The 264,366-nt window shown below is 40.9% G+C and overlaps 4 protein-coding genes across 5 annotated transcripts; 1 reads left to right on the top strand and 3 right to left on the bottom strand.

The window, feature by feature from the left end:
• Positions 1-21,073: 21,073 nt before the first annotated feature.
• sdha (succinate dehydrogenase complex subunit A, flavoprotein (Fp)) lies at positions 21,074-69,356 on the bottom strand. The gene is made up of 15 exons (NM_001015989.2): positions 69,228-69,356; positions 63,929-64,018; positions 60,564-60,725; positions 57,456-57,599; positions 53,855-54,019; positions 53,568-53,716; positions 48,811-48,935; positions 41,876-42,044; positions 41,568-41,763; positions 39,230-39,401; positions 33,810-33,928; positions 33,442-33,553; positions 27,228-27,358; positions 22,474-22,584; positions 21,074-21,433 (listed from the first exon to the last, which is right to left on the bottom strand). The coding sequence occupies exons 1-15, from the start codon at positions 69,294-69,296 to the stop codon at positions 21,350-21,352; spliced, it is 1,998 nt and encodes a 665-aa protein (NP_001015989.1). The 5' UTR covers positions 69,297-69,356; the 3' UTR covers positions 21,074-21,349.
• Positions 69,357-69,574: 218 nt separating this feature from the next.
• Positions 69,575-89,416, top strand: ccdc127 (coiled-coil domain containing 127). The gene is given in 3 exon segments (NM_001016568.2): positions 69,575-69,583; positions 81,953-82,071; positions 87,368-89,416. Coding segments are annotated over 2 exon segments (801 nt in total). The 5' UTR covers positions 69,575-69,583; positions 81,953-81,956; the 3' UTR covers positions 88,054-89,416.
• A 2,885-nt stretch (positions 89,417-92,301) lies between these two features.
• On the bottom strand, positions 92,302-168,228 carry LOC100486588. Of its 2 annotated transcripts, XM_012965507.3 has the most exons (21): positions 167,971-168,228; positions 165,838-165,906; positions 164,930-164,960; positions 164,329-164,364; positions 160,399-160,479; positions 155,415-155,551; positions 150,258-150,380; positions 145,940-145,979; positions 139,601-139,729; positions 128,249-128,294; positions 126,861-126,903; positions 124,969-125,028; positions 124,787-124,846; positions 123,169-123,282; positions 119,747-120,038; positions 117,736-117,843; positions 112,742-112,849; positions 107,049-107,168; positions 102,354-102,479; positions 97,103-97,426; positions 92,302-93,491 (listed from the first exon to the last, which is right to left on the bottom strand). In XM_012965507.3, exons 1-21 carry the CDS (start codon positions 168,019-168,021, stop codon positions 93,406-93,408), a joined length of 2,184 nt encoding a protein of 727 aa, XP_012820961.2. In that variant the 5' UTR covers positions 168,022-168,228; the 3' UTR covers positions 92,302-93,405. The 2 variants fall into 2 exon arrangements, with proteins under 2 accessions (XP_012820961.2, XP_031759622.1); XM_031903762.1 differs by lacking the exon at positions 107,049-107,168.
• A 12,864-nt stretch (positions 168,229-181,092) lies between these two features.
• On the bottom strand, positions 181,093-217,882 carry LOC100486850. Its single transcript, XM_012965506.3, has 12 exons — positions 217,864-217,882; positions 214,406-214,524; positions 214,146-214,223; positions 211,299-211,328; positions 206,837-206,902; positions 206,639-206,669; positions 202,523-202,562; positions 198,172-198,220; positions 195,112-195,162; positions 189,673-189,780; positions 187,788-187,872; positions 181,093-181,361 (listed from the first exon to the last, which is right to left on the bottom strand). The coding sequence occupies exons 2-12, from the start codon at positions 214,469-214,471 to the stop codon at positions 181,264-181,266; spliced, it is 702 nt and encodes a 233-aa protein (XP_012820960.1). The 5' UTR covers positions 214,472-214,524; positions 217,864-217,882; the 3' UTR covers positions 181,093-181,263.
• Between the last annotated feature and the right edge of the window lie 46,484 nt (positions 217,883-264,366).

The following is a 264,366-nucleotide window of genomic DNA, read 5'->3' as shown; positions in this document are numbered from 1 at the left end:
ACACCCAGTAGTTAAGTACAAGAATATTATAAATCACCAAGGAGATTCATGATCATATTAAAACACACAGCTGATGGTGGAGTGCTTTTATAAAAGTCATGGATCTCCAAGGTGACTTTTAATATACTCATATTTTATAAAATGGGGTATATTATTATAATATACAATTTTTGAGTCGTGACAGACATGACATCACTGTTTATAAGGATATATTAAAGTGATACTGACACTACAAAACTCTTCAAAATATTAATGTACATTAAAAATTACCTATAGTCATGCTGATCATTTTTTTGCTGATAGGGCTGCTTTTGTAAGGAATTATTACTTAAAGTTCCTAAACCTGTTTTGCCAACCTGACTGTCCCTTCTCAACTTTTCAGTTATAGACTCTAATGCTAATGGACTCCTTCTGCACAAATATGGCAGCCCCCTTATAGAGGAACATGGAAGATCAGATATATACTATGTATTATATATATTATATTTGTATTATATATTTTATACCTGTATATAAGTGGCTGACCATAATAACAGCTGCTGCTAAAAAACTGTACTGGGATTGTTGTAGAAAATATCCTGCAAAAAAACTTCTGAATCAGCATTTGAAATGATATTAATACATTCATATGAAAATCAATATGAACAGATCAGTATTACTAGAAGAGTAGAAGCTCAATATATTCTTTCTTTACTCCATTCCCTACAGCCCAATGCAGCACTATTTACCTTAGCTGACATAGCTTAATGGTCCTGTCTGTGGAGAGACAATTGTGCCAGTCATGCGGAGCTAGAGGTGGCACAATCATTTCATAGGATGCAGCAGAATTTTAATAAAATTCCTAGCCTATTGAAGGAAAACACCTTCTCCATCCCAGTGCGACAGAAAGTAGAAAATATCTTTGGAATATCTCTGAAGCTCTTTTTGGTATGATGACTGAAGTTACTGCTAAGCTTGGATGCAGCTTGATAGAACTTGTGTGAAGAGGAAAATATCCTGCCTCTACCTTTCTAGTAATACACGTTACTATCAAATTTAATAGGAATGTGTCAGTATAACTTTAATTAGAGCAGGCATCTGCTTTTTCATACATGCATAAGCTCTCTAACTTTTCAGTTTATAGCTTAAGCTAGGCACCAAATCTTTATCGCAGGGAGAAACATGGTGCAGCAATTTTATGTTAATAGTATACTGATAGCTGTCATAATAAGAAGGCAAAATGATTTTATATTCCACTTGACAGTCAGCTGTTAAGTAATCGTACTCAATTGATTGGTGTGTGCTTCTACCACCTTGTAATAGGCTTTTTCAGTTGGGTGCTGAGCAGTCAAATAACCCCTTGCCAAGGGTTTAGGCGACCATCACAAAGTGAAAAGGTGATTTTATTTTCAGAGCAGATAAACAGCCTGTTTATCTGACCTGAAAATAAAATCACCTTTTCACTTTTGCAACAAGGATGTGCTACATTTTGATTTCTCTGAGCTGTTAAGTAATTGTGAACAATTTATATCAAGATCACTTATTTGAAATATGTGTTTGAGTTTTCAGCAGCAAAAAGCAAATTACCCCCTACCGTGAGGGGTTTCCTTCAAATGTGGATTCCAACCAGACTTTCTAAATTGGAAACTTAACCCTTTACTGCTGGGCCTAACATTACAACCCTATATATAAGGGTCTCTGGGAACAGGCCCTGAACCAGACCATCCATAATGCTGTGTTTTGGGATCTACGTCCCATTAATATATATATATTTTTTTTTACTTCCTTAAAGGAAAACTAAAGCTTAAGTTAGTAGGCTAGAAATGTTATACACTATGTTCTGTAGTCCAAGGCAACCACAGATCTTTAGCAGTGAAGATCTGTGTCTCCAAAGGTACCCTAACAGTTCCCCATTATCTTTTATGCTGATTCACTGCATATAATGTGTGCTTAAAGCTACCTGAGGTTAGGGACCAACTCAAAATATGCTGTATACATAGAATAAAAATGTCACAATAAATAGCTGATTAGATAAGTGCCAGCGGAATTTTAAATTTTAGTTATGCTCAGTGCCAGATGTTTTTTGAACATTTTGTGCGCTCTCCTTTCTATGAGCATTTACTGGGGAGGGGGAGGGTGTTTAGTATATATATTTATTTTCAGGAGAACCTGAGCTTTCTAAATCTGCCTGGGTTTTTGTGTGTTTCCACTTCTGGAACAAGATTTTAGAGCCCTAGATGCCAAAAGAAAAAAAGGGCTATTTTTAAAAAACAAAACAAAAAAAAAAAACTGGTTTACTCCAGGAAAAAAATATATTTTTGAAAAGTACACATTCTGCCAAATCTGAAATGGGTAACCGTGTCTTCCAACCCCTAAGTACCAAACAGCAATCCTTTTCTGAACTTAGCAGTTTTTATAAAAGTTTATGAAAATTTTAAAAATTTCCTCAGCTTTTGCTTTCAAGCACCTTATCTCCCACCTAGGGGCTGATTTACTAACCCACGAACGGGTCGAAATGAGTCCGATTGCGTTTTTTTCGTAAAGATCGGTATTTTGCGATTTTTTCGGCGTCTTTACGAATTTTTCGTTACCAATACGATTTTTGCGTAAAAATGCGGGTTTTTCGTAGCCATTACGAAAGTTGCGTAAAATCTTGCGATTTTTCGTAGCGTTAAAACTTACGCGAAAAGTTGCGCCTTTTTCCTAGCTTTAAAACTTAAAAGGTGCGACGTTTCGCGTAAGTTTTAACGCTACGAAAAAAGCGCAACTTTTTGCGCAAGTTTTACCGCTACGAAAAATCGCAAGATTTTACGCAACTTTCGTAATGGCTACGAAAAACCCGCATTTTTACGCAAAAATCGTATTGGTAACGAAAAATTCGTAAAGACGCCGAAAAAATCGCAAAACATACGAAAAAGTCGCAAAATGTTCGTTTTCAAGTCGGAACTTTTCCAATTCGGGTCGGATTCGTGGGTTAGTAAATCAGCCCCTTAGTGTTAGGTACCAAGAAAAACCATCCTAAACCAAGGGTCCACCGAACAGTTTGATGCCCATTGTGCATAGGATCACCAAAGTATCTGGCATTTAGAGACCCCAAAAGGAAGTTAGTGCTTACATATTTCATGGCATATATTTCTACTACCAAAAAATACACCACCTGATATATAAGTAGTAAATAAGTAAGTTGACCCCAGAAAACCTCTCATTTTCAGAATATACACATTTTGCCAAATGTAAAATGGGTAAATATGTATTTGTAAGGCAAATCACCAAACAGCAAAGCACATTTAACAGCAAAGCGAAGCTAAATGTAGTGATTTGTATGTGATTTCTGAAAATTGTCTCAAAGCTTGCAATTTACCCCAATAAATTTTCACATCTGACACTGGCTGCTGCAATATAAGCACGAGATATGTGTATTATGTGTTACACGACACTCTAACAGTACGGAGACCCTAGAAAACCATATATTTTCCGAAAGTACAGATTCTGACGAAACAAAAATGTGTACATTTATCTTTCTACTGCAAACTACCAATGTACAAAGTTATGCTAAATGTAGCAGTTTTTATTAAATTTCTGAAAATCGTCACAAAGCTTGCACTTTCCACCTTTATATGCCCTACATTTCATAACGTACCGACATAAAACATCATAAATATTTGCAACATAAATATAATGCCAGGGATTTACTGAACAGTTTGTTGTCTAATATGCATAGATTAACCAATCAGTTTGGCGTACAGATGCACCCAAATGGATACATAGCTGACAACATTTCCATGGGCACAAACAAGTAACAAATAACCATGTGAAATGCAGTAAAATCACTAAAATCCCATAAAAACCATTAAAATCAATGTTTTTTTCAGCTAGTGTTACTAACGGTCAGAATATTATATTTTAGCTTAGACAAATACGTTTTACGAACAGAAACAAACCAACAACACCTATACAGAAGTGAAATTATAATACAATGGCTAAAAATGCAATAAACCCACTAAAAATGCACCAAAAGTATTGTATAATTACTGCAATAGCATACAAAAGGCATTGCACAGTGTGGTAGCGAATATGCTGTTTGCAATGGCAATAAAATCATTTTTTCAGACAAAAAAACCCCAAAGATGTGATTTAAAAAAAAAAAAAAAGCCATAAAATTGTGTGTATATGTGTGAGTGCTGCAAATGTATAAAAGTCCCGCATCCCGAGTGAGTGTGTGTGGAGGAGTAGGAAGGTCCTGTAGATGAAGAGGAAGGCGTCTGCAGTGAGTGAGTAGTGCTGGGGGGCTCAGAAAGTGCAGGCAACAGCAGACGTAGTTTGCATGTACCTGGTGTTGCACCCCAGGAGCCACTTGTTCCCCCGTCCTTCTGCTGTTTGGCCACTTGTTCCCTGCCCCGCAGCTGTTTGGTGGTGATCACACCCCAGGGGGCCATTTTTGTTTTCCTGCATCTGCTCGTTGCCTATGGGCTGGGGAACGAGCAGGAGTTATTTTAAAAGCCACTTCTCTGCTCCCCTGGAAATGCAGCAGAACCCAGACATGTCAACCCCAAAAAATTTTTTTACTAATAAAAGAAAACATAATTCTAAGCACCTTTCCAATCTAAATTTATTTTAACAAAAATTGTGCTTTAACCCTTTAAGTGCCAGCAGAATTTTACATTTCTTTTGCACTAAGTGCCAGACAGGGGAACCTAAGCTTTCTATAATTTCTAAAAATTCCTGAAACAGTAGGTTTACCCCAGGAAACCATATATTCTTGAAAAATATAGATTCTGCCCAATTCAAAATAGGTAACCTTGTCTTTCTACTCCTAAAGATTTTCTAATCTTACCGGTTTTTATAAAAATGTATTTGGAAAACTCAAAACTTTCACTTGGCAACTCAGCATTAGATACCAAGAAAAAATTGTTAAATACGAATGCCAGGGGTCTGGGTCCGCTAAACAATTTGATGGCCATTGTGTATAGGATTACCAAAGTATTTGGCATTTAGAGACCTCAAAATGAAGTTAGCACACAAATTGTGTCGGAGGTCACTTTAGCTACTGATATAGTAACACATTTACTGCATTTTTTGTGGGGTAAAGCCACAAAAAAAAATACGAATATCCCCCAAAACCATGTATTTTTGAAAAGTACATTCTACCAAATCAAAAATAGCTAACCATGTCTTTTATATTTTTACTACACAAAAAACTATACTGCCTGATTTATGTGTGGTGATGAGAAAACCTAATATTTTCTGAAAATACACATGCTGCCAAATATAAAATGGGTAAATTTGTCCTTGTATGGCAAAGCACCAAATAGCAAAACTATGCTAAACTTTTCAGTCTTTTCAGACTTCTTTTTCTGAAAATTGTAACAAAGCTTATATTTTACTTCATTGTATGCCACACATTTCATAATTTCAACATTCTAAACATGAACACCAGGGTCTACTGAAGACTGATGCCCAATATGCATATATTTACCAAACTACGTGGGTAACAGAGGCACCCAAATGAAAATAGTGCATATGAATTTTCACGTCTGAAACACTGGCTGCTGCAATATAAGCACCCAGTGTATGTGTATTATGTGCCATAAGACCCCCCTAACATTATGGAGTCCCTAGAAAACCACATTTTCTGAAAGAACACATTTTGCCTCATTACATGCCCTGCATTTTGTAATGAACCAACATAAAACATTCTAAATATGAACACCAGGGGTTTACTAAACAGTTTGATGCCCAATATGCATAGATTCAGCAAACTATGTGGCCTACAGAGGCACTCAAATCGATATAGTAGACAAAATTTTGAGTAAAAATGAAAATCTACAATCTGTGGTACCTAAAGGGTAATGTTTATATGTTTTATAGTAGGCTAAAGGGGTGATTTATCGATGGTCAAGTTTGAGTTTTTTCCTTGATTCAAGTTTTTTTACACTTAAAAAACTTGAATTCAAGTTATGGTTTGAATACTGGTATTTATTAAGTCTGGTATTTATTAAGTGCAAAAAAACAAAAATTGAATGTAAAAATTTGCCATCTAAAATCTTGCGAATTTCTATAAAGTCAATGAGAGTTGCCATAGGCAAAGTCATGCCATAATCTCTCTAATTTTATGAGTTTTTAGAACTAGTAAACTCAAAAAATTCAAGTTTTTTATTCAAATGGGTTTTCCTTTTTAATAAATAAACAACCATTCGATACACAAGTTAATTTGATTTAGAAAAACTCAGATTCACAAACTCAAAAATTAACTAGAAAGGGAAGTTTGAGAACAAACTTCATGTTGGTTTGAAAAACGTGAAGTCACTGAATGAAATCTGATCTGTTGTTGGCTCCGCCCACGTTTTCTAACCTTGGACCACAGTTATATAGTAAAAACCACTGTGCAAAGTTTGGGGACCCTGGTTTTAATACTGTCTGAATGGCAGCAATTTAAATTTCCCCACTGAAAGTCAACAAGTGCAGTTACCCAGTGACTAACTCTGCAAAGTTTAGGGACCCTAGGATTAATAGTTAAAGAATGGCAGCAGTTTAAATTTAAACCAATAAATGTCAATAGGTAAATTGTGGTTGGTGGGTGTGCCCACTTTTTTTTACCCAGTGACAAACAGTGGGCACCCTGGCATAAATAGTGTGAGAATGACAGCATTTTAAATTTAAACCAATAAAATTCAATGGATGAAATCTGATTGGCTGTCAGTGGCCCAACCCACTTTTCCTATTTTTGAACTGCAGTCCCCCAGTGACCAACTTTGCAAAGATTGGGGACTCTGTACACTTCACCATTTGAAGTAAATAGGTGAAATGTGATTGAATGGCTGTTGTTTGCCCCATCCACTTTTTTTTTTTTTTTTAAATTTTAAATACGTAGTCACCCAGTGACTGACTGTAGAAAGTTTGGGAACCCTGACATCAAACCAATAAAATGCAATAGGTGAAATCTGATTGGCTGTTGGTGGCTCCACCCACTTTTCAAACCTAAACCTGCAGTCCCCTAGTGACCAACTGTGAAAAGTTTGGGGACCCTGGTGTTAATACTGTGAGAATGGCAGCAGTTTGAATTCCGCCAAGTCAATAGGTAAAATCTGATTGGCTGTTCACAGCTCCACTCACTTTTGGGCATCAAACAATATTTTCATTCAGGCTGACCCCATGACTATGTGATTCAAGTTTGGGGAGTGTAGCCTCAAAGCTATAAGATTGCCAGCAGTTTCGCTTTCCCCATTAAAGTCAATGGGTGGAATTTGATTGGCTGTTGTTGACCCCTCCCACTGTGGGTCATCAAACAAATGTTGCAGTTTCATTCGGGGTGACCCCATTATTATGTTATTCAAGTTTAGGGAGTGTAGCTTCAAAGCTGTAAGTGTGGCAGCAGTTTGAAAATCTTCCCTGTCAAAGTCAATGGGAAAATTGGGGTGTTCGGAGAGGCGCCACAAAATGACGGGGGGCGGAATTGCTTAGAAAAGCACAAGCAACCTGCTCTGCTATAGGGCAAACAAGTGTGGAGAGTTTGGGTGTTGTACCCCTAAAACTGTTGGTGGAGTAGTGTTTAGAAAATGGGGGGCACTAAGAAGAAGAAGAAGAAAAATCGGAATAAGCTGAAGTTGAAGAACAGTATGTTGTGTTTTTCAACCCAACATACATAAAAAATAAGCCCCTAAAGGTATGGAGATTCATATTATGGAAAGACCCGTTATCCGAAAAAACTCCAGGTTCCGAGCATCCTTGATAACTGGTCCCATATCTGTACTACTATCCCCTACGACAGTGTTTTTCAACCTTTTTTGGGCAAAGGCACACTTGTTTCATGAAAAAAATCACGAGGCACACCACCATTACAAAATGTTAAAAAATTTAACTCTGTGCCCAGCAGCAGTGCCCCCCTAGTACATTTGTGCCCAGCAGCAGTGCCCCCTAGTACATTGGTGCCAAGAGCAGTGCCCCCCTAGTACATTGGTGCCCAGCAGCAGTGCCCCCCTAGTACATTGGTGCCAAGAGCAGTGCCCCCCTAGTACATTGGTGCCAAGAGCAGTGCCCCCCTAGTACATTGGTGCCGTGCCTACGGCACACCAGGCAACATCTCGCGGCACACTAGTGTGCCGCGGAACAGTGGTTGAAAAACGCTGCCCTACGATATGGACTCTGTGATAAGGTCAGGTAAAAGACAGATGCCAAATGATTAACAGTATAATGCAGGGGAAAGCCGTTAGTTATACAGGGCTTTCAGGGTTTCTGAGGGCAGAATTTGCAGGTAGGACTTAATGATACAACAATCCAAAACAACCATACAATCTGTGCTGTAAGCACAGTAGATAGTGAGGTTTGGCTTGTTTCGTGTACATTGTCTGTGCTATTCTCTGCTATCTGCATGTGTCCATGCACCTTCTCTTTGATTTCACACAGCTTGTAGTAGCAAATGAAGCACAACACAATAAACAGAACATTTGGCTGTCTACAAAGCATAAGGGCTCTGGCACACAGGGAGATTAGTCGCCCGCGGCAAAACTCCCTGTTCGCGGGCGACTAATCTCCCCGAGTTGCCTTCCCCCTGCCATCCCACCGGCGAACATGTAAGTCGCCGGCGGGATGGCAGACGCGGCGGCGCGATTTTGCGCGAGTCTTTTTCTGCGATTTCCCGAAATCGCCCCACCGCGTCTGCCATCCCGCCGGCGACTTACATGTTCGCCGGTGGGATGGCAGGGGGAAGGCAACTCGGGGAGATTAGTCGCCCACGAACAGGGAGTTTTGCCGCGGGCGACTAATCTCCCCGTGTGCCAGAGCCCTTAGACCTGAACCTGTTTTGTAAAATGTGTCCCGTAGACTTCATTGAACTGGTAACCTTTAGTCTACTGGGCAAAAGTTTTGAAAAACAATGCCTACTTCGCTATATTAAAGGAGAGCTATTGCAAAAATGAAAATGTAATATTAGCTTTTTCTCATGGAAATAAGACCTTTTTTGAATATAATCAGGTAACAATTCTTTGCCATTTCTGAAAAAAATCCCCTCCATCAAGTCGGCAACTTTTTTGTCCATTTATTGAGAGCTCTGAACTGCCTGCCTACCTAATATCTTGCTGAAATTCAGCTAAGGCTTTAGGCAGGTTTGAAAATACCATCAGGTGAGGAGCAAATCAGCCTATTGTGGTTTTTGCGGAACAGGTCCTGTATTTAAGTATCAATTGGAGGAATTGGACAGAAATCTCCTCTTTTAAAGACATAGAATTTCCACGTGTATGGCCAGCTTCATTCCTTACTATTGCCATCTCAGCACTCTGACTTAGTCAGCAGCAGACACATGGAAGTATTGTGTCTGCTGTTGCCTTTATTTCCTGTTCTCTCCAGAGTCACCGTCTGCAATCCTCTCCATTATGACAGTTCTTCTTCAGATCCAGGTGCTTTTCTGCCTCTCCAGCCTACCTAACTACCTTCCTGCCTTGACAAATAAATGTCACACACACTTTTTAAACTAACAAACACTCCCTGAATTAGTTGTACTGACAGATGCACTAGATTTCTTCAAGAGGGTTGGATGGCTTTTTAGTGAGTAAGTGAGATAATACAGAAACACATATAAAAGAAACATAAATAATTTTATGCACCTAAATACAACTGATTTGGAAAGTCCCATGTCTCCTGAACGTGCCAATACTAAATATATGTAGTTTTAAGGAGATTTCTCACTTGTATAGGTCAAAAACTCCCAGCAGTACACTACCAAATTTCCAAAGCACTGCAGAAAGCTGCATACTTTAGATTTCAAGGCCAAAAATTCCATCTATTCCAGTTATACATTATTGAAAAGAACAGAGTCTGACAAATTCAAAATAGATAAATATGTCCTTCTATTTCCAACTACCAAGATGCAATGCTTTCCTAACGCTGGTGCTCCTTTGAGAAAAAAATAGCACCAGATGGGGTAGCTGCGAGCGAGTGTCTCCTCTTCCTGCTTTTGTCAATCAATGGGATTCAGAAGAAAGAGGGAAGGGGGAAACACTCGCTGCAGCTACTCCGGTCAGGTGTAGTTTTCTTCTCATAGCAGCACCAGCTCAGGGTAAAAGGTAAGCAATTAACATTTGGCACCCCCAGGGATTTTTACCTTTCCTCCCCCTTTAAATTTTTTAAAAATTATTTCAGAGCTTCCCATTTCCAGTATGTTATCTCTCACATATCACTATCAAGCTAAAATGTACCCCATATGCTCTATTATTTCTGTCATTTCAGCTACTGCAAAATCAACACGTTATATTTAGCCAAAAGTGATATCCACCAACTTGTGGTGGTATTAAGTGAAATGATATTGGTATCTTGAAATCTAACACTATATATTCTGAAGTTTTTTAAACATCTGCAAATGCTAAAGGAGCTGGAATGTCTATCATGATACATAAGGACTGCCACTCTCAGGAGACTAAAGTTATAACAGGTCATGGTTCTCAAAGGGTGCTTAGGGGGCAAACCATTGACAATAATGAACATCTATGTCCCTAATAAACAGCCGCTCAGATTTCTCTGCACTGACCTAACCGAAGCTAGGGGCAATTACTAAACTAAAATTATTATTGCTCATCTACCCTTTTAAGCAAAGAGGTTTTCGAATATGCTTAAAAAAATTCACAAACTGAATCTCAGAGACTTTTTGCAGATAATGAAAAAAAAAAATCTATACCTTCTATTCAGCTAGGCATGATCTTTTTACTAGACTATTGTTTAATCGCCAGAGTCCTACTTATATATACAGCCACTTATTCTATTCTCCTCATCTACTGGACAGATCAGTCAGTGGTAGTACAGTGTAAGAGATTGATATAACTCACCAGGCCAGAAGAACAGCTTACTGGCACTAACAATAAGAATAAAGTGGTTAATATAGCTACTGTCTGGGAACCTATAAGGCAGTCCTTTGGGGCAATTTTATTGCTATTGCTTTCCAACAGAAAAAATGAAGGGCTAAACATATATTATAATTGGGAAACATGCTTTCACCCTTAAGAAATGATATCACCACACTCCTCTGATGTCACTTCAGCAGGGACCCTAAAGCAATGTTATTGTCAGATACTGGAAGAGCTTTGAGTAGTTTGAAACAGAAATATTATGAGAGGGGCAGATAGACCGCATATGCCCCTAGCCAAGAAATTAAGGAAACAGGTAGCCCAAGCAACAATAACTTCCATAGATATTGGAAAGGGACAAATGGTCTATATGCAAGGGGAATCCCTAATACAGTCTGGATAAGTGTTAAATGTACATTATATTTGAGGAATGCTTTCTTCTGATGGTAATTGGGCCGTAGGCAGGCATTTTTTTTTTGATCAATCCATTCCCAGTCATTGAGTAAGTCACAAGTCACAAATCATTGCAATTTAGATACAAATGGAAAGATTACTCTTTGAAGTATTTGGGTAACCATCTAAATTCAATAACTTCACTCTGCTTATACAAACAGTGAAAACATTATTAGATAAATGGATTACATATACTTTATCATGGCTAGGTAGAATAGTAACCTTAAAAATAGTAATTCTCTTGAAACTGCTTTATTTGAAACCCTTCTTATAATAGTAGCTAGCTCTGTTTTATGTAACATACAAAAATATGTTTTTTAAGTTTATTTGGGCTCTCTCTCTGGGTTTTGAAGAAGATATGATTACCAAAATCTTTTTTGGGGGAGATCCCTAAATATATTACTCATGATCTTCTGGGTACCCCTTATGTGTATCTCATCACATGAATAAAAACGATTGAACATTATTTATACTTAAGCTAGACTTTCTATCACATCTAAATGGAAGGCTATAGAATTGTCAGTTGCCAATACTTGCCAAATGGTGTGCATGTGTAAGCCTTGTGTGCAAATGACAGTAATCTAGGGTACCAAGCTGCAGATCAGCCAGGAAGAGATAGAAAGAACCAGAGGAAACCTTCATCTGCAGAGGATCCAGTGGGGGGTGGTGTTGGGGGGGGGGGTCCAGAAAGCAGCAGCCATGTAAGTTCCACTTATCTGCTGCTGTATAGGGGCCCCTGGGCAATTGCACCCCAAGGGGTCACTCGTTCAATGCCTGCTCAGCAATCAACTGACTGCTGTGTGTTTTCTAAGTGTTACCTGGTTGACTGAGGTGAACTGTTTTTTTTCCTTGAGTGTGGTGTAAGCAGGTAGATTAAAAGATTTGGTGTATTTTCTCTGTTTTATTTGGGGATTAGTTAAAAAAAAACCTTTTTGTATAATTAGCAAGGGTCTTTTTTTTCTTTTTTTTTTACTGCTGGTAACAAATAGAATTTTTTTTCTTTCCCTCAGCCTACTAATTAAGGGGAGGAGTTAATCTGGTAAATCAAGTGTTGCATGTGATCTAAGCATTAAAAACAAAAAGGTGTTTAAAACTAAAAAGGCAGTATACAAGTATGCAGTGGCAATATGAGTTCAAGTGTGATTCTTGTCACATTTATGTGATCCTGGAGCAGCAGTTCCATGCAGCATTTTCTTGTGAGAGATGCAGGTAGGTTTTTATTTTGGAATTTGAAATGCAGAATCTAAGGAGGGAACTGGCTGCACTGAGGGCAGCAGCAAACATGGGGGAGGACAGGAGGCTCACTGAGCAACCACTGGCAGGGGCCGGTGTAGTGGGGGGTGGAGAAGGGACAGTGGAGGTTATAGAGGGAGACAGTTTTGTTATAGTCAAGAGGGGAAGTAGGGGACGGAAGGGTAGGGGGGCTGGTTCACAGCTTGTACAAACCAGCAGATTTGCCACTTTAGGTGAAGATGCTGGGGAAGACAGCCAAGCACATATGTCATACGTGCTTCTCAGAAAAGACTCTGAGTCACACTCTTCACAAATGAAATTTGTGGAGTCCAGTGTACCCCAAACCCCCTAGGCAATGTGTCAAGGGGGCTGTCAAGTCTGCTGTTAAGAGCTTCCCTTCCCAGCCCTGCTGATCCTGCCCACACACTTCCTGCTGCAGAGAGCGATCATGGGACACTGTTTGCTGCCAAGGACCCTCCAGCTCACAAAAAAAGTAAGTGGCCTTTTTTTACCTTATATACACAACTTTACACACATTTACACACACATATACATGCATTTACACACACACAACTCACCTTTTACTAAATGTAGCTTTTGTTCTGCTTTTCTGACTTTGTTTTTTTGCTTTTGTACATATTTACTCACTTACATACACATATTCACACACTTGTTAGTATACACAAACAGACACACATATACTTTTTTTTTTTTAGTTCCTTATTTCATCATTTTGTCTTTTGTTTTTTCCCTAAAAAATATTTATTTCACAGTGTGACCATTGGATCAGGTATTCTGACCACTAACCACACTGTAAAATAATTAATTTTATTATTTCATTGATTCGCCTAATTGTATTTCATTTTAGTGCAGTTTTAGACTTGCATTGTTGTTTGTTGCATTTGTTTTAGTGTAGCTTTGCTGTTTGGTAGTTTGGTGTAGAAAGATGTCCTTACCTATGTTTGATTTGTCAGAATATGCACTTTCCAAAAATATATGGTTTTCTGGGGGTCTCTGTATAGCAGGGGGCTCAAACTCAATTTACCTGGGGGCCGCAGGAGGCAAAGTCAGGATGAGGCTGGGCCGCATAAGGGATTTCACAAAAAAATGGCTTTCAAGGGATAATGCAAGGCAAGGCACGGCGGGCAGGAGCTGCTGATTGCAGAAATGACATTATGCCATCATAACAGTTATTATGGGAAGATGTTCTGTGTGCACAATTAGCTCCTTAGCAGCTAATTGTGCACACAGAACGTCTTCCCATAATAACTGTTATGATGGCATAATGTCATTTCCGCAATCAGCAGTTCCCGCCCGCCGTGCCTTGCATTATCCCCTGAATCGCAATAAAAATCGCGATCCATTCATTGCTTTTGAGAAGGCGTTGGTGCGGGCCACAAAATATTGTACTGAGGGCCGCAAATGGCCCGCGGGCCGCGAGTTTGAGACCCCTGCTGTATAGATAGGGGGTCTTATGGCACATAATACACTGTCAGGGGGCTCTGTATGCAAAAGCTGAGTTGGCAGGCGAGAAATCCTTATGCGCTATTTTCATTTTGGGGTCAGTACATATCACAGACTTTGGTATATCTATGCATATTGGGCATCAAACTGTTCAGTGGACCCCTGGGGTACATAATTAAGATGTTTTATCTTGGTACCTAATAGTATGTGGGATAAAAGATGCAGCAAAGTAAAAGCTTTGAGGTGATTTTTGGACATCTCCTCAAGGTCACCAGTTTTAGGAAAGCTGTGCGGCTTGGTACTTTGGAGTAGAAAGACATGGGTACCCATTTTAGATTCAGAGGAATGTGTACTTTCCAAAAATATATCATTTTCTGGGGTGAGTGTACTTTTATATATCTTTACCCCCATAAAATGCAGTAAATGTGTTGATTTAGCAGTAACTGAAAAAACAGAAATGATAGATTGTGTGGGGTATCTTCATCTTGGGGCCCCTACATGCCACATACTTAGGTAAACCTATGCACATTGGGCATCAAACTGTTCAGTGGACCCCTGGGGTACATTATTAAGGTGTTTCATCTTGGTATCTAATAGTATGTGGGATAAAAGATGCAGCAAAATAAAAGCTTTGAGGTGATTTTCAGAAATCTCCTCAAAATCACCAATTTTAGGAAAGCTTTGTGGCTTGGTACTTTGGAGTAGAAAGACAGGGTTACCTATTTTAGATTCGGAGGAATGAGTACTTTCCAAAAATATGTTTTTTTGAGGTAAACGTAGATTTATTATAGCTTTGCCCCCATAAAATGCAGTAAATGTGTGGATTTTGCAGTAACTGAAATGACAGAAATAATACACCATATGGGAGTATTTTCATTTTGGGGCCCCTACATGCCACATACTTAGGTAAACCTATACATATTGGGCATCAAACTGGTCAGTGGACCCCTGGCATTCATATTTACGGTGTTTTATCTTGGTACCTAATGATATGTGGGAGATAAGAAGCTGTAGACTGGAAGCTTTGAAATGATTTTCACAAATTTCACAAATTTTTATAAAAACTGGTACATTTAGGAAAGCATTGCAGCTTGGTAATTTTACCTATTCTAGATTCATCAGAATCTGTTCCAAAAATGCATAGTTTTCTAGGGCAAACCTACTCTAATTGGAATATTTGGCCTTGAAATCTAAAGTATGCAGCTTTCTGGAGCAGTGCTTTAGAAATTTGGTAGTGTACTGCTGGGAGTTTTTGAACTATACAAGTGAGAACTCTCCATAAAACTATATATATTTGGTATTGGTGTGTTCAAGAGACATTGGACTTTCCAAATCAGTTGGATTTTCATGCATAAAACAATTTATGTTTCTGATATTTGTGTTTATATTATGGAAAATATCATTTTTCTTCATGTTTTAGAAATTTAAAACCCTATATCTTGTTACAGAAGTGGAAATTCTAGCATATTTAAAAGCTTAGGTTGTTCCAAAAAAAAAAACATATATTATTTTCCCAGGTAAACTAAGAGTACCCTCTAGGAAAGGCCCCTAATAAGAAAGAGTGCAAAATGTTTAAAAACTGTCTGGCAATACAAGTTCTGCTTTGACCAAATCAGTCAGTTAAAGGGTTAAATGTATGTTTACCAATGCAAGGAGTCTGACTGGTAAAATGGGAGAGCTGAAGGTACTGGCGTTGGAGAGGAAATATGATGTGATTGGAGTTGCTGAAACTTGGTTGAATGAGTCTCATGACTGGGCTGTTAATATTGGGGGTTATACCTTGTTTCGGAGGGACAGGGGCAATAGAAAAGGAGGAGGAGTGTGTCTGTTCGTTAAGCAGGAATTAAAAGCAAATATTAAAGAGGAAATGATGGTGGTAAATGAGGGAGCTGAAGCCTTATGGGTTGTTTAATGGTAGGGGTATGCTATAGACCCCCTAATGTAAGCGAAGAGGAGGAGGCTCAGCTCCTGTTGCAAATAGAAAAGGCTGCTAGTTTGGGGCAAGTGATAATAATGGGGGATTTTAATTATCCTGATTGACTGGAGCCATAGTACTTCCAGGACAGTAAATGGGAACAAGTTTATAAACTTGCTGCATGACAACTTTATGTCACAGGTTGTTGAGGAGCCAACCAGGAACCATGCTATATTGGATCTAGTGATCTCTAATTACCCAGAATGTACAGCAAATGTGCAAGTGGTTGAACCCCTGGGTAATAGTGACCATAATATTATTTCATTTGATGTTTGGTGCAGGAAACAAATTTACACTGAGGCAACAAAGACACTGAATTTTAGAAAAGCAAATTTTAGCTCCTTAAGGGCAGCGCTTCAGGGCATAGATTGGGGCATTACAGAGGGTGGTTGTTAATGGTACATTCTCTACTTCAAGTAAGGTTCTTACTACAGGGTTCTGTACTGGGTCCACTTTTGTTGTTCATAAATGACTTAGGGGAGGGTATTATAAGTAATGTATCAGTGTTTGCAGATGACACAAAACTCTGCAGACCAGTCAATTCTATCCAGGATGTGGCATCCTTGCAGCAGGATCTTGACCAACTGGCAATCTGGGCGGCTAAGTGGGCGATGAGATTTAATGTGGATAAATGTAAGGTCATGCACCTGGGATGTAAAAATATGCAAGCCCCGTATACCCTTAATGGGACTGCACTAGGTAAATCCATAATGGAGAATGACCTTGGATCTTGTAACCAATCAGTAAGTAGAATGTTTACTATATTTGTTATTAATAAATTACATACATTATTCTTACTTGCTCATATAACACTGCTTTAATTATTCAAAGGTGGCCTGTGCGCAGTTTTCAGCATGACAATGCATACACTTTTTTTACATAACAAAAACAGATTCTCTATACATATTTTTTAGTGTACCAAATTAGAATTTTTTTCAGTAATACGATACAACGCAAACCTCTAAGGGAATACGTAAGTTGGACTTGGCAGATTTTTCAGTTATCTGAGAGACCTTCTTTAAGAATATGTTCTTTGGAACAAGCCCAAATTAGTTGATAGAAATCCATTTTCCTGGGAACATGTAGAACAATTCCCAGTTGTTATAAATGTAGCTCTTAGCAGAGGTATAATGTAGGCTTGCTGTAGCATAAGACTTTCAGAGAAGTGACTGCGGGCATTGAATGTTCATTGAATGGAGGAAACTCATACAGGCTAATAGTGCAAAACTGTTATTACAAATAAAATGTTATCACAGGCATATAGAGGTTGTGCTTGTTAACTAGTACTCTAAATCATTGTCTATCAGTTGAATCTTATTCAGATAATCTTTAAGTTGTTGTATGTAACTATGGAGCTATAAGATTTATTATAGTATACTATAAATAATAATATGTAACCAATATGCTTTTAGTCTCCATGGTGTTTTAGTTTTTCTGCCAGGGGCGAGTGAAACTGAAAGTGGCGAGTGTTAAGACCATGCTGCAATCAGTGCTGTTCAAGCGATCATTCAGAAATGGAAGGAGTATGGCACAACTGTAACCCTACCAAGACAAGGCCGTCCACCTAAACTCACAGGCCGAACAAGGAGAGCGCTGATCAGAAATGCAGCCAAGAGGCCCATGGTGACTCTGGACGAGCTGCAGAGATCTACAGCTCAGGTGGGGGAATCTGTCCATAGGGCAACTATTAGTCGTGCACTGCACAAAGTTGGCCTTTATGGAAGAGTGGCAAGAAGAAAGCCATTGTTAACAGAAAACCATAAGAAGTCCCATTTGCAGTTTGCCACAAGCCATGTGGGGGACACAGCAAACATGTGGAAGAAGGTGCTCTGGTCAGATGAGACCAAAATGGAACTTTTTGGCCAAAATGCAAAACGCTATGTGTGGCGGAAAACTAACACTGCACATCACTCTGAACACACCATCTCCAATGTCAAATATGGTGGTGGCAGCATCATGCTCTGGGGGTGCTTCTCTTCAGCAGAGACAGGGAAGCTGGTCAGAGTTGATGGGAAGATGGATGGAGGCAAATACAGGGCAATCTTGGAAGAAAACCTCTTGGAGTCTGCAAAAGACTTGAGACTGGGGCGGAGGTTCACCTTCCAGCAGGACAACGACCCTAAACATAAAGCCAGGGCAACAATGGAATGGTTTAAAACAAAACATATCCATGTGTTAGAATGGCCCAGTCAAAGTCCAGATCTAAATCCAATCGAGAATCTGTGGCAAGATCTGAAAACTGCTGTTCACAAACGCTGTCCATCTAATCTGACTGAGCTGGAGCTGTTTTGCAAAGAAGAATGGGCAAGGATTTCAGTCTCTAGATGTGCAAAGCTGGTAGAGACATACCCTAAAAGCCTGGCAGCTGTAATTGCAGCAAAAGGTGCTTCTACAAAGTATTGACTCAGGGGGCTGAATAATTACGCACACCCCACTTTGCAGTTATTTATTTGTAAAAAATGTTTGGAATCATGTATGATTTTCGTTCCACTTCTCACGTGTACACCACTTTGTATTGGTCTTTCACGTGGAATTCCAATAAAATTGATTTATGTTTGTGGCTGTAATGTGACAAAATGTGGAAAAGTTCAAGGGGGCCAAATACTTTTGCAAGCCACTATATATATATATATATATATATATATATATATATATATATATTGAAGAAAAGACCAGCAACACCGGATCTATTGTAAACAATCAATTATATATTGAAAAATACATGAACAGCCAACGTTACGTTTCGGTCCCCGTCGGGACCTTTCTCAAGGCCTTGAGAAAGGTCCCGACGGGGACCGAAACGTAACGTTGGCTGTTCATGTATTTTTCAATATATAATTGATTGTTTACAATAGATCCGGTGTTGCTGGTCTTTTCTTCAATATTTAAATTCTTTTACCGTGCACCTGGGATGAGGATTGAAGCGGTGTGCCACCCTTGGTTCGATATATATATATATATATATATATATATATATATATATATATATATATATATATAAATAGAATACAGCGTGGGGAGCACACCAAAATAGTCCTTTGCAATACCTGGGTGCCAGAGCAGGAAAGTGAAATAGCGCTGAACAATGTCGGCACTCACAGGGTTTCACGATAATATTTACGAAAAGACTCATAAGTAGATGTAAACGGTGAGGTTTTATTAATCCTGCGTTTCGGTTCCGTACTGGAACCTTCGGGGGGGGTTGTCAACACAGTACATTCTATACTTGGAGTATAGTGGGGTCCCACTGGGTTCTGTAGTAAATCCATTTTTTTTTTTTTTTGTAAAAAGGTTTTTTATTGCTTTCCAACACCAATACAGAACATAATAAAATTAAATTAAACAACTGAACAATAGGATAATAACAAGGAATTTAGATCGGTTATACATCTGTGAGTAAATTACACTTCAGTGCGCAGCAATAGCATTAATGTATTGTGGAAAGTGGGTTGCATATTGAAGTACATATATAAGCCTAGTAGAGTTTAGTTAGACATTAGTTGCCCTCTATGTCATACCACGGACCACAGACTATATCAAATTTGGTGTCTGAGCCCCTAGTCTCATAAGTGAGTTTAAACATAGGAATGACTGCATTTACCATTTTCTTTTAAGCCTTGACAGTAGGATTTCCAATATACAGGTCACAGGGGCAATTACAGTAGGGAAGGCTACATTGGTAGTGAAGAAATTGACAACTGCTGTCTAGAATCTTAAGGTGGCCATACACGTAGCAATTTTCGATCTTTCGTGCGACCATTGGTCCCGCAAAAGATCGTTCTCACCCTCCACAGACATTCAGGGCTGAATCGTCAGATATGGAGGTAGAAACAATAGGAATTCTACCTCCAACTGGCGATTAAGCCCTTAAATTTGTTTATTAATGACTTGTAGAAGGGTGATTTGCAATGCAGTTTACAGATGACTCAAATATGCAGCCCAATTAATTCCATCCAGGATGTGGCACCCTCACAGCAGGACCTTGACAAATTGGAAATCTGGGTGGCTAAGTGGCAGATGAAATTCGGTGCTACGTGTAAGGTAATGCACCTGGGATTTAAAAATACAAGTCACGCGTAATGGGATTGTTATAGGTGAATTCATTAGAAGTAAGGACCTATGTTTAGAAGGTCTTGGAAGGTATGGAAGAACCTAATCATGGAATTTCTCAGTTACTAAGACTCAGTTACTATTTTTTAATATTTAAGAGAACCATATAATAAACTATCTAATGCTTTATTTTATCTTCCAGTAGGTTCTTCCAGCAAACAAGATGGCATCCACTAAATAAGTGTTTTTATCTTAATATTTGAAAATGTTTTTTTTTACAGCGAGAGTTGTGAAATTCTCTCTCAGAAGTGGTTGTAACGACATGAAATAGTTCAAGAAATGGATGGATGGCTATATAGCAAGAGGATAAAGTTAGTGAAAATAAGTAATAAAGTTGATCCAGGGACTGGTCAGATTGCCATCAAAGGAGTCAGTAAGGAATTCCTCCCTCAGAGGCAGATTCAAGAGGCTTTAAATCGAGTTGCCTCTATCAAGACCAACTAGATGTTAGGTTTTATTTAGAAAGAAAAAGTTAAACTTGAAAAACGTCTTTTTTTCAATCTATGTTACTACTAATGTATTACATTGGAGCGATAGGTGTTTGCCTTATAAATAATTTCTTCTAAGGCTACAATAAGTCCTTGCCTACAAATTCAAAGTACTTCATAATGCGTTGGGCATACAGTTTAAATAATATATCTGGTTTCAAAGCACTGACAATAGTATGACCAACAACCTCCACTGATGTATCTTGCCTCTTCCAAAATAACTTAAGCAAAAATTACTTTCCCTTTGGGGATAACATTAATTTACAAACAATCCAATAGGAAATTAATTGATGAATTTTAGATATTACTTTCAACAAGGATGCCTTTATGCACCTCATCCCCTCATTATGGGGTATCGGTATATATACAGGCTCTGTATGCCTATTATATAGAGTTATCACCAATACCTTTCATAAATCTTAGGTATGTAACAAGCACCCTGCAAGACAACATATTTTGATAAAGGTTATAGTTATTAATGGTATTCATTTTTTTTTTTTGAGTTTTTGGTTTATTTTTACAGTTTTGCTTCAACAGACTTTTTTTTTTTTTTTTACAGCATTTTATTTTTAAACCTAGAACAGATACAAACAAGATCTGTATCCGCAGGGTGTCTCATGAACAATAGCAATGCAAAATCCACAATATCAACAAAAAGTATGCATCATTTCATTTATTATTAACAGCAAAACTGGATTCCTCAGAATCAGGATTTCTGCAATGCAAGATTGTGTGCAAGTTAACTACGAAAATCCACAATTATTTTTAATACACTGCTGGATGAATAATTTGACTTCAAACTGAATAACTGTAGTTTAGTAAGAACGAATTGCCGGTGGAACAGACACACAGTCTTCATTTAAAGTTGTATCGATGACAGGTCTGTATTCCAAGCTAACCTGTAATAAGGTGAATAATAAATATGTATTAGTAACAGCTATATTTCAACTGAAATCTGTGACAAAATTACTCGCAGCCTTATGTCTTACAAGATAAAGCAGAATTGCTAAGACAAGACAAAAATATCAGGACAGACACACTGGGACAACTCTAGAAGGTATAAGGCCGATTTGAGGACCCTGACTTACATGGCATACATATGGGAAACACCCACAGCAGCTTTATTCATCTTAACATAATGTAGAGAGATGTGGAAAAAAAATCAAACCTGAATGTTGATAAATTACCCCCTCTATTCCCCTCCATAGACAACAGTTACACTGTATTAAGGCAGTTCTAATAATGGTACCACTGGGCAAATATATTCAAGAGCAACTAACATCTGTTAGGAGGTTGTAGAAGTTTGTATAACACTTTGTTTAAATAATAAAATTGAACTGAAAAAATCTGATTTAGTCTACTTTTGAGAACACAGACAGTTCAACCCAGCAAACCTTTGTAAACCATTTGGTATTACCTGAATTACTGACTAAAATAAGGTCTGATCTTCATCTTAAGATGGCCATACAATATAAGGCTAATGTCCCACGGAGTGAATTAGTCGTCCACAGTAGCAGAGATCTATCGCAGGCGACTAAATTGCTCTGTGGGACATTAGCTCCCATTGCTCCACAGTGCCTTTTTACCAGCAACAATAGGAGTTTCCAGAGGAAAGGCCTATGCATCGCTTTGGTTTTCTGAAGTGATGACTGCAGGAGGAAACTTTGCACATCTTCAGAAATCAGTCTTTCAACCGGTGACTTCTATTGTTGCCAGTGGAACGGTAGCTTAATATACAATCCTTCACTCTTTATTGTGAACAACATGCACACCTTTTCAAGTGCCAGTAGTGAGTGTGAATGGAAAGCTATCTATTTTATACATTCTTAGCCTTCCAAACATAGAGAAGGTAACAAATGGAAAGTGAGCAAAGCAAACCTAAAGCAAAGTCTGGCAACAGATTCACCCCAGAGACACCTCATACAAATTGTTAACATACCTTTCCTTTCCCATCAACATAAGATAGCGTGTGCTTCCTCCAGTGCTCGCTAAAACTTTTCTTCTGCTGACCTTGAATGGGCTTTGAATAATCATACTCATCAATTCTTACCTAAAAAAGACAAAAAATTATAAGTAGGAAAAAAGATATGACTTGTAACCACACTTATATTTGGACATTAACTGAAATAAGAACAAAAAAATATCCTGAGGATGCAAAAGTAGGAATCCTGTTAAGGAGTTTCACGTTTTCATGGAATACCTGCTAAGGCTAAAGCTTACCAAAAGGATTCCTGCTGTATTACATCCAACTGACTGAGAGTCTCTTCAATTAGAATGTGCAGCTGCTGGAATAACTTTCTTAACTTTGCATAGCCCATTTAGAAAAACCTGAACTATGGTGAATAGAGCCAAAAAGGGTAAAAACAGTCGGCAGTCTAGACCTGCGGCTACCACTTAATGCTTAAATACAATTATTATAACGGACAAGAATTCAAAGGAACATTTTCAGGCAGAGGTAACACATTCAACTGATTCTACACTCTTGTTTTACACAGTCAGTCAATCTCCTGTTTTGTAATGGACAAAAACACCAAAAAATGTTTGATTTGCATTATACCTTCCTCCACCCGGTGTTCAGTTTGAGCTTAATAAATAAGGTTTGTGATAAACAGGTTTTTTTTGTCCATTGTTTAAATCATGGATAATTCATATTTTTTAGATAATCACAGGAAACAGGGAAACTAACGCTATCCCATGTTTGGTCCTTGTGAGGTACATAATATCCTTGCTTGTTGTTATGACTAGTTTGTGAACAGAAGGATGAGGAGCCTGAGCTTTATGGTCTCCTTGGAGGGGTGTCTGGAAATTACAGTTTGACTTTTAGCAGGGGGTGGTGGACGGTGGGTGACAACTTGAGTGCTGTGGTTAGTGGCGTACAAAAGTAGAGGAACAAATGGGCTGTTTGGATCTTGGCGTTTGTCTTGTGTGAGAAAATTGCTCTTCCTGCCTGTTATTTTATTGACAATGGAGTCTAATTCAGGATGGAAGAGTAAGGGGACAGAAAAGGGGAGAGCAACCAAATATTTCTTTGATGCTGAGTTAGCATTCAATGTCTTCATCTACAGGGCCCTCCTGGCCCTAACAGCCATTGCTGAGAATTTTGCTAAAATTTGCAAGATGTCCACACAGTGGTCAGTGCTGAATATCTTAAAAAACTCAAATAAATGGTCATGCATGTCAAAGGCATCATTTGAAACTGCTGCTAAGGCTTCTGGATGGTTAGAAGGCAGATGACAAGATTTTCTGTCCATAGGGGGATGGGTATATTGTGTCAATTATCTTATCCTTGGACAGCTGTCTGTCTGATATTTTCCATTCCATTCTTGATGAGTTCCATGACTGTTTTGTGGACTGGAAAGTGTTTTTATTGTCTGTGGACTGAGCCAAAGAGTTTATCCAAAGTTGTTTGCATTCTTCTTGGATTCCCAGGGTTTGAAACATATCTGTTAGCAGTGAGTTAAGCATGCTATCTTATGATTTGTGTGTCTCATGCAAAGTGCAAATAGGAGATTCAATGCTCTTGCATCACTGGCATTCTCAAATATAGGGGTCTCAAATATAGGGGTACAGAGGCTGCTGTGACAACTGCAGAGCTGTCAGTTTTTCCAACGAGGCGGACATGCCTAGGAGTGTGGCCTGGAAGGGCTGGAACCATTCAAGTATAGTTGTTGGAGTTGTGGTATCCTTCTGTGGTGATAACTTATTGTTGGGGTGACTTATGCTTTGTGTGCTTGCAGTGGTGCTTTGTAGGGTCTAGAGTAGAACCAGTAGCACTGAGATGCTTCACTACATTCATCTGTAGATATTCGGCTGCCATTAACAAGGTAGCAGGAAAGGTAGAAAGCGCTGTGCTACTGGTACTTGAAAAAAAAAAAAAAAAACTTGTCTGTGGCTCACCCTATAAAAAAACCAGTGTAATGGTGGAGGGTTCAGGATGCATGCTTTAGCATGCCATGCAGTTCCAGGGTTGTGAGGTGCACACTAAAAGGCAACGGCAGAAGTTCCTGTTGCCTTGTGTCTGGACATCCTGCCATGTGTAAAAGAAGGGAGAAAACATTTAGCCTGTATGACTTTGGTATGATATGAATTGATGTTAAGTTTGAAAAAGGAGGCAAGTGGGAAGAATAGTGGTGCCCAACAAGCCAAATTGCAGGTTCATCAGTGGCTGGAGGCAGAGAGTAGTAAGAAAGGCAAAGTTGTGCAATGAGATTGTGACCACAAAATACATATAGACAACAACAAGAGGTCCTCTGCACTCACTCATTATAAATATATAGGACATTAAGACATTCTGTGCATTAAGCTACCAAGAAATTCCCTCCCCTTTAAGCAAAACAGGGATTGTTTGTCCATATATTGCAATATACTTCAAGCTGGCCAACTACATCAAAGTCATCCCTTCTGGCCAGTCCTACACTTACTTATGCGATTCATTAAGAATTCTACTGCTTCAATAAAAATTTAACAAAGGGACTGAGTTTTGCCTGCAACTTACTTGCTTTAAGGTTCAAACCCACAAATGTCCTATATATATTGATAATGGGTGAGTGCAGATGATCTCTTGTGGTTGGCAGTGCAATAGAATCTCAATCAGTGGCTAGCAGCAGACAAAGCAATAGCAGATCTTAAAGTGCAGTTCTCAGCCTTCACATGTTGATGTAAGTAGAGTGACTGGGCAGCATGCCTATGAATTCCTAGACCACCAGAAATGGTGGCTCTGTTTGTATAATTACAAACAGTTGTAAATTAAAAAGAAAAATTAAAACAATAAACTTTTACCAATAAAACATTTAGATTCATGTTTCTGGAGGCAAGAAAATGAAACAATAGCATACTTGCAACTGAAAAAATTGTCCTCAATTAAATCTAATTCTTAGGCAGAAAAGCTTACTATTTATGCCAGATTCCAGCAGCATCAGGTAACTAGACACACCCCCTCCCTCAGGAATGTAAGTCACCTATAAGCAGTAATCAGTATGGCTTTATGAAGGATAGGTCATGTCAGACAAATCTGATTGCTTTACATGATGAAGTTAGACATTGTATAGTGGAGCTGATATAATGATCCCTCTATAGCAGGTGGAAGGTATTCTAGGCCTTGTGGTTTGATGCAGCCATGTGGAGCAGAGCTAGCAGCTTTGCCAAGAAAGTATTTAATAATTTAAGGCAGTGCTGCCCAACTTCTGTGGTACCAAGGGCCAGATTTTTTCTGGCCTACATGGTGGAGGGCCGATAATGGAAACCGTTTTGACCACTCCCCCTTTTAAAACCACACCCACGTGAAACCACACTTGTGTTATCACATGACCATACCAATATTAATGGTGGCAGTACAGCAAAAACCTGCCATACTCTGCCTTCCCTACCCTGCCTTTTGTGTGCCATACTCTGCCTGCCCTACGCTGCCTGTGTGTGCCATACTCTGCCTGCCCTATGCTGCCTGTGTGTCCAATACTTTGCCTGCCCTATGCTGCCTGTGTGTATAGCACATACAGGCAGCATAGGGCAGGCAAAGTATGGCACACAGGCAGCATACAGAGACACAATGCTGGCACTGCTCCTACAGTCTGCACAATAACTATATATTAATAAACTTTTTAATTGCAGTATCACCTCAGTATACAGTATGTTCCTTTTATAGTGTGCAGGGTTTATTTGTGGGTTTCTACTGCTCTTACAGTCTGAGGTGTGAACAGGTAAACAATGTGGAGCTTACAGTCTGATTAAAAGGTGTGAACTACACAGGGGATTACATATTTAAACAATACAGGAGGATTACAGCCTGAATCTGAGGTGTGAACCATGCAGGGGGCCAGTTAATCACAGTACTGATACCATTTAAAGCTTACACAAAAGGTAAGCCATCAAAGCAGCTACACAGATGGGGGGCCACACAGAGGTTGGACAGCACCGATTTAAAGGGGATATATACCATACATTTTTACAATGCACTAAACCATGTAAAATAATGTAAAATAGAAGTGCTTTTATTTTAATACCTTTGGGTTCAAATATGTCCATAACAGCTTAAAAATTGTGCTCTACCCAGACCTTATGCCAGCTTCCTGTGTAGACTCTTCAGTATGTGGCTATGGGCCGCTGGCCCCATAGACTTCAATGACACAACTTCAGCTACTTAAAGTGCGATGAATATGCATGGGGGGGGGGGGGGGGGGACTTTGCAATGTCACATGCTGCCCCTTCATGCTCTGCTCTCTCTCCCCTCCCTGGCAGCAGCGAGCAGAGAGACACAGAAGGAGGAAACTGGGAAGGGTTTTTCCCTACTACTGTTGAAAAAAGCCTGTCAGTCAGTGCTGTGACCACTTCCTGTGGGAGACTGAAGCGACACTCCCATCTTTCATTTGGCTCTGGCTTCTGATTAGAGAGGTTTTGTATGCAGCTCTCATATAATGACAGTTTTAGGAGGTAAAATGCTTTCAAAACATCTTTCTTTCTGCATCATTTCACATTTTGAGGGAGAATGAATATTATAACTGAACATGAACTTTATATAAAATGTCTCCTTTAAGGTGTAAAAAAAAAATATGATTTTACGTATTAATTTAGCAGTAGAACGAAATAATTCCACATCATTTATTATATTATTTATCAATGCCTATATGACAAAAGTGATTCAGAAAAGGCCCAAAAAAGTGACAACATTTTTTTCCATCTTAGAGTATAACCTCTTACCTTGTAATCTTCTCTTGCATGGGCACCACGACTCTCTTTGCGTGCCTCAGCACCATAAATTGTTTGCAGTGCACATAGCATTAAATTTTGCAGCTCTAGTGTCTCCACTAAATCAGTGTTCCAAACAATGCCTTTAAAAATGTTAAATCAATATGTTACCATTCAGCATATTTTATATTTAATCTTTGTTATTCCTACTGAAAACATCTACATTACACGTATGGGACCATGACCAGTCTGGATATGTCAAAAAATAAGTTATACAATAATTAAACCCAATGGAATTGTACTGCCTCAAATAAGGATTAATTATATTATAGTAGGGATCAAGTACAATGTACTGTTTTATTACTAGGGATGCACTGACCCCAAATCCTTCGTAAAAGAATTCTGCTGAATACCAAACCAAATCAGAACCCTAATTAGCATATACATATTAGGTTAAGTAAGGGTTAAAAATGTTTAACTTCCGTGTTCACATGAGAAAACGTCACATGATGTTTAGTATTTGAATTTGGTTCAGGCAGGAGCGTGGAAACCTAGAATCCTGCATTCGGTGCATCCCTATTTAATTACAGAGAGATAGGAAATAACTTTTTAAATTGTAATTATTTGATTTAAATGGAGTCTATGGGAGATGGCCTTCCCATAATGCGCAGGTTTCTCGGTAACAGGTTCCCGGATGTATTTGTGTTTATTAATATACACTCAATGGTCAAAACAATCTGCACATACTATATTACTATATTGGCATGAGATTTTTTGATTAAAGATAAAATACGATTTATGAGCTAGGAATTCCCAATAATTAAACTCAATTAGGCACCAACTATTTTAAATAGGATAGTGATAAAAAGTGCTTGTGCGGTTTACAGTATTAAAGGAGAAGGAAAGGTTAAAACCAAGTAAGCTTTATCAGAAAGGCCTATGTAATTTACATTGGTGCTTCCTCCCAGACCCCTATAACCCAAACATGACACTTCAGGCTCTCACTTTGGGCTCAATAGAAGGGATGAGTAACTTCCCCTACCGACATGTCAACGATTTCTCTAAAGTACCCACTACACTCTCTGTGCCGTATAGGAACTGGATTGCAGCCCTGAAACTCCATAAAAGGAACCCACCATTGGTCTCAGCTAGGCTCCCAATATGGGGCAACTTCTACCTCCCACATCTCCGAAACCTGCAGGAATTTATATTCTGGCCAACTCAAAACTTCAAATACCTCGGTGACCTGCTGGCAAATTCCACCTTTCTCACATATGAACAAATATCCTCAAAATGCCAGTCCCAAAAACCACAATTTTACAGATACTTGCAACTCCGGCACGCCTTTAATGCCCAATTCACCACACTCAGTCCAGAAATAACATCACTAAGCATAGAGCATATCCTCCACAAGCCTGAAGCCCCCAAATTAGTCTCACACATTTAAAGTATTCTCCTCTGTACCAGACCCAGACCATTCGAAACAGCCAGAACCAGATGGCTTACTGACATTCTACAACTGACTCCTGAGGTCTGGGAGGAAGCAACAGACAACTGTTATAACTACTTAATATCAACCAGGGATCGCCTGGTACAGTACAAAATTATGCATCAACTATATATTACACCGTACAGGCTATACAAACGGGGAGAAAACCAGACCTCTCATGTCCTAGATGCAATGCTTCACCAGCAGGGTTGTTCCATATGATATGGACCTGCCCTGATATTGCTAGGTACTGGCACAAAATCCTAAAGGTACTAGTTGACAACCTAGACACATTACTTCTCCCTCCATATGCCTTTTTGGAATCCTAGAGGACATTATACCATGCAGCTACTCCAGGAACCGGTACCGAACCCTCCTCTTCTATGCCAGGAAAAACATTGCCATGCACTGGATGTGAGCATGGCCACCGTCCATAAAAACATGGAAACAGCTGGTAAACCAAGAAATTCCACTTACCTCAGAAGCAAGAGGAACACAGGCTAAATTTGACCTGATTTGGACCCCGTGGATTGAGGCAGGTCTGGACTAACACTGCATCACATGTCTTAAACCAGAGTGATAAACATACCCTCCATGTAAAATCTCTTGCAGTTCTATACAATCAATCTAAGCCGATGGGAAATGTATTTGGCAAATGTTTGGCATAACTGTCTGTCTGTTGTCAATAAAAACTTACCTTTAAAAAACAAAACAAAACAAAAAAAAAAAAAAGGTCTATGTAAATACAGCCATAAGCACTCACAGAAACGCTGCACTGAGTCCTGTCAAAAGATTTGTTGTCTCTGTTTTCCTGTGCCAGAGACACGCAGCTCTCTCCTGCTCCCCCCTCCCTCCCTCGAGAATGCGAAGAAATTCCTATAGAATGGTATAAGAAATATGTTGACTTCCTATCTCCTAAACTGGCAGAGTTATTTAACGGGACTACTCAATCTACTCCTTTGCCAGACTCCTGCTATGATGCCTATTCTTAAAGTGGGTAGTCCGCCCGACTGATGTGAATCATACCGGCCTATATCTCTACTAAATTCTGATATTAAGATATTTGCTAAAATCTTAGCCAATACACTCAAACTAGTTATAGAGGAGCTGATCCACCCAGATCAGGTTTTATGCCCTCCAAAACCACAGATATCAATATAAGGCACTTATTCACTAATTTATCTATTTCGCATGAGAACACTGGGAATAGAATCGTAGTAGCATTGGACACAGCCAAAGCCTTCGATACCGTCCAGTGGCAATATCTTTGGCAAGTGCTGACTCGATATGGCTTTGGCCCTAGATACAGAAACTGGGTACGGTTGTTGTATGCCCGCCCACGAGCTAAGATTCTAGTGAACAGCAGGCTCACAGAGGATATACCTCTGGAGAGAGGCACTCGACAGGGATGTCCTCTCTCCCCAATGTTGTTCGCCCTGGCCATTGAACCTCTAGCTGTGCGTATAAGGGCACATGAGCCAATTGAGGGCTTACGCATAGGAAATGTTACAGAAAAAATATCACTTTATGCAGACGACATGTTGTTATATTTGGCAAACTCAAATCAAGCACTAGCAAACCTCCTGGCAGCGGTTGCTGAGTTTGGTCAGTATTCCGGACTTAGAATTAACCACTCTAAGTCGATTATATTTCCCATAGACCCCCTACCCCCAGGTACCCCGGACCACATATCACAACTTCAAGTTGTGACCTCATTTAAATACCTTGGTATTATGGTACATAAGGACCTAAATATGTTTGAACAATTAAACCTAAATCCGGTGGTGCAGGCTCTAACCAACAAAGTATCCATTTGGCAGGACCTGCCTCTCTCTTTTCCCACCAGAGTTAATATTTTTAAAATGATCTTTCTCCCTAAGTTTTTATATACCTTACACAACTCTCCGATAACTCCCCGGATGAAATGGTTCAATGGGGTAGACAAGATAATTAGGGAATTCCTGTGGGCAGGAGACCATCCACGCTTGAATATTAAAATACTCCAGGCACCTTCCTCTGGAGGAGGCCTGGCTTTACCAAATCTCAATTTCTACTTTATAGCTGCCCACTGGTGGATGGTCCCCAATATTAACAATCCAGCAGTGGTCCTGGAGGCTGCTATAGTAGGCTCGTATGAGGCTCTATCTAAGCTTCCTTACCGAGGCACCTTCCTTTCTATACCACTACACACCCCTCATGGCCACTGTGGTACAGGCCTTCCAGAAATCACAGAAGCTGGTCCATGGCTCGCTTGAGACTTGGTCACCATGGACCCCACTTTGGGGCAATAAGCAGCTCCCACACTTTTATGCTAACCCAGATATTGCAAGATGGGCACAGCTAGGTATCAAAACTCTAGGGGACATTCTTATCAGGGGAGAATGTAAAACATATGACACACTCAGACAAGAGGTGAATCCCCCCCCAGACATGTTCTTTAGATTTCTGCAGTTACGCCATGCCTTTAGTATTCAATTCCCTGCAAGGCCACTAAGGGTAGCGCAAACAACCATGGAGACCTATCTCCACAGACTGGACCTGTCCAAACCTCTCTCCTGGTTTTACACTGTACTGTCAAGCCTCAGGCCCTTCCCCTCTGCAGAAAGCCAAAATCAAATGGCAGAGTGACATCCCGGCGCTCGACGACGATATGTGGTCGGATGCCCTTAAGCAAGTGACAGAATTATCAATCTGTATGAGGGACAGATACATTCAGATAAAATTTTTAAACAGAGCGTACCTAACCCCCCACCGCCTGGCCAAAATTTATGAAAATGTGTCTGACCAATGCCCCAAGTGCAGAAGCGATGTTGGTACTCTGTTTCATGTTTTCTGGTCCTGCCAGTGATACAGAGATTCTGGGGTGAGGTTCTACAATTCCTTAATGAGAAGCTTGCCTTCCCAAACATACGCTCCCCTAAATTCTGTTTGCTAGGACTAACTGGTGACCTGTACATCCACCCATACTCTAGACTGTGCTATTTGCAGCTGCTTTACTACGCGAAGATATCCATTCGAATGCACTGGAAGTCCCTGGATCCTCCTCCTCTCCAATTTTGGCGGTAATTGGTGGATGATTCCCTTCCCAGTCAGAAACTGACTTATCTAGCTAGAGGGTGCCCGGAGAAATTTAATGCCGTATGGGGCATGTGGCTGGACCTATAAACTTGGTGAATATGGAGGAATATTAGCCCTGTGCAGCCAGAACCGGTACCTTAGCCTCAACCCCCCCTTCTTTTTTCTGCTTTCCTTTCCTTTCTTTTCTACTCTGTTTTTTCTCTTGTTCAATTTTTTGTAAATATAAAATACACAAAATAAAATCTTTTAAAAAAAAAAAAAAAAAAGAATGCGAAGAACTCACTCCCCCCCCCCCTTAGGAATGTTGATCTGAGCCAATCAGCAGGAAGCTTCATCATAGTCTAACAAAACTAAGCATGTAAAGGGGTCTTGGTCTCCCTTGGGTACCCCTGAGACCTACATTTTTTGGGGGTATAGTTTTCTTTTAAGTCACACCAAGCTAATATGGCAGCGGCTTTCTTAAAAGAAGAGAGCTTCTATGGCTGTATGGTAAAGCATTCTACAGAAAAAATATAGCATTCTAAATTGCTTTATTGTGGCTAATCTATTAGAAAAAAACTGTATCAGTACATTTTTCTCCTTTAAAATAAATTAAAACAATCAGCCTTTAAGGCCTCAATCCATTATACGACCATGGAACTCTTGGTCTAATGTTGTTAGATTGTTTCATATATTGGTGCCAAAAAGTGATCACAATAAGAATTGCACAATGGCATAAGCTGACTGTTTACTATAGAACTAGGTGACTTCAAGAGTGTAGCTCAGTGGCATATTCATACTGTAGGAAGGATTAGTAGGACAACAAATGCAAAAACCAGGAATGCATCAACAGTTTCTTCTTCTGTTGAGCCAGCAACCAGCCAAATGACCAGACAGATGATTTCAAATAAAATGCATGAAATACCTTTTACTTGCTAGGTTACAGACCGGATTTAGTATAATCCAATAGCAAGTTACAAACAGCTTAAGTATCTTAAGTGGAAAAGGTACTTGTAATGGATACTATGAGCATAACATTCAGTGCAAACATAGTTGTACATCATATCTAGGAATTGCACAAAAGACAACGGAATGTGAAATTAACAGCACGTTCACAAATATCCTTAATAAGTTTCAGTGGCACTAGATTAGTTCAAGAGGCCTGCTCAATGTCATGATCTAATTGCAACAAGGCAGCACAATCTTACTGCAGCAAAGCTGTACAATTGCACAGCTGTGGCTGCTGGAGTGCAACCACATAATTGTAGAAGGGTACTGTAGGGTGCTGGTACCGAAGGCTTGAAACTAGGAGTAGGCAGCTAGAAGAGGTATGTGCCACCCCCACCCCATTCTGCCTACAACTAGTTTCAGTCCTGCAGCTAAATCAGATAAGTGCAGGATGGTTGCCCATGCAGTAGGGTCAACTACTGGTACTAGATGCCCATTTGCACTATTCTCAGATTTGTTCATTTTTTCAGTTGCATGCACTGGTTTACATGAACCCTTAGAATTTTCCACCACAAGATGTGAACTCTTACTCTTTTACCACAGGGCATTCACATAATCTATCAAACTGGTATATGTCATCAGTGGTACAGTAGGTCAACTATGCAGCATGAAGGAAATAACTAATGAAATAAATTTACCAAACTAACAGTATTGGAGTCATGAAGGCATTACCTCTGTCAAATGTCTTGATGTCATCCATTGTAGAATTGATGGCACTCAGTTTTTCACAACCTTCCTTCAACACAGAACCTGTTCGGAAAACTGCTGCATGATTCTGCATAGTCTAGAAAATAGAATAAACATGAATTCAATATGGTGGGTGAGTCAATGGACTCAAGGTTAGGATGGCCTTGGTTTCATTACCGACGATGACCTAGTATCAAATACTTGCTGTCTGGGCAAAGTCATTTAAAGGGTCAGTAAAATCCAAACTGGAGCAATACAGATTGTGTCTGGCTGTCCAGCTGTGCCATAATACAAAATTTACTGGCAGTAAAAGTCTTTTGTTTAAAACAGTTTGAGTAAACCCACCGACCCACCTTCTGCATGTTGATTCTGAGTTCTGAAGTCCTAGTGCTTCCATTGGTAAAGCGTAATTTGTCCAGATTTGCAACAGATTCCTCTCCTGCATTTTCCTTAATTGATGGCACTGGTTCACCTAATAATAAACATCCAGAGGCATCGTTAATGGACATACAAGTTTTTGAAAAATGCATTTAGCTTGTTACTCATACACTGATAAACCAGGGGCTTTTTTTGCAAAACCATTAGTTATTATTGTTAATGAGCAGGTCAGTTTTATTTTAGGAACTTTAAAACATAGGATCAGAGAAAATGGTAATTGCGGCTTGTGAAAAGTTTGGACACTCTATATTGTAGCACTTTTATGAAAAACATCTTCAACCTTTTTGTGAAACCTGCCTAGTAGTTGACCTAGAGGAAGGAAAGCCCCTTTCTTGAGTTGCTGTTGCCTGGGTGCAGGTCCAAATAATGTTGAAGGTGCTCGAGAGAGGGTCAGCACGCACAGGACTTATATAAACAAATTATTTTTATTAAAAAGGAAACAAATCATCAAAGTGATTTGATAAAGGCTAGAGTGCTAGCCAAAACGTTAGTCTCCTCTATAATAAAAATAATTTGTTTATATAAGTCCTGTAAGTGCTGACCCTCTTCTCAAGCACCTTATATATATATATATATATATATATTATATATATATATATATATATATATATATATATATAATTATATATATGTGTGAATATCCAGTTCTCAAATATCAGTTCACACCGGAGCACATTACCTCTGGGGTCATTAAGTCCCATGTTTATTTATGGTATGGACACTTTCTGCCCAGATTAATATGAATCCTTTCCTACTCTAGTGGTCATTCTGTGATGAGTTTTTGGTATTTACACCCTTAGGCCTCCCTACTACGCCTAACCTAAATGCCCATATATAAAAGTAATTTCATACTAGATTCTTAATAGTTATTCTAACTAGAGCTGAACTAACATATTATGCTTTAACTATGATCAAAGCAACACCATCTCATTGGTGTAGCAGGAAGAACCAGACTGGTTGCAATTTTGAAGTAAGGATGGATTTCCCCCCTCTGGATGGCCTGAAAAAGATGTATTTTTGTCCTCCTCTGGATCAGCTAGCACTTGGGCAGGTTCCATCTGGACACGGGGGATTTAAACTCGATAGACATGTCTTTTTACACCCTATATTAAATATACTCATCTATCACACGTACTGTGGCTATTAAAACACAAGCACTTGACAAATTTAGACCTCTCCCTAGCCTCATGCATTATAAATATGGGTTCAAATTAAAGGGGTTGCTAACCTTTAAATTAGTATGATAAAGATTGACTAATTCCTAACAAATTTCCAACTGGTCTTCATTATTTTTTTTTTATATAGTTTTGTAATCATTGCCTTCCTCTCCTGCCTCTTTTCAGCCTTCGAATGGGGGTCACTGTCCCCAGCAGCCAAAACAATATTGCTCTGTGAGGCTACATCTTTGATACTTTTTATATACTACTGTGGTAAATCTTCAAATATTACATTTATCAGAAAACAAAACATTATTCCATGATCTTTCAGAAGATCCCCAGATTTTAAGGGGTTGGAAACTTGGAAACATTTGCAAATGGCACGTGTTTTACATAGCCTGGACAGCAATTACAAATTTAGCAGAGATCTTGCTAAATAAATGGGAACGTGATGTAGGATGTCCTCCTAGCATTTAAGATAGCACAATAGCTCAAGGTGTACAGAACTAAAGAAGATGAATTAGAAAACGATTACAGGTATAGGACCCCTTATCCAGAATGCTTGTGACCAAGGGTATTCCGGAAAAGAGGTCTTTCCTTAATTTGGATCTCCATACCTTAAGTCTACTAACAAAATCAATAAAACATTAATTAAACCCAATAGGATTGTTTTGCATCCAATAAGGATTATTTATATTTTAGTTCTGATCAATTACAAGGTACTGTTTTATTACTACAGAGAAAAAGGAAATCAGTTTTAAAATTCTGAATTATTTGATTAAATACATGTCTATGGGAGACGGGCTTTCCGGATAACGGGTTTCCGGATAAGGGATCCCATACCTGTAATCAGATAGTACCAAACGCCAGAAAAACTACATAAAATATTCCCAGATGTGCATAAGAAGTGTTTCAGATGCTTTTAATACAGGAACTTTGTAACAAATCTTCCAAGAATGCCCAGTCATTATAAAATATCATCAGGATATTTCCTTTCCACTATAAGGGTTTTTTGCTAACCTTACCAACTTTGGGGTCTTTTTGTCCAACTAAGTGCTGGAGCTTTGCAAGAAGACCTGATGTATTTTTTTCAATGCCACTCTCTCCATGACCTGGGTGGGCACTGACTGCTCTGGTTGTAGCCATTTCTTAACCAAGTGAGCAAGATCGTATAACTGTGGTCTAAATGGCAAGCAGGGTCAGACTGGGCCACCGGGACACCGGGAAAAATACCAGAGGGCCCCGGCAGCCCAGACCTGACCCTTGCGACGCTCCCCCTGCCCGACCGCACTGCGAGGGAGGTTGGGGGGGGCCCTGCGGGTGGGGGGGGTGAGACTTAGGGGACGTGCCTGGACACGCACCTGCAGGGCCCCACTGGGCCCTTCACCCCCCAGTCCGACCCTGATGGCAAGGCAGCAAAAAAGACCACATAGACATGCTGTGAGTGACAAGTCATTCTTCAAAACAGAGATCCAGTCCCTGTTGGAAGTTAATAAGTAAACCTTTTTTTTTTTCTTCTTTCTAAAATTACTCTAAACAGCCTCAAGAATAACATACCTTAGTCCCTGCATTCAGTCTAAACTGGTTTCTCAATTATAAATTAAAATCTCCAGCTTGTTCCCCCTACTGTTACAGCATGAAGCCCAAACCATTTTTCTTTCTAAGCTCTCCTTATCACTGACTAATTTGTAGTTGGAGTCTGTGCAAGCCTGACACACAGATGCCATGCCAATGTATATTTGAGTGCGGCCTCCTTTCATCCCCCCAAATGCAATGGTCACTGAAGCACAGGCAGTGGAATATGTGAATGAAAAAAAAGGAGCTTTTACAGAGCAGCACATGACTTTTTACAGAACAGTGCGTGACTATTTAAGGAGCACTGCACGTCTGCTGCATGGTGTGTGTTCAAAATCAGAGACATACTCAGAGCAAAGATAAGGAGAGGCGTGCCTGCTTCGTCCTAGAGTGTGATGTGTAGCGACAGGCGGAGGCTGCAGTACATCACCTTTCAAATATGGCGCCTGTCACAGGATGAGTGAGGAGAAGCATGATACTTTATAACATAAAAGGTAGTGCTTTATAAGGTTTTAAGATATTCTATGCTGTACTATATGGGGCTCTAATACCACAGACAGGTTTTCAATTTTAAAGGTTTGCATATTTTTTAAGTTTAACATTAGTCTGTAAGTTCTGCAGGGCAAGGATCACCTTTCTTTTGATGTAACTATACTTTGTATTTATTACGTTGGTTTGACAAACCCAACATACTGTTCTTCGACTTCAGCTTATTCTTTTTCTTATTCTTAGCGCCTCCCATTTTCTAAATGCTACTCCTTCTACAGTTTTAGGTGTACAACACCCAAACTCTTCACACTTCTTCGTCCTATAACGGAGCAGGTTGCTTGTGCTTTTTTAGACAATCCCGCCCTCCATCTTCTTGTGGCGCCGCTTCGAACCCCCCAATTTTTCCATTGACTTTGAAAATTTTCCCTGTCAAACTGCTGTCACTCTTACAGCTTTGAGGCTACACTCCCCAAACTTGAATCACATAGTCATGGGGTCAGCCTGAATGAAAATATGATATTTGCCCAAAAGTGGGTGGAGCTACAAAGAGCCAATCAAATTTTACCTTTTGACTTTCAATGGAAAAAGTTCAACCTGCTGCCATTCTCAGTAATAACGCCAGGGTGCCCAAACTTTGTAGAGTTGGCACCAGATAACTGCTGTTCAAGTCTAGAACAATTGGGTGGAGCCACCAACAGCTAATCAGATTTTACCTATTGACTTTCAATGGGGAAATTCAACCTGCTGACATTGGATCCCCAAACTCTTCAAAGTTGGTCACTAGGGAACTGCAGTTTTAGGTTTGAAAAAGTGGATGGAGTCACCAACAGCCAATCATATTTCATCTATTGAATTTTATTGGTGGAGCGAAATATAGTCAATCAGAAAATTCCCTTTCTAGTTTGTGTTCTTGTACTGATTCCCCCCCCAACCCCGTTCTATAAATTTCAACTGCACAGTGCTGCATGTACAAGTATTGGTATATAAATAAATATATGCATACATACATAGTCCTACGCATCCTGTTTAACTTAAATCAAGTATGTTCAGCAACTAGATATGGTGCAAGCCCCTTCTCTTCACTACTCTATTGGAAATTTTCCTATCTTTCTATCTTCCTTCCTATCTCTGCAATTTGTTCAAACACCATTAAGTTTGCCTCAATATAATCTGCAGGGGACAGCTTCTGAAGAATATTATGTACTGTTTTGCAAGTAGTTACTGGTATTTAATGGTGCCTGGACCAAGACCCTGACCACTGTAAGCTCCACTGTATCTGTGTGTGTGCTATAAAAATAACAGGCCAAAAACATAACATGCAACAGAGAAATCAAAGTTCATTACTCTGAAACCAAAACAGATTGGTTCACTAGCAGTCTGCTTATTAAGAAAACCTGCTCTTTGACACTATTAGGGCAAATTATTTCATCCAAATTACAGTTATTTAACTTACATTTTTCTTCTCAGCTAACTCTAAATTGTTCAAGAGCCCACTTCCTGATATCTAAGCTTATACACACCACCTTCCCTTCTTTACAGGCGGTGACAAATATCAGAGCCTGTACTGCTTTTTCAGCCTGATTGAACACATACCCTGTTATTTTCTATACTTTAACTCTAGTGTTTATCCAGTAACTGTGCCTCAGTAACAAAATATATTGTGTGACACTATTTCCCAGTACTGCAAACAAGACCCTATAGTTAAAAGATAGAAAAACCTCTATGTAGGGGTGACTCATCTTTATAACAAGAAAATAGAGTAGCTAGTCAATACAACAATATGGTGAGCAGAAAAATGCAGATTAGTGCCTTTAGTCTACAACAAGCCTGTCCAACTGAATGCCCCCTAGCTATTACCAAGAATAATAGTGCACAGAACTGCCATAAGGAATCTTTAAAAGCAGTATTGCATTACAGTATTGATGTGGCCTGGATAATACAAAAAACAATTATAAGGATTAAAACTGTGTAAAACACCAAAGCCACATGAAAATATACAACTCCTGCAGCCACCATAAATAAAATGTAAAGGATGATTAGCTATAGATGGAGATTTAATATTTTATATACCTCACATAATACACCATGTTTATATTTATGGCTCTTATACTTACCAGGCTTGCACGACTCTGCAATGCTTAGAGCACATGCACGACCAAAGACCACCAGATCCAGAAGTGAGTTTGCACCCAATCTGTTGGCTCCATGTACTGAAGCAGATGCAGCCTCTCCACATGCATAAAGTCCTGGTACCACTCTATCTTCACCATTTACATGGGTAATCACCTGGGAGAAACCAAATATCACTGATTATATATATATATATATATATATATATATATATATATATATATATCTATCTATATCTATATCTATATATATATACACACACACACACACACACACATGCATACACATACATAAAAATAAAAGGAAAGGCATTTTGGCATTTTATTGGTAATAGATTAGATTAGTCACAATAGTGCAAGCTAGAATGCTATAATTATTCTAATTATTCTCTAGAAAGCATTACCATACCTGAGTAAAGGCAAGAAATCCTGTGTTTCTTTTGAAAAAGTGCAGTGTTTCTGTGAGTGCTTATGGCTGTATTTACATAGAACTTTCTGATAAAGCTTACTTAGTTTTTAAGCTTTCCTTCTCCTTTAAAGTGCCATAATGTACAAATATAAATTTAGCACGGTATGCCATTAATTGCTAACTGTTTGAAATCCCATCATGACTTGGCTGTAAACAACCAATGAAAAAAATGTGTAGAACCAGGGGGGGGGGGGGGGGGGGGGGGGGGGGGGCAATGGGTTACTATTACCCTTTGAGAGCCATGCTGCCTATCTGCCAATGTGCAAGTAATCCTCTGCACTGATATCTAAGTTTAAAGTTTGGATTTTTTAATCTTCTCCCCAATCAGTTTCAAGTCAACTTATAATTAGCTTGCATATAAAGCAAACTCAGTTCTATATATAGTAGCAGGCTTCTAATACTATTACTAAGCTACAACAGCTTTCCTCTAGCCTGTCAATACTATGAATAGCATAATAAATGCGTATGCACCACAACAACAACATTTATACAGGTTAAGATAAAAATGTATCAACAAAGTATAATATACTTACCACACTATTACCAAAGTATAATATACACAGCAGAGTGTATTACCAACTGAACACAAGTGTAATGCAGATACATTAGTTTGTATGAGAATGCCCTGATGTCTCATACAAAGGTTTTCTTATCAAGCAGATTAAACATGCTGAAATCATAAATAAGGTTAAAATCCTTAGCTATAACAAAAATGACACCCAGTAGCTGTGCCCTCACATTCCCTAAATTTAAAGCCCTAACTTTCAGTATGTTACCTCATGTTGTTCATGGGTAAAAAAGGTTGGGGACCCCTGGGTTAAACTTACAGCACACAATATGATGCAAGTCACAGGATACCTCATTTACACAGCATTGCTTATATACTCTACTATTGGTTAAACACATCACAGCATTTTCATATTAACTCCTACATAAAATGTGCTTGTGTGTCATCCAGGCATTCCTATATCTGCAAGCAGTCTTTAATACTAAACATAAAAAAGGTTCAACCATGTAACATAGTTGCCTATAGTAGACTCGGCAAAAATTTTAAATAGTGTCTAGTTTCAGGAAGAGCAACATAACATTTTGTATATCAATTCATGGCTTGTTGCCATTAATTGTTCCAAAAGCAGTTTATATATATCTTATCAATTTTAGCTCTCAGTTACAGCAAGAGCTTTATTAAAGGGAAGTTTTCTGACACCAGATTTTGCACATTACATGCAAAGGGACAATCAATACATCCATCAAATATAGGAATGCACTGAATGCACTACTTTTGGGTTCAACTGCACCCCAAATCCTTTTTAAAAGATTCAGCTGAATACTGAACTGAATCCTAAATTGCATATACACATACACTTTAAACATATTTTACTTCCTTGTTTATGTGACCAAAAGTCACATGATTTTGAGGTTTTGGATTCAGTTCAGCCAGACACTTAAATTCAGCAGATCTGAATCCTGCCAAAAAAGGCTGAATCTTGGCCGAACTCCAAACTGAATACTGGATTCGGTGCATCCCTAATCCTATATAGAATCTTCATATAGTAATCCAAATACACTTATTTCCCCAACATTTCTGGGGATTGGTAAACAATATTGTGGTAGAAGGTTGTGCATAAGAAACTAAAACTAAATCTAATTTATCTTTTTTTGGGTGGACTCCCTTTCCTAGAAGATTCCAGCACAGTCTAATAAAATAACTACCTTTGGCACAAATCTGCATGTAGAGAAATATGATTTCTATTATTATTTCTATTAGACATTCCAGCACTGTGGCCTATACCAAAGACCCCAGTAAAGAATGTATTTATTTATTTAAAGCAACATTTTTTTAATTTACTTTACCTGCCCTTTATAATTGGTAGGAATACCCCCCATGTTATAATGAACTGTTGGCAGGACAGGAATGGGTTCCTTTGTTACATCAACTCCTGCAAAGATCATTGCTGTCTCAGAAATTCCTGGGAGTCGGGATGCCAGCTGACTGGGTGGAAGGTGGTGGAGCTGAAGATAAACATGGTCTTTGTCCTTCCCACAGCCTCTGTCATGTAGGAACAAAATAATTGTTAAATAAAAGGCATCAGAACAAGTTACAAATAAAGCTGCAACCAAATACGATCTAAAAAAAAAAAACTGATATTGATTATTGGTACCTTCCTTCTCGAATTTCTATAGTCATAGAACGGGAAACCACATCTCGCGAAGCCAAATCCTTTGCTACAGGAGCATATCTTTCCATAAACCTTTCACCTTCACTGTTGATAAGGATTCCTCCTTCTCCACGACAACCTTCTGTTATCAAACATCCTGCCCCATAGATTCCTAGAAGGAAATAAAAAGTGTGATACAAATCAAGTTAAAACTGCAACTGCAGATAGAATCGCCAAAAGCTTATTTTGAATTCCTTTCTCCTGAAAAGTTATTTCACCAAAATACCTTGTGTCAGCTCGGTTATTGACATTTTTGTTTACTTGTACAGAATTCAGTTATAGCTTAGATGTATTCATAATTCATACCATAGACTGTAAACTCTTTTGGGCAGGGCCCTCTACCTCTTTAACTGGTCATTGATTATTTTTGTATTTAATATTGTATGTTTGGTGTAATTTAATGTACATTCATTAATTCCAGCCATCTTTAAAGGAGAAGGAAAGGCTAGTAAAGAGTTAATCTCAAAATGCAGGCATACCTTCAGTTGTCTCAATAGTGCCCTTAAGTCTCCCCATATTTCACCTGTTCAGAATATCTGAAGCCAAACGAGAAGAAAAAACGCTGAGCAGGGTAGAGAAGATTCCCATAATGCAACGCTCTTCCCCAGACTTGAGGACTTAGAACTGAGGCGGCGCATGCGCAGAAACAGGAAGCTCCCCCTAGCGTCTGCAGCAGCAGCAGCATGAGACACAGGCAAAAGGGGACACAAGTGGCGGTGCTGGCAGGGGGAAACGAGCAGAGCGGCGGTGCAGGCAGGGGGAGAGGCACGGGAGGGAAACGAGCAGAGCGGCGGTGCTGGCAGGGGGAGAGGCATGGGAGGGGAAACGAGCAGAGCGGCGGTGCTGGCAGGGGGAGAGGCATGGGAGGGGAAACGAGCAGAGCGGCGGTGCTGGTAGGGGGAGAGGCACGGGGGGAAACGAGCAGAGCGGAGGTGCTGGCAGGGGAGGGCACAAGTGGCGGCGGTGCTGGCAGGGGGGAGAGGCAAGGGGGATGCAGCTCCAGACAGTGAGGCACAGTGAACTTAGAAGCCGGCAGCGGCCATTTTAAAGATGGCGGCGCCGTTCAGTGAAACAAGCATGTAGTTCTAGTAAGTGTATCTCTGTAAATCTTTCATTAGGCAAGCCAGAAATATAGCGTTTTTACTCAGCAATAGTAGTACTATTTATTAGTGTGCTTCATAGAATTTGACTTTCCTTCTCCTTTAAATCTTTTCATTGTTTTTTAGATTTCAAAAGCTCAAGGTATGAAAAGTTATGATCAGTTTCACTGGAGATGTTACAATACAATAACAAATACCACTCTTTTAAAAAATGGCCAAATTTCCCTTTATTTTTGTACTTGGATATTTTGTGCTATTAAAAACTGACCTCACAAATACATTTCTTTACCCCAAACCAATGTTTTATGTATAGTTATAGGGCTAGGGCTATTCATAAATGCTATCAGGGACTTTGAAATATTTTGTGGGACATTTTAATTGGCAAGAAATTATGACGACTTTAAAAATGTAGTAATTACAATGCTCTTCACTATCCTCCTCTCATCGATGTCTTTTTTCATGCAAGAGTCAGATCTAAATTGACATTGCTTAAATAATGTATTAGAGCGGTTTTAAAATAACCAAATCAAAGCTGCATGTAAAATGACAGTTTGATGAAAGGAACTTGATTATAAAGTACATCATTTTATAAAGGAACATGGACCCTTTGCACGTCTGCCACCCGAATAAAAAAAAATAGGCCTGCAATCTGGTAAAATAAGAGCAAACCTCTTATTGCATCAATACTAAGTCAGTAAAAGGTGGAAAGATGCAGGCAGAGAATGTGGCTCCATTAAATAATTTGGTTATAAAGGATTCAGAAAAAGCAAGTTTATTTTTTTAGTCATTCTCTTCAATGTATACAACTGAGGAGTCAGAATTTCCCACCCACACAATAGGGGCACAGGAAGTCTCAGTTTGAGACATGGAATGGTACTTAAATAGTTTATTCAAAGTCAATATGAGCAAGACATGAAGACATGATGCATTCATGAGTACTTAGAGAACTTAGTTTAGTTTTAATCAGGCCTTTTTTCTGATTTCTTCTTAGAATCATTTTAATCAAGTATGGTATAGGCCCATCTGTGGTGGGCAAGTTTGTTAAGGGACCAAATTGAAAATTATGTTCTGGCATTCTAGCAGTAATGAGCATGGCTTCATAAAGGACAGACCATGATAGACACATTTAATTGCTGTTTATGATAAAGTAAATTAGAACTTCAACAGTGGGTTTGCAGATGTGATTTATTTGGATTCTACCAAGGCAATCAGAAGACATTCAGTGCTGGTAAATGTACGGTTATACAGTGGGAAAGTAAAAATATGCAAGCCACTTATACCCTTAATGTGTATAATAAAATCGTCTGTCGCAAGCAATGCCACCCAGCAGTTTCAAGGGCAAACTAGGTTTTGGCTGCATTAAAAGCAGGATAGAATTGTGGAAGAAGAGGGTCTGTTTACAGAGGATATTCCCCTGTTTACGGGATATTATATAATTAGAATGAACCAAAAGAAGGGCACCTATGTTAATTAAAGTTATGGAAAGTCTCAGTTATGAAGAACGACTTCCCAAGTGGTGATTGTTTACACTGCAAAATGGGTATAGAAACTGAAAATAAACTATTGAAAACATAAAGTTAACATAAGCTCTGTCTCATAAAAAGAAGTAACTCTAAGTATAATGAATATTTTATGTAGACGTACTGGTGTAAAGTACATTCTGTTGATCACCCTATATTGAATAAGAATATCCACACTACTGATCACAGTTGATGTGATCAGTGAAATTATCCCAGTCATCACTGTCCAAAGTTTATACACTGTATCCATATGTTTTTATATATAATGCTCTGGGCATTTAGCAGATTGTAAATATTTCATAGCTGCTTTTCCTTATCTGGAACCCTGAGCTCACGCTTGGGCATAGATTGAACATGGTGCAAAGTAATTAAATTCTTGGGATAGATCTGTACATGATTTAAGAATTTAATGGGCAAAATATTTAATTTTACACCTCACCAATATTTGTAGCTCTGGAATTGTGAGTAGGCGCTTCAGAGTAGGATCAAGCCACGGGGGGGAATACTGGATGAAATTGTGGATGGAAAACCAGTCGAGTAACAGAGACTTTTTACAGGTCAGAGTACCTGCTTGGAATATGATAATCGCACATCCACTTTCTGCGTTCTGAGTTCTGCACCCAAAGGGGAGGTTGGCCGGGCATTCGAAAAGAGCTGGCCTCAGTGGCTGCTGTTCTAGTAGCAGTATCTTCTGCTGAGAGGCCAATACATTCCTCTACATGCATTAGCAGGGAGACTTAGTAATTGAGAAGAAATGTGGCATGGCCAGGCCACCTTTGTCTTCTGGTACAGTTATTACTGTGAGCTCTGTTTATCCAAAGACTGTTAGCATAAAGTCTTGAGAACGGTGCCGCAGGTACAGGTATGGAATCCATTATCCGGGAAGCTCGTAATTAAGGAAAGGTCTTTTCCCATAGACGTTATTTTAGTCAAATAATTTAAATTTTTTAAATTGATTTGACTTTTTCTCTGTTATAATAATTACCTTGTACTTTATCCTAGCTAATATATACAGTGGAGGAAATAATTATTTGACCCCTCACTGATTTTGTAAGTTTGTCCAATGACAAAGAAATGAAAAGTCTCAGAACAGTATCATTTCAATGGTAGGTTTATTTTAACAGTGGCAGATAGCACATCAAAAGGAAAATTGAAAAAATAACTTTAAATAAAAGATAGCAACTGATTTGCATTTCATTGAGTGAAATACGTTTTTGAACCCCTACCAACCATTAAGAGTTCTGGCTCCCACAGAGTGGTTAGACACTTCTACTCAATTAGTCAACCTCATTAAGGACACCTGTCTTAACTAGTCACCTGTATAAAAGACACCTGTCCACAGAATCAATCAATCAAGCAGACTCCAAACTCTCCAACATGGGAAAGACCAAAGAGCTGTCCAAGGATGTCAGAGACTAAATTGTAGACCTGCACAAGGCTGGAATGGGCTACAAAACCATTAGCAAGAAGCTGGGAGAGAAGGTGACAACTGTTGGTGCGATTGTTCGAAAATGGAAGGAGCACAAAATGACCATCAATCGACCTCGCTCTGGGGCTCCACGCAAGATCTCACCTCGTGGGGTGTCAATGATTCTGAGAAAGGTGAAAAAGCATCCTAGAACTACACGGGAGGAGTTAGTTAATGACCTCAAATTAGCAGGGACCACAGTCACCAAGAAAACCATTGGAAACACATTACACCGCAATGGATTAAAATCCTGCAGGGCTCGCAAGGTCCCCCTGCTCAAGAAGGCACATGTGCAGGCCCGTCTGAAGTTTGCCAATGAACACCTGAATGATTCTGTGAGTGACTGGGAGAAGGTGCTGTGGTCTGATGAGACCAAAATAGAGCTCTTTGGCATTAACTCAACTCGCTGTGTTTGGAGGAAGAAAAATGCTGCCTATGACCCCCAAAACACCGTCCCCACCGTCAAGCATGGGGGTGGAAACATTTTGCTTTGGGGGTGTTTTTCTGCTAAGGGCACAGGACAACTTATTCGCATTAACGGGAAAATGGACGGAGCCATGTATTGTGAAATCCTTCCCTCTGCCAGGAAACTGAAAATGGGTCGTGGATGGGTGTTCCAGCACGACAATGACCCAAAACATACAGCAAAGGCAACAAAGGAGTGGCTCAAGAAGAAGCACATTAAGGTCATGGAGTGGCCTAGTCAGTCTCCGGGCCTTAATCCAATAGAAAACCTATGGAGGGAGCTCAAGCTCAGAGTTGCACAGAGACAGCCTCGAAACCTTAGGGATTTAGAGATGATCTGCAAAGAGGAGTGGACCAACATTCCTCCTAAAATGTGCGCAAACTTGGTCATCAATTACAAGAAACGTTTGACCTCTGTGCTTGCAAACAAGGGTTTTTCCACTAAGTATTAAGTCTTTTTTGTTAGAGGGTTCAAAAACTTATTTCACTCAATGAAATGCAAATCAGTTGCTATCTTTTATTTAAAGTTATTTTTTCGATTTTCCTTTTGATGTGCTATCTGCCACTGTTAAAATAAACCTACCATTGAAATAATACTGTTCTGAGACTTTTCATTTCTTTGTCATTGGACAAACTTACAAAATCAGTGAGGGGTCAAATAATTATTTCCTCCACTGTAATTTATCTTTACTGGAGGTAAAACAATCCTATTGTGCTATTTAATGTTTAAATTAGTATTTATCAGACTAAAGATATGGAGATCCAAATTACAAAAAGACCACTTAGCTGGAAAACCCCAGATAACAGGTCTTATACCTGTAGTAAACAGGTGCATTATGAAACAAATAGTTTGGGCAAGAATACCATTGTAACCATATTGATTCTACCCAGTATGTTGAGGGGAGGCTTGGAGCAGATGGACAATTTATGCATTATAGCTCGCATTAATGGTTCAATATTCGGATCACAGTAATAAGTTTAATCCAAGTGGACCTGTATGCTTAGATACTTATATTGTTCAACTCGCTGAGGTGTTAGCAGGGGTATGTATTGCTGCTGAGGGTAGGCTTACAGGTAGAATGGTTTATTTGGCCAAGTTAACTGTTAAACTAGAGGACCTGCCAAATAGGTCTAATACACACAACTTTTTTCCCAGCAATTGGTGGGTGTCAGTGGCATAACTATAGAGAAAAGCAGACTCCATAGTCGCGGGTAGCCCAGGGGATGAGGGGCCTGGACCATGGGGTCAGCTTCCTTTATAGCCACTTGGAAATTTGCAAGAACAAGGAAACCCTTTAGCCTAAGTGTCCATTATTTAATAACCCCCCCCCCTTGGCAATAGCTGATCGCTAAGATTATTTTGAAAAATACCTATTCTTTTTTCTGGGGTGCCTTTTTAGGTTAGGTAGGTAGGTTAGGTATAACTGCCGCTGCTCTGTAGCAGGCACCATGTTTCCTGTGCATATATTTTAAAAGTGGTCGGCATTTATATTATGCGCATGCACCAGTCTGTAAAGGGCTGAAGAGCTATAAGATGTGTGTGAATAGCAAGGGAGATATACACCGATCGGCGCAGAGAAGGAATGAGCAAGAAATGCTTACCGATCGTTGTATAACTTCATGCTTTTTGTTCCAGTGTATCCAACTCCACAAAGGTTGGCTAGGACGTACACAGCAGTCTCTGACCAATGTTCTAAGTTTCTTAATGCTGTCGGCATATACTTTTGTGTATTTTGGGAATGCTCTCTGATACAGGAGATCTGGCAGGGATTACTGAACTATGCGGATACTACACTGGCACTCCCCAATATATTATCTATATTATCACACAATCTGTCTTTGGGAATTTATGAAAACTTATTAACACTATGGCCTTCTGTCAGACTCTGCTTCCTAAAATTATTTTGGTAGTTCTAACTTTTTTTCTTTCCTTCTTCTCACGTTTTCTTAGTATCTTTTATCGGGACTCTTTCCCACATTGTATCATTATTTTATAAACAAACAAAAAAAGCAATATAAAACTTTAACAGAAAACACTGTATGTTTAGAAAATGTATGCAGGAAAGGGACAATACAAGTAATACATCTATTTAAATGGCACAACATATTAGAGCACAGCTTTAGAAATAGAATTCACATCTGTCCTACTTCAGGGCTGCTTTAAGTTTACAACCATAGACACAGAAGCACAAAGAGATTTCATTTGAGCCAGTTAATCTTAAAGTATTTTTGTGGTAACTCACACAGAAAAAAAGAAAACATTTAGACTCTATGCTAACCACTGTGTTAATCCTTATTTACTGACTTAACTGAAACGGACAGTACCTGTAGGGTGGAACTGCACAAATTCTAAATCCTGGCATGGAAGCCCAGCTCTTGTAACCATTGCAGTACCATCTCCAGTGCAGGTATGAGCAGAGGTACAGCTGAAAAATGTACGTCCGTATCCCCTGAGAAAGAAAGAGCTTATAAAGTGATTTGTTTACAATTGATCTAGATACGTTTAGGGCTCTGGCAAACGAGGAGATTTGTCGCCTGCGTTTTTTCCCCCTGGTGCTTTGGCGACAAGTCGCCATGACAATACCCACGAAGAGATTTCATGCGAGTTGAGCTCCAGGCGATCTGCTACCCATGGTACACTCAACAGTTAACCCCCCTCATGTTTACTCAAGTCGCTCAGAAAAGGGTCTGTGTGCGATTTGAAACAGCAGGCGATTTGAAGTAGCCTCGTATGTTTTGATGCTGGCGATTTCCATTGATTTAGCATTGGCGTCTTGTCGCCAAATCGCTCTTTTAAAAATCACCGGCGACAAATCTCCTTGTGTGCCAGACCCCTTAAGGTGGCCATACACGCACCGATATTATCGTACGAAACCTCGTTTCGTACGATAATCGGTGCGTGTATGGCATGTCAGCGAGCCGACCGATATCGCAGGAAGCTGCTGATATCGGTCGACTCGCCGATCGGCCAGGTTAGAAAATTTTGATCGGGCGCCATAGAAGGCGCCTGACCAAAATTCTCCCTTCAGAGCTGAATCGGCAGAAGGAGGTAGAAATCCTATTGTTTCTACCTCCTTACCTGCCGATTCAGCCCTGAATGGTGTGTGGCGGATCTGACGATGTTTCGTGCGACCGACGGTCGTACGAAACATCGTGAGATCGCCACGTGTATGGCCAGCTTTAACAAGGAGGGCTACAGGGAGAGCCAATACAGACTGCCTTGTTATCTGTCTGCCTGCTACTGCAAACAATGGAGTATTATCATTATCATTTATTTAAATTAAAGCCAGCAAATTATGCAGCACTTTACATTAGTTTATTACGAACAGGGATCTTACAATAATTTAACAAGCAAGGGTTTACAGAGTAAGAATAGGATTAGAGGGCCCTGCCATGTTAATGTCCGGTTAATCAAGGAACACTGAATATACTTCACTAAACAGGTGGGTCTTTAGGGAGCATTTAAAAGTTTGGAAAGAAGGGAAGAATCTAACTGTTCAAGGCAGAGAGTTCGAGAGCCAGGCAGAATCCTGAGAGAAGCCTTGCAGTCAAAAATGGGGTGAAGTGATAAAAGGAGGAGAAAGGAGACAGTCGAGCGCAGGTTATGCAAAGGAGTGCATTTTAAAATCAAGGCAAAAATATAGGGAGGGGCTTCAGTGTTAAGGCAACTTAAATGCGAGTGTTAGTTATTTGAATTTGATTCTAGAGAAGATTGCCAGTGAAGGGATATGCATAGGGGAGCAGCTGATGTGGAATGGTGAGATAGATGAATGAATCTTGTGAAAGATGGTGCATTGGCATGCCTGCAAGGAGTAAGTTGTAATAGATAAGGGGGCGTATTCAGGCAATGTTGCACAGATTAATACAATAAGATTTGGCATGTGTTTGGACTCTAAGATAATTTCTAGACAGTGTCCTTGTGTGGTTGATTAAGGGCTCTGGCACACGGGGAGATTAGTCGCCCGCGAACAGGGAGTTTTGCCGCGGGCGACTAATCTCCCCGTGTGCCAGAGCCCTAAAAAGTGAGGTTATTGACTGAGTGAAATCTAAGGGACAGGGGAAGATGTTGCAGGAAATTCTGCTTTAGAAAGATTGTTTCAGGTGGCGATGTGACATCTAGGAGATGATAGGCAGTCTGTAACTTGGGAAGGACTGAAGGAGGTGGTCAGGAGTAGACAGGTAGAGCTGGGTGTCATCAGCATTAACATTGTACTGAATTTTCCATTTTTTCTAAATAAGTAGTGTGAGAAAAGCAGAGGGCCTAAGACAGAGCCTCTTCTTACAAATGCCAACTGAATACAGAATGTTTAAGTGGAGTGGGCTGTCAACTGTGTCAAACGCTGTGGAGAGATCTAGAAGGATGAGTATGGCATGGTGACCTTTAGGACTTTGCCAGAAAAAGATCATTGCTTACTTTTACAGTTGTAAACAAGCCTTTTCAACTATTGGGATACAAACGGAAGTAGGGAAATAGGACAATAGTTGGTAGGAGAGGTGGAATCAAGGGAAGGTTTTTTTGAGGATGGGTGCCCATGCTGTCATCGCTAACCACCAAAGCAAATACTAAAGGGGGCATGCTGAGTGGGTGAGCAACAGAGAAGAAATGCTAAATGATAAAAGAAATGCTGCAGACTTATGGTGGCCGTACACATTCAGATTTTAGCCTTCTTCCGACAACGTTCGGATACCGATTGTACGTTTACATGCAATAATGTAAAATTAACATTCAGACTGAAATTCTAGGATAAAGCCTCATCAAATTGAAGGATGTTCTGAACATGAAATAGATGGCAGACAACAATCATACAAAAGTGACTTGTAGGTCCCCCAAGGATATCATCAGATACACGCGCATATTTTATTGTTACCCAACAGAAATTTGCTAACCTGTCGAAATTGACTGATCGCCATGGTATGAAAATTATTGGGATATTTTTGAGCTCACACACGGTTCCAAAATCACACGAAACGTGCGTGTATGGACAGCTTTTCGGTTAACCTTTTAACAACCAGAGTTGGCAGGTATTTAAAGATTAAGTTTAAAGATTACAGTGCTGTCCAACAGGCGGCCCACATCCAGCCCATGGCCCCCTACCTGTCTGGCTGCTGACACTGCTTACCTTTGTGTAAGCTTATAATGGTATCAGCACTGAGATTAAACTAACCCCCTGCATTGTTTACACCTCAGATTCGGGCTGTAACCCCCTGTGTTGTTTACACCTTTTAAGCCCTGTATTGTTCACCCCCTGCATTGTTCACACCTCAGGTTCAGACTGTAAAACCCCACATTGTTCACACCTCAGACTGTAGGAGCAGTGCCAGTATTGTGTCATTGTATGTACTGCCTGCCCTATGCTGCCTGTTTGTGCCATACTCTACCTGCCCTTTGCTTCCTGCGTACGCCATACACACAAGTAGCATAGGGAAGGCAGAGTAGGGCACACACAGGCCGTCCACGGCCCAGCAGTTGGGGACCCCTGCTTTAGACCATCAGTGTGAAGCTGACTTTTGGTTCAGTACACAGAGGAATTCATAGCTGTTTTGGGGGAATTAGGTATTAAAACAAATTTGGTGTTACTGTTCCTTTAACATTAACATTCCATCCTCACTACTCCCAGCAGAGCTGCATCGTCCATCTGAAGAGCTGACACCTTAGTGCAATGATATTAGAGTTCCACCGGAGTATTTTAATCACTTTTTAAATCAACGTACCGCCCATATGCATGGGATGGACCATTTATGTTACATACTGCGCACAGTTACTAACAGCAATATCCTTTATTTACATCACAGATATACATGCTTTTTACACAGCAAGAGAACTGTTAATAGCGTGCCTGTAATTTATATTTAATTAAGACTACGCCTGAGTGTAGCACAAGAGTACTATAGTACTTTGATTTACAATAACAAATATTCCCACATCTATTAATACAAACTATTTCCATCATTCTAAGCCCCCTTCTGTCTGCCTTAATTCTTTCTATCCTATAATGACCTCCGAAGCCTCTTGACCCTATACCTCTCTACTCAAACAAACACTGTTCTACTAAGCTTACTCCAACTCTTACTCCACTTACTTCGAACTTTCCCCTACCCACCCAAACAAGAAAAAAGTCTTACACTTGCGATGTGTCCTGTCGCTTAAATTACAGTTGTCTGGTAATCCTTAACTCCTATCTCTCCTTTTCCGACTATATTAACACCACTGTCTAAACCGCACACTTTTTTTTTATTGCCAAAATCCATCTCTTTTCTTTTAAAAGGAATTAAACATATAAAAGGCTAATGCATGTTCTCATCCTATACAGCTTAGACTACTGTAACTTGTCCATCCTAACTACCATCTCTCCCTTCTAAAGTCTATAATAAATTCTACATCTTAAATTTTCCTCCTCTAATCCAAGAGAGAGCAGGCACCTACACTGCTGAAGTTCTTATCACGGCTTCCCATAAAAAAAAATATATACAAACGTACATATGCTCAAATTACTTGTTTCTATATTAGGTGCCTTATATACTACTTATAATTAACTTAGATAAATATTTAAGCGATGAACTGCGTAACTTGCTGGTACTATGTGACTAAATAATGATTATGATGAGGCTGCAAAATCCTTACCTAACGCTGCTTGGTAATGTTACACTTGCCACAATTCATTTAAACTTGCTCATCATAATGTGCTTACAGTTTAAAATAAAGCTTTGGTACCCATTATCCAGAATGCTCAGGACCAGAGGTTTTCCAGATAAGGGATCTTTCTGTAATTTGGATCTCCACAAGTCTACTAAAAGATTGTTTAAACATTAAATAAACCCAATAGGAGTGTTTTGCTTGCAATAAGGATTAATTGTATCTTAGTTGGGATCAAGTACAAGGCACTATTTTATTATTAGAGGAAAAAAAGAAATAATTTTTAAAAATTAGAATTATTTGCTTATAATGGAGTCTAGGGGAGATGGCCTTCCCATAATTTGAAACTTTCTGGATAATGTGTTTCTGGATAACGGATACCATACCTGTAGGATGGGATTTTATTTGGCATCAGAGCTTTATTACTTGTATAAAATCTGTACTTTACCCAGTCGCTATCACGGTGTTCTTGGCCCTGAAGCGATGTATTGATCCATCTTCCATACAGAGGGCTATCACACCCCGGCATTCACCATTTTCCATCAAAAGGTCTAGGGCAAAGTATTCCACAAAATAACTGGTATCATACCGAAGAGACTACACAAAAAAAAAAAATCCCCCATGTAAGCAGTGCACATATGCTTTCCATTAAATACCACCCATGGTTCAAGTGAAAATAAGTATCCCATATACTTAAAGCTGATGTTTTCCTACATGAAACTATGATTGCCTTACCCTTCCATAGAGAGTGTGCAGCAAGGAATGGCCTGTTCTGTCTGCCACACAGCAACAACGGTGAGCCTGTCCTCCTTTTCCAAACTTAAGACTCTGACCTCCAAATGCACGCTGGTAGATTTTCCCCTGCTCAGTTCTGCTGAAAGGCATTCCGTAATTTTCCAGCTGAGCCACACAAAAGAGTAATAAACAATAGTAATATTAATAGTAATATTACATCTTCTCTTCTGCTGATTCAGAGTTTCTGGGCTGTTGTCAATTACCTGAGTTTTGGGACTGACTCAATACAATAGACATACAACATAACATTTACAAGGGTGCATTATATGTCAAACCAGTGCATTAAGCATTATAATTAACTATCAGCACGGCAACATCATCATCATCTTTGACAAATGTAATAACACAAACATTTTAATGCTAACATTTAGTAATTTCTGATAACTCCATAAACTTAGCTTCTCAACAGCAGATCAGAGCACAATGAGCTTTTATAGTACATTTAGGGGCTGATTTACTTACCCACGAACGGGTCGAATGGAGTCCGATTGCGTTTTTTTCGTAATGATCGGTATTTTGCTATTTTTTCGTACGTTTTGCGATTTTTTCGGATTCTTTCCGAATTTTTCGTTACCAATAAGATTTTTGCGTAAAAACGCGAGTTTTCGTATCCATTACGAAAGTTGCGTAAAAAGTTGCGCATTTTTCGTAGCGTTAAAACTTACGCGAAAAATGCGCAACTTTTCGCGTAAGTTTTAACGCTACGAAAAATGCGCAACTTTTTACACAACTTTCGTAATGGATACGAAAAACTCGCGTTTTTACGCAAAAATCGTATTGGTAACGAAAAATTCGTAAAGAATCCGAAAAAATCGCAAAACATACGAAAAAGTCGCAAAATGTTCGTTTTCAAGTCGGAACTTTTCCAATTCGGGTCGGATTCGTGGGTTAGTAAATCAGCCCCTTAGTGTTGAAAAAATTTCTACCCATAAGACATTTACACATCTGAAAAATCTATAAAATGGAGAGAGGTACTTTAAAGGAATTAACTGTAACTAGTGCCTCCCACACCTTCTCCAAATATTCTACCTTATCAATTAAATCTTTGGCAAAATAAGTGGCAACCATCAAAAAAAAAAACAAAGACTTTGCATTTATTAGCTTCCAATGTACTCCGTGACTAGCACTATGCTGCAGACAACTACTGCAATTTCAAGGCTCATCATACCGCTCATCTAGTAGAAAACATTTTCAAAAGCAGAAAAAAAGGTCACAAAATTATTCCTTTATTCGTAACCCCTTTTATATTTTCCTCCTTTTCCATCTCAAGTGCAGAGAACAAACAGACTTTAGAGGCTAATGAAGCAGGGTTTATTAAGGATTGGTTGTATAAAGCTATACCTTTGCTGTCATATGCTAAGCCAACACTTTTTTAGTTCATCACTTAATCTGTCACCAGTTAATAAGAATGGCTATGAGGAGAGGGTTTTAATGAATGAGTTTTAATGCCTGAGGTTTATAGAGACTTCTTTCTGCATCTCACATTCTCGTATCAGGCTGAACTAGGATAGCATGGTCTGGGCAAGTTGGCAGTGTCTTTTTCACTTGTAAGATGATTTTCTTGACAGTGGAATATTATTATTATTTACATTTATTTATAAAGCGCCAACATATTCCGCAGCGCTGTTAATATAGTTAATGTCCAATTGTTTAGCGATCTTTTTAGGCATCTATAGCTTTGTTTCTTAAGGCCTTAGAAAGCTCTTTCAGTTAAGGAATGGTGATAACTTCACACCTCAACAACAAAGTGTAAACCAAAGCAATTCTTATTTGTGAGCCACAGTCAAATGTAAAAAGACTTGGAGAGTTTTGTTGCTGCCAATATTGGTCCTTTAGACTGATTCGACAGCTTATATGCCAGTGTATTGGCACGAACAATGGGCCTCCTCGACATCTGGCCTGAAATTGTCCAGATCTTGATCGGGCAGATTTTATTTTTCAGTCGTATCGACTAGTTTATGCATTCCCCGAACCAACAGCGCCTATACCCACCATTTTAATTTGACCCTTTGGCTCTAGGGCCAGGCAACCAAATTAGCCCAATATTGTCCAATAGTAAGTGGGTATATTGGGAGAAGATCTGCTCGCTTAGTGATCTCAACAAACAAGCCGATTTTACAATGTAGGGCCATGTTAAGAGGATATAATGTGATCTACTCAGTACCGCAAGTAAACTTACAAAAAGACCAATAAGTAGCACTAATTGGAGCCCCACCTGCAGGAGTCACCAGTATAAAGCAACACCTATCATATTTTAAATCATTTTTTCTGGCAGCAAGACAGATTTTATCAAGGTTCTGGAGGTCCCCTTCTATAATTTATAATATGTTTAAAAACAAAATCAATTGGATTTTTACAAATGGGAAATGGACTAGCCTCATTACTGATAAATGATATGTTTTTAAAGATATGGCAGCCCTGCATAGCCTATAGGTTCAGTGGGACAATACCAACCTATCTGCTCTCAAACATGTTTTTTTCAAAACACATCAGTTAATAGAGCTTCTCCAGCAGAATGCACTGAAATCTGCTTTTTCAAAAACACAAGCAGATTTTGTTTAGATTTAATTTTAAATGGGGCTAGCAATATTTTTCATCAGAATAGCACTCAATAGTAAGAAATCCAAGTCCAGCTTGGGACTCCTCCACTTGCATGGGAGTAGCAGAAACAATAGGTTATCTGAAATCAGTTCTAATGTGTAGCATTGGGCCCTTTCTGAAAGCTCAGACTCAATGCACTACATACCAATATGACAAAAAAAAACCAACACCACATTTGTTGGTTCAAGAACAATTTAACAATTTAAATGGTAGTAAATTAGTAAAGTAAATTATTTGCTATGTAAACAGTGTAATTTAGAATTTAGAAATAAAAAGTACACTATAAAAATCAGAAAAAAAGAATCCCTTTAAGCAATACAGGTATGGGATCTATTATCCAGGATGCTTGTAATCCAGATCACCTTACCTTAAGTCTATTAAAAATCATTTAAACATTAAACAAACTCAATAGGATTGGTTGGTATTCAGTACAACATTACTAAGACCATTACTAAGCACTGTATCAAACGCCATAACAAAAGCCAAAGAGATCACATCACTGCATCTCCACTGCCTAGCTTCCTACTTACATCATAAAAAGCAATTATATTTGTGCCACATAATTTATGCTTCATAAAGTCATGCTTATTGCTACCAATAAGACCATTCTCCAGAACACAATCTTAAAAATAATCCCTTAAATTTCCAAACAAATTGGCTGAGCTCCTAATCCCTTTTAAATATTGGAATTACATTAGCGTTCCTCCCGCCATAGGCACCATACCTATGATATAATATGTTCTTGGCAGTTAGAACCTTTGCATGCCAGCTCATACGTACTTAGCAGACAAAGAGTAATGTACAGTGCTGTATATATTTTTCCATAACTAAATTTTCGTTAATGCAGAGAAAATAGATACAAATAAACAAGCTTCTGCATAAGGCAGACTAATTTAGAAATGTAAAAATTGGTCTATACTAATCTTTAGGTGGTACTCACCTCAATGACAGAAGCTGGTGCTTGCTCAGTCATATAATGGATGGCATCTTGATCACCAAGCCAGTCTGAACCCTTAACCGTGTCATAGAAGTGCCACCTCCAGTCATCATCTTCCATATTACCCAGCGCAGCATTAATTCCACCCTTCATTTAGTTAAAAAAATATATAGGGGCTGTTTACCTTCACAAAACTTTTTTTTTTAATAGCACACAACAAATTAAACATTTTTTTATTTTATTTTTACAACTACCAAGTTTCCCAGTGGCAGCTCTAAACTAGAACAAAATTTATTATTTTTACGCTTTTGAGATATAAAAAGTTTATTAATGTGGCTTTTCAACTTAACATTTTTTATATTTATTTACTTTCCTTTCCCTGTTGCAAACAACTCTACCATGATGTTTGGATTATTAAAGGAGACTGACTGGTGTCAGTTCCATCTACTAATAATATATTTGCGCTTTTTATTTCTGCTTCCTTTTAAATGTATAGTGCCAAAGAAAAAAAATATGGTTTAAATCATGTTTAACCTCTTAAAAATATCATAACAGCACTATAGAAAGATCCTTCCAGCAACTAGGCTATAATTATTTGACCTGAAGAAATAATTCCTCTATGCATATATATATATGTATGCATAATATATGATTGACAACTCAGATGTTAAAATACATTTCCAACAGGTATGGATGTTTTAAAGGACAAGGAAAGGCAAAGTCACTTCAGGGTGCCAATATATTAGGCACCCCCAACTGACTTTAATCGCTTACCTTGTACCCCGGGCTGGTAACCCTGTTAGGAGAAAACAGCACCAGCCCGGGGTACCTGGAGCGATGTGCTTCCTCCTTCCTGCTTCGTTTAGCTGCGACTATGCGGTAGGCGCATGCGCAGTAGAGTGAAAAGCCGACTTCTCTGTTAAAGTTCGGCCTTTCACTCTACTGCGCATAGGCACGCTCGCGAACCAGGAAGAAGGAAGCGCTGCAGGTACCTCGGGCTGGTGCTGTTCTCTCCCAACAGGGGCACTAGCCTGGGGTAAAAGGTAGGTTTCATGTTTAATTTACCATGGACTTTTTTTTATTCAGCTTTTTATGTGTGGGTGACACAACAAGAGGGACATGTTTTGATGTACTATTTTAACTAGTACATTAACAAATGATAATGAAAGAGCCTGACTTTCCTAACTCTACTAGATACACAGAATAAGAATTAAGTTAAAGTGGGGGTGCTGAAGATTTTTGGATTCTTTGGAGACTCTTTAATATCTAGGCTAAATGAAAAATTTCAATTACAGTTCTGTATTTTTTTTTTTATAGCTACAGGCTAAATGTGATTTAAAGGAGAAGGAAAGGCTAAGTCACATGGGGGTGCCAAAATGTTAGGCACCCCCAAGTGACTTAGAACGCCTACCTTGTACCCCGGGCTGGTGCCCCCGTACGGAGAGAACAGCACCAGCCCGGGGTAGCTGCCGGCGCTTCCTGCTTCCTCCTCGCGCATGCGCAGTAGAGTGAAAAGCCGAACGCTGTTCTCCATACTTTTTTCTTGCCATCATTCTGGTATAGGTTGATCTTGGTTTCATCTGTCCAAAGAATTTTTTTCCAGAACTGTGCTGGCTTTTTTTAGATGTTCTTTAGTCCAATCTAGCCTTTCTATTCTTGAGGCTTATACCTTGCAGTGCACCCTCTGCTTAATCGATAATTACATAATGACGGACTTGCCAACACCTGCCCATGAAATAGCCTTTGAGTCAATTGTCCAATTACTTTTGAGCCCTTGAAATGAAGGGACTGTGTTAAAAAATGCTTTAGTGGCCTTACATTTTTATGCATTCGGTTTGTTCACCCCACTGAATTAAAGCTGAAAGTCTTCACTTCAACTGCATCAGGTAATGTACAGAACCAAAAGTAGAGGGGACCTGTCACTCTAGAAATAATGGTAAATCCTTTTCTATTATATTAATTAAGCAAAATAAACTTTACTTACACTATACAAACTTATGTACATTTTATTCCCCCACACACAGGCTACACAATTATAGACTGTGAGAAAGGATGTGAAATGTGAGGAGTGCAGGGACATCTATGAATTGCTAAATGGAAAAGTACAGACGCTTTAATAAAAAAAAAAAAAAAAAAAAAAAACACATTGGGTTTCATGTTTGATTTGCAAAGTACTTTAATTATACACGTAATGCCCAAGTAATAATGGGGTAATAGTCAGTTTCTTTCTTTGCGGCCAAAAGAAAAAGGTTTTATTTTGCACTTTACAAACAAACAAAACAATAAAAATAAAACAGATAAATGAAGTTGGCACTTACATCATAAAGTTGCTTACATACTTAGTTTTAAGACTGAAAAGCAGTGTGGCATCAGAGTACACAAAGGGTTGTGTGGGTTTGTCATTGATAGGGATATGCCAGGGTTGGCGTATAGCCAGGGTTCCCATATTTTCTCAAATTTCCAGGTTGTACCCCGGGCGTTGAATGTCAATTCGATCAGTAGCAATGTACCGTTTACTAGCTCAATACCAGGTCATTTATATGGTGGGTGACTTTTGCCCAGTAGGTTATTACTTTAGGACAGTCCCAGATCAAAAGAAGGAAGCCTGCCTCTGCCATATTACATTTCATACATTTAGATCTTTGTGCGGTCATTTTTACCTTACTAAATACAAATGCATAATTCCAAGATTATTTTAATCTGTTCTACTTGCCTGTGGGACTGCATTTTTTAGGATTTCTAGCCTCTGCTACTACAGTATTGGGAAAGGTAACAATTGAGACTGCAGCCCTCAGGGGATCAGATATTTCCACCTTGCTGCCAATTTCCTATAATGACCTTATTTATCTGTTTTTAATCAAGGGCTTTTTTTTTTTAACATAGTTGGATTAAATGGTAATTTACCTTGTATCTATTAAATTTAAAAATGCGTAGTAAGTTTAAACCCTTTAAACTGCTAATGTATAGAATTATGTATTTGTCTTTCATTGCTATTACAGTTCAACTACACATTCCGTGGTTAAAATATATTTGGAAATTAATACTAAGCAATTCCATTCCTTTTGATCCCTACAATAGCAAAATATACTATCTCCTCAAAATATCACTTACCTGTGCAGCAACAGTGTGAGATCTGGTAGGAAATAGCTTAGTTATGCAAGCTGTATTGAAGCCAGCTTCAGACAATCCAAACGCAGCCCGTAATCCAGCACCACCAGCACCAACAACAACTGCATCAAAGTCATGATCAACTACAGGATACTGTGTTGAGATCTGGTAATATAAAAAAAAAAATTATGACCCAAGGTTCAATATTTTTCTCATACACGGCAAATCTTTTCTATAATGACTAGCTCAAGTATTCAAACACTGGTAAAATGAAAACAAATGACACAATCCACTGTGTGAATGTGGTACTGTATAAATATAGTGGCATTTATACAATTACAGCCAATTGGTTTGATTATAAGAAGAATGCTCAATATTTGCTGCTTGACAATAGCTGTACTTTGAGAATGCAATAAAAATAATGAAGGTAGTTTTTAAACCTTTATAAATTTTGGGCAAATTAAAAAATTAGCATAACACAGTTCATACTTGTTCAACCTTTTTCTACCACTTGCTTAAAATTCCACCTTAGAAAAAGACATGCAATGAGCAATTCTGTTAAGTGTGTGAATTGTCCACTTATGTTAACAATGTGCTGCATACTAATCCTATACTAACAGAAGTAACACCCAACAGTTTTTACTGTAAGCATCTCTTTCCTGGCTTAGCACAACTACCCATTACCCAAGTTGCCGGACATATCAAAACTGTAGGTCAGTGCTGTCCAACTGGCGGCCCTCAACCCCCCTCTCTGTGGCCCCCCCACCTGTCTGGCTGCTTTGATGGCTTACCTTTGTGTAAGCTTTAAATGGTATCAGTACTGTGATTAACTGGCCCCCTGCATGGTTCTCACCTCAGATTCAGGCTGTAATCCTCCTGTATTGATTAAATATGTAATCCCCTGTGTTGTTCACACTTTTTAATCCCTAAATTGTTCACCCCCTGCATTGTTCACACCTCAGGCTCAGACTGTAATCACCCACATTGTTCACACCTCAGACTGTAGGAGCAGTAGAAACCCACAAATAAACCCTGCACACTACAAAAAGAACATATACTGAGGTGGTACTGCAATTAAAAAGTTTTTTAATATATAGTTATTGTGCAGACTGTAGGAGCAGTGCCAGCACACAGCCAACATAGGGCAGGCAGAGTATGGCACACACAGGCAGGGTAGGGCAGGCAGAGTATGGCACACACAAGCAGGGTAGGGCAGGCAGATTATGGCAAACACAGGCAGCATAGGGCAGGTATAGAGTATGGCACACACAGGCAGGGTAGGGAAGGCAGAGTATGGCAGGTTTTTGCTGTAATACCACCATTAATATGGGCATGGTCATGTGATAACACAGGTGTGGTTTCAAGTGGGTGTGGTTTAAAAAAGGGGAGTGGTCAAAACAGGCTTCCATTATCGGCCCTCAACCACGTAGGACGGAAACATTTTGGCCCTCAGAACCACAGAAGTTGGACAGCACTGCTGTAAGTGATACATAACGTTATACCATGGTAGCCATCCTTATAGCAACTGATTCTCTCTATATCTCTCCACATCTCAGTTCTTCCTCTACCCCACCTCTCTTATTCTCCCCAGGGGTTAAAGTTAAAAACTCACTCCAGTGTGTGTAATTTGATGCCATTATTTAATTTGTAATTTCCTACTGACACGTATTGATATGCACTGTATTTAAATAAATTATGTTAATAAATGTACTGCATATCTGTGGTGGCTAGGCATGGTAAAAAAAGTTATTGTTCCACCAGTTCTTGTTCAGCTAGACAGCCCTTGGACTTGATGCTCAGGAAAGCGAAAGGGGGAAAAAAAAACAACCACATGCTATTGCTGGAATTAAAAATTTGTCAGGGATGGGGACTGTTGAGCTTTGTCAGAGGACAAATAGGGAAGCTCCACCTGGAAGATGGGTTGAGGGAGAAAGTTGTGAGCATATTTATGTGAAGGGGTATTTCTGCGACTGGTCCATTATCTGAAAACCTGTTACCCAGAAAGGCCATCTCCCATATACTCCATTTTTAACAAATGATTCTAATTTTTGCTCTGTAATATTAAAACAGTACCTTGTACTTGATCCTTAGATATAATTAATCCTTATTGGATGCAGAACAACCTTGTTGGGTTTATTTAATGTTAAATGATTTTTAGTAAACTTAAAGAATGGAAATCCAAACTACGGAAAGATCCCTTATCCGGAACATTCTGGATAACAGATTCCACACCTGTACAGGTATTAATTCGTGTTTTATTGATTTTTTTGTAGACTTAAGATATGGATATCCAAATTACGGAAAGACCCCTTATCCAGAATACCCGTGGTCCCGAGCATTCTGGATAACGGGTCCTATGCCTGTACTATGATTTGGTGTGCATGTTTGTTAAAGAGGTGCATAATGTAATCGTGAAAAGTTAAAGAGAGATACTGATATGTTATCAGTTTTCCCTTTAGGGCAGGGGTCGGGAACCTTTTTGGCTGAGAGAGCCATAAACACCACATATTTTAAAATGTAATTCCGTGAGAGCCATACAATATGTTTGGCCACGGATGCTGCGGGGCAAGGTAGGGTGGGTTCCAAGGATGCCGGATGCAGATGCGATGCAGAGGAGGGCATGGCCTGCGCTCAGCAGATAGAAGACGTGTTTGAAGGCTTAGAACACGTCTTCTATCCACCGAGTGCAGGGGCAAGGTAGGTTGGGTGCCAAGGATGCCGGATGCGATGCGAAGGAGGGCATGGCCTACGCTCGGCAGATAGAAGACGTGTTCTAAGGCTTATACGTCTTCTATCCGCCGAGCGCAGGCCACGCCCCCGTTATTTTTTTTATTAAAGATTTGGCAGCGAGCCAGATGCAGCCATCAAAAGAGCCACATCTGGCTCCTGAGCCATAGGTTTCCTACCCCTGCTTTAGGGGCATACAAACATTTTCAAAGCTGGGAGCAAGCTACTTTAATGCACTTATTCTTTGGAAAAACATCGAAAGACAGCATATTGTTTGTTGGGTTAGCATGCCTTCCAACATTTTAGAACTGAAAAGCAGAACAGATGCCCACTGTGTAGCCATGCCCCCTTAGTTTACATGTCAGCCCTCAAAAACACGCCCATGTTTGTAGACATTTACACATGCAGCCTTACAAATTTGCGCGTTTGCCACAGGTCTGAGAATATGAATTATCAGGCAGCTATAGACTTGATGATAATGTGGGATATTTAATAGATAATCCGGGACTGCGGGCAGCCATCTAAAATTCGGGACTGTCCCGCACCTTGTGGGACACTTGGAAAGTATGGGTTAGACATGAAAAGCAACATCGTGATAAGTGAACATTCAACAGCTTGCATACAAAAAGAGGTAAATTTACCGAATCAGAAAGTTTTGCTGAAGTGTCCTTTCTTCCATATACTGAGAAGTGAAAGTTACGTGTTGCTGCTGTACAAGTTGCAGTGCAATTCTGAAAAAGGAATACACTCCATTTTAGCTCATAAATGAAAGACATATTAAGGACATATTTAATACTTTTTAAAGGGATAGTTTAAGAATTACAACACACAATTAGCAATTATTTTCCTATTCTATACAGTCTTCTAATTATTTTCCTATCTTTTTAGTCTATAAAGTAAAATCCAAGCAACCCGTAAGCCAGTGATCCATGACCAGTGGCTTGCTAGCAACATGTTGCTCCCAGTGGCCTCAAGGCAAATTTATTTTTGAATTCCTGGCTTTTGGGCAAATTTTGTTTGCGTAAAAACCAGGTGTGCTGCCAAAAAAAAACCTTATGTAGGCTGCCAGTCCACATAGGGGGCTACCAAATAGCCAATCATAGCACTCATTTAGCACCCCCGGGATTATTTTCATGCTTGTGTTTGCTTCCCAACACTTTTACCATTTAAATGTGGCTTTACAAATGTTTTTACTACTAACAAACATAAGATTGAATAAAAAAGGAGGATCTAAATAGAAACAATTGAATTAAAACAGCTGCTATATGGGCCATCAGACCAAGGACCACATTAACAAGCCGATGCGGTCCTCGATCCAATGGGAAAATCAAACCTGCTTGTCAGGGGTTTCTATGCAGATGAAATCTGCCGGTGTATCGCCACCTTTAAATAAACTTTATGGGCCCGATTCACTAAAGTCCGAAATAAGGAGTGCTATTTATAACATGCGTTAAAAATCTTATCACTTCTTATTTTTCACTCGATTCACTAAAAGGATACTTGCAGAGCGCAATATATTACGCACGTAACCATTACTTTCTGAAAACCACCATTTCCCTGAAAACTGGAGGATGCATCACTCTAGGGCCAACATATACTTGAAAAAATACGACTGCAAACTCCATGTTGTGTTGCCAATAGCTCACGAACCGCAATTTTCTTTAAGTACCGCCTGCCCCAAGTAGGGTTAATATTCACACAGATTAACACGATATTTTGCACGTTTAACGCTTCATATGTGTTTGTGAATCATGCGTTAGTACTATTTCTATTCGCTAATTAACGCAATGCGTTTTTTTTGTGCATGCGATATGCGGATTAACACATGCGAAATGACTTTGATGAATCGGTACTTAATTATCGCATGCTTTTTAATGAAAAAAACTATGCGATAAGCGTTATTGACCTTTAGTGAATCGGCCCCTATAACGCTTATCGCATAGTTTTTTCCATTAAAATATGTCATTGTAAGATAAATAACGCCAAGAACATCGCTTCTTAATTATGACAAGTGTCCTTTTAGTGAATCGAGCCAAAAATAAGAAGTGATAAGATTTTTAACGCATGCTATAAATAGCACTCCTTATTTCGGACTTTAGTGAATCGGACCCTATGTCTCTTTTAACTATCATTACAACCAGTGTATCAGCCAACCCTGTCAAAGGTTCACAAGTCCTGTGTTGTACCAAACTTTCTGTATGTGATTTTTTTGTGTGCACTCAGGCATCTGCCCCACTTAATTGAGTGTGCGCTCCTGTTTAACCCAGATGGGTAGACTATATTTAAGTATAAAGATAGTTTATACAAAAGCATACAATATGTTGTTATAAAATTTTCTACAATTCTACTTCTTTCCACAAAAATTGGAGAAACTATAAATCTCAATCTTTTTAGAGTTTGACTTCCTCACATGAGACACAATAAGACATATCCAATTCCAAAGACTTGCCGAGCCTTATCTATCTGCTTTTTTTCCCAAGTTTTTCCTTGACATCTGTCATTAGACCTTGGCCTTAGTTAAAGACAAGCAACCAGTGTTTTATTTAAATAAAAAATGCAAATGCTCAATAACACATACAGTTTCTTTAAAATAATAGTACATTGTCAATATGTATTCCTTCAATAATAAACATGTCAGAGGCTTCAGCTTTCCTCAGCATATTATATATATTGATTATTGCATACCGCCTGTTTTACTATATATAGGTATATTTTTAATATAGCATTTGAATATATTTAAATAAAACATTTACTGATAAGAAAAAGTAACTAATCTGATGAAGGGTATGAAAGGTAAAACGTAGGGAAGGTTTACAAAGTAGAAAAAGAACTGAAGGCCAGGTAAATATGTAGAACTATATGAGTTGATCATACAAGCAACTTTATACATCACTATATCAAGTCCTTCTGGCAGACACAAAGGCAGCCATTTAGCATAGCAGAAAGGAGGCTAAATCTTAAGATGTGAAAAAAGTTTTTTTCAGTGAGAGCTGTGAAGGTGTGGAAATATTCTCCTGAAGCAGTTGATTATTCAGCAAAGGAGAAAATGCAGGGTTACTGAAATTTGCTTTCAGCACAACGTTGGTCCAGGAACGGATGCGACCACCATCTTGGAGTGGCTTTTACATATGGGTGTTTCACCCTGCATTTCCCCGTGGAGGATTTCTCTGACACAGGTACATATAAGCATCAAACACAGGTTTAAAGCAACATGATGGGTTTGTCTTGCGCTCCAATTCAGCTAGAACGTAGGAAAAATCAGTTTGCAGCATTGCCAACACCTCAATAGATTCCAAAGTAAAATCATAAATATAAATTCCAAGGGTCTTCTGAACAGTTTAAAACTTTGATGGATAGTGAAGCTCGTCTATGGCTGAAAGTTAGGTATTTCAAGCAGGATGCATTTTGAAGCTCTGCAAAGGAAGCAGTTTTAAGCAGCATGACATCTAAACAAGGAGAGATCTTGTGAACTGTCTTATGAACAATTAAGAGAGCAGGATTACAAAACAGATTGCAAGCAATGGATAATCTATCTTGTATGTCCTGCTCTACCTTTTATTTTATTTGTGCACACTCATACCAAAGCCTTCGCTGACCTCTCCTTTATAGTTGATAAAAACACTGCATGATGGTCAACTCTTCTACTACAACTATATGTCCTTAAAGGAGAAGGAAAGGTAAAAAGTAAGTAAGCTTTATCAGAAAGTTCTATGTATATTCAGCTATAAGCACTCACAGAAAAGCTGCTCTGAGTCCTCTCTGAAAAGAAACACCACATTTCTCTCCTTTGTGTGTTAAACTTCCTGCTCTAAAAAAAATCCTTCAGGGCATGGCATGAGTGTGCTGAGTTTGCTCCTCTCTCCTTCTCCTCCCCCTCCCATCTCTGCTGTGTAATACAAGCTTAGCGCTGTTATAGCAGCAGTGTTTAGGCAGGCAAGTGAATTCAGACAAAACTAAAATGGCAGCTGTTATCTTAAACAAACAGAGAAGCTTATATGGAAGTTTACTTAGGGCCGTGGCAGACGGGGAAGACTAGTCGCCCGAGACAAATCTCCCTTGTCGTGGGCGACTAGTCTCCCCGAAATACCATCCCACCGGTGAGTATGTAAATCGCTGGTGGGATGGCATATATGGCACCGCGATTTCCCCAAAATCACAAAAGTTTCCTCTCAAGGCGGGGAGACTAGTCGCCCACGACAAGGGAGATTTGTCGCGGGCGACTAGTCTCCCAGTCTGCCACGGCCCTTAGGTATGGTAAAGCTTTCTGCAGAATAGATATATCTTTCTAGCTTGCACTATGGCAACTAATCTATTGGCAATAAAATGCCAATATTTTGGAGTTTGCTCTGCATGTCCTGCCAATGAACCTGGCATTTCTTGATAGAATGCTTAGTCAACCCGCATACACTGACACTTTGAACTATACACTCAATGTTATCTTAATACTTTACCTTTATGAGTTTGCTAAATTGATTATTTTATACCTAGTCATTTACCTTCAGGGCTCTGGCAAAAAAAAAAAAAAATCTGATTGGGTCTATTTAATTAGCCATGAACCCTTGAGGGCTCTGGCACACGGGGGAGATTAGTCGCCCGCGACAAAACTCCCTGTTCGCGGGCGACTAATCTCCCCAAGTTGCCATGACCCGCCATTCCGCCAGCGACTTACATGTTCGCCGCTGGGATGGCAGGGGTAGGCAACTCGGGGAGATTAGTCGCCCGCGAACAGGGAGTTTTGTCGCGGGCGACTAATCTCCCCCGTGTGCCAGAGCCCTCAAGGGTTCATGGCTAATTAAATAGACCCTATCAGATTTTTTTTTTTTTTCGAACTTGTGGGTGACAATTCTAAATTGCTGATTGGTTGCTATGGGTAACATTACCAGTGATGTTTGCCTCCATTGTAAATAAATATGCCCCTAAGTGTCCAGAAATTCAAGAGTGCTGCCACAATGAAAAATCTGAGTTGACACTTGGTCAAAACGAAAATTGGCCACTTTTTGGAGTTTTTGGTGAAACCACGTCATAGTGCCAAGATGGGGCTCCAAAACCTCCTAGCCACCTCTGTGTAGCCTTTGCAGAGTTTGGATACACAGGACCTCATTTATTAATACTTTGCAAATCTGAAAATAATGGAAACCAATCCTCTTCTTGCAGGTATTTTTATATCCAGTAAGAAGAAAAATGTACGAGAAGGCAAATGTGGACTAAGTACAATTCTCCTGGGCCACATAAAGCTAATGGCATTCAGTGATTAAGGGGGAACAGGTACAGGATGGCCTCATCGGGCTGCTCCATATTAGTGTGGAAGCCAAAGTGCTTGTGAGGTTTTTTCCCCAAAATATACAAGTTTCCCCTGTCTGGACTGTGAGGCCTGTTATGTTAATCTGCAATAGCAGGGGGCACAAGAATTTTTAGATAAGTGCCCCTTACTTTGGGTCCCCCAATAAAAAGATTAGAACACATCGGACTAACAGAATAACAGTATTAGACAATTACCCAATCTTTCATTAAATGACCCTTAAATCCGGCACAAAACACAAAAAGCATATAAGCCATCCACCTCAACACTTCTATTGTTTTTTTTTTTTAATGTAAAACACAGTGATGCACATGGAGTGGAGGCAAGCAGACCTTCTTCCAAAACTGAGTCCTATTAACATAAAATACAAACCACACTATAATGGCCCATTAACTGTTAGCCGCACTCTACAATAACGACTAAGCTTATGAAGGTAAATTCCAGCACATGGAACTAAACAGTTTCGCCCGATAACCTAGAACTTCGGAGACAAAACGTCACTTATACAGTAAAAAGAGGAGGTGACCTTCACCTTACCCGTTCCAAATGTCAAGTTAGCCCCGCCTACTGTGGTAATTACATAAGTTACACGATTCCAATTCTTTTGCCAATTAACTCCATGCTGCAACAAACCTACTTACCTGTACTCTACCGCCTAACTGCAGTGTTTTGCTGAGAAGCCGCGACGATGCAACGTTTAGAAACGCCATGTTCCCTATGCCACTCTAAACTCTTTGACTGAACAAGCGCCACGCTTCCCGTACAGTCTGCGTACTGCACCTCCCACTTTTCACTTATCTTTATTAAGGAAACGCTGACAATCACTAAAGGACATGCGTGAAGAGATTTCGATTCCGCATTCCGGTACCAAACGCAGGTCTGCGCAAGCTCAGTGCATTCATTCATTTTTTTCTTTGCGCCCATGTATAACTTTATTTAAACTCAGCAGTAACAAATTTAAAGGAAGAGAAGAAAATATTCAGTAGAAACGACATAGGTATGTTAATATCACGAAAGTGCTGTGACAATAACGAGTGTGTCTTTTATTACTTGTTTACAAAATATGGCTTTTCGGAAACCGGGGCCTTTACATATTAGAGATCTTCATCAACTTGCACTTTGGTTGCTAGATTTCTCCTGTCGTGTTATGAACCCGAATGCCTGCTGGTACCAATCTGTTTCCACCTGGAGGAAATATCTTAAAAAGACCTAAAGAAGAGTGCATAAACGGGAAACTGGAATTTTGACAGCCACACAATGTTGATAATCGGTTATCCTGTGCTTTTTTAAAACATTAGATTTTATATTTATTCTATATTTATTTTATTTATATGTATTTAGAATATGTACCCCCTGGCTTAAAATACAAGGATATTGAAAGTCACTGAGCTATTCAGTTACTAGAGCTTTTATGCAGGTCTTGGAATTCTAAGGTAACTTCTAGTCTAATATTTTGCAGTGGGGATATTACATTTTTGCAATAAACAAGTTTGTGAGTCATGTGAAATGAATTCCACCACCAATGATAAGTGACAACAGCACCGAGCTCCACGTATAAGCATATAATTTACAGACTATAAGGCAGAGGACTCAAAAAAGTGGAGATGGTCTCATCCAAAAAAACAAATACAGACACATGCTTTTCTTCTACGGATAAGTTTAATCCATTGCAAACAATTGTATTTTCCAACTTTGTTGGAAAATTGTTACTCAACAGCATATTTTTGTCTGAATATGGGGTCTGTGCAGAAAGCCTTTTGATTATGTGTTTTTGTGTCCAATCAAGCAGCTTTCAGCGGGACAGTCCCGATATTTATAGCACTGCCCACTGTCCCGGATTCATTGTTAGATGTCCCGCTTCTCAGCATTGCCATTTAATTGATTGCTGAGCCTGCTCTGCTCTGGGGAAAAAAAACCCCCGCCCCCTTAAAGGAGAAAGAAAGGCAAAGTCACTTGGGGGTGCCAAAATGTTAGGCACCCCCAAGTGACTTTAGTCGCCTACCTTTTACCCCGGGCTGGTGCCCCTGCTCGGAGAGAACAGCACCAGCCCGGGGTACCTGCAACGATCGCTTCCTCCTTCCTGGTTCCCTGCGCACGCATGCGCAGTAGAGTGAAAAGTCGAACTTTAACAGAAAAGTCGCCTTTTCACTCTACTGCTCATGTGCCGACCGCTGGCATTTTCGGAAAGGGAAGCAGGAAGGAGAAAGCGCTGCGCTCCAGGTACCCCGGGCTGGTGCTGTTTTCTCCAAACAGGGGCACCAGCCGGGGCACAAGGTAAGCGATTAAAGTCACTTGGGGGTGCCTAACATTTTGGCACCCCCAAGTGACTTTGCATTTCCTTCTCCTTTAACTCTTGAATCTCCCCTGCTACCTCAAGGTCACAGGTTCACCTTGATGTTTAATTGTCCTGGGAGGAGCATTTGTCAACTATCGGCGTTGGCACGCATTCCTCTCCTTGCTCCTGCTCACTGAGTCAGGGGCTGAGGGGGCTCTGTCTTTTATCAGGCAGAAGAGGCTGCTGTCTTTATTTGTGTGCTGGACAGTTTCACCTTTCCACCCCTAACATATATCTCTCACTCCTGGGAAACTCTGGCAGAGCACAGCATGCAGGAAAATAAGAAGACAGAGGTATAAGTCTGGGAACCTTAGCCTGGCCTTGTTAATATGGCTAGAAATTCTATTGGTACATTAATATTGTTTTGCTTTCAACTGATTAAGAATGGAAGGAAATAACATAGATTTATGTACCACTGGAATTGGCCCTGTTTATAACTTTGGAAAATGCTGTTGGCATGTCTGAAGTTGATATGCCCTTTATCAGTTTCATTTAGTAATTTTACTAGCATGTCTGGGGTTAATATGCCCTTTATCAATTTAATGTAGTCATACTGGCACCTTTGAAGTTAATATGTCCTTTATTCTTTTTATTTAGTTATTATACTGGAACATCTGCAGCATGTAAAGTGGGTGTGGCATGTGGTGGCATGGTCACAAAGCAGGTGTGGCCAAAAAAAATTGCCGCACTACCCGCTTCACATATTTTTGTCCCTCTTTCTCTTAATGAAATGTTGGGAGGTATGGCTTAACCATTGCAGGTCGCACATATGTATAAGGGTAGAGGCCTTTTACAAATGCCACTAGGCACACTTTGGGGTGTGGGATAAATTGAGTTACCACTTCCAACAGTTAATAAGGGATGATTAGATGGTAAAAGTGGGGCGGATCAGTGTGGCAACTGTAGCAAGTAGTATTTCTGTTTTGATGTAAGTGTCTGAGTGTAAAAGGGGTTAGATAAACTCTATGTGAGTAATTTTAAATATTATGTTCCCTTACATGTGGTTAAGCATTTCTAGAGAATTCAAGAGCCTCATTCAAGCTGTTCTAGCGCAGTTGGTATATGTGATGGATGTAGGTCTTAAGAGAATGTTATAGAGTCTGGATAGCATCTGAGTTCAAGGATAGGATAATCATTAGGGTACTTTGTTGACAAAATGTATCTTAGTTGCAGTTAGTGAAACAGGCAGTGATTGGGGAGCTCTATCCCAATTTTAGTTGCTGAAATGGTTTAATAAGTACTTGACCCCAAACACCAGATACCTTTCTCATTTTGACCACAGTGTTCTACATTGTACAACATTCAGGTAGGGAGTTGTTCTCCCACAGTGGTGTATAGTGTGGTGTATAGTGTTTGCTAACCCCTATTGAGTGGGGGTACCAGTTTACTGACTTTATCCCAGATGGGTGTTTGTGTAGGTTTAGCGCTGTGGCACACGGGGAGATTAGTCACCGTGGGACAAATCTCCCTTGTCGCGTGTGACCTCCCGAAATGCCATCCCACCGGCTAAAATGTGAATCGCTGGTGGGATGGCATACGCAGTGCGGTGATTTGCCGAAGTTGCCTTGCGGCGCCGCGTATGGCATTTCGGGGAGATTAGTCGCCAAGGGAGATTTGTCGCGCGGTGACTAATCTCCCCGTGTGCCACAGCCCTTAGGGTACCCTTTGAGTGGATGGTAAACCCTATTGTGACGGGTTTATGATTAACAATGTCGGAATTGATTTAATTTCTCTCTGATGAGATTAGGGAGTGATACCCAAAGGCTCCAACACGTCTGCCCCAGCCTGATTGGAAACAATAGGCAGATAATCCAGTTACCCTGGCACCTATACGTCTCCCACCCCTGCATAGAAACAATAGGGGCTTGCTGGGAAGATAGGCCAACGGGGACATAAAAAGAGCCCCAAAGAGAGCTTGGAGGTCAGTCTTCAGAGAGAGAGAGGAAAGGATTTCTGCACTTCGGATCAACTGCTTCAGTTACTCTTCGGCCATTATTTTCTTCAGACTGTGGATTTACTTTGGGACTTTGGAACTGCCTTTTTGCTATTTTACTTCCTTAGAAGAATTTGTTGCTGTGTGATGTCATTGGACAAAAATAAAGTGCTAGAATGCTGCAAGGTTTCTCTCCAGTGTTTGAGCATATGGTTGTTAGGTCATTTTCATGACACCTATATCTAGTAGGTACCTGACCCCTGAACCCCATACTTTCTGCACTATTTTGGCTGTGCATATAGAACCAGCGCAATATTTGCATCAGCTTTGAGGAGATATAGTAAAAGAGAAAGCGATGAAGAGGCAAACCCCTAGCAGTGGTGGGGTTTTGCAGTAGGATTAAAACAAGCCTGAGTCTAGTCTATTTCCCTTCCAAACCAGAGTGAGAAAATGGAAAGTTAGGGTTTGAAACCGTTTTTCTGCCAGAAATACATTGGTAGTGCATACCAATGTATCCAAAATTTTAGGGAGTAGTACCATCTTCTCAAGATTCTACCAGTGTTGTCAAAGGTAGTTTCCCCTAGGTTTGCATCTAATCTCTCATGTACATTATGAGTAGGGATGCACCAAATCCACTATTTTAGGATTCGGCCGAACCCCAAATCCTTTGTGAAAGATTCGTCCGAATACCGAACCTAATCTGAATAAAAATTTGCATATGCAAATTAAGTGACCTATGGGTTAAAAACAACTGCGTTCTGTGCACGTGGCTGAAAATTTTCAACTTCTATATTCAGTGACAAAAAGTCACATGAGTTGAAGGATTCGGATTCATCCTGCTGAAGAAGGTCGAATCTTGGCCGAATCCCAAACCGAATCCTGGATTCGGTGCATCCATAATTACGAGGGGTTGAATGTTCTTAGTTAAAATATGAATATGAATAGCCAGATTTGTAAAATTATGAGCAAACTAGTAGAGTAGAGAATGTCTGATTGGTGATCTGTGCTCTTGGATATAGAAAATGCTGCACTTTTTCCAGTTTATGCGGGACCCCAAGTGCTGGCCCATCTCAGTGATTGACATAAGCACTTGATCCAGTGACTGGGAGGTATCCTTCAGAAACAAAACCATATCACCAACTCTGTCTGGTTATTTAGATGTACCGTATATAATCAAGTATAAGTCAATCCGAATATAAGCCGAGGTACCTAATTTTACCTACGAACACTGTAAAAACTTACTGACTTGAGTATAATCCTAGGGTGGGAAATGCAGCAGCTACTGCTAAGTTTCAGTAATCAAAATAAATATCAATAAAATTACATTAAATGAGGCATCAGTGGGGTGTATGTTTTTAAATTATTTTTTTCAAACAAAAACAGTAAACTAGCTCTGTAAGTGGAAAAGAGGGTCAACAAAAACAATATGGTATCAACAATGATACCTTAAGAGTAGAAATCCAAAAAATAGGAAAAAAGCTTCAGCAGGTTTGCTGCAAAACATTTATTATGGGTAGTGGTTACACGCCTTGTGTTACCGCTACCCATAATAAATGTAGTGTTACTACTACCCATAATAAATGTTTTGCAGCAAACCTACTGAAGCTGTTTTCCTATTTTTTGGATTTCTACAATTGTATTTATACTGTAGTATATACAGTATTTAGCTGCTTATAGCACAATGGCCAAGCCATATTGGAATGCCCTTCCCTCGTCCCTCTGTGAAGTGGGAAGGGCTTGGATAACCGACCATTGTAGCAACCGTTTTGCCCTAGGAGAAGAGTATAGTCATTGGCCCCAAGATATAAATTCTGGACACAGCCTATTTGTTCCAGAACTGCCCAGAAGAAGGGCCACTTGACAAAATCAAAGCCATAGCTGCGCCTAATGTCACAATTCCTGGTCCTCTGCTTGGTCATAGTTAGCTTATACAGCCTTAAAGACTGCGTACGTTAAGGGCAGTGAACTTTCCAGGCATAAAGCCTTTTTGGTCTAGGTGTTTGACAGTAAGTATTACTGGTGAAAGTTACTGCTAGTTTTTGGCTAAAATTGTCATATCTGTCGTTAGCAGGGATACAGGGCTCTAAGAGCTTTAGTCCAGGATATCTTTTCCCGGCTTGGGTATTAATATAATTTGGGCCTTTGTCACCGAGAACCATAGGTCTTGCCTGTATTATACAGCACCAACAGTTTGGATGCTAGGTAATCTGTGTGGCACTTGTAGATTTCAGGTGAGAGGCCATCCAGACTTAGAGTGTTGCAATTAGGGAACAAGGAGATTGCTGACTTAACCTGCTATAAGGTTATAGGGGCAATCAGGATGTTTCTGTAGGCAGGTGTAAATCTAGGAATATCAATCTTAGAGAGAGAAAATTTAGAAGGGGGAGTTGTTGCTTCAGTACAGCTTGTAAAAGCAGGAGAAACATGCGTTGATATCCTAGGGGTCAGTGAGAGTTTTCCCTATCTCATCCCTGATCTGAGTAATTACAGGGAGTGTGTTGCTTATCTGCACTCTAAATAGTTTACATTTGGCTTTTACTTGGTGGTTGTTATTGAGTTGTTCTTAGTTGTGAGCGATGGGTACCTCCAAATCAAGGTTATTGGCATTAAAAAAACACATAGCAGTCTTATTTATCAAGGATAGCCAGAAGGCATTTCATTTCCAGGAGGGTGGGGTTTTGTCTCATGTCATCTGAGTTTTACTTATCTCAACCTGGGATATAAGTGAAGGAGCTAATTACTAGGAACAAGAACTACAAACTACAGGCGCCCATGCAGTCCAGACCTCCCACACGCTGCTGTTTAAAGAAGGTTACTGTTAGAAGGCAGGAAAAGATTGTATTGTTGCCGGCAATGTGAAATGATTAACATTACCAGGAGAAAGGTTAAAGCTTTGTTTTTCATCCTTCTGGCTCTACCTGCTTAAAGGAGAAGGAAAGCCTAAGTCTCTTCGGGGGGGCCAAAATGTTAGGCACCCCCAAGTGACGTTAATCGCTTACCTTTTACTCCGGGCTGTTAAGAGAGAACAGCACCAGCCCGGGGTAGCTGCGAGTGTTTCCTTCTTCCACGTTAGAGCATTGCGCATGCGCAGTAGAGTGAAAAGCCGAACTTAAAAAAAAGTTGCCTTTCACTCTAATGCACATGCGCCAGCCCAGGGATTTCGCCACGGAAGAAGCAAGTGCTAGCTACAGGTACCCCAGGCTGGTGCTGTTTTCTCCTAACAGGGGCACCAGCCCAGGGTACAAGGTAAGCGATTAAAGTCATTTGGGGGTGCCTAACATTTTGGCACCCCCAAGTGACTTAGCCTTTCCTTCTCCTTTAACTGTTAGGAGGTGTATTGCAGATAGTTGTGTTGAGCCTTCCATGCTGCTGCCAGTTTAAGCAAGGTGTAAGTACTTTCCAGCTGAAGATGTGAGCTGTTTGCAATACTTAGTGGGTGATAGGCAGAGCCTTAGTCACTTGTGTTCCCAGTCTTTAAATGTGTATATATGTGTATAAAGTATATACATAACACTACTTAGGTCCTTGTCTTTTTTTAGTATATGCCAATGCTTTTTCAATATTCTTGCAATGTATCAGCTTTAATATTATAGGTAGTTGTAAAGGGTATCTTTTGTTGTTCTTTTCTCTATTTGTTACCACTTTTTCTCAATAATTCCAGCCTATCCATCTTAAAGGAGAAGGAAAGGCTAATAAAGAGTTAACCTCAAGCTGCAGGCATACCTTCAGTTCTCTCAATGGTGCCCTTAAGTCTTCCAATATTTCTCCCGTTCAGATGTTTAGAAGCATCATTGGAAAAAAAACGCTGAGCTGTGTAAAGAAAGTTCAATAATGCCTCACTCCTGCACCAAGACCAGGACCGGTGTACATGCTCAGTTAGTAAGACTATGAGGAAGCTTCCTGCTGATTGGCTCAGATTCACATTCCTAAGGAGGGGGAGTTCTTTGCATTCTTGAGGGAGGGGGGAGCAGGAGAGAGGAAAGAGCTGCGTGTCTCTGGCACAGGAAAACAAAGAGACAACAAATCCTGTTTCTTTTGACAGAGGACTTTCTGTGAGTGCTTATTGCTGTATTTACAGCCTTCTGATAAAGATTACTTAGTTTTTACCTTTCCCTCTCCTTTTACCACTTTCTCCTTTGCCTCAGTTACCACCTACCCTTTTTCTATTAATTCATTTGCCAAGTGCTCACTCATGGTTTTCTATTTTACTACAATTTTTCCATAGTCTTTAAAACTGGCCTAGTAATTATCTAACCACCTGCGATAATGGCCCCTCTTATATGGTACATAGCCATAACAGTCTGTTGGCCTACGATAAATGATTGTCTCTAATTTACCACTCTCTATATAGATCCTTATATCCAGAAATTTCACACTGATCTTACCATAGGAGCTTGTAAATTTTAAATTTAAATTATTAATATTTATTTCTTTTAACATCCTAATCCTTCAACAGAGCAGAGGGTGAGCAGTGGTAATTACTTTGTATATCTCATCTGCTTGGCTAAGGTACTCCAAACACCAGCAGGTGTTTGGAGAAGGATTGGACTGTATAAATATATTGAAGAGAGTTCAGTTGTTATCTGTGGTCCTGCCGCTTTGAGCAGTTTTCCTGGTGACCCATCTGTCCTGGCTACTGACCCTTGTATCCTGGTTCTTGATCGTAGCAGATGACCTGTTCTGGAACCTTACTGTGATTTAATTAACAGAGACTTTTCTGTAAAGTCTGCTCTGCCACCACATTGTTTTTTCCAAGTTTTCATAATACAACATTTTTTTTGACTATTAACTCACAGGTTGCATCTTTTTCTAATCTGCTGTTTAATTCACTAATTGTAAAATGATTTCTTCTAAATATGGCTATTAGTCTTCATCCAGCAAGTAACATGTACATTGGGGTCAGAGGCGTTTCGGCCCCTAGTGCCTCCCTGAGGTGGCCTAGGGAATACTGCCCCCCTCGCCGTTTTTTTGTGTCAGAGGGAACCGAGAGGGAGGCACGTCGCTAGTGCAGAGAGACCAATAGCTCTATGCACCGAAAGAGCAGAAATTTGATTTAAGAATTTCTCAACTCTCCTTATGGCAGCAGCGCCCCTGTACTGGCTTACTAAACATTTAGGTTCCTACCTACCTGCCAGCTAAACACCTGTAGTCGTACTTGACTGCCACCTCTGGATTTCTCACCCTCTATCTCAGTAATTAATTCACTGGATGACTAAAGTTTCCTAAACATGTACCTGGTACATTTCATTTTTATCTATATTTTGGACTTTGGTCTTAAAGGGGAAGGAAAGGCTAAGTCACTTGGGGGTGCTAAAATGTTAAGCACCACCAAATGACTTGAATCGCTTACCTCGTACCCCGGGCTGGTGCCCCTATTAGGAGAAAACCGCACCAGCCCGGGGCACCAGGGGCGATGCGCTTCCTCCTTCCGCCTTCGTTAAGCCTTGACTTTGAGTCAGGCGCATGCGCAGTAGAGTGAAAAAGCCGACTTCTCTGTTAAAGTTCAGCTTTTCACTCTACTGCGCATGCGCGCGGCGAAGAAGGAAGGAAGAAGCGCTGCAGGTACCCCGGGCTGGTGCTGTTCTCTCCGTACAGGGGCACCAGCCCAGGGTAAAAGGTAAGCGATTCAAGTCACTTGGGGGTGCCTAACATTTTGGCACCCCCAAGTGACTTAGCTTTTCCTTCTCCTTTAAACTCTTTGCCTTTAACTAAGGAGATTGCCTTTCAACTTTGTAACCAAGAGACTTTATAGAAAGTTTGCAACTGGGTGTTCAGTTGTTCATAAAGCTTTGTCTGTTGGCTTTTTACAAGTCTAGTAAAACAACTTCTAACTTTTTAAAGGAATACTGTCATGGGAAAACATGTTTTTTTTTTTCAAAAGACATCAGTTAATAGAGCTTCTCCAGCAGGATCCTGCATTGAAATACATTTTTCGAAAACACAAACAGATTTTTTTTTATTTCACTTTGAAATCTCACATGGGGCTAGCCATATTCTTAATTTCCCAGGGTGCCACAGCCATGTGACCTGTGCTCTGATAAACTTCAGTCACACTTTACTGCTGAGCTGTAAGTTGAAGTGATATCACCCCCCTCCCTTTCCCCCCAGCAGTCGATCAGCAGAATAATGAGAAGGTAGCAAGATAGCAGCTCCCAGTAGATATCAGAATAGCACTCACACATGGCAATTTTCGATCTTTCGTTCGACCATCCACAGACGTCCAGAGCTGAATCGTCAGATATGGAGGTAGAAACAATAGAATTTCTACCTCCATCTGCCGATTCAGCCCTGAAGGTAGATTTTGCTCAGGCGCCTTCAGTGGCGCCCAATCAAAATCTTTTAACCTGCCTGATCGGCGAGTTGACCGATATCCGCAGTCTTCTGCGATATTGGTCACCTTGCCGATTTGCCATACACACACCGAATATTGTACGATATCATCGGTGCGTGTATGGCCAGCTTAGGAAATCCAAGTCTGGCTTGCGACCCCTTGAATGTGAGTTACACTTAGCCTTGTCCTTACCATCTGATTTTCTGGTTTGACCCCTGGCCTGCTACATGGACTTGATGTTGTTGGCCGGCTGCCAAGACCTCTTGCTTGCTAAATGGACTATGTATTGCTTGCTGCCTGCCCTTACCATTTGCTATTTTATATGCACTTGCCCCCTAATTTGTTGATTGGTTTACTAATTATTTAACAACTGTTTATTTAAAAAAAGATGCATTCAGTTGTTTAAATATTCACTTTTCTATACATTTGTTAGATACCCTATGTTCAGTTACTGTGCAATATTGTTTCATAATTGTTTTTGCAATCGTAGGGTTCTATAGGCAAAAGTGTGGAGTATTGTTTCTGTATAGGGAAAGAAAGGGAAAGATAGATAAAGAGTAATAGAAACATTCCTGAAATCACTTGGTCTGTTATTTCTCTAGGGAGGCGTATGGGTGTCACCGGGGTGGTGGGCAAAGTTATTATCTCCCGTCATTAGTGATTGTTGTTGGTTGTTTGGTATGGGTTGTACAAGGGAGGAAGCTGTCTTTTCTCTAAAGGTTAATATCCAACAGCAAAAAAACCCAGTAGCACACTGAAGAGCAACATTTGTGTCCTGGGGTAGGTTTATTTGTAATCCAGAGTTTATTATTTGGTAAACTTGTGACCAAATTTGTCTCTATCCAATTACAAATATTATGTTCTAGGCCAATATTCCTTAATTTGATCATTAACCTTCTGTGAGGTACTGTATCAAACGCTTTAGCAAAGTCCAAGTAGATGACATCAACTGCCATTCCAGCATCGAGGTTCCTGCTCACCTCCTCATAAAAGGCGACTAAATTAGTCTGGCAAGATCTGTTACGCATAAAACCATGCTGGCACAAACTAATAGTATTGTGAACTGCAATGTATTCAAGTACCCTATCCCTTATTACCCCTTCCAAAAGTTTTCCTACTACTGATGTCAGACTAACAGGCCTATAGTTTTCAGGCTGAGAACGGGATCCCTTTTTAAATAACGGCACCACATTAGCAATCCGCCAGTCTCTTGGCACCATGCCAGACCTCAATGAATCCTGAAAAATTAAGTGAAGAGGTTTGGCAATCACAGCGCTCAGCTCATTTAATACCCTGGGATGAATCCCATCCGGCCCTGGACCTTTGTTTACCTTTACATGTTCAAGTCTCTTTTGAATTTCCTCCCGAGTGACCCATGCGCCAGTAGCTAAATTACTAGAACTGGGCATATTACAAGGGAAGCCTTCATTATCTGGCTCCTCAGATGTATAGACAGATGAAAAATAAGAGTTCAAAATTTCAGCTTTTTCCCCGTTCTCATCCACCAACTTACCCCCCCGTGATAATAAAGTTCCCACCCCTTCTTGCTTCATTTTTTTACTATTCACATAATTAAAAAATAATTTAGGATTCTTTTTACTCCTAGCAGCAATATCCCTTTCCATTTCTATTTTAGCTTGCTTGATAGCTTTTTTGCATGCTTTATTTGCTTCCTTGTACCTGATGAAAGTTTCTGCTGTCCCAGCTAACTTGAATGCCCTAAAAGCACGTTTTTTCTTACCAACCTCGACAATAACACTTTTATTCAGCCATAAAGGTTTTGCTTTGCGATGCCTCTCCTTGCTTACAAGGGGGATATACTGTTGTGTATACCTACAAAGCAATGTTTTAAAGATGTTCCATTTTCCTTCTGTGTCTAACCCCATGAAAAGCCTTTCCCAGTTGACACACTGCAGAGATGCCCTTATACTGGCAAAGTCTGCACGTCTAAAATTGAGCGTATTAGTTACTCCCTTATAGCGCTGTCTCTGCAGCATTATCTCAAAGGAGACCATGTTGTGATCACTGTTCCCCAAATGCTCACCCACACAAATGTTAGAGATTCAACTATCTGAAGCCGGGGTCTGAAGCTATCCAAGCAACACATGCTTTTTATACTATGATTTTCTTCCTGTTTCTTAAGTAAATTGCAGTGAGGTGAAAGTGTACAAAATTTTCTAATTAGCGGATCCTCTTGAATAAGGAAACTATGCCTAATTATGTAATATGACACTTAGGGGCACATTTATCAAAGTCCAAATTTTGTTTAAAAGTACGATTGGCAAAAATTCGGAGATAATTTCTGATGTGCGAAAATATCTTGGTGCGATCCGAAATTTATGAAATTTTCGTATCCAAACGATGGTAAATGGTATGAAAACCTTTCTGACTTTGAACCTTCAGTGCATGATTTTGGAAGCCTTCCATAGGACTCAATGGCACTCTGCAGCAAAGCACAAAAAAGTTGCGTAATATAACAAAAATATCGTAGAAAATATGCTTAAGTTCTAAAGTTTTTCTCATTCGTACTCATTCGGACTTTGATGAATGGGCCTCATACTGTAGTAGTAGAAATTACTAACTTTATGCTGTACAGGCAGGAATTATTTCTAATCACCTGACTGGACTTGTAATGCACATGCTTAAATATAGCTTTAGTTGTACTGCTAACTGTTTTGACATTTCAGAAACAATTAATTTGGTTAAGTTCACTTTGTAATTACTTTTCTGTTTGATTTTGTAACTTTTTGTCTTTCTGTACATATAGAGCTATGAATAACTTAAATGATCCACCACAATGGAATATCCATCCAAATGAAGACGGAAGGGAAGGAAGTAAATGGAATTATGCTCTGTTGGTTCCCATGCTTGGACTGGCTGCTTTTCGTGAGTCTTATTTAATGTCACTGTCAATGTGTTAAAATAGGGACCAGTGAATGGAATGAATGCATTGTGTAGCATAAAGCTGTGTAACATTACATGGCTTTTTAAGTCCTGTTTTCCTGGATGGAAAAATTAAACAGTATTTGTTGCATTTAACCCACCTACAGCAGAAAAAAACTATTGATAGCTCAGCAGATTCTGCTAAAACTATGTTGCTAATCAGCCTTGACTGGACCAAGAAAATCTGCTTTGTTTTTATTTGGTCTGATTTACAATCCCACAAAATCAGTACATAACCCAAGTTTAAAATTAAGAAAATATCTCCCTCCTTTACTGTAGAACTACACAGTCTCGTATATTAGTTTGAATTGTATTTTTTTGCCCTTTCTGGTCAAGTATCATCAAAATCATGATTTATGAATTGAAAATTTCTTTGTACATACTACATTTAAAAAAAATAAAAATAATAATCTATGAGGGGGGTAGGGGGGATGGAGCCTGGCTACCAAGCAAGATGATTGCTTCAGCACCCCAACAACCTGATTGGTGGGCATTGCTTCATTTCCAAATTCCAAAAAAAATTTTTGACTGACCACATTACACTATTTATGTCCATGGTAACCAAAGACTTCAGTCACTTCTTAAGTACCATACTCTTATGCTAAGTACGTTAGTTTACTGTCCTTGAACTGATGGCTTAGTGGAAAGATTTAATTAAACCCTGAATACATGTTAAAAAAGGTAGTAAATGGAAGTCAGAAAAACTTGGACTGTTTGCTGCCATTTTTGTTGTTCTCAACCAGGAATGTACATGCCTCAACTGGGTACTCAACCATTTAAGTTACTGTGTTGTAGACACCTTAGAGGTTTGCTGGATGTGGATGAAGAAATTTGGAAACGCAAGACTACCCCATAAGACACTTGTAGAACACATTGCTCAAATGCAGGAGCGAATCTCAGATGTTACCTAAATTAAGGGCTTGTTCAAACCACTAAGTTCAGTTGCAGTCAGCAAAATCAGCTACAGTTGTTGCATGAATTTACACCATTTATTAAAGGTATTTGCATCTACAACTGCTACTTGCACTTCAGCATAGTTGAACAGTGTGTCTGTTTGCTCATTCAGAAAACTGTACATAAGTACACCCATTGACACAGGGGAATCCTGGGGCTACTGCCGTCTTGAAGGTGGAAATCTCATCAGGGTTTCCACAGTGGCCTGCATCAATGGACTCAACAAGCTTGTTCCTATACAATTGTGCATAGACATCATGTCCAAATACAAATGCTAGGAAAGGGCACATTGTGCAACTGTGCCAAACACAATCTTATTTGCCACTTAACCTCCCAGAGTGCTGGTTTGTCCAGATAATGTTGCAAAGATGCCACATCCTGGATGAAATCAATTGTCCTGCATACAGTGGACCTAATACAGAACCCTGTAGCAACCCACTAAGAACCCTACTTTAAGTATGGAATGTACCATTGACAACCAGCCTCTGTACCAAAGCCAGTTTTACATCAGTTTACAAACAATATTAAGACCAAGCAGTTGTTTATGCAGTACTTCACATCTTCTGCAGCCCCACGGTGCAAGTCCCTACTTACTTTATCATAAAAATCAATTTGTTTATGAAAAAAAATCAACATTTGTTTAATACAATCTGTCCTTCATAAAGCCATGCTGATTTCAACGTATAATGCAGGATATAATATTGAATGTGATCCTTTAATTTGAAATTTTTAAACATCTTGTTCACCACATAAATGAAAGGGGATATATACCATAATTTTTTACAATGCACTAAACCATGTAAAATAGAAGTGCTTTTATTTTAATACCTTTGGGTTCGAATATGTCCATAACTGCTTGAAAACTGTGCTCTGCCAGCTTCTGGTTTAGACTCTTCAGTATGTGGCTCTGAGCCGCAGGCCCTGATAGACTTCACTAACACAGCAGAGCTACTTAAAGTGCAGTGAATATGCATATGGTGGGCAGGGCTTTGCGATGTCACAGGCAGTCAGTCCCCCACCTGACTCTTTAGGCACAAATGTGCTGCATCTATTGATGCTTGGTGTTATGGGAACCCTGGAGCTACTACCTGGTCAGGAGGTGTTTCCCTGCATCAACTGAAGCAGCAGCACTCGATTTGTAACAAAAGTCAGGGAGGACTGACCATTGCTGAGCACAGCTATACGGAAGTGGAAGAAGTACATTTTGATAAAAGTGGTTTTGCACTCAACTGACTGCAGAGAAAGTGTGGGTACCAAAACTGCATTTATGGATGTACATGAGCCCTAAGGACTCCTATATGACCACCTTTCATGTTTCTTCCAGAGGACTGCAGCAATGGACACAACAAACTTGCATGTACAAAATCGAAAGTAGATGTCATCCATCCAGTAGATTCCAGAAAACAGATGCACACGAGAAAACTTGATGCTTCAAATTTATAGGGTCCAGTAAGGCCCAAAACGTTGCTTCTCTGATGTCTACTTTATATTTGCGCCAATAAGGTCAATTTGAAGCAACTGATCAAGTTTTCCAGTGTGCTGCATTTCCATGGACTCTATGCCCTATATGTAACAAAAGACTCTAAGTTTGCCATGGGTTACTGTTCCTGGGAAAACGTAGTGCCTTTTATTACATATGGGGATATATGTATTAAACCTGCTTCTCTTGCCTTCATGTCCTTTTGAATTGCATAGCATATACTTATTTTCCCAGTCACCGCTTTCAAAAGCCAATATTTCATTTCCCCCTTTATATACTGCACACACATACACTGTAATTAATGTAAACAGTACAGCACACAGAGACACAGCCAGCACCATAGGTGAGATTTAATTACTAAACTTAGTTCCCTGCTGACCTCCAATGATCAAATTTAATTTTAACAATACCCCACATTTTGTATTTTGCTAAATCATTATATTAAAGTTATGCATAAATGTCTCATGTCCAATACATGGTGGATATGGTACAGAGACATGATGCCATCCTAAATATTACACTCTGTTTGTGAAAAGGAAAGGCTGTGTGTCTGCACTGTATCCGACTTTTGTAATCCTGAATGGGTTCTATCCAGTGTAATTCGTTACACAACATGTGTGTGAATGAAGGTCCAAAGATGTAATTTTTGTATTCTTTTGTATGTTTTATGTATTTTTGCACTGATATACACTGTGGTTAGTATGTGGACAAGTTGTAATATCGGCTAAAGGGTTAAAGGAACAGTAACACCAAAAAATTCAAGTGTATAAAAGAAATTCCAATATAATGTACTGCTTCTCTGCACTGGTACAACTGGGGTGTTTGCCTCAGAAACACTACTATGGTTTATATAAAGAATGCAGCTGTGTATCCATGGGGGCAGCCATTCAAAGCAGAAAAGGCACAGGCACTTAGCAGATAACAGATAAACCACTATTGTATTCTACAGAGCTTATCCGTTATCTGCTATGTAACCTGTGCCTTTTCTCCTTTTTTCCAGCTTGAATGGCTGCCCCCATGGCTACACACCAGCTTATTTATATAAACTATAGTAGAGTTACTGTAGCAAACACACAACTTTAACCAGTGCAGGGCAACAGTACATTATATTTCATTTACTTTAAAACTCTTTAATTTTTTGGTGTTACTGTTCCTTTAAAGAAAGGCAGCCAAATCCGCTCTTGAGAGATGTAATGCGTTAGCCCTAGGAGATGTTTTTTATTGTTGTTCTATATAAAAAGGGAAACTCCCTGGGATACCAAACCTCAACTGATTAAGCCACTAGTGGCTCGAAACACATTGGATGGGATGAGCTCAGGGACCATAGAGCACTGAAGTACCTTTCTATAATTGTTTTGTGCTCCATATAAGCATTTCATGTGTGAGAATGCCTACTAATTATATTACTACTTGTTTATTCATGGTCTAGGGCAGTGCTGTCCAACTTCTGTTGTACCGAGGGCCGGAATTTTTCCGACCTACGTGGTGGAGGGCCGATAATGGAAGCCAGTTTGGACCACTCCCCTTTTTGAAACCGCACCCACTTGAAACCACACCCATGTTTTCACATGACCATACCCATATTAATGGTTGTAGTACAGCAAAAACCTGCCATACTCTGCCTGCCCTACCCTGCCTGTGTGCCATACTCTGCCTTCCCTACCCAGCCTGTGTGTGCCATACTCTGCCTTCCCTACCCTGCCTCTGTGTGCCATACTCTGCCTTCCCTACCCTGCCTGTGTGTGCCATACTCTGCCTTCCCTACCCTGCCTGTGTATGCCATACTCTGCCTTCCCTACCCTGCCTGTGTGCCATACTTGGCTGGTTTGTGCCATACTTGGCCTGTGTGTGTCATACTCTGCCTGTGTGTGCCATACTCTGCCTTCCCTACCCTGCCTGTGTGTGCCATACTCTGCTTGCCCTATGATGCCTGTGTGTATGGCACACACAGGCAGCCTACAGTGACACAATGCTGGCACTGCTCCTACAGTCTGCACAATAACTATATATTAAAAAACTTTTTAATTGCAGTAGCACCTCAGTATATGTTCTTTTTGTAGTGTGCAGGGATTATTTGTGGGTTTCTACTGCTCCTGAGGTGTGAAGAAGTGAACAATGGGGGTGATTACAGCCTGAGCCTGAGGTGTGAACACTGCAGGGGGTGAACAATGCAGAGATTAAAAGGTGTGAACAACACAGGGGATTACATATTTAAACAATACAGCCTGATTACAGCCTGAATCTGAGGTGAGAACCATGCAGGGGGGCCAGTTAATCACAGTACTGATACCATTTAAAGCTTACACAAGAGTAAGCCATCAAAGCAGCCAGACAGGTGGGGGGCCACACAGAGGGGGGTCGCGGGCCGCATGCGGCCCGCGGGCCGCCAGTTGGACAGCACTGGTCTTGGGCAATCATTTATTTCCTTGCCAAATAATTTTAAGTGAATAGTATTTAGTTTAAAACTGGATAAATGAATACTTTATACTAATCTTCTCCTGTCTTTTTGACTTTTGGGAGCTGTCACATTGCCCCCTGGTGGCCCTGTCTAAGTGGTACCACTTATTCCCCTGGAATTGAAATGTTTAAACTCCCCAGGTGGATCTTTTTTTTTTTATTACCAAGTGCAAAATCAAATAGGTACAAAAAGTGGTTGAGGTAGAAATCTTACACTGTTAGATGATGGGTTTTTGGAAACTTAGACAATTGTGTAAATTGCAGGAAAATATCAGCAAACCTAAAACAGGCTCTACTGTATTACAATTTATATTTTACTTAATTTTTGTATATCTTATTTTAAACCAGGTTGGATCTGGTCAAAGGAATCAGAGAAAGAAATTTCAGAAACAAAATCAGAGTGCAGCAAGAAACTGGAAAGTGCTCAGAAAGATCTTGAAGCAAAATATCGAGATACTATCACAGAAAGCCGTCGTACAATTGCTCACTTGGAAATTGAGCTAGAAAAGGAGAAAAATAGAACTCTCAGTTATCGTAGGGCCATCATTTCCCAGGGGCAGAAACTTGTAGAGGAAAGGAAACAACTTGAGCAAGAGCGAGAGGAGCTTTTTCTCGAAAAACAAGCTGTTCAGAAATCGGGCGCAGCAGGAACTTTATATAGAAGCTACATCTTAAAAGAAGAAGAATGGCAAAAAAAGGCCACCAGTCTGCTGAAGGAATTTGAGGAGGGACTCAAGGAGAGGCAGAACATATATTGTAGCCTGGTAATATCTAGAAAGGAACGATTAGAAATGGAGAAAAATTTGATTATCAAAGCTGTTACTGATCCAATTGCAGTTGAATTAGGCATGGAAGCTGGATTGGTCGACATCTTTAAACATGATACTCACTGTGCTTCTTTTACAAACACCAATAAACGTAGAAATGGTAGACTAATGTGGCTTTACCTCAAGTATTGGGAGCTTGCAACTGAACGTAATAAGTTCAGGAAAGTTGAAGAAGCCATTATAGGAGAAGCAAAGCTTGAAACCTAGCTTTAGATATTCTATATTTTTAGAGAAAGAAATTTGGGAATGTTAAAATATTGCATTTGGAGATAAGGATCAATGAATAAAGTATATCCATTTTAAGACTTCGATTTAAATTCTCCAGACATTTTCTGATAAAAAAAAACAAAAAACCCTGAAGAGCTATTTAAGGTATTCCTGCACATAGTATCTGCAATGTCTGCAATATGGCTCTGTCCCATTCTACTACTTATATTAGCATGCAGTTTGTAAAGTTTCATTTTTACCATCTCATCTCTGATACATTAGCTGATACATTAACTGATATATTTTTTTAACATTATCCCTACGGAGTATATTTCCTGAGTTATTAAAGTCAGCTGTTATAAGTGATACAATAGTTGCTAACATTCCACAGATGCTACTGAGAAATGTATGAGCTAATATAGCAAATTGTAACAGTTCAGTCTGTACCTGGATAGCCATGCTGCTAGACAGAAACCAGAGACAAAGCTTTAATTTTAGAAAAATTGAAAAACCCAAAATGCACTTTAACAGAATACACACTGCACATTGGCATTTGATCCATGGTATGTATAGGACACATTCATTACCAGGGGGCGGACTGGGCCACCAAGGAATTGGGAGGTGTCCCTGTTGGCTCCAATGCCCCAAATCATTTGCAAAGAGTTAGCTACTGATTTGTGCCTTGAACACTATGGGGATGGTCAGTGAAGGCGGGTTCCTTTGAGGTCCTCTTGTGGGCCCAAGTTCCCCAGGACTCATGGACAGGGCCAGCCGACCAGGTACCCTAGGCAACCTGGTCAGCCACCTTGCCCTGCACACCCCCCCCCCCCCCCCCCATACCTCCACTACTTGTCATTGCATGGATTCTGGGTAAGCAGGAGAACTACCTGCCCCGTATCTTTGTGCCCTAGGCAGGTGCTATTTCTGCCTACCCATAGTTCCGGCCCTGCAGTTACAAGTTATTTACATTACTGTTGTGTGCTGAGATCCCATGTAAGGCTGTGTAGGTCCTTAGCTTGTTATGCACCTAATCTAGTCTGGTAATTGTTGTAGTGGCAAATTAGATTTTTCACCTTTTTTTAGCTTTAGTAGCTAGCTAGTAGACCACATTTGTATAAGCTTTATGTTACATTTTTTATGGGGAACATAGAAATGTATTGAATGTCTTAGATTAAGATTAGCTCCCTTCATTTTGTTGGCTATGTATATGGAAGACTAATTTAACTTTGGGACAAATTTATTTGGTAAAATTATTTGTATTGGTAAGAAAATGCTCCTCACATAAGGATTTTGCCATTTACTCTTAAACAAATGTTTTTATAGGGTGTTGAAATAAAAACTAAATAATTAAAAATTATCTAAATTATCATTGTCATTAATTTTTCTGGTTTTTTTTTGGGGGGGGGGGGTGTTTTTTTTAATGTCTGACAGACGGAAAATTGTTTCCACTCCTCTAGGCCTTTTTGAGGGTGATGGCACTTGGGGAGATTTGTCACCCGGGCAACATGTCTCCTAAAAATTCTATAGGGCTTTTTTTTATCAATTTTCGAGTTTGTGAATTCGAGTTTGTTCATATATCGAATGCTCTCTTATTTATTAATGTCCTAAACTCCTATATCTTGAATTTTCATGTTTACAAACTTGAGTATCTCGAATTGAAATATGATTTGATTCTGCCTAGGACAACTCCCATTGACTTCTATTGAAACTCGGAAACTTTTAGATGGTGAAGTTTTACATTTAAGTGTTTTTTTGCACTTATACCAGATTTTACAGTTATTGAAGTTATTTTACAGTTACTGAACAACCCCCAGCACATACTTACACACCTAAGGGACCATTTAATGGTTATTTCCAAATGCTAACAAACTCCCAGAATAAACCCCATGCCACGTTCACCTCCCACAGGCAGCATAGGGCAGGCAGAGTATGGCACACAGTCAGCATAGGGCAGGCAGAGTATGGCACACACAGGCAGCGTAGGGCAGGCAGAGTATGGCACACACAGGCAGCGTAGGGCAGGCAGAGTATGGCACACACAGGCAGCGTAGGGCAGGCAGAGTATGGCACACACAGGCAGCATATGGCAGGCAGAGTATGGCACACACAGGCAGCATAGAACAGGCAGAGTATGGCACACACAGGCAGCAAAGGACAGGCAGAGTATGGCACACACAGGCAGCAAAGGACAGGCAGAGTATGGTACACACAGGCAGCATAGAACAGGCAGAGTATGGCACGCACAGGAAGTACTCTATGCTGCCTGTGTGTGCCATAAATGCCATATGAGGTGTGAACAATGTGGGTGATTGCAGTCTGAGCCTGAGGTGTGAACAATGCAGTGGGTAAAAAATGCAGAAACTAAAAGGTGTGAACAACACAGGGGATTACATGTTTAAACAATACAGAGATTTACAGCCTGAATCTGAGGTGTGAACAATGCAGGGGGCCAGTTAATATCAGTATTGATAACATTTAAAGCTTACACAAAGGTAAGCCATCAAAGCAGTCAGACAGGTTGGGGGCCACACAGAGGGGGGTCACTGACCGCCAGTTGGACAGCACTGATGTAGAGAGCCCTTGATTTACTTCTTCCCATAAGCCCCAAATACACCAGTCTGACACTGTGTACTTGTTCCTAGTTGAAATCCATGCTGTCATTTAGAGACCCCAAATGAAGGAAAGCTTTGTAGTTTGGAAATAAAAGCCACAATTACCCCTTCTGGATTCCACATATGTACTTTCCAAAAATATATGGTTTCCTTGGGTGAACCTACTCTTAGAGGATTTTTTGGCCTTTAAATGCTGATTTCTGTGGGGGTGCTTTAAACTACAATTCATGCTTTAAATTAAAATTCATTCAGATTTCTGAATCAGATGTATTCCCACATATAAAATAAAACATTAAAAAATAAAAAATTATTTGGAGAACTTTGTATAAAGTACTTACGAAAAAAGTAGGAGAAAAAAAGCTTCAGCAGATTTACTGCAAACCATTTATTGTGGGTAGTGGTAACACAACATGTTTCGGGTCAATACCCTTTAACATTTGTGTGATATATATCCATATATTATGCAAAATAGCATTTCTTTTTTTTTTAGTATTTAGACCCTTTTATCTTGTTAGAGAAGTGGAATTACGCAATAATGTTGGAAAAATTAAAAAGCCCAGCTTGTCCTGAAAATGATGTATAGTTTTCCTAAGCAAACTAATATTGCAAGGTGCATGTAGATGTGGCACTTGGTTGATGGCAGATTTAATAAGATTGAAGACAGATTTAATAAGAGCTAAAGACAAATTCATTAAAAAGTGTCTGTAAAATGTCATCTAAAAGACAAAATCTAAAAAATGTCTATTTAAATGACAAAGTCACAAACATGGAGATGCTTTTTATGTACTATTTTTGTACTAGCTGGCGACACAGCTTGTGGTAAGAAACTGGGCCACACCATCCCTTACAAATGCTGTGACCATTCTGGAGGCACAACTTGTTAGGATCCTTGGAGGAGCACAAACAACTGTTATATAGGGGCACCAAATATATACATAAAAAGCTTCTCCATTGATAAAAGCAGCAGTAAGGGCATGGCAGACTGCACTTCAATTTTACCCTAGACCTCAACAACACTATTTAGGATACACACCACTATGGTGTAATTCTCATCTAAAACACCTAAATAATACTGATATAATGTTAGATGGCAAGTTGGTGCCTTTTCAAAACCTCAAACTAAAATTCACCCTCCCCAGTAAAATGCATCAGAAAGACTGCTATAGTTTATATAAACAAAGCTGTTGTGTAGCCACGGGGGTAGCAATTCAATAAAGTGCACAGGTTACATAGCAAATAAGAGAAAACCCTATTATATTCTTCTACAGAGCTTATCTGCTATGTAACCTGTGCCTTTTCTCCTTTTTTCCAACTTGAATTGCTGCTCCCATGGCTACACAGCAGCTTATTTATATAAACTATAGTAGTGTTTCTTTAGAAAACACACAATTTTTACCAGTGCAGGGCAGCAGTACTTAAATTACTTTAAAGCTATTTTATTTTTTGTTGTTACTGTTCCTTTACGTCCTTCTAATGCTGAACCTAACCTAAACTGGAATGCAATATCTGGGTAGCCCTCCTGATGGCTCTTAAACAAACAAGGCAATTTTCTGAACCCCAAGGCTAAATAACTCTGCTAACTTAGAATACCACTTATTACTGTGGACATTTATTAAGAATTAAGACACCATTGATGTTAAGTTGTATGTTATACTTTATTGTACAAACTGTAAAACCTGTACTACTAACATTTTATTTTGCATGTAACATGTATGTCACAGTTGCTCAAAAAAAACAAAGATGTACATTGCATTTTCTACCTGAGTTTATTTATTTATTGTTACTTTTTATAGCTTATTTTTGTATGCAGGTCCTCCCCTATTCAAACATCAATCTCTCATTTAAACCACATCCTGGTTACTAAGGTAATTTGGACCCTAGCAAACCAGATAGCTAACCAGATAGATAACCAAATTCAAAACTGAAGAGCTGCTGAACAATTAAAAACTATAAATAAAAAATGAAGACCAACTGCAAATTGTCTCACAATATTATTCTCTACATTATACTAAAGGTTAACTCAAAGGTGAACAACCTCTTTAAAGGAGAAGGAAAGGTAAAAACTAAGTAAGCTTTATCAGAAAGGTCTATATAAATACAGCCATAAGCACTCACAGAAAGAGAGTCCTCTATCAAAAGAAACAGGAGTTCTTGTCTCCTTTTTTGTAAGCATGTTCTTCAGGTGTCTGACTTCTTCTCTCTGAAAAATCCTTAATTCCTGTGGCCAGAGTCTGCTCAGCTCTCTCCTGCTCCTATTGGCAGTACACTTTCCTTCTCCTTTAAATGGCCTATTAACATCTTTTACGTTGAGCCACTGTGATGGCCTGTGTGCTCCCTCAGAGGTCACCTGATAGGAAATAATTCAGCTTCAAATGTAACAGTAATAAGTGTGAGTGTAGACAGAACTTTGTCTACTAATTGGTTCCCTTGGTTTGTTTGTGGCATTGTGAACCATATAATCCCAAGGGGTGGCCCTTGCTTAAAATGGCAAATTTTACAGTTAGAATTACACAGTGGCACATACCACAAGTATATTTTATTTGTATGAAGCAGGGTTTCATATATGAGCTGTTTATTGCAATGTACTTTTATAGAAACCTACATTGCTCAGGGATATAGTTTTCCTTTAACCTCAGAAAAAAATTTCAAACATTCATATGAAACAAGAGAACAGAATTTCATAAATCTATACAACTGGTCAATATATTAGAAGGTTTGAGAAACAAATCAGAATCTGTGATCAGCTCGACAGGCTTCTGGAAGGATGTGGTATTTTCAGTTTTCCTGTGTCTTTTAAATATTTTACCAGGCTTGGTACATGTATTCCTGTAAATTAAAACAACCCATGGTTAATAATACAAAACTGGTAATTACAATCACAAGAAGGCAAGGCGAGCACCTAATCACGAACAAAATATAGGTACAAACAATCCGGAACAGCACCTCTTATATTTTCAATTAAAATGTCTTTATTGCAAATTTTAGAGGCTTACAGCAACGTTTCAGGCCATGTGTGGCCTTTTATCAAGCTAATTGGCAGTTACACACATCCCTTTTTATACCCTTGTGCACCACCAAGTGGATACAACTTTATATATAATAGTGTAGCAAACAACGTCTCCAGATAAACATTTATGTGTTACATATTCACATCCTTAAGTGTTACTTAAAATGCAACATAGCAATAATCCATATCTTAAAATCTAAGTACCTGAATATCTTCCGTCTCTGTAATAAATCATTTGGGTACCCCCTGATCCGGAACTTGTTACACATTTCTTTTAGAGTAAAGAGGATAGTTACCTCTGAGAATAAGGTGGATGAGAGACTAAAAGAAATGTGTAACACATTTTGGACCAGGGGGTACCCAAATGATTTATTATAGAGACAGTTGGAAGATATTCAGGTAAAAGATAGGAGAGAGGATTCCAGAAACGACCAAAAAAGGTAGAAAATCATGTGACCTTTGTGACCCAATACAACACCCTAAGTAAACATATTGCCCAAATTCTGAAGAGACATTGGGTCCTGGTTAGAGACAATTTGCCACATCTAAAATAATTTGACAGACCCCCAGTTATCGCCTATAAAAACGGAAAGAGTGTGGGCAGTTATTTAGTAAAGTCTGATATGGGAATAAACAATGTACCTAAAGATAATATAAAAAGCAAACAGGGCACTTTTCCGTGTTATAACTGTAATTGCTGTTCGAATGTACAAGTGGGGGAGGTGCTTTATCACCCCAGAAAAGGTAATGCGATTAAGATACGCGGAAGATACTCATGCTGCTCAACGTATGTAGTGTATGTCATCAAATGCCCACGTGGGCTGGCATATGTTGGGCAGACAATGAGAGTGGTCTGCAAACGAATAAGGGAACACAAGTCAGCAATAAATACGGGTAAAACTGATCAGGCTGTTGCAGCCCATTTTATTGAATGTGGACATAGAGTGAATCAACTTAAATTTTAAATTGTTGAAACGGTTGAGTTAAAAAGGAGAGGAGGAAATAGGTTGAAGGAACTGCTGTACAGGGAGGCCTTCTGGATACGTAAACTAGAAACATTAAGTCTTCTTGGATTAAATAAAGAATATGATTTGAGACCTATATTCAGATAAACTTTCCTCCTCTCCTTTTTCTGATATAGCTCTATATGGTTTTTACATTTTTAAATGACTGAGATTTTAAGATATGGATTATTGCTACATTGCATTTTAAGTGACACTTAAGGATGTGAATATGTAACAATCACTTTATTGTAACACATAAATGTTTATTTGGAGACATTGTTGTTTGCTACACTATTATATATAAAGTTGTATCCACTAGGTGGTGCACAAGGGTATAAAAAGGAATGTGTGTAATTGCCAAGTAATTGCCAATTAGCTTGATAAAAGGCCACACATGGCCTGAAACGTTGTTGTATGCCCCTAAAATTTGCAATAAAGGCATTTTAATTGAAAATATAAGAGGTGCTGTTCCGGATTGTTTGTACCTGGATATGCCGATGGAAAGTGGCCATTGGGGAACCTGCACTGCTACAGACTAGAAACAAGGTGTTGTGCTGACTACTATCTCCAAAACATGAACAAAATATATACAATATACGTATATACATAAAGTATTTTTTTATTTAGAAAGTGCTAAGAGAACATGTACTGCTGTACAATTTCACAATATATAAAAATACAAACACTAAAATAAATATGTATACAGAGATTACGAGATGCAGTAGAAGGAAGCCCCTGCCGTCTAAAATCTAAAAATTACACACTGCATTTTAATTTGCCCGCTTACCTATAGAAAGATGTGTAATTACACTTTCAACAACCTTTTCTATTCATTGTAAATAAAGAGGACCTAAATGTATTTAAACTAGGATCAAGGATCCTAATTCTACTTGATTTAGAAAAAGGAATAAAACAACATCTGTAGCTTTTTTAAAGACCAAACCTATAATGCAGGTTTTAGCACTATACACATACAATAAACATCAATTTTAATCAGAGCTGTGGAGATGGGAGTTGGAAGCAATTTTAGGTACCTAGAGTTGAAGCTGGAGTCGGCAAAAACGAAAAAAAAAAAAATCATCTTACATTGTCCTAGTTTACAGATAATGGTCATAATAAATTACTTTGCTGTAAGAATAAAGCCCAATACATAGTTGTTTAGTTAGTATCCAGCTGAACAATTATAACCTTATTGTTTTAATTTTTTGTTTAGTTTAAAGAATGTTTGTAATTTCTTTACTAAATAAAAAGCCACAATGACATAGGCTTAATTATAGATTTAGACCCAAACATGAACAGGATCAACATAGAAAATACATTATTATATTAAAGGAACAGTAACACCAAAAACATTTAAATATTTTAAACTAATTTTAGTACTGTTGCCCTGCACTGGTAAAAGTTTTGTGTTTGCTTTAAAAAGACTTCTAGAGTTTATATAAACTACTGTGTAGCCACGTGACAGAGGTACAGGTCACATGGCAGATAACAAACAAACTCTGTATAATTAAATGGAAATCTACATAGCTTGTCTGTTATCTGCTATATAACCTGTGCGTTTTCTCCTTTCTTCAGTTTGAATAGCAACCCCCATGGCTACACAGCAGCTTTGTTTTGACCTTAGCCTTAGGTCAATTCAGTAACCCAAAAGTAACACAACTATTGCATAAGTTAATAGTTCCTCAAGAGCGGAGGGCTTCAAATTTATTTCAGGCCACCTCTCAGATCAAAGACTGGGCCAGTTAGTTACAGATGCAATATTTAGTCTTTTAAAAGAGAAGGAAAGGTAAAAATTACTCGGGCGTGCCAAATGTTAGGCATCCCCAGTCATAGTAATTGTTTACTTTTTACCCCGGGCTGGTGCTCATGTTAGGAGAAATCTGCACCAGCCTTGGATAGCTGTGAGAGCATGATTCTCTTCCTTCTTCTGTCTTTGTGTTGCTTGCACATGCGCAGTAGAGTGAAAATCCCAACGTTAACAAGGAAGTCGAATTTTCACCAAACTGCGCATGTGCCGGCCACGGGAAAGAATGAAGACAGGCTGAAGAGGATCACTCCTTTGCAGCTATCCCGGGCTGGTGCTTTTTTTTCTTAACAGGAGCACCGGCCTGGGGTAAAAGGTAAGCGATAACTATGACTGGGGGATGCCTAACATTTTTACTTTTCCTTCTCCTTTAAAATTTTCTCTAAGATTTTATGCTTGTTTAATCTGGGTACAGCCTTAATTCTTTGGGATATCCTAGCAAGCAGCCCCAAGAATCTCCCTTTAAAATTAACAACACATTTGAATAATTGGGTGCCGGGTAAAAGCAATAATTAAAAAATAAAATTCAGCATATATTATATTAAACGCTAAATAACTAAAAAATAATAATATATAATCTTTCTAGGGTTGTTACTGAATATCATGGAAACCTAAGCTTTACCTCTGAATGCTGGGTTTTTCGCAGCTATGGCATTCAATGTAGAAATAACATCAGAAACCTCCATATTTTTTATGGTTGCAAAAAATGTGGCTGTGGCTTCATTCTTGGGCATATTCAAACCTATTGGAAAACAATCTCTTGAAGAAAAATCTGGCAGCTTTTCTGGCTGCATTTCATGTGGAAATTGTGGTCTGTTTTGAAAGTGACCATCTCTGTTAGAAGGAGCCATTTGACTGGACCACTGGCTTTGTGGCATGGCTGATGACTGTGGTTCATTTACTGGTCGTGGGAGTCTCGGATACTGGATGAAACTGGATTCTCTACCTGTGGTAAATGCACAAGCACTAGTTAGACACTTGTATTTTACACCTTAATATAATTATATAATTGAGAGAATCTGTGCACCACACACTTAAAAAAGTAGAGGGACTTAGAGTTCTAGAACCCATCACTTCACAATGGAACAAGGTGAGGGAGGGGTTGAATGACTGAACCTAAGTGGTTAAAAAATAATTCCTAACAAGTCAGAGGCAGACAATCATGTTTTTTAATGTGTGGCATCATGTACACCTTTGTAGTTTATGCACCATTATGGATATTTTTTACACGCCAAACCAAATTAGCTAATTTTTAAAAAAATGGTTTTGTTCCCTTTAACAGTGTAAGTGTTCAACGTTTAAAAGTAATCTCTATAGTATCCATGATAGTTATATTTTTCTACCAGCCTGAGTTCAGCTGCTGAAGTCCTAACAACATCTTTTTAGGTCATCAGATGGCAGAGAATTAAAGAAAACTCATGCATAGTGCCCTAACCAATCTAAAGTAGCTCTGAAAACAAACAGAACAGACGGCCCTTTTAGGAAATGGGAGTTCTAAGACAAATGTGAGAATTTTGTTTTAATGGTGTTATCAGAATCAGAGGCCTGGCTAAAGCACTAAGCTCTCTAAGTAACCAGGGTGTATTTCATCTGGCCATGGTGCCTTGTTCACATCAGTTTTGTGTAAACCTTTACTCCATAATGCTGTGTCAACCACTAACTAGACTGAGCTGAGCCTTCTGTGCCACTATTGGGTTGCTCTTGAAACTTTGACTCCTTAGTTGTATAATATAATGAAAACAACTGATTAAGCCCTTTTGCATTTCCTGTATTCATTATAACCACATTATGTCTATGGTGTAATAAAGCCACACTCATCTCTTACCTACAGTAAAAAATTTAAGGGGGAATGATACTATGCCTTTAACCGTTTTACTGCCAACGGCGTATGGGATATGTCGTGGCAGAAAAAGGGTTTAACTGCCAACGACCTGTCTCATACGTCGTCGGCAGATAAAGGATTCTCTCTGCAGTGGCTGCAGAGAGTTTGTAGCGATGACAGCCCCCTGGGCAACAAGCCACGATCGCGTCGCAGGACCGGCTTACAAGCAGCAGACGCAATCGCATAACGTCTGCTGCTTGTTCCTGCTTCCTCCTTCCCCCCCAGTGCCAGCCCACTGACTTCCTGGTACTGGACTGCAGCATGGAGGACAGAGCAGTGATCTGATCTTCAGGACAGGTAAGGCCGAGTTTTTTTTTTGCACTTACACACACACACACACACACTTACATACATTTACACACACTTACAGCACACAATTTAGCAGTTTATATATTTTTTTTAATTTTTCACACTCATATACACACTTTCACACTGTCACATAACTTTTATTGTACACACATGTATACACGAACATTTTGTTTTGTTTTTTTTTTCATTTTACCACTTTGTTTTTAGTTTCTTTTCTTTTAGTTATTTCATTGATTTGCACAATTTTTGTGGTTTTATCGCATTTTTATCCCTGTATAAGTGTTCCTAATCTGTTTTTAGCATAGCTTTGCCATGTGTAATTTTGGTGTACAAAAATAACTTTACCTATTTTAAATTCATCAGAATGTGTACTTTCCAATATATGGTTTTCTGGGGGTCTCTGTATAGTTAGGGGGTGTTACGGCACATAATATGCTGACAGGGGGCTCTGTATGAAAAAGTTGATTTGGCAGGCGAGAAATCCATATGCGCTATTTTCATTTTGGGGTCAGTACATACCGCAGACTTTGGTATAGCTATGCATATTGGGCATCAAACTGTTCAGTGGACCTCTGGTGTTCCTATTAGGGGTGATTTGCCTTTGTATGCAAGAAATTGTGTGAGATAAATGCGGCAAACTGCAACATTTTAGGCGATTTTCTGAAATGTCATAAAAACCAATAATTTAGGAAAGCTTTGCAGATTGGTACTTTGGTGTAGAAAGGACTGTTTACCCTTGTTGGATTTGTCAGAATGTGTTCTTTCCAAAAATATATGGTTTTCTGGGGGTCTCTGTATAGTTAGGGGGTGTTACGGCACATAATATGCTGACAGGGGGCTCTGTATGAAAAAGTTGATTTGGCAGGCGAGAAATCCATATGCGCTATTTTCATTTTGGGGTCAGTACATACCGCAGACTTTGGTATAGCTATGCATATTGGGCATCAAACTGTTCAGTGGACCTCTGGTGTTCCTATTAGGGGTGATTTGCCTTTGTATGCAAGAAATTGTGTGAGATAAATGCGGCAAACTGCAACATTTTAGGCGATTTTCTGAAATGTCATAAAAACCAATAATTTAGGAAAGCTTTGCAGATTGGTACTTTGGTGTAGAAAGGACTGTTTACCCTTGTTGGATTTGTCAGAATGTGTTCTTTCCAAAAATATATGGTTTTCTGGGGGTATCTGTATAGTTAGGGGGTGTTTCGGCACATAATATGCTGACAAGGGGCTCTGTATGCAAAAGCTGAGCTGGCAGGCAAGAAATCCTTATATGCTATTTTCATTTTGGGTTCAGTATATACCACAGACTTTGGTATATCTATGCATATTGGGCATCAAACTGTTCAGTAGACTTTAGGTGTTCCTATTTGGGGTGATTTGCCTTTGTATGCAAGAAATTGTGTGAGATAAATGCGGCAAACTGCAACATTTTTAGGCGATTTTCTGAAATGTCATAGAAACCAATAAATTTAGGAAAGATTTGCAGATTGGTACTTTGGTGTAGAAAGGACTCTTTACCCTTATTGGATTTGTCAAAATGTGTACTTTCCAAGACTGTATGGTTTTTTGGGGGTCTCTTTATAGTTAGGGGGTGTTACGGCACATAATACGTTGACAGGGGGCTCTGTATGCAAAAGCTGAGTTGGCACGTGAGAAATCCCTATGCCCTTTTTCATTTTGGGGTCAGTATATACCACAGACTTTGGTTTATCTATGCATATTGGGCATCAAACTGTTCAGTAGACCTTAGGTGTTCCTATTTGGGGTGATTTGCCTTTATCTGATCTTTATCAAGAAATTGTGAGAGATAAATGTGGCAAATTGCAACATTTTTATACGATTTTCTGAAATGTCATAAAAATATGCAAATTTAGGAAAGCTTTATGGCTTGGTACTTTGGAGCAAAAAGAAAATGTTTATCCATTATAGATTCGGGGGGATGTGTACTTTCCAAAAATATATGGCTTTCTGGGGTGACTGTACTTTTTTGTAGCATTATCCCACATAAAGGATGTAAATGTGTTGATTTTGCAGGAGCTGAAAAGATAGATCATATGGGGGTATGTTCCCATTGGGGCCCCTACATGGCAAATATTTAGGTAAACCTATACATATTAGGCATCAAACTGTTCAGTGGACCCCTGGCGTTCAAATTTAGGGTGTTTTATCTTGGTACCTAACACTATGTGGGAGATAAGATGCTGCCAAGTGGAAGCTGTGAGGGGATTTTTGGAAATGTCATCAAAATTGCTAACTTTAGAAAAGCTTTGCGGCTTGGTACTTTGGAGTAGAAAGACACGGGTACCCATTTTAGAATTGGGGGAATGTGTACTTTCCAAAAATATATGACTTTCTGGGGTGAGCGTACTTTTTACTAGCTTTATCCCACATAAATGATGTAAATGTGTTGATTTTGCTGGAGCTGAAATAACAGAAATGATTGATCATATGGGGGTATGTTCACATTGGGGCCCCTACATGCCACATACGTAGGTAAACCTATACATATTGGGCATCAAACTGTTCAGTGGACCCCTGGCGTTCATATTTTGGGTGTTTTATTTGGTTACTTTATGACCTGTAGGAGATATGATACTATAGACTGGAAGCTTTGAAGCAATTTTTTTAAAATTTCACAAATTTTGATAAAAACCAATAACTTTAGGAAAGCATTGCAACTTGATCGTTTGGAGTAGACAGACAGTTGTGCCTATTCTGGATTCCCCAGAATCTGTTCTTTCCAAAAATGTACAATTTTCTGGGATAAACCTTCTGTTAGTGGAATTTTTGTCCTTGAAATCTAAAGTATGCAGCTTTCTGAAGCAGTGCTTTGGAAATTTGGTAGTGTACTGCTGGGAGTTTTTGACCTATACAAGTGAGAAATCTCCATAAAACTATATATATTTGGTATTGGCACGTTCAGGAGACATGGGACTTTCCAAATCAGTTGTATATTCGTGCATAAAATAATTTTTGTTTCTAGTATGTGTGTTTATATTATGGAAAATTTTATTCTTTTTTCATTTTTAGACATTTAGAAGCCAATATCTTTTTACAAAATTGGAATTACACCAAAATTCTACCATATTTTGAAAGCTTAGGTTGTCCTGAAAAAAATGATATATATTTTTTTCCTGGGTAAACTAAAAGTCCCCCCGAGGAAAGGCCCCTAAAGTGAAACAATGCAAAATGTTCAAAAACTGTCTAGCAATACAAGTTCCGCTTTGACAAAAACGGCTGGCAGTGAAAGGGTTAGAAAAGCAGAGGCTACCGTTTTTTTTTTTACATTATGTTTAGTAGTTTCTGCCTACAAATTCAAGCCAAGAAAGGTGTTATAAACATATTTGTTGTTCATATCTTATAAAGGACTGCACACTATCATTTACAGTAAGTCTTTCACATGAATGCGGGCACAAAAGTCCCCTATATCTAGGTATGAGATTAGACAGTTGTAGTTATTAAACAACACCACAAATCTTTATTTGTGCTGCTATTAAAGTAGCAGCTCCCACTCACATTGCATGTATAATTTTGTGTGCAAAATATGCCTTTTAAAGCATAGTAAAAGGAAATGGGCACATATTAATTAGGCATTAACTGAGAATGTAATATGTTTCAGGATACTATCTTTACAATGCACACATAGGTTAATTTAATAAATAAAGATATGTCATATGTACCTTGAGATTGATCTGGTGCTGACCTACATGAAGATCTTGGTTCATTGCTTGGTACATTATTGCCAAACTTGAAATTAGGATACTGCACATTGGGATACCGCAGACCTTCACGAAGTCTTGAGGATTCTATAAAATAAAATCATATTTATAGTATATTAGGTAATCTATAGAACCACACATGTATTAACCCTTTGCATGGCAGGCATGTATTTCATAAGTGCTGGCAGACAAAGGCTCTAACTGCTAAGAACTTATACGAAGGACCCATCAGCGATGCTATTGGTCCTGCTGCAACAAAAAAATGGTAAGAGGCTTTTTTTGCACAATTAACTACACACAGTCACAAAACTTTTAGAAATCTACACACATGCATCAGGACCAAATCTCTTCATATTTGTCTAGTTTCAGACATATTAATGCAAAAAATTTTCTCAGATGAATTCTAACATTTTCCCTCTTATTTCCGAAAGCACTGCTAAGCTCGTTTTAACCATGGTGCAGCTGTAGGCAAGGCATATGTTGGAGCAGAGTATGAATTCTTTTTTAGTAAGTGTCTCAGGTTTGCAAAATTGTAATGCTAGTCAGGATTCAGGCAGAAACTCTTTTTGTAGTAATGTGCTTATATGTCAAAGTATTTCCTTCGACAGTGTGGAGTGTGACATTAGGAGGCAGGTCCCCATATGTATAGTTCATTTCCTTCATCTCTGCAGCCCCTGAAGCAGTTAGGATTGGAGCCAAACATTTTGGTCAGTTTGGATGGGGTCAGATACCAATCTTACAGCAGCTTGTAAGCACTTTTTTTTGATAATGGTGTTTATAGATGGTTTACTTATGTTTTCAAGGATTGGTTGCCAGTGGCCAATGTCCAATTCTGAATTTAGTCTCTGTTCTCAGAGGTCCATATATTTTGTTTTGTGTGGAATGTTGTCTGAATTCAGTCTAGCATATAGCCAAGTAGTTTGCTTCCTGTTGTATGAGTGTGAGCATACGAATTCAAAAATGGGGCTTTGTTTGAGAGCTGTACCCATCTTCTTTGGATAAAGTGTTTGAACTGCATATATTTCAAGACCAAGCCAAGTTGCTAGTAAGCCCAGTGGGCTCAACCTGCCAATATCCAGAATGTTGTTGGTAATCCATCAATCAAATGAACAGCAATCTAGGCTGGGGGAAGTCAGGGTTATTAACTATTAGATTAAATGGATAAGGGTCTGAGCTAATCCATGTATAATATGTAGCTCTGAGCCTATCCCAATGTTTGACTGTGTTTGAAAACAAAGTTAATATATGTAACTGGAAGTATAAGTTTCCCTGCTGTCTATAAAAGAGTTTTTAGAGAGATTGGGGGGGAAACAGCCGAGCATCCAGGTAAACCATCAAATAGAGGATGGTAAAGATCCAAATATTGCCCTCAAAAATTCCCAGTCCACCATGCCAAAAGTGTTTTCCACATCTAGGGATATTCTAGGGATACTAAGGATAAAGGAACATTCAAGTATTAATTTTCAGTATTACCAAGAGAGTACTGACTGGTTTTCCAAAAAATCTTAATTTAGCAGAATCAAATCTGTATCCTGACTTATGCAGCATTATACACACTGGAACAAACACCCTCTGCTTTGCTGCCACCAAAATATTAACGTTTTAGAACATTATGTTGGCAGGGAAAATTCTCCCGTCTCTGGTAGGCAGTCTATCTTTAAAATGACTCTTAATAGTGCAAGAACATAACATACGTTTCTCCTTCTACTAAGTTTCAGGTAAATTCTGTATCAGAGGCAGCTCAAATTCAGCTGTCTCTGCTATTTCCTGATCTAGCATAAAGCTCTGCCCACTTTTGCTGAGCTCTTCTTCTCTCTCTCTCTGACTATACAGATGGTCAAAGAGGTGTCTACTGTGCATGCTTGCTGCCTCTGCTCCAATGGAAATCAATCAGCCGTGCGTAGTAGTCACCTTTTCAACTATCTTCACAGTCAGAGAGAGAGAGAGAGAGAGAGAGAGAGAGAGAGAGAGAGAGAGAGAGAGAGAGAGTTCAGCAAAAGTGGTTGGAGCTGAACACTAGACTAGGAAATAGCAGAGAGAGCTGAATAAAAGAGGGCAAAGCTTGCAGCAGAAAGACCTGAAGTGGAGCTTCTTGTGGTAAAGAATCTGCATGAGACAGAGTGCAAGGAGAAAGGTATAGTATTCCAGGGACTGTATATAGTCTTTTTAGGGCTTACTTATCCTTTAATAGATCTGTTAGGAAGGCATGTATTTTTGGAAAGAACACATTCTAAGTTAAACCAACCATTAGCAGAATTTTTGGCTTTGAAATCTAAAGTTAGCAGATTTCTGAAGCAGTGCTTTAGAAATTTGGAGTGATGCTGTTTTTGACCTATACAAGTCAGAAACCTTCATACACCTATATATATTTCGTATTGCTGCATCTGGTAGACATTTTCAAGGCACTTTTCAAGTCAGTTATATTTCCTTCTGGTAGTCAAATGGTAATTCCACAGGAGCTATTTCTTGCACTGTGTAAAATGATCTACACATGAAAACTTGTGTGAAACATGGTGTAAAAAAAACTATGTATTGGTTCATTTATTTTTACACATGCTTTTATAATTCTCAATCCCTGAAATCATTTATCAGAAAAACTGTATTTCTAAATTGTCTATTTCTAAACATATGCTTTTTTTACACTGTTTATAACTAATAATAAAAATTTTATACCACCAATATGCCATAAGCCATTCAAGTGAATGGGAAATATTCAGGGTACAAGAAAATTATAGCATAATACAATTTAACAGCTGGTTTCTGAAGCATAGCATTTTTCAAGGAACTGCTGCTTTTTACACCAGGATTTTACACCAGAAATTTCTATAAGAATGAAAAAATAAGCTTGATTTTACACTGTGATATCTGGCATTAAAGGAGAAGGAAAGGCTCTTTGGCATTTTACTGCCAACAGATTTGCCCCATTAGTGCCACCTAGAACACTAGATTTGTTCTGCAGAAATCATTACCAAACAGCCCTAGAAGCTTTCTCTGTTTGCTTAAGGTTGCAGTTGCCATTTTAGCTTGATCTTCATAGCTTCTTGTTGTATAGCTCTAGCTGTTATAGCTCAGATCACATATTCCTAAGGGAGGGGGAAGGGAGTTGTTAGCATTCTTGTGGGGGGGGGGGGGGGGGGGGGAGCAGGAGAAGGGAGAGAGGAGAGAACTGCTCAGACTCTGGCCCCCAGAATAAAGTATTTTTCCCGAGAGAGAAAGAACATGTTTATCAAATTTCAAAACATTAAGTTGATCTACAGAGTTACAAAAAAACAAGGTCAGACTGGGCCCCCGCCGCCCACCGAACAACCTCCCCCAAGCGCACATACTTAGGCACATCAGGAGAGGGGGACCTGCAGGCCCGGAGGTTCAGCAGGAATCGGTTCTGACCCGCCAGCCCAGTTCGACCCTGCACACAAATCTTCAGATGAAAAAAAAAAAAATAAAAGTTTAAGGCTTATTTACAAACAAAAGGCAAATATGCCCAGTGTTGGAAAATAAGCCCTGTAATTGCTGACTTTAATTTAATGGTACTTGTTATATAATTTAAAGCAATAAAGTGTCTTAAAGTAATTAAAATGTAATGTACTGCTGCCCAATACTGGTAAAACAAGCATGGCTTATCTGCTTCGAAACACTAATATAGTTTACATAAATAAGCTGCTGTGTAAGCCATGGGGCAGCAATTTAAGCTGAAAAGGGGCTAAATGGCACAGGTTCAATTCCAGATACACTCTCTAGAAAACAAAGGGCTTAGATTTCTAAACACGTTATATTCTACAAATCTTCTCTATTATCTGCTATGTCACCCCATGCTACTCACAGCTAGGCAAGCAGAACACGGAAATGGGTGTATCTGTACTACCCATGTCACTCACACATGCAAGGCCCCCTGCCATTATCAGCTGCGGTGTGTCCTCCTGTAACCTACACCCATTTTGGCCTCATGTGACTCACAGCTAAAGGGGCCTACATCCTGTCCTCACACTAGGATTCACAATGGTAATGTAGGTGTCAGTAACAGAGGATCACAGTGCAAGCACTAGGTAAGACACTGGATCCTTCAGGTCTATAGATTATAATGAATAATGTACCCCCTACTAAAATGTACAATGTAATGTAGGATATTACAGTCACATCCACACTGGTGGACCCTTGTACTCAAAACAGGAATGAGTTAAGAAGTTTGTTTTTAAAATCACACTCCACACACACCAGTCAACACTTCTGGCAACATTTGAACATGTGAACATTAAACGTCTGATTAGTCACACAAACGCCATATATCTCCATGTGTGGGCTCTGTGAAGTGGTGCAGAGATTTATGCCATTGGACTCTGGTAAGGTGTAAATGGCTTTTCTAAAGTGATAAATCAAGATTTGCACCTGGCAGTCTAGCAAACAAGTCTGGGTTTGTTGTATGCTGTAGGATGTGTACGGAGTTGAATTGCTGTGATCGGAGGAAGAACTTGACTGTCCTGCACAAAACCCTTATCTAAACCAACTGAGCACATGTGGGAAGAAATGGAACATTAAGTTCAAGCTAGGCCTGATCACCCAGCATCAATGTCCACACTCAGTAATGCTCAGGGTTGAAAACTACAGATTTCTGAACACCACATTTGCTATTACTATTAAAAACAAAAAGAAAGCTCATACCTTGCAGTCTTCCTGGTACTGGACCATGTGGCGCTGAAAGTCTTCGTTCACTAGTTTGCTTTCCACTGTCGAATTTTGAAACAGCAAAATTCTTGTTTTGACTGAGTCTGGTTGTAGATTCTGTAAAATGTAATTTATTATTCATTTTGCTAAAACCTTTGCACAGAATGCCAATATTTACATTTTGTCATCTTTCCCTTTAGGGGAAAGTACTGTGAGTTAACTTTTAGAATTCTTTTTAAAAAAACAAACAAAAAAACCCTAATCGACATCAAGTCACATTTATGGCATACTCTTGGTTGGAAATACACCATTTTAGGATCCAGGTATAATGGCCAGTGACACAGAGTAAAAGAATGCAACATATTCAAAAGATTTTACACGGATTCTAGAAATCCTAAATGTTAAATACAGCCTATATTTTTAATTTTGACTCATGGAGAAAAAAAAAAACAAAAATAACCCTGTATATTGTATGTCTCATAAAGGCCCCAATTATGAGTAAACCTTCGGAAAATATATTTTGGAAAAAATATTCTGAAGAATTCACAATGAGTAAAAATATTCTTCGCTTAACATAGCCATTTTTACAAAATTTTGGAAAGTTGACTCAAACCTTGCACTTTATAGCAGTTTATTTCACAAAAGCTCTTGGACACAACTATAAAACATGAGATATAGTAAGGCCACAAGTTTAGCTCCCATCATTCCAAGCTACAGTCAGGTGATCCCTATGGCGGCAATAAAGGGGATAACACTTGGAAAGTAACTCCACAGCATTCACACCTCTGTGAGTTTCAGATGTCACCTCTCTGAAGAGTTACAAAGTGCCATTGTGATTGGATTAGTGGAAAAGTATATATGCTGAGGACTTCCCATACCAGTCAGTTGAACTGAAGAAGCTGCTCGGATGAGTAGTGAAACGTCTTCAATGATTACCAAACAAGTCCAGTTGCTTTAAATTTATTTATACTAGATATAACACTTGGAAGTTTTAAGTTTAAAAGCAAGCAAGTTGCAGGTAAAACTTAGTCACTGTGAACAATGTATAATAAAGCAGTAGAATAATTCTGCTTTTCTCTTCCTCTGTAAAGAACATTTGGCACATATGAAGAAGTTTTTTTCTAAGCTAGGCACTCATAACTTGTTTATCAGATTAGAAAATTGTTCATTTATCTGCTTTATTATTTCAAATAAAAGCTTTTCTATGCACTCCCATCCTAGACTGGCCAATCACGACTAATCGTAAAAACGTTAAGGCTTTGCAAATTATCAGAATTCTTTAAAGAACTCTCCTAGATCATCACACACATTACTGATATAATTCCATTAAAGAAGTTGGATATCTGAAGTGCAACTGGCTTTTGGTGTTTTAAAAAGATGTTTTTTCTTCTCCTATCTTAGAACATTATGATCTCTGCCTTTTCATCTTGAAATAGATGCTAACGAAGTTTCTGTCCTATGTCAAATAACTGGCCCACCAGTGCTAAAAAGCAAACTGTTTTCTTTTCCAAGGAAATGTTCAACTCCAAGCATAATTATAATTAAGGTGACCGTGAACTATTGGCTATAAAAATGACTAACCAGGATCAATGTTCTTGGCTGTGTGCACAAAAAAAATCTTTTATGCACACTTTTTAAAACTGTGTGCAAACTTTTAAAAATCAGTGTGTACAGTACAAAATTATGTATTTTCACACAAAAATTTTTGTGTCCCACAATTTATTGTGTGCGCTGGTCCCACAATTTGTGTGCACAGCTTAGACAGAACATTGAGCAGGATTCAAGAGGCCTCTAAAGATCCTGATAGCAAGAGTGCCAAATTCATGTCTCAAGATTTTCTATATTTTAAAGAAAACATTTTTGTTCTTGTTGTTCTTGAAAACTTTGGATTTGTACATATTTCTTTATCTAAGTATGTGATACTGCTCTCCGCCAATGCCAACTGACCCACATACCTTGCTTTTTACAGGTGCTCGATTTTGTGGTGCAGTGCCTCCTGAATAGCTGCATGGGGCTGGGTGAGGTACAGGAGAGGGCATGTAGGGCATGCAGCCACTCCCACAGGTATCCTACTGCCAGCATGTCTTTGGCACGTTGCAACACCTTATGCCTCCCGACTGGCTAATCTATGATTTGCCAACGTGCTGGAACTCTACCTTGCACATGGTAGTGCACATTGTAGATTTGCAATTACCAGCTGGCCCACAGTGGGCACAGCCAGGGTACTTCAGCAGACAACACTGGTGGCAGATGGGGCAACTCTGCCAAGTATTTTCCACCTTGTGCAGGCCACATACTTTGCTAGCATGGGCAAGGTGGGTTGGAGTGAATTTACCCCCCCCCCCCCCGGTCCTCCTGCATAAGCAGATGCTAGATGGCCTGCTGGTGTAAGCGACGTGCCCCAGGAGGAAAAGGATGAGGGAAGGCAGGCCTGGTATGCAGGCAGAAGAAGCAGAAAGGCAAGATGAAGAGGAGATGCTGACTGATGGAGAAGAGGAGTGGGTGCCTGCAGAGCAAGAGGAGTAGAGGCAGGGCACACACCACCCAGAAGAACATGAATGTATGGAGCAAGCTGACTCTCAGAGCACCCAGGGGGTCAGGCGAGGGGAGAAGAGCTAGGAATGAAAGGCAGTAGTTATAGGGTATTCAAATATTAGGAAGGTGGATATGGTAATCACAAGGACTTTACATGTCAAACTGTCTGTTGCATACCTGGTGCTACGGTTCGGCATGTGGTGAAAAGAGGAGACAAATTATTGGGAGCGGCTGAGGAAGAACACATTGGTACGAATGGCAAAGTAAGGGGAGGGGGGTAGTTCCTAAGAATGATTTAAAAAAAATGAGGTAAAAAAATCAAGGGTGGCAGAGATATTACCAGCGCCATGAGCAACATTATGGTGGCAGCGGAAGCTTAGGGAAATTAATGCATGGCTGAGAGATTGGTGTAGGGAGGAGGTTTTGGGTTTATACAGAACAGGGCTGATTTTTCAATCAGCTACAGGCTCTTTGCCAGGGATGGTCTGTACCTCAATGATGACACAAAACTATACAGCCCAATTAATTCTGTCCAGGATGTGGCATGCTTGCAGCAGGATCTTAAAGGAGACATATACTATAAAAATTATGAATGTACCAGTGAATTATACTAATCTAGAAGGATTGTGCTTAAAAATGTTGTGTTTCAGACTGATTTATTGAGAAATTCCACAAAAACCCCACTAGCCCCGCCCACCTGTTCCACTTCCTGCTGGCTGAATTGTGGATGAGCTGGGGAGCCGGCGGCCCTCCGTACCCTGCACTGTAGGATAGGAACCAATCAGCAGCTAGGCTGACCTGATAGGGAACTGAAGACCGTCTTTGCTTGTGTGAGTGCAGGGATGTGATTGGCTATCCCCCTCCTACTGTGCTTCTGGCAGGGACCGTTAGGACACGCCCACTATTTATTTCACACTGGACGGAGAAGTGATAGGTCTATAGGGAGCTCCAATAAAGGGGCCATTGTTACAGAGAGGATTCATTTTTAGCACAAAGTGAAACCAGCACCGTATATATTTCATAATTGCCTACAAAATTAGCGTTTTTCCCATTTATCCAATATGTCAAAGCTGTCAATCTGGGCAGCTAAGAGGCAGATGCAATTCAATGTTGCTAAATGTATGGTCATGCACCTGGGATATCTAGTGCAGTCCTTAATTGGACTGCACTAGACAAAGCCATGGAGAAGGACCTTGGATCTTTGTATAAATAAACTTGGCTGTAGAAAGCAATGCCAGTTAGCAGCTGTTAGGCAGCTATATTAAAAGGGGCATAGATTTGCAGGAGGAGAGGATCATTCTTCCACTTTACAGAGCACAGGCCCCATCTAGAATGTGCCATGCAGTTTTGGTTTTCAGTGCACGAACAGATTATTACTGAATTAGTGAAATGACATGGCACCAGTCCCCCAGTACTGATTTTGACAGGGTACCTTTAATAAAAGGTATTAACAGAACTCTCATCATCTGCAATAATTCTAAACTTAACTTTGACAAGCGAATGCACACTGTAGATTGTACTGCTGATTAGTCAACAAATTCTCAAAAATTGCACTGCTGTGGAAAAGACTACCATTAATGCAATACACTGTCTCTGCTGCATAGACTGCAGATAGTAGATAAAACACAGATTCTTTTATTATATTTAATTTTGAAATTTCCCATGGGACTAGCCATATTCTTTATTTCCCAGGATGCTAAAGCCATGTGACCTGTGTTCTGATAATAAACTTTAGTCACTCTTTACTGCTTAGCTTTAAGTTGGAGTGATATCACCCCCCTCCCATTTTCCCAAGTAGTCGATCAGCAGAACAATGGAAAGGTAGCAAGATAGCAACTCCCAGTAGATATCAGAATAGCACTCAATAGTAAGAAATCCAAGTCCGGCTTGGGACTCCTCCAGTAACACGGGGCAGGAGAAACAATAGGTTATCTGAAAGCAATTCTATGGTTTAGCGCTGGCTCCTTCTGAAAACTCAGATGGCTGCCTACACACCAATAACATAGTCTTAATGACATTTTACATTAATAGCATAGCTTCTGAAAAATTCAATTCTAGCATCCCTTACCTGCACACCGGCATAATTAGCCAGAACTCTAAACATTCATGTAACCAGACTGACTGCCTTTAAATGTGAGATATGGTACCTGATGTATTTATATTCAGTTTGTGCACCAGATTTATTACTGTTGGAAAAATGCACACTTCTTACTCTCTTCACAGTGTAATAAAACACTCTGCCACTAAGCCGTTGTTACACTATGCGAGATTACCAACATTCCTGTACTTGTATTACTTAAAACGGTTTAGAAGGTTCCGAAATTCACAATTTCTTCTTTTGCAGGAGTTCCTTAAGGCCTATATGAAGGTAAACCAAAAAACAGAGATTGTTGTTCACACACTGACTGTAAGCATACTTACAAATCAATGTCACTCCCCGGCACGCTTCTGTTTTGCCGCTGTGAGTTGCATCTTCACTGTGTGTCATTCTGCACATGCATGCATTTGGTTGCACTGATCACCGTATGGACACAGACACCATCCCGCACATGGGGTTTGATGCAGTGTGTTGCAGTATACTCACAGTGGCGACAAATTTGAAGCTACTTAAGGAAGTGGGATACTCTGCTCTGTGCCTGGTTATCTGGAATTGTTCCTGAAACCTAGTCTGTATTGTGTTGATTCCTGTTATCTGACTCTTTGCCTGCCTTCTAACCACGAACCTCTGACGTCCCTCCTGACCTGAGCCCGATACCTGAATTTGAACGAACAATGCCTTCCCCGACCCAGCTTTGTCGATCTCACCTTCTGCTTTCTCCTTAGTACTAGGTTTATTAGCCTCACTAGCTTGTCTCCACTCACATTTCCCCTGTTCAACCATCAGGTGGGATTTGTGCTGTTTGAGCAGCTTGTGGGTCACATTTAGCTAGACAAACTCCCTCGCAGGAATTCCGGTAACCCCTACACTGACCACTGGATATGAGACTGAGAAATAGGAATCTTCTGCTTGTTGTTATAAGCACCAATCTCTAAAAATTGCAAAAACAATTGACAAAATTGTCTGTTACTTTTCCATCAAAAACAACATCAAGTGTGAACTGTTGGAGTTAGGTCTTGAAAAACAAAGTAGTGTATATACCAGAACTAGAACATACCTTGAGATGTTATGGAGGTTGATTGAAATGATTGTTGTTCACCAACAAGTTGCTGTTTGTTAAACCTTGAAATTGGAAACAGTGGGGTGCTGTAACTGGCATTCCATTCTATAAGGAAAACAGACACTGTATATTTATCAAGCAAACAAAATGGTGCTAAAGCTCCTTTAGGGCTGTGGCAGACGGGGAGACTAGTCACCTGCGACAAATCTCCCTTGTTGCGGGCGACTAGTCTCCCCGAAATACCATAAGCGGTGCCACAATTTCCCCGAAATCGAGGAAACTTCCGCGATTTCGGGGAAATCGCAGCACCACGTATGCCATCCCACTGGCGAAAATGTAAGTTTACATACTCGCGGGTGAGATGGCATTTCGGGGAGATTAGTCGCCCCCATGTCAAGAGAGATTTGGCATGGGCGAGTAATCTCCCCGTGTGCCACAGCCCTTAGACAGCCTGATTTGCAGAATAATACAGAGCAAAATGCTGATAACAGTCAACCAGTAACAGAGGGTAAACTAAGATGTAATTAAACACATTATATATAACTGCAGGATGACCCAAAACAAACATTGTCAGATATTAAATTAGAATGAGGGGATTTGGTGAGAGAACTCTCTAACTTGGAAGATAACTGTGGAACAGTTATAGAACATAATTAAATGGTAGATAGTTTTTCAGTGTGTAGTGGAAAAACACTTCTACTATTAATCAAGTTTTCGCACGATACCCCTTAAAAAGTGTATTCTGGCTGGTCAATGCTTACTGAAATTGCTCTGATCTGAGTGACTTTAAAGAACAACCTAGGGACCTCCAAAACAGATTTTTTACAACAGAGCTACCCTAAAACAAGTCTGAAAGTGGCTTTTAAGAAGGCCTTGAATGAGGATAAAGGTAATTTAATAAGAACAACTACCACACAGGATAAAGAGATTAGGTGTGTGGGCTCCTATAGCAACCAACAGGGGCAAATAAAATATATTCTAAGTAAACATTGGGACACCCTAAAGTTGGCAAGATTAAAGGGGTAGTTCACCTTCAAATTAACTTCTAGTGAAAGAATGTTCTATTCTTAGCATCTTTTTGTCTTCTTTGTCTACTAAATTTTTTATATTTTTTGTCTACTAAATTTCAAGCAGAGTAAAGTCATAAAGCCATGTCCAACGGGTCTCCATAGCCTCATGGATAACCAAATCAGGCCCAGGTAAATGCAGGTATGGTTTTTGAGCATAAGTACAAAGCTTGTGCCAAGCTCATGAAAACTTTTTCTAATGACAACAGTTTGAATTTTGAAACAATGAATAAAACTCAGTATTGGTGAGGAGTAGGTCTCCTTAGATAATTAGAATGAAAAGAAAGCCTCTACCTGGATTCAGCAGCTTCGCTTTGGACCAATGAATGGGTGCTAGGAAATACTGATTATCATTTGGTTATTAGGAACCAAATATTGTGGGGCTCCCTAGTTGAACTGATACTGAACTACTTTTGTAACCACTTTATACAAAACTAAGTAAATCTATGCAGTTCTTCCATTATTTCCATTAAATGCAAAAGATACTTCGAATAGCAGTACATCTAAAGGTTTAATGAATGATTCTGCATATTTTTATATTTTATTTTTTTGAGAAATAGCAGTTATCATTACAGTTCGGAACTCAAGATTCTGCTGCATGGTTATTGTGTATGGACAATAGGATTCTGCACCAACTGTAAGGCTAATGGCACAAGTATATAGTATATATAGTCATTATAGTTGAACGTGATGGACGTATGTCTTTTTTCAACCCAACTTACTATGTTACAAGTAGATTTGGTGGGAGGGTGGCAAAAGGGGGTGCCCTCGGGGTGCCCTATTCCGAAATCTGGCCTTGAGAGTATATATGAGGATTTTGTATATGTTGGAGACTGGTGTTTTGCCAAAATGTTAGGCACCCCCAAGTGACTTTAATCGCCTACCTTTTACCCTGGGCTTGTGCCCCTGTTGGGAGAGAACAGCACCAGCCCCGGGGTAGCTGGAGCGATGCGCTTCCTCCTTCCTGCTTCGTTTAGCCGCGACTATGCGATAGGCACATGCGCAGTAGCCTAACTTCTCTGTTAAAGTTCAGCTTTTCACTCTACTGCGCATGCACGCGCATGCGAAGCAGGAAGGTCTGGGTCCCACAATCTATTTTTGGGGGTCAGGGTCATGGTAGTGATAGTAAGAATGCCAAGTTGTACTATGGGACGTCCCATAGCAATAACAAGTGTGTCTCACACTTCAACTTGTAGGAACGTTAAGCATCAAATGGGTGGAGGGCACGCAGTCCAAGGTCCTGGCAGCATTCAGTATATAGCAAAGCTAACAATATTTTAGTATATAGTAATAATGCACATGGAAACACATCAGTGGGGAAATCATTAGGCAATGTTACATGGCTAGCAGAGGGAATAGAAAGTCTTTTGTGCATTGAAAAACCATGGTTTTATAGGACAAGGAAAGGCTAAGTCACTTGGGGGTGCCAAAATGTTAGGCACCCCCAAGTGACTTTAATCGCCTACCTTTTACCCCGGGCTTGTGCCCCTGTTGGGAGAGAACAGCACCAGCCCGGGGTAGCTGGAGCGATGTGCTTCCTCCTTCCTGCTTCGTTTAGCCGCGACTATGCGATAGGCACATGCGCAGTAGAGTGAAAAGCCGACTTCTCTGTTAAAGTTCGGCTTTTCACTCTACTGCACATGCACGCGCATGCGAAGCAGGAAGGAGGAAGTGCTGCAGCTACCCCGGGCTGGTACTGTTCTCCCTGAACAGGGGCACCAGCCCGGGGTAAAAGGTAGGCGATTTAAGTCACTTGGGGGTGCCTAACATTTTGGCACCCCCAAGTGACTTTGCCTTTCCTTGTCGTTTAAAGCACAATATGTCAAAAAAGTTTGTACCCGTAATATACATATCAACAGTTTAGGGCCCATGCATATAGCCAAAATGTGAGTGGTCTACATCACATCTGTCTAAGCTGCTATCTTGGCCACTTCCACACCAAATTACAAATTAGGTTAATTTGGTAGGTAGCAAACGACTTCTGCAGGAATCAGTGTGAAATATACATATTGAAAATGTTAATGCATAGCTGTAGCACAAAACAAAATGATTTATGAAATGTCAGGCTTGTGAAATTTTAGCTTTAACTTAAATAATAAACAAAGAAACTTTTTACAAAGTTCCTGACCCTAATTACCCAATTAGCCCTTAACAACCATTAGGAGTTGTTACCAGTTGACAACTGCAGAACTTAAAGGAACAGTAACACCAAAAAATGAAAGTGTTTTAAAGTAATTGAAATATAATGTACTGCTGCCCTGCACTGGTAAAACTGGGGTGTTTGCTTCAGGAACACTACTATAGTTTATATAAATAAGATGCTGTATAGCCATGGGGGCAGCCATTCAAGCTGGAAAAAAGGAGAAAAGGCACAGGTTACATAGCAGATAACAGATAAACCCTGTAGAATACAATGGTGTCATATCTGTTATCTGCTATATAACCTGTGCCTTTTCTTCTTTTGAATGGCTGCCCCCATGGCTACACACCAGGGTTTATATAAACTCTAGTAATGTTTCTGAAGCAAACACAAAACTTTTACCAGTGCAGGGCAGCAGTACATTATAGTTTAATTTCTTTGAAATATATACATTTTTTGATGTTACTGTTCCTTTAATTAAATCTGACACCTCAAAGCATAGGAATGCTTTAAAAAAATTGCAAAACACCTACAGCTTGCTTTTGTACATATTGTCATACAGAAATGGAAATTAAGGGGAATTGTTAAAGTAAGATCTGGAAATCTGTGTTTGGAAACTGCAAGAGAAGTAAGAGACAAATTGGGTTTCACTCGACTATCAGTTTAATATTTAAAGATCTGGAGGACCAAGAAAACTTCTCAGAGAGCTGCATGAATGCTGGCCATAAAAGCAATGGCCTCATATTCACTGCATAGAAAGGTTTGGCTGTCACAAGCGTTAACCATTACATGATGACAGGTTGATTGCACAAACATGATCTGCATGTAAAAGTCACAAGGAGCAAGCATTACCTTAGACCTTTGATCAAAAACATTAACATCTAAGGTATTCAAAGCAAAGCCAAAGGCCTTTTGAAAACAAGTAACAGGGACTAATGCAGTAATTTTTTAACTCTCTTGGTACAATCACCAAAGGTTTCTTTGCTGAAAAAAAGAGCAGCATGTGATGAAAAACACACCTTAGCAACTGTTAAACATAATATTGGATCCATTATGTTTTGTCACCGTTTGCCACTGGCAGCCATACAGCCCCAGAAAAAACAACATCTAGCCATTCTGCCAAAGGGGCTCTTTTAAAGTGATACTGACATGAAAAAAATTACTTTTCAAAATTTTAATGTACATAAAAAGTTACCTATAGGTCCTGTTGATCATTTTTCACCGACAGGTTTGCTTTTGTAAGTAATTGTTAAATAAAGTTCCTAAACCTGACTGTTTTGCCAACCTGACTGTCACTTCTCAGTTTGTCAGTTATAGCTTCTAATGCTAACAGACTCCTGCTGCACAAATATGGCAGCCCCCTCATAGAGGAACAGATAGGTAACTTAAAAGCATAGGGTAAATACATTTAAGGCTAAATTACAAAGCTCATGCAAAGACAATATTATGATATATTTAAAAACAGTTTAATTTAAATCCCCCTACAGGAAATGCAAATAAATGTAAATCTTGTAATACTGCATGCTTATATACTCCTACTGTACAATACCTACTGAATGTACCTTGCAAGAATGTTTAACAAAAAACGCATTGAGCAAAAGGAAAAAAAACAAACTTCTGGTGTCAGTATCACTTTAAATCAGGTACCCAGATACTGTGCCAAGGCCTTGCAATTGGGGAGGCATTTTTACTTACATGGGTATATCATATCATAATATCTGGAGATCTTCAACAAGAGAGAAATAGATACTGAAAACTATAATTTTTAGAAATAAGACAGTTACCTGGATTTAAATTTGAGGAACAAGTTGATAAAAATCTCTGGTTCAGAGCAGGTGCTTTTGCAAGAAAAGCCTGTTTTTTCTGTTGTGCATTAAATTTTTTTTTACGACCTAAATGAAAACAAAAATAAGTTGCACCAGTTGACAAAATGTAATAAAAAAAAAGCTGAAAAATCTAAAAGAAGATGTTATAGTGTATAGCACAGTATAGCACATAACACAAAACTGGGAATATGCTTTTAACCCAACATTTTTTCTTAATATTTAACCAAACATACCACTACAATAGCTGCAATTAAACATGATCTGCAGAAAAGCATCTAGAGCAGTTCCCCTTAAACTGTATTTCCTACTGAGGCACATATATATTATGATCTAGCACAGTGCTGTCCAACTTCTGCGGTGCCGAGGGCCGGAATTTCTCTAGCATACACGGTGGAGGGCCGCTAATGGAAGCCAGTTTTGACCACTCCCCCTTTTTAAACCACACCCACTTCAGACCACACCTATTTTATCACAATGGTGGGAGTGCAGCAAAAACCCAATTGCTTGGTCCTTACTGCAGGGATATCAACCGTCATATGTGAAAGAATTATATTTATATCATATTAAGATATAGTCTTAAATCCATATGCCTCCTCCTACCCTGTGGATAGCACAGCAACCCCCAGTACATAATTACACACCTTAGGGACCATTTATTGGCTATTACCAACTGCTAACAAACCCCTGCAAGGTTCACCTCCCACAGGCAGCAAAAGGCAGGCAGAGTATGGCACACACAGGCAGCACTCTGCCTGTCCTATGCTGCCTGTGTGTGCCATACTCTGCCTGCCCTACCCTGCCTGTGTGTGCCATACTCCACCTGCCCTATGCTGCCTGTGTGTGCCATACTCTGCCTGCCCTACCCTGCCTGTGTGTGCCATACTCTGCCTGCCCTACCCTGCCTGTGTGTGCCATACTCTGCCTGCCCTATGCTGCCTGTGTGTGCCATACTCTGCCTGCCCTATGCTACCTGTGTGTGCCATACTCTGCCTTCCCTGTGCTGCCTGTGTGTGCCATACTCCGCCTGCCCTATGCTGCCTGTGTGTGCCATACTCTGCCTGCCCTACCCTGCCTGTGTGTGCCATACTCCACCTGCCCTATGCTGCCTGTGTGTGCCATACTCTACCTGCCCTATGCTGCCTGTGTGTGCCATACTCTGCCTGCCCTTAGCTGCCTGTGTGTGCCATGCTCTGCCTGCCCTGCCTGTGTGCCATACCCTCCCTGCCCTATGCTGCCTATGTGCCATAATGTGCCTACCCTATGCTCCCTGTGTGTGCGCCATACACACAGGCAGCATAGTCCAGGTAGTACCTACAATGTCTGAGGTGTGAACAGGTGAACAATGTGGGTGATTACAGCCCAAGCCTGAGGTGTGAACACTGCAGGGGGTGAACAATGCAGGGATTAAGAGGTGTGAACAGTACAGGGGATTGCATTTTTAAACAATACAGGGATATTACAGCCTAAATCTGAGGTGAGAACCATGCAGGGGGCCAGTTAATCTCAGTACTGACACAATTTAAATCTCACATAAAGGTAAACCATCAAAGCAGCCAGACAGGTGGGGGGCCACACAGAGGGGGGTCGCGGGCCGCCAGTTGGACAGCACTGATCTAGCAGAACAAGCAGCTAGGGATGCAGCAAATCCGCTATTCTGGGATTTGGCCAATTCCTAAATCTTTCATTAAGGATTTGGCAGAATCTGAACCACTACCGTGTGGGTAGTAAGCAGAAAAAATAGCATGGACAAAAGTTACGTGATTTGAAAGTTTGAGATGTGGTTTGGACAGGCATTTGGATTTGGCCAAGTCTGAAACCAGCTGAAAAAGACTTAGATTGAGCCAAATGCTGAACCAAATCCGGGATTCGCTGCATCCCTACAAGCACAGACTAATAAGTTATTACATCAAACTAAATAAATAAACAAACACCCCAATGCAATGCCTGCAGGTATCGAGACAGATTTTACCTCTAGTTCTTGTTCGGATTCTAGTTTGAACATTTTGGTTGAGGCGTCTCATTTCATTCCTCTGCTGTATTTGTTTGACTGTACGTTTTGCTTCCTCAGACCTAAGTTTTACTGCTATTATTCTACGCTTTGCTTCTTCAGCTGTTCTTTTTGCACCTTGAAGTCCTTGCCTTTTATCTAAAGTATATTGTGCTTCTTCAGCTCTACGTTTTTTTTCTTCAACATTGCGCTGTACCTCTTCTGCCTTTAGTTTCAATTCTACAGTCTTGCGTTTCTCATCTTCAGCCAATGCCTTCAAAAACATAAAACAAAATACACTACTACAAGATATGTACTTATATATAGACAACTATGCCAACTGGCCCACTACGTCACCACAAAATTTTAAACCTTCGGGTGCAATGAAGCTATGACCACATAATTCATATAGACAACAATAACAGATTCTCTGCACTCACCCATTATCAATATATATAGGACATTAAGACATTCTGTGCATTAAGCTACCAAGATGTGCCCTTCCCTTTAAGAAAAGCAGGGATTGTGTGTCCCTGGTCTGGCCAGTAATACACTCACTTTTATCTGATTCATTAAATTCTACTGCTTCAATATACATTTAAGGGGCTAAATGTATATTATACAGATGAAGCGCTGGGCATCCCATAAGGTGCCTGGTTACAACCAGTTGTGATACCACAAGATAACTAATTTAGTTAACCCAAACTGCAATGAAAAGGTCACCACTAGATGCTCATAGTGAGCATTAGTCACTCAGTACACATTGTAAAACCCAAGACTGGAATGCTTATGATCTTTGGCTTCTATGCTAATTAAATGTTAGCTCTGGAGACTAGAACAATGTACAGACAGTCACAGATTATTTAAATGTGCAGAAGTGTAATGATCTATTCATATGGATGCAGCCTTTGAATTACTGGTGAAAGTTAAAAGCTATAGGAGAAACACCAATATGTGTTCTCTGGTTCCGCATATATAAATATCAGTATGCAGCGTTATATATTAAACCCATACCATACATGTGCTCTTGTAGCTCAGTGAGTAAGTGAATATGTACAATGGGGTGTATGAATGTATTTATTTGTTTATATAGTACCAAAATTGAATGCCGTGCTTTACAAGGTGTGAACACAAACAGGGGTATAGTTCTAAAAAATTATGTTATAATAAGTAGAGAGGTTGCAAGTTCAAACCCTTATAATTGTTTTATTTCTTAGATCACAATATTGTTTATTACTCTACTGCTAGATCTGTATATATATTATTTGCTGTGCAGGAGTAAACTAATACTACAGCTCCTTGCACCTTAATATATATATATATATATATATATATATATATATGTGCAGGCACATGTAGCCAATATATGCATAAAAACGCGAGACTTTGCATTATCTCGCGTCTTCATGCGTATATTGGCTACATGTGCCTGCACCCGAGTGTATCTCATTCAGTCTATGAATCAATACAGCTGTGGGTGGTTCAGTGTTTTGATCTTCTTTCTTTCTTCCTTAATTGCATGTAAAGCCTACAATGTATTTATCAGTTGGGCACATCTCCCCCACCCAAATAGCATTATTTGTACTGTATATATCCCCAATTTGTACCTGTATGTTACCCAACCACTTAGATTGTAAGCTCTACGGGACAGGGACCTCCTTCCTACTGTGTCTCATACCACATGGCACTTATTCCCTGTGCATTTATATATATTTATTGTATTTATTTATTATAACACTTGTCCTCCCTGTGTGTAAGTGTGTATATTGTAAGATTGTACAGCACTGCATACCCTTGTGGCGCTCTATAAATAAAGTTATACATACATACATATGATTATGTGCCTGATGTACGTTGTACCAACTGGATTTGCCCAGAAACAGCCCAGTGTGTAATTACCCACAGCAGAGACTAGTGCTCTATTTGCTTTTACCAGGGGGTAATCTTAATCACTCTTAGCACTTACCACATTCCAGAAACATACAGTGGTGTCAAAGTGGACCACCTGCTGTCTGAAAACAGTATAACAGCCTAAGGGCTCTGGCACACGGGGAGATTAGTCGCCCGCGACAAATCTCACTGTTAGCAGGCGACTAATCTCCCCAAAATGCCATCCCACCGGCAAAAATGTAAATCGCCGGTGTAAATTGCCTTGAAATGCCTCGCAATGTAAATTGCCTTGATAGGAAACTTCCGCGATTGCAGGGAAATCGCGGCACTGCGTATGCCGTCCCACCGGTGATTTACATTTTTGCTGGTGGGATGGCATTTCGGGGAGATTAGTCGCCCGCGAACAGGGAAATTTGTTGTGGGCGACTAATCTTCCCATGTGCCAGAGCCCTAAGAATGCTTTTTTCCCATGACACAGCAGGGAGATGGCACAAGATAACACAAAAAGCATAGCCTGTGTTATCTTGTAACTAGTTAAGTTTTGGGAAACCCAGCACTTCATCTGTATGTATTAAGCAGAAGAATTCTTAATGAATCAGATAAAAGTGAGTTTAATTAATTATTTGATTAAAATGGAGTCTATGGGAGATGATCTTCCCATAATTCAGAGCTTTCTGGATAATAGGTTACAGGATAAAGGATCCCATAGCTGTGTAGTATAGTATTGCTTCCCGCAACTAGAGTGTGGATTTTATTTGCTGACGGAAATGACTATGATAGGTGCCTGTAACAGGCCTTGTTGACCCACAAGCCATAATATGATATATTTAGCAGACAAGAAGAATAGAGGTCAGAGAATTGATTTACTAGTACTTTTATTGAGCAATTAGCACAATATGTTGGTGCTATTTCAAGACATAGAAGGTACCACAGATAGTCTATGTGTAGCCAAGCCACAGGTTAGTATGCGGCAGTCCTTGATATTATTGTTCCTCTAGTTTGCAGGAATCCTATATGTCTGCCAGGGGGAATTAATTGGAGGAGTGTTGGTCTCTGGGCCTCATTTCAGCAGTGGAAGATGGTTCCTTTTGCTTAGGGTGTATTACTATTCAACTCATTGTGCTACATGGTTCCTCATTCACTGACTTCCACAGTAAGCACACTTGTTAGAATACTTCCTAACTTATCCTTTATCTTTCTACAAGTCATCCCTCCCTAAGAAATAGGATACTATATGATCACTTTGTTCTAATCCTCATTTTGTGCTCTATGGGTGATGCCACAGACAAGGAAATGCTGTAGAGGGCAGAGCTTCCATATTGAAAGGTGTTCCAGAGCCTCTAAAGGATTGTAGCAAGTTTAATATCAAAGTCACAGAATAATTTATATCCTGCAACATGTGGAACTGAATTCCCCATGTGAAATAAACTTATATTAAGAATACTTAGCATACAAACCCATGTGCTCATTTACAGTGTGCACACATGCATCCATACTCTCTACAAATGGAATACCTTTTTTCTTGCTTCTTCAAACTGTTTCTTGTGGTGTACCAGGACTTCAGAGAATTTCTCAGTCACTTTAAGGATAAATGTGACATCTTCCTTTTTATTTATTTTGTAAGTATCCTAAGAAGGGAAAAAATAATATTAAATGGGTTTTAAGGAAAAAAGGCAAAAAAAACTGTTATTAGTCTGCTGTTAAAAGGGATGCTCACACAAAATTATTATTTTTTGTATAATGAAAGTAAATATAATTCTAAGGAGCCTTCCAATATACATTAATGTTATAAATATATACAATTACATAAATAATCTATATACAGTAATCAGCTACACTCAGCCCAGACTAAGGTTACCATCTGTCCCTGACCACCTTTCAGATTCCCTGTCTCTGTGGAAAATTGACCCCAGCAAGCTTCCTTGCTTCTAAAAGATATCTCTGGCTGTCCCTGTGGCATCGTATCCATCCCCCAGCCAATTGTTGTTATTCTGGGACAGAAGGGAAAAGTCTGGGTGCTTTAGCATTATCCCCTCACTGTTTTCTTAGGCTGCAGCTGTTAATGCTGCCCACATTTTCTCTGAAAGAAGGATTGTTTCAAACTATCTTTCTTCTTAGTATTGGATGACTCTGCAGGGATTTACAACATAACATTAACAAATATCCCTAGTCAGCCAGGTTACAGCAGTACTATTTGTTCAAATAACAGAATGTACACAGTGCAAACCCTTACATTAAATGCCTCATAACACAAGGCATGTTTATAGGTTTTTTTTACTTTTCTTTGCACAAAAAAAGAACTAAAGGAACTGTAATAATGCTGTTTGTTCTGGTCCATTAAAACTTGGGCCACAAAACCATCAACACAACTTATCTCTGTGTATGGTTACCAATCTTTGAAAACTTGCTTGCATTATGGTTTTGGGTCTGGTAATATGTATAAAATTATTTTGAAGCTTTTGTAAGGAAATGTATTGAGATTAAAATGTGTCTGAGTGGGTGTACGGCAATGAGGGAGTGGCCAAAAAGTGGGCATGGCATATACAAATTTTTCAGGCCCATTCCTGTCCCCACAGTTTGGTGAACTTGGGGGGGGTCTGAGCCCAGACCCCAATCCCCACAATGCCTTGTTAGTCTTCCTCTTCTCAAATCACTTTTTAAAAATGGGACATTTCATTCTCCTTTAATGACATTTATGTGTACACTATGAGACAGCTTTTGCAAGACGACTTGCAAGACACAACTTAACGCAATTAATGATTAGTGAATGGCTATAGGAGGTACAAACTAATTGGGATTTACCATTTTAGGAAGAAGCTGAGCAAGATATACATCTGTACATTGCTTTGAACAGTTTAAATGTGCTAAAAAACCCAGTGAAACAGAGAAAAAACATTTTTAGGAAAACTGCGATAAAAATTTTGGTATGGTATGGTATAATCCTGCATCTGGTCAGGTACTCGCAGAATACCCACCAAGTTGTCAGGTTTTCACTTTTAACAAAGGGCTGGTCTCCTTAAATGATGCATAAAAGCAGTATATATATTTATATGGGAATTTACATTTTTCATGTTAAAGTCTTTTTAAAGCTTGCAGCAAAAAGATAATTGAAAAATAAGTGTAAAGAGTTACCAAGAAATCAAACAGCTCCTGGTTGCAAAAGAATTCTTCTGGATCACATTCGCTCAAATCCTTTAAAAAGAAACAAAATACAGATTTTAAGCTTATTCTGCATCAACATTGTTAATTTCCATGCCAACATCACTTTGTGCAAATATCTTTCTACACCAATGGAACAATCACCGCAGTCTTACCATGCTGCATACTTCCATGTCACTGCCAGTTTCTTTATTATCCTTTTCATTATCCTGCAACTTATAGAGACACATATTTTTTAGAACCAGACACATTTGGTGTTAAGCAATTCACACTTAACTGTGAATAAAAACAAATATTAATAAAAACATTTCTGCACATGTACATAACTTAAATAACAAAAACCTTACTTCAAAAAGAACTATATAAAAAATATTTTGTTTTTAAAACCAGCAATCAGCTGCAGTGAAGAAGCAAAAAGAGCAAATGCTAAAGTGCACAGTTTTGCTACTGTGTAATTTTTTCAGGAAGCTATTGGCTATGCCCAGACTACAGCACACATAAACAGGATTACATTTTAGATTAAGAAACACATGAGAAAAAAAGAAAATCATGATTTTTATGGTATACTTGTTATTTCTAAATTGCACTGTTTCAATAGCAAATGATTCACTCTACCATTTACAATTTTATTCTTGAACTAACAAATGTATTGTTTTTAGTCATAATATTGGTGTGGAGGCAGCCATCTTAGAGCATTTGAGCTTTCAAAAAAAACCAGCGCTACACATCAGAACTGCTTTCAGGTAACTTACTGTTACTAACATACTGTGTCTCCTCCCATGTAACTGGAGGAGTCGCAAGCCAGACTTGGATTTCTTACTATTGAGTGCTATTTTGATATCTACTGGGAGCTGCTATCTTGCTACCTTCCCACTGTTCTGCTGATCGGCTGCTGGGAGGGGGGAAATATCCAACTTGCAACTCAGCAGTAAAGAGACTGAAATTTATCAGAGCACAGGTCACATAGATCCCTGGGAAATTAAGAAAATGCTAGCCCCATGTGAAATTTCAACATAAAATATCAAAAAATCTGTTTGTGATTTTGAAAAATGGATTTCAATGGAGGATTCTGCTGGAGAAGCTCTATTAACTGATATGTTTTGAAATAAACCTGTTTTCTCTTGATAATATTCCTTTAAATATACTGACCACCTAAGGGCAGGGCCCTTCTTTCCTCTCATATAGGTTGTGTGCACCCATTTATTGTACAAAGCTATGGAATATGTTGATACTTTATAAATATGTGTCAATAATAATAACAACAACAATAATAATAAATCAAACTAATCTTACTGGTATGGCAAAAAGTTAGCCAGTGGCATGATAAACGCAGCAGCAATTTCATGTAAAATACATCCCAGAACACCTTGTTTCATATATAATACCCCAAAACAAAATTCAAGATAAGTGCCAGTTTCATACATCCCATAACACCTTGCAGAATAAAGTGCTAATTCCATCTATAATGCCCCAATACACGCAGTATAAATACAGTGCCAACTTACACACACAACACGTCAGGATAAATGTAGTGCCAACTTCATATATAATTCCTTAATCCTGTTTGCTGAGGGAAGTTCATTACTATAAATTAAAATCCGCCTGTAAGTACGCTGTTCTTAGGAGGTACAAATTCCAATTTTTTTTTTAATTTTGCAGAACGCAGAATCTTCCAAATACCAAACTGAATCTGAACCCTATTTACATTTGAAAGACCAAAATTACATTATCCGTGCCAAATTTAGAGCTCTAAAAATTATGTAAATTTGTCTGCCAAACTAAATCCAAACCCAGCAAGGATTCAGCTTAATCCTTCAAAATATGCTGGGATTCTGCTGTATCCTAAAGTTACTGCACCTTGAATGTAATAAATCTATAACAGAGGGGTACTGATCTAACCAATCTGAAAAAGTGACCAGATCATTTGCCTCCTACTGTAGTTTTTAATATTATTATTAATACATTGAGGAGAATGGCATTATAAGCAGTACTCAGCAACAAACATTTCTGTTATTTAAAACTATGCAATTTATGCCATAATACTTACTTCTTGCTCTTGATCGTCCAGATCCTGGAATTCACTCTCAACACTTTAATAAAGAAAAACACATTGAATTTAAACTAGCTGACTTTTAACTTGGCTAGTTAAGTTATCATATTACAGTACATCCATGTACAATATATATGAATGCTCTACATTCAGGATCAGAGTGTGTCTCCCAAAATAAAACAGGAAACATACTTTTTGCATTGTTTCCAAGTTAACAGAGTTTGAATGGGTTAAGGGCAAGGCCCCATGGAGCATTGGTTAAGCTGCCTCAGCCTGGCGTTTTTTTTCAGCCTGAGAGAAGCAGATCTGCTCCTGTACGCCACTCCATTGATCTGCACAGCATCTGCTGGCTTGCAAGCACATGCAGCAGAGCAGGTCGGAGGTCGGCCTGAAACCACCTGCTTTCCTGTTTTCGGCCAACCTCTAATCAGCTCCACTTCTCTCAGGCTGAAAAAAACAGAGGAAGCAGTTTGAAAGAACAGATTATAATACAGGTATGGCACCTATCATCCACAATGGATCCCCATACTTTAAGTCTACTAAAAAAGATTTAAGAATTGATTTAAAGGAGAAGGAAAGTCAAAGTCACTTGGGGGTGCCAAAATGTTAGGCACCCCAAGTGACTTAAATAGCCTACCTTTTACCCCGGGCTGGTGCCTCTTATAGGAGAGAACAGCACCAGCCCGGGGTAGCTGCCAGCACTTCCTCCTTCCTGTATCGATGTGCGCGCATGCGCAGTAGAGTGAAAAGCCGAACTTTAACAGTGAAGTCGGCTATTCACTGTACTGCGCATGCGCCTGTCCCGGACAATCAGCAGCAGCGCGAGTAGGAAGGAGGAAGCACTCGCTACAGGTACCCCGGGCTGGTGCTGTTTTCTCCTAACAGGGGCACCAGCCCGGGGTACAAGGTGAGCGATTAAAGTCACTTGGTGGTGCCAAGGTATGGCACCTATTATCCACAATGGATCCCCATACTTTAAGTCTACTAAAAAAGATTTAAGAATTGATTTAAAGGAGAAGGAAAGTCAAAGTCACTTGGGGGTGCCAAAATGTTAGGCACCCCCAAGTGACTTAAATAGCCTACCTTTTACCCCGGGCTGGTGCCTCTTATAGGAGAGAACAGCACCAGTGCTAACATTTTGGCACCCCCAAGTGACTTTGCCTTTCCTTCTCCTTTAACACAACAGAAATCTTTTGTGACCAATGAGGATCAAGTACAAGGTGATATATTATTACTACAAAGAAAAAGGAAATCAACTTTAAAAACTGTAATTATTTTGTTATAATGGAGTTTATGGGAGATGGCCTTCCCATAATTTGGAGCTTTCTGGTCTTAATTTAGTCATAACTGTGCACATTTAGCTTTCCATGTTATATTCATCTCACCTCACTTGCGCTTCCTTGAGTTTTTCTTCATGCTGTGCCTTTAATTCTGCAATTTAAAACATTAAATTTGAGTTTCCAAACAGCATTTGTGACAAATTTTGTGAAAGCATTTATCCTAAAGCTGTCCTTAAAAAATATCCTGACAAGTTTATTATGCTGTCTTCTTTCCCATTCATTCTTTTGCCCCATTGCTTATCAAAATGGGACCACTTTCTTTCTTTCTTCCCCCTTTCTCTCCCTTTTCTTTCAGGATATAAGCTGTTCAATATGAAAATGCTCTGTTCTGACATCCAAGTTAAAAAAGCAAATAAAAATTATTGAAATAAAATTAAAAAAAATCCTGACTTATGAAACCAATCATAGGGGTCCGTTTACTAAAGTGTGTTAAATTTAGTCGCACAATTTATAGACAGAATAAACGCAAATATGTTATCACCAGTTTACTAAACGGCCACAAATATAATATTGCGATTTTTCTGGCGCAAAAATATTTGATCGCCAGTTATCGCACTCACTCACTGTATGTAGTGGCGTTAATTTATTTTTTCGTCAGAAAATTCTCAGGGGGACAGGAAATATCCCATAAATTTTTACCCATCATGCTTTCCTGTTTTTAGTAGTTATTGCGACAGGAGAAAGAGAGAGCTGACAGACCTAAAAATGTTTTGGCTCCTGCTTTTGGCAGCCACTGCTGCGGCAGTTTCTGGGCGCAGACAAATTCAGGCCAGGCCTCCAAGAATTCATCAGCCGCGTCAGTTCCGGTTGAGATCTGTCCTGCAAGAACTCAACGATGCCGATGTCCGGGAGCTATTCCGGCTAAACAGACAGGCAATACTGGCCATTTATTCTTGCATTGCAATTGACCTTGAGCCGCTTAAAGGCCATGTCAGGCATTATTAAGTTGCTTGCAGATTTGCATTTTCTGGCCACAGGGAATTTTCAGCCATCCGTGGCACGCGTGATAGGTTTAAGTCGTCCGAGCCTATCATGCATCCTCAAACCAGTCCTACGAGCAATTGCCCAGCAAGGGAAGCATTTTGTATGCTTCCGATCTAGAACCGAGGTGTGGCAAGGGGTGAAGGCTGGATTTTATGGACTTGGAGGGATTTCAAACTGCCTGGGTGCAATCAACTGCACCCATTTATTAATTACACCTCCGCGTGCTACAGAGAAGTTTCTGAACAGAAAGCAGACACAGTCTATGAATGTGCAGGTGGTGTGCGACTCCCACCAGCGCATAAGTGTGAACTCAGGCTTCCTGGGGAGTTGTCATGACTCGTATATTCTGCGGCAGTCATCTCTCTTTGACCGTTTTCAGCTCGGGCTAATGCCAGAGGGCTGGTTGGTTGCTAAGTAAAATGCTATATTTGCATGGTCTAATCAGAACTTATATAGCTATTTATCTCTCCATATATACATCACATTGAACTGACCATGAACTCATCCAAAAAAGACCTTTTTAAAAATGTCCCTAGTTGTCTTGGGCCTGGGTTGCACCTCCACTATTTGTTGGACCATGAGTGGAGGAGAAATACATGAAACCAGGCATGAAAGTATAGAATATCATCAATGAACCCCAAATAATGATACATTCCCCAATTCAAAAATACAAACAAAATATCTTTTATTAAGGTCATAAAAGAGTATTTAAAAAAAAAAACCCAAAAAACTATTTTTTCCTCCCACTCCCCAGCTGTGGCCCCCACCAGCCCTCTCCTCCCGCTTCCCAGCTGTTGCCTCCACTGGACTACTTCTTATGCTCTCCCCCCTGTGAACCTGTGCTTCACCCCCAGGTGGCAGCCCCGATGGGCCCCTGGCACTGTGGGACCATTTAATCGCTATTTGTAACTGCTAACAAACTCCAAGTTCAAACTCCAACTGAAGGTATGCCTGTAGCTTGAGATTAACTCTTCATTAGCGTTTCCTTCTCCCCTTACCCCTCAATGAAGTGAACTGATAAGTGAAACATATGTACTATAAGTGAGTTGAAAAATAAGGCACATTGATGCTGTTTATGATAAATGTAAGAGTGGAGGAGAAATACATGAAAACCAGGCATGAAAGTATAGAATACCATCAATGAACCCAAAATAATAATACATACCGCAAATCAAAAATACAAAAAAAAATATCTTTTACTAAGGTCATAAAAGAGTATTTAAAAAAAAAAAAAAAAACTATTTACAAAACCATAAATAATATAATAAAAGATTTCTTTAAAAAATAAACTATTTACAAGTCCTTTCTAGCCTTAAGCTCAGGAATGTCCTGCTGGATTCGGACTATAGCGGACTTAATGGAGGCGACAGAATATTCGCCACGATAACCTGTGGATAGTTTCTAGTTTAATAATCAACAATATTAAAGTGACACTGACACTAAAAAACGACTCCTCAAAATATGAATGTACATAAAAAGTTGCCTATAGGTCATGTTAATTGATTTTCGCGGAGAGATTTGCTTTTGTAAATAGTGATGAGCGAATTTGTCCCGTTTCGCCAAATTATTCGCGAAATGGCGAAAAATTCTCGAAACTAATCTGTCGCGTGGCGCAATTTTTGTCGCGTGGCAAAATTAATTGGCGCTAAAGCTTATGTGCACAACTAAGTCACATTCTACAGGTGGTTTTGTTTGTGGGTTGCACCTTTTTCACTGAGAGCAACATCCAAGGGGTTGGTGAGCAGCATGTTGCCCCCGAGCTGATGTAGAGAGTGATATTCTGAGACAATTTGCAATTGGTCTTCATTTTTTTTATTTATGAGGGCCGATTCACTAAAGTGCGTTAAAACGAGCGCTATTTAAAGCATGCGGTAAAAATGTTATCGCGATGCTGTGTGCGTTATTTAAGTCGCGAAGACTATTTTCGTGCTATATTGGACGCATCACATCAACGCATCGCGCACAAATAGTCGCCGTGTGCAAAAAAAACGCACGCCATATTAGCCATACACGGCATTACTTTCGGAAAACTACTGTTCTGAAAATGCCCATTTCCCTGCAAACTGGCGGCTGCATCACTCTGGGGCCAACACAGACTTAAATAAATCCCACTGCAAAGTCCATATTGTGTTGCCAAAAGCTCATTTACTGCACTTTTCTATAATTACCGCCTGCCCCAAGTAGGGGTTAATTTTTGCATAGCCTAATGCGATATTTAGCGCGTCTAAGTGTGAATCATGCGTTAGTATTATTTCTATGTGCAAATTAACGCATGCGGTTCCTGTTATCTGGTTGCTAGTTTCCAAATTACCTTAGCAACCATGGGCTTGCTAACATAGAGTTGGAATGCTGGGGATTTTGGCTGCCATGGTCAGTGACCCCTTTTTGAAAACTGCAAAGAGTTAAAAGAAGATGGCAAACAATTCAAAAACTGTGAACAAATAAATAATGAAGACCAATTGTAAAGTTGCTTAGTATCACTACAGTGTTATGGGAGATAGCTCTCAGTACAAGTGAGGGAATACAGGGGTAGGGGAGATAGCTCTCGGTACAAGTGAGGGAATACAGGGGTATGGGAGATAGCTCTCAGTACAAGTGAGGGAATACAGGGGTATGGGGGATAGCTCTCAGTACAAGTGAGGGAATACAGGGTTATGGGAGATAGCTCTCAGTACAAGTGAGGGAATACAGGGGTAGGGGAGATAGCTCTTAGTACAAGTGAGGGAATACAGGGTTATGGGAGATAGCTCTCAGTACAAGTGAGGGAATACAGGGGTAGGGGAGATAGCTCTCAGTACAAGTGAGGGAATACAGGGGTATGGGGGATAGCTCTTAGTACAAGTGAGGGAATACAGGGGTAGGGGGGATAGCTCTCAGTACAAGTGAGGGAATACAGGGGTAGGGGGGATAGCTCTCAGTACAAGTGAGGGAATACAGGGGTAGGGGGGATAGCTCTCAGTACAAGTGAGGGAATACAGGGGTAGGGGGGATAGCTCTCAGTACAAGTGAGGGAATACAGGGGTAGGGGGGATAGCTCTCAGTACAAGTGAGGGAATACATGGTTATGGAAGATAACTCAGGGACTGAGTTGCCCCAGGGACTGGTCTGATTGCCATCTTGGAGTCAGGAAGGAATTGTTTCCCCTGTGCGGCAAATTAGAGAGGCTTCAGATGGGGTTTTTTTGCCTTACTCTTAATTAACCAGTTAGGCAGGTTAGATATAGGCATTAAGGTTGAACGTGATGGACGTATGTCTTTTTTCAACCTATCTTACTATGTTACTATGCTTATAATTGGCCATTCTACTACATGCTAATAATTAACTTAAATGTGAACCACCCTTTAAGTTAATCTGCCATGTTTTGCTTTGTGGCAAAATTCCCAAACAGGTTGCAAAATTCGCTGAATTGCATTGCAGTCAATGGGAAGACCAATTCCCATGCAGTTTGGCTGAGTACACTGCCTGCTACACACATGCCCTACATTGTTAGAGAACCTCCTATCCGCTATGCTACAAGTGTTTTCTCCCAAGTGAAAAAGGCTCCCATTTTGCCAGTTTCTTAAAAACATGTCTGTGATTTTTTACATTACTTCTGGTTGACAGGTAATGGTATCTACTACTGCACTAAAAAAAGTACCTAAAAGTACAATCTATATTTTATATGTTACTACTATCTTACAAACACAAGCCACAACTAATAATAAATATGAACAGATAACATCTGGGTGCTTTGTATCCCACATTAACATGAATATACTGTATATTTTTGTGTAAATGTAATGAATCTACTAAAATACTATGTAATGTTACACGACTTCAAGTATCATCTGATCAGTAGTTAAATGAAATAAAATCCAAATGTTGAAGATTGAAAATGATGATTTTAATTTAACAAAATTGCACAACGGTGCACTCCACACTTATATGAAAGCAGGAGGAGGAGGAGAAAAAGGAGAAGGAGGAGGAGGAGAACCAGCCAGGACAGCCTCCTGAATGTCCCTTATATCATGCCTTATAAGGGCAATGTCCTGACTCATAAGCGCCATGTTCTGGCTCATTTGAGCCATCTCTTGGCGGACCTCTTGCAGGAGGTCCAAAAATAAATTTGTCCCCCCAGTTTGGGAGGCAGCATCACATGCTCCTGGGGGTGCTGCTGGCGCTGGTGGAAGTGCTGCTGGCCCTGCTTGGGGTGCTGCCACTGCCTCATCATCCGGCAGCTGGGGATCCTGCGCAGGAGCCGGTGGTGCCTCTGCCTCCGCCCCATTTGCACCCTGGTCCACCTGTAGCCATTCGTCTGGCAATGAAAGAATTTCGGTTTGAGAAATACAGCACTTGCTTTTGTACCGAACAAATTATACAGGCTGAGATGTGTCATGTAACTACAGGAAAACCATTATCTATAAGCATGGCAAGTATGGGGCGGGGACATCTATAAGCATGGCAGGTATGGGGCAGGGCATCTATAAGCATGGCAGGTATGGGGCAGGGCATCTGTAAGCATGGCAGGTGTAGTGTTCAACAGCAACCCTGTTATAAGATGTTTGTTATGTTTTGTTAATGTTTAGTGCTATGCAACACTGCTGACATTAGAGGGCGCCCTTTCCAGCAAACCAGATAGTATCATAGTCACTATGGTATAACAGTCATGTGAGCCATTATGGTGTTACAGCCATGTGAGCAGAGCTGGCAGCCTTACAGTTTGTAAAATAAAGCCTATAGCAAAAGCCTCTGTGTGTGTGGGTCCAAACCTTACAGAAGGTATGGGGCAGGGCATCTATAAGCATGGCAGGTATGGGGCAGGGCCTCTATAAGTACGGCAGTTATGGGGTGGGCAACACCATTAAGAGATAATCTCTATTTAAATAATCTGCAATTATGGCTATTGTTCCAATCCTAATGTTAAAGTATTTTCACAAACACATTTTTGCTCAAAAATAGCAAATTAAATAGGAAACAAGTGAGTGGTAATTTAGAAGAAAAATCTTTATATTAATTTTTAATGAAATCTACCTTCCACTTCTCCCCTCAGCTCTTCCACGAGCTCTGTGTGACGTTGTTTGACGTCACTCCACAGGCGCTGCAAGACGCGGACACTTAGGTTGACCTGGTGATCCCGTCTGAGGCGCCGCCGCAGTCTCCTGATTATCCCCCTGCGGATGGACTGTATCCCGGGAGTACCTGCTGGGATATTGTCATATCCCTCCCGGTGCAGGAAGGATATAAAGTACCGCAGCTGCGCCTCATCCATGTTCCCAGGTCCAGCCATGTCCACGCCTTGCAATGTTTTCCAGTCCTAATGGTCACAGGGCAGGGCACCAGGTATTTATACTAGGGACACACCCTCTTGACGCGCGTGCCGCGTGACCCGCATGCGTGCCAATTATTGTGCGAGCGACGAATTCGTCGCGCTCCAGGCTTGTCGTGTGCACGAATATTTCGTCGCGAAACGTACATTTGTTCGCGCAAGCGTATATTTGGTCGTGTAGGTGTACATTTGGTCGCGAAATTGTACATTTGGTCGCGAAATTGTACATTTGGTCGCGCAAGGTTATATTTGGTCGCGAAAATGTACATTTGATCGCGCAAGCATATATTTTGACGTGCATGTGTGAATTTTTCCTCACAGGCCTCAAGTTTGACACGTAAGTGACAATTTTGACTATTCTGCTATTGTATTGAATGGGCCTCAGAACCCTTATGCTTTTTTGGCTTGCACCTCCATTAAATAATTCAATTAATTATAATGAAATGCAAGCCTTCAATACAAGTACATTATTAGGAACCTTAACAGACCCCAAACCAGAAGAAATTTGATGATATTGCGGCAGCAGCAGCAGGAACTTTATTATTATGTTGGGTTGTTCTTCGACGTCAGCTGATTCTTTCGCTTTTTCTTTTTATTCTTAGCGCCCCCCATTTTCTAAACGCTACTCCTCCTACAGTTTTAGGGATACAACACCCAAACTCCCCACACGTCCTCACCCTATAGCGGACCAGGTTGCTTGTGCTTTTCAAAGCGATCCCGCCCCCGTCTTTTTGTGGCGCCCCTCTGAACCCCCCAATTTTCCCATTGACTTTGACAGGGAAGGTTTTCAAACTGCTGCCACTCTTACAGCTTTGAAGCTACACCACCCAAACTTGAATAACATAATAATGGGGTCACCCCGAATGACACAGCAACATTTGTTGAATGACTTAAAGTCAACAACAGCCAAATTTCACCCATTGACTTTTATGGGGAAACTGAAACTGCTGACAATCTTACACCCCCCAAACTAGAAGTAATGGGGTCAGCCTGAATGAAAATATAAGGATAGTGGGATGCCCAAAAGTGGGCGGAGCTGTGAACAGCAAATCACATTTTACCTATTGACTTGGCAGAAATCCAACCTGCTGTCATTCTCACAGTTTTAAACCCAGGGTACCCAAACCTTCCACAGTTGGTCACTAGGGGACTGCAGTTTTAGTTTTGAAAAGTGGGTGGAGCCACAAACAGCTACAAACTGTCACGGTCGGCACCCTAAACCAGAACTAATGCCAAGTTCCTTGGTCTCAGCTCGGCTTCACCAGTATTGTGACCGCCTTTGGCTTCGGGAGGAGCCCTCAGCTACTCAGATGTCACCTGGACTTAACGAGAGGAACAAGGCGAGGAGTTCTGGCAAGCAAAGGGGCACGACAGTAGTAAGAGTCAGTTAGGCCAAAGATCACGGTACAAAAGGGTTAAGCAAGTTCGTAGTCAGGCAGGCTGGGTCGAGGCCCGTCATCCTGGACCAACTAAAACCGACGCTGGCGAATTTTTTCGCTCATCCCTATTTGTAAATAATTGTTACTTGAAGTTCCTAAACTTGACTGTTTTGCCAACCTGACTGTCCCTTCTCAGCCAGTCAAGTTATAGCTTCTAATGCTAATGGCCTCCTGCTGGACAAATATGGCAGCCCCCTGCCATATTTGGGGGATCAGACAGGTAATATAAAAGCATTGGGCAAATACTTTTATGGCAAAAAATGAAGGTCATGCAAAGACAATGTTATGATAGATGTAAAAAAAGGTTTAATTTCTGGTGTCAGTATCTCTTTAACAGAAACATTGTACAGGTATGGGACCTGTTTTTCAGAATGTTCAGGATATATATATAAATTTTGTGGTTTTATTGCATTTTTTTTAACCCTGTATTAGTGTTCCTGGTCTGTTTTTTAACATAGCTTTGGCATATGGTACTTTGGTGTAGGAATTTTGATTCATTCATCTTTGTCTCATTTTTGTACAGCACAGGAACCTGCCATTTTACCAGGGGTGTGTAGACTTTTGATATCCACTGTATACAACTGAAAAATCAAAATCTCCATTAAACTATATTACCATTATATATATATATATATATATATATAATATCATGACAACAACAAGAGATCCTCTGCACTCACCCATTATGAATCTAAATGGGACATTAAGACATTCTGTGCATTCAGCTACCAAGAAATGCTCTCCCCTTTAAGAATTATACTGCTTCAATATACATTTAGCAAAGGGACTAAGTTTTACCTGCAACTTTCTTGCTTTCAAGGTTAAAACCCCCATATGGTTGCCCTTTTATTGGCTCTACTGGGATCACCTGACTGTAGCTGTATATATTTGGTCCTGGCACATTCAGGAGACATTGGACTTTCCAAATCAGTTATATTTTTGTGCATAAAATAATTTTCTGTTTCTGGTATATGTGTTTATATTATGGAAAACGTGATTTTTTCCATTTTTTTTTTAGACATTAAGAAGCCTATATCTTGTTACAAAATTGGAGTTACACAAAAATTCTAGCATATTTTGTAAGCTTAGGTTGTCCTGAAAAAAACAATATATTGTTTTCCTGGGTAAACTAAGAGTTCCCCCGAGGTATGGCCCCTTAATTGAAACAGAGCAAAATGTTCAAAAACTGTCTGGCAATAAAAGTTCGGCTCTGACCAAATTGCCTGACAATGAAAGGGTTAAAGCAATTAGATTTGAACAGTCACCTAGGAAAAAGTAAAACTCTGGTTGCTATGGGCAACTTCACCAGTGATAATGCTACACATTTCTACATGTATTTTAAAGGAGACATATCATATAAAAATTAAGAATGTACGAGTGAATTATACTCCTCTAGATATAGAAGGATTGTGCTTAAAAAGTTGTGTTTCTGACTGATTTATTGAGATATTCCCCCAAAACCACACTAGCCCCGCCCATCTGTTCCACTTCTTGCTGAAATCTCTGGATGAGCTGGGGAGCCGATGGCCCTCCGTACACTGCACTGTAGGACAGTAGGCTGACCTGATAGGTAACTGAAGCCTGTCTGTGCTTGTGTGACTGCAGGGCTGTGATTGGCTCTCCCCCTCTTACTGTGCTTCTGGCAGGGACCGTTAGGACACGCCCACTCTTCATTTCACACTGGATGGAGAAGTGATTCGATCTATAGGGAGCTTCAATAAAGGGGCCATTTTTACATTAAGGGTTAATTTTTAGCACAAAGTGAAACCAGAACCGTATATTATTCATAATTGCCTACAAAATTAGGGTTTCCCATTTATCCAATATGTCTCCTTTAACAGTAATGGTAGAAGACCCATATAAAGTAAAAACCCAAGCAGGTAAAGTAAGAAACAGATTCCTATCCATAAGTACAGGTTATACAACAGCAGTCTATATTTTAAACTGTTGCATGTCAAAGTATAACAACTCATTATTTATCGGTCAGATAAAAGTGTAGGACTGGCCAGACTAGGGATGACTTTGATGTATTTGGTCATCTTGTATATTGCAATATATGGACAAACAATCCCTGTTTTGCTTAAAGGAGACATTTCATATCACCTTCATATTCAGTTATATGATTCATCTTTCTTCAATCTATGTAATCTTGCAGAAAAAAAACGATTTGAATGCATTTTACCTGCTAAAATCGTTTTTATATCAGAGCTGCAGAGAGATCTTCACTCCTCTGAAGCTAAACTGAAATGAGAGATGGGAGTGTCTCTTCATTCTCCCACAGGAAATGGTCACAGCACTGACTGACAGGCTGAACTCTGCTGTAGCAGAGAAACCCCTCCCACCCCCCTGCCTGTGTATCTGTTACCAGTCTGCACATAGCTGTCCTGTGCTGCTGCCTGATCTTTACAAGTTGCAGGGAGTTGTTGCAGGAGAAAATGCAAAAAAACCCCAGCTTAGGTATCAAAGTACAAGTTGCAGGGAGTTGTTGCAGGGGAAATACCAAAAAACAGCCAGTTTAGGTGTCAAAGTACAAGTTGCAGGGAGTTGTTGCAGGAGAAAATGTACAAGTTGCAGGGAGTTGTTGCAGGGGGAAATACCAAAAAACAGCCAGTTTAGGTGTCAAAGTACAAGTTGCAGGGAGTTGTTGCAGGGGGAAATACCAAAAAACAGCCAGTTTAGGTGTCAAAGTACAAGTTGCAGGGAGTTGTTGCAGGGGAAATACCAAAAAACAGCCAGTTTAGGTGTCAAAGTACAAGTTGCAGGGAGTTGTTGCAGGGGAAATACCAAAAAAAAGCCAGTTTAGGTGTCAAAGTACAAGTTGCAGGGAGTTGCATGTAAAAAAACACATTTCTTTTCATTAGGTACAGTCTATAGAATAAACAGATTTGACTCCTTTAGTATGAAAAACGTTTTTTTATTTGGCAAAATATTATTTTTCAATAAATAGAGTGAAGATGCTTACTTAGCAGGATGAGTCCCAGTCACAGCTAACTGAACGGCTCTAGTCAGGAGGGCTGGGCGGGCCGGGAGCAGCACAAGAGAGCAGGACCCCAGCGTGACTGATGTGGACGGGGAAATGACATCACCAAAGTCCCCGCCCACATCTCACGCCCACTCCTCTCTCAGTGGCTGCAGCGTCTCTATGGGAAAGAAGCTAGGGCAGGCGGCCATAGCTGAAGACAGAGACTTTGTTCTGGCCGGAAGCCCTGTGAATGGGAGGGGCTGCAGCGTTTCAGCAGGGATTTAACAGCCTTCTTGAAGAGTAGGTAGAAAATAAACTTTATTGTATTCAATTTTACTGTGTTAGCTGCTTTTTAAGATAAAGTGAAAAATTATTGTATATGTCTCCTTTAAAAAGTATGGGGGACATTTCTTTGTAGCTTAATGCACAGAATGCACAGTATATATATATATATATTGGTAATGGGTGAGTGCACAGACATGTGAGTATGTCAGTTGCTAGGGATAGAACCTTTATGGCGAAAAACCGGATGAGGCTGCTTCCATGCGGACACAATGTTTGGTTATTGCCATGGGTATATAGACAGGCTCCTTATGGAACTGATCATGGTGTGAGTGAATGGTCAGGGACTAGTGTGAATAATTAGCAATCTGTAAATCACTGTGGAATATGGCAGTAGACAAAAATAATCAATAATAAAAATTCACCTCGAAATGTTACAACACGTTCAGAGACTGAAGGCTTCTTATCTATATCACCAAAATCATCAGTAGTGAAGTCAATTTGTTTCAACTTGTTGTCTGTACCATAATTCAGAGCAGAAGCTGGCAAAGGTCCTAGGTTGAAGAAACAAATATATATATTTGATACATTATTACCTGTAATAAGATTTTTCTTAATTTTTTTTAATCAATTCACAATTTTAATGTAATGATTATTGACTATTTCTATGATTTTGACACTTGTTATTTACCCATTTTAAATTCTACAGAATATTTATTTTAGGGCTTTTTTGGGAAATATGAAATAAATATTGTATATTATCTTTGCAGGGGTAAAAGCATCGGTCATGAAAAAAATCATGCATTATTAAATTGTCTGAACATTCAAAAGGCCATCATTTTGTTTTCTTCTATTTCATTTATGAAAATTAAATAATAATCCTATCTGAAACAAACAATAGGACAAGAAAAAAAATTGTTTCAGGATTTATACTAGTGAACAGTTTAAAGGAGAAGGAAAGTTACACTCACGGGGGTGCCAAATATTTATTGTTAAAGTTCAGCTTTTCTCTCTACTGCGCATGGACAAGTGGTGCAAAGACAGAAGACGGAAGAGGATCCCTTGGTCACAGATACCCAGGCCCGGTACAGTTTTCTGCTAACAGGAGCACCAGCCCGGGGTATCAGGAAAGGGATTACAATCACTAACATTTTGGCACCCCTCAGTGATTGTAACTTATATGTCGTCCATATAAAATTTGTTGCTGATTTACTTTAGTAGGTTTTGCAAATTTTTCAGCAGTGTTGCAGATTTTTCAGCAATGCGATTTGGGACAGATTTGCTCATCACTAAACATTATACATTTTCCTAGATCATGCATTTTCACATTAAATGGAACATATGGATTTTTACAGTAAAGAACTATTACATTTGTAATTAAGATCTGTGAGATAACAGTTCTATATCTCAGTATAATGACTTCCAGACTGAAGTTAAGTAGAGTAATACAGAAAACAGTTTATATCCCAATTTAGTGATGATAAATCAGCTGGAAAACTTTATTCCCACCATGTGTGCCATGTCATCTCCACTTTCAAGCATTTATCTGTTTTTCATTTTGTTCCATGTACCATGTTCCACCATAGTACCATGCATATAGAATTTTGTTCTGTTTTGATGTTCACAGTACAGCAAGATGTATGCTTCATAGCATTGTAGACCATTGATCTTCTGAGAATTCCCTTTCCAACCACTTGTCCCAATTTAGATTAAAAAGAAACATATGGAAATGCCTTTCGCACCTGAGGGGGTCTTAACAGGTATAGCTATTTAGGTAAGATCATAATTTTCATTGTAGTAATTCATTGTAACCAGTATTGATTTTAGCTTTTACTTTACTTTTGCAGTGGTGAATAATACTGTAAATACTGTCACTGGACACACAATAGCTAAAAATGCGCACAGAATATAAAATGGGGTACACTTTGCCAAGAAGGAATTAGAGAGAACATTGGGTGTTAGAATTCTAGTGCAACATATATAGAATATTTTTTTATGTTTCATTTATAATATGAAATATTACACTATAAGGATAGGATTCTGGTTAGAATGAGAGGGGTAAAATGAGCCAAAGAGTACTTCACATTGCAGTACATGCAGTGTAAAGCCTTCTGAAATCAGAAAGGGCTATGTGAAAATTGCACTTTGGCTACTTTTAGGCTGATGCCGCACAGGGCTGATTCTCAGCCTGCAGAAAAATGCAGCATGAGAATCAGCCCTCCACTGGCATCAGCCTATCACCATGGCTCCAACCAGCTGATTATGGGTCATCCTTGACCCCAAGGAGTGCAAGTGCACCAAGGGGTGCAAGAAGCACTACTGCAGGTGGATTTTCCTTCTAGATCCTAGTCATATAACCTAAAGGGGCTGCTAACAGCAGTATACCCCCTTTTGCATTATTAGTTTGATGAATAGGGCTTGTGCTGAACATACTTTTTGCCTATTATTATATATATCATAGTTTTCTTTTTTAAGATAAAAACATTATACAGAAGCTTCTCACTGGACTGCTGGTTTGTTTGACTTTCTACTTACTACTGTCCCTTTAAGGGGAACTGCCAAATCGGGTGGGGTTCATGTGACCATGAAGCCAATAAACTAGCAGTAGAAATTAAAAAAGTTAGACAAGTTCCTTACATTTACGAGAGGAATCAGGGGAAAGATAGGTATTAGGCTAGTCTGGGTGCTCACAAGGTGGATGCTTAGTGGGTGTATGGTTGGGTTCATAGGGAGATTAAAGTGTGGCTAAGACTTCTGTACAGGGAGAAAATGGGTACAAGGAAATTTCCAAGTGACTTAATTTCTCTTGTAGTACAGTCAAACAAATTGTTAACTATAGAAAGTTTGGCACCATTTGTAAGAAATTGCTCATCTTGGGTGCCTTTATTTTGTTATCTATCAATATATATATATATATATATATATATATATATTTATAAAAGCTTGCAAGGGAACATGATTACTCTTCATGAGTACTTCACAGGGTATTACAGATACTGGAGGATCTTTTTTCCCCATAAAAACAATCAACGCCCCTGAGGCCACACCTTTAGATTAGAGTAACAGAACTTTTATTTGAAGCAGCGTAGGTGGTTATTCACAGTGAGGGCAGTACAGTTGTGAAATGCCCTTCCAAGTGACGTTGTGATGGCAGATTCTATTAATGCCTTGAAGAGTGGCTTGGATAATTTATATAGATACAGTGGTGTGAAAAACTATTTGCCCCCTTCCTGATTTCTTATTCTTTTGCATGTTTGTCACACTTAAATGTTTCTGCTCATCAAAAACCGTTAACTATTAGTCAAAGATAACATAATTGAACACAAAATGCAGTTTTTAAATGAAGGTTTACGTTATTAAGGGAGAAAAAAAACTCCAAATCTACATGGCCCTGTGTGAAAAAGTGATTGCCCCCCTTGTTAAAAAATAACTTAACTGTGGTTTATCACACCTGAGTTCAATTTCTGTAGTCACCCCCAGGCCTGATTACTGCCACACCTGTTTCAATCAAGAAATCACTTAAATAGGAGCTACCTGACACAGAGAAGTAGACCAAAAGCACCTCAAAAGCTAGACATCATGCCAAGATCCAAAGAAATTCAGGAACAAATGAGAACAAAAGTAATTGAGATCTATCAGTCTGGTAAAGGTTATAAAGCCATTTCTAAAGCTTTGGGACTCCAGCAAACCACAATGAGAGCCATTATCCACAAATGGCAAAAACATGGAACAGTGGTGTACCTTCCCAGGCCAAAATTACCCCAAGAGCGCAGAGACAACTCATCCGAGAGGCCACAAAAGACCCCAGAACAACATCTAAAGAACTGCAGGCCTCACTTGCCTCAGTTAAGGTCAGTGTTCACGACTCCACCATAAGAAAGAGACTGGGCAAAAACAGCCTGCATGGCAGATTTCCAAGGCGCAAACCACTTTTAAGCAAAAAGAACATTAAGGCTCGTCTCAATTTTGCTAAAAAAACATCTCAATGATTGCCAAGACTTTGGGGAAAATACCTTGTGGACAGACGAGACAAAAGTTGAACTTTTTGGAAGGTGCGTGTCCCGTTACATCTGGCGTAAAAGTAACACAGCATTTCAGAAAAAGAACATCCTACCAACAGTAAAATATGGTGGTGGTAGTGTGATGGTCTGGGGTTGTTTTGCTGCTTCAGGACCTGGAAGGCTTGCTGTGATAGATGGAACCATGAATTCTACTGTCTACCAAAAAATCCTGAAGGAGAATGTCCGGCCATCTGTTCGTCAACTCAAGCTGAAGCGATCTTGGGTGCTGCAGCAGGACAATGACCCAAAACACACCAGCAAATCCACCTCTGAATGGCTGAAGAAAAACAGAAACATTTTGTGTGACAAACATGCAAAAGAATAAGAAATCAGGAAGGGGGCAAATAGTTTTTCACACCACTGTATATCTGTATAAGTATGTATATATACAGTGGTGTGAAAAACTATTTGCCCCCTTCCTGATTTCTTATTCTTTTGCATGTTTGTTACACAAAATGTTTCTGATCATCAAACACATTTAACTATTAGTCAAAGATAACACAAGTAAACACAAAATGCAGTTTTTAAATGAGGGTTTTTATTATTTAGGGATAAAAAAAATCCAAACCTACATGGCCCTGTGTGAAAAAGTAATTGCCCCCTGAACCTAATAACTGGTTGGGCCACCCTTAGCAGCAATAACTGCAATCAAGCGTTTGCGATAACTTGCAACGAGTCTTTTACAGCGCTCTGGAGGAATTTTGGCCCACTCATCTTTGCAGAATTGTTGTAATTCAGCTTTGTTTGAGGGCTTTCTAGCATGAACCGCCTTTTTAAGGTCATGCCACAACATCTCAATAGGATTCAGGTCAGGACTTTGACTAGGCCACTCCAAAGTCTTCATTTTGTTTTTCTTTAGCCATTCAGAGGTGGATTTGCTGGTGTGTTTTGGGTCATTGTCCTGCTGCAGCACCCAAGATCGCTTCAGCTTGAGTTGACGAACAGATGGCCGGACATTCTCCTTCAGGATTTTTTGGTAGACAGTAGAATTCATGGTTCCATCTATCACAGCAAGCCTTCCAGGTCCTGAAGCAGCAAAACAACCCCAGACCATCACACTACCACCACCATATTTTACTGTTGGTATGATGTTCTTTTTCTGAAATGCTGTGTTACTTTTACGCCAGATGTAACGGGACACGCACCTTCCAAAAAGTTCAACTTTTGTCTCGTCGGTCCACAAGGTATTTTCCCAAAAGTCTTGGCAATCATTGAGATGTTTTTTAGCAAAATTGAGATGAGCCTTAATGTTTTTTTTGCTTAAAAGTGGTTTGCGCCTTGGATATCTGCCATGCAGGCCGTTTTTGCCCAGTCTCTTTCTTATGGTGGAGTCGTGAACACTGACCTTAATTGAGGCAAGTGAGGCCTGCAGTTCTTTAGATGTTGTCCTGGGGTCTTTTGTGGCCTCTCGGATGAGTTGTCTCTGCGCTCTTGGGGTAATTTTGGTCGGCCGGCCACTCCTGGGAAGGTTCACCACTGTTCCATGTTTTTGCCATTTGTGGATAATGGCTCTCACTGTGGTTCGCTGGAGTCCCAAAGCTTTAGAAATGGTTTTATAACCTTTACCAGACTGATAGATCTCAATTACTTTTGTTCTCATTTGTTCCTGAATTTCTTTGGATCTTGGCATGATGTCTAGCTTTTGAGGTGCTTTTGGTCTACTTCTCTGTGTCAGGTAGCTCCTATTTAAGTGATTTCTTGATTGAAACAGGTGTGGCAGTAATCAGGCCTGGGGGTGACTACAGAAATTGATATTGAAAATTGAAATTGATAAACCACAGTTAAGTTATTTTTTAACAAGGGGGGCAATCACTTTTTCACACAGGGCCATGTAGATTTGGAGTTTTTTTTCTCCCTTAATAACGCAAACCTTCATTTAAAAACTGCATTTTGTGTTCAATTATGTTATCTTTGACTAATAGTTAACGGTTTTTGATGAGCAGAAACATTTAAGTGTGACAAACATGCAAAAGAATAAGAAATCAGGAAGGGGGCAAATAGTTTTTCACACCACTGTAAGTGAAGTTTATATTGCTCAACTAACAATATAGAAAATAATTTGGAGTTATTTCTTAGGGTGACAGGTCCCCTTTAATAGAGCTTCTCCAGCAGAATCCTGCATTGAATCAGTTGTTTAAAAGCACAAACAGATACTTAATTTTAAATTTCCCCTGGAGCCATGTTCTTCATTTATTAGGGTGTCACAGCCATGTGCTCTAAAAAATTTGAGTTACACTTTACTAGCGCGCTGAACGTTGGAGTGATATCACCCCCTCCCTTTCCCCCAGCAGCCGATCAGCAGAACAATGGGATGGTGGGAAGGCAGAAAGATAGCACCTCCCTTACACTAGAATTGCTGTAGTGGTAGATATCAAAACAGCACTCAATAGAAAAAAATCCAGGTCCGGCTCATGACTTCTCCATTTACATGGCAATAGAAGAAAATATAGCTTAACTAAAAGCATTTCTAATGTGTATTGCTGACTTCTTCTGGGAGCTCACAATCAGGCACAATGCATTGAGATGTTTGCCTACACACCATTACAAGAAAAATGCATTTGTTGGTTCAAAAATAAAAATTTAAATGGTAGAGTGAATTTTTTGTGCTCGTAAACAGTGTAATTTAGAAATAAAAATGACACCATAACAATCATGATAAAATCCCTTTAAGAAAATACATGCACCTAAAATATACAGGCTTACCATCAAGAAAGCTTCTTGGTTCAAATGATCCTTTAGCAATCTAAGCAGAGAAAAGAAATTGTTAAATTAGTTAATTCTTTATAGGGCATCACACACCAATAAACAATTAAGTTCTTAGTTAAAGGAAAATTATACCCCCAAACAATGTACCTACATTGGATAAAATATATATAAAAATATATATTGGATAAACAAGCTCATATGTAAAACCTTGCTTCATCTAAATAAACCATTTTCATAAAAATATACTATTTTAGTAGTATGTGCAATTGGGTACTCCTAAATTGAAAATTGCCATTTTAAGAATTAAGGGCCACCCCCTGGGATCATAGGATTCATAGTGCACACAAACAAGCTAAGGCACACATACATGCTATGTCACATCAGTCAATTAATGGGTAAAGTTCTGCCTTTTGCTTCCACACTACTTCCTGTTACAGTTAGAGCTGCATTATTTCCTGTCAGGTGATCTCGGAGGGAGCACACAGCCCATCACTAAATGGCGGCTCAAGGGAAAGGGCAATATTTACTGATATATATTTTCCAGTTTGGCAAGATTCTTTAATAGGTCACTTAAAATAATATAAACTGTTGGTTAAGTATTCTGGGGGTATAGTTTTCCTTTAACAATGTTAAGGGCGAAGGCAAATGGAGCTCTTTTTGATGTTTTAAAACCTAAGTAGACTAATTAGCCCAAAAACACAGAACCAATGTACCCCCTTCTATTGACTAACGTATGTACTGGCTACCAGCATATTGGGCAATAGTGACTTTGCCCAAAAGAGTCAATCTTAAAGTGTATGTTCAGCTTAAGATACTGAAAAAGCTTTGCCTGAAGGACCTCTTAAGCCTGTCACCACTATATGTGCTTCAGTCAGAGTGTTTTTCATAGCTTAGTATAGGAAGTAGTGACAGACAGATAAATGCATTTTCACCCTTGCCGTTTTCCCCTTTATGGTAGCAGCTGTCATTATGCCCCGGCAACATTAGCCTCAGCATTTGTTTGTTCACAGCCTGCACAGTGTAAGTGAGTCATAAATAATAGGGAAGCACCAAATTCACTATTTTGGAAACCCCAAATCCTTTGCAAAAGGTTTGGCCGAATACAGAACTGAACCTTAATTTGTATATGCAAATTAGGCTACAGAAGGGTTAACGTGCACACGGCTATAAATTTTAAACTTCTGTGTTTATGTGACAAAAAACCATATGATTTTAAGGATTCGGACGAGAACATGGATTCCCAAATCCTGGATTCGATGCGTCACTAATAAATAAACGTTGATTTAAATATTGTCTGGCACTGAAGTTTTTCATATAGGCCTATTAAGATTTTTAACATAAGGTGTAGGCAATTATTCCCTCTAAAATGCAACTTTTATCCTATTTATGAATTTTCAAAATTTCCTTAAAGCACTTTGTGATGGCAAATAAAAAAGGTGCAGTTTCATGCTCAAGTGAACAAACAACATATAGAAGAATGCATTTTAGCTATTACTCCCACTGAGGGCTTTTGTGATGTTTTAGGGCCACTAGACCATTTCAGTTTTTATTGTTCCTAGCTCATTGTTTTGTACTTTGTATAAACTTTGATTTAAACTCCTCTTTGCGCACTTCTCCTACCTTTACTAACTTTATAAGTACAGGTATGGGATCTGTTATCCCAAAACCCATTACTCAGAAAGCTCAGAATTATGGAAAGCCCATCTCCTATAGACTCCATTTTAATAAAATAATTTGGATTTTTAAAATTGATATCCTTTTTCTCTGGAATAATAAAATAGTGCCTTGTATTTGATCCCAACTAAGATATAATTAATCCTTATTGGATGCAAAACAATCTTGTTGGCTTTAATTAATGTTTTATTGATTTTTTAGTATGGACATCCAAATTACGGAAAGACCCCTTATCCAGAATACCCTTGGTCTTGAGCATTCTGGATAATGGGTCTTATAACTGTACTAATTTTGGCCTAATTTTTACAAGCCATTCTAGTTATTTTTCAGAATTCATGCTTTGTAAAGCTGCAGCCTCTTTTTACTACTGTATATATTTAGAACTCGGATTTTTTTTTTTTTTTTTACTGTCCCACACAGGCAAACTGCATTATTTCTTTCCTGGATTATACATTTTCCCAGAATTTACATTGCTTTGACAAGTTCCCTTGGCGAGCGTCAAAACTAGGCTTGTACTTATATCAAATGTAAAGATAGAGAATAACCATCCATTAATTGTATGTGTGACCTACTGCTAAGGCTCTAAACACACACACACAAAAAATTAGTTCCACACACACAAAAAATTGCTCTATATTCCCTAAACTCTGCCCTATTAAGGCATTTAGCACAATTGTGTGTGTGTATGTTTAAATAAAGTTGCAGATGGGTATATGTATATGTGTTTGTATAATTATACTAACGCATACGTATATATACTTATTAATATATACCTATATTATATAGTTTGATTGTACTAAATTGCTTTTGCACTGAGGGAACTGCTATAGGGATATATATGTACTATGGATTTTATTGGGTTTCAAAAGAAATAAGCACATTATTCACATAATTTTAAACTTTCATATGCTTAGAGTATAATTTTTAAAGAATGTGTAAAAAAATATCTTTATTTATGTGCTTTTACACTACTATACAGTTAATTTTTACACTGATTTATAGTACTTTGAAACAAGAATAATATATACCAGCTGGGGAATTAGGAGTGCATTTTAAAAAGGCACACTTTTGTATTATTATTATATGGTTATATAATCCCCATTGATGGAGTACTAGCTGGTTTATGGGTTCAGAGTTGCAGGTTGTGAGGTTTAGGCCCTGCAAGATATAGATATAAAAGGCAAATTATCCCGACACAATATACTTTGCCCAATAAAGCACCCTATAGCACTTAACTAGTATGCATATCAGTGCAGAGCTTCTCTGGCAGGTGGCAGCGCCTTTTTTGCTGGCCTCTTATACTAGTGCCTGCTCCACCCCACCCAGTAACACTCTAGAAGGCTGTTATTTTTTGTCATGTGTGTTAATTCAGAGGCTTTGGGGTGAAATTCTGTGAACTGTCTCACCCAAATATTTCCTAAAAGGGGTTGCAAAAAGCTGCTCCTCGTAAATTTAATAGAGGAAATTCAGATTTTTAAATGTGGAATTTCAGCACAAATGCAATCTGCACTAGTGCTGCAGATCCCTCTCACCCCACTCGAAAGATGTAAAGTTAGTGGGGGCAGCATCACTTCAGTTGCCTCAGAAAGGCAGCAGGGGATGAAAAGCATAGGAGGTGTCTTACGATTTGGACCATACTCAACATTGTGCTACCTACTTTTATTATATTGTTCAAAAATCCATTTTAATGGAATGGAAATCCCTAAATCCCCCTCCCCTACAATTCTGGGAAAAACCTGGCAAGAGGCTGCCCCAAAAAACGTGATGTAATTTGGGACTCCTGGTTAGCAGCACAGAATGTCTGAACATATTCTTATTCTAATGTGGAGTAATATGATTTGATCCTCTAACTAATGTTTTCCTGTCTTTTATTTGATATTCAATATTAAAAATAAAGCTAATATAAAAAAAAAATGGGGGACATTGCATAGGGAATTTGGAAGAATAAGACATTTGCCGTTTTGTATACATTTTTTTATATTTCTCTTGCACACAATAATGTGTGGAGCTGCTGGTTGGCATGGTATAAAATGTTGGTATTTTATTTCTTTACTGCTGCAAATTGATGTCAGTAAGTCAGCCCCCCCCCCTTCCAGGTCAACATGCACCCGACTCAAGCCCACTGCCAACCCAAAAACCCACCCAACCCAAAGCGCAGTCCTTACTCTTATACCCCCTCCCCACCCCTTTCTGATGTTACTGTGTTTCTGGGTGGGGTGGAGCAGGCACTAGTATAAGAGGCCAGTATTGGAGGGCACTGACATCACAGGTGGGGTGAGAAAAAATCCGGCCTACTACCCACCAGACAAGCTCTGCACCAATATGCATACTAGTCCAGAAGCCTGAAATAGTAGGAGCTTAAATGTTGGACTAAAAGCACATGTGGGCAGATAAACTTATCAGTAAGTAAGAGAAACAGCCAAAATTACCCTGGCTGCCTCCTACTCACTTTGAAAGTTACAGAACCTAAGGGCTTTTGACTAGTTGCAAAAAAGTAAAGAAAGGTGTCTAAACTTGTTTATAAAGTTCTAAATTTTATAATGTTTATACAGTAGAACCCCAATACATTTTCCAGGGGACCGCGCTGGTGTTCTACTGCATCTTGTTTTTTTTTTTTTATAAATAAAACAAAGACTATTACATTTATGCTTTTTCTTCCAAATGTCTTTTCAACTGTAAAGCAGGCATCCTTTAGTTTTTTGTTCTTAGTTGAAGATTTTACTTGAAAGGTGCTGGGAATTCCCAAAGTACTGTGATGTTTACTCTGTTGGAGGGAGGAAGACAAAAAAAAAAATTAACAAGAATTTCTTTCATATATTACTCATCATATGGGACATGCCAAAGATTAACATGCAGTAAAGTTTTTCTACTGTCTACATACCTATTTCTACCATTCTACCAGCATTAAGCAACTCACCCAGTCTATATTAAGTCACCCAAGTCCAACATAAAATAATTCACTTTCAGTTCTTTTTACAGAATAACTAAAAAGGATATTAATACAGGGTAGCAACAGTTTGGCATGTTAATACAGTATAGCTTGGAAAATTGTCTGATATAAACAGGAATAAGGTGCTGCACTCAAATTAAGTTACATTCCTGGACTTTAGGGTTTCCTTGATCCACCAATGCATTTATATAGATGCTTTACCTGGGTTTAATATTTTGTTTTCTTCACACAGTACACCACAATTTCACCCCTAAAATACATTCTTTATATCTATAAATAACGATAGCATGTTTTATACACACTATGCTAGGTGTAAACAGAGACACAGACATTGTAGTATATGGTGGTGTCATCTTAAAGAAAAATGAAACCCCAGCCCCCTAAACTCAGGGGCCCCTAGGCAGCAGCAGACATGTGGAAACTATCTGCAACCTGCTACTGCACAAAGGCAGGCAGCAGCAGACATGTGGAAACTTTCTGCAACCTGCTTACCAGATGACACTAGGCGAAAAAAAAAATCAATTGATTTGGGTGGTTTATTGGCGTTTAGGAACTTTATTGTAACCTGCATTGTTCTTCATTACTTGCCCATGAATATTTTGTGTGCTATAGTTTCATTTGGGGGCCCACAGAGCACATGTGACCTGTGCTCTGATAACCTTCAGTCACTCTTTACTGCTGCACTGCAAGTTGAAGTGATATCAACACCCCTTCCCTTTCCCCCCAGCAGCCGATCAGCAGAACAATGGGAAGGTAGAATGATAGCAGCTACCTGACATCTGTGGTAGAGATCAGAAGAGCACTCAATAGTAAATAATCAAAGTCTGGTTTGGGATTCCTTTCAATTACATGGGAGTAGGAGAAACAATAGATTAGCAAAAAGCAGTTCTAATGTGTAGCATTGGCTCCTTCTGAAAGCTCAGACTCAAGAACAATGCACTGAGATGGCTGCCTGCACACTAATATTACAAATAAAATTCATACATTTAAGATCAACATGTTAAATGGTAGAGTTATTTATTTGCTATGTAAACCCTTAAAAAAAAAAAAAAAAAAAAGCTGCCATGCCCCCTAGATACCACTCCTGTTTTACAAAACTTGGCAGGTTATGTAAAATTTTAATACATTTCAGGGGGTTTTGGGGTATTGTTTTATGTGTTATGACAGTTTTGTTGATGATGGTGAAATTGCCCTTTAAGGGACAAGGAAAGTCAAAATCTATTAAACACACTATTAAATAGTACTACTATTGCTGTGTAAAAATGCTATATTTCTGGCTTGCCTAAATTTTATTATTAAACCAATAAAATTCCCAATTAAAGTGCCCCCTCCCACTTTGGGGTCGTCCAACAAATGTCGCTGTTTCATTTGGGGTGATCCCATGATTATGTTATTCAAGTTTGGGGGGGGGGGGTGTAGCTTCAAAGGTGTAAGAGTGGCAGCAGTTTGAAAATCTTCCCTGTTAAAGTCAATGGGAAAATTGGAGTATTCGGAGCGGCGCCACAAAAAGATGGGGGGCGGGATCGCTTAGAAAAGCACAAGCAACCTGCTCTGCTATAGGGCGAAGAAGTGTAGAGAGTTTGGGTGTTGTACCCTTAAAACTGTAGAAGGAGAAGCGTTTAGAAAATGGGGGGGCTCGAAGAAGAAGAAAGTAGAAAGAAGATAATAGAAAGAAGAGGAAGAACTAGAAAGGGAAGTTTGAGAACAAACTTCATGTTGGGTTGAAAGTCACTGAATGGGCTCTGCCCACTTTCTCTGACCATGGACCACAGTTATATAGTAAAAACCACTGGTGGTTTTTCTAACCTTGAGTTGAAGTCACCCAGTGACAAACAGTGGGCACCCTGGCATAAATAGTGTGAGAATGACAGCATTTTAAATTTAAACCAATAAAATTCAATGGATGAAATCTGATTGGCTGTTAGTGGCCCAACCCACTTTTCCTATTTTTGAACTGCAGTCCCCCAGTGACCAACTTTGCAAATTTTGGGGACTCAGGCATTGTGAGGCTGACAGCATTTTACACTTCACCATTGTACCATTACCATAGTAAATAGGTGAAATGTTATTGGCTGTTTATTGGCTCCGCCCACTTTTTTCTAACTTGAAATGGCAAATACCCAGTGACTAACTCTGGAAACTTTAACAACCCTGGAATTAATATTTAAATAATGGCAACAGTTTAAATATAAAAAAAATTAAATCTAATGGGTGAAAATGGATTGGCTGTTGGTGGCTCCTCCCACTTGTTCTAACCCTGAATATGTAGTCATCCAGTCACTGACTGTGAAAAGTTTGGGAACCCTGACATAAATAGTGTGAGAAAAGCAGCATTTTAAATTTAAACCAAAAAAAATCAATAGGTGAAGTCTGATTGGCTGTTGGTGGCTCCACCCACTTTTTAAAACCTAAAAATGCAGTCCCCTAGTGACCCTGGTGTTAATACTGTGAGAATGGCAGCAGGTTGAATTTCCCCTTTGAAAATCAATAGTTAAAATCTGATTGGCTGTTGGTGGCTCCACCCACTTTTTCTAACTCTGAACCGCAGTTACCAGGTGACTAGCTCTGCAAAGTTTGGAGACCTTAGTATTAATATTTAAAGAATGTCAGCAGTTTAAATTTAAACATATGAAGTCTATAGGTGAAATCTGATTGGTTGTTGTTGGCCCCGCCCACTTTTCTAAACTTGGAACATAGTCACCCAGTGACAAACTGTGCAAAGTTTGGGGACCCTGACATTAAACTTCTGAGAATGGCAGCAGTTAAAATTTCCCCACTGATAACAATGAAAGAAATGTGATTGGCTTTTGGTGGCCCCGCCCACTTTTTCTAACCTTGAGTATGAAGTCACGCAGTGACTGACTGTGCAAAGTTTGCGAACCCTGACATCAAACCAATAAAATTCAATAGGTGAAATCTGATTGGCTGTTGGTGGCCCTGCCCACTTTTCAAAACTAAAACTGCAGTCCCCTAGTGACCAACTGTGAAAAGTTTGGGGACCCTGGTGTTAATTCTGTGAGAATGGCAGCAGATTGAATTTCCCCATTGAAAGTTAATAGGTAAACTCTGATTGGCTGTTGGTGGCTGCGCCCACTTTTTTTTACCTTGAACCACAGTTACCTGGTGCCTAACAATGCAAAGTTTGGGGACCCTGGTGTTATTACTGTGAGAATGGCAGCAGGTTGGATTTCCACCAAGTCAATAGGTAAAATCTGATTGGCTGTTCACAGCTCCGTCCACTTTTGGGCATCCAACAATCATCATATTTTCATTCAGGCTGACCCCATGACTGTGTGATTCAAGTTTGGGGAGTGTAGCCTCAAAGCTGTAAGATTGGCAGCAGTTTCAATTTTCCCATAAAAGTCAATGGGTAAAATTTGATTTGCTGTTGTTGGCCCCTCCCACTTTGCGGTTTTAAAAAAAAAAACCAAAAAAAAAAAACTTGAATGCGTAGTAACCCAATGACTGACTGCACAAAGTTTGGGAACTCTGGCATCAAACCAATAAAAATCAATAGGTGAAATTTGATTGGCTGTTGGTGACTCCGCCCCCTTTTCAAATCTATAACTGCAGTTCCCCAGTGACCAAGTGTAAAAAGTTTGGGGACACTGGTGTCCCATCTGATTGGCTGTTCACAGCTCCTCCCACTTTTGGGCATCCAGCAATCATCATATTTTCATTCAGGCTGACCCCATGACTATGTGATTCAAGTTTGGGGAGTGTAGCCTCAAAGCTGTAAGATTGGCAGCAGTTTCAATTTTCCCATTAAAGTCAACAGGTGAAATTTGATTGGCTGTTGTTGGCCCCTCCCACTTTGGGTCATCCAACAAATGTTGCTGTTTCATTCGGGGTGACCCCATTATTATGTTATTCAAGTTTGGGGGGTGTAGCTTCAAAGCTGTAATTGGGCAGCAGTTTGAAAATCTTCCCTGTCAAAGTCAATGGGAAAATTGGGGGGTTCAGAGCGGCGCCACAAAAAGACGGGGGGCCAGATCGCTTAGAAAAGCACAAGCAACCTGCTCCGCTATAGGGCGAAGAAGTGTGGGGAGTTTGGGTGTTGTACCCCTAAAACTGTAGGAGGAGTAGCGTTTAGAAAATGGGGGGCGCTAAGAATAAGAAGAAGTGGAAGAAGAAGCGGAAGAAGAAGCAGAAGAAGAAGCTAAAGTCGAAGAACAGTATTGTTGGGGTTTTCAACCCAACATAATTAGTAAACAACCTAACAAATGCTTAGGGTGGTATGTATGGTATGTATGAAAGTAAGAAAGATCTTAAACGGATGTATAAATTCCTCAACAGCTTATTTGACAGAATTGTTGAAGAAAAGTATGGAATAGGTTTTGGTAATAAATAATAGGTATTATTACAGTAATAGAGTAAGGTATATTTTCTCAACAGGATGAACATATACTAACTGATGGACTGAAAAAATATTATTTATGAACCTTACATTTACAAATGCACATCAGACACAGCTTGTTGTGAGAATGTTCTAATTCTTGGGGGGTGGGGGAAAGTGTTAATGGTGTATGGTGTGTGGGTTTGTCCATTTGTTATACCATGAGGAATTCTAAAAAGCCACCCTTTCAATTACATTCATGGTTTACATAGGAATAAATAAGCCACACAAACTTCTCTTCTTTCTCCAGAGCAGCAAAGACATTTAAATCATTTTTTTTTTTTTTAGCATGCAAGTCATCGGTCAAACTAGCCATGTGTCCCTGAGAGCAGCTATTTGTTGCAACTGGTGCAGTTGCAAATGCAGCTTCACATCCATCAAGGCCTCTGCTTCCCTTTGTCATACAGCAACTATATAATCAAATGCTGCAACAGAAAATAAATAAAACTTACCAGGTATGCAATTCTATGTTTGGCTCCAACAACATGCATAAACATGTGAGCCAGTCCTGTCTGAAGGTTGCATAATCTGCACTCATATGCACGATAACTACTTTCATCTTGATGATATTCATACACATATTCAAGACCTGAAAGAAGTAGAAATTTTTAATGACATAGCCTCGCTACTCATATTTTGGTTTACATTATTTTAATGGTTGGTAAATTTTGCCAAGCTGCCACAATAGTTAAATGATTAATGATTTTGGTGAAAAAGCAAAAATTACAGCTCACAGTTCACCAGAAAGAAATTTCATAGCTTTTTTTTTCATTTGCATGGGATTTACAGGGGTATACTTTCTTACATATGAGCCTAAAAATCCCGCACAAGTTAAAGGAGAATGAAAGTTTAAATCAGTGGGGGGTGCCAAAATGTTAGGCAACCCCAGTGATTAAAATCTGGGGGTCCAGGTTATTCCTGCAGAAGATTCGTTGCCATCTTCTTCAGTTTTTCAGTATTCTTTTCATTCTGGTCTGGATTAACTAAGAGGGGTCTATTTTTACTTTTGTTTAACAATACATAGTTTACATAGTTTTACATAGTTACATAGGGTTGAAAAAAGACCAGTGTCCATCAAGTTCAACCCATCCAAGTAAACCCAGCACACCTAACCCACACCTACCAATCTATACACTCACATACATAAACTATAAATACAACCACTAGTACTAACTGTAGATATTAGTATCACAATAGCCTTTGATATTCTGATTGATCAAGAACTCATCCAGGCCCCTCTTAAAGGCATTAACAGAATCTGCCATTACCACATCACTAGGAAGGGCATTCCACAACCTCACTGCCCTCACCGTGAAAAACCACCTACGCTGCTTCCTCTAATCTAAAGGGGTGACCTCTGGTGCGTTGATTGTTTTTATGGGAAAAAAGAACATCCCCCAACTGCCTATAATCCCCTCTAATGTACTTGTACAGAGTAATCATGTCCCCTCTCAAGCGCCTCTTTTCCAGAGAAAACAACCCCAACCTCGACAGTCTCACCTCATAGTTTAAATCTTCCATCCCCTTTACCAGTTTAGTTGCACGTCTCTGCACTTTCTCCAGCTCATTAATATCCTTCTTAAGGACTGGAGCCCAAAACTGCACTGCATACTCAAGGTGAGGTCTTACCAGGGACCTATAAAGGGGCAAAATTATGTTCTCATCCCTTGAGTCAATGCCCTTTTTTATACAAGACAGCACTTTATTTGCTTTAGTAGCCACAGAATGACACTGCCTGGAATTAGACAACTTGTGATCTACAAAAACCCCTAGATCCTTCTCCATTAAGGAAACCCCCAACACACTACCATTCAGTAGATAGTTTGCGTTTATATTATTTCTACCAAAGTGCATAACTTTGCACTTATCAACATTGAACCTCATTTTCCAGTTTGCTGCCCAGTTATCTAATTTTGTCAAATCGCTCTGCAAAGCGGCAGCATCCTGCATGGAACTTATAGTTTTGCACAACAATGAACCCCTAAATCGTTAATCGCCTGTGCAATTTTCAAAAGGTAAGGGGGAATTAACAATTCAGACAACTATTCTCCCACACAGGAATTAAAAAATAAGTACTTAAATGGCACCTATCATGGTAAAATTGCTTCCTCCACCAGAGGTGCAGGCTAACCAGAGGGGTTGGGGGAAACAATAGTTTTTGTTTTTTTGAAGTCCCGGCCACATCCCTGAGCTGCAGCAACATTTGGTAACCCTGAAACATTTGGTAGCCCTAGCGAAAAAGACTATCCAGTGCTTATATTAAAAGTTACGTACATTAGGGTTACTAAATCACTTTAAAATTCAGGGACACATCTAGAAAAAATTGGCACTGATTGCTATTTAAACGCAATCTGCACAGCCCTGCAACACACATTTGTTAGAATTATTTCATTAAAAGTCTCACTGAATTTCAAGTAATCTGGTAACCCTTACCATTGAAAAAAATGGCAATTGGAGTCATGTTATCATGAGAAGAACATTTTGGCTATGACAACACAATACTACTAAAAAATATATGAAGGTTCCGGTTTAAACAGTAGTTTTTGTCATTTTGACAGCCACACAAAATGCAGATTTTGTACAGGTAATAAAACACTAAGAGCAAATTGCCATTACCCTAAGAGCAAAGGCACATATTGGTGCCCCAATCTTAACCTCCTCTAGCACAGACATCAAAACATCAGAATATACCTATGTACCAAAATAAATGCAAACCGCTGGTGGTTAATTATCTAAATCGTGTAAGTGCTGAAAAACGCAGAAAGATTTTTTCTCTGCTTAAATGATTGGTGTCAATGCAAACTCTTGGGGGGGGGAGAAATAACAAAGAAAGGAAGATAGATATTTACTGATACTTTGTCGCCCACGCTGGAGGAGTAAGCACCAATGACAAATCACCCTAAGACTAATGGCACACAGGGATTTTTGGCACCAGCAGTTACATTTGTACTACTATGGAGGTCAAGTCTTCTCAAAATGGCAATAAACATAAACCGGCAATAAATTACCAGTGGGAAAAAACATGCAGCAACTCGTTTTCTGAAGTCATCTAAAGTTCCTCGCTTGCGTTTGCATTTTCCTGTGATTAAGCAGAATTGCCATAAGTAATGTAATTTACATGTAGCAATCACAATGTTAGTGTGGGTCAATGCTCTAAGGCTACTGCAACCAGGGCATTTTTAAACATGTGTATAAGTACACAGTCACACCTTTTGGTGCCAAAATGTGCTCCATGTGTCAGGCTGGCAAAGTATCTCTGGGTGCAGACACACCATAAAGCAGATCAGTGCAAAGGGGCAGTGAGAAGGCCCAGTGTGGAAGCAGCCGTTTTGGGTAGAGGTTCTGATCTATGATTATATCATAGCAAGGCTTCAGGTTTTTGTGAGAAAGGAAATAGAAATAACCCAGGTAAGTACCAGAAAATATATTCCCCATTGCAAGAACAAAGATCGCAAGCAACTTTAACACTTGTGTTGAGTTTAAGGGATATTGCTTTCAGAATATAATGTTAAAGGGCATCTATCATCCCTTATATCGTTTTCCCCACCAGAGGTGCAAGCTAATAAATAAAAAAAACAAAAAACCCTCTCAGGGGGATTACTGGGCTACCTGCACCAGGAGGGAACATACGATGTGGGCGGCCATGTTGGTTGGCGAGCATGTGCATAATATGTGGATCTCCCCACTCACTTACTATGCGCACACGTCTGACGTAGGAACAGTGAATGTAAATCACCCTCCTACATCACACACATGCGCATAATGTGTGAGTTGCGGCACTTGCTCATTACATGCATGTGTGTGTGCCCCAACATGGCTGCCTGCACCGGGGACTCCCTCTCGGTGCGGGTAGCCCAGCAATGGCAGGGACAGTTTCCCTATTGTTTCCCCTCTCTGGAGTGCAGGATCTCTTAACCAGCACCTCTGGTGGGGGAAACAATATAGGGGTGATAGGTGCCCTTTAAGTGTGCTTATTTAAAGGAATACTGTAATAATTTTTATGGTATACTTTTTATTTGTAAATTATACTATTTATATAGCAAATAATCCACTACCATTTAAAATTTTATTCTTGAACCAACAAACTTATTTGTTTTAGTTGTAATATTCATGTGTAGGCAGCCATCTCAGTGAATTTTTCCTGATTCTGAGAGAAGGAGCCAGCGCTACACATTAGGGCCGTGGTAGACGGGGAGATTAGTCGTTCGCAACAAATCTCCCTTGTTCCTCTCATGGCAACTTCCTCGATTTTGGCAAATCGCGTCGCCGCATATGCTCTCCCACTGGCAATTACATTCAAGCCGTTGGGATGGCATATCGGGGAGATTAGTCGCCCGCAACAAGGGAGATTTGTCTCGGGTCTAGAAGAAACTAAGGGGAAAAAAATAAAAATAAATAAACACACACATACCAAATATATATATATATCAAACTCAACAGTAGAAAGCACTCACAGCTACAGCATCAATCAGGTCAGTGATTTATTTCAGCATACCATCTACGCATTTCGATCACCACAGGATCGTCATCCTGATAGATATATATATATATATATATCTAGTTCTATCCTGACGACGGTCCCTGGTGGATTGAAACGCGTTGATGTGAGCGTGGAGCAATAAAACTTTTGATACTTTTGCACAAATTGGAGCCGTGAGTGCTTTCTGTTGCAGATATATATATATATATATATATATATATATATATATATATATATATAAAAAGTCCACACGACAGCACCACACTCCGAAAGTTGCTGCGATGTAGCTGCCCCTGTGCACGGAATACCAAATCAAACACAACCAGCACCAAGGGTCTTGTGGTTCAAACAAATATTAGTGTATTATAATTGCATGTACAACCGACGTTTCGGTCCCTTTTGGGACCTTTTTCAAGGTCCCAAAAAAAAAGGTCCCAAAAGGGACCGAAACGTCGGTTGTACATGCAATTATAATACACTAATATTTGTTTGAACCACAAGACCCTTGGTGCTGGTTGTGTTTGATTTGGTGTATATATATATATATATATTATATTATATATATATATATATATATATATATATATATATATACACACACACAGATATGGGACCGGTTATTCAGAATGCTCGGGACCTAGATATGGTTCTTTCCGTAATATGGATCTCCATGCTTTATGTCTACTAAAAATGTATTTAAACTTTTCAATAAACCCAATAGGATTGTTTTGCTTTCAATAAGGATTTATTATATCTTAGTTAGGATCAAGTACAAGGTACTGCTATTATTAAACAGAAAAAGAAAATCCTTTTTAATAATTTGAATTACTAGATTAAAATTGAGTCTGCGGGAGACTGGCTTTCCTGTAATTCGGAACTTTCTAGATAATGGATGCCATACTTGTAGTTTTATTCTAACAGCAGCAAACTGTAGGAATTTTTTATGTTTTACTTACCCAATGCAGGCTCAGTTTCTTTGCAAGCTCTAAGTAAGTCATCCAGTGTTTGTCCAGCTACTGCAGGCTCTGGATCATCCACTAAATACAAAATATAAGAAACTAAGTCTTTTATCACAAGGAAAGTACACCCGTAATTACACAGCAGGACAGATTGGAAAAAAATACTTATTGTTTGTCAGGGTGACTGAAGCCTGCAACAAAAATTAATTGACCATAAGGCTTTCATAAGGCTGCAAAGCTATGCTATAGCGATTTTTATGAAATTACTGAAAACCATCTGAAAACTTAAATACCCCACTTATCGTTATGTACCAACATAAATCATCCTAGATCTGAACACCACAAATCGACTAAACAGTTTGATGCTCAATATGCATAGATTTAAACTATGCGGCATGCAGCAGAATGCAGGTGAAATATGTATATGAATTTTACGGCTCACACTATGGCTCCTTTAAAAGAAGCACTCTGTATTTGTGTTATGTGCCATGCGACCCCCTAAGAGTAAAAAGACCATAAAAAACTGTATATTTCCGGAAAGTACACATTCTGTTGAAAACAAAATGGGTACATATCTTTTTATTGCAAACTACCAAACTGCAACGCTATGCTAAATGTAGTAGTTTTGTAACGTCCCAACGCTTTTTAACTTGTTTATGAATGGAAGTACCGTCTCTGTTTTTGCTGATGATACTAAATTGTGCAAAACTATAAGTTCTATGAAGAATGATGCCACATTGTAGAATGATTTGACAAAATTAGAAAAGTGGGCACCAAAATAAAAAAAGATTAAATGTTGAAAAGTGCAAAGTTATGCTCTTTGGTAGGACTAATATTAATGCGAGTTATACACTAAATGGTAGTATGTTGTGGGTTTCCTTAAGTAATAAGGATCTGGGGATTTTTTGCTGGGAGCAGCAGACATGTAGTTTCCACGTGTCTGCTGGTGCCTAAGAGCGTTCAAGGAACTGCTCGTTCCCCTGCTCTACTCGTTGCCTAGGGGCTGGGGAACTAGCAGGAAATGAAGGAGCAGGGAGCAGTGGAATGAAAGCTGCTCTGTGGTGTTGTAGTACTTTTAACCATAGAACGTAGATTATACATTCTCTGGCCCTGAAAAGATTAAAGTCAAAGTTCTGATTTATGCAAACCCATATACAAGGTGTGATGGAATGCAACAATAGAGAGACTTTATATTTACAATTTTTTCTTTTGAACAAGTATCTATTTATACTTTTACATACTTGCTATTTTTTGTGTTTGATTAAAAAGAACAGTCAAAACTAGAAAGGGAAGTTTCAGAACAAAATTCATGCAAGTTTGAAAAACGTGAAGTCAGTGTTAGTGGCTCTGCCTACTTTTTCTAACGTTTAACCTTAGTTCCCTAGTGAAAACCATCAATATAATGCCCATAACTCCTTGTGAGAACATAATGGAGAAATTATATTACATGCATTGGTTATAATTCTCCTCCTGATTTCATACAGACTAAAATCACTGCTGTGTGACCTCTCCCTGACCAGATTTTCCTATCTGATAAACAGAGTGCCCAAAGCCAGTTATGTTTGGACTCATTTGACAGGGCATATTGAATTAAACCTATACCCAATTTTTGGTATCACTGGTATGGGTTCTAGGGTGATAAATATGTGTAAGTTTATGTTGTAGTGTGACCTCCACATTACTTATGAGGGGTCCTGTGTGGTAACCGGCAGCAGCACAAGCAGAGACACAGAAGGAGGGGGGGTTTCCCTGCTGCTGCTAAGTAAAGCCGGTCAGTCAGTGCTGTGACCACTTCCTGTGGGAGACTGAAGCGACACTCCCATGTTTCATTTTGCTCTGGCTTCTAACTGGAGAGGTTGTGTATGCAGCTCTCATATAATGACAGTTTTAGGAGGTAAAATGCTTTCAAAACATCTTTCTTTCTGCATCATTTCCCATTCACATTTTGAGGGATGATGAATATTATAACTGAATATGAACTTTATATAAAATGTCTCCTTTAAAGTGGATCTTACAAATGCTTTCTGTATCACTTAAAACAGCGCTGTCCAACTTCTGTGGTACCGAGGGCCGGAATTTTTCTGGCCAACGCAGTAGAGGGCCGATAATGGAAGCCAGTTTGACCACTCCCCTTTTTAAACCACACCCACTTAAAACCACACCCATGTTATCACAAGAGCTTTTAAGGCTTTACCCACATTAATGGTGATAGCGCAGCAAAACCCCAAATGGTTGGTGCTCACTGTAGGGATATCACCCTTCATTCATATGTGAAAGAATTATATTATGCTATATTAAGACACAACCTTAAATCCCTATGCCTCCTCTTCCCCTGTGGATAGCACAGCAACCCCTAGCACATAATTACACTTCTTAGGGACCATATAATGGCTATTTTCAAATTCTAACAAACTCCCAGAACTCCCATACTCTGCCTGCCCTACCCTGCCTGTGTGTGCCACACTCTCTCTGCCCTATGCTGCCTGTGTGTATGGCACATACAGACAGCATACACTGACATAATTCTGGCACTGCTCCTGAGGTGTGAACAGGGAAACAATGTGGGTGATTACAGCCCGAGCCTGGGGTGTGAACACTGCAGGGGGTGAACAATGCAAGGATTAACAGGTGTGAACAGTTCAGGAGATTACATATTTAAACAATACAGGGGGATTACAGCCTGAATATGAGGTGTGAGCAATGCAGGGGGCCAGTTAATCTCAGTACTGATTCCATTTAAAGCTTCCACAAAGGTAAATCATCAAAGCAGCCAAACAGGTGGGGGGCCACACAGAGGGGGGTCGTTGGCCGTATGCGGCCCGCCAGTTGGACAGCCCTGACTTAAAACATCACCTACACGCAATAGGGTCACCACAAAGACATCCATATATACTGTATTTGATTAATCACTTCTGAAAACAGTATATGCAATTAAAGATTTTGCAAGTTTAAGCATTATATTACTTTGTAACATGAAAAACATTTACATGTGTTTTGGTATTTATTACTTTGAACAGGTTATTTCTAAAACTATTTGACATGTCCTTAAAGGAGAAAGAAAGGTAAAAACTAAGTAAGCTTTATCAGAAAGGTCTATGTAAATACAGTCATACGCATTCACAGAAATGCTGCACTGACTTCTCTGTGAAAGATTTCTTGTGTCTGTAATTCACGTGCCAGAGACAGGCAGCTCTCTGCTGTCTCCTCTCTCCTGTTCCCCCCTCCCTCAAGAATGCTAAGAACTCACTCCCCCACCCCTTAGGAATGTGGATCTGAGCCAATCAGCAGGCAGCTGACTCATAGTCTTACTAACTGAGATGTTCACTTGGTCTGGGTGTCTGTGCAGGAGCGAGGCATTATGGGAACATTCTTTACACAGCTCAGCATTTTTTCTTTTTGTTTGGCTTCTGATCATCTGAACAAGTGAAATATGGGGAGAATTAAGGGCACTATCGAGACAACTGAAGGTATGCCTGCAGCTTGAGATTAACTCTTTATTAGCCTTTCCTTCTCCTTTAATACATGTTCTCATCAGAAAATGTTTCCAGCTGGGGGTGGTGAAAAAGTAGCCAGGTGGGGGATACAAGATGTATGGGTAATAACATGAGATCCCTTTAAAAAGCCTCTGTCATTGCAGACTGTATATAAACAGTACACTGCCTGAATATTCACAATAATATAACTCGTCGAGGGGAGCTGTGATTTCCTGTGGTCACATGGGTGGGTGACTGACATGGCAGAAAGATGGGAGCAGAGAGGCTTACAAGAAGTGTCTGTCTAAAGCATCTTGGAACACCACTGATTAAAAAAAAAAAAATAACACAAATGAAAGTATACAACAATCAAGATCAAAGAAAACAATATAATTTTAATTATACTTCTGGTTTATAGTCACAAAAAAAAAAAGGATTAAATAGACATACTTACAAAACTGACGTTTCTTTCTTTTTAAAACAGGTTTTTCTAAACAATAAAAAGAGAAAAATACATGACAATGTAAAAAAAAAAAAAAACAATTAGTTAGCAATCGAATGATGCGAATATCTTTACAAGTCACCCGAGCATTATGGAAAAGGTATGATATCTATTATCCGGGAACCTATTATACAGAATGGCCAGAAAACAGGAATATCTTTTTCCTATTTTGGGCAGTGACACATAGGAAAATCTATAGCCAAAATTGCTACCGCTGGCTACAAATTTCCGCAAAAATGCCCTGTCATAGACTAACATTGAGATTACTGCAAGTAAAACATATTACTTGTGGCGATCTGGCTTAATCTCTCAGTGTGTCATTGCCCTTAAGCAAACTGTGTTTTTTTACAGTAACTAGTAGTCATACATTGTAAAGACTGGTTAAAAAACAGGATATAAGCATTCCAGATAATAGATACCATAGCTATACTGATGTAGAATTATTACTAAAAGGACTAACCTATTGCTACCGATTATATACGAACAATCTATATTGCTTTAAAAATAAAAACAAAGTGTTGCATCGATGTGAAGCACAAAAATCTATACATACCAGCGCCATTGTTTTTAAGGGATTCTTCTACCTGGAATAAAGTAATGAGAGTATATTTAGCATCACTTCTATACATTTATAAAATAACACCACTTAATCATTTAACTTTTAAAAAATAGAAACCAATAACCAATTAGCTTAGATAATTCAATTCAGTTAGCATGAAAAGCAAATGTATGACTGACTTCTATGAGTTACTGAACTAGGACTCTGGTTTCTGTGACTTACTGAACTAGGGCATTTATTATTTTTTGAATAATCTAAATTTACTATTGTGACCTTCTAAAAACATGGACTACCACAAATGTTACAGTAATCCTCTCAAAATCATTCCAGATTTAACAAATTGCTACCAACTGTACTGGGATAGAACTCTGAGCAAGTGTCAGGGCAGCTGGTAAGAACAGACCCTCATCATGGCCTAAATGCATCACCACCCCATAGAATTGTGTGTCAAGTAGGGCATGGGTGAGGATTGGGGACGTCTACATGCCTCCCCCTTCGGCAATTCAACAAGCATGAAGACGAGAAGAAACAAGAAGCAAGAAAAAAACGCAGACTGAGATCACCCTGCCTTCTACATTAAATATGACCCCTATTTACTCCAAGCCAAACAATGCCTAGTTGATATAATGAAACCTAATGGGGGAAAAAGGTGGGAGGTAGCAAAGGGCTTACCATAACTGCAGAAAAATTTACTTTCTTGCTCATTGTATTGTTTGACCCTGTGATAAATATTGTGCTGCAGTGTTTTTGTCTCATTTAAGAATAGCTGTCACTGAAGTGCTAAGAAGAGCTAACTTAAACACACAATGCACACACATTATTATATATACTTGCAATTAACAGCACTTATAACAATAACACTATGCAAATCACATTTTACCATAATATAATAAATTCCTTACCTGCCTGTGCTTGAAACCCATAAAATGGCTTTGAAGATTAAGTGCAGATGCACAGGTAATTCTGCAGATCTTTAAAGATGTAATAGTTAGTAAGGATACATATAATATAAATTATTAAAGCAAAAACTGTATAATGACAGGCCATGACTTATGGGTATATGAGGGGCCACAAATGGCACAATCACCTTTATATTGTTCTGATAATTTGGGTATACAGCTTGAAGGATTAGAAAAGCGGGAAGTAAAGGGAAGCTGCAGATGCTCTTTAATTTCCTAATTTATGACGCGCGCACACTAGAGTGTATCAGCAAATTAGATTTTCAAACATAACTGATCCTTAAAACCAATGGGGCTGTTGGTTGTCACACACATACCAATAATCATACAAAAGGAATACCTATATGTCAAAATTAAAGGACCAGTGGGTTTGTTGTCCGAGGTTAAACGACTACCACGGGCAACAAATCTCCCCAAATGTTTTTCTGATACCAATAAAGTAAATCACTGGTGGGAAAGCACATAATAAAATATGGCAAATAGTGGTTGAAAAACAATATTTGGGAAACAAACTAGCATAAATATAGCAAAATAGCCAAAAAAGGAAAAAAAAATTATAAAGAAAAAAAAAATTATAAAGAAAGTTTTTTAGACATGCCGACTCTGCAATAATCAAAAAAAGTTAAAATTAGATATTTTTATTATAATCCAGAATATCCAGGATAAGCATGAAATGCGTCAGGCTTTGTATATGGGGTTTGTTTTAATGGATTATAATAAAGATGTCTAATTTAAATTTTTTTGATTATTGCGGACTCAATTGCTTTAAACAAACTAGCATAACCTAATTTGAGGGGAAAAAAACAAAACTTTAGCGCTGGATTAGAAGTTTGTTTTGAATCTTTCTGTATTCAATATTGAATAGATATAGAGATGCATCATATCCAGGATTCTGACAAATCCTAGCACTATTTTCAAGCTTCGACTGAATCTTACTCACTGAGCCAAACCAAATACGAACTATAAAGCTCTGGATATATGAATGTGGAAATATGCGAGTCTCTCTAACTGTTGTACCCGAACCCAATAAGACATTTCTATCCACTTTAACTGAATCCACTAATTTATTATGGACAACTAAGTAGAATTAGGGGCCGATTCATTAAAGTCCAAATTACAAGTACGATTTGCGTCAATTCGTATAAAATACGTAAATTTCTGATGTGCGTTAATTTTGCGAAAAGTCGCATCGTGCTTGTACGAAAATATTGTGGTACGATTTTGTTGCAAAGTACGAAAAAGTACGGAAAATAGGCACAGTTCTAAGAGTTAGAAAAAATATGATTTTTTTCTATTCGTAACCAATTGTACATTGATACTTGGGCCCCTAGTCTTAAACAGCACCAGACTGCATTTTTTAACATGAATTCAATGGCTTATGGGGCTTATTCATGGGTTTATGCAAAAATGTTCCTATTCTTTTAATTGAGGTCTGTTTTCTTCACTGCGAGGCATGCCAACTGACGGTCAGTACACACACAGACAGGATTTCAGCATGGCTATGCTAATTTACTGTTTTCACTCCAGTGCGATTAGTTGCCCCACAACAAATCTTCGTTGCCACGGGCGACTAATCTCTCCACAACGCCATCCCACTGGCAAGAATTTAAATCACCGATGGGATAACATACCTCTCAAGGCAACTTCTGCAAATTGTAGCGACACGTATGCCATCCCACTGGCAATTTTCATTCTAGCTGGTGAGATGGCATTGTGGGGAGATTAGTCGCCTGTGGCAATGAATGTTTGTTGCGGGGCGACTTATCCCCCCTGTCTGCCACTGCCCTTTGAGGACAGAGATGAATGGATAACAACCCAAGGTACAATACATTTTTAACACAAGTCTTATTTATTCTGATAATACTGCTGCTAATATTTAAACAAATATTCATATTTTTCACCACCACTACTGCAACAAAAGCAACCAAATGATGTGCTTTCTTTTTTGAAGTGCATTAGATTATTTGGTAGCTAGCTACTACAACTTAAAGTTCTTTTATGCTTGCCGTTTAACCACATAAACTGCACTTGAGTAAATAACTTTACCTTACACATATTTATTGTATAAATACTTACATTGCACCAAAACTGTGTCTCTTGAAGCGGATCATCGTCTGTTTTTTCCATGCTTACCTAACAAAAGAACTTTTTAAAAAAATCAAAACTGCAAACACTTTCTTGGTAAGGAGGCCAGAGATGGTAATAACGCAAGCAGCTGCTGCAGTCCACAAAAATATACCATCCCACTATCCGATAGATTCGGTAGTTGCTAGTTCCTAGTTGCGAGTGACGTCACAAACACGTGACGACGTAGCGACGTCTCCAATACGTATTATTCGGCGCCTTCTTCAAATGGCTTGTTAAGTAGATTATAGGAAAGTGCGACCCTCAGTGGTTACTCGGGGATGCCATAGAGAGAACGCTAAAGGGAGTGTTATAGTGTTCCACTGAGTGAGTATTAGGTTGCGCTGGGTACCATTTTTTTCTTGGGACGAGAGTAAATGCAGGAGTTTATTCAGTTCTTGCCTGAATACTGGGACACTTGCTGTTCAGTGGAGGCTGTAAATATTTTACGCACTTGCTATTCTGTGTAAGGTGTGTGCCCTTAATATTAGGGGGTTATTGGAGCCTGCTTATATGTGGAGTGCTTTTATTTTTTGGGGTAAATGTGCTGATGAGGTTTTGGGTGTGTGCACATAGGTGGGAAATCCACTAGCCAGCAACCCTTGATAAAACCATGTGCCTTTTCCCCTTTTATAGACTGCACTACCCCATGGTAAATGGAAATACCACCCCTCCCCCAGGGCATAGGTTACACTTCCATTACATTGGATAGTTAACTAATTACTCCCCTACAGCTATGTGTTGGGGTGCAGAATATGTGATGTCCACACTAACTGTTGTGTTAAGCCTTTTAGTGTTAAGGCTTCCGTAAATTATAATTAAATTATATATTCTGGACTCCAGAAATAGGGAGCACATTATCAGCAGCTTTCTGTAAGCTTATTCAGCAAGGAACATCTCATCCCCAAAACTGTGAAACTCTGCTGCACAAGAGAGGGAAACATATCCGTTACCAGTGGTAAAGACAGATGAATATACTACATCTCCCTTTTTGAAAGTAAGGTAGTGCAAACAACAACTGCAAACATTAATCTTAAATTCTTTATAGCAACTATCAGACCACTTTACATGACTGTGGTATGTTGGGGCAAAACAGAATCTACAGTACTGGTTTCAGAAAGTCCTCTATTGGTTCTTGCTGTGGACATGTTGCAGCTTCTTGGACCTGGTCTCCTTGTGTGTCATTAGTCTCAATGTTTCTATATATCACTGGACCAGTGTCTTACTGAGTTGGTACTTTGTCTGGCCTGAGGTGTCTTCTGTTCCTCCTGTAGCGCTTTCCTTGGGGTGTGACTACATCATAAGATCTGGGTCTATCTCATCTAATTTGTTAAATTGCTGCCTACCAGCCAAGTGTGGTTTCCATCATTACTCTGTCTCCCCACTGAACAGGAGTAGGAATCCTTTGCTCTTCAGTCATAGTTTCTCTTTTGGTTGGCTTGGTGTCTTTGTAAACAAGAGTAAATATTCTGTGGAACTTTTGGTTTTAACATAGATGCTGATGCTGGCAAATTGGCTCACAACACCCAACCCATTGATAACTGTGCTGGGCTTTATTTTATGCCCGTCACTGGTGTGTTCCTCAAACTCAGCAGTTCTAAGTGTGGGTCAAGCCCAGTTTAACAAAAGTCTTTTTAACACTTTGGACTACCCATTCAGCCATGTCATTAGACTGGGGACTGTCCTGTGCTATACCGTATCTAGTAAAAAGGGCCTTAAGTCTTGCAATAACTGGCTGTACAGATTAGTCTGACAGTGTCAGTAACATGTTCCAGATGGGGCTGGGGGCTTTTTACTTTTACAAAAGTAAAAATGTGCCAGGGAACCTTAACTTCCCCTTTAAATAAAGATTTAAACATTATATTCACTCAAAATGCTAATATACATTCATTAAGAAAAAAACTAGCAAAATAATGCAAAGTCAAGGTAAAAACAAGTTTTCACCAATTTTACATTGGCAATAAGTTGCTTGAATATATAAAATAATATATACCTTTTTTGTTTTTATTTGGTTATAAAAAAAAAGCTGTTTTGGATTTTTTCACCTATTGTTATTCTATGATTAGATTAAAACTGGGGTTTGTACCCTGACAATATGCTGTTAATAACCATGAATATGCTAATGTAGTGCTGGGCGGTATACCGGTAAAAACCGAACACCGGTTTTTTTTTAAAAAACGATATCAATTTTTTACATACCCCCATACCGGTGTGCGCGCTACCTGGCAATTTTTCCGAATACTTCCGGGTGCGCGCGCACGTGACGTCAGCGCGCACGTGACGTCAGCGCGCACGTGACGTCAGCGCGCACAGTAAGGTATTTGGGTTCATACTTTGTGCCAGTGTGCCACTTCAGCTTACTCTGGTCAAGTACATTTACTGATGCAAGGGAACCCTGCGACTATTAACAGCCTGAACCTGAGAAAATTTCAGCCCATAGCGAATTGCATCATTAACCACAAGTGACTTGCACCAAGTGAGTTGAATTCTAATGTCATTATTAATGCCACACATTAGAAGTTATGCCATCCAAACACAAATGCAGAGGGGAGAACCCATGTACTGCAGCCTTAGCACAATGTACTGAAACAGATAGCAATTTGTGTCCATGTTGGTGCATAGTCTGTTGCAGTAACTTAGCATCTGCCCGCAATTAAGCAAAAACTCTGCTCTGTGGGAAAAAACTCTGGCAATTTTTGTCCAAATTTGCACATTGTGTTTGGAAATAAGCCTTTTAAGTTTTTGTTTAAAAGCTTAATCCCTCACAATTATAATATAGGTAATATGCGGATGGGGGGGTGTTTGGGGTGGCGGGGTGAGGGGGGTGTGGATGGGGGGGTGTTTGGGGTGGTGGGGGGGGTGCAGATGGGGGGGTGTTTGGGGTGGCGGGGGGGGTGTTTGGGGTGGTCACCTAATCATGCATGGGGAAAAAAAAATACCGTCAAATACCGTGATACCGATATAATTTTGAAAAATACCGTGATATAAATTTTTGGTCATACCGCCCAGCACTATGCTAATGTGTCCCCTATACTGCCACTGAAACAGGGGTGAATAGAGATTTAAGGAAACAATGCTGAGCTGAGGACAAGGTTTTTACATTACAGTGAGTTGTACTACATTTAAAAAATGTCAGAAAGTTTAAAATAAAATGTAATTTTCTTCTCTGTATTTGTTGTTTTTAATTAAATATTTACAAAGGTGTCTGTATACTGTCTTTCTTTCACCAAAAAATGAAAAGGACAAGCTTACTTTGAAAGATCTTACCCAAATGTTAGTTGGATGCCCCCTCCTGAAAAGCAGAATCAGAAGTTAAAAAAAAAAAAAAAAGTGTTGGTTTTTACTGGTTACATGCCCTTGTAGTAAATTACTGCTGTGGAGCTTTTACCCGCTATGTTTTCCAAGTCCATCTCACTTCCCCTCTGTGTAGCGCAAAGTCTACAGCTCTGTGTTCAAGACAACCCTTAGAGCAGCGCAGAGAAGACACAATTGCGTTGTTATTGGTTACACAACACGATCACTCACATTGGCAGAGCAGAGAAGTAAGGAGAAGAATTAAGTTCAGCAATGTAGTCCAAGACTATCATTACCTGAAAGTCTTTGCTGGACCCTGGGGAAAGAAGAACTTAGTGTGCATGCGCTGGGCTCCGATAGATCTTCATTGCGCATTTGCATGCCCTAATCTGGAGTATTTCAAGAAGGCAAAGGCATTTTTCTAACGTTTTTTTATATTATTTATTCACTTTCTGGATTACAAAACAATGACGTTTCCTAGTGAGGCACCCTAATGGTATGTCTTTGCTTCATAATGGCCTTTTTATTGAGCTGAATTTGTTTTTTGACTTTCATTGTCCTTTAAATCAGTATTTTGGGGGATTTCTCTTTGCGAATATGGAGATTGTATTTACACCACGCTTAACACAACTTTTACTCCAAAAACGGGGATTTGTTTCTACTCACCAATAAAGCCTTTTCTTGGAGTCCTGTCAAGGCAGCACAGGCACTACTGGGTTAATGCGCTATTCCCTTTAGGAGGCAGGATAGCAAAAGAAAAAAAGAGGACTAGGTCATGTTCCCCTGCTCCCCCTCCCTTATTCCTGCATTAACCTCACCTCCAACAGTTCTGGCTAGCACAGCTGATTCTAGCGCTAGAGGGGTGGGATTCCCTGTGCTGCCGTGATGGGACTCCGAGAAAAAGTCTTTAGTGAGTAGAAACAAATCCCTAATCTCGGTCCTCCCTAGGCAGCACAGGCACTAGTGGGTTTGTCCCAAAGCAGAGAAAGAGTGGGCGAATATTTAGAGAGCAGGAGAAGGAAAGAATATACCTAGGTAACATAGAATAACAGAGAAACTGTAGATGCTCTAACATGGCAACTAAGAGTGAGTGGTAATTACATCACTGCTGACTGAAGAACTTTGCGGGCGAATGTGGCTTCGGCAGAAGAAAAGAGTGAAACTTGTAAAACCTTGTGAAAGTGTGTAGCGATGGCCATGTAGCCACTTTACATATCTGCTCCGCAGATGCTGTGTTGGCCATTGCCCATGAAGTGCTGAGGACTCTCGTGGTGTGAGCGGAGGTCTTGAACAGGATAGGTAGACCCCTGTTATGGTAGATTGAAGTGGTTAGGCTTTTGATTCAGCGAGCGATGGATGCTTTGGAAGCTTTGTCGCCCTTGCATTGAGAGCTGTAAAAGACGAATAGTGAATTTGACTTGCGGACATCCATTGTCCTATGAATGTAGAACTTTAGAGCTCTCATCACATCCAAGCTGTGGAGAAGCCGTTCTCGTGGGGACGATGGTTTGGGGCAAAGTGAAGTGAGGACAATCTCCTGATTAAGGTGGAAAGCTGAGGTAACTTTAGGTAGGAATGTGGGGAGAGTCTGCTGCACCACCTTGTCCTGGTGGAAGATGCAGTATGGGGGTTTATGGGATAAGGCCCCCAATTCTGAAACTCTTCAGGCCGAAGAGATTGCTATTAAGAAGGCTACCTTCCAGGTTAGGAGCTTCAGATCGATTGTCGCTAATGGCTTGAATGGTGGGCTCTGTAGAGTCCGGAGAACTAGATTCAAGTCCCATGGGGGAAGTGGATTTTTTGTATGGGGGCTTGATGGCGTGTTGCTGCCTGGAGGAATGTCTTGACATCTGGGTGCATCGCGAGGTGCTGAAAAAGTAGCGAGAGGGCGGACACTTGTACCTTTAAAGAGTTAACCCCTAGAGACCCTTGTTGAGCCCATTCTGCAAAAAGTCCAGTAATGTGGCAGCTGGACGTATTGCACTGCTCGGCTGTGCATTTAGTGAGGAAGGTATTCCAGATCCGGTGATTGGAAGCTACGGTTACGGGTTTCCGGGCTTTCATGAGTGTGGATGTCACCTTGGTGGAGAAGCCCTTTCATGACCAGATGTCGGCCTCAATAGCCATGCCGTGAGTGCTAAGTTTTCCAGCCCAGGGTGGTGAAGTTCATCCTGGTGTAGGAGATCCGGTCTCAGAGGGAGCCTCCATGGTTGTGCTATAGCTAGCGCCTTGGAGGTTGGAAAACCGCGGCCTTCGTGGCCAGAACGGGTGAGGACTGTAGCTGTCGTCTGGAATTGCAGTCTGCGGAGGACTGGATGGATCATGGGTATGGGGGGAAATATGTACACCAAGCTGAAATGCCACGGGGTGGTCATTGTGTCGATCGCGAACGCTTGTGGATCTCGGTATCTGGTGCAATAGTGGGGAACCTGATAATTGAATCCGGAGGCCATGAGATCCACTTGTGGCGTCCCCCAGTGATGTGTGAGCTGACGAAACACGGTTTTGTGTAAGGACCACTCCCCTGGATCTATGAAGTTGCGGCTGAGGAAGTCTGCCTCCCAGCTGAGGTGGCCTGGGATGTACACTGCCCTCAGGTGGCAGTCGTTGACCATTGCCTACTGGAGTAGACTGTAGACTTCCTTCCAGGAGTTGTGGCTTTTTGTGGCCCCTTGGTGGTTTATGTATGCCACCATGGTGGAGATTGGATTGGATCTTAATTTGGCATCCCTGAAGGAGGTGTGCCCAGTGGGTGATGGATAAGTATACTGCTCAGAGTTCCAGTAGTTTGATGTGAAGTTTTACTTCTTGCGGGGACCATTTTCCCTGTATGGTCCTGTGGTTGAATACGCTGCCCCAACCGAGTAAACTGGTGTCTGTAGTGATTACAGCCCAGTTGGTGAAGGAGCAGGTCCTGCCAGCGAGGAGCTTGTCAGGATAGAGCCACCATTGTAGGGAGCATCTTGTGGGTCGAGATAGGTATATCGAGCTTCTGAGATCTTGTTGGATTCTTGTCCATTGCCTGAGGAAGTCTAGGTGTAGTGGGCGCATGTGGAATTGGGCAAATGGGACCACCTCTATGGTAGTGGTCATCAGGCCCAGGAGGCGCATGCACGCTCTTGCGGTGATTGTTGAGGCTGACATGGCGTGTTGTGCGGCCACCAATAAGGTTCTTTGTTTTTCTGATGTGAGGAAAACCTTGTGTATGTTGGCTTCAAAATGAATCCCTAGAAAGATAATGGACTGTGTAGGGAGCAGTGTGCTTTTTCTGTGGTGTATCTGCCACCCTTGGGCTTCTAAGATGCACACACTTTTGTAGGTCCAGGCGAGTGCTTGGGAGTGGGACGGCGCCCTTAGCAGAAGGTCATCTAGGTAAGGCAGTACGTAAAGACCTTGTCGCATGTAGGTCATTAGGGCTGCCATCACTTTAAGACCTGAGGAGCCCTGGCCAGTCCGAAGGGAAGTGCCTGTAATTGGAAGTGTCAAGTGGTCTTGATGGATGGGGACGTGAAGGTAGGCGTCCCGAAGTCGATGGATGTGAAGAAGTCTCCTTGTTGGACGTTGGCTATCACGGACCGGATTGCCTCCATTTTGAATGACGGCGCGAAGAGGAATTTGTTTAAGGCTTTCAGGTCGAGTACTGGTCTGAATGACATGTCCTTTTTTGGGACCAGGAAAAGGTTTGAGTAGAAACCTGCTTACCTTTCTGGTGTTGGAACCAGTATAATCGCTTTGGAAACCAACATAGCGTTAATGGCTTGCTTGAGAGCGAGTCTCTTCTGAGGCGTTGGCGGGGTGTTTGATTTTAGGAACTTGCAGGGTGGGTAATGATGGAACTGTATCATGTAGCCCAAAGAAACAAGTTGATGAACCCACCTGTCTGTTGTTGTGGATAGCCATGCCTCCCTGAGGAGTAGGAGGCGGCCCCCTACTGCCTCCAGGCTCACGGGGTTGGCTTGTTCTTCAAGCCTCTTGAGGCTTGTCTGAGGTTCCCTTAAAGGGGCGCCTCTGTGTTCCAGGTTGGTTTCCTATTGGGTCAGTAGCCCTTTGTGGGCCCTGAATATGTGTTCTGCGGCCTTGAGTGTTGAGGGGAATGTCTGGTATATTTGGTGGAACGAAAGGACCGTTTGGGTTGTGAGCTGCCTGGGCATGTTTTCTTATCTTGCTTCCAATTGACATGGCCGAGGTCTTGGCTAGGAGCTGTAGTGTGTCCATAGAAGAATCGCTGAGAAAATGCACTGCGTTGAGGATTTTGCATAGCTGACTATGCATGTCAAAGGAATCATCCGTGTCTGCAGTGAGGGCTTCTTGGAGCTGCTGTGCATGATACGCAAGCTGCAGCTACCGTCAGTTTAAAGGTGGTATTGATTGAAAAGAAGATATTTTTCAGTAAGCTTTCAGCTTTTCTGTCCATGGGATCTCTAAAAGACGGTTGGGCCGAAACCTGCTGTTCAGACAGGTTCAGGACAAAATTCCTGCATGTTCTGCAGGTCACGTGGGTTTGGGAAGAACTTTTCCTTCTGTCCACCCTGACCTTGAACTTACATTGCCCTGCTTTCACCTTAATTGGTCTTCAAATTAACTTTTGGTATGATGTAGAGAGTCTTCTGAGACTAATTTTGAATTCTTCTTTTTCTCCCTCTTTCATTTTTATTCTCTCCCATCTTTTTTTCCCCCTTCCATTCTCTCTTTCTCTTGTAAACTACCTTTTCCTCTATTTCCCTTGTTTACCCTTTCTTAAGAATTCCCCTACACATTTTTCTATTTTCTCCTGTTTCTTTGCTTTTACATTGTCAGTTTACTTTTCAGCTGGTCATTTCTTCCCTTCCTTTTAGGTCTTTCGCAACTTAATTAAAATGAATAATTTTAAGCTCTCCCATCACCCTACTCCCTTTATTAAGTCCTTCTCACTTCTACTGACCCAACTTCCCTTCTACCTTTTTAAGAACAAAGCCCCCAAACACCAGCACGCAAACCCTGGCCAGCAAACCTTGCTTTACATATATGAAGTACACAGCCGACTTACTTCTGCTTGAAGGCTGCAAACATGTAAACCATGCCATGTATTTTCTCCTGCACCCTCTGAATGTGATCAATAATCATACTTTTCAAGCTTGACTGTGTGTGTTTTAATTTTATGAAATCTAATGAGACTGGTGTATTCCCCTTGCCAGAGGCCAAGCGATCCATAGCCGATCTATGGTTGCCCATTTTGTCTCTAAAGGTTGTAACAGTCTTGCCCACAGGGCAAGTAAGGCTACAGGGATATTTAATGATGTAAATGACAAATTGAGATAAGCATGATAGTCTGTACAGCATGTAAATCGACTTTCCAGAATGTGGATATGTAAAAGCATGGTCCTGTCATCATTTGTCTGCATGTTGTACTGCATGTTGCATGTTGGGGGGGCTGGACCCCCTGCGTCAAAATGTGTCCCACGCCTGCATTCCCTTCCGTATCCTGGGCTAGTGAGCTGTTTGTGAGGCTAGTAAGCAGCAGTCTGCAGTGACCGTCCTGTGGCGAGATAAAGCACAAATGTAGCGCTGGCCACGGCGCTGCCCCTGCATTGGCCGCTCTGCTCTACCTGTGCTCCAGGTGCCTATAGCGGGCTCCCTCTGACACCGACTCTCCCGCAGCGCAGTCACTGACTTGGCACCGGTTTGAGCTCCCACAGCAAGGAGCTAATGTCAAAGTACAAGAACAGACCGGAGACAGACTTATACATTCCCCATTTCCCGGATGCTCTGGCGTTTGTCTATGCCAGGGGTGAGGATGCAACGGGGGGGCGGGTAAATTACCCAGGGGGGCTATAGTTTGAGGACCCCTGGTCTATGCTTTTGTAACATCCAAGTTGTGGAGTGTTTAGCCACATCAAAGTATTCTCCTTGTGATGACAAGGCTGGTTTTTACTTAAAGATCCTTAAGATGGCACCCCCTTATATATGCAATGTGAGGATCATGCCTAAAAACAGGGGTATATATCTGTAACAATATACTGTATGAAGCTATTTCATATCCTGAATATTAGTAGTTTATTTTATTTGTGTATTGTGTGAGATTATATATAAATGTTTCAAGAGGAGGCAAATTTAATGGAATTTCCAGAATTACTTTATTTGCATGATTACATTGTGTATATACAATCCATTAGATATATAACAGTACTGAGTCTTTAATAACTAAAAACACAACTTATAAGTTCTAGCATAAGTTCTGAAACTTACCTTGTAGGACAGTGCTGTCCAACTTCTGCGGTGCCAAGGGCCGGAATTTCTCTAGGATACATGGTGGACGGCCGCTAATGGAAGACAGTTTTACCACTCCCCTTTTTTAAACCACACCCTCTCCAAACCACACCCATTTTATCACAATGGTGGTAGTGCAGCAAAAACCCAAATGCTTGGTCCTCACTGCGGGGATATCAACTGCCATTCATATGTGAAAGAATTATATTATGTCATATTAAGACACACCCTAAAATCCATATGCCTCCTCCTCCCCTGTGGGTAGCACAGCAACCCCCAGCACATAATTACACACCTTAGGGACCATTTAATGGCTATTTCCAACTGCTAACAAATTCCCAGAACAAACCCCTGCCAGGTTCAACTCCCACAGGCAGCATAGGGCAGGCAGAGTATGGCACACCGGCAGTACTCTGCCTGCCCTATACTGCCTGTGTGTGACTTACTCTGCCCTACCCTGCCTGTCTGTGCCATACTCTGCCTGCCCTACCCTGCCTGTGTGTGTGTGCCATACTCTGCCTGCCCTATGCTGCCTGTGTGTGCCATACTCTGCCTGCCCTATGCTGCCTGTGTGTGTGCCATACTCTACCTGCCCTACCCGGCCTGTGTGTGCCACACTCTGCCTGCCCTTAGCTGCCTGTGTGTGCCATGCTCTGCCTGCCCTATCCTGCCTGTGTGTGCCATACTCTGCCTGCCCTACCCTGCCTGTGTGTGTGCCCTATGCTGTCTGTGTGTGCCATACTCTGCCTGCTCTACCTGTGTGTGCCATACCCTCCCTGTCCTATGCTGCCATACACACAGGCAGCATAGGACAGTCAGTACATACAATATATGTAGGTGTAAAGAGGTGAACAATGTGGGTGATTACAGTCTGAGCCTGAGGTGTGAACACTGCAGGGGGTGAACAATGCAGAGATTAAAAGGTGTGAACAACACAGGGGATTACATATTTAAACAATACAGGGGGATTACAGCCTGAATCTGAGGTGTGAGCAATGCAGGGGGCCAGTTAATCTCAGTACTGATGCCATTTAAATCTTACACAAAGGGAAGCCATCAAAGCAGCCAGACAGGTGGGGGGCCACACAGAGGGGGGTCACGGGCCCGGCGCCAGTTGGACAGCCCTGTTGTAGGAGATCAACATCAGCATCTCTGTCTCTGATTGGCCCAGTAAAAAAAAACACAACAACTGAATAACTTCTCAGGCTAACAAACTTTGTGATGCCTGTTATATGACCCACATCACATTAATTCCTTAATGATAACCCAACTGAGTTTTGAAAATCCTACACCCTCACTTCAGTGTTGAACTGTGATGTTAAAATATTTGCCAAACTGCTGGCAACCATACTGAAATTGTACATCCCAACCTAACTGGGTTTTCGTCTAGTAAAGCTATTGACAGTAATATTAAAGGAGAAGGAAAGGCAAACTTGGGGGTGCCAAAATGTTAGGCACCCCAAGTGACTTAAATCTCCTACCTTTTACCCCGGGCTGGTGCCCCTGGTCTGAGAGAACAGCACCAACCCAGGGTAGCTGCAGCGCTTCCTGCTTCACTCCGCGCGCATGCGCAGTAGAGTGAAAAAGCCGAACTTTAACAGAGAAGTTGGCTTTTCCCGGTCCCGGGAATTTGCCGGCAAAACGAATCAAGAAGGAGGAAGCGCTCGCTGCAGGTACCCTGGGCTGGTGCTGTTTTCTCCTAACAGGGGCACCAGCCCGGGGTACAAGGTAAGCGATTAAAGTCACTTGGTGTGCCTAACATTTTGGCACCCCCAAGTGACTTTGCCTTTCCTTCTCCCTTAATATTACTGTCAATAGCTTTACTAGGCGAAAACCCAGTTCGGTTAGGATGTACAATTTCAGTATGGTTACCAGCAGTTTGGCAAATATTTTAACATCACAGTTCAACACTGAAGTGAAGGTGTAGGATTTGCAAAACTCAGTTGGGTTATCATTAAGGAATTAATTTCCATGTCCTTTAAAAGGCTCTACAATAACTTTGCACTTAGGCATTATAATACAGGGCATAGAATTGTGGTGTGATTAAATACCACGAAAGCTTTTGATACAGTTTCTTGGATACACCTGTGGGAGGTCCTTTTTTGAAGGAGTTGGGTTGGGGACTGAGTTACAGCTTTCTACCATAGCACAAATGCAAAGGGTTGGGTTAATTACTGTATGTACTCTTAGATGTTATTCAACTCGATTGGTGAACGAAACAGAGGTGCCCCCTTTCCAGAATTTCAACCATTAGCCATACAAATAAGGAGCTTCCAGGAAATTGTGGAACTCCAGCTAGGCAGAGCTAGGGGGTCTATTTTGTAATACATGTAAACTTAATCAAAATCTTAACTATAAATTCACTTCCCCAAAAAGCCTACTTGTGGTCAAATACATAGGGATTACTGTACATTAGGATTGCAAGAAGTATGCAATCGCCAAGTAGAGAATGTACCCATTTCTTTACTAAAAAAAGGAAATTTGTTGGTATTTCTCCCCAAAATCCTGCATGTACTCCACAACACCCTCATAACTACCCCTTCCCAGTGGTTTAAGCAAGTAGACACCATTGTACAATCTCCTATGGTATGAAATCACTCTCGTATTCATTTAAAAATCCCCCATGCCCCCACAAGGCCAGGACTCTGTAACCTTATATTATACTTTCTGGTTAGCAAACTGATATTTGCACATTTGTGGTTTGTTCCTAGACCTACAACATAAAAACCCCTCTAATACATTAAAAGCAACAGTCGTGGATACTCTAGAGGCCCTCATAATACTTTAATATAGAGGACCATACCTGAATTATACAATTACTACGCCAATGCTTACAATGCTTTGATATATTCAGGGGTTACAATAGGTCAGGTCAAAATGACTCCTTCTTGGGGAAACATCTCTCCCACATTTTATACACTTCCAGAAATTAGCAGATTGAATGAATTTTGAATGAAAAGTGTATGTAATAAAGTGAACAATGGCAAACTAAAACATTTTCAGGCTCTAAGAAAAAGTTGTCATCTAAACAGTTTGTTTTTTAGGTACCTACAACCAAGCAATGTTTTTCAAACTCAGTTTAATAACAGGCCAATAGAACTAACTGAAACCACTCTCAAGGTTTATCTGTACAGGGAGGACCTTTATCATGGGTCGTATATTATTTTCTGGCCTGCCCTGACCCACTTGCCAGAGTCTCACAAAAAAAAAAAAAATATATATAATTCAAAACAAAATCGGCACTCACCGCTTCAAAATCACTCGCCGGGTGCTAATCTCAAAAATAGAAAACACTGGAGTTTGGTGTGACCTTTTAAATGTATTCTGTGAATTCCTTGATGTCTAGTGGCCCTGCACAACCCCAGGTGTCCAGTAAAGCTGTACCAGCTGCAAATGTCATGACTATGCTCCAGAATAGCACAGGTATGCACTTCCTACATCTATATTCTGCGATATTGGCACACTGACCTTCTAAACAAAATACCTTTAGCATTTGTTGTTACTCATATATAAATAATTGACCAACCATTTCCGTTTGTTCTAAAGCAGTTATATTTCAAGAAACAAAATCTAAATACAACTTTAATATTTTCAATATTTGAATATATACACAGTGCACACTACAAATCAAAAGGTATAAACAAATTTGGACACTGAATACTGTAAGAAATATAATGTATAAGGTGATTTATGAAGAAATTTATATTATGTATCCTCGTCATCACTGCAAGTTGTAACTAAATCTTCCAGAGATATAACTTCAGTCTCCATTTGTGTGTTTTGAGAAGTGTTAGCTTCAGAATCTGCAGAAAACAGAATAAAAGTATATATTTTACACATACAGTTTAATTACCAGGATGTAAGTAAAAGGTGGGATAAAATACACATGTTGAACTTCACATTTTCATACAGTGTTAATTGCTGAACCAGTTGTTATAAACTGAAGCAGAAAAAGATGATTGATGAAGTGAGGGCATGTTTTGTCTTATTCAAAATAAATACACTGTTGATTGATCAGAAAGAATGGCAGGTAGTGGTGGCAGGGGCAAAAGTTCTGCCAACAACAAATAGTTGCTCCTAGATCAGATGATTGTCCCTGAAAAGTCTGAATTCTGTATGGAAATTAATGGTTTGTAGTAACATGAATGGGGCTCAGACATATACATTTTCTTTTAACCAAAAGTATTTGTTGATGGTTCCTAAGCAGTTTTTTTTGCATTTTGCCATACTGTGTCCAAACTGATAAAGAACACCCAAACAAACTTTATTCTTTTCAGATCCCTGTACTCCTGCAGTATAATCCGATCAGTCCAGTTTGGCTTAGTGCGCAGTTGAGTGTACACTAAGCAGGGAGGTTTTGGGTATATATTTTGCATTCCATCATCAAACTACATCACAGTTTGGAGCTTCTTCATATTACACAAAGCCACTAGGTGTGATGACAAAGGGCACCATATATTGTTTGTGGTTTGCTTGTAATTTGGTTCTCTTGTTCTGGGTTTATATATTTGCTTAACAAAATCCATCTCTGAGCTCTCTTAAAATCCAATTGTGGTTACTAATCGCTGCAGTGAGAACAGCAATAGTTTCTCCCACACCGTCACAACTACTTGTAAGTTTCTGTATGAGACTTGGTGCAATCGGATTTTTAAAAATTGTGGGGACTAATCCCCGTCTCTCTTCACCCTAAAGGAAATTACAATGTGGCCCTTGTGGAAACCTCTCCTACACTACACCAAATATATTTTATCTGTTTTAAAACTTTGCAGCAAGAGGTGGCATAGCAGTGTTTATAGTTATGTTTATATTACTGTACCTCTGGAGGAAAGCCAGCAAACACATCATACAGTGGACCACATCAATGTGGTGATTCACTTCTTAGTCTGGTAAGCCAATGCAACACACCAATGTGACCCCTGATCTAAGGGACCAAATCAGAAGATTTGATGGACTTGTGTACCGCCACCTTAACACTCATTTAGACTTGTTTTTTTTTTTTGTGCACATAAATATTTTTTCCTGTACACTGAGCAGTTATGTTCTCTTCCATGTCTCCACTGACCTTTTCCTCCAGTGAATAAAGTATTATCAAAGAAAAGAAAGTCCAATATTTTCTTTTTTATGCTACAAAAAAATAAATGTTGTTATTTTACTAGTATGTTTTTAATGTGATTTTTAAGGGCTGCTGCTGTCGCCACTGCCATTTGCTTGTAGAATATGTAAGGATCATTGACACTTTTAAAATAATGGTTTAATTTCTTGATATGGCGTCAGTTAAACAGCTGCTCTTATTTTCTTTCTTTTTAATATCTTTTCATTTTACCACTGAATTGACAATTCTCTAAGCAAAGCAAAAATGCATACTTTTTTTTTTCTTTTAGAATGTGTCAGGGTCTAGGTTTTGATTTGATTGACAGGAGGACACATCTGGTAGATGTAGCTATACAGTACAGTAAGCGTAAGCACTCTCTGCATGGTAATAAGGTTGATAAAGGATTTTTAGAGACACTCTTTACAGTTTTGATGCTCAGTCAAATGATTTGCATCTCTAAGCACAGTAGTAAAAATATACATGTAGTTCAACCTTTAGCTTCAATGAGCCCTACCGTCTAATTTCTAAACTAAAGACTACCTTTTGGAGCACTCACCAAGCACCTGATCTGGCAACTAGCACTTATATTGTAGTATCACCCACTGTGACCTACAGCGCTTATATTTGCCTACTTGTATCTGTAAGTTACCCTCCTATATAGATTGTAAGCTCTACGGGGCAGGGACATCCATCCTCTTGAGTCTTTGACTCTTATCTTATTGCAACTGTATCTTTTATTTATTTGTGTTTATTGTAATACTTTGTATTTATCTATTATCTTAATAACCCCCCTGTTTGTATTAATGTATTATACGGTACAGTGCTGCGTACATAAGTAGCGCTTTATAAATAAAGATAAATATACATACATTTCTAGTAAGAGTGGAAAACTCTGAAACAGCCTTATTTGAAGGGGCTCTTCTTCAGCATTCAAAATTGTTAATTATTACCTCTGGGATAATAACTCCAAGCTCACAGAACTTTGGTTTTTAGGTGATACAAATACCCAAAAGTAACACAATGTCATAGAAGGCATTATATTCATAAAACCAGTTCTATTAAAAAGATAAATGCAAAAACAAATGCAGGCAATGGTAAGTGACTAAATGCCCACAATGCACTTAACAGATACCTGTCATTATAAATTACTGTGCCAATAATGCTAAATTTATGCATTATTAGCCTGGAAAATATAAATATATGCCTATAAAAACTGTTTTTGCCAGTTTTAACCCTTTCCCTGCCAACGGCGTACGTCGTTGCAGGGAAAGTCTCTATCTGCCAACGCCGTACGTCTTTTGGCAGATAAAGATTCTCTCTGCTGAAGCGGCATGCGCGAGCCAGGGAGGCTGTCATGTCGGCCCTGCAACGTGATCGTCGCAGGCCCCCCCCAAGCAGCAGACGCGATCGCATCGCGTCTGCTGCTTGCACCCGCTTCCTGTCCCCCCCCCAAAGAGCCGCCCACTCACCGGGACTACTGCAGGAGGGCCAGCCATGCGATCCGGATCTTCTGGACAGGTAAGTGTGTTTTTATTTATTGTATTTACACACTTACACACATTTATACCTACATACAGCACATAATTTAGCACTTTTTTTGTTTTTTTTTTTCATTTTACACACTAATATACACTCATATACACATTGTTACACTACTTTTGCATATGCACACACGTGTATACGCAAACTTTTTTTGTATTATTTATTTATTTTTCATTTTACTGCTTGTTTTTAGTTTATTTTCCTTGAAAACTGTTTATTTTGACAGCGTGACTATTGGATCAGATATTCTGACCACTAATTACACTGTCGTGTGACTTATTTTGTTGTTTCGCTGATTTGCACAATTTTTGTGGTTTTATTGCATTTTTATCCATGTATTAGTTTTCCTGATCTGTTTTTAGCGTAGCTTTGCCAGGTGTAACTTTGGTGTACAAAAATAACTTTACCTATTTTGAATTAATCAGAATGTGTAGAAAGGACTCTTTACCCTTGTTGGATTTGTCAGAATGTGTACTTTCCAAAAATATATGGTTTTCTGGATTTTTCTGTATAGTTTGGGGGTGTTATTGCACATAATACGCTGACAGGGGGCTCTGTGTGCAAAAGCTGGGTTTGCAGGCGAGAAATCCATATGCGCTATTTTCATTTTGGGGTCAGTACATACCGCAGACTTTGGTATATCTATGCCTATTGGGCATCAAACTGTTCAGTAGACCTTAGGTGTTCCTATTTGGGGTGATTTGCCATTGTACGCAAGATATTGTGTGAGATAAATGCAGCTAACTTCAACATTTTTAGGCGATTTTCTGAAATGTCATAAAAACCACTAACTTTAGGAAAGCTTTGCAGACTGGTACTTTGGTGTAGAAAGGACTCTTTACCCTTGTTGGATTTGTCAGAGTGTGTACTTTCCAAGAATATATGGTTTTCTGGATTTTTCTGTATACTTTGGGGGTGTTACTGCACATAATACGCTGTCAGGGGGCTCTGTGTGCAAAAGCTGAGTTGGCAGACGAGAAATCCATATGCAATATTTTCATTTTGGGGTCAGTACATACCGCAGACTTTGGTATATCTTTGCATATTGGGCAGCAGACCTTAAGTGTTCCTATTTGGGGTGATTTGCCTTTGTACGCAAGAAATTGTGTGAGATAATTGCAGCAAACTTCAACATTTTTAGGCGATTTTCTGAAATATTGTAAAAATCGGCAAACTTAGGAAAGCTTTGCGGCTTGGTACTTTGGAGTAGAAAGACACGGGTACCCATTTTAGATTCGGCTTTCTGGGGTGAGTGTAAATGTGTTCATTTTTTGAAATGACACATCATATGGGGGTATGTTCACATTGGGGCCCCTACATGCCACATACTTTGGTAAACCTATAGATATTCAAATTTAGGGTGTTTTATCTTGGTACCTAATGCTATGTGGGAGATAAGATGCTGCAAAGTGGAAGCTTTGAGGGGATTTTTGGAAATGTGATCAAAATTGCTAAATTTAGAAATGCTTTGCGGCTTGGTACTTTGGAGTAGAAAGACATGGGTACCCATTTTAGATTCAGGGGAATGTGTAATTTCCAAAAATATATGACTTTCTGGGGTGAGTGTACTTTTAACTAACTTTATCCCTCATATAATGATGTAAATGTGTTGATTTTGCAGGAGCTGAAATGACAGAAATGATAGATCATATGGGGGTATGTTCACATTGGGGCCCCTACATGCCACATACTTAGGTAAACCTATACATATTGGACAGGGATCCCCAACCTTTTATACCTGTGAGCCACACTCGAATGGAAAAAGTTTTGGAGAGCAACACAAGCATGAAAAAAGTTCCTGGAGGTGCCAATAAGAGCTATAATTGGCTATTTGGTAGCCCCTATGTTGACTGGAAGCCCACAGAAGGCTCTGTTTGGCAATTATACTGGGTTTTTATGCAACCAAAACTTGCCTCAAAGCCAGAAATTCAAAAATAAGCACCTGCTTTGAGGCACTGGGAGCAACGGTCAAGGGGTTGTGGAGCAACATGTTGCTCACGAGCCACTGGTTGGGGATCACTGATATTAGACATCAAACTGTTCAGTGGACCCCCGGCGTTCAAATTTAGGGTGCTTTATCTTGGTACCTAATTCTATGTGGGAGATAAGATGCTGCAAAGTGGAATTCAGGGGAATGTGTACTTTCCAAAAATATATGACTTTCTGGGGGTGAGTGTACTTTTTACTAGCTTTATCCCACATATAATGATGTAAATGTGTTGATTTTGCAGGAGCTGAAATGACAGAAATGATAGATCATATGGGTGTATGTTCACATTGGGGCCCCTACATGCCACATACTTAGGTAAACCTATACATATTGGGCATCAAACTGTTCAGTGGATCCCTGGCGTTCATATTTAGGGTGTTTTATTTGGTTACTTTATGACATGTAGGAGATAAGATACTATAGACTGGAAGCTTAAAGGAAAAATAAAGTCAAAGTCACTTGGGGGTGCCAAAATGTTAGGCACCCCCAAGTGACTTTGACCGCCTACCTTTTACCCCGGGCTGGTGCCCCTGTGAGGAAGGAACAGCACCAGCCCGGGGTAGCTGCCGGCGCTTCCTTTTCCTGATTCGCTGCGCGCGCATGCGCAGTAGAGTGAAAAGCCGAACTTAAATGTTAAAGTCGGCTTTTCACTCTACTGCGCATGCGCCCACCGCTGGCACTCAGGAAAGGGAAGCGAGGAAGACGGAAGCGCTGCGCTCCAGGTGCCCCGGGCTGGTGCTGTTTTCTCCTAACAGGGGCACCAGCCCGGGGTACGAGGTAAGCGGTTAAAGTCACTTGGGGGTGCCTAACATTTTGGCACCCCCAAGTGACTTTGACTTTCGTTTCCCTTTAAAAGCGATTTTTTAAAAAGTCACAAATTTTGATAAAAAACTATAATTTTAGGAAAGCATTGCGACTTGATAGTTTGGAGTAGACAGACTATTGTGCCTATTCTGGATTCCCCAGAATCTGTTCTTTCCAGAAATGTGTAATTTTCTGGGATAAACCTTCTGTTAGTGGAAGTTTTGGCCTTGAAATATAAAGTATGCAGTTTTGTGAAGCAGTGCTTTGGAAATTTGGTAGTGTACTGCTGGGAGGTTTTGACCTATACAAGTGAGAAATCTCCATATAACTATATATATTTGGTATTGGCACGTTCAGGAGACAAAGGACTTTCCAAATCAGTTGTATTTTTGTGCATAAAATAATTTTTGTTTCTGGTATGTGTGTTTATATTATGAAAAATATGATTTTTTTAAAATTTTTCAGACATTTAGAAGCCTATATCTTGTTACAGAATTGGAATTACACCAAAATCCTACCATATGTTGAAAGCTTAGTTTGTCCTGAAAAAAATAATATATTGTCTTCCTGGGTAAACTAAAAGTCCCCCCAAAGAAAGGCCCCTAAAGTGAAACAGTGCAAAATGTTCAAAAACTGTCTGGCAGTAGAAGTTCCACTTTGGTCCAAAACGGCTGGCAGTGAAAGGGTTAAGACATGTAATCTTTCCACCTTTAGTGGATCTGGCCTATGGCTGCAAAATTAAAGAATAACAAACGTGATATAAAAATAAAAAAATGCAGGCAGTCTAATGATCAAACTTACTTAAGGGTTTACTTAAGGCTTCAGCAGTAATTGGCAAATCTCCAAAAAAGCTTCCTTTCCTACTAGGTACTTCTTCTTGACACACCTAAAAGAAACAAGATACAAAAATAAATGAAATTGCTGAAAAACATGTTGCCGATTAAAAGATTTTTAGTTTTTTTGAAAGTCAGTCCCATTCCAACTTCCTGGCTTTTATGAATCCATTGAAAAGGCAGCTCTTGTTAGAGACCAGTTTCATATGCTAAAATGTTAGGCACCAGTTTCATATGCTAAAATGTTAGGCACCCCCAAGTGACTTGAATCGCTTACCTTCTACCCCGGGCTGGTGCCCCTCTATGGAGAGAACAGCACTAGCCCGGGGTAGCAGCGATCGCTTCCTCCTTCCTTCTTCGCTGCGTGTGCATGCGCAGTAGAGTGAAAAGCCGAACTTTAACAGAGAAGTCGGCTTTTTCACTCTATTGTGCATGCGCCGGACTCAGAGTCGCAGCGAAACCAAGGAGGAAGGAGGAAGCGTGTCGCCCCAGGTGCCCCGGGCTGGTGCGGTTTTCTCCTAACAGGGGCACCAGCCCGGGGTACGAGGTAAGCGATTCAAGTCACTTGGGGGTGCCTAACATTTTGGCACCCCCAAGTGACTTAGCCTTTCCTTCCCCTTTAATCACTTAGATTTCCTTCTCCTCCTGTAACCCACTCAGCCCCCTCCCTCAGGAATTTGCTTTGGCTGTTGGCTTGTGGGCATGCTCAGTTGTTCTAAGCTCAGATTACTAAACACGCCCCCCCCCCCCACCCCCAGACTAGCAGCCAGTGAAGAGATGGCATTGCTGGTTCCCATAGAAACTCAGCTCTAGCTGTCTGCTTCAGTTTTTTTCTCCTGAGCTTAGCTTTACCATTACAGTGCTCAAACAAAAGCAGAACTTTTATCAGAGACAGTTCTGCCTGTGTGAGCCTGTTTTCTTGATGAAATGTATGCTGAATAAGGGTCTGTGTGTGTGTATGCTGTTTGCAGATTTAGATATATCTGATTATGTATCAGAGGAAAAATGGGCACCTGGTGAAAGCTGCTACTTGGTTTAGGAAAATACGATGGTGCTAGCAAGCGGAGGGGATATATGCAGTACTAATGGTGCAATTTGGGTGGGGGAGACGTGACCAACTGATATACATTGTAGGCAAATGTAGGCTTTACATGTCCTTTAATTAAAACATTGAGCTAAAATGCCTAGTTTTTGTTTTTCTTTTTTAACTAAACATTTTAAATAACACATAACAGGGTGGTGAATTCTGTTCTCTTTTAAAATTCCAACATCAAAAAAATTCCACAAAAAAAAAAAAGTAAAGTTTAAAACTCCACTATATGGGTTACATTAAAAAATGTATGTAGAAAGCTGGCTGGCCAATATTTTATATGTACCCCATACAACTTGACATCTTGTTGTGGCCCCCATAAAATAGGGGAGGCAGGCCCAGATGTATCCATACCACCTGCTCCCCAGTAATTACACAACTATATCAAAACTATAGTTTACATTTTGTAGCTACATCAGACTCCCTTCAAAACTGCCTTTCAAATCAATTGAGACTTATTTCTTATCCCAAGCAAAGACAAAAAATTCTTTTTAATACATTCCCGACTCTATTTTGACTGTGTTTGACTGGCATTTTTGATAGGCAGCGTAACATGCCAACAACACCTAAAAATATAGATCAAATAGAAGTTTCACCCCATAAAGATGTTATTAATGTAATTTCAAATTTTTGGCATAACTAAATCTTTTAACCAATTTTTTTTGGTTGTCCACAACTATCAGAGGGTCAGTGGGCTAGATGGCATGATACCATATGTCTAACAGGTAACAGGCACAATAAGACTTCATAAAATTATATTTACCTCCTTTTTCAAGGTATCTTTCCCAAACCTCTGAAGTGCACACCGAAATGTTTTTGCGACTTTTGAGATGAATGAGACATCAGAGTCACTTGCCACTTCAAAACATTCCTGGAGTTAATAAAAAAATATTTATTTTTAAAGGATTATGTCAAACTGATTAGAATATAACATTAAGAAATGGAAAATCTGAAAATATGTGAATATATGTCAGGGAAATCAAGTAGGATTGGCCGGCCCTTTCAGATAAGGGGTCTTGTTGAGTCATATTTGCACAAGTGAACGCTAAACAAACATGATGATCAAATTATTAAAAACACAGCTGAAACCAATTTGGTTGCTTTTTTTTTTTTACATAAGGTTAGGCTAATGCCACACCATACGTATGGCGTATATTTTAGGCAAGCCAAAAAACGCTTGCCGAAAATACACGCACACCATACACTTCTACCTGTGCCTGCACTCCAATGAATGGAATACGCTCGGGTGCAGGCACATGTAACCGATATCTGCCAAAAAACCCGAGACTTTGCATTCTCTCACGTTTTTATGCAGATTTTGTCTACATGTGCCTGCACCCGAGCATATTCCATTAATTCGGGTGCAGGCACAGGTAGGAGCAAATGGGGCATATGGCGTGTATTTTCAGCGTTTTTCGGCTTGCCGAAAATATACAACATACGCATGGTGTGGCATTAGCCTTAGTAAGAAGCTGGGCAGGAGGGTTAAAGTAGACGTAATATATTTAGATTTTGGCAAAGCATTTGATACAGTGCCCCACTAATGACTGCTTTCTAAAGTAAGGTCTATTGGTCTTAGTGAGGTCCCACAGGGTTCAATATTGGGTTCACTTTTATTTAAATTGTTCATTAATGACTTAGGGGAAAGTTTTGGAAGTAATGTATCAATGTTTGCAGATGAAACAAAACTATGCAGCCCAATTAATTATATCCAGGATGTGGCATCCTTGCAGCAGGATCTTGACATACTGGCAATCTTGGTGGTTTGGTCATAGGGAGCAATGCCAGTCAGCAGCTGCAAGGGTTTTGAGCTGTATTAAAAGGAGCACACATTTGTGGGAAGGGGTCATTCTTTGCCGAACACTGGTAAGGACTCATCTAGAATATTCCATGCAGTTTTTAAACAGGATATACTTGAATCAGAGAGGGTGCAAAGAAGGGCAATTACCTGGTAAATGGTAAAAGGAAGGTCCCTGTTATAAAGAAAGACTGGCCAATTTGGGTCTGTTTACACTGGAGAAGAATTAAGGGAGGTAACTATGTATAAATATAATAGGGGACCACAATCTCTCTAAAGCTTTATTTAACAGTAGGTCCTTCCAGCAGACACAAGGGCATCCACTCCGATAAGAAGAAAGGAGGTCTCATCTAAATATATGGAAAGGGTTTTTTACAGTGGGAAATGTGAAGTTGTGAAATTCTCTCCCTGAATCAGTCATACTGGCTGATACATTAGATAGCTTCAAGAAGAGATAGGATGGCTTTTAAACAAGTGAAGAAATACAGGGTTATTGAAAATAGCTCTTAGTACCAAGTTGAGCAAGGGACCAGTAATCTTGGAGTTAGGAATTAATTTTTCCCCCTCGGTAACAATTGCCCTTTGAGTGTCAGGCATTACTGGAAAACTTGCCCTAGTTGGCAGTGTCCAGAAAGTTATCATGGACAGCAAAATGCCACTAGTAACTTTAAGAGCCAAAATTCTATTTTGTAATTGGAATTTGAGCTCTTCTAGTGCATTATTGCACTATAGATGCAGCCCCCACTTAACTTGTTCCAACACTAAAAAAGAGTGCCTAAGAGTGGTGCCGAGTACCGGATCATCCCTGATTGTTTCCTCTATGCTGTTAATGTGTTGGGTTCTTTTTGTAAATAATACATTTTTCAAATATAATTTTGGCGTGCCCTGCTTTTCTCCTATTTATGTGTTGGGTGAAATGTACAGCTTTGTGTATAAAAGTAGTAATATATACATTAAAAACATACATACATCTATACATTAATTAAGCTTTCCATTTCCCTGTCATCAACAGCGATACATTTATACAAGTAGTTGCATTAACTTTCTAGCACCCTAGTTAGACTTCCCTCTACAGCAGGGGTAGGGAACCTATGGCTCGGGAGCCAGATGAGGCTCTTTTGATGGCTGCATCTGGCTCTCTGCCAAATCTTTAATAAAAAAATAACGGGTGGCGTGGCCTGCACTTGGCGGATAGTAGACGTGTTCTAAGCCTTAGAACATGTCTTCTATCCACCGAGCACAGGCCATGCCCTCCTCCGCATCTGGCATTCTTGGCAAACACCCCACCTTGCCCCTGAACTCGGCGGATAGAAGACGTGTTCTAAGCCTTAGAATACATCTTCTCTCTGCCGAGCGCAGGCCATGCCCTCCTCTGCATTGCATCCGGCATCCTTGGGACCCACCCTACCTTGCCCCACAGCATCCGCGGCCAAACATACTGTATGACTCTCACAGAATTACATTACAGAAAAAGGTTCCCGACCCCTGCTCTACAGAGTGCAATCCCTGGCTAATTGTCATAGGTAAAGTAACTTAGATGCTGCTTTCAGATACACATTTGTCTTCTGTGGTTTAGCAGCTAATTAGTAAGCTTGCTTTGTCAAACCTATTCATCCCTGATGCATTATTCCTAGGTGGAGTGAATAATTTATTCTCAACTAATGTGGTCATCATGTCAGACTACTGTCTGAAGATGAAGAGTCCCTGCCAGAAAAAAAACATTATTGTATAACATCTTTATTATTTAAAATATTTCTATTATCCAGTGCTTAACATTACGACTAAATTAGTTGAGATCAAATCATCCATATATATACTTTAACCTTATTTTTTGTAGGCTGTCAATTAGCTGTATTGAGGAAAAATTAACTATCTATGGCTGGTTGACACATGGAAGTTCATGTGCAATTGAACAAAGGTCCAGCCCAGGGTACTTAAAAAAAAGCTCAGCTCTGTTATAGCTGATAAAGGAAAAGGAAAGGTGAAGAAAGGTTTAAACCATGTAAGCTTTATTAGAAAGGTGTAAGTAAATACACCCAGTAGCACTTACGGTACCCCTATTCTGAGTCCACTGTAAAAAGAAGTGTAAGAAGAGTGTAAATCCTGTCTTCATCAGGAACCCCCCCCCCCAAAAAAAAACTATTTGCCCCCTTCCTGATTTCTTATTCTTTTGCATGTTTGTCACACAAAATGTTTCTGATCATCAAACACATTTAACTATTAGTCAAAGATAACACAAGTAAACACAAAATGCAGTTTTTAAATGATAAAAAAATCCAAACCTACATGGCCCTGTGTGAAGTAATTGCCCCCTGAACCTAATAACTGGTTGGGCCACCCTTAGCAGCAATAACTGCAATCAAGCGTTTGCGATAACTTGCAACGAGTCTTTTACAGCGCTCTGGAGGAATTTTGGCCCACTCATCTTTGCAGAATTGTTGTAATTCAGCTTTATTTGAGGGTTTTCTAGCATGAACCGCCTTTTTAAGGTCATGCCACAACATCTCAATAGGATTCAGGTCAGGACTTTTACTAGGCCACTCCAAAGTCTTCATTTTGTTTTTCTTCAGCCATTCAGAGGTGGATTTGCTGGTGTGTTTTGGGTCATTGTCCTGCTGCAGCACCCAAGATCGCTTCAGCTTGAGTTGACGAACAGATGGCCGGACATTCTCCTTCAGGATTTTTTGGTAGACAGTAGAATTCATGGTTCCATCTATCACAGCAAGCCTTCCAGGTCCTGAAACAGCAAAACAACCCCAGACCATCACACTACCACCACCATATTTTACTGTTGGTATGATGTTCTTTTTCTGAAATGCTGTGTTACTTTTACGCCAGATGTAACGGGACACGCACCTTCCAAAAAGTTCAACTTTTGTCTCGTCGGTCCACAAGCTATTTTCCCAAAAGTCTTGGCAATCATTGAGATGTTTTTTAGCAAAATTGAGACGAGCCTTAATGTTCTTTTTGCTTAAAAGTGGTTTGGCCTTGGAAATCTGCCATGCAGGCCGTTTTTGCCCAGTCTCTTTCTTATGGTGGAGTCGTGAACACTGACCTTAATTGAGGCAAGTGAGGCCTGCAGTTCTTTAGATGTTGTTCTGGGGTCTTTTGTGGCCTCTCGGATGAGTTGTCTCTGCGCTCTTGGGGTAATTTTGGTCGGCCGGCCACTCCTGGGAAGGTTCACCACTGTTCCATGTTTTTGCCATTTGTGGATAATGGCTCTCACTGTGGTTCGCTGGAGTCCCAAAGCTTTAGAAATGGCTTTATAACCTTTACCAGACTGATAGATCTCAATTACTTTTGTTCTCATTTGTTCCTGAATTTCTTTGGATCTTGGCATGATGTCTAGCTTTTAAGGTGCTTTTGGTCTACTTCTCTGTGTCAGGTAGCTCCTATTTAAGTGATTTCTTGATTGAAACAGGTGTGGCAATAATCAGGCCTGGGGGTGACTACAGAAATTGAACTCAGGTGTGATAAACCACAGTTAAGTTATTTTTTAACAAGGGGGGCAATCACTTTTTCACACAGGGCCATGTAGATTTGGAGTTTTTTTTCTCCCTTAATAACGTAAACCTTCATTTAAAAACTGCATTTTGTGTTCAATTATGTTATCTTTGACTAATAGTTAACGGTTTTTGATGAGCAGAAACATTTTGTGTGACAAACATGCAAAAGAATAAGAAATCAGGAAGGGGGCAAATAGTTTTTCACACCACTGTATGTCAAAGTGAAACTTGCTTAACTTCTTGTTGATCAAGAGACCAGACAAGTTTATTATTTACATTCCTTTATGGATTTGCCTAAAGCAGTGGTTCTCAACCTTCCTAATGCCACAACCCTTTATTACAGTTCCTCATGATGTGGTGAGCCCCAACCATAAAATTATTCCTAAGACCATCGGAAATATGTGATTTCCGATGGTCTTAGGCGACCCCAGTAAAAGGGTTGTTCGACCCCCAAAGGGGTCCCGACCCACAGGTTGAGAACTGCTGGCCTAAAGCAATACCATTAAGGGTGGTAGTAGCTTGCATATTTTTTATATCCTAGTTGCATGACCTTACATGGTCAGTCTCGTCTTCCACTTAGCTGCAGAGATCGTCAGTTTCTCAATGAGTGTACATGATTTTTCACTGTCAGAAAAAAGTCTTTTTGCAATGTGACCACAAACACATATTATAGAAGCGCTAACACCTATTAGGGTTCAGTACTAAAAATACACTAAAAGTCATTACATTTTATTGCAATAGTAAATGTTTGGCACTAGTGAAACCCATGTCCAAAGTGGTCTGTACAGGAGATAACTGTAAAATTAGAAGTGCATCAGCTATTCTAATGCTTAGCAGAACATTGAGCAAACATGAGCACATTAAGCAAAATAGAATTTTTGTAAGAAGGAATACGTACCAGAAATTGATAAAGATCTTTATTGTCCTGTAACACTAATAATGTACTGTCCTGTAGGGAAATAGATGGAAAACATAAATTAGTGGTGCTACATTTTTTGGGAAAAAACACACACATAAATAAAGGAAACTGTAAAAATCAATGCAAACTGATTTTAACTGTCTTGGCATTGTTTTATGGTACAGGTATAGTATTTGTCTGTAGTTTAGTGTACTTCTCTGCATTTCGAAATCCTTGTTGTCCATACATTAAAACAGACCATTTATTGCCTATTCTTTGATTCATGAAATGCTAGCCTGGTAATTTAGGCAAGCTAAACCTGCAAATTTAAGATTAGCACATTCATATAAATATGGAGTTTAAAATACAAGAAATAAATCAAAATATGTTCACTGCATTACATTTTTATCAAACAAATACACATGGAAAATAAAATAAACAATGGGTCTCAATCACTTAGATTGGAAGTCTACAGGACATACATACAGGCACGTCATGTTAAAGGAAATCTCCACCCAAAACTTGTATTGTGCACAAGGAAGAAAAATTAAACAAAACTTTGTAAAATAAATGAATAAAATGGTTTTAAACGTATTTGTACTTTAATTGTAGTTCAAACGGTGGCTGTTAAAAATGTTGATAAAAGCATTATAGGGGTATGTGAGTTTTTGGAATATTGAATTATGCTAAACAGTCTGTTAGTATTGTCTCTGGCCTCTCTTCCTGGGACAAAGCCAACCTGCTCAGGAGATATCAATTCTGGTAGAATTTGGTGTAACCTAGCAGCTAGCACTGAGTTTGAGCTGCCTTGGTCAGGTGATCCTTACCTTTTTATGTATTAGTAAAATGTGTGCTTCTAATCTAGAGCTTCTTGTGGTATATAATTTCCATTCAATACTGACTTGATCGCTGTAAGTATAGGGTCTCCTAGTTCTTTATAATAAGATATGGTGAATACATCCAGGCCTGCTTCACAGGTCTTTATGGCCAATAAAAGTTCTTCCTTAGTTATTTGAATATTCCAAAAATCACCACTGAAATACAAAAAGCTTTAGATTCTCTAACTATGAATGTAATTTCTGCATGAGTGTAGTTTCCCATGATTTATGTGACCTTGGGTGCAAGTGCTTGGTAGTTTATGTATAACTGTTGGATCCTGTAATGTGGTTCCTTACTACGCTTATACAATTTTTGGCTATAGATTATAGTAACCTTTGAAATTACAGATGCAACATTGTGAAAGACTTTTCTTTCCTAATTATTCTCAGCCACTATGCACCAATAATATTGGGGCTCTCCAGGTTGTGTCTCCAAAATCCCACCATAGACTGGCCTTTTAGTCAAGTCTCTGTCTGATGTTCATACTGCCACTAGGACTGCCTGTCTGCCTACCTGACCTTGGCCTATACAGATCTGCATACTCTGCATGTTGCCCTCAAAGCCCTGCATCCTCATCAATCTGTTTCTCTAGATTTGCCACTTTAGTTGACTGTTTTGGGGCCAGTTTCTAGATCTGTTCTTGTGTGTGTTCATGTATTTACTTTTTAGTTTAGTCTTGCCTGCAGGAGCTGTCACCAGCTTGGGGTACTGGGACTGGCATTGTGGATGTTGTGTCGATCAGTAACAATGTCACCATGCCAGTATGGCTCAGTGACAATAGTTCCATGGACCCACTAGGCACCAGGGAATTCCAAATGTGAGGTCAGCATACCAGTGTGGCATGAAATTGAACCCTGTTTAGGCCCACTGACACCAATGTTACTAGCCATCTTGCTTTTGGTCAACATTACTGCTAGTCACTCTTTCTCTGGTAGGAGCTCCTGTTATTCATTTTTACAGTGACCTGATCTTGGTATTGATTTTTGCCTGTCTGGCCCTGCTTCTATGCTGCTTGTCTTCAACCATAACTTATTTCCAGACTCTGAACTCCTGCTACGCTTTGGACTTTACCAAGCCATTTGCTTGCCTGTGTGTTCCTGTACCTAACTGCCTTGACATGTTAACCCTGCTTGAGCTTCAACAAAGTGTTCCTGTTTGCCAAGCACCTGCTTTGCCTGCTTCCTAGCTCAGCCTCCTCTTTTGTACTTATTAAGGAGCTCCAAGTGGTTGGTAGCAGTCCCTGACAATACCTTCCTTGTTGCAAAAATTATTCATTCAACTGCAACCAAAGTAGAAACTACCTGGGTACATGTTCCATCTCTTTAAAGAATAAGTAAACCTTTTTTTATTTCTATTAATAAAATTACTCTAAACAGCTTCCCAGAATTGTCTACCTTTGTCCCTCTGTTTTTTCTGACCTGGTTCCTCAGTTACAAGCTGCTCGATTCCTCGCCTTCCTTGTTCAGAGTGACGCCCTGCGCCCCCACTTCCTGTTCAGGTCTCAAATCAAGAAGAAAAACCCTGCTAATGCACAGACTGGCTCCTGCTGTCTCCAGGCATGCACAGAAGTCTCTCCACTTCAACTACAGGTAGTCGATGTAATGAGAGACCTGAACAGGAAGTGGGGGCGGAGTTTCACTCTGAACATGGAAGGAAAGGAATCGAGCAGCTTGTAACTGAGGAACCAGATCAGAAAGAACAGAGGGACAAAGGAACTGACTGACAGGCTTTACTCAGCAGTAGCAAGGAAAACCCCTCCCTCCTTCTGTGTCTTTCTGCTTGTGCTGCTGCCAGGGGAGGGGGGAGAGGAGCAAGTAGAGCAGGAACGGACTGCCTGTGACATCGCTAAGCCCCGCCCTCCCTGTGCATATTCACTTCACTTTAAGAAGCTATGAGAGCCGGCGGCTCCAGCCACGTACTGAAGAGTCTAAACCAGAAGCTGGCATAAGGTCTGGGTAGAGCACAGTTTTCAAGCTGTTATGGACATATTTGAACCCAAAGGTATTAAAACAAAAGCACTTCAAATTTACAGTTTTTTACATGGTTTAGTGCATTGTAAAAGTTTATGCTATATATCCCTTTAAAGATTCAACAACAATTTACAATGCTTTACTAAGGTAACATTCATACTGCAACAATCATGTTATGTTAAACATCTAATTTGTTTTTCACGTTACTTACCTTATTCTCACTACTTTCTTGTGACTTGCATTCTTCACTGTGCTCTGGACTGTGTAAATAAACAGAATGTTGCACAATTATAGGTATAGGATCTGTTATCTGGAAACCCATTATCCAGAAAGTTCCAATTTATGGGAAGGCCATCTCACATAGACTCAATTTTAATAATAAAATGCATTACCTTGTACTTGATCCCGTCTGAGATATAATTAATCCTTATTGGTTGCAAAACAATTCTACTGGGTTTAATTAATGTTTAAATCATTTTTATTACATTTAAGGTATGGAGATCCAAATTGCAAAAAGACCCCTTATCGGAAAACCCCAAGTCCCAGGCATTCTGGATAACAGGTCCCATACCTGTACTTAAGAGTTAGCATGTAGAATATAATGGTCATTGGTTTAAAGCAAGCATCATATTGGTTGATGTAGTCTGTTGTATCTGGGCAAACTTTGTGCCTTTAATAGTATTTGGTCAGTACACCCCAAGAAGCAATTTTGTTGGCACTAATATAAACATATACCAGCCATAGAAGACAAGTACATGCAACCTGTAAGGCCCCGGTAACACAGGTTTTATTCCACTTCTCTCTGACTGCAGTTTTCAATCTCCTCTAAACCACAACGCCCTGTAAAGCACTGACAATCACAGCAGTGACAATCCATATTATCAGTGTGAAGCAGAAGAGAAGTTTAACTCAAAAATACAAAAACAGTCATTTTTGGGCCAACCTCTGCTTTGTGTAGCTTCATGCACACTTAGGGAAAGCACCCACAAGCAACTTACTTACCCACGATAGGTCGCTGCTATCGCAGGCAAGTAACCACTCCATTTACTGATGCGTTTTGAAAAAAATATATGTCTTCCCACAGTATTCTTTTAACATACTGTAGACTGGTTTTTCCAGCGTGGTACATTTTACACATGGTGACTTGTAAACTTGTGCATGGATATTAGTCTCCAGTATCAGTCGCCACAACTGTGTTTCCCACCACTGCAACTGGAATTTTTACAAAAAAATTATGGTGACTAACTGCCCCTGTTTTTGCTTTAAAGTTATGCCTGTGTGGTTTCCAAACTTTTTAAATTGCCTCTTGCTAAAAGTTTTAAGGGTTCCTTGTCATTATGGATAATTGGAAATACTTACCATTTGCACTACAATTTGTCAAGCTACCCCAAGGATGTTTGCAGTTTTTTTTTTATTCTATGCCTGGACTGGGTTTAAGATACACTTTTGCTTTTTAAGTGTGCTTAAGCAGCTCCTTATTTGTTGTGTTGCCTTCTTAGGATGTGAATTGGGTTCCAGTGTTTACCTTCCAATTTAAGTGGTCTTCACCCATGGTAGGTTTCAGGTACCCCTTTATTGTTCTATGGGTATCATTTTTTCTTTTATGTGAAGCAAAAATAGAGGCATCTATGGGGGGTTTGGCGGGCAGATTTATTATGAGGCAACAAAATTCACCACACACTGCCAGGCTTCGTTGCATAAAAACTTGCATAATTTTTGAAAGCATTTTTTTTTATGCTGTTTTACACAGCATAATAAATAGGCTCCTAAGTAGATTCTTACAGGTGCTTAGCTATCAAAGCTAAAGCTAGATATTACATGTTGTATATGCTTCATGGTAAGTAAGTAAGTAGTAGTGGGTTATGTAATAAAAGGCACTAAATAGTCAGCAGGAAGCATTTACTGGTCCCCGGTTTAAAAGCAACCATCTTATTGGTTGCTATTGGCTACTGGTCCTGGGCAAACATAGTGCCTTTTATTGATTTTGGGGGTAAGTCTCTTACATTGTAGTTGCTGTATATTTCCCATAAGTAGGGGTGTCTTTCATATCTCTTGCTTTTTCTGGGAGTGTCTGGATGATATAATGTTATTGTTCTCACTTTCCTGGGTATTCCCCCTCACTCTGGCCCACTGACCTGTCACTCTTAGTATAGAGTCTCTACCGTAATGTTCTGAAACTCAGAATATTTCCGATTTCTCTTTGTTGTAATTCAGTTTGCATATTTGCATTTTCTACAATGTTTTGGCTTTTTTTTTTTTTTTTTTTTTTTTTTACATTTCTGTTTAGAACCTATTACCCTCCCATTATGGAAAGAGTTACTTGCCATACCCTAGTGCAGTGCTGTCCAACTGGCGGCAGTGGGCCGCATGCGGCCCACGACCCCCCTCTGTGTGGCCAACCACCTGTCTGGCTGCTTTGATGGCTTACTCTTGTGTAAGCTTTTAATGGTATCAGTACTGTGATTAACTGCCCCCCCTGCATGGTTCGCACCTCAGATTCAAGATCTAAACCCTCTGTATTGTTTAAAAATGTAATCCCCTATGTTGTTCACACCTTTTAATCTCTGCATTGTTAACCTCCTGCAGTGTTCACACCTCAGGCAGACTGTAGGAGCAGTGCCAGCATTGTGTCACTGTATGCAGCCTGTGTGTGCCATACAACATAGGGCAAGCAGAGTATGGCACACACAGGCAGGGTAGGGCAGGCAGAGTATGGCACACACAGGCAGGGTAGGGCAGGCAGAGTATGGCACACACAGGCAAGGTAGGGCAGGCAGAGTATGGCACACACAGGCAGGGTAGGGCAGGCAGAGTATGGTACACAAAGGCAGGGTAGGGCAGGCAGAGTATGGTACACACAGGCAGGGTAGGGCAGGCAGAGTATGGCACACACAGGCCAAGTATGGCACAAACCAGCCAAGAATGGCACACACAGTCAAAGTATGGCACACGCAGGCAGGGTAGGGAAGGCAGAGTATGGCACACACAGGCAGGGTAGGGAAGGCAGAGTATGGCACACACAGGCAGGGTAGGGAAGGCAGAGTATGGCAGGTTTTTGCTGTACTACAACAATTAATATGGGTATGGTTATGTGATAACACAGGTGTGGTTTCAAGTGGGTGCAGTTTCAAAAAGGGGAGTGGTCAAAACTGGCTTCCATTATCGACCCTCCACCACGTAGGTCAGAAAAATTCCGTCCCTCTGTACCACAGAGGTTGGACAGCACTGCCCTAGTGAATACTGTCATGGGGTAGTCCAGGGAAAACCATACTTGAATACCATAAATTTTCCTTCCTGTATTAACTCCACATTAGTGCGTTCACATCCATTCTCCAACAGTTTTCTAGAAAGTAGTTGGTTTAGAAAGCATTTATGTGGAATTAGATCAAAAGTTTTCACAAAATTTAAATAGATCACAAACTGTAACCCCACTTTCCAAGTAGCTATTGATTTGAAAAGCACATCAAAAATGTAAAAGTGCAATAACACCTAAATGTTTTATCAAAGAGGCTCTCTCTGTTTAGGAACATTATCTGGTGGGGGTGGAGAATTTTAGGTTACCTAGAAAAAGTAAGAAGTAAGCTTTCTGAATCTGTCTCAATTCTTGTGTGTATATCTACTTCTGTAACAAGATAAAGGTCTCTAAATTTAAAAAAACAAACAAAATAAAACCAAACATAGATTTTATAGACCTAGAACAAAATATACAAAAATCCCCACCAGTATGCTATGAAATTTTCAAAGCAGTACTTCAGAAATCTCCATATTTTAAATGAATTTTATGAATTGCAAGGTCAAAACTACCAAACGGCACTAGTTTGCTAATGTTAGCAGTTTTTTTTAGCATGTAGAGACCCTAAAATAAAAATAGTACATACAGATTGTCATGGCAACTAGTTCAGCTACTGCAAAATCAAACAAATTTACTGCACTTTATGTGGGGTAAAGCAAAAAAAAAAATGTTACCCTAGAAAACCACAAATTTTATGGAAACATACATATGGGTACATATTTTCTAAAAAATCGAATACAGGTAAATGTAATCTTTCTACTCCAAACTATAAAACTGGAAAGCTATGTTAAATAAAAAAAGGTATTTATACAGTTTCTAATAATCATATAAAATCTCTAATCTTCCACAAATCATTAGGTACCAGGATAAAACATTGCAAATATGAAAGCCAGCAGTCTTCTGAAGAGTTTAATTCTTAAAACTTTAGTTTTATGTGAGTGACACTAACCTGAGGCAGACATGCTTTCTGATCATGACACTCTTGGTTCTGATTCTTGAAACAATCTAGGGGAAGTTACTTTTCCCTCCGGGTCTTTATATCAGCTGACTTTGTGATACTTTGTTTCAGAAGTCAGAACCGCCAGTTATATAGCAATTGAATAAATATCAATTGCATTTACAAATAACTGTAAAACCATTGTATGTGTATTGAAAAGTTGCTTACAATAATATTTTCTCTTACTATGCAAAACACAGGATTAAACACAGGATTAAACAGAGCAGATAATTGTATGGTACTATTCCACATTTAAAAACACTTTTGCCTTACCTGTCCTGTTTCTCTAAATTTACTGGACTACTTTGTGTTTCTGTAAAAAAAAAAAATGAAAAGAAAGCTTTTACAAGATATTTATGGTCTCCACGTATAAGAACTAAAACACATATAAGCACTGAAACACATATTTATTTGTTTTCTCTAATTTTATTATAAATGTACAGGTAACAAATGACTTTATAGGAAGCAAAGTGTTTTGCACCCTACTGACTCCACATCAAGCATGTCACCAGGCCCTTATAGAAAAACATTTGAGATAGTGTACTCTAACCAGAAGAGTCCAGTTCTGGAGCTTACTCAAGAATTCTCGAAAGGATGCAATCGAATCAAAACATTTATTTCTCAGCTTTACCCAGACATAGAATCATACAACATAAATTCTTTCATCATCTCTATATAATCTCACTGAAACCAAAAAGAACAAGTAGGAGGAAAGTGGTTTGGTCACTCTAGTGGGAATTTCTAGTTACTACAGACTTCATCACCCTTGTAATACAACAAAAATCCCCATATAACGTATAAGTTTAAGCAGCTGCAAATTAATTCAAGTTTTTATTTATTTTACTATCTGTAGTCTCCTCCATCATAATTATATCTGTAAGCATCACTTTACCTGTAGAGGTGAAGTAAAGTTATAATGACAGGAGTGTCTAAATATTAAGCAACCCACAGTTATTATAATGGATTACCTAATACTCCTGCCAGGGTTCCTGTTAATATTATAATTGATTATGTAACCCCCAACTGTAAATGATAAAGATATAAAATTACCAAGCAGTGTCTTCTTCTGATATGTCTCATGCATTCAGTATGTGCTATACATGGGTCATTAATGGGAATCACCCAACATTGTAAAAGCTGCTACGCACTGTCACTTGTATGTGTGAAGTTTACATATGGAAATTTGCACTACCCAGTTGGGCACCTGACAACAGACCCCCCTGTACAACCCCCCACACCCCCCGATGGCAGCTTTGCTTTTAGGGGCCACATTAATATAAAACAATGATCTTAGGCATGCAACACTCTAGTTCAGGGGTCGGGAACCTTTTTGGCCATAAAACCATAAACACCACATATTTTAAAATGTAATTCCGTGAGAGCCATACAATATGTTTGGCTGCGGATGCTGCGGGGCAAGGTAGGGTGGGTGCCAAGGATGCCGGATGCAAATGCAATGCGGAGGAAGGCATGTTCTAAGGCTTAGAATATGTCTTCTATCTGCCGAGCGCAGGCCACGCCCCCATTTTTTTTTTTATTAAAGATTTGGCAGCGAGCCAGATGCAGCCATCAAAAGAGCCACATCTGGCTCCCGAGCCATAGGTTCCCTACCCCTGCTCTAGTTCAACCTTTTTGCCTAAGTCTGCCTAATATTTAGTTGATCCAGAAAAAGGTGAAAACCCCACAGAAAGCTTTTCAGGTAGCCTAAGATGGTGCATTAATATCTCAAGCATAGCTTGAAGGTTTATATGATGCCCCTAGGGCAGAGGTTCCCCAACCTTTTTTACCCATAACCCACTATCACATGTAAAATAGTTGGGGAGCAACACAAGCATGAAAAGAGTTTCTGGGGGTGCCAAATAAGGGCTGAGATTGGCTATTTGGTAGCCCCTATGGCAGTCTATATGAGGCTCTGTCTGGCAGTACACCTGTTTTTTATGCAACCAAAAGTTGTCTACAAGCCAGGAATTCAAAAATAAGCATGTGCTTTGAGACCACTGGGAGCAACATCCAAGGAGGAAGATATGCCAACTGGGGTGGCTGTCCTTGTCAGGATACCTTCATTTTGAATGACTGCATATATGGCAGATTTTAACCATTCTTTCTCCTCCAGTATTCTCTGAGGTCAGCTCCTGTCCCTATCAGAGTGCAGAGAATTTAGGATACAAGTCTTCTGGGCCAAACGGAAGCTTTGCTAGAGCTTAAAGGACATGTCAACCCCAAAAAAAACTTTTCCATGATAAGAGAAAACTTAATTCTAAGCAGATTTTACGGACCTGACCTGCTGGAGGAGCATGGCACTTGCAACATTGTTTAAAAAGTACCAACCAGGAGTTCAGCAAATGCTGCTTTCTATAGCAATTACATTTACAAATAACTTTTCAATAAATTGGTATTAGAAAGTTGCTTAGAATTATGTTTTCATTTATTAGGCAAAAAATTATTTTTGGGGTTGACAAGTCCTTTAAGGGAAGAATCAACAGTAAGTCTTTTCCTCCTCCCTTAGCCCATTTGCCTGAAGCGTCACTGCACAAGTCGTCTTCCTCATCTGCTGAGCCACAGTGGCACAGGCACATAGCTCAGGTAGGAAATACACAGCATCTCAGGTGTTGCCCTTAGCTAAGAAACAAATTTGTTCTCATGACTTCTGGAAAGTTGTTTTAAGTGGCATTGTGCCCTGTGGCTGATGTAAAGAAGAGTCACTTTGCCACTGTCCAGTGCATACAGTTTAAAGTTCTTGCCTCTCTCGTTGTATATGGTTATTTTTTGTAGATTAATGCAACCTCTCCCCTCTCTATCCAGCCCCAAGGCAAAGCAGAAGCAAGGGGATAATTGAAAGAGGTTTGGTCTGGCAGTCTGCTCTCAGACCTGTGAATAAAGTATGTAAGCTGATACTGAGAAATCACAAAAGACTGAGTGCATGTGAATCTGCAAATTCTGTTAAATTTGTTAACCCTAATTTTGGGTGGCACTTATTTCAAGTATTAGTTGGGTAATCACATAAGGATGGCCCACCTACACTGCACACCTAAACTCCAGTATACTGTACAAGTTATTTCACCAGTGACCAGGCAGATCCAGATGCCAGCAGCCATTCTCCAGCCATTTTTTTTTAGAATCTACCCTCTCCAAGTCTGTCCTCTCTTGTTCCTCTCCCACTATGTGAAGGATGCAGCCCAAGTAGTGATGTCAAGAACAGTTGCTATGTGGCCCTGCAGGGCCTCTGTGACATACACAGTGGGAGTGGCTTAGGTGTTCAAAACATTAACTATATGTGTGGCGAAGGTTGTGCAATTTTTTGTCAGCACTGGAAAAATGTGTGGTGATGTACTGGGTTAGCAGGGCTCAGGGCATTTGATAGTGTGGAAAACTGTGTAGGGGCACTGGAATTTTCCCTAGTGGGTCAGACCCTGTTGCAGGCCTCTTTGACATATCACTGGTGTAATGTTGCAGCTTAAACATTTAAAACCACAACCAAGGAAATGTTATCAGGCTTTTTATGAAATGTAAGACATTTGAATCATTTGCAGTGTTTAACCACCTCATGTGCCATAAACCTTAATATGATGTAGATCAGAGGCTCTCAGCTTGCCTTCCCCCAATCTCGCTTATCACAGGCAGTATTTTTTAGGCACCATTTTGTTATGCACCAGAAAACGTCACTAGAGATGTTCACATTTAAGGGCAATGCATCACTGACTAGACAGAAAGAGAGATAGTCATATATGAAATCATGTACTTCATATTGTAAGATGTAAGGATATTTGAATCACCCAATAGACAACACTGTAGTACAAGGAAAGGAACCCAGCTCTAAAATCCAATGCCAAAGAAGATCAACTAATGCAGAAATGCCATTTTTTTATTTTCACAAGACCAGTAAACTAACCACTCATTAGTTACTGGAGAGCTTTTTCTCTTGATGTGTTTAGGAGAATATGAACACCACCATGGTTCTTTATGAAATGAAATATACTTTTTTTTTTGCATATTATGGGCACCACAGATATTACATCCCATCTATAATGTACTAAAAGTTAACATTATAGTAAACTCTCTCTTTAACAACATTCTCAACAATGTAATTCTTTTTGGAGACCCTGAAAAGAGAAACCTATGGGATTTTGGCAACACTGCTGCAGCCATCCATACTTCCTCCTTATACCCAACATTACTTCCATTTTAAGAGGAAAGTCAACCTGTTGCCACTTTGCTTTAGGCAAATACATATTTAAAGATGAATGTAAGATTTGGCATTTTCTCACTTACATAAAGTTGTTAGATAATGTGAATTATTTTCCCATATCATTCCACAACTGCTAAGCAGTATTAGCCACTATCATAGTAAACGGATATTAATACGACACAACAAATATACAAGACTATTACCTGCTGAAGTGATATTTTCTTTCAAATTTGCCTGTGAAGAAAATGGAAAAAAATCAATTACAGGGAAAAGGAGTACATTTATATTCATAAAAATATTTGCTGCACCCTACATTTACCCTTACCACAAGCAGCCCAACAGAACAAAAATAATCATGCAATTACAAAATCATAAGGGTCCTTCAATAATTTGGATCTTACCTTATGTTTCATTCCTAATAAATGTTCATCTAGTTGGTAAGCAGATGTACAAACAATATTACAAACCTGCAGAAAGAAATTTAAAATAAACATGCATGTTTGTACTCATATACTCTAGCAAATGTAAAACCACAATACTGTCTTTGTGCCAGCATAGTTTTAAGTGCCATAGATAATTTTAGCCAAAATTTTATTGCCTTCTATGACGAGATGAGCAGAAATCTACACAACAGTGTGGCAGAGGATGTGACCTTGCACACAGAAAGTTACAGTTTAAACAAAGGAATATTGTCCTAGAAGATGATATTTAAATTTGGCTAGAGAACTAGCTGAAGCATAAAGTTAAGTCCTAAAGTTTATACACAATAATACTAGCAATGTGTATGTGAACTTTTGACTTGCATTAAATCAGATATTGTAATTAAAAGCTGAACAACATTTTCTCTAAGCTTTACTTTGAAATTACCTCAAGAGTAATAAAGTAGATTAGTAGATAGTTTTGACTTAACATAGGCAATGTATGGTAACATGAAAAGAGTGAAATTATACAAGAGTTTGAACATCTTTAGCATAAGCATAAATACGTTTTAAGACTCAACTGTTGATTACAAAGAGTGGTGGTAATTCAATATTTTCTAATTGGATCAGTTGTTAGTGGGGTACGACAGGAATGTACAATGGTGGTAAAAAGCACGCATGCACGGGGGGGGGGATGGTGCGAGATGAATGCCGGATGAGCTCCTGATAGTACAGATAGTTGAAAGTTAAGATTCAATGCTTAACTACCTGATAGTTAAGTATCAATGCTTTAGCACTTCATCTGTTGTGGATCTAAAACACAAAGTATCCTTGGTGCTGTAACTGACAGGAAGCCTGCACCAGGAAGGGCTCTCAATGATGGACTGGAAGGTAGGTGGAAATTTAATACTGAACTATATCTTATATAGGGTGTATAAGGGTGCTTGCTGCTGTTTTCATTTTTTTTTACCATGCATCCATATGGATAATATTTGCCTAATGTCTCTCTACTACATACATCTTTCACTAAAACCCCCAAGCTGTACTGTTACTATGAATTGCAGAGGAAAATGCCACTGTTAAACCCAAGGCACTTAATGCCCCTTACTCTCAATAAACTTCGTTCTCCCACCTCCCCATGTCAGTAAATCTGTGTGGAGAAAAGACGTACATAACTGCCATCTCTCCTGGCACAGTGGGTAGAACAGCACTCTCAGTGCTCACAGGCAGACAGGTTAATGTCAATATGCTTTCTGCTGAGAATGGGGGGATCTATGTCAGTTCTATTATCAGCTCTCAAGCAATATCGTGTAACAAGATTATCCTGCTGTACTTCTTGTGCTTCGTGTGCTGGCTCACTCGCACCAGCCCTACTGGTGACACCCTAGGCTTATACTCGAGTCAGTAAGTTTTTCCAGTTTTCTTAGGTAAAATTAGGTACCTCGGCTTATATTCGGATCGGCTTATACTCGAGTATATACGGTAATATAGAAGCAGTCATGGACCATCTCACTATTTCCAGGTTTCCCTGTAGCACTTACATACACTTACAAATACTGGCGAGTCCTTTTACAGCAAGTTCCCATAATTCTTCATTTGATTACGAAGACCGCAATTCTGCAAACAAAATCCTGGAGTTCCACATGCACATAAAATTGCTAACAGACAGATAATTTTCCATTATGATTAGTGCATGAACAGACAATATGAGTGGCCATCTTGGAAGTAGCAACATCACAGTCCTCAATCACAGTAAAACAGACAGTAACTTTCCCAAATCTTATACAAATATAAACATAACGCAGATTTTACATTTTTCTGGAATTGATGCCATTTTTCCGTGGCCCTATACAGGCCAGATTGCATTTTTCCCCTGGATTTTACATTTCCTGGAATTGTTCATTGTAACATAGTTGTTCATTAATAACTTTACTGAAAGTAATGTATCAGTGTCTGTAAATGACACAAAACTGAGCTGCCCAATTAATACCATCCAGAATGTGGCATCCCTGCAGCAGGATCTTGACAAACTGGAAATCTGGGTGGCCAAGTGGCAGATGAAATTCAATGTTAATAAATGTTATGTCATGCACCTGGGATGTAAAAATATGCAAGCCTTAATGGGACTGCACTAGGCAAATTCATCACGGAGAAGGACCTCGAAGTCCTTCTAGATCAGTGGTTCTCAACCTTCCTAATGCCGTGACCCTTTAATACAGTTCCTCATGTTGTGGTGACCCCCAACCATAAAATTATTCCTAAGACCATTGGAAATATGTGTTTTCCAATGGTCTTAGGCGACCCCTGTGAAAGGGTCTTTCGACCCCCAAAGGGGTCCCGACCCACAGGTTGAGAACCGCTGTTCTAGATAATAAACTTGAAATGGAGACTGTAGTAAGGAATACCAGTCAGCAGCTGCAAAGGCAAACAAGGTTTTGAGCTGTATTAAAAGGGGCATTGATTTGCGGAAGACGGCCCTTCTTTCACTTTACAGAGCATGAAAATAGCTCTAGTACAAATTGATTTCGATGCAGGATTGTACTGGAGGAGCTCATGTTGCTTCAACTCAGTTCAAGAGAAAAAGTTTTATGTAATTCATACTGCCTATGTATATGTTAGTATAAAATAAGATACGAAATTATATGAATTTTAGAATTTTAAATTGATAATAATTGTATTATTTATTTAATGTACTACATTTAATGAATGAATATTTATACATTTGATTATAAACACCTATATGGAAAGTTTGGACTTACGGAATGGCCATCTCCCATTGACTCCATTTTAAGGAAATAATTCACATTTAAAAAAAAAAAAATTTCCTTTTTCTCTGTAATAATAAAATAGTACCTTGTAATTGATCTCAACTAAGATATAATTAATCCTTATTGGTGGTTTATTATATTGGGTTTATTTAATGTTTACATTATTTTTTAGCAGACTTAAGGTATGGAGATCCAAATTACGGAAAGATCCCTTATCTGGAAAACCCCAGGTCCCGAGCATTCTGGATAACAGGTCCCATACTTTTTTTTGGTTTTAATAGAAACATTGGAGGGGTTCACCGAATATTTTCTCCCTTAGCCAATAACCAATTCACATGGTTTCCAATACCACCTCTACACTGCCAATCCTAAACATCCTAACATAATAACATTATAGCCTCACGGAGAAATAGTTGAATTAAATTAATTAATTAACCTTCCCTTCGAAAGTAGGGAAGGCTTAAGCTAGCTATACATGTTAAGATTTTTCTGTTCTTAACAACCAATTTCAGTGCGATCTGACGAATCCGTCAAATTATTCTAAGGGTACGAATGATCGTATATCTAGCTATTTTTCATCGTCAACAGTCAGAAAATCAATCGGGCAGGTCTGAAAATTTTCGTTGTTAACAATGAAATTTGTCCATTGTTCATTTGTTTGCAGGACCAAGCAGGTAGTTTTCCTAGCTTTAACTAGATGATATCACTTGAAATTGTCGTTTTTTTTTTTAATAATCATTTCATAATAAATTTGATTACTACAATAACAAAAACATCCTTAAAAAATTTAAAGTGTATGGCCAGCTTAAATACAATTTTTCTTACTCTGACATGCCACCCAGGCCCTGCACTGGCTCAGGAAAAATTAAAACTAGCATATCCCTACTCAGCCCCACCCTATTTCGCATATCTTATCTAATAGTATTCACCAAGTAGGTCATTATGCTCCTCAACAACTCATTGTTTCTTCACATAAACACACTCAAGCAGACACAGACTGGTGATCTGGTTATGACAAATGCTTTAAAGGGACAGTAACACCAAAAAATTAAAGTGTATAAAAGTAATTACTATATAATGTAATGCTGCCCTGCACTGGTACAGCTGGTGTGTTTTCCTTAGAAAGACTACTATAGTTTATATAAATAAAGCTTCTGTGTAGCCACGGGGGCAGCCATTTACAGGAGAAAAGGCACAGGTTACTTAGCACATAACAGATAAAACCCCATTATATTCTACAAAGCTTATCTGTTATCTGCTATGTGCCTGTGCCTTTTCTCCTTTTTCCCAACTTCAATGGCTGCCCCCGCGTTGACATAGCAGCTCATTTATATAAACTATATTATCATTTCTGTTGAAAACTTACCAGTTTTACCAGCCCAGGGCAACTGTACATTATATTTTAATTACTTTAAAACACTTTCCTTTTTTGGTGTTACTGTTCCTTTAAGATGTCATAGACAGTCACTAGTTATTGGGCTGGTGGAGGGCTGTTTGGGCCTCTGAGTACTAGAAATGCCAGGGTCTATTTTTAATCTTTGTCCAGGCCTGCATTTAAGACATTACCCTGTTGCACCCCTTGTACATGTAACAATGTACAATTCTACTGATTAGTATTAACACAGTTAAAAAGAATTCACATATTCAGAGAAAGTAAAATAAGACAAAATACTTACTTTACATCTATGTCCATATCGAGGTTTACTCTAAAACAAATGTTTAAAAGTTAGATTTTTGTATTTCAAGCTAAAGAGATCTTAGAATTATTTTATATTCATTTTTAACCTAACCTGTAAATTTTATATTTGTTTATATTAGATTCTGCAGAGAAAGTACCTGGAATATGGCATACACCCCAATAATCTCAATTCTGGTGGGACAGTCCTAAATCACTAACCCCTTTAAATCAATTGGAGGGTTAACTAAAGAGTGGGTGGGGTTTTAGTTGGATCAGGGCAATGTTTGACCTAACTAGTTTTAAATGTGTGCATTAGAGCACAGTCTAAAATGTCCAACTTTTTAATTTTCAAGTGCTGGGAGGTAAGCATTGCTGCAAAACAAGCAGGCAACAATAAAACAAGCTCACATGCTCTGAGCAGCTGTGAGAAGCTAAGCAGCTTAGGAGTTGTCCAAATTATCAAGCAGAAAATGTTTTTATAGAGGTTGATGTTACAGGGCTAAATATTCATTTCTGATGCTAATTAATCTGTATTATTTTTTAAGCAGCCTTATATTGTGACATTAATATTCTATATATACAGTATTTTGTGCATTGGCCCCTAAGCTCAGGTAAGTGATGGCAGCACAGAGCATGTGCAATGAATCAACAGAAAAGAAGATGGGGAGCTACTGTGGGCATCTTTGGAGGCACAGATCTTCCCTGCTAAAAGGCTGTGGTTGCTTTGGATTGGTTCAGGATCCCAAAACATAATGTACAACATTTGTGCCTCATTCTTAAGTTAAAGGAGAAGGAAAGGTAAAAATTACTAGGGGGGTGCCAAATGTTAGGCACCCCACAGTGACTTTAATCGCTAACCTTTTACCCTGGGCTGGTGCTACTGTTAGGAGAAAACTGCATCAGCCCAGGGTAGCTGCAGTGAGTGTTTCCTCTGCCTTCTGAATCCTGGGGGGTGCTTAACATTTTGGCAACCCCCAATGACTTAGCCTTTCCTTCTCCTTTAAGCTTTAGTTCCACCTTTATTTCTTTGCATTCATTGCTATGCAAAAAGCTCATCTCATTGAGGAGTGTACAGTTAAGTGCCTTTACATCTATTAAAGGAACAGTAACACCAAAAAATTCAAGTGTATAAAGAAATTCCAATATAATGTACTGTTGCCCTGCACTGGTACAACTGGTGTTTTGCCTCAGAAACACTACTATGGTTTATATAAAAAAATGCAGCTGTGTAGCCATGGGGGCAGCCATTCAAAAGAGAAAAGGCACAGGCACTTAGCAGATAACAGATAAAACACTATTGTATTCTACAGAGCGTATTAGTTATCTGCTATGTAACCTGTGCCTTTTCTCCTTTTTTCCAGCTTGAATGGCTGCCCCCGGGGCTACACAGCAGCTTATTTATATAAACTATAGTAGTGTTACTGTAGCAAACACACAACTTTTATCAATGCAGGGCAACAATACATTATATTTCTTTTACTTTAAAACTCTTTAATTTTTTGGTGTTACTGTTCCTTTAATACATAGAATTATGCCCTCGGAATGCTCTGTAACAAATTGTCCTGCTCTTATTCAACCTATATAGTTTTTACTTTGCAACAATGAACTGCATCTGCTAGATATCAGACACTATGGAATGGCACAATCTCATAGCTCATATACAGAGGCATGTGATTTTGTGATATTAAAGCTCATCATCATTTAAACAACCTCTGCGTGAATATTTTAGCATTTTCAACAAAGTGCTGATGTGGGTTTTCTGAAATGATGGAGTGGCTCAATCTGTTGAGTAAATGGATGGCGGTTTGAAGATCTGTACCTATGCAAAAACCCCTAGGTCAGTAATAGTTCTGCAATACTATGAGAAAGTACATCAGTAGTATCAGATTGGTCAAATAGGGGAATGTGGTTCTGAGCTTTTATATCTGTATTTAAATATAGCAATTTTGCTTAATGCACACTTGCATTAAAGCACAATAGAATCTAACCCTATGGGGCACATTTACTAACCCACGAATCCGAATTGGAAAAATTCCGATTGGAAAACGAACATTTTGCGACTTTTTTCGGCGCCTTTACGACTTTTCGGAAATTGTCGCGACTTTTTCGTTGCCAATACGATTTGCGCGAAAAAACGCGAGTTTTTCGTAGCCATTACGACTTGTGCGAAAAAACGCGACTTTTTCGTTGCCATTCCAAAAGTTGCGCAAAATCTGCCGAATTTTTTTGTAGCGTTAAAACTTAAAAGGCGCGACTTTTCGCGCAAGTTTTAACGCTACAAAAAAATCGCCAGATTTTGCGCAACTTTCGGAAAGACAACGAAAAAGTCGCGACAATTTTCCGAAAAAATCGCAAAATACCGATCATTACGAAAAAAACGCAATCGGACGCATTCGGCCCGTTCGTGGGTTAGTAAATGTGCCCCTACATGTAAGGCACAAAGTTTGCCCAGGTGCAGTAAGCATAGCAACCAATGAGATGTTTGCTTTTAAACAGGTGATCAGTAAATGCTACTTATTGATTGGTTACTGTAGGCGATAAGAATGGCAGTAAAACTTTGCAGCTTCTTGTGTTTATATAAATGTATGTCTTTATATAAATGTATTTTGATGCCGTGGACACCTGTCTTTGCATTTAATTAATGTAAATTGGAAAGTTGCTTAGAATTCCATTTTCTTTTATTATGCAAATTTTTTTGGGGGTAAAGATACAACTTAAATCCATGATTTTGCCCACAGGAATCTCTCAATGACCAAACCAAATGCAAATTTACTACATAGCTAAGTCATTTTATCTGTAAACACCCACATTGGTGTCCACAGAGACTGAATGCTGCTAAAGTTACCTGCATAGGTCCAGCTTTTTCCCTCCTCAAATCAACCAGATCATCATCTTTAAAAACGTGATCATCTAGATCAGGTGTCTGAAAAAGGGTTAAAATATAATTTATTTTAGTCCTGGGATTTTAGTGCCAAAAATCTATTCAAAAGGAAGCTTGTCTACAAAAACAGTTTATGCACACTCAGAAGCATTGTTACAGGCTTTTATTTTTATACACATACAAACTACTGTACCTCTAAATGTATTATAAGATAAATTACTTACATATCTTCTATAATATGGGTTATAGCTGCTTCTTAAACGCCTTCCACTTTTTCTTCGTCTATACATTTTCTTATTCTTTTGTAACTGGTCACAATTTAAATATGAAAGACGTGGATGCTCTAAAAAAAAAGTCAAAATAACTTATTAGATATACTGTTAGAATTGTTGTATTTACATAGCACCAAAGAAATTTAGGTTGAAAAAGAAACACGTCCTAATTGCTAGGACTCACATTGAGAGTCAGGACAGCAAGAAGTGTGGGGTCAATACTAGGGGCTGTAGGGAAATGTTCTAACAGCAGGCTCAGTGACTGAAATGCATTTACTGTTTAGGATGTCCCATAAATAATTGATTTCATAAAAAGCAAACACCCCAGAAGCTGGGGAACCAATCTGATTGTTCACTCTTGTGATAGCTGGAAAGCAATCCTCCATAATCACTTCTGTGAGGCCATAAAGCTGCACTCTTACTATGAATAAAGAATGGATTCGATGGGGCAGGTATTTCAAGACACTATATAGCTTCAGGAGAGAATGTTTTCCACAGAAGATAAAGTATTCAGTTTGTCAGGGCCCTAAGGATTTTGAATGAACAATCAAACAGGAAAAAAGGAAAAGGAAACAAAAGCAAAGCACAGACAATGATATATATATTTTTTTAAAACTGCCCCCACCCTACTAAAAAAGCCAACCCTATTCCAGGTGGGTATAGTTGGAAAAAAGCTGTATACATTTTTTTTCATCCAATACACATGGATCAGGGGGGGTTTGGACCGATCAATTGCCCCAAAGGGGGTCGTGGATGCGTGGAGGGCCAAGTTTGCTGCCAGCCCATCCACTCCCCTAATCTCTCTGTGTTGTTCAAAGCAGGGCAACTCTTGTTTATACTTGTGCTCGCCCCATCCCCTTTAATGAAATTAAAGGGGTGGAGCAGGATATAAATTGGCATGGTGACCTGAGGTAGGTACAGGTTGGGGTCTCCTGGGTTAGTGTCAGGTGCAGGTAGGGGGTCTCTCGGGTTAGGGTCTGGTGCGCACCAAATTGAAAATATTGCACATGAAATTCAATAAATTCATTAAATTACAAAAAATCAACCAAATGAAAGCTTTTTTTCTGCCTATTGAGATCAATGGACAAAATTGCAGTTTCATAGTAAATCTTACTGGCACAAATAAGCGTTTCAAGTAAGGCAGAAATGAAAATGCAATAAAATGGCTAAAAATGCAACAAAGTCACTAAACATGTGGAAAAACTATTGAAATAATTATATTATAATAACATTATATTAGAGCAAAACAAGCTACAAAATTGTGTGCTTGTGTGTACACTTAAAAAACTGTGCATTGTGTGCATGTCAAAGGAGAAGGAAAGGCATTTTGGCATTTTAATGCCAATAGATTCACCACATCAGTGCCACCTAGAACCTATATTGAATCTATAGAAAGCGGATACTTGAGTAAACAGCCCTAGACGCTCCATCTGTTTGTTTAAGATAGCAGCTGCCATTCTGCTTGGTCTCAGTAGCTTCCATGCTACAGCTCTAGCCTGGTAGCACAGATCAAACATTCTGATGGGAGAGGGAGTAGGAAAAGGGAGAGAGGAGATAGCTGGGCAGACTCGGCCCAGGAATGAAGGATTTTTTCTGAAGGGGAAGTCTGATACCGAAGAACATGTTTACACAAAGGAAGACAAGAAATCCTGTGTTTCTTTTGATAGAAAGGGGCTGTCTTAGCCTCGAAACTTTGCATTTCCGCAATAAAGGATATTTTAAGGGCAAGTCCCGTATGTAGCTCTTGAGTGCCGTTGCTGCTTGCTTCTTTTGATAGAGGACACAGTAAAGTGTTTCTGAGTGCTTATGGCTATATTTACATAGCTCTTTCTGATAAAGCTTACTTAGTTTTTACCTTTTCTTGTTCTTTAATGTGTGAGCACAAATATACAGGCCCGGATTTGTGGCTAGGCCTAGGGCAGCAGATATTTAGGGGTGGCATGCAATACCTTGCCTGCATACGGAGCACTGGCGTGAGGACGCGCAGAAACTTCAGCGCGTCCTCTCTTCAGTGCTCCATATGGGTTAAGTGCGCATGCGCGTGGGGAAGGGGGGGTTGGGGTAGTGCGCGCATGCGTGGTCGAGGTGAGCGAGGCATTCCAATTGGAAATCCGGCCCTGCAAATATAGTCCAATAGTCTGACTGTTACTTATGCCTAGAATACATATTTACCCATTTTGATAGATATGTATTTGCAGCTAAATGTTATTGTATCCATGGGTAGCTTTATTTATTGAGTTTTTTCGGAATGCATAAAATGGGTTGTCTTTTGTATGCGGGGTCTAAAACATCATAGACAAAAAAAATGCAATACAATATTTTTGGGTTTTGGGTTTAGGTAATCAAATGTATATGCTGTCCCAAACAAACTAAAAGACCTATTGGATTGACAGTTTATGATGCTTTATATTTCTCTAATATAGTATGGGGAATTAATTTTGCAAAGTGACAATTTTGAGAAACGAATGACTAATTCGTTGTACTTTGAAAATAAGTTACTAGTAATAATTAAGTCAATGGTATAATAGGGCTAATCCCTGCTCTCGTTCTTTATTGTGAATTTTTAATAAAAAAACATAAAAACACTAATAAAACAAAACTGCATAAACCACCACTTACTTTCTTATGTTCTGTAATTTAAGTTTTGCTGCAACTATCCACCTTCACCAACAATACGTCTTGCAGAAAATGTTAACTCTATCGCCTAATCCCACAGCATTACAGACAATTACACAGAAAACTATAGCACGGAGTAGCTTCCTGAAAGTCGTGACGTCTCAGTCATGTGATCAGGATTTGGAAGGAAGGGCGTGACATTGGGGAGTGTCTACCTCCTGTGCATGCGTAAAACTACTCCCACATCAAAACGCGTTTGTTGTCTGTACGGAAAAGGGTGGGAGAAATTTGAACGTTGCGGAGGGCTAGAGGCACAGGGAGCGGGGTTAAAGAAGGATTTGCAAGAGCTAAGGGGTGGCAATAAGCCAGGAATGGGGACGTGTTGTCTGGAGGGGGCCACAAAGGGAAATGTATTTGGAATAAATAGGATAGTTATATGTTGGTGGCGGATCGCATAAAGACTTGTGCGGAAAAGGGGAATGCTGGTTTAGGGCCCCATGATTTGTACAGGGCTGCTGAGGCAGCTCGTCTGACTACTCGGCTGTTAGTAGAGCAAAGTACTATGTGGGTTGGACTGCTGGGAGAGCACAGGATGATGAGGGCGCGCTGTGATAAGTAAAGGATTTCTTGGGGATCACAGGTTGTTAAAGGAGACATATATAAAAATTAAGAATGTACCAGTGAATTATACTCCTATTTATAGAAGGATTGTGCTTAAAAAAATTGTGTTTTGGACTGATTTATTGAGAAATTTCAGGAAAACCCCACTAGTCCCACCCATCTGTTCCACTTACTGCTGGCTGGATTCTCTGGATGTGCAGGGGAGATCTCAGTAACTGCACTGTGCAAGGCTGTGATTGGCTATTCCTCTCCTGCTGTGCTTCCGGCAGGGACTGTTAGTACACGCCTACCATTCATTTGAAACGCATATATGTTGGTGACATATTTGTAACCATGAATGTATTAAGGGGAATAAAGAATATATTAAACTAGAAAGGGAAGTTTTAAAACAAACTTTATGTTGGGTTGAAAAACGTGAAGTCACTGAATTAAATCTGATCTGTTGGCTCCGCCCACTTTGTGTAACCTTGGACCACAGTTATATAGTAAAAACCACTGTGTTGTTTGGGGACCCCCTGGTTTTAGGGCTCTGGCACATGGGGAGATTAGTCGCCCGCAACATCTCCCTGTTCGCAGACGACTAATCTCCCCATGTGCCAGAGCCCTTAATAGTGTCTGAATGGCAGCAATTTAAATTTCCCCACTGAAAGTCAAAGATTGACATCTGATTGGTAGTTGGTGACTCCACCCACTTTTTCTGATTGGTGGGTGTGCTCACTTTTTGTAACCTTGAGTCGAAGTCACCCAGTGACAAACAGTGGGCACCCTGGCATAAATAGTGTGAGAATTACAGCATTTTATATTTAAAACAATAAAAATTTAAAGGATGAAATCTGATTGGCTGTTAGTGGCCCAACCCACTTTTCATATTTTTGAACTGCAGCCCCCAGTGACCAAATTTGCAAAGTCATAAACACCAGCATTTTACACTTCACCGTTGAAAGTAAATAGGTGAAATGTGATTGGCTGTTGTGGCTCCGCCTACTTTTTCTAACCCTGAATATGTAGTCAGCCAGTGACTGACTGTGCAAAGTTTGGGAACCCTGACATAAATAGAAATGAAATGAAATGAAAGAAATGTGATTGGCTTTTGGCGGCCCTGTCCAATTTTTCTAACCTTGAGTATGAAGTCACCCAGTGACTGACTGTGCAAAATGGCATCAAACCAATAAAATTCAATAGGTGGAATCTGATTGGCTGTTGGTGGCTCCGCCCACTTTTCAAACCTAAACCTGCAGTCCCCTAGTGACCAACTGTGAAAAGTTTGGGGTCCCTGGGGCTAATACTGTGAGAATGGTAGCAGGTTGAATTTCCACATTGAATAGTTAAAATCTGATTAGCTGTTGGCGGCTCCGCCCACATTTCTAACCTTGAACCGCAGTTACCTGGTGCCTAACTTTGGTGACCCCGGTGTTATTACTGTGAGAATGACAGCATTATTATGTTAATCAAGTTTGGGGAGTGTAGCTTCAAACCTGTAAGTGTGGCATCAGTTTGAAAATCTTCCCTGTCAAAATCAATGGGAAAATTGGGGTGTTCGGAGCGGTGCCACAAAAAGACGGGGGCAGGATCGCTTAAAAAAGCACAAGCAACATGCTCCGCTATAGGGTGAAGAAGTGTGGGGAGTTTGGTTGTTGTACCCCTAAAACTGTAGAAGGAGTAGCGTTTAGAACATGAGGGGCGCTAAGAAGAAGAAGAAGGAAAAGCAGAAGAATAAGCTGAAGTTGAAGAACAGTATGTTGGGTTTTTCATGTTTCTAAAGTTGTTAAAGGGGTGGTACAACTTCACATAGTGACTGTCACTATTTGCATCTGCACATACATTAAAACATTAATAAATGTGCTCATACTTAAAATTTCAGAAGTCAGTGTTAAACTGCATTTTATTAACTAGAGTTTGTCCGAATACAGTCAGGCTTTGCAAGAAACTGATGTATGGAAGGAGCATCTTATCCAGCTCACAAAGGTTAATACTGCAATACTATTGGACAGTGTCTCTTTTAATTCTACTGCTCACTCATTTGCACTGTCAAAAACTAAATAAACTTTACTAGTGCCCTGTATTAATAATATTTTTTGCTGGGACAGCCTGGTTTTTCAGTTACATAGTTAAGTTGGGTTGAAAAAAGGCCAAAGTCCATCAAGTTCAACCCTTCCAAGTGAACCCCAGCACACACACTTAGACCCATACTGACCTGTCAATACACTCACATATATAAACTATATATATATATATATCAACATCAATACTTATTGTAGATTTCAGTATCACAATAGCCTTGGTTATAAAGCTTTTTTAAGAAATCATGCATGCCACTCTTAAAGGCATTAATAATCTAACATCGCTTGCATCAGTAGTTATATTACTAGAACTGGGTCTATTAAAATAAAAACCTTAATTTGCTGGCACCTCAGTTGTGTAGACAGCAGGCCTGGATTTGTGGCAAGGCCACAAAGGCCTGGGCCTAGGGTGGCTGCAACTAATTTGGGTCCAAAGCCCTGGGGAAGTGCTTTCCTCGCGCATCTATCCCTTGTTCTCTGTACCTAAAAAACAAAGTTTGCACATGCGCATGCATGAGGGGGAGGGGGTGGGGTTAATGCGTGGAAATGGGGACCTAGTGGCACCTGATATGTAAATCTGGCCCTGGTATACAGCGCATCAGGGTCTGAGAAAAATAGAGAAGTTTACATTGAAGTTACTGCTCCTTCAGCTGATCTCAAATTTCATGCAAAGGCTGATATTTTATTTTTTTGAGATGTAACATGGCAGTGGTCACTAATAGGTTAATACCCAGTTATGCGAGGATAGGAAATAACGAGCTGTTATAATACTTGCCCCCCCCCCCCCACCACCACCAAAACACTTTGTCTTGTTGTCTTGTCTTGTTATCTTGCAAGCTAATTTTGTAAAGAATACACACACAAAGGGGCCACTGGCAAGTTACATCTCAAATTTTGGTAAGTATTTGTCATTTACATTTTCTCCTCTCCTGATCCTTACATGGCAGTGGTCACCAACAGGACATACCAAAGCAAAAATATTAAGGCAGGGAACAAAAATGTATTTAGAAGAAAGAGATTCTAGAACTTTATGAGAAAAATTATCAGAAGCCGCTGAATTAATATCAATCTTATAATGTGAAAGGTTTTAACAGAAGCTGGAGAAGCTTGAGCCTGGAATGCCCAAAAGGCTACCAAAGCTCACATTTAATGAGCCCTTAACCCTTTCCCTGCCAAGACCGTAGGTACTACGTCGTTTTAAAAAAAGCAGTTGCCTGCTAACGACGTAGTACCTACGTTCTTTCTTCCTTAGCACTTCTCTCTGCATCGGCGGCAAAAGCCGCCGGTGCAGAGAGACAGATGCGCCCCCAACCCCTTCGGCAACGAGCCGAGGGGGTTGAGGGGGGATGGTCCTGCGATGCGATTATCGCAGGACCATCCTACAAGCAGCAGATGCGATCGCATCGCATCTGCTGCTTGTACAGCTTCCTGCTTCCCCCCCCCAGAGCCGCCTCCCACCTACTTCCTCGGCGACTGCAGGAAGGAGAAGCAGGGAACCGATCTGACCTTCAGACAGGTAAGTGTGACTTTATTTTTAGTTTTACACACTTTTACACACTTTTACACACATTTATATACATTTATACACACATACAACACAATTTAGCACAGTTTTTTTTTTTTTTTTCCACTTTGCACACTTATATACACTCATATACACTTATATACACTTATATACACTCATATACACACTGTCACACAACTTTTACATGTGCACATGTATACACAAACTCACAAAAACTTTTTAAATTTTTTTAAATTTTTTTTTCATTTTACTTCTTTTTTTTTTTTTATTTCCCCCCAAAACTGTTTATTTTGACAGCGTGACTATTGGATCAGATATTCTGACCACTAATTATGCTGTCGTGTGACTTATTTTGTTGTTTCATTGATTTGCACATTTTTATCCCTATATTAGTATTCCTGATCTGTTTTAGCGTAGCTTTGCCATGTGCAACTTTGGTGTACAAAAATAACTTTACCTATTTTGAATTCATTAGAATGTGTACTTTCCAAAAATATATGGTTTTCTGGGGGTCCCTGTCAACTTTGGGGGTCTTACTGCATATAATAGGCCGTCAGGGGGCTCTGTGTGCAAAAGCAGAGCTGGCAGGCGAGAAATCCTTATGCGCTATTTTCATTTTGGGGTCAGTACATACCGCAGACTTTGGTATATCTATGCATATTGGGCATCAAACTGTTCAGTAGACCTCTGGTGTTCCTATTTGGGGTGACTTGCCTTTGTACGCAAGAAATTGTGTGAGATAAATGCGGCAAACTGAAACATTTTTATGCGATTTTCTCAAATGTCATAAAAACCACTAACTTTAGGAAAGCTTTGCAGATGGGTACTTTGGTGTAGAAAGGACTCTTTACCCTTGTTGGATTTGTCAGAATGTGTACTTTCTAAAAATATATGGTTTTCTGGGGGTCCCTGTGTAGTTTGGGGGTCTTACTGCATATAATAGGCTCTCAGGGGGCTCTAAGTGCAAAAGCTGAGCTGGCAGGCGAGAAATCCTTATGCGCTATTTTCATTTTGGGGTCAGTACATACCGCAGACTTTGGTATATCTATGCATATTGGGCATCAATCTGTTCAGTAGGCCTCTGGTGTTCCTATTTGGGGTGAGCTGCCTTTGTACGCAAGAAATTGTGTGAGATAAATGCGGCAAACTGCAACATTTTTATGCGATTTTCTCAATAGTCATAAAAACCACTAAATTTAGGAAAGCTTTGCAGATGGGTACTTTGGTATAGAAAGGACTCTTTACCCTTGTTGGATTTGTCAGAATGTGTACTTTCCAAAAATATATGGTTTTCTGGGGGTCCCTGTGTAGTTTGGGGGTCTTACTGCATATAATAGGCTGTCAGGGGGCTCTGTGTGCAAAAGCTGAGCTGGCAGGCGAGAAATCCTTATGCGCTATTTTCATTTTGGGGTCAGTACATACCGCAGACTTTGGTATATCTATGCATATTGGGCATCAATCTGTTCAGTAGGCCTCTGGTGTTCCTATTTGGGGTGAGCTGCCTTTGTACGCAAGAAATTGTGTGGGATAAATGCGGCAAACTGCAACATTTTTATGCGATTTTCTCAAATGTCATAAAAACTACTAACTTTAGGAAAGCTTTGCAGATTGGTACTTTGGTGTAGAAAGGACTCTTTACCCTTGTTGGATTTGTCAGAATGTGTACTTTCCAAAAATATATGGTTTTCTGGGGGTCCCTGTGTAGTTTGGGGGTCTTACTGCATATAATAGGCTGTCAGGGGGCTCTGTGTGCAAAAGCTGAGCTGGCAGGCGAGAAATCCTTATCCGCTATTTTCATTTTGGGGTCAGTACATACCACAGACTTTGGTATATCTATGCATATTGGGCATCAATCTGTTCAGTAGGCCTCTGGTGTTCCTATTTGTGGTGAGCTGCCTTTGTACGCAAGAAATTGTGTGAGATAAATGCGGCAAACTGCAACATTTTTATGCGATTTTCTCAAATATCATAAAAACTACTAACTTTAGGAAAGCTTTGCAGATTGGTACTTTGGTGTAGAAAGGACTCTTTACCCTTGTTGGATTTGTCAGAATGTGTACTTTCCAAAAATATATGGTTTTCTGGGGGTCCCTGTGTAGTTTGGGGGTCTTACTACATATAATAGGCTGTCAAGGGGCTCTGTGTGCAAAAGCTGAGCTGGCAGGCGAGAAATCCTTATGCGCTATTTTCATTTTGGGGTCAGTACATACCGCAGACTTTGGTATATCTATGCATATTGGGCATCAATCTGTTCAGTAGGCCTCTGGTGTTCCTATTTGGGGTGAGCTGCCTTTGTACGCAAGAAATTGTGTGAGATAAATGCGGCAAACTGCAACATTTTTATGCGATTTTCTCAAATGTCATAAAAACTACTAATTTTAGGAAAGCTTTGCAGATTGGTACTTTGCTGTAGAAAGGACTCTTTACCCTTGTTGGATTTGTCAGAATGTGTACTTTCCAAAAATATATGGTTTTCTGGGGGTCCCTGTGTAGTTTGGGGGTCTTACTACATATAATAGGCTGTCAAGGGGCTCTGTGTGCAAAAACTGAGCTGGCAGGCGAGAAATCCTTATGCGCTATTTTCATTTTGGGGTCAGTACATACCGCAGACTTTGGTATATCTATGCATATTGGGCATCAATCGGTTCAGTAGGCCTCTGGTGTTCCTATTTGGGGTGAGCTGCCTTTGTACGCAAGAAATTGTGTGAGATAAATGCGGCAAACTGCAACATTTTTATGCGATTTTCTCAAATGTCATAAAAACTACTAATTTTAGGAAAGCTTTGCAGATTGGTACTTTGCTGTAGAAAGGACTCTTTACCCTTGTTGGATTTGTCAGAATGTGTACTTTCCAAAAATATATGGTTTTCTGGGGGTCCCTGTGTAGTTTGGGGGTCTTACTACATATAATAGGCTGTCAAGGGGCTCTGTGTGCAAAAGCTGAGCTGGCAGGCGAGAAATCCTTATGCGCTATTTTCATTTTGGGGTCAGTACATACCGCAGACTTTGGTATATCTATGCATATTGGGCATCAAACTGTTCAGTAGGCCTCTGGTGTTCCTATTTGGGGTGAGCTGCCTTTGTACGCAAGAAATTGTGTGAGATAAATGCGGCAAACTGCAACATTTTTATGCGATTTTCTCAAATATCATAAAAACTACTAACTTTAGGAAAGCTTTGCAGATTGGTACTTTGGTGTAGAAAGGACTCTTTACCCTTGTTGGATTTGTCAGAATGTGTACTTTCCAAAAATATATGGTTTTCTGGGGGTCCCTGTGTAGTTTGGGGGTCTTACTACATATAATAGGCTGTCAAGGGGCTCTGTGTGCAAAAGCTGAGCTGGCAGGCGAGAAATCCTTATGCGCTATTTTCATTTTGGGGTCAGTACATACCGCAGACTTTGGTATATCTATGCATATTGGGCATCAATCTGTTCAGTAGGCCTCTGGTGTTCCTATTTGGGGTGAGCTGCCTTTGTACGCAAGAAATTGTGTGAGATAAATGCGGCAAACTGCAACATTTTTATGCGATTTTCTCAAATGTCATAAAAACTACTAATTTTAGGAAAGCTTTGCAGATTGGTACTTTGGTGTAGAAAGGACTCTTTACTCTTGTTGGATTTGTCAGAATGTGTACTTTCCAAAAATATATGGTTTTCTGGGGGTCCCTGTGTAGTTTGGGGGTCTTACTGCATATAATAGGCTGTCAGGGGGCTCTGTGTGCAAAAGCTGAGCTGGCAGGCGAGAAATCCTTATGCGCTATTTTCATTTTGGGGTCAGTACATACCGCAGACTTTGGTATATCTATGCATATTGGGCATCAAACTGTTCAGTAGGCCTCTGGTGTTCCTATTTGGGGTGATTTGCCATTGTATGCAAGAAATTGTGTGAGATAAATGCGGCAAACTGCAACATTTTTATGTGATTTTCTGAAATGTCATAAAAACCGCTAGCTTTAGGAAAGCTTTGCAGATTGGTACTTTGGTGTAGAAAGGACTCTTTACCCTTGTTGGATTTGTCAGAATGTGTAGTTTCCAAAAATATAGGGATTTTAGGGGTCACCCTACATTTCTGCAGCTTCTACCCCTCATAAAACTGCCATGTGTTTATGAATTAGGTAAAGATAAGCCATGAAATTAGTGTGCACATGGTATATTTGGGGGTCTCTAAGTGCCATGTGCTTTGATAAACCTATGTACAGTGGGCATCAAACTGTTCAGTAGACCTCTGGGGTTCATATTTAGGGTGTTTTATCTTGGTACCTAATGACCTGTAAAAAATAAGATGCTGTATAGTGGAAGTTTTGAGGTGATTTTTGGAAATGCCATAAAAATCGTCAAACTTAGGAAAGCTTTATGGCTTGGTACTGTGGAGTAGAAAGACATGGGTACCCATTTTAGATTCGGGGGAATGTGTACTTTCCAAAAATATATGACTTTCTGGGGTGAGTGTACTTTTTACTAGCTTTATCCCACATGTAATGATGTAAATGTTGATTTTGCAGAAGCTGAAATGACAGAAATGACAGTAGATATGGGTATATGTTCACATTCGGGCCCCTACATGCCACATACTTAGGTAAACCTATACATATTGGGCATCAAACTGTTCAGTAGACCGCTGGGGTTCATATTTAGGGTGTTTTGTCTTGGTACCTAATGACCTGTAGAAAATAAGATGCTGCGTAGTGGAAGTTTTGAGGTGATTTTTGGAAATGTCATAAAAATCATCAAACTTAGGAAAGCTTTATGGCTTGGTACTGTGGAGTAGAAAGACATGGGTACCCATTTTAGATTCGGGGGAATGTGTACTTTCCAAAGATATATGACTTTCTGGGGTGAGTGTACTTTTTACTAGCTTTATCCCACATGTAATGATGTAAATGTATTGATTTTGCAGAAGCTGAAATGACAGAAATGATAGTTCATATGGGGGTATGTTCTCATTGGGGCCCCTACATGCCACATACTTAGGTAAACCTATACATATTGGGCATCAAACTGTTCAGTGGGCCCCTGGCGTTCATATTTAGGGTGTTTTATCTTGGTACCTAATGCTATGTGGGAGATAAGATTCTGGAAACTGGAAGCTTTGAGTGGATTTTTGGAAATGTTATCAAAATTGCCAACTTTAGGAAAGCTTTGCGGCTTGGTACTGTGGAGTAGAAAGACATGGGTACCCATTTTAGATTCGGGGGAATGTGTACTTTCCAAAAATATATGACTTTCTGGGGTGAATGTACTTTTTACTAGCTTTATCCCACATGTAATGATGTAAATGTTGATTTTGCAGAAGCTGAAATGACAGAAATGACAGTACATATGGGTATATGTTCACATTCGGGCCCCTACATGCCACATACTTAGGTAAACCTATACATATTGGGCATCAAACTGTTCAGTAGACCGCTGGGGTTCATATTTAGGGTGTTTTGTCTTGGTACCTAATGACCTGTAGAAAATTAGATGCTGCGTATTGGAAGTTTTGAGGTGATTTTTGGAAATGTCATAAAAATCATCAAACTTAGGAAAGCTTTATGGCTTGGTACTGTGGAGTAGAAAGACATGGGTACCCATTTTAGATTCGGGGGAATGTGTACTTTCCAAAGATATATGACTTTCTGGGGTGAATGTACTTTTTACTAGCTTTATCCCACATGTAATGATGTAAATGTTGATTTTGCAGAAGCTGAAATGACAGAAATGACAGTACATATGGGTATATGTTCACATTCGGGCCCCTACATGCCACATACTTAGGTAAACCTATACATATTGGGCATCAAACTGTTCAGTAGACCTCTGGGGTTCATATTTAGGGTGTTTTGTCTTGGTACCTAATGACCTGTAGAAAATAAGATGCTGCATAGTGGAATTTTTGAGGTGATTTTTGGAAATGCCATAAAAATCGTCAAACTTAGGAAAGCTTTATGGCTTGGTACTGTGGAGTAGAAAGACATGGGTACCCATTTTAGATTCGGGGGAATGTGTACTTTCCAAAAATATATGACTTTCTGGGGTGAGTGTACTTTTTACTAGCTTTATCCCACATGTAATGATGTAAATGTTGATTTTGCAGAAGCTGAAATGACAGAAATGACAGTACATATGGGGGTATGTTCAAATTGGGGCCCCTACATGCCACATACTTAGGTAAACCTATACATATTGGGCATCAAACTGTTCAGTAGACCTCTGGGGTTCATATTTAGGGTGTTTTGTCTTGGTACCTAATGACCTGTAGAAAATAAGATGCTGCATAGTGGAAGTTTTGAGGTGATTTTTGGAAATGCCATAAAAATCGTCAAACTTAGGAAAGCTTTATGGCTTGGTACTGTGGAGTAGAAAGACATGGGTACCCATTTTAGATTCGGGGGAATGTGTACTTTCCAAAAATATATGACTTTCTGGGGTGAATGTACTTTTTACTAGCTTTATCCCACATGTAATGATGTAAATGTTGATTTTGCAGAAGCTGAAATGACAGAAATGACAGTACATATGGGTATATGTTCACATTGGGGCCCCTACATGCCACATACTTAGGTAAACCTATACATATTGGGCATCAAACTGTTCAGTAGACCTCTGGGGTTCATATTTAGGGTGTTTTGTCTTGGTACCTAATGACCTGTAGAAAATAAGATGCTGCATAGTGGAAGTTTTGAGGTGATTTTTGGAAATGCCATAAAAATCGTCAAACTAAGAAAAGCTTTATGGCTTGGTGCTGTGGAGTAGAAAGACATGGGTACCCATTTTAGATTCGGGGGAATGTGTACTTTCCAAAAATATATGACTTTCTGGGGTGAATGTACTTTTTACTAGCATTATCCCTCATATAATGATGTAAATTTATTGATTTTGCAGAAGCTGAAATGATAGATCATATGGGTGTATGTTCTCATTGGGGCCCCTACATGCCACATACTTAGGTAAACCTATACATATTGGGCATCAAACTGTTAAGTGGGCCCCTGGCGTTCATATTTAGGGTGTTTTATCTTGGTACCTAATGTTATGTGGGAGATAAGATGCTGGAAACTGGAAGCTTTGAGTGGATTCTTGGAAATGTTATCAAAATTGCCAACTTTAGGAAAGCTTTGCGGCTTGGTACTGTGGAGTAGAAAGACATGGGTACCCATTTTAGATTCGGGGGAATGTGTACTTTCCAAAAATATATGGCTTTCTGGGGTGAATGTACATTTTACTAGCTTTATCCCACATATAATGATGTAAATGTTGATTTTGCAGAAGCTGAAATGACAGAAATGACAGTGCATATGGGTGTATGTTCACATTGGGGCCCCTACATGCCACATACTTAGCTAAACCTATACTTATTGGGCATCAAACTGTTCAGTGGACCCCTGGCATTCATATTTAGGGTGTTTTATTTGGTTACTTTATGACCTTTAGGAGTTAAGATACTATAGACTGGAAGCTTTGAAGCGATTTTAAAAAAATTTCACAAATTTTGATAAAAACCAATAACTTTAGCAAAGCATTGCGACTTGATAGTTTGGAGTAGACAGACAGTTGTGCCTATTCTGGATTCCCCAGAATCTCTTCTTTCTAAAAATGTAACATTTTCTGGGATAAACTTTCTGTTAGCGGAATTTTTGGCCTTAAAATCTAAAGTATGCAGCTTTCTGGAGCAGTGCTTTGGAAATTTGGTAGTGTACTGCTGAGAGTTTTTGATCTATACATGTGAGAAATCTCCATAAAACTATATATATTTGGTATTGGCACGTTCAGGAGACATGGGACTTTCCAAATCAGGTGTATTTTCATGCATAAAATAATTTTTTTTTCTGGTATGTGTGTTTATATTATGGAAAATATAATTTTTTTTCATTTTTTAGACATTTAGAAGCCTATATCTTGTTACAAAATTGGAATTACACAAAAATTCTACCATATTTTAAAAGCTTAGGTTGTCCTGAAAAAAACAATATATTGTTTTCCTGGGTAAACTAAAAGTCCCCCCAAGGAAAGGCCCCTAAAGTGAAACAGTGCAAAATGTTCAAAAACTGTCTGGCAGTAGAAGTTCCGCTTTGTTCAAAACGGCTGGCAGTGAAAGGGTTAATCTTTGTGGACTAGCCAATGCACTAAAAGAGTAACCCTTCTTGATGCATTCTTTGATCCACAGAGCCAAAATGTTCTTGGATGCTTTGCTCCCTTTCCTAGGCCCCTCAACAGACAAACTTCTGCCTAAATAACACTTCAGGCATCTAACCACATCCAGGTAGTGACATAGCTGCTGTTATTCATTCTAAGCGTCCTCAAAAAACATAGGTAAACTTAACAGTTGATTGATGTGAAAATCAGAAACAACTTTAGGTAAGAATTTGTCACTTAGTTTCAAAACTGCTTTGTCAGGAAATATGGAAAGGAATTGTGGAGAAACAGACAAAGCCTGTAATTCACTAATCCCCCTATCTGACCTATAAAGATGCAAAATTATGTTTTCATCCCTTAAGTTAATGCCCTTTTTTATGCAAGACAGCACTTTATTTGCTTTAGTGCCTACTATGTATGAATGACATAGCCTGGAATTAGAAAAGTTGTTATCTACAAAAATTCCCAGATCCTTCTCAATTCAGGATACCTCTAGCACACTACGAATTAGTGTGTAACTCGCATTTAAATTATTCCTACCAAAGTGCACAACTTTGCACTTTTCAACATTGAACCTCTTTTTCTATTTTACTGCACAGTTTTCCAATTTTGTCAAATCGCTCTGCAAAGTGACATCTGGTGTAAGGGGGTGAAAAAGGGTGTTAGTTTAATTTTAGGGTAAAGTCCTAGAGGGAGGAGTTGAAAAGGGTATAAAAGGAGGGGAGTGGCAGAGCAAGGGGAATGCGTCATGGGAAACAGGCACCTGCTGGAAGTCATCTGACCTGCAGAAGGGACTGTAACAGGAAGAGGTAGGCAAACTAGCTAGCGAGGGGCTAGCTTGTGTTATAGCACACTGTAATGGTGTGAGGAAGCCCAGGTTAGTGAGAATGGGCAGCTAAAAAGCCCCACCAAGGAGTGAGTGGGAGTAGCTTCCCAGCGGGTACCACACCAGTCAGGGTTGATGACACATTCTCCTTGCTCTGCCACTCCCCTCCTGTTTTTCTGTTCTGTTAATTAAAAGGGTAGTTCTCCTTCAAATAAACTTTATAATGTAGACATTTATGTGCATTTGGTCTTCATTTCTTCTATATTATCTTTTAATGTTTTAAGAACCCTATTAACCATAGTGTAGTTTGATTAATTAATATATAATTAAAAATCAATTAATCGGTCTGTCTGAAACCCATCCAGTTTCTGTTAGGCTTTTGCTGGACACTGGTACTGTTGTAACAAGGCCAAAGAGGAAGTTATGAGCTCCTGCACTTCCTTATATAGGAACCTCAAGCGTTAATGCCACCTGCTGACTGAATATTGCTAACTATTTACACTTTGAAATAAAATATATTTTACCTTATTACACTATACAGACATATACAGATTCACTGCATAACATACAATAGGGGAAATAACGGGGTTCCAAGGGGAAAGTATTTACTAGTTGTCTGTAGCTGTGGAGTGGCCTTTCTTTGTGTATATGTGGTATAATTTACAAATCAAGGGAGCCAAAAATTCTATTTATTTATTTGGCTGAAGGCCTTTTTTTGCTATAGTGTCCTATAGTGTCCTAATCTAATTTAGTTCTGGTTTCCATAGCAAATTATTTCTCAGCTCTACCCTTACTACTTACCCTGTATACTGGAGGGATACAATAGTTCATGGCAACAAGGCCTGCTAAGAAAACTGACCAACATATAAAGAAAGGTGATATGCCCCTAATTATCCTTAAATGTGTCTATACAGTTGCATGGTAATGTGTGTGTATAAGGGCGTGCCTCTGAGTAGCTACACAAGAGTATATATGTTTGCTCATAAGAGATAATCAGCAATAATGCACTTCACTGGTTTTCACATCATGGTTAGCCTTAGACTAGAGGATGCTACATATTTAAGAATAGGAGACACAGGGCAGGGCTTCTACTGCTGAGAGGAAAAGAAAGCAAAGCTATTTTAGAAATTAGGAGAATTTTATTACATATTTGTATTGACAGATGGAACAGGCCAAAGTAACATTTTGTGTGTTTGTGTTTTTTTGTGTGGTAATTGCTTATTGTTGCAGTAACAAAGAAAGGTCACACAGGTCATCCATAGATCTAATAAAAATATACAGTTTTTCTCAATAATAAGAGATCATAATAGAGATAAGAAGAGATCTACTATTTTGTGTTCCACTGTTGAGGTATAATTGGTCATTTGTCTTTCGCTTGCTTTTCTGTTATATATCAAGCACTTTAAATCAGAACATATGTATATTGATTTCCCAAGGTGCTCTGCCTGATCTCCTCTCCGTTGTTTCACACCAAAGGCATAACTAGAATTTCCTGGCTCTCACAACAACATTTTTTATATATCATTCTTTAAATTAATAAAGAATGCAAAATATACAACTTTGTATCTCTAAGGGCTACCACAGTAGCAGATTGTACTGCTGCTTCTATTTTCACAAATGTGTTACCACTGGAGAAGTGATATGTCGGCTGGGGGTACACCATGGGTTGTAGGAGCTACAACAAACGACTGGCAGAGTAGCCTTATAGGGGTAATTCCCTCTGATTAACATTACCCGCACTAAAAACACAAGGGTGTTGGGAGTTGTAAAATCCAATGGGGTCCAGTCATCACTCACCCCTTTTCAGGGCTTAGCCCAGGGCACCAGACTTGGCAGGTACTTTGTGGGAATCCATCACTTTCTAGGTTCTGCCTGAAGTTTCTCCAACGTTCCCTACCTATAAGGTACTAGTTAGAAGGGAGCTAATGGATGGTACTGCTGGAGAAAAATCTGACTCCTTTAGTAAACAGAGACACCCAACTAGTCCCGGTCTTCACCAACGCTCTTTTGGGGCCCCGGAACTTTCTGCTGCGGTCCTAGCTGGGACTCTACAAACTTCAGAGAATAGACAACCGAATCGAGGTACAGACAAGGATCAGACGGGTACAACGTCAGGAAACAGGCGAGAGGTCGGGTCGGGCAGCGATGAACGTGGTCAGGAAACAAGCCGAAGTCAAAAACCAGAATAATCAATCAAAAGAGGCGTTAGCAGGAATCGGTACAACCAGAAGCCAGCTTGGGCAAGGAGGGACTGAGGAAGGGGGTTTAAATAGGCAGATTTTGGCGCCAAAACAGTTAGGGAACAGAAGTAAACAAAAAACCTATACCAAGATGGCGCCTAAGGCTTCAATGCGCGTAACTGCACATGTCATAACGTCAGCGCACATGCGCCATTACGCCGCAACGTAGCCTGCAGTCCGCGCGAACCCGAAAGTGCAGGCCATTACAGGAGCGTGTCTGCCGGCCGGCGCGAGCTAAGGTAAGGGAGCGCGCCGGACCGGCAGAGCGCCTTACACTACCCTAATCTGCCACTTTGACCCTGACAGATTACCCCCTGGGACTTTATTCCCCACTTACTCTTTGTTGGGATTCAAGCTGACCATTCTCACTTTCCTAATCCTTCCTCACAGTACTATAGTAATTTTTTACTAAGTCTTCCTCTTGGGGAAGGCGCTGCAATGGTATCTTCCAGCCTCTGCCCAGGCTGAGACATGTAACTGTCTCTAGGCTGCAATGGTATCTTCCAGCCTTTGTCCAGGCTGAGACATGTAACTGTCTCTAGGCTGCAATGGTATCTTCCAGCCTTTGTCCAGGCTGAGACATGTAACCGTCTCTAGGCTGCAATGGTATCTTCCAGCCTCTGCCCAGGCTGAGACATGTAACCGTCTCTAGGCTGCAATGGTATCTTCCAGCCTTTGTCCAGGCTGAGACATGTAACCGTCTCTAGGCTGCAATGGTATCTTCCAGCCTTTGTCCAGACTGAGACATGTAACCGTCTCTAGGCTGCAATGGTATCTTCCAGCCTTTGTCCAGGCTGAGACATGTAACCGTCTCTAGGCTGCAATGGTATCTTCCAGCCTGTGTCCAGGCTGAGACATTTAACTGTCACTAGGCTGCAATAGTATCTTCCAGCCTCTGCCCAGGCTGAGACATGTAATCGTCTCTAGGCTGCAATGGTATCTTCCAGCCTCTGCCCAGGCTGAGACATGTAATCGTCTCTAGGCTGCAATGGTATCTTCCAGCCTGTGTCCAGGCTGAGACATGTAATCGTCTCTAGGCTGCAATGGTATCTTCCAGCCTCTGCCCAGGCTGAGACATTTAACTGTCACTAGGCTGCAATAGTATCTTCCAGCCTCTGCCCAGGCTGAGACATGTAATCGTCTCTAGGCTGCAATGGTATCTTCCAGCCTGTGTCCAGGCTGAGACATGTAATCGTCTCTAGGCTGCAATGGTATCTTCCAGCCTCTGCCCAGGCTGAGACATGTAACTGTCTCTAGGCTGCAATGGTATCTTCCAGCCTTTGTCCAGGCTGAGACATGTAACTGTCTCTAGGCTGCAATGGTATCTTCCAGCCTGTGTCCAGGCTGAGACATGTAACTGTCTCTAGGCTGCAATAGAATCTTCCAGCCTCTGCCCAGGCTGTGACATGTAACTGTCTCTAGGCTGCAATGGTATCTTCCAGCCTCTGCCCAGGCTGAGACATGTAACTGTCTCTAGGCTGCAGTGGTATCTTCCTGCCTCTGCCCAGGCTGAGACATGTAACTGTCTCTAGGCTGCAATGGTATCTTCCAGCCTCTGCCCAGGCTGAGACATGTAACTGTCTCTAGGCTGCAGTGGTATCTTCCTGCCTCTGCCCAGGCTGAGACATATAACTGTCTCTAGGCTGCAATGGTATCTTCCAGCCTCTGCCCAGGCTGAGACATGTAACTGTCTCTAGGCTGCAATGGTATCTTCCAGCCTCTGCCCAGGCTGAGACATGTAACTGTCTCTAGGCTGCAATGGTATCTTCCAGCCTCTGCCCAGGCTGAGACATGTAACTGTCTCTAGGCTGCAATGGTATCTTCCAGCCTCTGTCCAGGCTGAGACATGTAACTGTCTCTAGGCTGCAATGGTATCTTCCAGCCTCTGCCCAGGCTGAGACATGTAACTGTTTCTAGGCTGCAATGGTATCTTCCAGCCTGTGTCCAGGCTGAGACATGTAACTGTCTCTAGGCTGCAATGGTATCTTCCAGCCTTTGTCCAGGCTGAGAAATGTAACTGTCTCTAGGCTGCAATGGTATCTTCCAGCCTCTGCCCAGGCTGAGAGATGTAACTGTCCCTAGACTGCAATGGTATCTTCCAGCCTTTGCTCAGCCTGAGATATGTAACTGTCTCTGCGCTGAAATGGTATGTTCCAGGCTTTGCCCAGGCTGAGATACATAACTGTCTCTGTGCTGCAATGGTATGTTCCAGCCTTTGCCCAGGCTGAGATACATAACTGTCTCTGTGCTGCAATGGTATGTTCCAGCCTTTACCCAGGCTGAGATATGTAACTGTCTCTAGGCTGCAATGGTATCTTCCAGCCTTTGACCAGGCTGAGACATGTAACCGTCTCTAGGCTGCAATGGTATCTTCCAGCCTGTGTCCACGCTGAGACATGTAACTGTCTCTGTGTTGCAATGGTATCTTCCAGACTGTGTCCAGGCTGAGACATGTAATCGTCTCTAGGCTGCAATGGTATCTTCCAGCCTCTGCCCAGGCTGAGACATGTAACCGTCTCTAGGCTGCAATGGTATCTTCCAGCCTCTGCCCAGGCTGAGACATGTAACTGTCTCTAGGCTGCAATGGTATCTTCCAGCCTCTGCCCAGGCTGAGACATGTAACTGTCTCTAGGCTGCAATGGTATCTTCCTGCCTCTGCCCAGGCTGAGAGATGTAACTGTCTCTAGGCTGCAATGGTATCTTCCAGCCTCTGCCCAGGCTGAGACATGTCACTGTCTCTAGGCTGCAATGGTATCTTCCAGCCTTTGTCCAGGCTGAGAGATGTAACCGTCTCTAGGCTGCAATGGTATCTTCCAGCCTTTGTCCAGGCTGAGACATGTCACTGTCTCTAGGCTGCAATGGTATCTTCCAGCCTTTGTCCAGGCTGAGAGATGTAACCGTCTCTAGGCTGCAATGGTATCTTCCAGCCTGTGTCCAGGCTGAGACATGTCACCGTCTCTAGGCTGCAATGGTATCTTCCAGCCTGTGTCCAGGCTGAGACATGTCACTGTCTCTAGGCTGCAATGGTATCTTCCAGCCTGTGTCCAGGCTGAGACATGTCACTGTCTCTAGGCTGCAATGGTATCTTCCAGCCTTTGCCCAGGCTGAGAGATGTAACCGTCTCTAGGCTGCAATGGTATCTTCCAGCCTTTGCCCAGGCTGAGAGATGTAACCGTCTCTAGGCTGCAATGGTATCTTCCAGCCTGTGTCCAGGCTGAGACATGTCACTGTCTCTAGGCTGCAATGGTATCTTCCAGCCTGTGTCCAGGCTGAGACATGTAATCGTCTCTAGGCTGCAATGGTATCTTCCAGCCTTTGCCCAGGCTGAGACATGTAATCGTCTCTAGGCTGCAATGGTATCTTCTAGCCTGTGTCCAGGCTGAGACATGTCACTGTCTCTAGGCTGCAATGGTATCTTCCAGCCTGTGTCCAGGCTGAGACATGTAATCGTCTCTAGGCTGCAATGGTATCTTCCAGCCTCTGCCCAGGCTGAGACATGTAACTGTCTCTAGGCTGCAATGGTATCTTCCTGCCTCTGCCCAGGCTGAGAGATGTAACTGTCTCTAGGCTGCAATGGTATCTTCCAGCCTCTGCCCAGGCTGAGACATGTAACTGTTTCTAGGCTGCAATGGTATCTTCCAGCCTGTGTCCAGGCTGAGACATGTAACTGTCTCTAGGCTGCAATGGTATCTTCCAGCCTTTGTCCAGGCTGAGAAATGTAACTGTCTCTAGGCTGCAATGGTATCTTCCAGCCTCTGCCCAGGCTGAGAGATGTAACTGTCCCTAGACTGCAATGGTATCTTCCAGCCTTTGCTCAGCCTGAGATATGTAACTGTCTCTGCGCTGAAATGGTATGTTCCAGGCTTTGCCGAGGCTGAGATACATAACTGTCTCTGTGCTGCAATGGTATGTTCCAGCCTTTGCCCAGGCTGAGATACATAACTGTCTCTGTGCTGCAATGGTATGTTCCAGCCTTTACCCAGGCTGAGATATGTAACTGTCTCTGCGTTGCAATGGTATCTTCCAGACTTTGACCAGGCTGAGACATGTAACTGTCTCTAGGCTGCAGTGGTATCTTCCAGCCTTTGTCCAGGCTGAGACATGTAACTGTCTCTAGGCTGCAATGGTATCTTCCAGCCTCTGCCCAGGCTGAGACATGTAACTGTCTCTAGGCTGCAATGGTATCTTCCAGCCTCTGTCCAGGCTGAGACATGTAACTGTCTCTAGGCTGCAATGGTATCTTCCAGCCTCTGCCCAGGCTGAGACATGTCACTGTCTCTAGGCTGCAATGGTATCTTCCAGCCAATGCCCAGGCTGAGACATGTCACTGTCTCTAGGCTGCAATGGTATCTTCCAGCCTCTGCCCAGGCTGAGACATGTCACTGTCTCTAGGCTGCAATGGTATCTTCCAGCCTCTGCCCAGGCTGAGACATATCACTGTCTCTAGGCTGCAATGGTATCTTCCAGCCTCTGCCCAGGCTGAGACATGTCACTGTCTCTAGGCTGCAATGGTATCTTCCAGCCTGTGTCCAGGCTGAGACATGTCACTGTCTCTAGGCTGCAATGGTATCTTCCAGCCTGTGTCCAGGCTGAGACATGTAATCGTCTCTAGGCTGCAATGGTATCTTCCAGCCTTTGTCCAGGCTGAGACATGTAACTGTCTCTAGGCTGCAATGGTATCTTCCAGCCTTTGTCCAGGCTGAGACATGTAACTGTCTCTAGGCTGCAATGGTATCTTCCAGCCTTTGTCCAGGCTGAGACATGTAACTGTCTCTAGGCTGTAATGGTATCTTCCAGCCTGTGTCCAGGCTGAGACATGTAACTGTCTCTAGGCTGTAATGGTATCTTCCAGCCTCTGCCCAGGCTGAGACATGTAACTGTCTCTAGGCTGCAATGGAATCTTCCAGCCTGTGTCCAGGCTGAGACATGTAACTGTCTCTAGGTTGCAATGGTATCTTCCAGCCTTTGTCCAGGCTGAGACATGTAAAGGTCTCTAGGCTGCAATGGTATCTTCCAGCCTGTGTCCAGGCTGAGACATGTAACTGTCTCTAGGCTGCAATGGTATCTTCCAGCCTGTGTCCAGGCTGAGACATGTAACTGTCTCTAGGCTGCAATGGTATCTTCCAGCCTGTGTCCAGGCTGAGACATGTAACTGTCTCTAGGCTGCAATGGTATCTTCCAGCCTGTGTCCAGGCTGAGACATGTAACCGTCTCTAAGCTGCAATGGTATCTTCCAGCCTGTGTCCAGTCTGAGACATGTAACTGTCTCTAGGCTGCACTGGTATCTTCCAGCCTGTGTCCAGGCTGAGACATGTAACCGTCTCTAGGCTGCAATGGTATCTTCCAGCCTTTGTCCAGGCTGAGACATGTAACTGTCTCAAGGCTGCAATGGTATCTTCCAGCCTTTGTCCAGGCTGAGACATGTAACCGTCTCTAGGCTGCAATGGTATCTTCCAGCCTTTGTCCAGGCTGAGACATGTAACCGTCTCTAGGCTGCAATGGTATCTTCCAGCCTTTGTCCAGGCTGAGACATGTAACTGTCTCAAGGCTGCAATGGTATCTTCCAGCCTTTGTCCAGGCTGAGACATGTAACTGTCTCAAGGCTGCAATGGTATCTTCCAGCCTTTGTCCAGGCTGAGACATGTAACTGTCTCTAGGCTGCAATGGTATCTTCCAGCCTTTGTCCAGGCTGAGACATGTAACCGTCTCTAGGCTGCAATGGTATCTTCCAGCTTTTGTCCAGGCTGAGACATGGAACCGTCTCAAGGCTGCAATGGTATCTTCCAGCCTTTGTCCAGGCTGAGACATGTAACTGTCTCTAGGCTGCAATGGTATCTTCCAGCCTTTGTCCAGGCTGAGACATATAACTGTCTCTAGGCTGCAATGGTATCTTCCAGCCTTTGTCCAGGCTGAGACATGTAACCGTCTCTAGGCTGCAATGGTATCTTCCAGCCTTTGTCCAGGCTGAGACATATAACTGTCTCTAGGCTGCAATGGTATCTTCCAGCCTTTGTCCAGGCTGAGACATATAACTGTCTCTAGGCTGCAATGGTATCTTCCAGCCTTTGTCCAGGCTGACACATGTAACCGTCTCAAGGCTGCAATGGTATCTTCCAGCCTTTGTCCAGGCTGAGACATGTAACTGTCTCTAGGCTGGAATGGTATCTTCCAGCCTTTGTCCAGACTGACACATATAACTGTCTCTAGGCTGCAATGGTATCTTCCAGCCTTTGTCCAGGCTGACACATGTAACCGTCTCAAGGCTGCAATGGTATCTTCCAGCCTCTGCCCAGGCTGAGACATGTAACTGTCTCTAGGCTGGAATGGTATCTTCCAGCCTCTGCCCAGGCTGAGACATGTAACTGTCTCTAGGCTGCAATGGAATCTTCCAGCCTTTTTCCAGGCTGAGACATGTAACCGTCTCAAGGCTGCAATGGTATCTTCCAGCCTCTGTCCAGGCTGAGACATGTAACTGTCTCTAGGCTGGAATGGTATCTTCCAGCCTCTGCCCAGGCTGAGACATGTAACTGTCTCTAGGCTGCAATGGAATCTTCCAGCCTGTGTCCAGGCTGAGACATGTAACTGTCTCTAGGCTGCAATGGTATCTTCCAGCCTCTGCCCAGGCTGAGACATGTAACCTTCTCTAGGCTGCAATGGTATCTTCCAGCCTGTGTCTAGGCTGAGACATGTAACTGAAATAGGCTGCAATGGTATCTTCCAGCCTCTGCCCAGGCTGAGAGATGTAACTGTCTCTAGGCTGCAATGGTATTTTCCAGCCAATGCCCAGGCTGAGACATTTAACTGTCTCTAGGCTGCAATAGTATCTTCCAGCCTTTGCCCAGGCTGAAACATGTATCTGTCTCTAGGCTGCAATGGTATCTTCCAGCCTTTACCCAGGCTGAGACATGTAACTGTCTCTAGGCTGCAATGGTATCTTCCAGCCTCTGCCCAGGCTGAGACATGTAACTGTTTCTAGGCTGCAATGGTATCTTCCAGCCTGTGTCCAGGCTGAGACATGTAACTGTCTCTAGGCTGCAATGGTATCTTCCAGCCTTTGTCCAGGCTGAGAAATGTAACTGTCTCTAGGCTGCAATGGTATCTTCCAGCCTCTGCCCAGGCTGAGAGATGTAACTGTCCCTAGACTGCAATGGTATCTTCCAGCCTTTGCTCAGCCTGAGATATGTAACTGTCTCTGCGCTGAAATGGTATGTTCCAGGCTTTGCCCAGGCTGAGATACATAACTGTCTCTGTGCTGCAATGGTATGTTCCAGCCTTTGCCCAGGCTAAGATACATAACTGTCTCTGTGCTGCAATGGTATGTTCCAGCCTTTACCCAGGCTGAGATATATAACTGTCTCTAGGCTGCAATGGTATCTTCCAGCCTGTGTCCACGCTGAGACATGTAACTGTCTCTGTGTTGCAATGGTATCTTCCAGACTGTGTCCAGGCTGAGACATGTAACTGTCTCTAGGCTGCAATGGTATCTTCCAGACTTTGACCAGGCTGAGACATGTAACTGTCTCTAGGCTGCAATGGTATCTTCCAGCCTGTGTCCAGGCTGAGACATGTAACTGTCTCTAGGCTGCAATGGTATCTTCCAGACTTTGACCAGGCTGAGACATGTAACTGTCTCTAGGCTGCAATGGTATCTTCCAGCCTGTGTCCAGGCTGAGACATGTCACTGTCTCTAGGCTGCAATGGTATCTTCCAGCCTGTGTCCAGGCTGAGACATGTAACTGTCTCTAGGCTGCAATGGTATCTTCCAGCCTTTGTCCAGGCTGAGACATGTCACTGTCTCTAGGCTGCAATGGTATCTTCCAGCCTTTGTCCAGGCTGAGAGATGTAACCGTCTCTAGGCTGCAATGGTATCTTCCAGCCTTTGTCCAGGCTGAGACATGTCACTGTCTCTAGGCTGCAATGGTATCTTCCAGCCTTTGTCCAGGCTGAGAGATGTAACCGTCTCTAGGCTGCAATGGTATCTTCCAGCCTGTGTCCAGGCTGAGACATGTCACCGTCTCTAGGCTGCAATGGTATCTTCCAGCCTGTGTCCAGGCTGAGACATGTCACTGTCTCTAGGCTGCAATGGTATCTTCCAGCCTGTGTCCAGGCTGAGAGATGTAACCGTCTCTAGGCTGCAATGGTATCTTCCAGCCTGTGTCCAGGCTGAGACATGTCACTGTCTCTAGGCTGCAATGGTATCTTCCAGCCTGTGTCCAGGCTGAGACAATTCACTGTCTCTAGGCTGCAATGGTATCTTCCAGCCTGTGTCCAGGCTGAGACATGTCACTGTCTCTAGGCTGCAATGGTATCTTCCAGCCTTTGCCCAGGCTGAGAGATGTAACCGTCTCTAGGCTGCAATGGTATCTTCCAGCCTGTGTCCAGGCTGAGACATGTCACTGTCTCTAGGCTGCAATGGTATCTTCCAGCCTGTGTCCAGGCTGAGACATGTCACTGTCTCTAGGCTGCAATGGTATCTTCCAGCCTTTGCCCAGGCTGAGACATGTAATCGTCTCTAGGCTGCAATGGTATCTTCCAGCCTGTGTCCAGGCTGAGACATGTCACTGTCTCTAGGCTGCAATGGTATCTTCCAGCCTTTGTCCAGGCTGAGAAATGTAACTGTCTCTAGGCTGCAATGGTATCTTCCAGCCTCTGCCCAGGCTGAGAGATGTAACTGTCCCTAGACTGCAATGGTATCTTCCAGCCTTTGCTCAGCCTGAGATATGTAACTGTCTCTGCGCTGAAATGGTATGTTCCAGGCTTTGCCCAGGCTGAGATACATAACTGTCTCTGTGCTGCAATGGTATGTTCCAGCCTTTGCCCAGTCTGAGATACATAACTGTCTCTGTGCTGCAATGGTATGTTCCAGCCTTTACCCAGGCTGAGATATGTAACTGTCTCTGCGTTGCAATGGTATCTTCCAGACCTTGACCGGGCTGAGACATGTAACTGTCTCTAGGCTGCAATGGTATCTTCCAGCCTGTGTCCAGGCTGAGACATGTCACTGTCTCTGTGTTGCAATGGTATCTTCCAGACTGTGTCCAGGCTGAGACATGTAACTGTCTCTAGGCTGCAATGGTATCTTCCAGACTTTGACCAGGCTGAGACATGTAACTGTCTCTAGGCTGCAATGGTATCTTTCAGCCTGTGTCCAGGCTGAGACATGTCACTGTCTCTAGGCTGTAATGGTATCTTCCAGACTTTGACCAGGCTGAGACATGTAACTGTCTCTAGGCTGCAATGGTATCTTCCAGCCTGTGTCCAGGCTGAGACATGTCACTGTCTCTAGGCTGCAATGGTATCTTCCAGCCTGTTTCGAGGCTGAGACATGTAACTGTCTCTAGGCTGCAATGGTATCTTCCAGCCTGTTTCCAGGCTGAGACATGTAACTGTCTCTAGGCTGCAATGGTATCTTCCAGCCTTTGTCCAGGCTGAGACATGTCACTGTCTCTAGGCTGCAATGGTATCTTCCAACCTTTGTCCAGGCTGAGACATATAACCGTCTCTAGGCTGCAATGGTATCTTCCAGCCTTTGTCCAGGCTGAGACATGTCACTGTCTCTAGGCTGCAATGGTATCTTCCAGCCTTTGTCCAGGCTGAGAGATGTAACCGTCTCTAGGCTGCAATGGTATCTTCCAGCCTGTGTCCAGGCTGAGACATGTCACCGTCTCTAGGCTGCAATGGTATCTTCCAGCCTGTGTCCAGGCTGAGACATGTCACTGTCTCTAGGCTGCAATGGTATCTTCCAGCCTGTGTCCAGGCTGAGAGATGTAACCGTCTCTAGGCTGCAATGGTATCTTCCAGCCTGTGTCCAGGCTGAGACATGTCACTGTCTCTAGGCTGCAATGGTATCTTCCAGCCTGTGTCCAGGCTGAGACATGTCACTGTCTCTAGGCTGCAATGGTATCTTCCAGCCTGTGTCCAGGCTGAGACATGTCACTGTCTCTAGGCTGCAATGGTATCTTCCAGCCTTTGCCCAGGCTGAGAGATGTAACCGTCTCTAGGCTGCAATGGTATCTTCCAGCCTTTGCCCAGGCTGAGAGATGTAACCGTCTCTAGGCTGCAATGGTATCTTCCAGCCTGTGTCCAGGCTGAGACATGTCACTGTCTCTAGGCTGCAATGGTATCTTCCAGCCTGTGTCCAGGCTGAGACATGTAATCGTCTCTAGGCTGCAATGGTATCTTCCAGCCTTTGCCCAGGCTGAGACATGTAATCGTCTCTAGGCTGCAATGGTATCTTCCAGCCTTTGCCCAGGCTGAGACATGTAATCGTCTCTAGGCTGCAATGGTATCTTCCAGCCTGTGTCCAGGCTGAGACATGTAATCGTCTCTAGGCTGCAATGGTATCTTCCAGCCTCTGCCCAGGCTGAGACATGTAATCGTCTCTAGGCTGCAATGGTATCTTCCAGCCTCTGCCCAGGCTGAGACATGTAACTGTCTCTAGGCTGCAATGGTATCTTCCAGCCTTTGTCCAGGCTGAGAGATGTAACTGTCTCTAGGCTGCAATGGTATCTTCCAGCCTTTGTCCAAGCTGAGACATGTAACTGTCTCTAGGCTGCAATAGTATCTTCCAGCCTCTGCCCAGGCTGTGACATGTAACTGTCTCTAGGCTGCAATAGTATCTTCCAGCCTTTGTCCAGGCTGAGAGATGTAACCGTCTCTAGGCTGCAATGGTATCTTCCAGCCTTTGCCCAGGCTGAGAGATGTAACCGTCTCTAGGCTGCAATGGTATCTTCCAGCCTGTGTCCAGGCTGAGACATGTCACTGTCTCTAGGCTGCAATGGTATTTTCCAGCCTGTGTCCAGGCTGAGACATGTAATCGTCTCTAGGCTGCAATGGTATCTTCCAGCCTTTGCCCAGGCTGAGACATGTAATCGTCTCTAGGCTGCAATGGTATCTTCCAGCCTTTGCCCAGGCTGAGACATGTAATCGTCTCTAGGCTGCAATGGTATCTTCCAGCCTGTGTCCAGGCTGAGACATGTAATCGTCTCTAGGCTGCAATGGTATCTTCCAGCCTCTGCCCAGGCTGAGACATGTAATCGTCTCTAGGCTGCAATGGTATCTTCCAGCCTCTGCCCAGGCTGAAACATGTAACTGTCTCTAGGCTGCAATGGTATCTTCCAGCCTTTGTCCAGGCTGAGAGATGTAACTGTCTCTAGGCTGCAATGGTATCTTCCAGCCTTTGTCCAGGCTGAGACATGTAACTGTCTCTAGGCTGCAATAGTATCTTCCAGCCTCTGCCCAGGCTGTGACATGTAACTGTCTCTAGGCTGCAATAGTATCTTCCAGCCTTTGTCCAGGCTGAGACATGTAACCGTCTCTAGGCTGCAATGGTATCTTCCAGCCTTTGTCCAGGCTGAGACATGTAACCGTCTCTAGGCTGCAATGGTATCTTCCAGCCTTTGTCCAGACTGAGACATGTAACCGTCTCTAGGCTGCAATGGTATCTTCCAGCCTTTGTCCAGGCTGAGACATGTAACCGTCTCTAGGCTGCAATGGTATCTTCCTGCCTCTGTCATGCTGAGAGATGTAACTGTCTCTAGGCTGCAATGGTATCTTCCAGCCTCTGCCCAGGCTGAGACATGTAACTGTCTCTAGGCTGCAATGGTATCTTCCTGCCTCTGCCCAGGCTGAGAGATGTAACTGTCTCTAGGCTGCAATGGTATCTTCCAGCCTCTGCCCAGGCTGAGACATGTAACTGTTTCTAGGCTGCAATGGTATCTTCCAGCCTGTGTCCAGGCTTAGACATGTAACTGTCTCTAGGCTGCAATGGTATCTTCCAGCCTTTGTCCAGGCTGAGAAATGTAACTGTCTCTAGGCTGCAATGGTATCTTCCAGCCTCTGCCCAGGCTGAGAGATGTAACTGTCCCTAGACTGCAATGGTATCTTCCAGCCTTTGCTCAGCCTGAGATATGTAACTGTCTCTGCGCTGAAATGGTATGTTCCAGGCTTTGCCCAGGCTGAGATACATAACTGTCTCTGTACTGCAATGGTATGTTCCAGCCTTTGCCCAGGCTGAGATACATAACTGTCTCTGTGCTGCAATGGTATGTTCCAGCCTTTACCCAGGCTGAGATATGTTACATAGTTACATAGTTACATAGTTACATAGGGTTGAAAAAAGACCTGTGTCCATCAAGTTCAACCCATCCAAGTAAACCCAGCACACCTAACCCACACCTACCAATCTATACACTCACATACATAAACTATAAATACAACCACTAGTACTAACTGTAAATATTAGTATCACAATAGCCTTGGATATTCTGATTGATCAAGAACTCATCCAGGCCCCTCTTAAAGGCATTAACAGAATCTGCCATTACCACATCACTAGGAAGGGCATTCCATAACCTCACTGCCCTCACCGTGAAAAACCACCTACGCTGCTTCAAATGGAAGCTCCGTTCCTCTAATCTAAAGGGGTGACCTCTGGTGCGTTGATTGTTTTTATGGGAAAAAAGAACATCCCCCAACTGCCTATAATCCCCTCTAATGTACTTGTACAGAGTAATCATGTCCCCTCGCAAGCGCCTCTTTTCCAGAGAAAACAACCCCAACCTCGACAGTCTAACCTCATAGTTTAAATCTTCCATCCCCTTAACCAGTTTAGTTGCACGTCTCTGCACTCTCTCCAGCTCATTAATATCCTTCTTAAGGACTGGAGCCCAAAACTGCACTGCATACTCAAGGTGAGGCCTTACCAGGGACCTATAAAGGGGCAAAATTATGTTCTCATCCCTTGAGTCAATGCCCTTTTTTATACAAGACAGCACTTTATTTGCTTTAGTAGCCACAGAATGACACTGCCTGGAATTAGACAACTTGTTATCAACAAAAACCCCTAGATCCTTCTCCATTAAGGATACCCCCAACACACTACCATTCAGTAGATAGTTTGCGTTTATATTATTTCTACCAAAGTGCATAACTTTGCACTTATCAACATTGAACCTCATTTTCCAGTTTGCTGCCCAGTTATCTAATTTTGTCAAATCGCTCTGCAAAGCGGCAGCATCCTGCATGGAACTTATAGTTTTGCACAATTTAGTGTCATCAGCAAAAATAGAAACAATACTGTCTATGCCCACCTCCAGGTCATTAATAAACAAGTTAAACAGCAAAGGCCCAAGGACTGACCCCTGCGGTACTCCACTAACCACACTGGTCCAATTAGAAAATGTTCCATTTACAACCACTCTTTGTACTCTATCCTTCAGCCAGTTCTCTATCCAATTACAAATATTATGTTCTAGGCCAATATTCCTTAATTTGATCATTAACCTTCTGTGAGGTACTGTATCAAACGCTTTAGCAAAGTCCAAGTAGATGACATCAACTGCCATTCCAGCATCAAGGTTCCTACTCACCTCCTCATAAAAGGCAACTAAATTAGTCTGGCAAGATCTGTTACGCATAAAACCATGCTGGCACAAACTAATAGTATTGTGAACTGCAATGTATTCAAGTACCCTATCCCTTATTACCCCTTCCAAAAGTTTTCCTACTACTGATGTCAGACTAACAGGCCTATAGTTTTCAGGCTGAGAACGGGATCCCTTTTTAAATAACGGCACCACATTAGCAATCCGCCAGTCTCTTGGCACCATGCCAGACCTCAATGAATCCTGAAAAATTAAGTGAAGAGGTTTGGCAATCACAGCGCTCAGCTCATTTAATACCCTGGGATGAATCCCATCCGGCCCTGGACCTTTGTTTACCTTTACATGTTCAAGTCTCTTTTGAATTTCCTCCCGAGTGACCCACGCGTCAGTAGCTAAATTACTAGAACTGGGCATATTACAAGGGAAGCCTTCATTATCTGGCTCCTCAGATGTATAGACAGATGAAAAATAAGAGTTCAAAATTTCAGCTTTTTCCCCGTTTTCATCAACCAACGTACCCCCCCCCGTGATAATAAAGTTCCCACCCCTTCTTGCTTCATTTTTTTACTATTCACATAATTAAAAAATAATTTTGGATTCTTTTTACTCCTAGCAGCAATATCCCTTTCCATCTCTATTTTAGCTTGCCTGATAGTTTTTTTGCATGCTTTATTTGCTTCCTTGTACCTGATGAAAGTTTCTGCTGTCCCAGCTAACTTGAATGCCCTAAAAGCACGTTTTTTCTTACCAACCTCGACAATAACACTTTTATTCAGCCATAAAGGTTTTGCTTTGCGATGCCTCTCCTTGCTTACTAGGGGGATATACTGTTGCGTATACCTACAAAGCAATGTTTTAAAGATGTTCCATTTTCCTTCTGTGTCTAACCCCATGAAAAGCCTTTCCCAGTTGACACATTGCAGAGATGCCCTTATACTGGCAAAGTCTGCACGTCTAAAATTGAGTGTTTTAGTTACTCCCTTATAGCGCTGTCTCTGCAGCATTATCTCAAAGGAGACCATGTTGTGATCACTGTTCCCCAAATGCTCACCCACACAAATGTTAGAGATAAGTTCATTATTATTAGAAATCACCAGGTCCAAAATAGCGTCATTCCTAGTGGGTTCTTGAACTGCCTGAAATAAAAAGTTGTCATTTAGCATATTTACAAACCTACTAGCTTTTTCTGACTTAGCCACCCCATTACTCCAGTCAATGTCCGGATAATTAAAGTCCCCCATAACAACAACTTGACCCAGTTTTGAAGCCTCCTCCATTTGCAACAATAGCTGGGCCTCATCCCCCTCATCTATACGGGGTGGTTTATAACATACACCAATGATCATTTTCTTTGTGACCTTCAGCCCTACTGAAATTTCTACCCAAAGAGATTCGACGTTTTCATTGGTAATGTCTTTATTACATGGCTTTAAGTCTGACTTTACGTAAAGACAAACCCCTCCCCCCTTTTTAATCTCTCTGTCCCTCCTAAAAAGTGTATACCCATTTAAATTCACAGCCCAGTCGCATTTATCATCCCACCAGGTCTCAGTGATACCTATTAAATCATAATTTTCAATACATGCAATAGCTTGCAGCTCCCCTAATTTACCCGACAAGCTACGCGCATTAGCCAGCATGCAGCGGAGATTATTACTTCTCCCTCTGATGTTTACATTAGCTAAGGGAGAATTAGAGCTAAGGCAATTATGAGACTGCTTTCCTTGTAACGGAAGCTCCTTATCTGATAAACTATATGCCCCCCTCACTCCTCCCCCACAACCCTTTGCTAGTCCCCCTACCCCGTCTACACTAATTTTCCCATGGAATTCTAGCTCACCCACCCCCCCCTTGTCTAGTTTAAACACTCCTCCAACCTCTTAACCATTCTCTCCCCTAGCACAGCAGACCCCCTTCCATTGAGGTGCAATCCGTCAGGGCTGTATAGATTGTACCCCAAGGAAAAGTCAGCCCAGTGCTCTAGGAACCCAAACCCTTCCTTCCTACACCAAGACTTTAGCCACGCATTTAGCTCCCTAAGCTCCCGCTGTCTCCCTAAACTTGCACGCGGCACCGGCAAAATTTCCGAAAAAATGACATTGGAGGACCTTTGCCTAATCTTAGAGCCTAGATCCCTGAACTCACTCTTTAAAGTCCCCCACCTACCGTTCATTTTGTCGTTAGTACCGATATGTACCAAGACAGCCGGGTCATGCCCAGCCCCTCCCAATAATGTGTCAACCCGATCAACCACATGCCGAACCCTGGCACCAGGAAGACAGCAAACTGTCCGGTTGAAGCGATCCGCTTGACAGATTACCCTGTCCACTTTCCTAATGATCGAATCCCCTATAACCACCATCTGTTTAGGCCTAGCTCTGCTCTCCTCCCCACCACTACTAGTGAAACTGGTCTCCCGGCTGTTAGAGAGATCAGCCTCACCTAGAACCGCCAATCCAGAGTTCACACTCCCATCTTCTTCACACAATCTGGCAAATCTGTTGGGATGCGCAAACCCTGGAGCAGCCTCCCTTTTCCTTTTCCCCACACTAGATTTTCTAACTGTCACCCAGCTTACTGCCCTATCATCCTTTTGCTGCTCCCCTCCCCCCCTACTATCTGACCCCACTAGTTCTTGTTCAGTTAACAAGAGACCCCTCTCAAGATTGTTGATTGAACGCAGTGTTGCGACGTGTTCCTCTAGGACTCTAACGCGAGCCTCTAAAGTGGCAATTCGCTCACATCCACAACAGAGGTATGCATTTTGGAACTGTTGTTCCACAACTGCATACATGTGGCAGGCTGTGCACTGTGTCAGACCTTCAATGTTGCTACCACTCATTCTCCCAGTTACAAGAACAGTTAAACAAAAATAGGTGTAAGGACTTGTAGTAAATACCTTGTTTTACCTTATTTTTAACTCCCTTAGTGTTTAACTCCTGAGTTTATAACTCCACTTACAGAGTCCCACTTAAAGAGCAATCACTTACAGAGCACCTACCACCAGAGCAAGCTCACTGGACTGCCTGTGGTTCTATTTATGCAGTCTGTAAAGGTGAACTAATCAAACCCCACCCTCCTCAAGCTGAGGGTAATTACAAGGGAATGTAACCTGCTGTAAGCCTATGGATCCCACAAACTTTGTAAATTAGCTCCAAAAACAACAATTACTTATGAAAAAAAATAAATAAAACCCAACAGTAAAAAAACACAATGGTTTTGATAAAGTTAGTAAAGAATACTTATCCCTTTTTAGTTGAAATGAAAGCAAGTTGATTCAACCAGCCACCAGCCTGTTAGTAAGCTGTCTCTAGGCTGCAATGGTATCTTCCAGCCTGTGTCCAGGCTGAGAGATGTAACCGTCTCTAGGCTGCAATGGTATCTTCCAGCCTGTGTCCAGGCTGAGACATGTCACTGTCTCTAGGCTGCAATGGTATCTTCCAGCCTGTGTCCAGGCTGAGACATGTCACTGTCTCTAGGCTGCAATGGTATCTTCCAGCCTGTGTCCAGGCTGAGACATGTCACTGTCTCTAGGCTGCAATGGTATCTTCCAGCCTTTGCCCAGGCTGAGAGATGTAACCGTCTCTAGGCTGCAATGGTATCTTCCAGCCTTTGCCCAGGCTGAGACATGTAATCGTCTCTAGGCTGCAATGGTATCTTCCAGCCTTTGCCCAGGCTGAGACATGTAATCGTCTCTAGGCTGCAATGGTATCTTCCAGCCTTTGCCCAGGCTGAGACATGTAATCGTCTCTAGGCTGCAATGGTATCTTCCAGCCTCTGCCCAGGCTGAGACATGTAATCGTCTCTAGGCTGCAATGGTATCTTCCAGCCTCTGCCCAGGCTGAGACATGTAACTGTTTCTAGGCTGCAATGGTATCTTCCAGCCTGTGTCCAGGCTTAGACATGTAACTGTCTCTAGGCTGCAATGGTATCTTCCAGCCTTTGTCCAGGCTGAGAAATGTAACTGTCTCTAGGCTGCAATGGTATCTTCCAGCCTCTGCCCAGGCTGAGAGATGTAACTGTCCCTAGACTGCAATGGTATTTTCCAGCCTTTGCTCAGCCTGAGATATGTAACTGTCTCTGCGCTGAAATGGTATGTTCCAGGCTTTGCCCAGGCTGAGATACATAACTGTCTCTGTGCTGCAATGGTATGTTCCAGCCTTTGCCCAGGCTGAGATACATAATTGTCTCTGTGCTGCAATGGTATGTTCCAGCCTTTACCCAGGCTGAGATATGTAACGGTCTCTGCGTTGCAATGGTATCTTCCAGACTTTGACCAGGCTGAGACATGTAACTGTCTCTAGGCTGCAATGGTATCTTCCAGCCTGTGTCCACGCTGAGACATGTAACTGTCTCTGTGTTACAATGGTATCTTCCAGACTGTGTCCAGGCTGAGGCATGTAACTGTCTCTAGGCTGCAATGGTATCTTCCAGACTTTGACCAGGCTGAGACATGTAACTGTCTCTAGGCTGCAATGGTATCTTACAGCCTGTGTCCAGGCTGAGACATGTAACTGTCTCTAGGCTGCAATGGTATCTTCCAGACTTTGACCAGGCTGAGACATGTAACTGTCTCTAGGCTGCAATGGTATCTTCCAGCCTGTGTCCAGGCTGAGACATGTCACTGTCTCTAGGCTGCAATGGTATCTTCCAGCCTGTGTCCAGGCTGAGACATGTAACTGTCTCTAGGCTGCAATGGTATCTTCCAGCCTTTGTCCAGGCTGAGACATGTCACTGTCTCTAGGCTGCAATGGTATCTTCCAGCCTTTGTCCAGGCTGAGAGATGTAACCGTCTCTAGGCTGCAATGGTATCTTCCAGCCTTTGTCCAGGCTGAGACATGTCACTGTCTCTAGGCTGCAATGGTATCTTCCAGCCTTTGTCCAGGCTGAGAGATGTAACCGTCTCTAGGCTGCAATGGTATCTTCCAGCCTGTGTCCAGGCTGAGACATGTCACCGTCTCTAGGCTGCAATGGTATCTTCCAGCCTGTGTCCAGGCTGAGACATGTCACTGTCTCTAGGCTGCAATGGTATCTTCCAGCCTGTGTCCAGGCTGAGAGATGTAACCGTCTCTAGGCTGCAATGGTATCTTCCAGCCTGTGTCCAGGCTGAGACATGTAACTGTCTCTAGGCTGCAATGGTATCTTCCAGCCTGTGTCCAGGCTGAGACATGTCACTGTCTCTAGGCTGCAATGGTATCTTCCAGCCTGTGTCCAGGCTGAGACATGTAACTGTCTCTAGGCTGCAATGGTATCTTCCAGCCTTTGCCCAGGCTGAGACATGTCACTGTCTCTAGGCTGCAATGGTATCTTCCAACCTTTGTCCAGGCTGAGACATGTAACCGTCTCTAGGCTGCAATGGTATCTTCCAGCCTTTGTCGAGGCTGAGACATGTCACTGTCTCTAGGCTGCAATGGTATCTTCCAGCCTTTGTCCAGGCTGAGAGATGTAACCGTCTCTAGGCTGCAATGGTATCTTCCAGCCTGTGTCCAGGCTGAGACATGTCACCGTCTCTAGGCTGCAATGGTATCTTCCAGCCTGTGTCCAGGCTGAGACATGTCACTGTCTCTAGGCTGCAATGGTATCTTCCAGCCTGTGTCCAGGCTGAGAGATGTAACCGTCTCTAGGCTGCAATGGTATCTTCCAGCCTGTGTCCAGGCTGAGACATGTCACTGTCTCTAGGCTGCAATGGTATCTTCCAGCCTGTGTCCAGGCTGAGACATGTCACTGTCTCTAGGCTGCAATGGTATCTTCCAGCCTGTGTCCAGGCTGAGACATGTCACTGTCTCTAGGCTGCAATGGTATCTTCCAGCCTTTCCCCAGGCTGAGAGATGTAACCGTCTCTAGGCTGCAATGGTATCTTCCAGCCTTTGCCCAGGCTGAGAGATGTAACCGTCTCTAGGCTGCAATGGTATCTTCCAGCCTGTGTCCAGGCTGAGACATGTCACTGTCTCTAGGCTGCAATAGTATCTTCCAGCCTTTGTCCAGGCTGAGACATGTAACCGTCTCTAGGCTGCAATGGTATCTTCCAGCCTTTGTCCAGGCTGAGACATGTAACCGTCTCTAGGCTGCAATGGTATCTTCCAGCCTCTGTCCAGGCTGAGACATGTAACTGTCTCTAGGCTGCAATGGTATCTTCCTGCCTCTGCCCATGCTGAGAGATGTAACTGTCTCTAGGCTGCAATGGTATCTTCCAGCCTCTGCCCAGGCTGAGAGATGTAACGGTCTCTAGGCTGCAATGGTATCTTCCAGCCTCTGCCCATGCTGAGAGATGTAACTGTCTCTAGGCTGCAATGGTATCTTCCAGCCTCTGCCCAGGCTGAGAGATGTAACTGTCCCTAGACTGCAATGGTATCTTCCAGCCTTTGTTCAGCCTGAGATATGTAACTGTCTCTACGCTGAAATGGTATGTTCCAGGCTTTGCCCAGGCTGAGACATAACTGTCTCTGTGCTGCAATGGTATGTTCCAGCCTTTGCCCAGGCTGAGATACATAACTGTCTCTGTGCTGCAATGGTATGTTCCAGCCTTTACCCAGGCTGAGATATGTAACTGTCTCTGCGTTGCAATGGTATCTTCCAGACTTTGACCAGGCTGAGACATGTAACTGTCTCTAGGCTGCAATGGTATCTTCCAGCCTGTGTCCACGCTGAGACATGTAACTGTCTCTGTGTTGCAATGGTATCTTCCAGACTGTGTCCAGGCTGAGACATGTAACTGTCTCTAGGCTGCAATGGTATCTTCCAGACTTTGACCAGGCTGAGACATGTAACTGTCTCTAGGCTGCAATGGTATCTTCCAGACTTTGACCAGGCTGAGACATGTAACTGTCTCTAGGCTGCAATGGTATCTTCCAGCCTGTGTCCAGGCTGAGACATGTCACTGTCTCTAGGCTGCAATGGTATCTTCCAGCCTGTGTCCAGGCTGAGACATGTAACTGTCTCTAGGCTGCAATGGTATCTTCCAGCCTTTGTCCAGGCTGAGACATGTCACTGTCTCTAGGCTGCAATGGTATCTTCCAGCCTTTGTCCAGGCTGAGAGATGTAACCGTCTCTAGGCTGCAATGGTATCTTCCAGCCTTTGTCCAGGCTGAGACATGTCACTGTCTCTAGGCTGCAATGGTATCTTCCAGCCTTTGTCCAGGCTGAGAGATGTAACCGTCTCTAGGCTGCAATGGTATCTTCCAGCCTGTGTCCAGGCTGAGACATGTCACCGTCTCTAGGCTGCAATGGTATCTTCCAGCCTGTGTCCAGGCTGAGACATGTCACTGTCTCTAGGCTGCAATGGTATCTTCCAGCCTGTGTCCAGGCTGAGAGATGTAACCGTCTCTAGGCTGCAATGGTATCTTCCAGCCTGTGTCCAGGCTGAGACATGTAACTGTCTCTAGGCTGCAATGGTATCTTCCAGCCTGTGTCCAGGCTGAGACATGTCACTGTCTCTAGGCTGCAATGGTATCTTCCAGCCTGTGTCCAGGCTGAGACATGTCACTGTCTCTAGGCTGCAATGGTATCTTCCAGACTTTGCCCAGGCTGAGAGATGTAACCGTCTCTAGGCTGCAATGGTATCTTCTAGCCTGTGTCCAGGCTGAGACATGTCACTGTCTCTAGGCTGCAATGGTATCTTCCAGCCTGTGTCCAGGCTGAGACATGTAATTGTCTCTAGGCTGCAATGGTATCTTCCAGCCTTTGCCCAGGCTGAGACATGTAATCGTCTCTAGGCTGCAATGGTATCTTCCAGCCTGTGTCCACACTGAGACATGTCACTGTCTCTAGGCTGCAATGGTATCTTCCAGCCTGTGTCCAGGCTGAGACATGTAATCGTCTCTAGGCTGCAGTGGTATCTTCCAGCCTCTGCCCTGGCTGAGACATGTAACTGTTTCTAGGCTGCAATGGTATCTTCCAGCCTGTGTCCAGGCTGAGACATGTAACTGTCTCTAGGCTGCAATGGTATCTTCCAGCCTTTGTCCAGGCTGAGAAATGTAACTGTCTCTAGGCTGCAATGGTATCTTCCAGCCTCTGCCCAGGCTGAGAGATGTAACTGTCCCTAGACTGCAATGGTATCTTCCAGCCTTTGCTCAGCCTGAGATATGTAACTGTCTCTGCGCTGAAATGGTATGTTCCAGGCTTTGCCCAGGCTGAGATACATAACTGTCTCTGTGCTGCAATGGTATGTTCCAGCCTTTGCCCAGGCTGAGATACATAACTGTCTCTGTGCTGCAATGGTATGTTCCAGCCTTTACCCAGGCTGAGATATGTAACTGTCTCTGCGTTGCAATGGTATCTTCCGGACTTTGACCAGGCTGAGACATGTAACTGTCTCTAGGCTGCAATGGTATCTTCCAGCCTGTGTCCACGCTGAGACATGTAACTGTCTCTAGGCTGCAATGGTATCTTCCAGCCTGTGTCCAGGCTGAGACATGTAACTGTCTCTAGGCTGCAATGGTATCTTCCAGACTTTGACCAGGCTGAGACATGTAACTGTCTCTAGGCTGCAATGGTATCTTCCAGCCTGTGTCCAGGCTGAGACATGTCACTGTCTCTAGGCTGCAATGGTATCTTCCAGCCTGTGTCCAGGCTGAGACATGTAACTGTCTCTAGGCTGCAATGGTATCTTCCAGCCTTTGTCCAGGCTGAGCATGTAACTGTCTCTAGGCTGCAATGGTATCTTCCAGCCTTTGTCCAGGCTGAGACATGTAACGTCTCTAGGCTGCAATGGTATCTTCCAGCCTTTGTCCAGGCTGAGACATGTCACTGTCTCTAGGCTGCAATGGTATCTTCCAGCCTTTGTCCAGGCTGAGACATGTAACTGTCTCTAGGCTGCAATGGTATCTTCCAGCCTTTGTCCAGGCTGAGACATGTAACTGTCTCTAGGCTGCAATGGTATCTTCCAGCCTGTGTCCAGGCTGAGACATGTAACTGTCTCTAGGCTGCAATGGTATCTTCCAGCCTGTGTCCAGGCTGAGACATGTAACTGTCTCTAGGCTGCAATGGTATCTTCCAGCCTGTGTCCAGGCTGAGACATGTAACTGTCTCTAGGCTGCAATGGTATCTTCCAGCCTGTGTCCAGGCTGAGACATGTAACTGTCTCTAGGCTGCAATGGTATCTTCCAGCCTGTGCCAGGCTGAGACATGTAACTGTCTCTAGGCTGCAATGGTATCTTCCAGCCTTGTCCAGGCTGAGACATGTAACTGTCTCTAGGCTGCAATGGTATCTTCCAGCCTCTGCCCAGGCTGAGACATGTAACTGTCTCTAGGCTGCAATGGTATCTTCCAGCCTCTGTCCAGGCTGAGACATGTAACTGTCTCTAGGCTGCAATGGTATCTTCCAGCCTCTGTCCAGGCTGAGACATGTAACTGTCTCTAGGCTGCAATGGTATCTTCCAGCCTGCCCAGGCTGAGACATGTAACTGTCTCTAGGCTGCAATGGTATCTTCCAGCCTCTGTCCAGGCTGAGACATGTAACTGTCTCTAGGCTGCAATGGTATCTTCCAGCCTTTGTCCAGGCTGAGACATGTACTGTCTCTAGGCTGCAATGGTATCTTCCAGCCTTGCCCAGGCTGAGACATGTAACTGTCTCTAGGCTGCAATGGTATCTTCCAGCCTGTGTCCAGGCTGAGACATGTAACTGTCTCTAGGCTGCAATGGTATCTTCCAGCCTTGCCCAGGCTGAGACATGTAACTGTCTCTAGGCTGCAATGGTATCTTCCAGCCTGTGTGCACAGGCTGAGACATGTAACTGTCTCTAGGCCTGCAATTGGTATCCTTCCGCCCTCTGGCCAGGCTGACATGTAACTGTCTCCTAGGGCTGCAATGGTATCTTCCAGCCTTTGGTCCAGGCTGAGACATGTAACTGTCTCTAGGCTGCAATGGTATCTTCCAGCCTTTGCCCAGGCTGAGACATGTAACTGTCTCTAGGCTGCAATGGTATCTTCCAGCCTCTGTCCAGGCTGAGACATGTACTGGTCCTGCTAGCTGGCAATGGGATCTTCCAGCCCTCTGCCAGGCTGAAACATAGTCACTGTCTCTAGGCTGCAATGGTATCTTCCAGCCTGGTGCCCAGGCTGAGACATGTAACTGTCTCTAGGCTGCAATGGTATCTTCCAGCCTGTGCCCAGGCTGAGACATGTAACTGTCTCTAGGCTGCAATGGTATCTTCCAGCCTCTGTCCAGGCTGAGACATGTAACTGTCTCTAGGCTGCAATGGTATCTTCCAGCCTGTGTCCAGGCTGAGACATGTAACTGTCTCTAGGCTGCAATGGTATCTTCCAGCCTTTGTCCAGGCTGAGACATGTAACTGTCTCTAGGCTGCAATGGTATCTTCCAGCCTGTGTCCAGGCTGAGACATGTAACTGTCTCTAGGCTGCAATGGTATCTTCCAGCCTGTGTCCAGGCTGAGACATGTAACTGTCTCTAGGCTGCAATGGTATCTTCCAGCCTGTGTCCAGGCTGAGACATGTAACTGTCTCTAGGCTGCAATGGTATCTTCCAGCCTTTGTCCAGGCTGAGACATGTAACTGTCTCTAGGCTGCAATGGTATCTTCCAGCCTGTGTCCAGGCTGAGACATGTAACTGTCTCTAGGCTGCAATGGTATCTTCCAGCCTGTGTCCAGGCTGAGACATGTAACTGTCTCTAGGCTGCAATGGTATCTTCCAGCCTCTGCCCAGGCTGAGACATGTAACTGTCTCTAGGCTGCAATGGTATCTTCCAGCCTGTGTCCAGGCTGAGACATGTAACTGTCTCTAGGCTGCAATGGTATCTTCCAGCCTGTTCCAGGCTGAGACATGTAACTGTCTCTAGGCTGCAATGGTATCTTCCAGCCTTTGCCCAGGCTGGACATGTAACTGTCTCTAGGCTGCAATGGTATCTTCCAGCCTCTGCCCAGGCTGAGACATGTAACTGTCTCTAGGCTGCAATGGTATCTTCCAGCCTTTGTCCAGGCTGAGACATGTAACTGTCTCTAGGCTGCAATGGTATCTTCCAGCCTTTGTCCAGGCTGAGACATGTAACTGTCTCTAGGCTGCAATGGTATCTTCCATCCTTTGTCCAGGCTGAAAGATGTAACCGTCTCTAGGCTGCAATGGTATCTTCCAGCCTGTGTCCAGGCTGAGACATGTCACCGTCTCTAGGCTGCAATGGTATCTTCCAGCCTGTGTCCAGGCTGAGACATGTAACTGTCTCTACGCTGCAATGGTATCTTCCAGCCTGTGTCCAGGCTGAGACATGTCACTGTCTCTAGGCTGCAATGGTATCTTCCAGCCTGTGTCCAGGCTGAGACATGTAACTGTCTCTAGGCTGCAATGGTATCTTCCAGCCTGTGTCCAGGCTGAGACATGTAATCGTCTCTAGGCTGCAATGGTATCTTCCAGCCTTTGCCCAGGCTGAGACATGTAATCGTCTCTAGGCTGCAATGGTATCTTCCAGCCTGTGTCCAGGCTGAGACATGTCACTGTCTCTAGGCTGCAATGGTATCTTCCAGCCTGTGTCCAGGCTGAGACATGTAATCGTCTCTAGGCTGCAATGGTATCTTCCAGCCTCTGCCCAGGCTGAGACATGTAACTGTCTCTAGGCTGCAATGGTATCTTCCAGCCTGTGTCCAGGCTGAGACATGTAACTGTCTCTAGGCTGCAATGGTATCTTCCAGCCTCTGCCCAGGCTGAGACATGTAACTGTCTCTAGGCTGCAATGGTATCTTCCAGCCTCTACCCAGGCTGAGACATGTAACTGTCTCTAGGCTGCAATGGTATCCTCCAGCCTCTGCCCAGGCTGAGACATGTAACTGTCTCTAGGCTGCAATGGTATCTTCCAGCCAATGCCCAGGCTGAGACATGTAACTGTCTCTAGGCTGCAATGGTATCTTCCAGCCTCTGCCCAGGCTGAGACATGTAACTGTCTCTAGGCTGCAATGGTATCTTCCAGCCAATGCCCAGGCTGAGACATGTAACTGTTTCTAGGCTGCAATGGTATCTTCCAGCCTCTGCCCAGGCTGAGACATGTAATTGTCTCTAAGCTGCAATGGTATCTTCCAGCCTCTGCCCAGGCTGAGACATGTCACTGTCTCTAGGCTGCAATGGTATCTTCCAGCCTCTGCCCAGGCTGAGACATGTCACTGTCTCTAGGCTGCAATGGTATCTTCCAGCCTGTGTCCAGGCTGAGACATGTAACTGTCTCTAGGCTGCAATGGTATCTTCCAGCCTGTGTCCAGGCTGAGACATGTAATCGTCTCTAGGCTGCAATGGTATCTTCCAGCCTGTGTCCAGGCTGAGACATGTAACTGTCTCTAGGCTGCAATGGTATCTTCCAGCTTTTGTCCAGGCTGAGACATGTAACTGTCTCTAGGCTGTAATGGTATCTTCCAGCCTGTTTCCAGGCTGAGACATGTAACTGTCTCTAGGCTGCAATGGTATCTTCCAGCCTGTGTCCAGGCTGAGACATGTCACTGTCTCTAAGCTGCAATGGTATCTTCCAGCCTGTGTCCAGGCTGAGACATGTCACTGTCTCTAGGCTGCAATGGTATCTTCCAGCCTTTGCCCAGGCTGAGAGATGTAACCGTCTCTAGGCTGCAATGGTATCTTCCAGCCTTTGCCCAAGCTGAGAGATGTAACCGTCTCTAGGCTGCAATGGTATCTTCCAGCCTGTGTCCAGGCTGAGACATGTCACTGTCTCTAGGCTGCAATGGTATCTTCCAGCCTGTGTCCAGGCTGAGACATGTAATCGTCTCTAGGCTGCAATGGTATCTTCCAGCCTTTGCCCAGGCTGAGACATGTAATCGTCTCTAGGCTGCAATGGTATCTTCCAGCCTGTGTCCAGGCTGAGACATGTCACTGTCTCTAGGCTGCAATGGTATCTTCCAGCCTGTGTCCAGGCTGAGACATGTAACTGTCTCTAGGCTGCAATGGTATCTTCCAGCCTTTGTCCAGGCTGAGAAATGTAACTGTCTCTAGGCTGCAATGGTATCTTCCAGCCTCTGCCCAGGCTGAGAGATGTAACTGTCCCTAGACTGCAATGGTATCTTCCAGCCTTTGCTCACCCTTAGATATGTAACTGTCTCTGCGCTGAAATGGTATGTTCCAGGCTTTGCCCAGGCTGAGATACATAACTGTCTCTGTGCTGCAATGGTATGTTCCAGCCTTTGCCCAGGCTGAGATACATAACTGTCTCTGTGCTGCAATGGTATGTTACAGCCATTACCCAGGCTGAGATATGTAACTGTCTCTGCGTTGCAATGGTATCTTCCAGACTTTGACCAGGCTGAGACATGTAACTGTCTCTAGGCTGCAATGGTATCTTCCAGCCTGTGTCCACGCTGAGACATGTAACTGTCTCTGTGTAGCAATGGTATCTTCCAGACTGTGTCCAGGCTGAGACATGTAACTGTCTCTAGGCTGCAATGGTATCTTCCAGACTTTGACCAGGCTGAGACATGTAACTGTCTCTAGGCTGCAATGGTATCTTCCAGCCTTTACCCAGGCTGAGATATGTAACTGTCTCTGCGTTGCAATGGTATCTTCCAGACTTTGACCAGGCTGAGACATGTAACTGTCTCTAGGCTGCAATGGTATCTTCCAGCCTGTGTCCACGCTGAGACATGTCACTGTCTCTGTGTTGCAATGGTATCTTCCAGACTGTGTCCAGGCTGAGACATGTAACTGTCTCTAGGCTGCAATGGTATCTTCCAGACTTTGACCAGGCTGAGACATGTAACTGTCTCTAGGCTGCAATGGTATCTTCCAGCCTTTGTCCAGGCTGAGACATGTAACTGTCTCTAGGCTGCAATGGTATCTTCCAGCCTGTGTCCAGGCTGAGACATGTCACTGTCTCTAGGCTGCAATGGTATCTTCCAGCCTGTGTCCAGGCTGAGACATGTCACTGTCTCTAGGCTGCAATGGTATCTTCCAGCCTCTGTCCAGGCTGAGACATGTCACTGTCTCTAGGCTGCAATGGTATCTTCCAGCCTTTGCCCAGGCTGAGAGATGTAACCGTCTCTAGGCTGCAATGGTATCTTCCAGCCTCTGCCCAGGCTGAGACATGTCACTGTCTCTAGGTTGCAATGGTATCTTCCAGCCAATGCCCAGGCTGAGACATGTAACTGTCTCTAGGCTGCAATGGTATCTTCCAGCCTCTGCCCAGGCTGAGACATGTAACTGTCTCTAGGCTGCAATGGTATCTTCCAGCCTCTGCCCAGGCTGAGACATGTCACTGTCTCTAGGCTGCAATGGTATCTTCCAGCCTCTGCCCAGGCTGAGACATGTCACTGTCTCTAGGCTGCAATGGTATCTTCCAGCCTGTGTCCAGGCTGAGACATGTCACTGTCTCTAGGCTGCAATGGTATCTTCCAGCCTGTGTCCAGGCTGAGACATGTAATCGTCTCTAGGCTGCAATGGTATCTTCCAGCCTTTGTCCAGGCTGAGACATGTAACTGTCTCTAGGCTGCAATGGTATCTTCCAGCTTTTGTCCAGGCTGAGACATGTAACTGTCTCTAGGCTGTAATGCTATCTTCCAGCCTTTGTCCAGGCTGAGACATGTAACTGTCTCTAGGCTGTAATGGTATCTTCCAGCCTGTGTCCAGGCTGAGACATGTAACTGTCTCTAGGCTGTAATGGTATCTTCCAGCCTCTGCCCAGGCTGAGACATGTAACTGTCTCTAGGCTGCAATGGAATCTTCCAGCCTGTGTCCAGGCTGAGAGATGTAACCGTCTCTAGGCTGCAATGGTATCTTCCAGCCTGTGTCCAGGCTGAGACATGTCACCGTCTCTAGGCTGCAATGGTATCTTCCAGCCTGTGTCCAGGCTGAGACATGTCACTGTCTCTAGGCTGCAATGGTATCTTCCAGCCTGTGTCCAGGCTGAGACATGTAACCGTCTCTAGGCTGCAATGGTATCTTCCAGCCTGTGTCCAGGCTGAGACATGTCACTGTCTCTAGGCTGCAATGGTATCTTCTAGCCTGTGTCCAGGCTGAGACATGTCACTGTCTCTAGGCTGCAATGGTATCTTCCAACCTGTGTCCAGGCTGAGACATGTCACTGTCTCTAGGCTGCAATGGTATCTTCCAGCCTTTGCCCAGGCTGAGAGATGTAACCGTCTCTAGGTTGCAATGGTATCTTCCAGCCTGTGTCCAGGCTGAGACATGTCACTGTCTCTAGGCTGCAATGGTATCTTCCAGCCTGTGTCCAGGCTGAGACATGTAATCGTCTCTAGGCTGCAATGGTATCTTCCAGCCAATGCCCAGGCTGAGAGATGTAACCGTCTCTAGGCTGCAATGGTATCTTCCAGCCTGTGTCCAGGCTGAGACATGTCACTGTCTCTAGGCTTCAATGGTATCTTCCAGCCTGTGTCCAGGCTGAGACATGTAATCGTCTCTAGGCTGCAATGGTATCTTCCAGCCAATGCCCAGGCTGAGACATGTAACTGTCTCTAGGCTGCAATGGTATCTTCCAGCCTCTGCCCAGGCTGAGACATGTAACTGTCTCTAGGCTGCAATGGTATCTTCCAGCCTCTGCCCAGGCTGAGACATGTCACTGTATCTAGGCTGCAATGGTATCTTCCAGCCTCTGCCCAGGCTGAGACATGTCACTGTCTCTAGGCTGCAATGGTATCTTCCAGCCTGTGTCCAAGCTGAGACATGTCACTGTCTCTAGGCTGCAATGGTATCTTCCAGCCTGTGTCCAGGCTGAGACATGTAATCGTCTCTAGGCTGCAATGGTATCTTCCAGCCTTTGTCCAGGCTGAGACATGTAACTGTCTCTAGGCTGCAATGGTATCTTCCAGCTTTTGTCCAGGCTGAGACATGTAACTGTCTCTAGGCTGTAATGGTATCTTCCAGCCTCTGCCCAGGCTGAGACATGTAACTGTCTCTAGGCTGCAATGGAATCTTCCAGCCTGTGTCCAGGCTGAGAGATGTAACCGTCTCTAGGCTGCAATGGTATCTTCCAGCCTGTGTCCAGGCTGAGACATGTCACCGTCTCTAGGCTGCAATGGTATCTTCCAGCCTGTGTCCAGGCTGAGACATGTCACCGTCTTTAGGCTGCAATGGTATCTTCCAGCCTGTGTCCAGGCTGAGACATGTAATCGTCTCTAGGCTGCAATGGAATCTTCCAGCCTGTGTCCAGGCTGAGACATGTAACTGTCTCTAGGTTGCAATGGTATCTTCCAGCCTTTGTCCAGGCTGAGACATGTAAAGGTCTCTAGGCTGCAATGGTATCTTCCAGCCTGTGTCCAGGCTGAGACATGTAACTGTCTCTAGGCTGCAATGGTATCTTCCAGCCTGTGTCCAGGCTGAGACATGTAACTGTCTCTAGGCTGCAATGGTATCTTCCAGCCTGTGTCCAGGCTGAGACATGTAACTGTCTCTAGGCTGCAATGGTATCTTCCAGCCTCTGCCCAGGCTGAGACATGTCACTGTCTCTAGGCTGCAATGGTATCTTCCAGCCAATGCCCAGGCTGAGACATGTAACTGTCTCTAGGCTGCAATGGTATCTTCCAGCCTCTCCCCAGGCTGAGACATGTAACTGTCTCTAGGCTGCAATGGTATCTTCCAGCCTCTGCCCAGGCTGAGACATGTCACTGTCTCTAGTCTGCAATGGTATCTTCCAGCCTCTGCCCAGGCTGAGACATGTCACTGTCTCTAGGCTGCAATGGTATCTTCCAGCCTGTGTCCAGGCTGAGACATGTCACTGTCTCTAGGCTGCAATGGTATCTTCCAGCCTGTGTCCAGGCTGAGACATGTAATCGTCTCTAGGCTGCAATGGTATCTTCCAGCCTTTGTCCAGGCTGAGACATGTCACTGTCTCTAGGCTGCAATGGTATCTTCCAGCTTTTGTCCAGGCTGAGACATGTAACTGTCTCTAGGCTGCAATGGTATGTTCCAGCCTGTGTCCAGGCTGAGACATGTAATCGTCTCTAGGCTGCAATGGTATCTTCCAGCCTCTGCCCAGGCTGAGACATGTAACTGTCTCTAGGCTGCAGTGGTATCTTCCAGCCTTTGTCCAGGCTGAGACATGTAACTGTCTCTAGGCTGCAATGGTATCTTCCAGCCTCTGCCCAGGCTGAGACATGTAACTGTCTCTAGGCTGCAATGGTATCTTCCAGCCTCTGCCCAGGCTGAGACATGTCACTGTCTCTAGGCTGCAATGGTATCTTCCAGCCTCTGCCCAGGCTGAGACATGTAACTGTCTCTAGGCTGCAATGGTATCTTCCAGCCTCTGCCCAGGCTGAGACATGTCACTGTCTCTAGGTTGCAATGGTATCTTCCAGCCAATGCCCAGGCTGAGACATGTAACTGTCTCTAGGCTGCAATGGTATCTTCCAGCCTCTGCCCAGGCTGAGACATGTAACTGTCTCTAGGCTGCAATGGTATCTTCCAGCCTCTGCCCAGGCTGAGACATGTCACTGTCTCTAGGCTGCAATGGTATCTTCCAGCCTCTGCCCAGGCTGAGACATGTCACTGTCTCTAGGCTGCAATGGTATCTTCCAGCCTGTGTCCAGGCTGAGACATGTCACTGTCTCTAGGCTGCAATGGTATCTTCCAGCCTCTGCCCAGGCTGAGACATGTAACTGTCTCTAGGCTGCAATGGTATCTTCCAGCCTCTGCCCAGGCTGAGACATGTCACTGTCTCTACGTTGCAATGGTATCTTCCAGCCAATACCCAGGCTGAGACATGTAACTGTCTCTAGGCTGCAATGGTATCTTCCAGCCTCTGCCCAGGCTGAGACATGTAACTGTCTCTAGGCTGCAGTGGTATCTTCCAGCCTTTGTCCAGGCTGAGACATGTAACTGTCTCTAGGCTGCAATGGTATCTTCCAGCCTCTGCCCAGGCTGAGACATGTCACTGTCTCTAGGCTGCAATGGTATCTTCCAGCCTCTGCCCAGGCTGAGACATGTAACTGTCTCTAGGCTGCAATGGTATCTTCCAGCCTCTGCCCAGGCTGAGACATGTCACTGTCTCTAGGTTGCAATGGTATCTTCCAGCCAATGCCCAGGCTGAGACATGTAACTGTCTCTAGGCTGCAATGGTATCTTCCAGCCTCTGCCCAGGCTGAGACATGTAACTGTCTCTAGGCTGCAATGGTATCTTCCAGCCTCTGCCCAGGCTGAGACATGTCACTGTCTCTAGGCTGCAATGGTATCTTCCAGCCTCTGCCCAGGCTGAGACATGTCACTGTCTCTAGGCTGCAATGGTATCTTCCAGCCTGTGTCCAGGCTGAGACATGTCACTGTCTCTAGGCTGCAATGGTATCTTCCAGCCTGTGTCCAGGCTGAGACATGTAATCGTCTCTAGGCTGCAATGGTATCTTCCAGCCTTTGTCCAGGCTGAGACATGTAACTGTCTCTAGGCTGCAATGGTATCTTCAAGCTTTTGTCCAGGCTGAGACATGTAACTGTCTCTAGGCTGTAATGGTATCTTCCAGCCTTTGTCCAGGCTGAGACATGTAACTGTCTCTAGGCTGTAATGGTATCTTCCAGCCTGTGTCCAGGCTGAGACATGTAACTGTCCCTAGGCTGTAATGGTATCTTCCAGCCTCTGCCCAGGC

This window comes from Xenopus tropicalis, chromosome 6 (genome assembly GCF_000004195.4).
Source record: "Xenopus tropicalis strain Nigerian chromosome 6, UCB_Xtro_10.0, whole genome shotgun sequence".
Lineage (NCBI taxonomy): Eukaryota > Metazoa > Chordata > Amphibia > Anura > Pipidae > Xenopus > Xenopus tropicalis.
Note: the sequence above shows the minus strand (reverse complement) of the source record. Positions and strands in the feature narration are given on the sequence as shown.

Coding starts and splice junctions, on each gene's coding strand:
- LOC100486850 (XM_012965506.3), bottom strand. CDS start 214,471: ATGTATAGACGAAGAAAAAGTGGAAGGCGTTTAAGAAGCAGCTATAAC. Junction 202,563..206,638: donor AGAAAATATCACTTCAGCAG/GTAATAGTCTTG, acceptor TTTTTTTTACAG/AAACACAAAGTAGTCCAGTA. Junction 189,781..195,111: donor AAGATCTTTATCAATTTCTG/GTACGTATTCCT, acceptor TATTAACTCCAG/GAATGTTTTGAAGTGGCAAG.
- sdha (NM_001015989.2), bottom strand. CDS start 69,296: ATGGCGTTTCTAAACGTTGCATCGTCGCGGCTTCTCAGCAAAACACTG. Junction 33,929..39,229: donor TGCAGAGTCGTGCAAGCCTG/GTAAGTATAAGA, acceptor GTTTATTATTAG/GTGAACCAGTGCCATCAATT. Junction 27,359..33,441: donor CATCAAGACATTTGACAGAG/GTAATGCCTTCA, acceptor ACATTTTTAAAG/GCATTGTTTGGAACACTGAT.
- LOC100486588 (XM_012965507.3), bottom strand. CDS start 168,021: ATGGAAAAAACAGACGATGATCCGCTTCAAGAGACACAGTTTTGGTGC. Junction 150,381..155,414: donor AACATAGAATTGCATACCTG/GTAAGTTTTATT, acceptor TCCCTCCAACAG/AGTAAACATCACAGTACTTT. Junction 145,980..150,257: donor TTGGAAGAAAAAGCATAAAT/GTAATAGTCTTT, acceptor TTCTCTGCTTAG/ATTGCTAAAGGATCATTTGA.